The following is a 288,358-nucleotide window of genomic DNA, read 5'->3' on the forward strand; positions in this document are numbered from 1 at the left end:
GAGGAGCTGAGCTCTTTCCCTTTGCTGAGCTCTTTGCCTTTGCTGGGGTGTACCTGTGGCTGAGATGGGGCTTCATCCCCCTCTCCCTCACCTGTGAGCTGCTGCATTGCAAGGAATATTGCTCCCAGACATGGCAGGGCATGCCTTCACTGTTTGGCTCTTTATTTTGAGATAGGAAAAGCTGGCATCAGTTGGTCACATTTTGCTCAAAAATCATGTGTTCTGCAACCACAAAAATAGGTCAGCAGTTGCAGCAACATTTTTGTGTGTCAAAGTGTCAAAGGTAAACACACTTTTAGAGCATAGCCTCTGTGACTGCTCATAGTGTTTCATCCTGGACTAAGACCTTCCTTTTCCAGCAGCCAGAGCTGCCTTCCAGGAATGCAGAATGTGACCATCCAAACAGCTCCTCTGGGTGAGACCCAAGAGCCACTTCGCTCAGGATCCAGTATCTGGCAGCAGCTGTTGCCTGGAGAAGAGCATCAGAAATAAGCCATTAGTTGACGATGCTTCCTTGGTGTGCTTTTGGATGCCCATGGCCTGTAGCCATGGGACTTCCTGAGCCAGAAGTGGCACGGTGAGACAGTGACAAACTGGCTCTCATGCACACGCTGTGCTGTGCCCTGACTCTCTTTTGAAATAGCTTTATCTTCCCTGTTTGTTATTCCTGAAACTTTCCTTCTCCCAGTAGATTTTAGTTGATTTATGGAATATTCCAGCTTCCTTCTTCTTGGGGTTAGATCTCTCCCTAAAACGTTTTAATTGTAGCATATGTAGGACATGGAAACCTCTTAAGTATTAGATGAGAACATTATAGGCTGTTACCAGGCACCATCAATGTTGGGATCAACCCATACCTTCTAGACGCAAGAAAGAGTCAAAATTCTCTTGTATGTTTTATAAATTGGAGTGGAAGCAATCATCTTTCAGGAGCTGAAGGGATGTGGTTCACAGACACAAGAAGTCTGACAAACAATCACTGAAGTTGTTTAGTCCCTCATGGTTTCGTGGTTAGTGTTCAGGTCTCCTCGGCGGTACAACTGCAGAGGTTTCTTCCCCACCTTTGCTTGGAAAAGTGGTTGCATATATCAGTATGAAGGGAGAAGGGACAAGTGATAGGGAGACTGGTAAAAGCGTGGAATAAGGAAAGAATAGTTCAACCTTTCTGCCGGTACTTCTCCCACCAGCAGTTCTGTTTTCTGGATCAGGTTTATAGCACATACACACTCTCCACCAAGTCCCATGGCCCCTCTTTATTAGCACCGGAACACCTCTGAGCAAATTAACCTTATTCTCCAGCCAATGTCCTGGTGTCTGTCTTCAAAGCTGCGGAATTTCTAATCTGTTTTCACTTCTGTCTCCGATTCTGCAGTGCCTCCTGGCTAACCACACGAACTGTTCTGTAACCTTGTCGGCTCTGTCCATGCTGATAGCATTGCAGCCCTCACTTACTTGTAGCCACTTCTGTAATGCTGAAGTCTGTGTTTGAGCCCTGGTCTCCAAAACTGAAAGGTTAATCCTCCAAACCCTCCAGCATTCACATCTCCTCTTGAGAAACACCTTTTCAGGCCATTCTCCACTGTACTACCACAGTGCTGAGAAGAATGTAGAGAGATGCCCTTTTAAGATAATGACATTAAACCTTAGGTCTAAATTCACTTTACATGACACAGATTTTGTTACCGCTCCAGCAGAATGTTCCTATTTATTTCTCTGGAACATCTCAAGGTATCCTCACTTCTTTGGCTTACAAAAAGATTTCTTAACAAGGAGTGGAAAGCTTTCTTGACCTTTCTGACCGTTGCTCTCCTCTGAGCATGCTCTCTCCAGGTAACTAGTCACCAGGACAAACTCATCTGGATATAAGGTCACTTAAATTGTGTATACCATTTGTACCATTCTAAATGATTATGTTCTACTTGGGGACATCATCTGCTGGAGGAGGAGGTTGAAGGTTAGGTCACTGGCCTTTGTAGCAAATTGACAGTTTCAGTGGTCTTGTTTCCAAGAAAGAATGTCTTGGTGCTAAAGTGAATGGGTTGTAATCCTGTGACAGGACAATTACACATATTTTAAACTACCTCTTATTCTAGAAAGACGAACATTGACTACCTATCCAGCCCCTTTTCATCAGAATAGTTTCACAATTTTAATACAGCACTGATTAAATAGAACTGTTCCTTGGATGCAGGCCAATAACAAACTGTGCATATGTATAGAAGAGAATTAAAATACTCCAACCATGCCTGTCGCAGATCCATATAGCACAGCATCTTTTCTCTGTCAGTAGCCAAAAACTGGACCTCTCTGGAAAAAAGTAAGATCAATAAAGAAGCCAGTGATACTTCTCCACATCTTCATCCTCCAACCTGCTGTGGCTCAGCCTTTCTAGTACCAGATGTGGTTTGTATGTATTTGATAGTTTTGGCATACTGCAATAAATAGTGCTGCCATTTCAAAAAAAGCCCTAAGACATTTAATAAGGAAATTAATTTCTTCTTTTGGGACTTTTAGAGTCCCCTCCTCAACTGTCTACAGTGTCTTGTTGACTTCAGTGGTAGAGAACATTATTTGTCTTCTATAAGCAGATGGAAGGCAGAAAAGACAGTGTTGGGATTTGAACGTGCTGCTGTGGGTAGTGTTGATGCTCAGCTGAGTAGGTCACCTCCTTGACAGAGAATTTAAAAAGCTGTCCTGGAAATTAGCTATTCATCTTCGCTGTTAAGAGACTCGTGTTCATCTGTGCAGTGCAAGGAGATCTGGCAGAATCTTTGGAGGTCACGTACAAAGTAAATCTAGGATTGACTTTTTCCATTTCTGAAGGTGTTACAGGACAGAAACCAGAGGTCTGAAGGGGATAAAAGCACTGAGTGTATTAAACTTGTCCTCTGAAAAGAAAAACCCAGCAAGTGCTTTTCTTAGACATTCCCTACCTTTCTGTTCTCTTGCTTTTGGGAATATAGTGTGAGCATCAAATGGATTAAGGGAATGACCCGCTATCCTGCAAAGATGAATATCTGTGCATATGTGACCAAAAGCATTTTGAGAATATGTATTTTCCTTCAAAATGTGGATATGCCCTAGAGTACTGGGCCACAGGTCTGTTTTGGTACAGCCATTTCCGTGTTTCCCTTCCTGCTGTTTGCCCATGGTCATGTTCTTTTGGATCTTCACCTGGACCAAAGCAAGCTGCCTTTAAAGTCTCTGTAGCTAGTAGTTCTCCCCAGCATCACAAATTTAACTCTATTTGTAATGAATGGAGGTTGCCTCTTCAAGCAGGTTAAAGCTGCTGCATCCTTAATCTCATGTTACACAGATGTCCACGTCAAAATAAAGACACGCTTCCCTCTATTCCTCCTCTTTCAACTTGCAGCAGAGGGGCCATCAACAAGGTCAGAGCTCAGGGAACTTTAAAACCCACTTTTCCCTGGAGAAGGTTCTTGGATTTACAAACTCCAGGAATCACACAGTGACTGTTTAATTTCTAAGCTGTTAACTGAAATTTACTACAAATGCAATTTTATGCCAACACATTTTTTGTTGTTGTTGTTACTAAGGCAGCTATTCCATAGTTACTATTTTGGTTCCCATGACGACTGCATTGCTACCCGACTTGGAGACGATAAAATTGCTATGTTGACAGATTCTGATTGACTGTTGATACCAGTTGGCAGAAGAAAAGAAGCCTTTCTGATAGGTTAATATATATATATTCAGGAAGAAAACAAAAAGGCACAGATTATTTTTTTGGTACAGTTAAATTTTGGTAGCAGCAGAAATTAAAGTTCATATTAAAAGAACCAGCAGCCTCGAGGCTGCTGGGGAGGAAGGAAGGAAAAAAAGGAGGGAGGAGAGGATGAGATCATATCTGAATTTCCAGGGGCCTCTATACCTTATTGCCTGCTGCCCATTTTAGAGAAAGGTGGAAGAATGAATTGAGCTGGATTGTTCAGGAAGCCCCAGCAGCTTGAAGGATGATCTGCTACCAGCCTGCTGGGACCCTGTTGAATACCAGGTTTTGTACGTTAACAAGCCACATCCAGAGTATAAGAGGAATCTGAATATTAGCTGGTAGCCAGAGCAGTGACTGGAGCAAGAGACCTTGGAAATACCAAGAGAAGGGAAACAGATCTTAGGTGGGAAACTGGAGAGAAGCCGCAGTGGGATGGTAACGCTTGCCAGATGTTCTCTTTTTGGCCACACTGATCCTCTGGACCAAGATGGTCTTCTTTGCACTTGTCTGTTGAAGCAATGCAGACACTGTACAAGTGTGCTGAGGGAGCCTTTTGTGTTTGGCAGCTGTGCAGACAAAATTCCTTGCAGTTTTTTCATGCACATAATTGTTGTGGGAGCTCTGAGAAGGTTTGCAGTGGGACAGCTGCAGTCCCCAGATAGGGACAGTCCTACAGTGGAGACTGCTCTCTGGCATTCTTCAAAAGGCTCTCCAGGCGTAATTTTGTCACACAGCTTAGACAATGCATGTGACTCAATTTACTGTTCGATAATTTGGGGGTTGCCTGAGTTGCGGCATTTTACCCTTTTTCCCCTCTCAAATGTGATTATGGAAATGGACTTATTCTCAACATCAGAGTGGCCAAACAGATGGGAGGGATATAGGCTCTGAGTTGAGCCAGGAAAAAGAAGGCAAAGTGTGCTCTGTGAGATGTGACTTGGCCAGGGAACGTGTCACCTATTTTATGCTTGAAATTACCTGGTCATTACCATGACTGGGATCATGTATCTGAAATGCCTGCCTCTGAGCTTGGTGCACCCAGTGCACTAGCAAACATTTGGGCTACGAAAGAGCACGGGTGCTTGCAGCAACACCTGTGATGGGGATGGCAACAAGGTCAGTGCCATCATATTAACAGTGAAATGGGAAGAGGATGGAAGGATGGTGAGAAGGAAGTGAAAGGGAAGGGAAGGTGGAAAAGGTTATTGTCTGCCTGAAGAAAATCTTCCTATGTGTACAGAGCCTGGTGCAGCACTCCTGGGTCCTACCACATTTAAAAAGAGTCAGGGAAAGGGTAGTCCCTCTGTGGCTGTTTCTCATGCTTCCTGGGTATAGCAACACTCGGTATGGCTGGCCTGTTGCTCAGATACTTGCCCAGTGTTGATCCCAGTATTTACCAGCACCTGTCAGAGTTTGGAAATGACCATGTTCCAATATGCATTCAGCGCCTGGCATCCTTGTTCCTTACAAGGGAGAGTTTTGATTATCGTTCTATTTTCTTTCTTTCGTAAATGCTACAGTGCTTTGCTGCCTGCCGCTTCCAATCTCCTCCTAACCTCCCTGCAATCTCCTTGGCAGTGACTGTAATTTACTGTGAATTAACCTAGTCCCCAGGGAGCTCCTAATGGCCGTTCTACAGGTCCACAGATTATCTTAAGCAACTGATATTTAGTGCAGAAAGAAGGAAAACTTCTAAAAGATTTAGTAAATGTCATGAAAAGTCTATTACAGAGGTTGGGGCTTTGTGGGGTTTTTTCCTTTTTTTTTAATTTTTATTTTATTTTATTTTTCCCCGGTGCTGCTTGGCTTTCCCCACTCCAGGTAGAGGCCAGCCTAGGCACATACCGAATCCTTGTAGAGAAAGGAACGTAGAGAGAAAATGGAGGGAAACCAATGTGCCAGAGTGGAGGAAAGATGCCAGATCCTCTCTCACAGTGTGGCAGCACAAGGAGGAGGTATATGTTGCCTGCTGAGACTCCCGCTGCACAAAGATGTCTTGTTGTTCTTTATCTTGCTCATGTTACTTAACAGCAGGGCTGGTTTGTACCAACCCAGATTAGAGCAGATAAGGAAATGAAGCTCTGAATTATTCAGCAGAGGAGGGAAGATGTGGCTGGGGTTCCTGAATAAAGCTGCAGCCTCCAATGGAGCTGCCTGTCCCTTGGGGTTTATATCTAAATCTATTCGCACTGCTTAAGCCTGCTTTCTGGTTGTGGATGAACTAGGACAATGATTTCTTTTATTTACAAAGAGACCTCTTTCATAGCAGCTGCAGAAAATGGGACTAAAAAGGACCTCATGAGATCTGCTGGTTCATCCTCCTCCACAAGCAGGGTTCGGTAGAGACGGGTCTCTCCCAGCTACACATACCCACACCAGAAACACCCCAGGTAAGGCAAGCTGTGCCAATGTGTCCCTCCTGTATTTCCGCTTCTGAGGCTCATGGTCCTGAGCTCTCTGTCAAAGGCCCCTTAAATCCTTTCCTGTTGGACCTCCCAGGTCTCCCAAATCCAATATTAGGAGCTGCTTTTGTTCAGGGAGAACACTTGCTGCTCACCCCTTGTTTTAGTCATATTGGAGACTATTTGTTCAGTATATATCAGACTTGGGTTTGGCTGGGCAGTAGGAAAGACAGGAGGTTTGGGCACCACTTGCCCAAGAAGGGGCTTTTACATCTCTTCTTGTATGTCTGTGCTGGTGTTTTGTAAAGAGAGCCAGCAATGCAGAATAGACTTGGGGGTTCTCCTTTTTGCTTTGCTGCTCTTTGCTCCCCTCCCAGTCAGTGTGGGATAATTAGTGTTGTGCTGCTGAACCAAAATGCTCTCTGCAATAGCTAGTTACCAGCATCGCTGCCTTCTCTGAGGGCTGCTGCTCAATGAATCTTCCCAATGAGTAAGCAGGACTTCTTCTTCTCCACACTGGTTAGGCAACACAGTGATCATAGGTGTCATGATCTGCTAGATAAGTCTTACCTGCTCCTAGAACTGGGAACATCTACAAGCCCCACAGAACCACAGCAGACAAAGCTTTTAACTGTTGTTTCCCCTGCTGTTATTTTATGTGGGATAGGTCAGATTGCCTGGATTACTTTTACTATAACTACACCCACCTAGGGAGGAACAAAAATCCAGAGACAACAGAGACTTGCCGCTGCTGCATTTGCTGGCAGGGTGTAATTACATCATAAGTTTCCTTTGCTCACAAAGCTGCCAAGAAATTCCTGCTCTTGTACCATATTTTGCAGCCCCCTCAGTTGTCCTGATACCACTGATTGTAGTGCTGTGCCATGCATTGATGAGAAGGTTAGCTTCTCCAGCCCTTTTCTGGAAGGTTTATTTTGACCTGCGTCTCTTTGTTTGCTGCTGAACACTCCATAATGTGCAACCATCCCCTTCAGTGGCAAGAGAGTCAATGCTGCTCCTGTTCAGGTGAAGGGGTGTTCAGTGCTTCGATGCTTCTTATGATGCTAAATGCTGGGCTGGCATCTCTGTTCAGAAATGAGAGAATCATGATTTCCCATTCCTCAGCTATGCTTTCCCCCACTAGTGCAAGAAGCTCATTGCCCATCTCAGGCTATGACCTTCTCTGATCTCCCCAGCTGCAGAATGACTGACCTAGCAAAGACCTGACCAAGAAACCTGCTTACAGAAATTTGAGGCCTTTGGCAAGAAACCGCAGTGCTCGTGCAATTTGGGATGTACTCTTAGGGGCATGGTTCATGAACCTGATTTCATTGGTTTTGGACTCTCAGTGCTTCCTTTAAATGGAAGGATCAGTCCCAGCTTCCTGGCATGGAGTGCTGTCTGACACCACTGTGACTGTTTCCCTCCAGGAGCGGCTGTCCTTCCCTTTTCAGCACAGTGACCAATGCCTGTACCCAGGTTTGTTGAAGACCCTGTAGAATCAAACAGTTGCAATGTCTGAAACTCTTGTTATTACAGAGGCAGCCCTCAGTGGAGCCTGATATTCCTCATACACCCTCCAGTTCAAAGTTGACTGTATGGCCTCCAAACTCCTGTGCGAGCAAACTGCTCTCGGCACCATCATCTGTCTCTTTTTTGACATTGGAAGTCCGGCCAGGGCTTAATGGATTGAAACACAATTCCTGCTCTCCAGCATCAGCTCTTCAGGACCTGTTAAAGCCCTCAATCCACACATTGGAAAAGCATTGGCTTTCACTGCTTTTTTTCTTCCTCATCAGACACAAATTAATGACCTTCAAGCAGTGCAGTGATACCGCCTTGAGCTATCTACTCCGCTGAGGCACTTTGCTCTCAGGTGCACAGCGCATTGGATACAAACATTTTCGAGGTTTCTGGGGGATATCATGTTTGCCAGGAGCTGAGCTCCAAGCTCTCCTTCCACCCCCCTGCTGAATTACCCCATCGATTAATAGTACAACTTGCAGTCCCCTTGCTCCTTGCAAATAGGAGCTCTATCCTCCTCTATGTAACAGGGACATGGGATATAAGAAAGGCTGAAATGTCAGCACATCACTTTGGCCATTAATCATAAAGCTGCTAAAGAAAAAATAAAAAAAGAAACAAGTAAAAGGAATAATCATAAATATCAAGGAGCAAATGTAATTGACAAAAATACGTGTGTGGCGACTGCTTCTTAACTTTACCTACATCTCAATTAGAGAGGGTTGGAGTTCTCTTTGTTTCTGCTTTTGAAAGGTCTAAAACCCCACAGGTTTGATCAATGGTGAGGGACAGAGAGGAAATGAGCAGGAGACAAAAAGGCCGAGTTTCCCTAGAAGCTGCCATGATAATTTATAGCCCTGGCTGATAAAACTTTTAACTAGTCAAATACGAGCTAGGAAATAGTGAAAGAAAAGTGAGCCTTGGAGGAATGATCCCAAGAGAAATCTTCTGGAAAGCACAACCTGGCATGAGCAGCTCCTTGCCTGGGAGCTTGGGAAGAGTCACTCTTGCCTCCTGCTCATCCCTTGGCTTGCTGTGGACACATCTTGCTCTGGAAGAGCCAAGCGCTGTGATTTTTATTTTTCTTTTGGCCAGGTCTACTTTGGCTGGCAACAGCAATCTCTCTGCTTGGGATGTGGTGGCCAAGGTGGCTGGAGGCAGATATGACAAGTCTCAGCAAAAGGAAGTTATAGGAAGAAGACAAGCACATCATGTCACTCGGAGCTCTGCTACTGACCTGGCCTTTAAAGGCAGCAGCACCAACCTGAGTCAGCACCCCACTATAGGAAATAGCACTGGGTATTTTGGTGTGTCTGTATTGCTGGGGAACAGCCAAGCCCTTCCCTTTGAATCCATGCTCAACAAACGAGTCAGCAAGACCTGGAGGACCTATGCAGCTAGTAAGAGCTTTAATCCCTGGCAAATGCCACAGCTTTTCTCCCTAGGACAGAGTACCAGTGCCCTGGACCAATTCTAACCCACTCACATAATTTAGCTGTTTTCACATTTTCTGGCTGGAAAATGTGCAGCACTGAAATAGCTGCTGAACTGTGTCTGACCTCTCTATTTGAAGAGAACTGTGTGATGGTGAGGAGCAACGGATGTTTGCAGAATGAGATGACCGGTTGGACAGCAGGAGGCTGCTTTCTGTAGGGGGAGCTTGAAGCCAACTGTCAATATGTTTTGTGGCAGAAATACATGAGAGGAGAGACTTAATGGGGTTTCCTGCTCTGTTACTCACACCATTGACATTCACATGATTCTGTCTTTCACCTGACATGCTGCGTCACCCACTTGTGGTGAGAGGATATTAGTGCAAAACATTTGCCATTGTGTTTGCACTTCATTGCTCTAATACACCAGAGACTTCAGACGAAGCCTCCTTTTTCGCTGGAGGCTGCTTCCTACAGAAATCATGCCCTTTCACACTTGCTGCGTGTGTCCTTTCACACTTGCTGGCTTGGGCAATTCCCTTTTTCCCTCCTTTCTCGTTCAACATCTCAGAAACACATTCCTGACTTTTTCACAATGCTCCAAGGGACAGGCAATCAGGTGAAAGCTGATTCCCCTTCGCCCACTTAATGGTTTTCCCAGCAGTTTGAGTTCCACAGGGAACTAGAAGGGCAGGAGGTACCACAGCCAGAGCAAAGGCACAAGGGTCTGAGAGGCTGTCCTTCCTCCAGTCCCCAAGCACTTCCATGTAGGGCTTTGATACATGACCACATCCAGCCACTGGCCTGCTGCAAGACCCAGGGTTTCATTCAGCACAATTTCTTCAAGCTAGAAAGTCTGAAATCTGGAGCTCATTTTGGGTCCAAAGGATGGGGCACTGCTACCCTCCTCTTTTCATACTGGTTTCTTTGGAGGACAAATGCATAGAGCCACTTGGAAGCCTTGGGGGGTCTTGGTCATACACCCAAAATGCCTCCTAATTGTTCTGGTTCATCCATCAGCAGTGAGAGGAGAGGCTGCATGGGCACCCTGACAGAAAAAGGTGGCTTTTTTGTGGAGCTGACAGTTGTTAGGGAAACCTGTTGCTGAGCAGTTGCTGTTCTCTGACTCTTGGCAGCTGCACTACCTCCTCCTCTAAGCCCAGGAGCTGTAACTACCACTTTACACCCATAGATGTAGCGGAGGAGCTCAGAGGGGAGCACTGCCCATGGTGGTGGCTACCTCAGTGTGTACTGGTATGCAGTAAAACCACAGTTGTCTTCCCAGTTTTAACAGAGGAGTTGATCAGCCTTGCTACTGGTAGCATTTGCCAGGGGTTAAAAAAGTAAACTATGCCATTTCTCACAGTCCTGTTCATATTCCAGCACATTTTCTTTTCAGTTGGAAAAACACTGGCCTCCCTCCCTAAATTATCCAACGCTTGATCCAACATTTGATCCAACACTTGATCCAACACACTTAATACATAAATCCTAGCATGACTGGCAGCTACAGATGGGTGAACCAAGAAATTGCTTGACATATTTGCTTACATTGCACAGAAAACTGGTTATCTTGTACAGGACGGATAACTGTAAATTATCAGTAATCCACTGGATCTTGGCAGTACTTGAAACAAATTTGACAAGATTTGCTAAAACTCAGGGATACCCACATGTATATCCATATACAATGATACATAAACATATATATGGTGTCACTGAAGGTGTTACCTGCATGGTGCCTATTTCTCTCACAAGCCTAGACTCACCTTAATTCACTCATGTGTGACCTCTTTGAGCATTCACATCCCTGAGAACTACCCACAGCCATGAGCTGGTAGAGGGTTATTTCTCAAACACATCTATCAAGGTCATGTTTCCTTCCCTGCCCTCCTATTTCCCGCCATCCTAGACCAAAGGATTCCTCCTTCTCTCTCCCTTCCACTGTACCTTTCTCAAAGCCTTGGAGGGGCCAGAGCTGTTCTGTGCTGTAAGGAACATTTTGGACCTGATTCTCATTTATACTACAACAGATTTTACAGCACTTTGGCAGTGGAAAGAAACCATGAGATGAATATAGATTACTCCAATTTAAAGCTCCTTTATATTATATAAGGGAACACCACGAAAATGGAAATTGGGTCCCCTATTTTTAAAGCCTGTCAGCAGGTGTCTATAAAACTAAGAAAGATACCTTTATTGCCTGGGCAATGGGAAATTACATCCTTCCTTGCATTCCTCTTGGTTGTGCTGTGGGCCAGCTAAGGAGCAAAGTGCCCCAAGAGAGACCTCTGAGTGGCGAATTGCAGGGCAAGTTCGGATACTACCTACTTCTCGGAGGATGGGATCCATGTGTAGGGGGATGTTAGTGGGCTCAGTCCCAATGGGAAAAGCAGGCACAGCAGTAATGATTTGCACACAGTGTTTGCCAGCTGTTCTGTGTAGGCAAGGATGGGCAAGGCCAGGGGAAGAGCTGATTCACTGCTCGTCACATTTTGGCCTTTCTGGTTGTCTCCATCCCCACTTCCCATCCCTGCTGACTACTGTGCAGCATGTGGTGCCAGCAGCCATGGCTGCCCAGAAGTGAAGCATCTCCACCAAGCATCCCCCTCACTGACAGCAGTCCCCAGGGACTAGCACACTGATGCTCTGTGGTGTGGTGGCGGCAGGATATGGAGTCAGCTCTGCAGGACAAATCCTGCATTTTGTCTCGTTGTCCTCTCTCTCCCCCTGAAGCTATTTCTGCTGTCCCTGCTTTTTCAGTGGCCTTTGCTGACTGTCCTCTGGATTTTATCAACTGAAGCAAACCTGGGAAAGCTGCACGGTAGTAGGGGCTATCTGACTGTCTCATAGTTCTCTGCAGGAACCTGAATGTCACCCACAAATACTGCTCCCTTCCTGGGGGGTGATTTATTTTGTTCTTCATGTCTCTGGCAGTGGGAAGGCTGGGTTTGGAGACTGATTGCCTGTAGCTCCTCAGTGGAGAGTTTAGGGCAAACTGAAGGCAAAGAGGTCCCCATCAATCTCCATCCAGCACTGCTCCCGGTGGCTGGTATGGGTCTGTGTGTGTGGAGCTGACTCAGGGACTGCAGAGCAATTTGTGCAGCCCATAAACAAGAGAAAGCTGATAGATAATGTGACAGGTGGACAGAGATGCAAAGAATGGGAAACTGCTAACCAAAACAAAGCCAATAATCTGTTCAACAAAGATGTGGGTACAATCATGGGCGAGGAGCACAGGTTGATAATTTAAACCATTCAACTACATTGCTATGACTTAGCTGAAAAGAAGGGAAAAAAGCAAGCTTTCTGGTGCAGAGAGCTTCATGAAACCCCTCCAGCATGTGGGAAGGTGGTGAACCAAAGCAAAGAACAGCTGGAAATGCGATAGGAGATCAACTACGAGGCTGTGCCATGATATTGCTCGATGGCTTACTTTTACCAGCAACACTGTACTCAGCCCTGGAGATCTGTCCAGAAAAGGTGTAGGAGAAATAAAAGGAACTAAGAATTAGACAGAAAAAAAAACTTGTGAAGGGGTGAAAAATACTGAATCTTTTTACTAAACACAGGAGATGATAAATTACAAGGGACATGCTAGACGAGTAAAACAATAGATGGGCTAGTGAAGGTATACTGGGTGCTCCCAATTTCTTTCTCAGAGATGAATCATTGCATCAAAAAACTGCACATAAAAATCTAGAAAATTATTTTTGTGTAATACATAGCACCAGGTCTGTGAAACTCTTTCCTGTTGGAAATGAATGTGTCCGAAAAACAGAATGGGACCAAAACAAAAAAATTAGGCATGAATATGGATTATGGAAATACCCTTAACTTTTTAAGGTGTGCTGTCAATCCCCATGCTTCATGGCAGAAGCCGGTTTCTGTGAGATGCCCATCTCATGGAGGAAGTTTCCCCAAGGGATACATGCTTATATAAATTTATATTGCAGAGTGTTTTTCATTGTCCTCTGGAAATCTCAGTAAGGATATGACCCAGCACCAGTTCAAGGTCCTGCTCATTTCCATGTTCAGAATCGGAGGGTGCAAGTCTGAGAGTCTCCAGAGCCCATGGTGAAAGATCCAGAGAATGATGGCTTTTCCTCCCTATGGATTTCCTCCTTCACAACTGGACAGGGAACTCTGCACGCACCGAAGAAGAAGAAGGTGTCTCCCAGTCATGAATAGCCATAGGTGCTTCGAGATCGTTGTTCTACCATTAACAAGGTAGCATCACCTAGGACATGACTGGTGGGCAGGCAAAGCAGAATTTTGGCCTCAGTAATATAACATTTATTCCACAGGCTTTGAGTTTGTGCAGCCCTTGTGGGGGCTTCCACAGGGGAGTGCAATGCCCTTTCTGGTATGCTGATGCTGTCAAGAACCCACTCAAGTGATGTAGTCAAGTTTATTGGAAAATCAGTGGAGGAAATCAGTTTGTGGGTCATCTTTAAAGGTGGATGAGCCTCATTTCCCTTCTCCCTCTTCTGCTGTTGGAAACTGGCAGCATTGAGGGCAGAGGCAAGGTCCATTTCCCAGTCCTGCTGCTGACTCACAAGCAAACCTGTCCTCCTGACCTCCCCTCAGGCTCCCTGTCTGTGGAGCAGAGATTTACTGTCCACCGAACAGAGGAAGCTGTTGAACCACTGTGCTCACACCCCTGTCTCTGTGCGAGCAAGCAGGTAGCAGCTGGCCAGTAAACTTGCAGAGACCATTTGGAATAGCCCAGCCAAGAAGCCTGATAGCTGCAGGCTCAAGTCTTCGTGGCTCTCGGCTGGAGATTACAGGCGCCAAATTACTGTAAAAGCCAGGACCAGTGCCTAGCGCAGTGCCTCCAAAGCCTCCAGGGCTTGATCTGGGAAAAGCTGCATGGGCAGACTTGCTGGATGCCCTACAAAGCTATGGATGGTGCAGCAGTTGTCACTGGGGTCCATATCCAGCCCTGAGCTAGGGAGAGACCTCCCCAGTTCTCCCCTCCTCCTGCAGTAGCGTAGTATCACTGCTCGGATGGAGCGACTCTTGATGTGTGTCCCAGCACTGAAGGGGTGAATGGGGCTACTGGGCAGCTGCTCTCAACTGAGAGGGCCAAGGTGAGTGGCAAGTGGGCATGTAGTGTGTGTGCCGTGCCTGGCCTGACTGGGGTTATTGCAGAGCAGCGGGCAGTCCATCACCTGTGTGGCTTCAGCTCTGTGGCTCATTAGCAGGTAGGAGATATAAGTAACTGTCAAACAATTGGAGAGCTACCTTGTTGGGTGAATAGATGAAAACATATTAACACCCACAAAAGGGGGAGAGGCGGTGATTAGCTGGTGAGATGACAATATGAAATGTCAGAGACACAGACAGTAAGCACAACTGTTCATTACTATACTAACAGCTTTAATTTTCTGCCTTTAACCACCAGTTTCCTGTCAGTTCAATTAGATTGTATGTGTGTGTTTAATTTAGATCAATATACTGCTGTGCCTGGAGTTTTCCTCACATACTGTCTGCAAGGCAAGAAGTGAGCCAGCAAGCAGAAGCATCTTTTGTTGCTGTCCTTGAGGTGAAATGCAGTTTGTGAAGAGGGTATTTGGGTGATACATGTCCCATTAGGTGAGTGTAACCTGCAGTGATTTGTGAAATTCCTTCAGAGTGGGGTGGGGAAGAGGTGATTGCACGGGAGGGTCTCGAAGAGGCAGCCAGAGTAAACAGCACATTGTAATATTTTTAGCAAATTATCTTATAGACTGCAGAAAATAAAGGGAGGAAGGGGGGAGGAAACAGAGTCTCATGCCAGGAATGACTGAAGGCTGATAACGATCATGGTGACACCACTCTAAGTCTGAAGTTGCTCAGATGATGTTAATGTTCCCTTGATGCCTGTACAAGTGAGATCAGAATTTGGGCTGGATGCTCAGTACCAGAGAACAGTGCATTTAGGAATGGGATTTCCTTGGTTTCTCCTGTATGAGCAAGTAACAGCATATTGACCTGCTAGGCAAGAGGAAGGGAAGTTCAAGAGAGCACAGGGCTTCCTGCACTGGTTTCAACCTGGATTTGTTTAATATCAATGGATTTTCACCTTGTCTGGTGCCAAGTCCCTGCATCTCTTTCATGCTCATCCTTACTGCTCTGCAGACACAAGGGTGCACTTTCTTCTTTCTGGGTTGGGTGATACGCAGCTTTCACTGGTACTTGAATCTTGTTGAGTCAATTCATAACACAACAACACTGATACGGAGACTCCTGTGCGCTTTCTCTCTTTCAGCTTTGGCCCAAGATTTTTGCACGTATTTGTTCTGTACATTACTAAAGGTATTTTTCTCCTGCTTAAGTCAATGGACTAATACAGTATGACTCAAGAAGCTTTATTTTGAGTAGCTAGTCATGTTCTTTTGTCCTATTGCCCTTTATAGCTCTGATCTCTGCGAAATCTTCTTTCATCCTGCTCATACTCCTGGATCATCAAGTTCCCTGTGAGCTCAAATGCTTTACGCTGGTTTCTCATTCACTTTTGTGCAGCCCCTGGAAGCTCTGCTACTGCATCCTCATATTCTGGACAGGTAGGAAGCTTCCAACTGTGGAGGGACTCTGACCTCCATGTCCTCCATCTCTATCTGTTGTCCTCACCCTGGAGAAGAGGGATGGGCCTCTGAGGAGAGGTTCCTTTCCCCTTCCTGATTGTATTAGAAGAGGCTTCCAGCCATAGGATGGCATGGTGTTCTGTCTGCCATGCATCTCCAAGAAGTCCAGCGTAAGAATAACTGAACAAAGGCTCCAAGACCAGGGGTGGTAGGAGAGGGTGACTCACTAAACTTGACAGGGAACATGAGCAACACTGCTGCAGCACCATCCCCAGCACACAGCACTTTCCGAGAGGATGCCAGAAAGACACTGTCTGCCATGGAAGTGTGCAGAAATGGCAGTGCTAGGGCTGGCGCTCTCTCAGCAGCTCCCAGCAAATGAGGCAAGGAGAGCAAGCAGGAGTCCTAGCGCTTGAGGCTGGGTCCCAAAACCTGGATGTTGGACCTGAGATGAAAGCACGGGGTCCCTAGAATGTAATAGCCATCATGCATTATGGAGCACAGGGGCTGTCATGTTAGATCAAACAAATGGTTTGTCTAGCTCAGAGCTACTCCCTGGCAGTGGTCAGCAGCACAAATTCAGCCTGCAGAAATGGCCAAAACAAAGTGCTGGGCTAGGATCCAGAGCTGGGCAGTGATCTGACTTTTAGTTTCTGAATATTTGGTTGATATTCTATTGTCATATATCATCTGAAAAGCTCTTCCTTATTCCCATCTCTAGGACTTATCACTCTTCCTCCATTTCTCAGAGATAGCAGTGATTATAAGGAAATATCAGCACCTGAAGGCTGCATCAAAAGGAAGAACCAAGTGGCTGATTACACTCTCTGCCCAGGGAGTGGTGTTTGGTGCCAGATTTTACCTGACTCATAATGGAGCTGACTTTCTTTACTGTCCAGTTTAGGGAAATTTAGATGGGGGTTTAATCTCCAACTCTTTTCCCTATAACAGAAGAACATATGTAAAATATCTCCCGGGATGTATAGGTGTCCCTCCTGCCCTGCCCTGAAACTCTGGCTAGACAGTAATTCCTACAGCCAGGTGCTCTCCACATTTCTTTAATGATAGGCTTCTCCCTCCCTTTCAAAGTTAACAAAGCACCTGAGCTTGCATGTGTGTTAATTTCCCATCTGGAGCATAACCCTTTCTGATTTCCAGGCTGGAGCATAAACATTACAAATGAAATTGCCAATGGGTAAAGAATGAACAATCACTTTCTTAATTTTTTTTTAAGGGCACTTTAGTGCTTTTATCAGCAATGCATTGTGTCCATTAAGAAACAAATTAAGTCATTCTGCAGGCAAGCTAAGTGCTGTTCCCATGCCAGAATTAATACTGCCTCTTTCCACTGGGGATGTTTAAGGTTCCCTCCCCCATGCCCTGGGATTACAGCTACTTTTAGTTTGTAGAGGGAGGATTAATCAGTGGAGCTCCTTTGCAGAGCTCCTGAAATAGAAATCACAAATCAGGGAGACTGGGAAGGAGCCTGGGAAGTGACAAATGTGAAATTATGTTGCACTTTGTTTGGTGTCTGTGCGGGGAAGATGACTGCGGTGACTTGGAGGTTCTTGCCTGATGCGGGGTGCAGCTAGTTGCTTTGGAAGGAGACCTGGAGTTCAGGGTGACGGAAAGGCAGGGCAGGGAGGGTGGAGGGATGGCTGCACACTTCAGCACCCAAATGAGGAGTTATGAGACTTGACGGGTCTGTGTGTGTGGGGAGATAGTCAGAGGCAATATTGAAATCACCACACTGTTCTCTGCCATCAGGAATGGAGATCTCAGTGGCGGTGTGAGATCAGAGATTTCCACTTTTGGGGCTTTCTTGACACAGTGCCCCAAGTCAATATTTTCTAGTTACCTTTTCCTCAAACCCATAGATGCTGATCCTCAGTCTGTCCCACTACATACAAGACTAGAGTGTAAGATGGTCTGCCTTGTTAGTATTACCTGTTGGGCTCGGTTTGACTGAGCTAGAGTAAATTTCCTTCACAGTAGCTTGTGTGGGGTAATGTTTTGGATTTGTGCTGGAAACAGTGTTGATGGTACAGGGATGTTTTAATTACTGCTGAGCAGTGCTTACACAGTATCAAGGCCTTTTCCAGCTCTCATACCACCCCACCAGCAAAGGAGCCCTGTTTTCCTGGAGACAGCTGAAACCCTGCCTGGCCATGGTTAAGTGGTGAATGAATTCTTTGTTTTGCTTGGCTTGCTCACAGCTTTTGCTCTTCCTACTAAACTGTCTTTATCTCAACCCACCAGCTTTCTCACTTTTACCCATTTGATTCTCCCCCCAATTACGACATGGTGGGAGTGAGCCAAGTGGCTGGGCGGTGCTTAGTTGCTGTCTGAGGCTAAACTACACCACCTGCCTGCACTTGGACCCATTTAACCTTGTCAGAAGGGTTTTGGTATTTCATCCCCAGTCCATTCCCTGGTGATGTTGCAGCTGTCCAGGTGTAATACAGGTGTGCAGCAAAGGAAGAATTAATGCAGTTAATTTTCATGTAAGCGGTACCATTATAAGTCTCTATAACAGCTAAAGTGTGACTATGGAGGAGGAGGGAATACTACTTTAATTACATTGGCTTTGAAGCTAACATAGTTAAGTCAGTATGAAAAATTGTGTGCAGACTATCCCTAAGGGTCTAAATTGAAACAATTCTTATTGAAGAAGAAGTCTAATAGAGAAAACCATTGACAAGATGGTGTAAAAAAGGATAAACTTTCTTCCAATTTACCACTCAGTACACTTTGCACAGCTAAAACTCGGTATAAAGCTATACTGCAGGGCTCAAGTAGCTGGAGGAAAGAGACAGAGCCTGTCCTGGAACTTTATTATAGTTCCACTGGAGTACTAGAGCAGGATGAGGTGATATCCTGACCCCTAAAAGAAAATGTGCACCACTGTTTTACAAAGACACCTGAGATTGCTAATTGAGACTCATGAAACTGTCAAGAAAATCAAACAATCGCTGCTTGTGATCTTTATCTGACCACACATGGGACCCCAGTATTGCCCCATTAGAGCATCGGAAGAGTTTTGAATTAGCTGTTGGTTTTCCCCACAAACTTATGAACTTGTCTCAGAAAATCAGATCCAAAAAATATCCCCAAATGATTCTAAGTCATCGTTTTTTCAATGCAAAGTAGAAAAAAAAAAATATAGTGGGAATTACCCTTAGTTTCTAACAGTTTCAACTGCTTATATCACTGGATGCATTCATTTAATCCCATTATCCAGGGCAAGAAGGTGTGATTGAAACACTTCCCTTCCCGCAGGGGTGGTTTATGCACAGAACCGAAACACCCCCAGGCATGTGTCAGTGGCCAGGCCCAATTCCACCCTGGGTCTAAGTGCAAGAGAGAGCAGATGCTCTGCCTAGCTTTGGCTGTCAGGGGCCTGCAGATATCCTGATGTGCTCTCACACCTCATCTGCCCATGCTAGATCGGCATGGAAAGCTGCAGCAGTCGCTGTTGCTTCACCTTGCCTGCAAAAGACATGGGGTCTAGCTAGCAAAATCTTCAGTTGTACATGAGGAAAAATGACACCTTTCTGCTCCCCTGTACCTCAACTATTTACAGCAGGTACTGAGTCATGGGCAAACGTGATCCAGATATAGACTCTCTAGCACAAAAGCTCATGGCACAAACACAGAAGCTTCAGTATTTTCTTTACACTGTCTCCCATTTAGGCAGCTCAGGTTTTTTAAACTACATATTCAGGCTGGTACTTCTGCACATCACTTCATAGAATCACAGAATCCTAGAATAGTTAGGGTTGGAAGGGACCTTCACAGAGACCTGAGTGCAGCATGCCTCAGAGCTGCCCTGCTTTTGACCATTTTTTCCTTGCTGCTCTTCTCTGAGTTGCTTTAGAAAATGCTTCCCTCAGTCTCAGAGGCAGTCAAATATGGGGACAGGAGAAGGGGGGCTTTTTTCCAGTCTGCATGTGAAGATATTAATCGGGGGCTGGTCACCTGCTGCCAGGCCCACATGATCGTCCTGTTGCACTTCTTTTCAATCTGTTAGACAGCTGTCATCCTTGAAACAGCCCATCATGCTGCCTTAGGCACTAGGGAAAACGACCCCACATCACAAGCCAGACACCACATTCTCCCACCCTGGCAAGCCAGCACCAGTGTTTGACCTTTGAAGATGTGCTGCCTTTCTGCTTTACAGCTGGGGACTTGAAGAAAAGGGTGAGAAGGGAAAGGGGGCCAAGGAGTGGTGCTGGATCTCAGCTTAACCAGCTGCTCTGTGGTGCTTCTTTGATTTAGGAGCCCTGAAGTATGGTTCATACTTCAGGTACATCCTGTCCTTAGTGTTGGGGTAACCTCCACCTGCCTTTGTAAATATCTGGAGCAACAGTAAAGATTTTTTTTTCCTACTGTTTGATAATATTAAAAAAATATTGGTTTAACATTTTCTTCTTAAAAGGGTGGCATTAGGGGATGGCCCTTGTGGTAGGCAAACATGGAAAATATGAATTTCTGCATAGGAATCAGCTCAAACATCAGATTGTGCAGACAGGAGGAAAGACTGATAACTTATACGACAAGGAAGAGGGATAGAGGGGGGAAAGGAGGTGAATGTAATCTCACAGTGTGTTGTGTAGTTACGGATTATGAGCAGACAGATCTCCACTTGAGCATCTTAGGATGCTGTGTGTAAAAAAGGAAATGACCATGCAGAGAGGAGAAAGGAGCACCTCTGAAATAGCCCCATCTGAGTGTGGGCAGTGTGCATCCCAATGGCTGGCACAGCCCAGAGATGAATAGCCATAGAGTATATTGCTCTCATACTGCAGCCCCCAGTCTGGAGGCTATCTAGCTCTTTCCAGAGCACTCTCCAAACCTTATCACAGAAATAGAGCCTCCAAACCAGCCTGACCATTTTGAGTATTGCATTGCAGGTGAGGGCTTAAAAGCACATCCCATTTCTGCCTCTGATTCCTGACAAATTTATGTTGCCTCTTCTTCCTCCTCCACTCCTTCCCTACATTCTCCTTTGCAGTACTGTGGGGAGCTGCTGTAGGTGGAGAGCTTTTGAAAGCTCCTGGGTGTCACAATTCCAACTTACCAGAGAAGAGAGGAAAATCCCAACAGAGGAACATTTCTGAGGCCATTGGAAACATCACCTCCTTGTCAGCTCCCCACACTTAGCAGTGGTGCACACCTGGGAGAATGAGGCATGTTTATTACCCACTATACACACAATCTGGGACATTTGTTTGTGCCACAGCAAATAGTGGGGTCAGGCCCAAGAGAATGGGAGCTGTGATCTATGGCTGCGTGCCCAGCTGAGGAGATTAGAGGTGCCTTGCCCTCAGCAACTTGAAGCAGAGAGTTCAAAAGCAGAGACACATTAGCCATTAAAGCAGCCACCCTCCAGAGCAACTGGCTTCAGTTTCGCTGCCCCTGCACAGAGTTTAAGGAGTCTCCTATCCAAATGAGCTAAGACAAAGGACCTGGGCTGGCTTGACCCTTAAGTAGAGAGGTCTGGCTGTAGTAAAAGCAGAAGGTTGTGCTTTGTAAGTAGTATCAGTTATCTTTAAGGGAGCGTTTGTTTGAAGACTAGCTGTACTTCAAATGAAAGTTAGAGCGGCTGCAGGCTTGCAAAAGCAGTGTGGGCAAATACAGCTTTAAGCGAGGCTCATAGAGCTGAGTTCTGGCCTGCTGGTGACAGTGGCCCCACTGAAAGTTTGAGCAGTCCAGGCACCTGGATCAGCCCCCATAGTTTTACACAGCCTTGGCAAAATAAAGGGACCTTGTCGGCTCATTTTGCTACTATACTGCTTGTTCCCATTACAAGATTACCAATGACTGTGTTAAATAATATGATCCTCCGGTACTAAACGTTATAGTATCTCACTAATGGTGTTTTACTATAATGAAAATTGGCCATTTATACCTCTTGATTTTCTTTTGCTTTGAAGCCTTGCTCTAGTTTCTGATGTTGCTTTGACTCTGGCTATTCTGTATTAAGAAAGACTTCTCCTGTAGCAACCAAGTCTCCATTGTCTTTTTATCTAAAGAAGACCAATTGACCAATGAAACACAATTTTCCTGTGTTGAGAATTTCCTTGTTAGACCTGAAAGTATCTCAATCAGTGGCACTGTAATTATGTTTTAAATTTTCATTACAAAACTTGTTTATCAGAGTAAGATGTATTTCCTGTATGAGTAACCCTAGTGTTTCTGAAAATGGTAGACCTGATGTTTGCTATCTTCCAGCTGAGACGTTATGTATTTTCCTTCAAAACTTCCTTCTTAAGGACCTTCAGAATCTTTTAACCATCAGAGACCAGTGATTTACAACTACTTAAAGTAATGCATCTATTCTAGCTTTTTTTCTTTTGACACATCAATTCCTAACGGTGTCTCATCTTTATGTGCAGGTTGTTAGCCTCACATATAATTAAGATTGTCCAGCATTTCCCATCATAAGATGTTATTTTTAGTTATGCAAAACCTTTTCTGGGCAGAGATTTTTCATGGTGACTCAGCCTCCATTTTAGGGGTACCTATATTTGTGACTGTTTCATCCAAAATAGTGTAGCAAGTTTCAAGAACGAAGCCAGACAAATATATGCCTTTGTCCGTGTTAAAAAATAAAAGTGACCTTTTTCGTTAAGTGCTCTGTATCCAGCATGCTGTGGAAATAGGACTTGAAACTGAGTGCTTGGGTAGACTCTGAGTTGGGAATACACCCCTTGTCTCTTCGTGAACCCGCCCCAAATCTGTCTTCCAAAACCTGCAGTTTGCACATGCCTATTGGAAATTACTTGGACTGTTGAAGCAATGTTCCCCCAGGAGTCCAGTCTTTCCTGGCCATGTTTGATGCCCCAGGCTTCAGAATTTGCTGTACAAGGGCTGTAGCCATGTGGAAACAGGTTTCAGTGGCTGCTGGAAGAGCAGATTTGCACAGGAGTTTGGTGAGGTTTGAAGCTTCGCCTGGGAGCTGGTAAGAGCAAGAGAGAGAGAGAAATGGGGCTGGGATCTGGAGAAGCATGAAAGACTGAGACATGATGAGCACAGAATCTGGGCCTGGAACATGGTCTGGGTGAGGAAAGTGGATCAGGGAGTCAGGCTGGGATTGGGATTGTGGAGACGGAGACTATGTCTAGGTGATGGTGTGATTTCTCCCTCCTGGCCACCAGTGTGGCATTCATCTTGCAAAGCTTTGTGCACCCTGTTTACTGTCAGTGGCACTCATAGGGAACAATTCATCTGACCTATATTAAGTGTCTGTTTAAGATGAATCATGCCCCAGGGCTGCTGCGTTTTTACTGCCTTGATTAGAAAAGTCTCCTCAGATGATTAGCTCAGATGGACACCTCTGCATTTGATCAGATGGGGCCTGGGCTCACAGCCTGTGGGAGAACATCAGCTGCTGAGCCCCCTGGGTGTTTTAAGCCTTTGGAGGCTGAGGACAACTGTGAATCTGCCTGTATTGCAGAGCCCTTGTCCCAAGCTGGCATGCAAACGCTCTGCAGGGCGTGTCTCTATGTCCAACCCCCACAGCCCCTGGATGAAGTGCTGACTCCTTGACCCTTCCATCCACCTCTTCACCTGGGGTTGACAGGGGCTTGCTGGGTGAGGGTCTTGTGGGAGGCCTCCTCAGTGGCTGAGGTTGGGTAGGTGCAGAGATAATGGTGGGACTTTGGAGGAGTACAGACAACCCTTGGATACGGGTTGAGGAGGACATAGTGGAGCTGAGACTAAAGGGATAGGGTGTCTTGAAGGTGCTGATGAGAAGGGGCTGCCAGATTTGGAGTTGAGTCTGAGGAGTGGATCTGGCATGGGAAACAACCAAGGGAATGGAGTATAGCTGGGAGCAAGAAAGGGGAGAAGGGCACAAGCAATAAAGAACCCAACCTTGCAAGCAGCAGAGCAAACACCAAGGAGAAAGGAAATACTGAAATGCTATTTATGTCATTAGCGCTGCATACCTTATGCAGTGAATAAAACAGGGCCCTGCAGGGAAAATACTGTGTAACCACAGAGTTAATGCAGAAGGGAACAGACTAATGGTTGCCTGAAGATTCGTGCCTTTTCCTAATTTTTCAGTGCTTGACTTTGTACTGTCATTTTAATAAGTTTTGTTATGTGTCAGATGTACATACACTGCTATAATGTTCTGCAATGAGTGATATGCATCCTCATTTTCACCCTGCTGCATCTCACAATGTTTCTGTGCTTTAATGCTTAGTCCAAGAAGCAATTTATCCCTCCAGCCCTTTGCTGCTGTCCCACCAGCAGGTATGAGCTTGAAGGAAAATCTGAACCTCTGACCCTCCTGCCTAGAGGCAGGAACATTGCCCACTGAATTGCACTGTCACTTAATGCCTTATGCTGGATGCAAATGCTCACGTGGTTTACAGAACATGAACTGCAGCATTGAAACACATGCAAGGAAATCAAAGACGTATTTCTGCTCTGTTTTTGTATTACCAGTTGTGTTTAATGCAGTGCACTTAAAATGCCTCTCGAATACATTAGAGTGTTTTTGATGGTAAACTTAACTGCCAAACTACTGCCTGCCTGCCTGGGATCCCTTCTCATCTTCACATCTTATGCTCCTTGTCTCACTTCACCACTAATGGGAGAAGGTGAAATGTGCCACCAGCCTAGCTAGAGCAAATCCTGAGGAGTTTAGAGTCGTTCCTGGATTGTTCAGTTTCACCCAGGAGACAAGGCTTTCGCCTGTGCAACGAACATCCCCGGGTTAAGGCAGAAGGACCAACAGTAACCTACTATTTTCTCCTTACGGCAGACCTCGCTGAATCACACGGTGCTGAGATCTGGATTCATCTGGTGATTTGAGAACTAGCTGCCCTGATACTGAGCAAGAAATAGAGATACTGGCCAGAAATAGAGATAAGAGACTGTCAATACCTGTTCTTCCCTTCATGCACACAGGAAGTCTGTGATGAATGTTTTAGATTCATATAGCTGTTGCCCAGGGTCCACCATTTTAAGGGAAGCACCACAGCTAGGGCTTAACCTCAAGTACAGCTTTTGCTGGAAATAAGCTTACCCAAAAAAAACCACAGACCAATAAAAATATTGTACAGCAATTCATTGAAAAAAAAAAATCCCATGAAAGAAACATTCTTAAAAACAAGGAAAAATTCCCTTTGGGGCTTGCAACACAAATGTTAGTCAGTGCACAAAATTCAGAGTAAACCTGACTAGAAAGTGAAGTCAAAGCCAGGTGTCTGTTTTCATTGTCCATCAGAGAGTAATGCCAAGGAAAAAGCAAACAGCAAAAAGTGAAAAGGAAATTGGATTTTGAAAAGCCTTACAAGGATAAGTGTTTGAGGTATCCTCTATAAATCAGAGTATGCAATGTGTAGCACGCCAGCATTCATTCAGGTTAATTAGACAAAGTCCTGTGCCACCAGCTCTGTGAATAATCAAAACCTGCAACAGATGAGCGAGTGGTACTCACAATGTCACAGGATAAAAATACGAACGTGGACGCAACCGGACTGGTAGGATTTGCACCTTCACATGTAATAAAGATGACAACTGCATACACTGATCAGTTGACCACAGAGGGAGTGTTTCTCACCTGTGCAGCACTCCTGAGAGTCCCAGAGACTCCAGTCAACTTCAACAAGCTTCAGGCTCTACTGGGCACTTTTAGTCTGTGCTACCTATCATTAGTGGTGCATTAGGAATTGAAAAGAAAAACTGTTCTACCCAGTTTAAAAGAGATCTGTGAGTGGCAGAGCAGGTCTGTCTTTGGTAGTGCTGAGAGGACAGCATAATCCAGTGCTTCTCTGAGTGCCAGAGAGAGCTGAGCTGTGTCCGGGGTGGATACCAGGTCTTGAGCATAGTGACTGTGCTGGGCTGTATGGAGACTTGAGGTTGCAGGCTGGGTCTACCACAAGAGAGAAGCATGTTACATGAAAGTCACTTACCCTAAGATCTTCAGGAGCAATTCTGTTACAAGCTAGCAATGAGGAAAGGAATAAAACTTAAAGCAGAAAGTGCCTTCTTGCAGTAAATAGAGTTTTAATCATCGTGGAAGTGAGGCAGACAAAAGGACTAGATAGCTCAAGGAAATGGTCTGAACTGAGTCAAACTCAGCAGTGATTAAAAGCTGCTACTACTTCATGGCAGTACAGGGGATATTTGAGATGAGCTGATAGATCTCAGACCACAGGCATCAACATCTTTGTAGCACTACCTAATTGGCTCCCATGTTGGCAGTCTCAGCAGTGATGCCATGATTTAAACGGGTTATGGGGTGTAAATCCACTGCTCTGGGTGGGGAACAACCCAGAGTGCTCTGGCAGAGCAGGGGATGGAGATGTAGGCAAGCGTGTCATGCCAGTGGCTTTATTTTTCTTGCTCTGAGGAAAAATAAAAGCTCCCAGCAATTCCAGCCATCAGCCCAGTGCTGCCCAGAGAACTGAGATCTTTCCAATAGAAACAGCCAACACCAAGGCGAGAATTTGTAGCCCTGCTCCTCTAATTGCAAGTCTCTTCCCCAGCCCCATTAATTTTCTGTGAAACTGAGAAATTTAGTCAGCATTAAATCTGGGAGTGTTGCCTTCCATTGGGGCTCTCTGTTATGTAGCAGACAGGCTTACATTTTTGCAGTGACAAATATTTTATTGACATTGATACAATGTATACATTGCAAAAGAGCATTCAGGATAAAGTATTTCTCTATTTCAGTGGAAAGACATGTTTGCTATACAGACTGCTGGAGTAAATCTGGCCTCACAATTAAAATCTGTTTAGAGTCTGTAGCAAAGTGACTGACGGATTAGGCTCAGTGCTTCATCAATCCCCCCTCCCCACGCCTCTCTGTAGAACAACACTGATGGCAGGTCATAAATAGCCATTTGTACAAAGTGCAGGAACTCTTTAAGTATCATTTTATAGCTAGTATATATATTCCAAGTGGCTGGCAAAATGCAGAGTGCTTGGTGTCTTTAAATAGCAAGGGCACTAGATCGTGGGTGGCAAGCCATACCTTTCTATTTGTACCAAGGATCCACTGTCATATAGGGATGGAGATATTGTTAACATTCTGGTAAATGCCTTATTTGCTGCACATACAAAATTCAGGTCCTTTCCTAAAGAGAGTGGAGCACTAAACAGGGTTTCCTGCCCACATTCCTGCTTGGTTAATTACAGTCCCACTCTTTAAATCTCCCTAACACTTCGCATCGGTGCAGGGTTTCACTTTGCTTTTTGTCTTATACTCTTGCCTAATTTTACTGGACGCCACTAAAGAGCCATTTCATTCTTCTCCACAAGTTATTCATCTCAAGGCTGGAGGAAAATTGCGTGTTACATAAAGACAGGAGGGCTTTACCAATTGTTAATTATTTCAGTGGTGCTTACCACCGTTCTGGAAGTGCCCCATTGCTCACCAAACAATGCTAAAACTAAAAGTAGAACAGAAATGTAAAATATTAAGGTAAAAGCACTGCATTAACAGTAGCCACGTGCCATAGGCATGGAGGGCTGGCAGAAGCATAGAGCAGAATCCTGATGGCAGCCCCTTGCCTCACCAAGCAGAGAAACATCCCAAGCAGCCCTGAGCAGGGAAAGATGACCTGGGCACCTCACTTGCTGCAGCAGGACTGCTGTGCGTCCCCATGGGACCCCCTCTAGCTTAGCCTGTTCCTAAAGGCAATCTTATCCAAGAAGGCACCTTTGCAGTGCCTCTGTAGTGTAGTGAGCTCAGGCACATGACTGCAGGCTACTGCAGAGGTGTGCACCAGCAGTGCATGCGTCTCTGCTGGTGGGACACAAGCCAAGTTCCCGAGCTGCCCTGCTGATGTTCTGCTCTTCTGATCTTCCGTACAGAGATCATGGAGAGTATCCTCAGCTGCCAGAGAGAAGCAGCCTGCAACAGAGGAGGTTGAGCCCTGAGGAAACCTCTCCTTTCAGAGCTCACTATGTAGAAGCAATGCTCCCACTGCTAGGAAATGTCCACGTCGTTACCCAAGAGCTAAAGCCAAGAGTAACCTTCCCAGTGATCAGAAACTGAATCACAAGATAAAGAGCTTTTCAAAAGTACCTACAAAGGAAGAGAGCATATTGGGCTGTGAGAACCAGCAACTCCTGTTGCCTCCTACTGAGGTGGTACAGGAAGGAAAGCTTCAGATGAGGTTGTGGTTCAAATCCCATGGCTTTAGTGAGGCAGTGACGTTCTGCTGAACACTAACTTTTTGGTACTTCCGCACAGACATGTATGGTGGGTTCAGCTCACAAACTCAGTGCTTCCAGGAATGTTGTCCCTGGCTTTGCCCTTAAATCCAAGCATGACCTCTACAGCTTCCACATGGGATAATCACTTGGTGTGTGAGGTGAGAGAAAGCTACAGTGAAATTCTGCATCTTACCCTTTCTGTGATTTCTTGCCTCAAGATTTCCACTGTTTTAAAAAGTAGTAGTGATATTCTGACCCTTTGTTTTTAAGAGGCAGAGATTACTAAGCATTAGTGTAAATTACGAAGAGGAGCACAAGTCCTTTTCCCACTCTGGAGTCCTGCCATTTATTAATTTTCTGCAACAGTGAGCCATAATTTCATTGAGGCACATAGAACAATTCTCCTCCCTGACTTGTTATGGCCTGACAACAGCAGCAAAGCTTAACTGAGGAATAAACAAGAAATTATTATTTGTTCTTGGCTCAATTAATTCCTGGCTTGGAAACTCAGTGCAGAAATCAGGCTATTTTCACATGTGCATTGTAGTAAAATGGTGTCAGGCTGAGCCATGCCTGGCAGTACCTCATGCCTGAGAATTAGGAGGGAACCATTATATTTAGAAATAGAATCTTTTTACGGCAATGGAAAATACATTCTCCCCACAACAGGATGCAATAGACTCCAACAGCCAAAAGCCCAGGAAACCCAATGCCAGGAAACCCCATCTGCTTTCCTGGGATGCCAGTCCAAGGTGTAAACATGGTTGGTGTTAGAAACCTACCTGCAGAAAAACATGGAAACTGAGTTTTAGCCCTTATTACTTTATACTATCCAAGCTCGACTTCTCAGGAGCACCCTGGAGTCTGTCTCCAACAAATGCATCTCCGGAGGTATTAATATACCAGCTCACAAAGTTTTTTTAAAAAACTAACTCTTTCTGTTAGATGAACAATTCAAACACAGGCCTGGCTGGACACCTCCTGTGGAGGTGACACATATGTACCTGCAAATGCCTGCTGCAAATCTCTGTCTTGCATGGGTGAGAATGGGGAGAAGAAGCCTCCAGGGCTTCAGTCACAGGCACTCTTGCACAAAGCATCCATACTTATTGCTATTACTTGATGTGAGAATGAAAATAATCAGCTTGCTGTGCTTGATTTGTAATCCTACCACAGTCAGCTACATTCTGAGAAAAGGTAGAAGTAAGAAAGAAGGAGGTGGGTCATGAAGGGACATCTTGTGAAGAAGGACTTGTACAAGACTGAATTGAGAGGTCTTCCAATCAAAAGCTCACATGAGTAAGGTGCTGCAAATTCATCTACTGGTTTGGTTAATAGGCAGAAAGCACTTAGTCAGATGCTGATCACCCTTAATGCTGCTCCAGAACCGTACAGCAAAGAAAAGGCTACGCAACACTGATCTGTGGGGTCCCAGCTATCGTATAGAGCAGAGTCGATGGGACCTGGAAGACAAATGGTCTCAAACACAACAAGGGGCTTTGTAAGTTCCCTATAACACACAAATATCCCATACAGCCCCTTAGGTCCAGCTTTGCTAAAAACTACAGTAATAGTGCTAGCAACTGTCTGGATGAGCCTTCTCATTTTCCATTGCTACCACTGAGGGAGCCAAAGCAGTCTTAGTAACAGTGGGAAATTTGGGCCAAAAAAGCCCTTGGACTGTATTTGACATCAGGTATGTTGGTTCATTTTTTTTCAGTTGATTGACACTAAAGGGACCAGAGCAAGCTCACAATGGCATGTTGCTGCTGCTGCTGTTCATTTTAAGCTATTAGTATGAACAGAAACAGTCATTCTGTGCTGATGCCACAAGTTTTTCAGCCATCTGTAGCATTTAAACACTTCTCAGTCCACTATGAAAAATAACTCTGGGAAGATAGGTAAAGGAACAAATCCTTTGTCTCCTCTTAGCATCTAAGAGAAGATGATAAGGCTTGGAAGGACACATTGCAGATGATCTGCTCTCCTGTAATGCTTCACTTCTATGAACCTAGTGGGGCAGAAATCCAACTGAAAACCCCTATTATATTTGTAGTAGCTAATAAAAAGGTAATCTTCCCACCTTACCAATGCCCAGGAGCCAAAGGTCCAAGGGACGAAGGACTCTTTATCCCATCTACTCAGGTACAGGAGGAAATTATTTCCATTTGTAAGTATTCCCTACCCATAGTTCTCTATGTGACACTGCAATAAACCACTCTAACCTTGGATTTCAGGTTTATAAGAGTCAAAATAATTTATTTTTAATTGCAGAAAACATTAATGTTTGAGGGTAACAGTTAATTACCTGTCCACTCATCTGAATGCAGGTAAAGGGACAGAACCAATTCTAACTCTGAGCATCTTGTGTTTACTCATGTCTTGCTGCTCACCTGTGGGTACCAAATATTTGATATCATTGACTTCAGTCCTTGTTTTGCTAAGCACTTTTGTCTTCCATCCTATAAGTATTAGCTGCAGAATATATAGAAATCAAGGAATGCAGAGAGTCAACATTGACTGAAAGCTTGACAATGACAGCTGTTACAGAAGACTGCTGAAAGATGATGGTATGGGCATTACTAGAGCAGAAATGCTTCTGGTAAATCCCCCTTGTATGGATATTAATTGACATGAATAATTATCTAGATTAAAAGAGTGAGGGCAGTTGATTCTGTGGGGATTAGAGGAAGATCTGCAAAGGAATACTTGAGCTGATATGCCTAGCCGTGAGTGAAGTCTAGTAGATCAGTGTCCAGAAGCTATTCCCTACAGTACATCCTCATCATTGAGTGAGAAAGGAATGCGATGAGTTTACACTGTCATCAGGGATCCTGAGAAATTAGGGATTTAACTCTTTGCTGCCACTAGCATTCTGTTTTTATCTCAGACTGTATATGTGTTCTTCCTCTTCATAAGTTTTCTGTCCTTGTACAGCTAATGACAAGAGCCAGTACATTTAGCTTTATGATCACTAGGATTGCAGCAAAAACTGGCTTCTCGTGGAGGTGCAGATTCACCACCAGCAGGAGGAGGACGGCCTGGTGCCAGGCAAGCATTGGCCTTCAGCAATGGTTCCCTCCTCGTAGCAAAAGGTCCCAGACGGCAATGACATGAGGAGGTTTTGTCTGGCCTCCAGACCTGAAATTCTGCCCAGTCTCTCAACATTTGATATTTCAGATGGTCAGAAAACATTATTGAAAATGTAGGAAATCTTGCTTTTTATTACCCTGCCGTTTTCAGTAATGACTGTGCAGCGGCTGTGGACAGAGACATATGTTTTACGGTAAAATATCCATCTCCATAGATTTCTTTTCCATGGTTATTTATCATATTTGTCCTTCTTTAGCAGCACAACCATCAGTTATAAACAATGTAAAGGAGAAGGTAATAAAGTGCCAAGTGCAGTGCTCTTGTCTTGCCAGCATCAGGACTGCTAATGAGACCAACCATCTGGCTCCAGAGCCCTGTTTATTGCAATGGACACAATTACCCCACACCTCAGTGTGAAGGGTAAAATCACCCATAATGGACAATTGTGAAACAGCAGGCCCATGGCAGGATGGCAGCATTCTTACCCCAAACACTCCTGGGTCACACATGTAATGCTACAAAAGGAGTTACAGATCTGTTCTCCCTTTCTGCTCCTCAGAGATTTCAACAAAGCATCTCTTAAGATTGGTATCAACCACATTGCTGGTAGTGTATCATTCGGAAACACTACAAACCCACTGTGGCAGCACACTGCACGTAGCCCTTAGAAATCCTTAGGCAAGCTATCTCAAAACCAGCTTGGTTTTTCCATCTTCTACTACCTGGCAAGTGATTTTTCCAACCCACTTGTTAAAAGGTCACTCAGCCCTCCTGTTTCTTCTCAAACTGTGTTCAATTCTTGTTTCATGGAGGAGCTCTCTTCCACTTTTTCCACACTGTGCTGGTCGACAGACAAGCTTCACCACTCCTCAGCCCTGGCTCCATGGCTCATCAGGGTTACAGGAAACATCTCTCATAACTGTCTATGTCCTCCAGGAAACCAGCAGCATTTCTGAGAACCTCTTTTTTAAAGGAAAGATGAGAAGGAGAGAGGGAACATTTCAGCATCTGTGTGACAGAGAAAGGCTAGCAGCCTCTGCTGTGACATCTTTCAGGGCAAGAACACCAGAGCCGACCAAAACAAACATAGTCATAACCCCTGGTTTAGTTTGTTCTTTATTTTTCCACTGGTTTTTTTTTCTGGGTTTCTTAAAAAACTACCTGTAGGTATGCCATGATTCTGGTGACCTCTCGTTTTAGTGCCATCATCATCTGTTCTCATAGCTCTTCTTCTGCTGTTCTTTCTTGTGCACCCATACCCCAACCTTTGTATTCATCCTTCCTTCAGACCAGTCTTTCTACTTCTGTCACAGTTGTCTACACAGCAACCACTACACAGCTGTCCCTTCAAGTCCACCAGGTACCGTCCTGTTATCCATGTCCTGGGGCACCCACAGTCAGTGGTACCTCCCAGCTTTTCTGTCGCTAGATCCCTGATACCAACCGTCTCGTATGTCTGCTGTTCAGCTCTGAGTCTTTCCAAAGCAGAGATTGCCATCATGTTGGTATTCTGGTGTCTAGTAGCAGTGGTCAAGGTGAGACCTGGCTCTAGCCAGGATCCATATATGCAGAGGTTGAAAGGCATTAATCCCTCCTGGCCAGGTACTGGCTCTTAGTTCAGGCTTGGTTAGAGTTGCTTCTCCATCAGTGGGTGAACTGTCAGATTGCTTCCCCGAGAGAAACAGCCAACAGGCTTCCCCTTCCCCCAGCTGCAATCTGCTTTGGAAGGACAGAAGGAACCAGTAAACTGTATGAGAAGAGGCAAAAATCCAAAACACGATACAGCCTGCCTGAAAGAAAAGTTCTGGCTGCTTAAACTGGAGTCTATGAGAAACACTGGGTCACAAGATGGAAAAAAGCAAAATCTACTGCCAAGGAAGGCAGAAGACTACAGGAGATATTTAGATAATGGGGGGGGATGGGAAAACATCAATCCTGGAAGCTGGAGAGAAAGAGAGAGAGACCACAACCTCTTTGATTCTGAAGATACCTCTGAAGAAAAGGCTTGCTTTTACTGTGCATGAAAGGCCACTTCCCAGCTTTCTTTCCAAGCATTCAGTTTTGCCTGTAGGTGTTCCTCTGTGGACCATCAGTTGCAAGACCAAGGGGAAAATTTGGGCATAGTCCTGATCTTGTTTATGCAAGCAGTATCTCCACCAAATCTGGGAGAATTACTCTGGCTTTACATCCATATAAGAGCAAAATCCTTACAGATGGAGACTTCATATAACAAATGGTTCCATCTGTGAGTCAGATGCTAAGCAGGAGGCAGGTGTGACATACATCTGAGCAGTGGCAGACAGCCAGTCTTTAGGGGAAGAGGGTTTATCTGCAGCAAAACCAAGAGCCCAGTGGAAGAGAAGAGTAGAGTTCATTTTAGAGGGCTAAAAGATTTCTGGGAATGGGAATGGGAATGGAATGGGCTAAGCCCCAAAACAGTGTCTGAGGAGGAAGAGAAAAAAGTCCCCCTAGGAAAGCTGGGTGAGAGAGTAGTGAGGGACACTTGAGACTAGAAAATAATAATTTTATGATGGTTTGTTTACCTCTAATTCACATCCCCCAAATCTATTAGGAAACACTTTCTTACTAGTTGGTGGAGCAATTTGTCTAGCTGATTCTGACTATAAACTATTCTATGATTCTATGTCATCTCTTTCACAGTATCATAAGAATGATCTTGGTCTTTACTTTCCCAATGTGGCTGAGTCATATCCAGGTCTAGACTTGCACCAAGCTGAAGGATATTCAGCTGATAGTGTCTGATTGAGCTTGAGATGGAGATAGGGGAAGGAAGTAGTCACCACTGTACCTATTGCCTGACAATGGAGGAGTGAGAGAAGTCCCACAGGCCTGGCTGCTAGCAGAACTGTGCCTTTTTTTGTATAGAGAAAGCTTTATTAGACAGCATTGGTGGGAGGAAAGCAGTCTTGACTAGAAAGTGGCTTTCCTTCAGGGTAGTAATGTGCATTGTTTGTTAGCTAAAATTTCTGTTTTCCTTCACATGAGAACCTCCTGTCCTCCATGCAATGCTGGTATGGGAGGAAGCTGTTTTGTCATTTAAAAGAAAGAAACAGATGGAATATGTGGCAGTGTTAAAAAGCTCCAGCTTGTTGCCACGGTAACTGAGGGGGATATATTTTTTAATTATTATTTTAAATTCTTCATTGTCTTCATTAAAGGTAACAACGATAGTGGAGAATAAACAAAGTGATGCCCTGCTGTGCAAATCAATCCCTCAATAAATAAAATTAAAGGAGTGCTCTGCATTGCAAGTGCTGATACAGTCACCAGAAGGGTGGAAGGACTGCAGGTTATCTGAAGATGATGAATTATGTATGCTGGCACATTAAGGACACGACAGGGTACCTCTGCCCTATAACTTCTGCTGTGTGAGTTTAGATGAATCTGCTGGAGCACTGGACAAAGACTCAGCCCATTTGTATCAGGGAATTGTCTGGTCAGCCTTATGGATCAGGAAGGAATCCTCCCAAATATTCATCACATGGAGCATTGACTAAGCAAGAAGGTGCAGTAGCTGTTCGATCCTTGTGAGTCATTAAACAGTGTCACTCTGGGACAGAGGATGTCTGACATCCTGAACTGATTGCCTAAGGAGTTATGCCTGGGTAAATGATGAGTAAGTGTCTTCCACCCAGGGTATCTAACAAACTTCACCAGCTTACTGCACCTCATACATATTGGTAGCACTCTGTCCAGCAATGAAATTCAGTTGCCCTTCCTGAGAACTATAGAAGTCAATTTTCAGTCCATAGCTACACATCAGTTTAAGAATATGAAGGGAAGAGGTACTCGTGGCCAACTGAAACAATAGGATGTATCCAGGGTGGACTGTAACTCTTCTGGCTTGGAATTTGGTCTGAACACAGAAGTAACAGGAACACCAGTAGTAAACAGACTCAACTGTTGGTTTTGTGAGGCATCTCATGTTAAAGAAAATGTCTTCAGCTGCTTTGACCTTACTTGTTGACTCAACCAGAGTTAGGCAGGTATGGTTAGTCATTGACAGATTAAAGAAATAAGTACAAGGGGAAAACACTTAGATGGCTGACTGAAGGACAGGCCACCTTTGGAAAGAAATGTTTTTCTCTTGATGAGCCCAAGGTCAGTGAAGAGAATTTCTGAACACAGCTCTAATTTGATCGAGAAATTACATTTCATGATAACATGTTCATACGCAGCAAAATCTGTTATTACTTCTTCTGACTGTGTTTGTTATTGCTGATGGAACAGATTAAAAATACATCCAAGCCTGGGGAGAGTCTCCCTGGGGATGAGAGTGGGCACAGGTCCTCCAGCTTTCTTGCCTTTGCCCCCAGCCCTAGTCCTTTCCCAGACTTTCTGCACACCCAAGCATCCAAGCGTGAGGGAGAGATAGCTCAGATGTGGGATCTGGGGCATAGGCAGCTGCTCCCTCTTCCCTCAAACAGCAGAAAAGAATGTGGTCTAAATTTAACATCACTTCTGCTCCCTGCATCTCCAGTGAATTCTGAGTCTCCAGGGGCTGTTGAGTTGTCACCAGCAGGGGCGGGACAGCATCCCTAGCTCTCCCTGGTCTGGGAGCCCTGGGTTTGCTGGACAGCTCCCAGCAGGAATTCCCTTAGTTAAACAAATGGACAAGGGAGTCCACGACCCTCTGTCTTTGGTGCACAACCACTGAGGTGAGAGTGAACAAACATCATTGACCAGGTCAATTATTAAGGCAGAAATGGTCTTTGGAAGATGAGAGCTATTTCTGAAATCATGTAAGCAAGAATCTCACATTTTTTACTGGCTTTACTTGGCGACCTGGCTCTTCCAAGTGCAAGAATGAGACAGAGTTGTCCAAGGATCCCCTTCAGTCACATTCTGAGTCCTGCTTTATTCAACCCTTTAGGTGGCCACTGCATGTTAAGCAGCTAGAAAGCAGCTCTAACAGATCTCCTTTCTATAGAGCCAGAAATAAGGAGGTATCTGCCTGCTCAGTTTCTCATGACTACAAATTCACTGGCCAGCCAGACCCTATCATTCCAGGAGTCTTCCTGACACAAGAGGAATAGTATTATCCATTTTGATAGTTGTCCACATGTCATTTAATACTGACTCTTTTAGTAGGTCTAAGTATAGTATTAAGCATAAGAGAAAGTAGGAAATACTATACAATAATCATTAGAGAGAGAACATGATAGGAGTATAGGTAGCGGTTTCACACATATGAGTACCCATTACCAAGACAGCTTTTGTCAGCTCAGCATTAGGTAGGTTAAGTGGAAATTAAATGTCCAGGAAATATTGGAGGTGTGAGACAAATTACTTGAGGCTTCGCACAGGCAAAAGATCAGAAGAAATGGCCTCATTGCCAAGAAACCAGTAGATATAATTTTTTTGGCTTAAGTTACAACATAACTGATGACACAGTTTAGATATAGATAAGATGGTCTGGTTGTAACTGTGCTGCATTGTTCCTGATTTACTTGTGATATCATATTGTAGGATTGCTAAATATATTTCTTTGAACGTATTACAGGAAATCTGAGTCTCATAGCAGAGATTCCTTCAATACTTTCTTGCTAATGTCTGTGGGGTCACACAGTGCAGCTGAGCCCAGGTCCTCTGACTGATGTAGTGTCAGTCCTCACATAAATCCGCCAATTCTCTCTTTTCCTTTAATCTAAAAATCCCTTTGATTTCCACCTGATACACATCAGCACTCTGGTTTTCTGAGAACTGGCTCAAGGAGGGGATTCAATTTATATCTGGGAAAATATGCTTGGGTACATCTCTATTTTAACCTGTTCAACTCATCCTTGCAGTGATAGCCCCAGTTACAGAAGGGGCATTTTCTTCACCTGCTGTATGTATCTTTTCACTCTTCTAGCAAAAGTGGCAGCAGGTCACAATCTCTTTACCTAGCCACTGGTAACAAGCACAGCAAGGATCACTGGTCTCCCATGGCTGTTGCTGATAGCTTAGAGTAGCTAATAAAAACCCAATAGTGTTATATCAAATAAACAGAAATTCCAGGTGTCCCAGGTGGAGCTGTCAGGAAATGGTATCCCATCCTCCCAGCATCTTCAGGATTTCAGAAATATCCCTGCTTCACAGTGGGAGAAAAAAAAGAATACTTTTTGTCTTTCATGTTTTCTGGTGAAAGATGACAGTCTGGGAGCTGACACTCAGAATAGCTCATGTGCAGCAGGCTACAGCATTGACCAGGGATGAGTAAAACTGAGGGCTAGGTTTTTAAACTTAATTGCAGAGGCAATGGTTTTGAAAGTTGGACCTTTCCCACTAAGCACTACCTTGTCTTGAGCATTCTGAGAGTTGCAAATAATCACTTGTACTCCTCACACTTTGCTTAGAAACACCACCCAGGAGTGAATGAGACTATTCCTGAGACTGGGATGTTCTTCTGGAGAGATTTGGTTTTTCAGAATTGATGGTTTGTTACCAAAAATTTTGGGAGTTGAAAAATTCCCACCTAGGCCTCGTTATAGGGATCCCCAGTGAGCGTTCTTCATCCTTCCAAAGCAAGGCTGACTTTGAACTTTGATACCTCTTTAGGAATTGGCATTACTCCTGAAGGAAGGAGGAGATCACATCCTTTTCTTTCTATTAAGTTAGTTTTAATGTTTCTCTTGCACATGCATGTTTTATATGAATAAAATATGTATTATATATATAAAATATATCATGTATGTTATATATTGATATGTATATATGTGTATTATACATACATGTATAAACACATAGAGTCCACACTGATCTTGCCCTTCCCTGACATCAGAATGTGGTTCCTTTGTTTCAGCTTTCCCCTAGAGCAATGAAATGAACTCTAGGGACAGAGATAGATTAGTCTTTGCATAAATGTTCTCCTTGGTCCTCATTTCCAAGAAGGCCCATCCTGTGCCTCCATCTGCCTTGTGAGCTTGAAATTTTCCATGTGGACTCATTTTCCAGGTCCTTCCATGATGGTACCATGATGATACTTAAGGGAAGTGCAAATGAGTGAGCTGGGAGAAAAGAATGCATTTTTGATCTCTCTTTTCCCCTGACCAACTCCAGTGAAGGAGCAGCTTTTGGAGGGTGGAGCATCTGTCCTGTCTAATTTTATCTATAAGGATGCAGATCTATCTTTTCAAAGCTGTTTTCAAAGTGACTCTGATAACAGGACTGCCTACAGATAGGGCTGCAATGATTATTCAAAACATTAATCAGGGAAAAAATTATGCCAGTTACTGATTAACTAATTACTGCAATCAAATATTCACTCCTCTCTTTGGAACGATGGGCACGGCACTGGGAAAAGGTGACAACAACAACGAAACCCCTCAACACAAAAAATAGTGCTTCAGTCTTTCGTGATTGAAGAAAGGGGGAAGGGTCAAGCTGCAGGAGGCTGAAGGGGCTGAGGGAGGGCAGAGGGCTCCAGCTGGGGCCCCACTTGCCATGTTTTCACTCCAGTACACCTTTGCTTGCTCCAGCTTGTGATTTAATGAAACATCAGGAAGGAACAGCCAGTGCTTCATTAAGGGAGAACCATCTGAAAGTGATCCCTGCTTAAGACCATGAAGTAGAGATCCAGCAACGCCACCCAGCTCCCTACTTCTGCCTTCTGAAATACTCAGCAGACAGTAAGTCCCTGCAGCAGGAAAATCCTGTACTTGCAAAGAAGAAATTTTCCAGGAAACCTCCTCCGTCCAGATCCCCTACTGGGGAGACACTGCTGGCAGACACTAATTCAGTCCCATAGAATCATAGAATGGTTTGGGTTGGAAGGGACCTTAAGATCATCCAGTTCCAATCCCACTGCCATGGGCAGGGACACCTTCCACTAGACCAGGTTGTTCAAGGTCCTGTCCAGCCTGTTCTTGAGCAGTGCCAGGGATGGGGCATTCACAGCTTCCTGGGGCAACCTGTGCCAGTGCCTCACCAGGAGTACAGGGAGAAGAACAACGAGAGCCTTTGTGTCACACACATTGAACATACTGCAGCTTGCTTCAGAGGAGATCTGAAAAGTATACATAGAGGCAATATGTAAAACAGGTGCAGGGAGGCGAAGTAACAGCGAACTGCATTATTCAGTCTAAAGGCAAATCTTGTCTGAGCATCTATCTGGCAGTGAAATAGTCTTCCAAGGAAAGGAGTGGAATATCCTTTGTGGTTTTCTTAAAACAGGCAGCGCAAGGTCTCAATCTATTAAACCAAGGTTAACATTGGAATACTTTGTCTTCTCAGAATTTTTCATACCTCCAGCTACTGCTCTGCAGGTTGTGTATCTATACATCACTGCAATAGTTTTCAGTCTGAGTGCTGCAGATTCCTCAGAGCCCAGAGGCTGCTCCTGAAGGACTTGCAGATGATAACAAGGAAACATAAATGTAGTCAGTTGTCTTACATTTTTTCCACAGGATATAAATAACATTGACATTGGAATTTTTTTAGGGAGCTCCTAAACTGTAAAAAATGGTTTCATACTTTATATCCTACTGACTGGAGACATTAGGGGAAGGAGATGGGCCAGAAAGGGTTTCCCAGTGAAAGAAATAGTACTATCTGAGAATTAGATTTGTTTTCTTTGATAACTACATTTTCATCATTTCCAGTGTTGTGTTTTTTACAGCACCAACACAGGCCTTGAAGGGTGACTTGAAGCTCCTGCTCTCCATCCTTCATCTCCACACTGCATTTTCACAAGTTCCAGTAGCAGTGGGGGCTTCCCACATCTGCTTCAGCACAATTTGGAGACTCAGCATATGCACTTGTATCACTGTCAGTGAACTGCAGGAACTGGAGTTTCTCAAATGCCACTGACAGTAGAACACCGTCAGCAAAACTTTGTTATGGATCTTACTGTACAAGCAAGGGAAAAAAAGCTTTCACTTGGCAATGAGGCACTAGAACAAGAAGCTGAAATACAAATCAACTACAAAGTCAGTATGAGATTTGCAGACATTCTGCACTGCATTAACTGACAACCCAAGAGTGGTCCATGCATGTCAGTCCAGGAAGATACAGCAAAATCTCAAAGTTGGACAACAAGCTTTGAATTAGTTTTTTGCCATTAGTGGCGATGTAGAGGTCTTGACGTTCTCTTCAGAGGTATTTGAATTTTAGAATGGCTGAAGTTTGTCTGATAGCCAAAGGAAAAGAAAAAAAATAGCAAAAAAGAATAGAAAAGCCTTAGATGTTAATTGCTATTTATTCAAAATGTAATAACTGCAGAGCTTGAGATTCATACCAGATTCAGAAATGAGATCACGCTTCATAATAATTGCTATTTCATACTGTTAGCTCCTTAATGTTTTTAATTTTAAAAATCACCAAGAATTCCTTTCTAGTGCCACTGACACCCACTCCGCCACCTACTCATATCCCATATGCATACACACAATTTGCCCTTAAATGTTACTGAACACTGAAAAATCTCTTCCCTCTTGGTAATTTTCAAACATTAATTATTTCAAGTGTTTCGTTTTTTGTATAATAAGACATTTTGCCTGGCAGTCACCAGTAAGCTCTCCCTTTTCTGACATGCATGCAAAGCTTAGCACAGAACTGCAGAGGACACATCCACAATGTAGATTTATTAGGGGCAGATCTCAAAAACTGAGGTGACCATCAAACTGAGGGAGTGATTGTTCTCCTCTGTTTGCCACTCATGAGGACATATCTGGTGCCCAGTGTCCAGACTGGGATTTCTCAGTAGAAGAAAGAGCTTGGCAAACTGTAGGGAGTCCAATGCAGGGCCACCAGGATGGTCAGGAGCTGCAGCACAAAGTGCAGAGAGAGTCCAAGGGAGCTCAATTTGTTCAGTCTTAAATGAGGAAGGCAAAGAGGAGATCTAATTGCTGTTTTCTACTCCCTTTAAGAACTGATAGCAAAGATGCTCTTCCCAGAGATGAAAAGGCACAAGGCAGCCATCACAAATTGCAGCATGGGAAATTCCAGTTGGACATTAGAAAGAAAGTTTTTGCCATGAGGGTGATCATCAGAGAAGTGCCCAGAGAGGTTGTAAAATCCCCATCCGTGAAGATATTCAAAACTCATCTGCACAAGGCCTTGAGCAACCCAACTCAACTTTGAAGCTAGCCATCCTATGAGCAGGAGTTGGAAGGTCACTTCCAACCTAGATTATTTATCAATTGCTTATTTTGCTCCTTCCTCCTCCCACAACACAGTGTTGAACTCATAGTCACACAGAAACCACTGAAAGAAAATGCCTTTCTGAGATGCCAGCCTGTCTTTCTCTTGGAATGCAGGACCTGAAACTGAGTAGTGGAAAAACATCTTAAGAACACCTTACAAAGAGCACCTTACAAAGTGGGTGCTTTCTCCATGGGCACTTTTGATTTTGCAGAAAATTGAAAAGGGCTATATAATCCAAAGAACTTGCAATGGGAATGTGGCAGATCACCTCCTTTGCTCAAGTCTCTGGAAGATAACACAACAGCTGATAAAAATTTCAGGTCACAGAATGAGATTTTGTCTGGATCCATCCTTTGACATTGGGATTTCTTTTCACTCATATAATCTCAGAAACAGGGATGCTGCCCGCTGGTAACAGTTCTCCCTTCTCCCTCTGCTGGTTTGCAGTTAGCCCTAGATTACTAAGAGGAAAAGTAGATCAAATTTGCACTTAGAGAGGGAAGAGGGCTGTAGATACCTTGCAGGTGGCCCATTCCTTATTGTATGTATGTCTCTTTTTGTGCACGGATATTACCTGCCCAGCATGAGCATGACTTGTTAATTTTGGCTTATAATTGTGATTGATAAGCAATCAAGTGGAAAATAGTTTAAAATGCAGAATGTTGAAATCCTCTAATTTCTCCACACGCACAGACATAATACTCTCACCAGCACATATCCCAAGTGCTGGCTCCTGCATCCTCCGACATGCACATACAGCCTCTCTGCCTGTCCTTCTCTCTCTCCCTGGCCAGTCCAACCCATTGGCAATCTGTCTGTCCCTTCCCACTGTCCTCAATTCCCCTTCACACAGCCTAGTCACCAGTATTTGACATACTGGCACTGGTCTGTACTGAGAATTCCTGTGTGGCATCTGGCACCCGAAAGTGCCCAGGGAAGAGGCGGGCATAGAAATTGTCTGGGGGATGCAGAGTTTTTGCAGGAGAGATATGGTCAGTGCACCCTCCCTCCACATGAAGAATACTTTCTTCTGCCTGCTGCTATACTTGCTGAGCCCTCAGACAAAGGGGAATATGGACTGTATTGCAAAAAGTGTGAATTGGTTTCATTTAATTTTAAACAAAGTATTACTATTTTACAAATCCATAATCTCTCCATGATCCTGCCTGTAAAGTCAAGGGGAGTAAGAATAGGAACTATAGCCACAGCTACTGCTTATATCCTTCCAACAGAGCTCCATGAAGTTACAGGTATGGCTGTTGCTGAAAGGACTCCCTTGTGCCTTGGGTATAGCTGCACACTCACAGTCCCACTGGGGAAAGAGGGAATCTTTGCCTGTTGGAGCCACATTTTGCATCTGCCTTTTTTGCACTGCTCCCTTCTGAAAGACACTTTAGAAATGTTAGGGATTTTTAGAGAGGATGACAGGGTATTAAATATTTAGTCCCTTGTATTCTTCATTTGGATTATTTGAAAATCCTTTCCTTAATTGTCTTGTTCTACTTCCAAAGTAGGGCTGTGCTGCTGGCTGCAGCTCCCACTCTTCATTGTTATTCTTACTTATATCTCCTGTAGAGCAAGGCCCTGGTCAGAACTGGGGCAGACTGCGTATGGGGCACTGTAGATACAAATAGGCAGACATGGTCCTTTTGCTGCTGCAAATTCACAGACTATTAAAAACAAACAGATGGAGCATGGCAAAAAGGGTCACAATGTGCAATCAAAGTGATTGGGGCTGTTGCTGGCAGCCACGGGAGCAGCATAATTATAGACTTTTTTTTTTTCCTAAAGATACGTTTCACTTGCCCACTGTTTGGAGGGTTTGTCTGTGATAGCCAGAGATGAAGATAGATATGGAAGGGTACTTGGAAGGACAACAGCAGAGAGAGGAGACAGCAAGAGGGGGGAGCAACGGTCAGGATCAGATAACCAACAACCTAGAAAGAGCCAAGGAGAAATAAGGCCATGCTCAAACTACTGAAATGAGTAAGGAAGCTGAGTGGGTGATGTTGCTGGGCCTGCAAAAGGCTGAGCAAGGCTGCTGGACTCAATCCCTCTCATTTTGATGGACTGCAAAGTCCTGGAGCCTCTGTTTCGTGGTTCTAAGTTCCTGTTGGCCAGAAATGAGCACCAATGTACATGCTTTCTCTAGGACAATGACCTGCATACACCTTCCTCCTTGACTCCCGATCCTCACCATGCATGGTGAGGAAAGACCCCAATAGGATGGGCTGCCTCTGACTATCTTTGCAGAAGCACCTGGGTCTTCAAGCATAGTCCTGTGCATGGGGCTAATGTGGCCCAGGAGGATGAAACATAAGGGAGTGAGAAAGAGTGCTGGAGGAACAAACTGGAAATTAACTCATGTGAAAGGGAATGTCAAGGGAGGAGATGAAAGCATATTGGGACACATCACACTGGGGTAAAACGGGAAGGCCCTGCTTCTTCATCCCAGCTGGAAAAGGCTGTTAAGGATTGGTGGCAAGGGAAATGGAGGGGGCAGTGAGTGGGGAGCATGGAAAGAGCTGAAGAAGCTGAGGCTTACTGTTGTAACAAGAAGGAAAATGACAGATGAAAAATAAAGCCCTAGAGAGGGATGAAACAAGTTCTTTAACTAATCAGCTTGTCCAGCTGAGTGGGAGGTTAATCCAGCTACAACAGAGCAAAAAGACTAAACACATGGGGCTGGGCCAGCCTGGCTGGAGGAGCACCACCTGTTTCCCCTCCAAGGGTGAAGATGGTGGGGAAGGCAGAGCTGGGCAGGCCTCTGAACAGCTCAAAGACCCAGAAGCTGTGGGGGCTTCCCCTGTTCTCTGAGGAGCATGTGGCTGCACAGTCCCTATGTTGCTATCCCTCTCCCTGCCTGAGAAAGAAGACATGCAGAGCTTTCCTTCACAGCTGGGAGAAGATGGTCCTCTTTGGTGCTCACTTTCTGGGTGCTTTTTTTGGTGCTAGCTTTCTGGGTTTGTTCTTGGGCAAAACAGAAGTAACACCTCATAAAATCCACCTGAGGCATTACAGTGTAGATGACGAATTTGCCCAGGGTATCTAGGCAGGGCAGCTGGCAGCGATCTTGACTGTCTGTAGTAGCTGGAGGTAACCTCAAGTGGGCTGCTCGTCTGCCAGGGTATAGCTCTGGTTGCTCCTACAGACATAGCAAGTGCTTGAGTAACTCTGCTGATCTCAGTTTGGGGTGGATGCTCATTTCAAGGTGCATTTGTGCTCCTAGGTAGACTGGGGAAAGGATGTGTAGGTTAGTGTAGTTCACAGCAGATTTAATAATTATTGTCCTCACAAGTGATAATGGGTTTGGTTATTGTCTTTTACATGTTCTACTTCAGTTCCCCAGAGTGCCTTCAAGCTAAGGGGTTCCCATTCCCCCATCCAGTAGTGATACCACTTCAGATAGGCTGAGCCACACAGGGAATTGGCTGCTTCTGCCAAGCAGGGCAAAAAATGAGGGTGAGGGCATGGGAAGGAGCAATCTCCCAAGACAGAAAGGAAAGGGAAAAGAGGAGGGCCTCAATCTTCAGGGGCCCTCAATCTTTGGAGGGCCTGTTGCCAAAGAAGCAATGTCAGTCAGTCTGCTATTTCTCTGGCTCTGCAACAGCCAAAGGGCTGAAAACCTCTGGCAGGGAATATGGGCAGGAATGGTTAACTTTTTGTTGTGCATTTGTTAGTTTTTTTTCTCTGATACCTATTTTCAGCTGTGTTGAAAAGGCAAAATTTACAGCGCTGGCAGGATATAGGACTACATCCAGGTCCCTAACTATGCCTAATGCAGAAGGGTAAGTCGTAGGACACAGAATTACTCGTATTATGTGTTGATTTTGGTTTTTTTTTTTCTTTTTTGCATTTTCTGCAGAAGATGTGCCTGAGAACAAGAAGGACATATTCTGCTTTCACCCACCCTGGAGTATCAATCATCAGCAAGACTACTGTTCAATCACCAGCACAGCTGCAAGCAGAAGTAGCCCTTCAGTACACAGTGTTATGGCAGGAGGGTGGTGGGCAGCATGATGCAGTGATGGATCTGCAGCAGCTTGACACCAAGCGCCAGGTCTCAGTAAGCACAGGCTGCACTACCCAGCGTGCACAGGGAACAGGGTCCCTCGGGGTGAGTTTTAACACACGAGTCACTCACCAGTAGATAATGCACAATTTTCTAATAATGGAGCCAGCAGCAGTGCACTAGAAATGTTTCTGAGCACAATGGCGTGCTTCTGTAGTTGCAGCCCGGGAGGCATGAAGCAGTGAATTAGGATGAGAGCCTCAGAAAGAAATTCTCGCTCTGGGAGGCAGGCTGCAAGAGAGATGGCTCCTCTTATTGCTGTTATTACTGCTTCTGGAAGGTTACCAGATTTTCTCTAGCCTGTTGTCCTGCCAGTGGGGATGGGTACCTCACTGCTCAGGAGTTCCTCGTACTCATCATCCACAGACCCTCCCTGGCACTGAACATATGAGGGATATAGGAAAAGTGGGGAACCACTGTGTTTTCATTGCAGGTGGGTAATCCCTTGGGGACTACCTAAGCTTAAGCTTACCATGTGGTGATCCCCAGGTTTTCTCTTCTCCACCCCAGGACCACAACCAGTGAAAAACTGGTCAGTGAATTACTCTATTTTAGCCACTTCCCTCACTGTCTTATTTGTCAGAACACATCTGCAAATCCGGGTCAATGCATTAGCTGTCGTTCCTCAAAATGTTCTGCAGAGATATATAAGCAATGTCTCCTTTCCTTACAAAGGGAAAACCAAAGGGCACAGACTCTGTACTTCCCTGATGTCAGTTGGTAAGTTGGTGACAGGGCTAGGAAGCAAATTTTGCAGTCCGGATACAACTTCACCATCCTCATGACATGGTCCTTGCACTTTAATTAGAAGTGGCAGACAGCAAGTAGGAGGAATGAAAGCCACAGGGATTTAAAAGAAACAGCTCCCTGTCTTTGTGTTCAGTCTTCAAGATTTTTGTGACAGTGAAGAGCAATACTAAAGCAAAAATGCCTGGACACACCAGTGGGTCAGCTTCATAGGTATGGAGCTCTGCATTTTTGGTTGAAAGTCCAGTTACTTTATGTAAAAAGTTCCAGAAAGAGCTTGGGCAAACTTGTAGCCCTGTAATGCAATATTGCCATTGCTAGTAACAGGTCACAGCTCTGCCTGAGCTTTTCTTGAGCTGCCTGCAGATTTGTTTTACTTGGTTTAGCTGTAACAACAGCTTTGCTAACTGCCCAGGTAGCTACAGCCAGTTCGTTTTGCTTTTGTTCATCTTTCCATGGTATAACCATATTTCTGACTCTAACATCATGCTGCAGCACAGAGAATGTAAGTCTGGTTTGACAACAGGCCTTAGGAAGTGAGGACACGGGATACAGTTTAGAAAAGCACAGATACGGTGGGATAGCAAGAGATGGGGCACACAGGCTGTCACTGGAAACTGCATGTCTACAAACAGTGCTGCAACAACCAGGTAAAGAAATGCAGCTGGATAAATGTCCTGGAGCTGGACAACCAGTTATTCTGGGGAGCAAAGAGAACAAGGAACAAGTGTCTAGCACATGTAAATTGCATCATACATAATAAATTCTGATGTAATCTGGAGTTGCAGACTGATGAAGGAAGATGGTGTAAAAGAAGGCATATAAAAAACATGCCAACAAGACCCTAGAGTGAGGAAGAAGAAACCATCAATGTCAACATCATATTCTTCCCAGTGAAGGACTCCAGATGCTGATGACACACCATGACAACCCCCATCCCCTCCTGTCAGAGAGAAACCATCACCATCAAGACCCAGAAGAGCAGCGCAAGAGCGAGCATAACCCCAGGAAAAGGCATGCAAACTGAGAAGTTTCAAAATGCATTATTACTGTTATTGAGGGATTGTTTTTTTTCGGTACAGAAGTATGCTTCCTTGGTCTGTTATAGGCAAATCTGGAGTATTACTCTTGGATTACACTGTTAAGATTTTGATTATACTAAGAACAAATTCTTGGCTTTAGATATATATGTGTGTGTGTGTTTCCACTGTGCCCATAAACACAAACTTCAACATAATATTTGATTTCAACTTCCTGCAGATGGAAGATTGTTCTGGAATTTAAATGTAGTCCTTTTGCTATAGACTAACTAATGCATTCAGCCCACAGGAAAATCTAAAGAGGTAAAAGAAGTAAAAGAACAAAACTGGAAAGAGTTTAAATGATACACTTGAACTGCTCTTATTTTTTTCCTGGAAGAGAATTGAGTAGGAAGACTGTTTCAGAAAGTGATCCCTGCACTTCCTCTGAAAAGGCATGGTTATATGTAGGTGAACAGGAGCAAAAATCATCTGCATAAGAGCTTAAATGGAATAGTCCTCAGCCTCATGCAATTGAAACATATGTCATTTAGCTGAGATAAATTCCCTAATACTCCTTAGTTATTTTGACACTTAAATCCTCTATCACATGCTCCTGTGAGTCCTTCTGTCTGGTGCTGGGAAGAGTCCAAATATATTTGAGCAAGATACGCCAGGCTCTGCAGTGGGCTTTCCAGGGTAGGAGTAACCTGTAAAGAGTTTCCCTGTTGCACTTCAGCAAATGAGTAAAGGAGTATTTTTGAACAAAGGAGGCATAACCACAAACATCCAACCACCAGTGGTTCACTTAAGATTGTTATTCCAAACTACCTTAGCAGCAGCATACCCTTACTGCCTTGTAGGAGGCTATTCCATAGACCTAACAGCTCTCATCACAAGTCTGTGTTGTTTGTGAAGCCTGGTGGGATTTCAGAGCTGTGTAAGCTGACTGCAGTGAAGGCATGGACATGGAGCTGGTGCATTGTTTTTCCTTGTGCTGACTGCCAAGGAGGCGAGGGGCTGGGGTAGGTGTCCCTAGATTAGTTTGCCACCCATTCTCTACTCGGGTCCTCCTTGCTCTTACCCTGGTACTGCCAGAGATGCTGGGATGCTGTGCCTGGTGTGCTGCCTTTGTGTGAGCAGGGTCCTGGCAGGTGCTGCATGTGCTGCCCACTTGCTTTGCTGCTCCCCGCTCCTTCCCGAAAGCAGTGAGCAAGATAGCTGAGCTTCTCCCACCTCATGCACAGCCACCAGAGCATTCGAATGTGCACCCCATCACTGTAGCTGTGTATGGAAGCATGGGAAAAGCAGGAAACATGAGGTTTGAGCTTATCAGAGAAACTCCTTCAGATAGCAGTTGAAATGGGCAACATTTGTGCACAGAATGAGTACACAAGTGCTACACTGTATGCATTAACCATGAGGCGGGAAGCAGGGTTTTCCCAGTTGCTGCTAAATCTCAGCTCACTCATCTGGAGAGCTGTTCCAGCTCGTCTGTTTGAAGTATGCGACAGAAAGCTGTGGCACCCAGTGCTCAGCACAGCCAGGCATCAGTCAAGAGAGCTGGACCCTGCTGCTGAATTGCTAGGTGACTTTGCATATACCTGGTCAAGAGCATCCATTAATCATCTGGATGAATCACTTTTTGAGGGCTGGCTATGTAGGACCCTGATGCTTGCTGGGTGTCCTTCCTTTGGTACTGGAAAACCTTTGCAGCAGAACCTGAGCTTTGAAAAGAATCTCTTCTCCTTGTGCCACAACATACCACTTGTCAGCCAGCCTGAGAGGGAGCAAGCACTTGTCAGCACACAGTGCCTTCCTGGCAGTGTAAATGTGTGTGTGTGTAAATGTGCCTGAGAAGTGCTGTTAGAGGGTAGCTTACACTTCTCAAAAAATAAGTCCTTTGCTACCTCAGACAGGTCTCCTTAAATCTCTAGGTAAATAAAGACTCTAATGTCTGTTATCTGACTTCACAGCATTTCAGTTTCATTAAGTTAATAGCCTACATCAAGGGGCCAGCCCGGATGCTAGTAGTTGATTTAAAACCTGTGAATTCATCAATCTTAAATTGCACTTCAAGCAAAGTCAGCGTACTGCACCCTGGGGACACATGGAAACCCTAACACTCAGTGTCGGACTTTGATGCCAGCACAACAGGGACCAGATAACCAGGTCCTTTGTGCAACCCTTATCTGGGCTTGTTCAGCTGAGAACTCCCTTTGCCATGCTCATCAGCCACATTTCCCTAGTTCACAGAGGGATGATTTGTCTTCGCAGGCAATATGGTAAGCAGACAGTCATAGAGGGTTGTTCTTGCAGCCAACTACTTAGGGATGCACGAGCAGAGGTGGACAGGTCTGGAAGATGGGTTCATGAGGCAGCTAAGCATTTTCTATCTTATCTTCTTAGTTTAAGAATTGTCTTGTCCAGATCTTTTCACATTTTGTAGAAATTCTCCATCTTCAGTCTAGACTCACTGCATGGATTCAGAGGTGCAGTATGGGTTTTTGCGTGTGCTGCAGAAACAGTCAAACCGAAGACAGAGGAGGACACTCTGGAGTGACTTCAGTCTTGGGTCCCTTTTGGTGTTGCATCTTTCCATGCAAATCTTTCAAGGAATAAAGAAACTAAAACTAAATCAGAAGAATGGGGGGTGGGGGTGGGCATGGGGTGTCAGACATAAGAGGCAGCCAACTCCCTATCTAGCCATGTGAAAAACTCCTTATGTGAGCTCCAGACTGTTTCTGAAAGTGTCCAGACAGAGAAGGAAGAGTGATATGAGCCTGTGTTTTTATCCCAGCTTTTTCTAATTTGTAGTGTGTAATGATACCTTATTTTTTATACTTGGATGCTTTTCCTCCTTGCTGAGTCCTTGCTGCTTCCTGCATTTCATACATAGCAAGGTCCTCATCACATCAAGAATTCATAATCATCCAAAAATATTCAATAGGAATATAAAATATTTACATGTAAAAGACTGTCAGACAGAATGAATCGCTTGTGTTACTCTGCTGGAAATTGTTCACTTAGAGAGGGATGAATTGTGCCAGGGCACAAGACGCTGTGATCCTGATGAGTGCAGTGGGTATGATGTGGATAAGGCCCCAATGTGGTCCTCGCAGCTCCTGTCCTTGGCTGCTCTGTAGTGCGTGAGGGTGGCTGGGAGCCAGGTATATCTCTTCCAGGATGGGGCGGGCTCCAGGTGTCTTTGCACAGCGATCCAGCCCTTGGGCTGAGTGCAGAGTAACCATATCAGACAGAAGGAGGCCAGGTGGCCAGGCTTGGTCTGGATGTCTGACATTGCCAGTATTTACATTCCCGATCCTCACCTTCTTTTAAGCGCCTTGATGATTCTTTTTCAGTATAGGTGCACTTCCATTATACTCTATTTTTTTGCTGCACCTGGCCTATGCACATACCTTTCTTCTGCACAGCAAAATCTCCAGTTTGTCTGCCATCTCAGATACCTTTCTAAGCTTTGCTCATGCCCTGACTTTCTTGAACCAGCCATTCTGTACAGGCTCCTCAAGACTGTCAGTTGCATCCTCCCATGATCCTCTCTTTCAATAGCCACAGCTGGATGCTGCACAATTGCCATGCTGTGAGCTGGGAGGAACAAAATGACTTTGGCAAATGACCCGAGAGCATGTCCACATGGAAGAGTGCACCGGTGTGCTGGAGGTCTGAGCAAGCCCAGCAGCAGGGTGCTGCATGGAAACATCAGCTCGGGTCATGAATGTGGCATAGCAATGCCAGCAGACTGCTCCCAGCAGGACAAATTCTCTGGAGCCAGCACCACACAGTGCAGCTCCTCTGCCTTCAAAACCACAGCTAAGTCATGTCATGCAAGCATGGAAGTTTCTGCATGAACTGCACTGCATGACAGACATATGCTCTCTAGCATAGTTGAGAGTAGGAGATGCTCTGTGGTTTTGAGCACGTAGTCTAGGATCCATCCATGTGCATTATCACAGCAATGAATAAGTCAGTTGTAATTCCCTTACTGAGCACACCTGGTTACTGTTTGGCCCTAGTCAGCTAAGGTTCCTTTATAAACCCAATGTATAAAATTAAATGACAGGAACCCAGATGCTGATTAAACTGGATCATGTCTGGGACAGTAGTCTCGGTCATTTGATATGCTGATAAAGTGCTCCTCTGAAGGTAAGGGGTGTTAGTGTGTCTGTCTGAAGAAAGTTGCCTAGTCCAAGTCTGTCTAGTACAGGAACTGGTAGCAGGACAGAAGTCTGATAAGGAATGGTGTCTGGTAATTGCTGCTGGTTGTTGGAATTATTTGTAAATACAAGATTTCAGAACAGAGATATAATGTATCTCTGTAATCTGGTCATCCCTACAGTAGTTTCTGTTCCCATTTCCATTCATGTACTAAATACTAACAGCTGTCAGAGCTTCTCATGAGGTTCAGCAGGCTCCCTTTCATCTGTTTGTTGGTTTAAATTTGACACACAGGAAGGACCTATTCTGGAAGAAATACCATCATGTAACAATACTTGGGCAATAAATCCTGTGCTCTGGCAATATGAAAGGGGAGAAGGAGCTAAGTGAGACTGGAATTCCCAGAAATCTATGCAATGCAGGATTTGATGGGCTTCTCTTCTTCTACTGCATTGGTGTGGGACCACTACACTGTCATGGACAAAGGTTCATTGATAGCTGAGTTTCACTGAACCAGTCTTCAGAGAGTCTTTAAGGGATTGGACCAGAAGGTAGAGAGGAATTTAGAGGTATTTCACCCACTGAGAGCTTCAGCAAGTCACTTAAACCCTCTGTGCTTCAACTCTCATTCTTTAACCAAAGGCAATGTTGACATAATGAGTTCTCTGGATGATCTGCTGCTAAAAAGATGATAGTCATCCAGACAATAGCAGTAGTATATGAGCAGTAGAGCAAGGAAAAGAACATTGTAGTCTCCTTTCAGGAGGCATCTAGGAGCAAAAACATTGGCCCACAGAAATTGCTATCTGACATTTTCTCAGCATCTTCCTTGCATATTCCAAACTTTCTTGTTGCCCCTTCTCCAATGAACTCTGGGAGCCTGAAAGATGCCCATGTATCTTTTCACTCACACACATGGGGTTTTTCTTTTCTACAACGTCGGTATATAAGAGGCTGTGAGGATCAGAACTGTGCAGCAAAATGGAAAAGACCTGGGGATTTGTATTTGGTAGGGATGGGGAAAAGGGAAGAACCATTCATAAATGTATTATAGAGAACAATCTTGTGTTGACAGAGGAATGAACGAGGTGACCTAATAAAAACTGTTGTTACAGATTTTTTCACTTCTGTCACATAATAAAAGACTTCAGTCTCCAGAGCTGTCAATCCAACACCTTTCACTGGCAGTATTCACTCAAAAATTATCTTGGAAAAAGGAGAGAACCTCAGTTAACTGCTTGCCTGGGGCAGATAGAATACAGCCAGGAGGCTTGTTTGGCAAGTAATTATAAATGCACTTTTGCTGCCAGGGTGCAGGAAGCACAGCTTAAGCTTTTATTCATTAACATCATTAAAATTTCCATTTCAGCCGTCGCTCTGGCATTGACAATGCTTGCAAAATTGTGACCAGGTCAAGTCAAAATTGGCAGTGAGCCTGATTCTGGACGCCATGAGTTCAATTGCTTAAAAGAGCCAAAAAAACACTGATAGAAATGTTAAACGATTCATCTGTACCTCCATGCACTTTAGATGACAGGAAAGGGAGCCTTGAGGACAGAAAGAAACAGAGGAGAAGAGGGTTCAAGAACACGGGAAATGCCGTGCCTGATCAGCCAATTATCCATTTTTTTAGTATTTTGTCTTTGATATTGGTGAGTACCACAATGTACAAAGAAAGGCTCACAGGCTCTCATGCTGGACGGTTAAGGATAACCATTGCTTAGGGAAATATCTCCCTAGTACCTTCATTAGTGGTTGGCGTACATGCTATAATATGAAGCTTCTATATTCATCACTTGTATCTTAACTTCTATTGTAAACCTGGAAAATTTCAATATCTACAAATATCTCCTTATTTGAATCCTTCCACACCCTGAACCTCGGAGATATCTTGTAGCAGAAATTTCCACAGGTGAATGAGGATGCCTCAGGAAAAGTATTCGCTTTGATGAAATGCTTTCTCTAGTGCTCAGTTTAATGAGATGTGCCTTTGGTGCTGGGGTGTGAAAGACAAGGTAAATAGAAACATTGAATTTGCTTTTCTACATAATTTATTCTAACTATTTTGAATACCTATTTTATTCATATGAATCCAAAATAAATACACCTGCCATTTAATTTGCTTCCTACATGGAAGTCATGCTATGCCTTGAAACAATTGTGTTGGCTATTTCTAGACCCTTTTGATTTCTGCTGTAATTTTCTTTGAATACAAAACTGAACTGAGCACAACATTCTGGACATGACGCACTTCCGTACTGCTCTCACACCATTTTTAGTAAGAAACCCCACTCTATTCCCTATGCATGCCTCAACAAGAGGAGAGCATATGACTGCAGAGGAGCATAATGCTACAAGGATACAGACTACAGCCTACAAGGCCCTGGATGTTTATTATTTTGAACCTAGGAACACATGCAGATACTTCAAAGGAATCCATGCAATGTGCAATTTTTACCAAGAAACATTACACCATTCCGTGGCTGATTTCTTCCACCTTTCTCTAGGTTTGACAAAGAATACTTACCATTTGCAAGTATTGCCACCTTACTGATGATTCACCTCTACCATACTGTCCATTAATCTACAAACCAACACAGATCTTTCTAGGAGCTAGGTGCATGCTGATACTAATATTCTGCCCTGCTGGAAGCAGTAAACTTGATGCTCAATTACGTATTTATTTTTTCAGATGCTTAGCCAGCTTGTCTGCTCGCTGTGGCATGATGTTCTCATTAACAGAGTACCTGATTGCCTACCCTCTTGTTTGGGTCCTGTCGAGAATGTTTTGAAAACCCAAGTGAAACCAGGCAAACAATTTTCATTTGTCCCATATTTGCTGACATGCTCAAAGAGTGCTAATAGACTGAAGTGGGTTTTGCAAATGCCCTTCCAGAGCCCCTGGTATGTCTGCAACTTTCAGATATTTTGTCATTCTAGTCTTGCTTTTGTCGCAGGTAACCAACACTCCCTGCTCTGCTTTCCCAAACACCTATTTCAATGCTGTTGCAACATCTGCCACCCCCTCATTCTCCTTAGAGCCGATACCAGCCAAGCTGAATACTTTCTATTGCAACTTAGCAACTTCATTCTTACATTCATTCAGACCACCAGATGTACTGTATGACTTTTGTCAAATTGCTTAACTATTCTGTCTTGCTGTTTCTCTTCCTTGTCTTTGTATAATAAAGTAGTTATCTCCCTCAGTGGGTTGGAGAAGCTTACTTCATTCATTTTTGTTAAGTCCTTTAAGTCCTTCAGAAGGAAGTTGCTATAAAAGTGCAAAGTACTATTCAAGGACTTAGGCAGTGCTCCCAAATGCATACATATATTTTGAAAAATTTGAGACCACCTTTAAAAACATGAGTTCTATGTGAAATGCTTCTATGATCACACCTGTTTCTTATGATTCACATAAAAAAGAATTGCCTTTATTTGAATGGGTGCTCTAGATTAGTTGTTTGATCGTGTCGTTTACCTACAAACATCCCTAACATGTTAATATGTGATAACAAAAGGATTATGATAGCAGGCCCACTGCAACCTCTGGTTTCAATTTTTATTTCCATCTCCCCCTTTTATTTATTTATTTTCTTTATAAAGGCCATTTTTAATGCCTTTCCTTTCCTTTTTTGTTCTTTTTTGCCTCATGAGTAGATGATGTTGTTTCCCTGAATTTCCAATAAAACTGAAACAGGGGTATGATTTTGCGCTTTGTTTATGCCTACATTATCACAGCAGCATCCATGACACTGTTCCACCTCAGGGAACAGGGCTTACCTTGCTACTGCACACACTGGTTCTTGGAAGTTACTCTAGACCCAACCAACTCCATCTTCCAGCATCTCCTCCTCACATTTTATTTCTGTTCCTCTGCTCCTAACTGCACGTTCCAACAATCTGTCCTCTGTACTTACGTCTTGCCAAACAGCTACCTTTTCACCCCAGAAGTCATTAGTTTCTGTTGTCATCTCCACCTCTCTGAAAATTGCTGTGGCAACTTTTTTCTGAGACACCTTCCTGCTATGCGGTGGGGATGCTGGTGACTGTCAGGTCAGATCCCTGAAAACGTATTGCTCATTAACCAGATGAATGTGCCTCTTGCCATTCTCTCTGCATCAGACAGACACCCAGTTAGGATAGATAATTTTCAATCTAGCTGCACCCTTCTATGGGGCTTCTTCCAGGGGCCATTTCTCAGGTGGTGGCTCTTAAAACTGGAGAATCATAGGCTTCTTTGCCCTGAAGTCCATCCACTCTGTCTGGGCTGTCCCCTCAGCAAGACATCTGGCTATCAGTGCAATTTAAATACATTTAACTGCCATTAACAAAGTGTATCAGTATTGCTTCATCATGCAGCATTGTCCAAGACCAGACTGTATTTCAAGAAGCTTTTTCCATTCTTAGTGCTTACCCTGGCCCTTGCTCCACAATAGCTCAGCAAGTTCACCTTCCTCCAGTGCTCTGCAGTAGCTTCCCATGAATATCAGACATGTTATTTCATATCACTTCCCCTTGCTTGAGAGGGGTAAGTACATCTTCTATGATGTTTAGATCAAGGGTTTATTGATGTTCTTAGATGCCCTGGGTAGGCAGGCTGGGGACATGGCTGCAGGAGAGCCCTTTGGTCCTGAGTTGCCTCTGCCACATACTCACACTGAGCCAAGACACACAATCCTCAGGGGCTGGCGAGCATTAGCTCAGCAGTTGCTTTTTATAACTTCTTGTGGTAACTCAGTAATTGATATCATCATCCAAGCTGCTTGAATAGATGTTTTCTGATCCATGTATCCCTCTTACGAGAGGGATAGAGGGGAGCAGAAAAAGCCAGGTGTCTGCGGCACCAAGAGGCAATTTGTAAACTGTATTTTGTCTGTTTACTTGAAAGCACAAAATTTGTCACTTGTGTGAGTAATTTACTGCTAATTATGAGCTTACAGTCTGCAGATAGGAAAATCAGAGCCAATGTGCATTTTCAGAGGAACAGGAAAATTATTCCAAGTACTATATAATTATGTACTTAGCTGGGACTTGCTCCTGAGCCTTTCTAGAACATTGTTTTTCAACTTGAGCAAGTTTACATACAGTTTCATTAGCATGAATGTGGGAAGGGAAGACAGTGTATGCCAGATAGAGAGGAAAAATGGACTAATGGCAAAAAGAACAGGAGGAGGATAACACCCAAGGTGCTAAACAGTTAAAATTTCCTTCTCAAAGCCAAGAAGAGGAGTAACTCTTGGCCAAGACTGTAGTATTTACACATCACTGCTGTACATCCTGCAACCCTTACCTTTTCCTATTCCAGCCCTGAACTCCTCATGTACAGCTCTTCTCCCTCCTCTGGCCCCCACTATACCCTGCTTCTTTGCATCCTCAGCTCAAAAACGCACCCTGCTAAACTCAGCCCCATATGTCATATCTAGCAAGTGAACATAAACAATGGAAAGGAAAAACCTCAGTTTCATTTGTGTCTTAGTGCAGCATTGGACTAGGGTCACCAGAGCTGCCCGGCCAGTGTAGTAATCTATTGGAGAGTACTGGGCACCCGGAGGGTCCAAACTGAGCTTTACTAGTGCAGTATGCTACAGCTTCATTTTATATCTCCTTTGTGAGAAAGTGAAACTTCAAAATATTTATGTGGATTAAATCACACAGTTACTGAGTTAATAGTCTAAGGGCAAAGAAATGGGAGCCAGAGAGGAAAGAGATGTTGTCAGCAGAGATTTGAAATGGGAGGAAGAGTCAGTGAGGCAGGAGCTACAGGAAGGAAAATGTTAAATACTTAATTGAATTTGCATAAGTGATTCCTTAATGATAAACTAGGGATAGGTGAAGCAAAGAAATTAGAGATGGAAAAGAATTATTAGGTCATCTAGCCCATAAAGCAGTTCAGATAAAATAACAGTCTTGCCTGCTCACGCATATCCGTGCTCTCATTCATTCTTGCTCCTTCTCCCTTTTGCATACACATATGAACTCCCTGGGTTTCACTTGCACCTCAAATCTACAGCAAATATTTTCAGAAGTTTTCATTATTTCTGATGTTTCTTTCAATAAAGATAATAAGGTGCAGAATTAATTAGCATCATTGGAGGCGGATGTTCTTTGCCTGTTTCTACTACAGAACAGAACAGAGGCGATGTGTGTTAATGTTTGCTTTGCTGTCTGTCCCTTTTGCTGCAAAACAGTCTTCTCTAGATGTGGAGACTAAACCGAGCTTTGAGGCTGCCTGCTGAGATCCCTAGCTTGGCAGGCACCCCAGTGCCAAACAAGGCTTCTGTTTTCACTATGTGGACATTTATCTACCTGGAAATGGGCAGGCACCTCAGACAAAAATCATTAGGCATAGGCTTCAAAGAGCTGTAAAATTATCAGGATTAAGGCTTTCTGCTGAGTCAATCACAGAGATGGTTTCTGGGCACCAGAGCTCTGCTGTTACACAGGGATCTGCATCCCAAGACCAGGGCTGATCTCTCACCAGCAGCTCCCCTTGCTTGGAAAAATCTGCTTAACTCTTGCGCCTGGTTCTATCTGGAGACCTGTAGGAATGGCTGTGCCAGTTCTCCGGGGCATCTTTCATGAGCCAGAGTGTGTCTGAGAGCCTCTAGGGCTGTGGAGAAAAGCACATATGTTTGAGCATTTAGCGGAATCTACATGGATTTTTATGTTTTGCCCATGACAATAAACAGCCCCTGGATAAAGTGTCGTCTGCGAGGTTTCACCACAGAAATATGAATGACTTAGCAGTTCTCCTTTCCACTCATCAGAAGGGTAGCTAGGATCAATGCCAGCTTCACTAGGGACAAGCTAACGCAATAAACTAATTTTTCATTAATAATGGTCTGAAATTTTTAATGAATCTGCTTCATTCATGCTCACTCCAGTTTTGCCCTCTGCATGCAGGACAAGCAGGGTGAGCTGGCATGTCTACTCAGGGAAGCAGAAATTTTAAACAACTATTGCAGGAGAATGAGGAGATGTCAAATTTAGATTCATAGCAAAAAGTACTTGAGGAGCTGGTCTGAGATGAGAAACCTACAGGGAGATGACCTCCCATTCCAAAACTGTTTCTGTTTTATGCAGCGACACCTTGCAAGAAACTGGGCACTCAAGGGGAACCATGAACCAGATTTATTCCAGTAACTTCAAACTATAAGTGCATTTGCAAAAAGAACAATCTGTCCATTAATGGCCTGAAAGAAAGAAGAAATTAATCAAATGAATGATTGAATATGAATTATTCTCCCAGTCCTTCAAATCTCCAAATGCAGTGCAAGTCCTTTCTAACCCAATCTCCTCATCGAATCTTCTCCCCTTTAAAAAGCGGTTGTATTATTTGCCTAAATTATTCATGTACTGATATAAACGTGTTGGTTATGGAGTGGTCCCATTTCCCTTTCTTTCTGCTGAAAATATTATTTAACTTAAATCTGGCAGTTATGTAATTTAATCCTTGCCTTCCATTATTAATGAATTTTAACATGAAATATGTAGGTATTTTCCCTATTCTGCCTTATGCAGCACTGGCCATAATTATGTCAGAAGGACTTTTTTTTCCTTTTTTGAAGAAGTATTTATTAGAAACTGTCCTCCATGGTGCTGACAGAAGAAGTTTAAAGGGAAGAGTAATTTCTGCTGCCTTATTTTTAGCCTTCTTGTAGGCCATTTTCAAAACCAGACCTTTCCAGTGCCTTACAGCTTATTGACTTGAGTCCTATGTCTCTTTCTGGGGTGATGGATCTCTGCCCCTGCAAGCAATTCTGATAAAATCAACAGATACGACAGTGAAGGTGAGTTTGGCTAGACCCTTTCCTGAGTTTTCTCGTGAATTTTCTCTTTTGGGAGATGGCTATAATTCCTGTTTGGCTTATCTGGAAATGGAGTGCCGGGAAATGATATGCCCGTTTACAACATGATTGCTGGCAATAGCACCTAGAGTGTCTCATTGCCAGCCCTGCCTCTTCTCATGAGACCATCCTTCTTTCCACAGCTGCCAGTTCCCAAAAGACCTGGAGCTGCCCTTATCGGGTGTCCCTTCCACCCCTGCATGTCAAGAGCCCCAGAGCTGTCACTGTCTTTTCTCATGCTTTCTGGTGTGATTATTCTCACTCCTGTTTGCACACACAGATGGAGCTCAATGGATCCCTAATAGCATCATTTACTTAATTAACATGCAATTAGCTTAATGAATATTTTACCCTCATTATGTAGTTACTCATCTTTATCTGTTGTGGGTAAGTCTAGTGCCCGGCTCTGACCTGTTATAAAGACAAGCCAAATTAGTCTGGTTCTTCAATTATGTTCAAGGGGCCTGTTTACACAGTTCTTTATCCCTCCTTTTATTTGTCACATCCATGATGGAAGGGTTTGGGTTTATGGAAGCAGAACATGTCTTTTTCTTCTTCTTCCCCTGAAGAATTAGAAATTTCCTTGGAATTGAGACCGAGGCAGGGATTGGCAATATTAAATTCTTGTGTGTGGGTGGTATATTCTGCTGGCTTGGTCAGGATGAATGCCATTGCTCTACCCACGGAACAGACTTTCTCGGCAGTGAAATCTTCCAGTTGTGGGTCCTTCCCATTTTCAGCCTGTTATATGGTGTGGTGATTATGTTACAGTGTGTCAAATGTCTTTCTCCATCACCTTCTTCACACTCAGGATTTGTGCCACAGCAGAAGCAATATCTATGCCTTGAAGGCATGGGATGGCTGTTCAATTAGTTTGAAAATGCAGATAGGTGCAGAGGGAAGCAAGTGTGCATAGGAGAAGAAAGTTTGCTTGAGTCAAGAGTGACCTCTGGAGCTGACTGCAAAGCAATTTGAAAGAGACTTGATCAGTCTTACTAGACGGGCAGAGTGGCTCTAAGCGGGACACGTGTGAGGGAACATTTTGCTCTCACCTTCCTCTGGGAAGAAAATTGAAAACATCCCTATGTTGACTTGCTTACTGCTGGCATCTCGGTGGCACCTTTACCAACTGTCTTCTTGTTATGACCTGGGGAAGGCAGTCATGCCTCCTACCCCATGCCTGGGGAAGCAGGCTGATAAGAGCCATTTGGTCTCAATGAGAATCCACACAGAAAGAGAGAAATGGACTTCAAAGATTTTAACAAAAAGAAAATATCTCTGGTAAAATACCATTAGAAAGTTAAAAAAGCAGTGAGCATGATTTCCTTCAGGCTACGCTTTTTGTTGTTTCGAGTCAGCAAGGTTAGCCAGAGAAATAGAGCAGAAAGTTGAGATTATCAGGAACGGCTACAGTTGGGCTTTCAAAGCCTTCCCACATACTTCAAAGGAAAACAACAAACTTCATTTACACAATGCATACTCCTGCCTTCCTAACCTGGAACTGGCTGTGCAGAGAGAGAAGTGAAATACTAAGGGGGTGTTAGCAAAGAGTAAGTGCAGAAATAATGAAAGATGTCTTCCTTAATGACAGGAAAACTATGCCCCCTCCTCTGCAAAGCCAAGGGTCCTATCCGGCAGGGCTGCCACATGTCTTACTTGATCCTGCATTTTTCTGACAGGGTTCACCTCCCTGCCAGGCCAGGCCCAGAGCTCTCCTAGTCAGGCTATTTCCGGTTCTGACTTAGCATGTAGTGCTCAAAATCTGTTGAGGTATAACCCGGCTCCTGTCCTTATGGAGGAGCAGTCACGTTCGATGAGGTAAAGAGCTGAGAAGATTTGTGTGTGTGCATATTGCAGCAGAGTCAGCCCATGCAGTCCATGTAAAGAGCACTAAGTCTGCATTATTTGTCTTAATCTGGCAGTCTTACAGAAACAGCTGTTATGGGGCCTGAATACTTTATTGACAGGACAAACACAGCTAAAACAGCCATCCATCCCAAAGTCAAGTGGACAGGCTCATAGTGCTCAGTGTTGTGACTGCTGAAGCCTAATGATCAGGATTAACATCTGTTTGTCCTCATACTTTGGCTTGACTGAAGTAGGCTTGTGGTGCAGGGTAGGTTGGTAGATCAGTCACGTCACCCTTTCACCCTGTAGCTACTGTGAATAGCTCCCTGTGCTCATCCAGCACTAGGGAGGGCCCTGTGCCCTCACTCAATATGAAATAGTAGAATCTTTACAGAGATAGGAGAGGTAACTGGTAAGATCCACGTGTAGCAGAACTTGAAGACCATGATCTCTGGTTATCATTGATTTCTACACAGGGCTTCCCAAAAAAATTATGCTAATGTGGTGTAACTGAGCCAAAATGTCAGCCAGGGTAAACAGTCAAGCCATTGACTCCAGCAGACTTGAGCCACTTTAACCCCAGACAAATCTTTTTGCCTTGTGACACAAGGCAAGACACGCTACTACAGTCAGGAAAAGGACTCATACGTTACTGCTGCTGGACACACAGGGCTATATCCAGCTGGTAATATCTGTGAGTGTGCCAGAGGAAGCAAAAGCTGGCTCTCCTCTGGATCAAGAGGGTGAAGGCTTTCATTTTGGGTGTGAAGATACCACTGTGTAAACTTCCTCATGATCTCTGTCTGTCTTGTCAGAGCCAGTTAGGTACTGGACCCCTTTCTAGGTGTAGCACAAACGTGAATCTGACCCAACATAATAGCTGTTACTTTTTAAAGCATTTTGGGTTGTCTTCATAGAAAGTTCAGAGGGAATCCACATTCACAGCCCCACTCTGCATCAGCTGGCAGGCTCAGAGAGGCCAATGCCTCACTGTTGACCCTGGCTGGGGAACAATCATAGAATCAGCTAGGATGGAAAAGACCTTTAAGATCACCAAGTAATGGCAAAGCCCAGTGTGCATAGCTGTTCTTCTCCTATCACCTTGTTAGAGAGATCACTTTATTCACCAGGTCTGTCAATTGAACACCTTTCAGCATCAAGAATTCTGTTTAGAATAAAACAATAGACCGAAAGTTGATAATCAGATGCAAATTATGTACCAGTATGCAGAAGACAAACATAAGATTTGCATAAAATGTTTGTATGACAGTGGCTAAGTTTCCCTTATTCTTTCCCAGAAGTATCAAAGCACAGAAAGCAATAATTCTGCACCAGCTCACCTCTTCGACCACAGCCCTCAGCCTCCAGTCCTGTATTTGAGGGCAGAGCAGTTCACCAGAGGTGCACCTTGCCCTCCCACATGCCGGGGGAGCAGCACGATGTGTGGAGGCTCAGGTCAGGCGTTTTGGCACAGACAGCAGTGTTTGTTTCTTTTCTCAGGAATCTCTTTTCCAGGAGGGGAAACCATTAGCTAAGAAGGTGAAATGGATTTGCTGCTGCTCTGCTGTATTAACAGAGCTTGTTCAACAACTGCTCTCTGTAGAGCTTAAAATAGTCTTTTGAGGATAGGAAACTGCTCACCAGCTTCAAACCAACGGATAAGTCTTGTGAAAGAAGAGCAACCCAGGGTGCCGCTGCTGACACACTTTCTCTTTTCCAAACAGCCAGGAGTTTCTTGTGTGGTGGGATATTCTGGATATGTGCTTTGGCCAGTCTCTAGCTCAAAACTGTCCTTCTGCTTCCACTGTCAGTTGGGGTTGGGCCAGTGTTGGTCAGAGGCAGTGGTGTCTCCGAGAGCAAATGGGGGCTATTCATCAGTGCTAATGGGTAACCTATAGGTTCAAGCGAGTTTGCCAAAGCCAGCAGGTCTTCCTAAGGAGTGCAAACGAGGCAGCTTCAATGTGAGTCCCCAGTAGCTGCTGCTCCTCATACTCCTTGATGCAACACTCAAAAGGACGCTAATGACACTCTTGCTTGGAGACTGTAGGGATCCCTCCTGTATGATGCCACCCAGCCACACTGGGCTCATCATGGCTGGCCGCAGCTCAGGCACTGGGAAAGATGCAGTGAGAGGGAAAAGGCTGCTCGTAGGATGTAGGGGCTGCACGACTCATTTCAAACCCTGACGTATCGTGACACAAATGAAAGGGAAGAACTGGGGTTCTCTAGAGATGCCTGCACAACACGCATGAGTCTGACTCATCTGTGGCTGCCCAGAGGCCCTTCTGTCAGACGGAAAAGAGCTGAGCTGTGGCAGTTGCAGCAGCAGCTACAACAGCAGTTCTCGTAAGTCACTGCCATCTGCTTCCCCCAGCCAATACCGCCCCTCCTCAACAGTTAAAAACTTGCCCTGATTTTTGTCTTCCATGCAGCATTTTATTTCTGACAGTTCCGAACCAATCTCAGCTGCAGTTTACCATGAAAATTGCAGAGCAGTCCACCTTTCTCCAACTCCAGCTCCATGTATTAGCTATTTTCTTTCAACAGTCATTGATATGTGTGGATGTGGCCTCTCTTTCTGTGCTCCCCTACCTTGTGCCTCCTCCTTCTTTTTCTCTATCTCTCTCTCCCTCTCCCAATGGATGTTGTATATATGCGAACCAGGGCAAAAAACAAGAAAGCTGATCCTCAGAACAGATTAGTTTGCATTACACAGCCGACAGGCTTTTTCAGAGAAGGCTAGGTACTGGGAATTCAGCATTTCCCCTTCGTCAGTGATTGATTGTCTCTGTGTCTTGGGGGATTGGAATTCTGTATTTTGAGTCACTCTTGGTAAATCCAAAAGTAACAAAAATGTACCTGTGACATGAAATCAGGCCTAAGAAAACTTATCCTTCCCTCTCTTGGCTTCATAAATGTGATGTTTTCATCTGCATTGCTGGCTATTTTAAGACATACAGGAATTGTGGCCTTTGTCATCCCAAAACACTTGATAAAGTACTTTAAGAGAGGTAAATACAGTGCTTACCCAGGCTGGACAGGTGAACACAGAGTAACTTCTGAACTCATGTGCCCAGCACTACAACCCCCTCTTCCAACAACTCTGCTGATAATGTTTTTCTGTTCTTTCTGCTATACAAAATATTTTTAGATTGGTATTAACCTCACTGTGCTTATGTGGGTGGATGCATGTGTGTGTGTATATCATTACCCTTAGTATTAACACTTGCAGAATGTACCTGCTTGATTCACTTTATAAACAGCAGAAATAACTGAGTATCAATGAGCTCCATGCCAAACACAGGATAGGCTGTGTACCTATGAGGAATGAAGAATCACAACTAGGATGAATATGTAATCTTGCATTCATACTATTGCTTTTAAAACGTAAGAATAAGGTTACAATCTATTTCTGTTTTAAAGGCCCCTTTTGGTTCCTCTACAAATTTGTCTTGTGAAGTGTGTTTGGCTTGAAAAAGACCAGACTGACTCTGAAAGCAAGGAAAAGTGTTTGTGAACCAGCTGAAGGAGAGCTCATCAAATGATGTTGGAGCAATAGTTTATTAAAGATTTAACCCTTTTGACATTTTTCTGTTTGTTTACTGTTTGTTCACATCCCTCTAGCTCACAAATATACTCTTTATTGTCCTTCAGATTTTCCATTTCATTAGTTTTGGCTGAAGGCTCCAGCAACAGCTGTATTTGAAGAAACTAGATTATAATTGAGAGGAATTATTAATGATTTTGCTGATACCCTCTACCTTTCTTATTGATTTCAGTGGAAATCATCAGCTTGATGGTATTCTCATGGAGCTGAAACAGGAAGGGGCATATATGTGAATGTCACCATGCCCTGAAGTTTAGCTGTGTGTGCTAAGGGCACATGAGAAGTCTGCTCCTGCTTGGGGTGAGTAAGCCACCTCCGTTCTCAACACCCCCCCTTTCCAGCCTGGCACAGTGAGATTGCATCATGTGTACTGAGTACAGTTTATAGGGCAGAAGAATTTGTTTTATACAAGATAACTCAATTATCTGCATCCTTTCATTTAAGTGGGAGGCTGTGTTTGCAGCTGTAAGATAATGATTCCAGGCTCGGCTTTGCAGATGCAAGTTTCTCTACCTTATTACAGACAGGGCTGTTTTCATGCACAGGCAAAGGTGGGAGCCTGCCAGGGGCAGCCAGCAACCTAGTTTACCTGGGCTGGAAGAGATGGGGATGGTGTAGCTGCAGTAGGCACCAGCCGACTGTCCAACCTTTCCCCCTGCAAGCTGTGAGGTATCAATGGGATAGAAAAAGAGAAACACGTCCCAGGAGGGACTCACTCTGCTGCTGCCACACAGTTGAATTTTCCCTGCCCAAGGGTGAAGAGAAAATCCTTGGGCTGCAAAATTAAATTTTACCTACCCTGCTGATAAGCCTTGAGCCAACTCTTATTATAGAGGTATCTTCACCTTCTTGTATTTTGACTACAAAAAGAGGCTTATTGAAAGGTTGATTTTGATCACTGTTAAAAGAAAAATAAAGAAGGAGAAAGACAATAAAATTCCTCTTGCTTCAAGGTTTTAGATTTAAGTCTTACTGACAATACAATATTTTCTGAAGTGTTAAGTTACTAGAGGAAGAATATTTTGAATGTAAAATCATTTGCATTACCTCCATTTCAATACATTTGCTGCATCTGCCACTTTTTTTGTGAGCCTTTCTGAGTCCAACAGACACATTATCCTGCAAAGTCTTAAATAAAGGTAGGTTAGACACTGCTTCTGCAAGAGGCAATTTACTAAATCAGGGATGATAAATGTAGAACTGCGGTTGGAAATGAAATGTGATTCCACCAAGACAAGCAAGAAAAAAAAAAAGTGCTAATATGAGAAACCTCTATTGCTAATTTTTTGATCAGCCAATGCTCATTTGACAGAGACAGACATCTCTTGGTTCCTGCAAAATGTTCTTTCTTATCCATCTTCCACCAAAATATCTGCTGTTTTCAGGGGCTCAGAGGTACTTTTTCCGGACATGGTACTTAACACACCTTACACAGGTGATGCATCTCCTGCACCCAAACAAGATGTCTGGAGCAGGGATGAGCTCACCCCCTGCCAGCTGAGGTGGTTAAACTCCATGTTATGCCCAAAACCAGGTATGCTCAGGGCACCTCCTTAGGCAGAGGGAGGCATATTTCACCCTCTTCTTTGCCTTTTGATCAGCTCCTCCAACCCCTCCAGCTCACTTAAGGGAATTCTAGTGGGGTGCAAAGCAAGTGAGGGGCTGCCAAAAGCTGGGATGGAGAAAAGTAAGAGCTGAATGGGCAGAAAGAAGGGGTGAAGCTGCCAGATACTGGGGACCCTGACCAGACTCCCCTCCCCAACCTGCCCCCACCCTGCCCACGGCCCAGAACCACATTCCAGCACAGCTCAGTGGTGCTGCAGCAGTGCCACCTTACATGCTGACTTTCTCCAAGTTTTTGCCCCCCCCATCTTTCCAGCATTCCTTGCTTCTCTTTCCATGCTTCAAGATGACTCAGAGTCCCTCTTTTACCCCCTCTACTGGCCATTTCCCACCCGATCCTTTCTCTGCCCACCCACATTAATTCCCGAGTCAATCCTGCCCTAGCTTCCCACCAGCTTCTCCCTATCTCTTGCATCTTGCTGGTTCCCCCAGTCCCTCCTGAAGTTGGGTGGAGACATGGCTCCTATCTTCTTCAGTCCTGATGCCAGAGACCAGGAAAAATCAGAGAGCGGAAATAGGAGGCGTTTATTCTTCAATGCCAGTGTCACATGCCATGAAACCTTCCAGCAAGTCAGATATTATAGTTTACCTGCAAATCTGAAGGCTACTGAACAGCTGTAAATCCAATCCCAAATGCGCATTGTTCCTTCAAAATACTGGTTTGTGCATCCTGATGGAATATGGCACTGCTCTGCGTGAAATACAAATGAATGGTTTATTATTGGCTTCTCAGAAATCAAGGCTGAAGGTTGTTCCTTACAATGTGCTCTGATTAGAACAGGGGGTTGGACCAGCAGTATTTCTTTCTGTCTCTGTTATCTAGGAATGATTTGGTCTGTATAAAATTTATACTATTTTCACTAATTTTCCTGTTTGACTTTGCTAATAAGGAAGTCTGCTGCTGTTATTCAAAAAACTCATCTGGTTTTCCTGGGGAAGGTTGAATGCAGGGGCTGATTTGGCAAGAAGAATCGCTTCACCCTTCATGAAAATGTGGCCACCTGGGAAGCTGCATGGAGAAACTTCTCCGGAAACCCATTACATTTTCAAGCTTTAAAAAGTGCCACCTCTACAGTAGGTAAGCGAAGCCTTACCTTGACTCCAGTGTCCCTGTAATTTGCTTTAGGTCAGGTTGACACCCTGTGTTATATTCCTTCCCCTCTATGAGGTATTGAGCAATGGTGTGTGGTAGAGCTGTTTGCTCCCAATACCTTCATGGCTCAGTGCGAGGTCACCCACCAGGCACATGGGCCCAGCACATCACTCTGCAAGCAGTAATAGCCATGGCTATCAGAGTCCCTGGCTCTAGTATCGGGCTAGCATGATTAGCTCTTTTTCTCTTTCTTCTGCATACTAGATGTAACTGAGAAATCAATCAAACTTCAACCTCTGCCAGCCTAAAAAGGGTGGAGGAGGTGGAGATTCCCAGCAGGTTGTATGATCTGTTGTTTTTTCCTCAGGTCTGAAAGACAGGAAGAGAAGAAATGTCTTTGCTCCACATTTCCGCTAACTTTCTTGGCATGATGAGGTAGCCAGCTAATGAGCGAGTAATTATACATTAAAATATACAGTTCAGTGGCAACGCCGTCTGTCTACAGCAGCTCTGAGAAATGAGGGAAGAAAGTACTGTTCCAGCTCTGCTCGTGTCCCTGCCTCGCTGTCTGACTTTGTGTGAGTCACACCTCGACTTTGTGTTTCATCCCCATCTCCTCACCCAAGGATTCTCAATTTTGATCAGAGGTGCAATTCACAACTGAGACAGCTGTGCCAGCAAAACCTGTCTGTGAGTGCACATTCTTTTGTTGCTTTGCTTGGGAGCAGTGGTAACCCTGGCAAGAACAGCTCTGGTGGTGAACTGTGCCTCTCCGTCAGCAGTACTTCAGTGCTGCACAGCACCTGCACACCTGGATCATGTCCCTAGGTAGCCCCATCCCCAGCTTTCCTAAAATGATTAGAGCACCTCAACCAAAAACACGTTTGTAAATGCAGTTTGTGTTTCTATAATTTTCTCCCAATAGGGCTTTTCTGTTAATTCCTTGTATGTGCTATCTCATATTACTTAGTTTTACAATAATGGACCTTCTAACTCTGGTCTGCTAGAGAATTGTGTTATAAATAGACATGGTAAGTTTAAACAGAGTATTTCACCGTGGATTTTCTAAAATAGATCAAGGGAAAGACAAGGATGCCACTGTGTCTTGAGGATGTGAGTATATTTAAACACAGAGGAAACAAGGAATTTTGTTTTGGACCCACCCCAAAGAAAAGGAGGGAGCAGTAACCCTTGTGGGGAGCAGTGTTTTAGAGCATCCATTCAGCAGGCACAATTCCAGATGTTTTCTCTTCTTTGCACATCTAGATTTGTGTGAAAAATTGTTCAGATACTTTGACTTGAACAGATGGTTTGTTAAAAATGTAGCTGTAGTGTCACTGGACAGGAGGGGAGAGGATCTCTGTGTGTGTGTGTTTATACACAGGTTCACACAAAGACAAAAATCACTGGATTCTTGAGTCAAGTGTTCCAGCAGTGGCCAAAAACACCTGCAAATGAAGAGGCAAAAGTAACTTGTAGGGGTAGCTCATAGACTATATATAACATCCAACAAGGAAACTACTTTTGCGCAAATTAATTGTACAGGCTTCATTCTCAAACTCACTTGAGGAGCCAAGCCTTGTGGGCTAGTTTTGCTAGCTATACTTGGGTCATAAGAAGACAGTGGCTTTTGGATTAAGTTAGGGAGGCCAACTGTCCTTGGTTTTTTTACATTCCACATTTCTCTTCAGACTTGGAATTTGAGCATCTAAGTTTCCTTACAGTCATGCAAGGTCAACACTGAGATGAAATAGTGTATATGCAAGTAGCGCCAGGGAACATAAATGAGGGCTGAGAGACCCAGGCTCCTAACAGATGAACTGAGAGAGTTCTTCCTTGTGGAGGTAAGACGTGCAGCATTCTATCCCTTGAGACCTGACCAGCTTACAGGCTCAAAGCAGGGAAGTTCAGTGGCACTAGAGCATCCATTTCCCATTGAGCAGCAGCTCCTTGCCTTCTCTCCATAAGCCTGGAAACCTTCTGGTGGATTCACCTGCCACCCGAGCTATAGGTACAAGCAGAGTAAGGTGTGACAGTGAAATAGGCCATAAAAGTTACTTTGACTAAACCACAAGTGTCCACATCCAGCTTTGAGTAGCTCTGGAGGATATCAGTACACTGGGGCCACTGCACTTCCAACAGGAGCTCGAGCCCCAGGATTTCCAAAACTCAGGTTGAAGCTGTGCTATTTATAATGCTTCTGGAAGGAGTCTGCAGGGAAGGGAAGGTGGGTCAAGCCAGGAGAGAGGATTTATGGTAGTGAAAGGAAACAGTGATCAGTTGAAGAGCTGCTGAAAAGAGAGCAGGAGGAAGCCCCCACTGGAGAACTGGGCTGACTCAGATCTCTCCAGCCAAAACAGCCGTCGATGCCCAGGTGAGCCAGGACTGCATACTTATTCTCTTGGGCAAAACTAGCCCATACCAGTAAAGCTCTGATTGCCCAAGCTGTTTGGACAGTGGCAGTGCACATAGGCCCCTGATAGCTTTGGATTTCTAAGTTTTTCTTTGCCGTGTTACAGCAAGAGGCTGGTGGAGAGCTGCACCACTGATGAACAGCGTATGGCTCCCTAGAGAGTGGTGGGGCTGCTTCAGGCGTTGAATTGCATGCTCTTTTCTGCAGCCTGCCTAGCACACTGATGAATCTTTCTGTAACCATCTCTCCCAGCACTTGTGTTTGGCATCAGTAGCAAGGGAAGAGTATGGCAGAAAACCCGTTTTCTCTGCAGCCTACTTTTTACATCCAAAACACAGATGTTCACCTTTCTGAAGTGAGGGTGGCTCCATCTGGAGACAACAGGGACTGAGGAATTTCTTGTGTGTAATCTTAAGTCAATGTGTTGATAATAAGTCATCTTCCCAAAACCAGGTATGGGCACTGGGCAACTGAAGTGAGGAGGTACCAGCTGGAGGTTTTCTCACCAACAAGAGGTCTTGAAGCATATGAGCCCACAGCCTTACCTGAGTGCTCCCAGAAAAGTGGCTCTGCAGGGTTGCTTCCTCCTCATGTCAGGCTAGGTGATGTGTGCTCTGTGGGGATGTCTCCACCAAGGTCTAAACAGCAATGCCCCATCTGAGAGTTGTCCTATGTAGATTTTACTTTCGACTCATGTCAATCATTCCCATGCTGTGAGCTGTGTTTAAAACCTCTCAAGGGAAATACAAGTAGCGCAGCGTCCTGCGAGTACTGGCAACTGCTTCAAACACAACCCTCTGGCTGAAGGTATCTGCTTCAAGAGTAGCTCCTTTACCCTCCACAGCACCACCACCTCCACCGCAGGGCAGAGATCACACATTTCAGATCATCTGCCTGGCACTGACAAAATCTGCAGTCAATGCACCCTTTCTGGCAGTGCCAAAGAGCAAGAACAGGGAAGGATCATGCCCAAACCCTTTGTACCTGATCTTTGTGAAAAATCATCCCTCTCCAGTGCACTCTGGGAGACGTGCTCAGAGAGGAGGGCTGCAGCAATGAAAGGAAGTGGAAGAAAGGGAGAACAAGTTCCTTTGACCAGCACCAGCTTGTCGTTTTTTTTAACTCACTTTTTACACATGAAAGGGAGGGTGGGAAAGCAGAAGAAAGCATGAATGCAGGAGGAGAAGGAGGCAGAGAGGAAAAAAAGATCAAAGAAAAGGTGAAACAGGAAAAAGATGCTCCCAGTGATGCTGAGACGCTTGTCTGTGCCCCTATACCAGCCCAAATCTGTCCTAAAGCAAAATAACAGCAGGATCTCCAGCAAACTAGATATATAACTTAAAAAGCATAGGGATTGGTAGAAAATGTTGAGTTAGAAGCCTGTAGACTTAGTGCACAAGAAGTGGGATGTTGTGTGTGTATGTATGAACACTTGAGCTTAGGAAAGATGAGTGGCCAAATGTTGAGATCACAGGGGTGAGGGATTGCAATGGTTTTCCCATAAGCCTTAACCAGTAAACAAATGTTTTTCAAAGTATAATTGGGTAAAGGCAGGAATAGCAAAACCCCACAATAGCAACCAGCTGCCAGAAACCCCAGCATGGTACTGAAACTGGCTGGGAATTGCAGGGAGGAAGGGTGGTAAAGCTGAGACAGGATGAGTACCTTGGGTGAAAAATAGAGATGGACTCCTCCTTCATCACTCCTTTCAGTACCAAACACTCTCTGTGATGAGGAGAGCTAATCAAAAAAGCAGAGAATACACAAGTGGCTCACAGGTATTACTAGTGTTGTAAAATGCATCTGGGAAGAAATCAAGCACAACATAGGTGTATTCCCTAGAGTGGAGATGAGGAGAACTGAGGACAGCAAAGCAGAGCCTTTGGGATTTATAGCCCTATCTTGGCGTGCTTCATACTGCAAGCAGCAGATAGCCGGGGGCATATGGGACAGTATACACCGGTCTAGTATTAAGGATGGTGGGAAGCACTGCTCTAGGCTAGAAGGACTTTTTTCCCCAAAGACATGCTGATTCCAGCACTTCATAATGACAGTTTAACTGCACCCTTTCACTGTAGCTTCACCCATTCTTTCGTATCTTCCTGTAGCTTGGGCTCTGCAGAGTACTCGGTGTTGTTGCCCCTACTTTGTTTATAGCAGTGAGACAGGGCTCCCTCCCCACACTCCCTGCTCTTCCTTGCCTTTCCCAGTTCTCTCTCTGGCTCTCTTGCTGCCCTACCTTACTGCGTCAGGCCAGACACATGCTCCTATGCTGTGCTGTTGCTGAGCCTCTCCCAGCTCAGCCTGTCCCAACAGCATCGCAGGAGCCATCCTGCATGCTCAGCTCCTCAATACAGACCTGCAGTTAGAGTTTCCTTGTTTTCCCATCTCCCTGCTAACATCTCTGCTGCAGCGCTAGAGTCCTCTGGCTTTCCCCTTCTGAAATCTTACCTCTCTTGCAGCATTTGGAGTCACCCTTGCTTGCCCAGTGCCTTTAAGGTTCCCCATTGTGTTCTTTTTCCCTCCTCACTTTCTATTTCTACTCCCTTTTACTAAGCTATAGGAAGGGAAATGCTGCTGCAAAGCTTCCACTTCCATATGTGTGTGTAGGGAGGGAAGGGAGGAAGAGATTGAAGTTCAAGGATCCCAGCGACATTCTTGGATGTGGCGCTGAGAAGAAAATGAACAGGAATGAGGTGAGAAAAATGTCAGGCCACAAGCTCAAGAGATCACTGGGGCCCAGAGATAGCTGCATCATCCTGGGAAAGAAATAAATGGCAGACTACACCAGACTATAGCATGAAAACATCTACACAGAGAGAATTAATGTTCTTGCAACTGGACCTTGGCCTCCCACAGCTCTTCAATCGTCTCTTGCCTGGTGACATTGTGCTATATATGATTTGCTCTCTTTGAACAGCACATCTGTCCCAGTGACTGTCAACCTCTTAACACAGCTGTGAAATATAGGTGATGTAGTATGTATAAATATTTCAAAGAGACAGGACTCATTGGACAAGTGGGGTCTTGAGAAGCAACCAGAGACACTGATTCCCAGCTGGAAAGACGGGACAAATATGTTCTGTGGAAACAGACTAGGGGAGGAAAAACATGCTTCATCTTTGGTTTTTGACAAGTGGAATCGCTACAGAGTACGGTTTCCTTATGACAAGTATCTACTTGCTTAGCAAGTGTACATAGGAGTGCTGGCTTGCTGTCATCCATTGGAAACACCACAGTTATGAATGTTAGCATTTATTAGGCCTCAATCAATAATTAATTACCTTATTTAGCAAATGCAGTTATGTACTTGTGTTTTCACAGTATTTTTTTCCGCTCAGAACACACTTTGGCAGTTTATTTTCAAATTCACTTTTCATAAGCATTTGTGCCAGTGAAACATGTGAGCCTGTGCATTGAATGTTAACACAAAAACGGGTGTAAAGTGTGTATTTTGGGGATTTTTTTTAGACTCATTATTCAGATATGTAACACATAAGTCACTCAAACTTTGAGGCACTATTCCACAATCTAATGAGAATCCCTGGGGGAAGAAACCAAAAAAAAGGCAGGCTACAAAATGCCCCATAAATATCCTTATTTCAAAATCGTGAGTAGAAAAGACAGGATTCGTATCTCCGTGCTTTTTTTTATCACTGTGAAGTTTCCTGGATATGCAGACATCTCTTCACCTCATTTCCTTGTGTTGCTTTCGGCTTGCTCCATGCAGATGTGGCAATTATAATTTTTCTCATCATCAGCAGCTTCTGCTTCTCCCCATGCCCAATAATGGGGCTGCCCTGCTTGTCCTCACAGTGCTGGCCACCTCCTTCTACCTCTATGCCCTTTATTAATGTTGCCACCACCACTGTAGGAAGGATTAAATCCTTCTCAGGTGAAGATTTGTTGTATTAAAAATAAACTTGCTCACATCAGGTGTTTTCATAAAATGCCCTGCTACATGCTATCATCTTGGGAAAGGACACCTCAGAGTGCCACAGTGTCTTGGCAAATGTTTTTTTTTGTTTGGTTATGAGGAGGGAGGGGGAGGAGGAGGAGGAAATAAAATATAAATTGAATAAAACCCAAACAATCTAACAAAGCAGTTCTATACTGGCTACATCCTGAGAAGTGAGGGAATAGGGTCCAGTGTGAGACCTGCCTGCCTTGCTTCCTGCATAAGGGGATGCTGATCACTGGGGGAAGCTGCTCTGTCCGTAAAGCCGTTCTCCTCCTGGTGCATTCTATTGCTTTCCTCTCCCGCTGAGCACCGCTTACAGTAGGAATAACCGCTTACTAATTAGCGGTTATATCTATTAATTATTTGGTTTTTAGAGCATGACTCAGCAACCAGCCGCTGGTTGCTTTCAATATTATATATTATTATATCTTTCAATATCTTATATTTTTCAATATTGTTATTATTAAGGTTTTAATTACATTTTTATCCAGGCAGTGACTTGTTCACATGGCGATTCAGCGCCTCTTCCCGTCCGCTTTCCCTCCTGGTAGAGCTCCCGCCGGTAGCCCCAGTGGCGAGCGGCCATCCATGCAGAGCCGCGGGGCACCGCGCAACGGAGCAGCACCGTGAGCGGCGTGGGACCACCGAGCCCACGCGTGGCAGAAGCGGCATTTTACCTATTCCCCAGCAAAGCAGATGGAGGTAAGGATGGCGAAGCAGAGCTCCGCATCGGCGCTCCGGGTGCCGGTGGTGATGACCGGGACGACGGGGGAGGTCGGGCAGCATCTCCTCCGCAGAACTCCTCTCGGCCGGAGGTCTCTCCCCGGGCCCTGCGCGGCGTGGGGCGGGGGGGGGGGAGAAGCGCAGCTCCCCCGCTCCGGGTTTTATGGACGAGCATCAGCACAGCCCCACAGGTACAGCCGATTCCCGCAGCTATGCACCGGGCTGGGGTCCCGCACAGCACCCCCGCCGCACTTAGCCCCCCGATCCGCCGCTCCCGAGCAGCATTCACAAGGCAGCCCCACCAACCTGCAACCTACTGGGGGAGAGGCCAAAAAACTTCGCTGGCACCAGCCATCGCCGGCACAGGAGACACCCCCCACCCCCTCCGCCAATCTGCGCTCCTTTCCCCCCCTCCCTGACCCGCTGCCCGTACAAGCGCCAAGAGGTGCCCCCAGTCCCCGCCGCCCCTGGGCTTTCCACATCTCAAGTCCCACCCGGAAGAAGCCGACCTTGCCGCGAGCGTCCTGAGGATGGAGGGACCCCGGGCTGACGGCTGACCTCTCCGCCCGAAGCAAGTGCCTTTTTCTCCCCAGCCCTGCGGTGCTGTCTCTGACTGGGCCGGGGCAAGGGGAGGCTCGCAGAACTGGGCGGGAGGCAGGGCTCTGCAGAGCACGGCTGCTTTAATTGGCTCCCTTTTATTTTTTTTTTATTTTTTTATTTTTTTTAACTGAAGAGGAATGAGATGGTGAAGAGGGGAGGAGAAAACCTGGAAAGCCAAAGGGGAGGAAATCACGGTGCGCCCAGCAGAGCGACAGGCAGGGAGGGTGAGGCTGCCCGGGCAAGCCTGGCCGGTGGGGCCATAGGGGAGCCGTGCGGTGTCTCCCGGCCGTCCCGTCGGGTACCAGCGGAGCGGAGCGCCCCGGGGCTGGTCGGGGAGCGGTGACGCTCCTAGCAACTTTTGCAGCAGATTTTGGCGCTTCGGGAAGAAGCGGTGAGGCAGGGACCTGCCAAACGGTTTGCAGCCGGCGTCTGGCAGGAGTAACCTAACTTTCTGCAGCTTCTTGGCCCTCCTCGGCGGCTCCTGCCAGCTGCAGCCCCTGTTAGTTCCCACCGGGAGCTCCGGCAGCCTCATCGAGGGGGTGAGACGCGGATCTCTCCAGAGCCGCAAATCATCTGCGAGGCGGGCGGAGCAGGCAAGCAGCGGAGGCAAAGCACTCACCCGAGGCCGGCACACCACATAAGAGAAAGTTTTGAAGGGAGAAGGACCTGTTAGGCTGGGGTGGAGGCGAAGAAAGCCTGGCTGAGCAGCAGGCGGGGCGAGGGTGCGTGCTCTGGCTGCTCCCCGCTTGCTTCTTCCTTCAGGCTGGCTGGGGCCGTGCAGTGCAGCTGGGGAAGCTCTTGGGAGCCGCTCTAAAAGAAAAAAAATCCTTCCTGGATTTGATTAATTACAACAATCCCCTCCCCAGAAGATCAGGAAAATAGGAGAGAGCATCACCTACCTCTCCCTCCGCCTTTCAGCAACTGGCTCCTACCCCCACCCTTCCTTCCCCCCCTTTTTCTCCACCTCCCTCTCCCCGTTTGCTCTTGGGGCTGCGGCCAGAGCCTTGTCAGAGGAGGAAGGGTAAGGACTCTCCCAAGTTGGCCCCAGTTGGCAGCACTTCGGGTAGAGCTCAGCGGCTCCCACCGAACAAAGAACCCCCTTTTCCCGCAGGGGCCAGAGGCAGCCGGGCCCCGCTCCTGCCCGGTGCCCTGGGCTGGCTTCTCCGAGCACCCTGCGGGCGGGCGGGGCTGCCCGTTTTCCTGGAGACCCTCGAGAACCTGGCAAAGGGAAGCGGGAAGCAGCGCTCCGCTTTCCTGCCCTCGCTCCCTCCCTCCTCTTTTTTTTTTTTATTTTTTTTATTTTTTTTATTTTCCTTCTTTTTTTTTTTTTTTTTTTTTTTTTAATTCCATCCTCAGGCGGCCCCGGTGGGGGAGTTTTGGGGGTTCCTCCCCGTCCCTCCCTCTGCCCGAGGGGCGCCGCTGCCCGGCGCGAAGCCCGGCGCATGGGGCGGCGTTCCGGGAGGCTTTCGTCTGCTTCTCGCTCCCCCGCCGGATGCTGCCTGGGCTGTTTTGGCTGCTTTTCTTCGCCGGCGATGAAGGCTCTGCCTTGAAGATGGAGATGATCTGGGTTTTATTCCTGTCTCTGGTGCCGGTGTACAGCAGGGGACAAGGGGTCTACGGTAAGAGACGTTGTCGCGGTCGCTATCTGGGGAGGTGAGGGCGCAGACAACGGCGGTGGGATCAAAGTTACAAAGCACCTGCAGGAGAAAGTAAATGATGCCGGCGAAGCTCGTCGCAGCCCGAGCGGAGAGATTTATGCAGCAATAAGGCTTCCAGCGCCTGTAGCCACTTCATAATTCCTCTCTGTAATCCCTGGCACCGCCGGTGTAGGAGCCCGCCGAGGTGTCGCGCCGGGAGCTGGGCATGAGAGAGCTGCCGCGGGCGGGAATGACCCCCGGGCCCGGCCCTGTCCCCTGGGGACGCCTCGCTGATGCCGTGCGAAACGCGGCGGCGCGGCGCTGGGAGCACTCCGAGTTGCAGTTTCTTTGGGGCAGAGAGGGCCTGAGTATCCCCTTCCTGCGCAGCCCTTGTGGGCTTTCTTCCTTGCCAGGGCACCGCACGGGGAAGCACAGCGAAGGGCGGCCGCCGCTGCCTCGCCGGGGCTTGGTGCCTGGGATCTCCCTTGCGGCAGGGCAGCCCGCTCGCCGAGTTGCCCGGGTCTGCCCCGCTCGGCGCGGCTGGCTCGGCTCCTCCCGTCCGTCTCACGGCGACCCCCGCCGGGCTCCCTTCCCTCCCGGGGTGCGAGGGCTGAGGCTGCTTTTGCACCCTGTTGAACTTTGCTACCGATTTTCTTCTTCAGATTGTGCGTGTGTGTTGGGGTGCTGGTCTGTGCCAGAGCTGATGTCGAGCTGCTTGGCTTTTTTCTATCATCATCATTATTATTATTATTGCAATGGTGTTTATTTCCTCTCCTTGCTTGCAGGCAGGGTGGCAAATAGCAACCTCGAAGGTCGTCCCCCCTTCCCCCGCCATGAGAGGTTGGCTCCCACAGCCCCTCAGGGGCAGCAGAGGCTGGGGACGGCACCCTATCCCCCGCTGAGCACAAGCTCTGGGTGGAGAGAACAGCCGGGATTCACTTTAGCCAGCCGCACAGCAACCCCCCCCCCCCCGCCCCCTTCCCTCTGCCAGCCCTCTCTTGATTCTTGCTTTACAAGATCTGCATTTCCAATACACTGGGAAAAAATAAATAAAAGCAACCCACAATACTTGCCTCTTATAACAAGCCGGCTTTATCTTGGCTTACAACTCAGTTGTGCATTGCTGTAAAGTCCTTCTGGAAGGCATGCCTCTGCCTCTAACGAGCCAAGCTCTCTGTGCTCTAAAGAGAGACCCCAGTGAGAGAATCCAGCCCCCCCGCTCTCCCTTTTCTAACAGCACGCAGCCAGTCTCTTGTGTGAGCTCTGGCAAAGATCAGTTCAGTCTCACTGACTATGGGTAAGTCTTTGTAGGTCACTTTTTAATGATGTATTTCTTTAATGGAAACAATTCCTCCTTTCTCCTTGAGGGCTTGGATGTTAGTTTGATTTTGGGTCCTTTTTGTAAAACAGCAATTTTAAATAGAGGGTGTTTAGCTTCTTTTTTTATTGTTTCTTCCTCCCAGTATATGGATTTTTCTCCCAGTCTGCATGTCCAGAGGAAAATTTTAGGACCCTCTGAGGGCTGGAAATATGAGAAATAGAATGAGTTTGTGGTAAAGAGGCCTGGTCAGGGCAGGTTATTTAATCCTTTAAAACAGGTAATCTGCTTCTAGCTGAACTTCTGTTACTGTGTTTTAGTGTACTCGCTGCTGAGTAGCTGTCACTTGCTGTAGAATGGTCTCTCTGCTCAGCATAGCAGCCAGAGGGACAGAGCTTAAACTTGGTTTTGCTTAAATGTGCTTTAGAAGGTTGCCTGTTGTGTTTTTTCATCCACTTCGGTGAACTTGCATTTGATAGAGTTGCTGCTAAATTAGTTCTTCAGAATAACTTACTAATGTTTTTGTCTTTTTCTCTCAGAAAGAGATTGGAGAAGCTGTATACAAAAGAAAGCACAGACATAGGCATGCACTAAGAGGAAAGCATCCTTTTAAGCCAGAATGGTACACTATTTCTATCCTCCTATTTAACTACATAAAGGAGAAACCTAGTCCCTTCTTTCCTCTCCTCTCCCCTCCCTTACCTATTCAAACTGTCGAGACCATCAGAAGCCTTAACAAGCAACTGTGGCTGAGTGCAGCCCAGAGCAGTGTCTTGTGGAATCAGCACACTGCAACTTCTATGGTGACTAATAGTTTTCATATTGTCTTCCCCAATCCTGCCTTCAGTCCACTGCTCTGCACTAATTTCATGCCTTGTGCAGCCAGTGCTCTTTGCTTGGATGCAAGATTGCTGTTATTGATGTCTCGAGCACAGCCAGATTGATACTGTTTTATTTGCAAGGATAAATAAAGCAGGATTAGAAACTAGTCCTTCTACCTCCCTCCACTTTGGTTTGTCCTAAATGTTAGTCTCTCGCCATAGCTTTAAGCTTTACTGAAGTGTTCAGTATTGTGAATGTTGGTATCATGTGGCACGTAACGTAGAAATGATGGGAACTTGAGTATCATGTTTCAGATCTGTTCTTCTGCTTTTGAATATTTATTTATGGAAATGGAGAGAGGCATCTATATGGGTCTATAAATATATTTTACTTTAGTAAATCTGATGAGATTAAATCAGATTAAAAAAGATAAGCTATCCATTTGATGTACCCTTTAAATAATACACATGGATGCGCACAAAAGACCTCTGTCTAGGACAGTGGAGTTGTTGGAGAGGTTTATTGAGATGAATGGTATAAATAAAATGTGTGTAAGGGGGCTTCTGGGAAAGGAGTATTTGCAATGGAGGTGCAATTTAATTAGGAGTCAAGGTGCTTTTTGCCTGCTACCTGGAGAGGCTTGTTAGATAAACCAGGCATTTGTTGTAATGACTGAAGTGTGTCTGAAACCCTCTTCTCATAGCTGATACTGTCCTTTCAGCGTTGTTGGTTGCAGCAAGACAAGGCTGGCCTGATAGGGAAGGCATTTCAGCAGACTGCCAAGAAGCGGTTTTTATTGGCCTTTCGTGGTACACTATTTCCCAAACTCTGTGTGTGCCTTCCAGTCCTGGTGTGTTAATGCTGCTGGTCAGGATGAGGAGCAAGCTGGAATAGATCTTTAGGAAATGTCAGAATTTGTGGGGAGAGAGGAAGAGGTAAGGAGAAAGGGGACTTGCCCTTTCAGCCTTGGAGTTAAAGACTATAAAAACTATAAATTAGACTGAAAGGGAAGGGTGGAAGGGTGGTGTCCAAAGGGAAGAGTATGCCTAGTTGGCCTTGCGGATTTCAGGGTATGTGTAGCTCTGTCACAGAGCTGTTGTTTTGCATACTCCATGTGCAGATTATAATTAACATTTCTGGGTTGTCTTGCAGCTAGCACAGTCCAGCTGCTCAGCAGTGGCCTTTCAGGCTAAATAAGCCTGGGATGTTTTGTCCGTGCTTCTCATAATTCACTTGTGAAAAAGGCATTTTGGAAATGGTCATCATGATGTGTGATGAGGGGCTACAGCAAGGTGATGAAATAAAGGAGGTTTAGGCTGGGCAGCAAGGAAAGCTGCCTGGCACGATGATCAGAGGGGCTGGATGGGCTGCACTGCTTCAGGCGCTGGGAACTGGTTGGGGGGAAGCTCTCACAATACAGAGTAATCTTGCCCTAGCCTCTGAGGTGGGGAATAAATGACCCAGTAAAGCTCTCTCTTTAAAGAGACACCATCACACTGAATCACTCCTGAAGTGCCATTACAGGCAGCCAAAAGACCTAGTGTAAAAATGTTTTCTTGTGTCTGCGATGGAGGAGTGTCATGGTAAAACATAACCTGGGTTTAGGCCGTGAACATCTGCACTTTTTCACTTCGTGTACGTGTGACACGATTTGTTTCCTGCGCCTTTTACTTGTAAAATAAACTTCTTTTCCTAGAGTTTTCAATGCAGGATGCCTCGCACTCTCCTCTTGCAACCTGTGTGCGTGCCTGACTTGCTGCCAGTTTCTGGGGGCACAGACACACTCTGATGTTAACCTTGAGCTGGTGACCTGGGTCAGTCCCTCCTCCCTGCTGCTGCCTCTAGCTGTTTTGCCAGTTGGAACAGGAGTCCAGACACAGAACTCTTCAGCTCTCTTGTGTTATCCCAGTGTACCACCTGTGCCTTCAGAAATGGGTGAGCAGATTGCTGGCTAAGCTCGTAGTGGAGCTGGTTCCTGTGAGCCACTTCTTGGCTGATTCTGTTTGAAAAATGCGATGCATGAGCACAGTGGTCCTCCAAACTATATATATACATGCGTGTGTGTATATATATATATGTGTATATATCCCTTGTGCGCAGCCATTTCCTCTTGTTGTCCAGCCCTTAAATCTGTGGTAGCTTAGGCTGTAGCCTTTTGGTTACAGGCATGAGTTTTGTAACTGGAGGGCTAGAGAAAGTCTCACCAAAGGACTGGGTCAGTTCAAGATTTGCGTAGCCCTGCAGCAGCTCTTTAAGGTCAAGGCATTAAATCTGTGCAGTCCTGTGCTTCAGAATGCTTTGCTGTTCTCCAGCTGTAGTGTATCAGATTCACCCTCGTGTGACACTCAAGCCTCTGTTTTTAGGTCAGGTCAGTAGCTTCACACACCAGATAAGCCCTCAATTGGCTTTAATATGCAGTTCTAGAAAACTGACATTATCCTCTTGACAGGTTGCTTGCAACTTGTTGGTAGAAGTCAAAATATTTCACTATAGGTGTCATCAGAAACCACCATCCTATGCTAATTTTTGTGGGAACATGAAGACAGATGTTGAATAATTTGACATGAGCAGCATAGCTTTTAAAATTATCACTGTGTCAGGCGTGAACTTTTTTTTTGAAATATATATATGTATTTCAGATGAGTTTGAGAGAGGGAACGGAGATATACCAAGTGGCTCCCAATAAGTGGAAGACGCAGCAGAAGATGGCCTTGGAGGTTCAGTAGTCAGACAGCAATTCAGCAGTGGCAGTAAGCGACGCTGTGCTGCTGAGGCTGCTGTTCTTATTTTTAAGTAACAGGACAAAGTGACTTCCATGCTGGTAACTCGGAGATCTTGTGACACTTCACATCAACCAGAAGCCCCACTGTTTTGCCTGTGTTTTTTGTTGGAGTTGCTGCTATTCTGCTTGCTTGAATAGTGCAATTGCAGGCTTCCAGTCCCTCCCTCCACACACACCATGCTCTCTTGGTTCATTAAGCACAGTCTATGGCTAACAGTCTTGCCTGTGTGGCTATGGCTTATTATGAGGAGGGTAGACTTGGGGCTTGGGGAAAAATTGTGTTTGCCCAGTGCCAATGTGCTGGCAAAAGCAATATATAGAGAGATGAAAAGCTGAATCATACAATATCAGATTGGAACAGGGACCTCAAGCATCATCTGGTCAAACCTGTCTAAGCAAGGCATGACCTAAATTAGATGTCCTAGCACCTTTTCCAGCCCAATCTTAAAAGTGTCTGCTGTTGGGGAATCCACCACTTCCTTGAGGAGATTATGCCAGTGGCTGATTGTTATCCCTGTGCAAAAGTTTCCTCTTGTGTCCGGTTACCTGTGCCTGTTACCCCTTGTGTTTTCCATGTCACTCTGTGTAAAAAGTGAGTCTCCATTTTCTTTGTAGCCACCCATTAAATACCAGAACATGGTGATGAGGTGTCCCCTGAGCCTTCTTTTTTGAGACTGCTCCAGTTGGAGGGTGTTTCTTTGTTTATGGAAATGTCTTGAACCTCACCTCCAACAGTCGTCTTTAGTCAGCATAACTCAAGTCCCAAGGTCAACTGGTTCTCTGGAGAGACAGTTCTCTGGTGAAGTTCTCATGAGGGTATGTGAGACGTTAATATTTTTGGGGCAGGAGGGTTGCTGCATTGTGTCCTCAGAGGGGGCTGCATTTCGCTGTGGAGATGAACCTTTCAGGCAATAGTGGAGAGTGTTGGTTTGTTCTCGGAGATGCTGTGGGTACCCACATCTGGTAATACAGTGTGGATTTCTTCAAGCTACGAACCCAGGTCTTACGTAGGCTCAGACTATGAAGACTTTGAGATCATTTCTGCTCTCAAGCAGTCAAGGTAAACATATCAAATATCCATGTCCCAGCCACCTTTTGCCAACCATCGTCTGTTGGTGTTGCACAGGTTGAAATTCGGAAGGGGAAAATGTGCCACTGTCCTCCCAGTTTGTGGGGGAATCAAAGGGATATGACATGGATTCTGCAGAGCAAACTGCAGATCTGGCAGGACCTCCAGCATCCACCTGAGAGTGATGTGCTGCAGAGAGGTAGGAGAGGGGAATGCATGTGTTTCACGGCTCTGTGCCCATGTTAGGATCCAAAGTACTTGCTTTGGAAAGAAAAATGCTTTACTCTGTTCCTTAGTCTGTTCCTTAGTTAGGGAAAAGAGGTTGAAGGAGCAACAGAAGCTTGGGTTTTATAGCCAAGCACTTGCTTAGTGTTTCAAAGAAGGAATTAAATGTGTGATAACCCATGGAGGAGACTAAAAAACCTGTTTTAAAGAGGTAGAAAAGAACTTGAGAGGTGGAGCCAGGAAAGAGAGCTTCCTGGCATCAACTTGGCTCAAGAAAAGTTAAGTCAGAGGAGGGCTGTTGCCAACAGGTTAGCAGTGACCGGGCTTGCTGCGAGGCTGAGATTTTCCATGTCCTGTGTCGGGAAGGCAGGCTTGTCTCCCAGCTTCTTCCCTTGACGGCACAGCGCGCCGGCTGCAGGAGACTCGTGCCTTCCCTTCCGCTCAAGGGAAAGACCAGTGAAGCCGCTCGTCCTCCGCCGTCCTGCCTATGGGCTCTCCTCCAGCTGTGGATGTGTGGGCCACATCTGGGCGGAGGGGCCGTGCCGCTCCGCCGCTGCCCGGCAGAGGGAGGCGTTGCACCGACCCGGCGGCGGGTGGGGGAGCGACCTGTCCCCGGGGCGGAGGGTGTCCACCGTGGGAAGCGGACACGCGTGGGGCAGAGGGTCTGGTCAGCGCCAAGCGTCCTCCGTGGGCAGCGCCTCTTGCCCGGTGCCCCCTTGGTGGGCTTCGGGAAACTCGCGTATCCGTGCTTCCGGCGCTTTCCAGAGAGTGAGAGCAGGGGTGAAGTTTGCGGGAGTGAGCGCCTGGGAGTGAGCTGCTGCTTCTCCCAGGTTTTTAGTACTGGCTGCTTGCATGCTGCTCTGTATCTTCTACTGGCTTGTTTTATGGTCCGAAGCTCTGTCATGTTGTATCTAAGCAGTTCAGGATCTTTTTACTTTCTTATTATTTATTTATCCTTTTGGTTTTCCTTTCTCCCTTTTGTAGTACTCTTGTGGAGTTGGGGCAGTACTGTCCTTTCCTTCTAGAAGCCGTTTGTCGTCTGTTTCCCATAAAAGACCATACACTAAAGTGAGCGCAGGTCTCTTCAATCCTCAATTAGCTTTCACCTGTAGTCTCTATTTCCGTTTTTCTTCACATACTTGTGTGGTGGTTGGTTTGGGATTATTTGGGTATTTTTGTTTGGTTGGTTTTTGGTTCTCAAAAAGAAAAAGTGGGTTTAAAGGCATTACAAGAATCTGAACAGATACGAGGTGAGGAAGAGGGACCCTCACTCATGGCTTTGGCTCTTGCAAGAGGAGAAAAGAAGATGACAAGGTGGGTGGCTGTCAGGGTCTCTAGAGTGTTCGCGTGAGGGCATTAGCACTGTGATAGATATTCCTGGCTCTGTGAGGCAGCAGAGCTGAGCGTGCCACAACAGAGGTATTTGATGCTGGTGCTTTGGCTCTAGAAAACCATGACTTAGAGGCCCCAGCTTAGTGCAGTGTTGTCTTCTGAGCACTGTGGCTGCCTACAAGTAGCTCTTTGCACCAGCATATTGGCTGTGCTGTGTCCCAAGTCAGCTTCTGACTACTGATATCTTTAGTTTTAGTGCCCACATACTCTTGTCCGTGGCTGGCAAAAGGAGGTGCCTGAAGTTAACCAGGGAAATAGAGAGAGACAGCTGATTATAAATCATTAGTTCTTTACATTTTTTTCCTTGTTCTTCTAGACTAGACAATATGCTTACACTAGTATGTGACTGTATTCCCCAAATCTTCATGTCTACTAATGTTTAACTCCTGTGAGAAGGATGCTCCCTTCGTACACTTCCGTAAAGCACTCTGTGTTCTTAGTATCATGCTAGTAATGAGCAGCAGTGTAGATATAGTTGTATATTTCAGTGGTTGCAAATAAGGCAGGGCTACTGGGGACAGCTGCGATGCTGGAGTGGCCTCGGGAGTTGGAGTCACCAGGGCTGCTCTGTGAGCAGGTCACAGCTCTGCGCTAGGCTGCAGACCTCTGGAGTGAGTGTACAGCAAGGTGGTGAGCAAGGATCTCAAGCAGCTTTTATCGATCTGGCCAGCCTCTTGTTTTCTTATTGTTCCTTTTACTCATGCTGCAACTCACTCGTGAACATGGTATTGGCTCTTATTCCTTTGCTTTAGCTTTCATAGGGGAGATATCATTGATGTAACTAAAAAATCTGGCTGTGGTGTGCTGGCTTGTGGTTTCTCTCCTGTGTGAGTGGTAGCGTAGTACGAATGGCACGCAGATACTTTTGCTGTGTTTGTGTAAATGGAAATGATGGCAGGGTGAGGATAGCAATTGACCAAGGTGCGGTAAGAACAGCAGTTTCTAAAGACAAACTAGCAAAAGTTGCCTAAAGAAGAACTGACATAACATTGAAAGTTAAAGTCAAGCTGTGAGAAAGGCTTTAGAATGTCTGCAGGTGAACATTTATACAAGAGTAGCTGCTTGTCATTGCTGCTTCTGTTTCAGAAGGAAATGGTCCTTCACTAACTGGCTTAAATTGTTTTAAAATAAATGTGGATGAGAATCTCGTGCATCTCTTGTGTGCCTTTGTGATGAAATAAAAAGGAAAAGATGTAATTCAGACAGATGTTTGAGAAATGTGGCAAAATGGCTTTTGCTTGCAAACGCTGTTTCACATTCTGGTGCTTGTTTTGTGCCTTGCACAGTGGAAAAAGGCTTTTGTAGAGTGAAGAGTGACTGCATCTTGCTAAGCTTAATAGTCAGATTATTCTGACTTACAGCATCCCTCAAAATAGTGGAAATGTGAGGAATTAAGGCTCATAAAAGTAACCTGAGCAGCAAGAGCCAGTTTGGGTATGGGAGACTGAACTATCCTGCCAGTTAAGTGAATCCAGTTGTGGTGTTAAGAAAACTGGTCTGGGGCATTTCCACTGCAGTTATAAGACCCTGAAAATCCCTCTTGGAGTGCATAAGTAGTATTTCTTGTGGGTTTATGTGATTTCCATCACTGCAATATCTATGAACTTCCACCTTTACAATGCCTGTGTTGCCTACAGTTATTCCACTCTGCATGTGGGGAAATGAGATGAAGATTAAATGATCTGCCTGTGGCAGAATGGAGAATCGAACATCAGCAAAGTTTTAACCATCCTTCTCTCTCTGGTAAAGTGCAATTGGTGTGAAGTGCAATCCCTGTTGCTGTCAGATCCAAGGTAAATACATTGTCAGTAAGAAACAATAAGCCACTGAAAAGAGGCTCTGATCCAGTTATCTCAGAATCAAGCTTTTTTCGATAAGAAAACAAAACCATATTTTGTCTTTCACTATTAATTTAGCTGATCTTTGCTCACAGGTTAGGATTTATTTTGGGGCATAAAATAAATGGAGGTCTTCTAGAAGTTGAGCCTTACTATACAACACTGGGAGAGAAAGAGAAATCTTTCAATCATGGGTACGTACATGGATTTTCTGTGTGAATCTGCAGGTGCCTTGAAAAGCTGCTCTGAAGGAGGTGTTGGACCAGGTTAGTTCCTGAATCAGTTGACTCATTCTACAACAATTTAAATTATTTTGCACTTGATCAAAGAAGCAGTATTTCTTACTATGAAAAGCTGTTGTCATGAATGGAAATGACTGTTGCTGGTACCCAAGGAAAGAACAAAAACTCTGTGTTTGCCATGAAGGAGCAGAGATTTGGGATGGGGCGGGAGGGGAAGCAGGGAACCATATCATAGGTACATGATGAGGAAAAGGGTCTGGGACAGAGGAAGTTATGATCACAAGGGTGGAGCTGTGGCTCTAAATTAAGACTGGATATCAGAGCAGAACACAGCTTTTGAAGAAGCAAAAGAAAACTCTGAATATTCCAACACGTTTTGTTATTTTAAGTATGTGCTAAACCATATTCCTGTTTTTCTTACAAGTCTGAAGATAGGAAGAAATCTCTAGTGTTTGTTTCCCAAATGCTAAGGAAGGCTGAAAGGAATTGATGTCGGTGATTATTTCTTTTTTTTAATTATTTTTGAAAGAGAGAGATTTCTTTTGTATTTGGAGCATCTAAAATTCACAAATATGTGTTTGAGAAGGGGATTATCTTGATCAGACATCAAAATAATTGCTGGCTAAAGTGACCACTTTATCTCTGGAAGTCATCTTGGAACTGGGCAGTGCTGTTAGCTGCAGGTTGGGAAGATGCCTATTTTAAGGTATAGTGAAAGATGGCACCTTACTATTCCCGGTATACTTGGGAACTGGATAACAATACAGGAGCTTTCCAATGCTGTGAGACAGTGGGATTAGGGGAACATTTTTGCAAATAAATTGACTAAGGTGCATGTACACAATGCATGCGCAAAAGTAGAACTGTAACTTGTGGGTGCACTATTGAGCTAGCTTTAAATTAGCTGTTCTGATTGCAGCACTTCTGTAGCGGCGTGGAGCTCAGCCTCACCTGTGCTCCAACCAGTTTATGTAACATTCCAAGCGAGCTTTGTGTGCTCATCCCCCTGCACCTGGGGTCACCTGGCAGCAACATCGTGTCCTCAACTCCTTGAGAAGTTGTGGGGCACCTACACCATGTTCGCGCTTGCTTTTGGATTGCGACGCAAACAAATATACTCAACCCCGGCTGTGCAACTGGATAGTGAACCTATAAATCCAGCAGCTGGCTTATTGTGGGGTGCAGTTTTGAAGTTTGAGAGCTGCAGCAACTTAGCTACTGCAAACCAGTAGTTGTGAACTGTAGCAAGACATATGCTTGCTCTGTGACATCCTTCCGGCAAGCATAACTTGCAATGCAGGAATGCAACCTGGCTTAACGCAGCGTACTGTGATGAAAGGTTGCCTCTAGACAGCGGGTCTAGAATGAATCTTTAATTTTGAATTTTGAAAGGCTTTTTCTGAATAACTGCTTCTGTAGACAAGCCCTGCATGTACCCGTGATTAAGTTTTTAGATTGTTTTTCAAAATGGGATAGTTAAGCTCCTGAACCGTGTTAGCTGCATCTGAAGACATTATCCATAGAAACTAAGTTCCAGCTTTGGTTAAAATAGCACAATAATAGTTTGGTTTCTGGCTGGTCAAATAATAAGCAGCTCAGGACTTTTATCTTTATTCCAGCAGAAAAATGCAATCGACAGTAGAGAGTGACTGTTCACTATGATGAGCATGATTAATACCATAAATCTTTCATTTTTGGGATGTTGGGTGAAAGGCATGAATATCACCACAACAAATTGAAAGGAGCAGTTTGTTACATATTCGTGCCTGGCAGTCACACTTAAAACTCCATGTAAAAGGAGGAATTAGCCAAAGTGAATGGTAGTTATTGAAACTAGAAACCACTTTGGCATTTGCTAAGCCTTGGCAGAGATGCCATGCTGATTTTTGCAGATCACAATGAGCATATGTACCTACTTGTGGCTGATGGTTATTCCAAGTGGCCAGCAGTAGTGTGTGTGATATTTGACAAACAGTTCTGCTTCTCAGATTATTATGGAGACATTTCGAAGTATGCTTGCAGCATATGGCTTGCTTAAGGAGATGGTTTTAGATAAGAGACATGACTAAAACACAGTAGATCAGCTGCTTATCACTCAGATTCAGATAGGTCAGCAGGGCATTTTGTACAGACACTTAAAAGAGCAATACAGAAAAATGAGGGGCAAACCCTGTATCACAGCATTGCAAACTTTCTTTTCTTGCACAGAACACTGTGCAGGAAAGCTCCAGCAGAGCTAATTCTTAATAAAGGATTTTAATTTAAGAATTGCATTTGATTGTCTCAAAGCAAGTCTAGAGGAAGTAGTAAGTGAGGAGGGTGGGGGGGAGGAAAACACTATATGAGCTTTTTGCTTGTAATGCCTAAATAAAAGCTTTGCAGAAGGAGGAAGCAGGGGAAGGTGCTAAAAAGTACTAGGATCTGTGATATGCTTGGTGAGGTAGACAGGGAAATGAGAAAGAAATGTGTCTAGCTATTGCTAGATTTAAAAAAAGAAAAAGAGAGAGAAAAGAAATGGATGCTGTTGATGGCGTGGAGTGAGAATATTTCTCTCTTTCATTGGCCTCATGATAATACCCATGACATTGTTGCTGTTGAAAATGAGGGATAGGAAGAGCAAGTGAGAACAGCCGTCCGCACCAGGCAGAAGCCTTGCTTGAACAGGATTGCACATCTCCGAGGGTGATAGCTGTAGTTCCAGGGTCACGTAAAAGGGGCATAGTCTTAGCACCCCTGTTGGAAGAAACTGGAGGATTTGCATATGTACTCCTATACACTCTTTTTAAGGTCCTGGATGCTCTGTGAGCATCGCTGTTGTCTGTGGGGAAACAGCTGTAGGTAATACCAAGGCTGGAGTCCACGCACAGGAGTGGTGTGAAAAGGGTGATAGCACATAATTAAGGGGTTCATTTGCCAAAGAACTTCTGCATTTTCCTGTATATTATTTCTCCCCTTTTGTCTGATCCAGTTATTCACTGTAATTAGTTTTTGAGGCATATTGGGCTGATTGTTTTTTTGTTGATATAAATTCTTATTCCTTGCATGTGCCTTGTCACACCTGTTTGCCTTGCTGAGACAAGATGACTTTTTGCTTGCCAGCCCAGAAGGAAGCAATGCAGCTACAGTGCTGTGAGTAGGCAGCCATTATACCTGTGATCCACCAGTAAAAGCTGCTGGCCAGACTCTGACTCCAGCCTCTGCTACTCTCTGGCCTGGAGGAACGGCTGTGCTCTTCCAGATCCTGCAGGAAAAACAGAAGTTAGAAGCAGGTTGTGGAGAAAATCTTAGAGGATTCACTTTCCTGGCTACAATTTTTGGCTCTCCTGTGCTACTCATGTAGGTAGCATTTTAATTCTAAGGCAAGGGAGTTAAATCCAGTTGAGCTGTTGCTCTGGTAAAAATGCTGGCCTGAAATGCTGTTCATAATGGCTTGGATCCTGTTGCTGTCAGTCTTCTTTTATGGCTTTTTTTTAAAGGCTTCAATGTAAGCCAAGTCTGTTTGGTTGTGTTTGTTGTGGGTTGGTTGTGGTCTTTTTTTAAAGCCTTAAAACTTCAGAAAAAGGCCAGTTTCTCCTGGTCTTCTGCTATGCAAATAAAGGGTGGTTCCATTTGTCTGCCTCAAGCAGATGTTCTGAAGGCGAAGCTGGCAATTTCAGGAGGTGTTTGCATCTGGATGTGAAAAGGGAGGGCATAGACAGGCAATCTTGGTTTTCCTATTGTGTCCTGTCTTGGCAGTTCACAGGGATTCACGGTCATCTGAATCTCACCCCCCACCCAGCTCCATTAAATTTTGACTTGAGACATTTTTAGCTTTGTGGCAGTTTCTACTTCGATGCATTGATGAGCATCTTCTCATTGATGGCTGGTTGCTGTGGTCACTGAGCTGCTGCCACTGTCTCAGGCAGCCCCTGAGCTGCCTTTGGCAAGCTGCTGTTGGAGAACCTGACAGCAGATCTGTCATCAAAGCATAGAAAATCCTTGAGTGTGAACCCTCTTCATAAAGCATGCTTGTTTTGTACAGCCAGAGTGCAGTGCCTTGAGACTTGGGCTAGCTGGGTATTGTGCTGCCAGAGAGGCTAAGCTCCATAGTCACTGGATTTTTGTATCCACTCTCTGAGATGGTGGATTCCTTGTTTCTTTGGCTTGAAAAGGGTCTGGGCACTTTGGTTTCAAACCCCATCATTCTGGAGGATTCGGATTATGCTTGTGATTATTCCAGAATGGGATAATTCTGATTATACTTGACCTTTAGCCTAAGTCTCATCAAGTTATGCCTCCGTATAAGTCTACACTAATGTGGAGAAGTTTTTCCTACCCCAAAAGTTTTTGGCTGTTTTCTCTGGTATGTGACCCTACTTGAGTATCCTTTCCTAGAGACTGCAGGCTTGTCGCTCTTGCGACTTGCTGTCTTGAAGTGAAGTGGAGGCAGCTGGCAAGAGTTGTTTGGGTTTCTTTCCCTACTCCTCATCCTGTGCTTTCCTGAAGGATTGTTGTGCTGGGATAAGAGGTATTTTCCCTTTTTGTGCTTAATTGCATTACACTGGTTAAAATCTTTTCTCCTCACCTTTGTCACCTACATTTATTCCCCAACTTTTCTGGCGGCCATAAAAAGTACAACTAGAAGGAAAGGACATAAATAGAGCTAGTGTTCAGCATCTCACTTGGCTCTGGAGATAAGGGCATCGTGGTGGGGAGCCGTTGTTCCATTGTCTCAATCATCTTCCCCTCTGCCTCCTCTCTTTCCTCAGTTCCTGTTGTTTCACTTCAGAATCCTTCCTGAATTCACTTTGCTTAAAATAATATTTGTTTGAACAATAAAAGCTGTATTAAAGGGATACATTATCACTTAGTTTAAATACACGTACTGGCTCTGAGACAGGGCTTTGCAAAGGAAGTCTCTATATGCTTTTGCACATAAAATGAGTATGTCAACAAAATCCTGAAAGAGGTCTGCAACTGAAGAAAGCCCTTCTCCCCTGCTTCCCTGCATGCAAATACCCAAATACAATGGCAATTCCTACCTCTGAAGCAGCAGCAAGGGAAAACCAACCAGCATTGAAATGCTGCCAGCAATACCTTTATACTGAGCTATAGCAAAAGGCAGCTGGATCCTTGGTTTGATCTTTTTGTATGAATAAGATTAAGTAGCAGGCATGGTGCTGGCAAAGGGTATTTTCCTGACCCTCTTCCACAAAGCTTTTGAAAGCTTCTGGAGAAGCATGGAGAATCTTTATCAGCTGCTGAAGGAATGGTGATTGAAGAGCTCAGCACAGCAGAGTGCTCTCTCTGCGTCCCTTTCTCTTGCTGGAGCCATCTGTCTGCCTCATGGTGTTTGTGTGTGTGGCTTGACCAGCTGTGCTTGTAACTGGTCACTCTTTGGGAGGGTTGATATTTTCAGTTTAACTCTCCTGATTGTAACCTGAATGGATAACTTCTAATGAGTTAGGAACAGACTGGTGGCACAGGGCAGCTGAGTGAGGAATGGAAGCTTCCCTTACAGCCGAGGGGTAGTGCCTTGCATGACGGCTTTCTGTCCTTCTGCATCTCCTGTGTTCATGGCTAGTTTGTGGTGGCTGTCTTTGTGTGGAAGATGTAAGGGTCTGAGCAGTGCTGTAAGTCTTTGCCCTGCCTTTGCTGCTTTGAATTTTATTTTCCAGCTACCTTGTGTGGGGTGAAGCTCTGTGTGTCCATACAAGCCTCCAAAGTTGCTGTGAGTCTAGGCTCTTTCTGCCAAATGTAGCCAGATTGTTTTTTACTATTGGAGAAATATGTGAGAAAGACCTAGGCATAATGAGTTCAGATTAGCCTGCTAACCAGAGCAGCTGGACTTTTCTGTTGTGTCGGTGTCCCTCCTTTCCTGTCAATATTTTGCAGTTCATACAGGTTTGACATTAAATGTATCACCTCACTTGGGTGAGAACCTAGCCTGATGGTCACTGGGGTCCTGGGAGTTTGGGTTCAAGGGCCAGCTCCTGGGTCTCTTGAGGCCTGTGTGTGAGGCAGGACTGCTTCTGTAGCCATGCTAACAGTCTCTGCTCCTGCACTTACTGTGCTGGTGTGAACTGTCATCATTTTAGAGCAAGAGTGAGAAAGCAAACTTACTTTCGTCTGATTTGTTTTTCCCATCAAGTAGCTTTTCAGGTTCCCAGTGCTTCCTCACTGCTTTCCTTCCTAGAGATATCTTGCCAGCGGCATGCTCTCAGGCCAACCATGTGTGTAGATACCAGTCCATGATATTCCTAACACAGGAATTATTGCTGGTTTTGCCTTCATTTTTTTTTATTTATAGCCTCCTTCTTGGGCAGATACCCAGATTACTTGTTGATCTTCTCATCACCCTCCAGGAAACAATACAGGGCCTAGGTCTCATAGAATCATAGAATGGTCTGGGTTCTAAGTGGCCTTGAAGATTGACTAGTTCTAACCTCTCTGCCATGGGCAGGGACACCTTCCACCAGACCAGGTTGCTTCAAGCCCTGTCCACCCTGGCCTTGAACAATGCCAGGGGTGGAGCAGCCACAGCTTTTCTGGGCAACCTGTGCTAGTGCCTCAACACCCTCATAGTGAAGAATTTCTTCCATATATCTGATCTAAATCTCTACCCTCTTTTAGTTTAAAGACATTACCCCTTGTTCCGTCACTATGCTCCCTTGTGAAAAGTCCCTCTCCAGATTTCTTGTAGGTCCTCATTAGGTATTGGAAGACTGTTATAAAGTCTCCCCGGACTTTCTGTTCTCTGGGCTGAACAAGCCCAGCTCTCAGCCTGTCTTCATAGGAGAGCTGTTCCAGATCTTTGACCATCTTTGTGGGCCTTCTCTGGACTCTCTCCAACAGGTCCACATCCTTCTTGTGTTTGGGGTCCCAGAGCTAGAGTACCCTGAAGAGCTGGCAGTACTCCAGGTAGGGTCCCACAAGAGTGGAGTCTGTCAGTGCTTGAGTGCTTCTGGAGTTTGTGTGTCTCCTGGAGCACTGCCCTTCCTCACCGGGGGTCAGCTGGGCCAGGGTACCTGTCAGCCCAGTGCTGATGCTGAAATAAAGCCAAAACTCGACTTAGCCATGTTGCGGAACAGAACAACCTCCAGACACTAAACTTCCCGGGTGAAGAGAGATAAAGCTGTCTCCTTGTGATACTTGTATGCTCATAATGTACGTTGCTGCTGGATCAGTATTTTGTTGTTTCTCAGATAGCTTGTGAGAAGTAGGTCTAAAACTTATGTTATTCTGCAGCATCTGCAGGTGGTTAGGTTGAATAGAGATAAGTGCAGGCCTTTATACTAAAGAAAGAATCACATGAAGCGTACTTAAATTGTACGGTGACCTTTCTTTTTTCCTTCCAGTCTCTCAGGAGTGTGACTCTTCCTCTTTCATAGCTGGTCTATTTATTCTCTCCAGTGTCTGGTGGCTCTCCCCCAGGACCATGCATGCCCACAGACAGCAGCAGTGAGGTGCCTTAGGTGAGTAGTATGGTTGTAGGCACTACAGCAAAGGCATTTTCCATCCATTTGAGGAAAACTGCTCTTGTCTCTCTGATAATCCTGTAGAATCCCCTGGAATCTGTGCCTGGGGAAAGCTGTGACATTTTGCATTGCTTTGGGAGCTCTGTGGCCACCTTCCCAGAAACTCTTCCTGGATTTTATGGTCCTCAGTGGGGAAACAGTACAGTAACTTCATGATGGTGAAAATCAACACTGGGAGAGGGAAATCCGTATTTGTTTTTAGAGGAAAAAAGAAAGCCTACAGTTCTGTTTCCTTGGGACTGAGCTTGTATCTAATCTGTGGCATCTTTCCATTCTTCTCACTCTTTTTTGGGTGACAGCAAGGTTCAGGTTTACACTGCACCCAAGTAATTGTAATTGAGGATTCAGTCTGAATGCCAGTGAAAAAACTGACAGAAATTCCTCCTGCCTGAGCTGCAGCCTGGTTTAGAGGCCCTAAACCATAAAACCCCTTGTTAATCTCTGTCGACATCTGCAATAATTGAACAGATCTTAGAAACCAAACAAACCAACCCACCCCACCCAACAACAACAAACCCACAAATAAGCAAAAGAAAACTACATTATTAATGTCTAATGTCCATAATAGTCCTCCTTGGTGGTTTTAATATTTACCTTGCTTCTACATCTCCAAGTTGAAATCTGTATTTTTAAGGTGGTATGGCCTCTCTTCCCCACTGGAGGGGGCAAGGGCACAGAGCAAACCCTGTCGGCTATGTGGTTCTAGCACTTTCTTGCCTTGGTTACTCCATGGAATAATTGGGTTTGGAAGGGATCTCTGGAAGTCACCTGGTCCAGCCCTCTGCTCAAAACAGGGCTTGTCTGACATTAGAGCCAACTTTGAAGTTAAGGCAGGCTGTTAAGGACCTCACCCACTTAAACTTCCAAGGATGGAAGGTCCATGAGCTCTCTGGGCCCCTCTACTGGTGTTAGACCACCTTCATGATGACATGGTTTTCATCTTTATGGCCAGTGGGAGTTTCCTGTGTTGCATGTGCTGGCTTTTGCCTTTCCTTTCACCATGCACCTCTGAGGAGAGTCTGATTCCGTGTCCATCTTCCTCTCCTCCCCACATCCCAATTAGTAATAGTGGTAAGATTTCCCTTGTCTCTGTTTGTTTTTTAAGGCTTGAGGAAAAAACAAAGCAAGCAACCAACACAACCAAACTTTTTCTCTGCTTTTCTTCATGCACCACGTGCTCCACCTGCCTGACTGTTTTGGTGGTTCCTCACTGGACTTGATCCAGTATGTAAGTGATGCTTTCTGATAAAATATCTTTTTGGGTTTCTTCCAATGAGATGGTCTTTGCTGCATGGTGTTTATAGAAAAGAATGCTTTATGGCCTATCCTCCTCTTTAAAATTCTTTGATTAACATACTGTAATTAGCACATTCCTGGCACAGTCTGCCACAGGCAAGCAGGGAAACTGAAGATACACTGGTAGACAGTAGTACATTTTCCATTACGTGCAGATAGTTTCTGGTAATAGTTATATTTAGTATTCTTTTGTGAGTGTAATGTGAAGATTGAACAAACATGCTGTCAGAGATAGTGGGAAAGGGCAATAAACCCATTGACCACATACCACAGGAAGTAATAATGTATGTGTACATGTACACTTGTATGCATCTGTGTGCGTGTATGTTATATGTATTTATTAGACACACAAGTTGCTTGATTAGAAAGCAGGGAGTGTCCATCAGATGCCAGTGTCAAGGAGAGGGTCCTATCCCTGGTGCATAGCAGTAAATGGCTGGGTAGGAAAACAGAGGTGCAGTTTCTCAGGGAAGCTTTGTAAAGGGGATGTCAGGTCTCCCTCAGACTTTTTAGTTCAAAGCTGCTCACAGTGTGCTAATGTGACAGGGGGACTTCGTCTCACGTTAAGTGCTCTGGGGTTTCTTTATATTTTGAGTTCTCCATAGGTGCCCAGTTGGTGGCTTTGCTTCACAGCGTGACGTGCTGGAGGAGGAAGCTGAAGATTGAGTTGTGCTTTCTCTCTCCGTTTGACACAATTGTAGGTGGTGTGGAGAGTGGGATGCTGAGGTAGGAAGGAAAAGGATTTATTTTACTCCCACTGCATTTTATCTGGGCAACATGCCCTATCTGAACAGTTGGTTTGGTAGCTTCCTTTTCTTAATTCTTTTTTCCTTCATGCTCTTAGTATCTGTGTTCTTTTTCTCCTCCCCCCATAGGGCCATTTCCAGATTAAAATGAAATAGGTTCTAAACTAGCAAGAAGGGATTGGGAAGTTGGGAAGGTCCATGCATTCAGCTGCCAGAAATGCAGCTCTGAATTCCTGTGAAAGGCATCAACTTTGCTTATTCTCTTGCAGGTAAAGCCTTTCAAAGAATGGGATGACTTCTAATGTCTGTACATCTGAAATCTAGCCCAGGTGCAGCTACACATCTCCATTGATACCAATACTGAATCATATGAAGGAAAGGACTGAGATGCGTTTTTTTATTAGTTTATTTTCTAACTCCCAGTGTTGAAACCTGGCTGCTGACCTCCTGGGTTTTGTGAGGGGAAATGTGCAGCCAGTCCCCAATCCTGCTCTGCAGACTTTTTTTGGTAGTGTTTGCATAAAGCTTTTCTTGAGGAAGGTGTGTGAAAATCTTGCTCCCGAACCATTTCCTCTGAGGCAGTGGCAGTGCTGCAGCTTCACAAGGAAATATTAATGCATGTAAACATTTTTCAAAAGGCGTTACATCTTCCTGCACGTACTTTATTATATTCCCACAAATCTGACTAGATTTGATAGATAGGTAACCAGGGAGCAAGGACGGGGGAAGTGTGCTGGAGAGGGAAGGAGGGAAAAGGGAGCGAGATAAACACAAACCTGCTGTAATTCAAAACAAGGCAAAATCAGATTGTATGCTTTGGCTAATTTTCTTACTCAGGTATTGATCCAATGGCTGTTCCAGAGTCTATTAGCAGTCAGCCAGTGAAAATATTTCCCATCGGGGGCTCTGACCTGAGACAGGGGTGAATCTATAGCAATTTGTTCAAACAGAGGAAAGCTTTTCCCTCTGATTTGTATTCCAATTTGCACAGTGTACAGAGGGGGGCCTTGTTGTGGGGTTTTATGGGGTGGTGCTTCTCAAGTGAGAATCAAGCTTGAGCCAGGTAACTGGCTGAAAAAACCTCCTGATTAAATTCTGAGCCAGGCACCTTCCATCTGTCTCTTTGGGCTATCTGGGCACTGCAGCAGGCTTGCCTGCCAAGGGGAGCAAAGCATCCCTTTGCATCTCCTTGTTGGGGAGGATGTGCAGACCTGCCATGTTCAAAGCTGCCCCAAAGAAGAGAAATCTGCCCTTGCTGGAGCCTTTTAAAGAGATGGGGAGAGACAGCAGAAGTGTTCTCTTGTGTACACCTTCCCTGTGTGCTGCCAGTACTGGCTGAGGAACAGGTTTCTTTTGAGGTTGGCTCTCTTCACCAGTGGGTTCCAGCCTGGTCCAGCTGGGCTCATAACTGGTTTGATCCTGTTTGCTCCTGCTGGAGATGGCCAGTGTGGGTGCTGCTTCTCAATTTCCATGTTTTTTACAGAAGTTACTGGATCCTGATGCTTTCTTGGGGACTGCCAAAAGTTGCTTGGTAACAACAAGCTTTGAGCCGCAGTTTCCACCCAAAGCTGTGCTGAGAGTGACATAGGGTCATGGAGCTCCCTTTCTTACCCCTCCCTGTTACATTATTGCTTCAGAAGTAACCCCGATGCGAAAACAGTCTCAGCATCCCTTAAACCCTTTTCCTGCAGCTATCAAAAGCCACCAGAAATCTCAACAGTGAAAAACCTGATGAGGTTAGGCAAGGCTCACAGTTTCCAGTGTTTGTTGGGTCACCAGCAGGTCTGAAGCAAACTGCTTCCTGCTGGTCCATGTGCCAGCCTTGAGACCTCCAGGTTTGGAGTTTAGCCTGCCTATCTTGGTAATTAAGCAGATGTGAAGCCATGGTTTGAGAGATTGGGAAGTGATTTGGAAAACCCTTGTTTATGCATAGGAGCATGCACTCTGCCTCTCACACCACCCCACCAGAGAAGGCCAGAAAACCTATTGTTGTGTCTTGAAATACATCATCTTGAAATATGTGAGTACTGGAGAAGACCTCTAAACTTAGCTGACCAAGCTCCTGATCTTTATATTGGGCTTCCACGTTAACCAGTGATGCCCCACTGCCTGTTTTCCACTACTAGTCCAAATATGGGAGCCTAAGGTGGAAAAATCCTTACAGTAAAGAGAGAAAGAGAGGAAAATCTTCCTTTGTATAAAAGCAAAGGGTAAGAGTGTGTGTGGGGGGGAATAGCATGGGTTCATTTTCCTTATGCTGTTTTATAGCTTTTAAAATTGGCTGGAATTCTCCTCAGCCTTGTTATACTTGCTTTAATTTAGTGATGGCCACAGAAACACTTTGAGGGAGGGAGGAGTAGGAAGGCAGAAATAAATAAGTACTTCAAATCTTAAATCTGTGTCATTTTTAAACCACGCATTTATTTTTGACTTGGCTGTAATTTTCAGGAAGCAGCCTGGGTGCCGGGGAAAGCAGTAATTCCAGCTCTGAGAAAGAGTGGGAAAGTTTGAGATTTTTAAAGCAGTCAAGCAGAGGTCCCTGCAGTTGATCGAATGAGGGGAGTGTGCATGGGGACAACAGCAGCAATGTTTTGCAATACTTAGGAGGGTATTTAACAGCATTGAGGCTGTAGAGTGTGTAGAGTCAGGAGAAGGCTTGTTGGGGTACTGGTGGGAGGGCTAGCAGAGGGCAGGCTCCTCTGCCCTGGCTGCTGTAGGAGTGTTGCTGACCGCATTTCCAAGGGAAGGAGAGCCTCATTCTTCCAAATTGTAGTATGGGTTTCTGGACAACAGGCAGAACTAGTGCTGTGGCAGGCTTTCTGAGCAGTGTGAGCTAGAGCAGGACAATTAAAATCCAAGTTGCCACTTGCTTGACAGCACTGGTGATTGGCTCCCATTAGGTGTAGGATTTTAAGCTTTTCATGCCAGCTAATTGGTCCAATCCCTGCCCTAGGTGTGACCAGTTCCCAGGGCTTTAGCAGAAAGGAGAATGACTCATGAAACAGAGCTGTCAAGCTGCAGGTCCTTGGTGTTGCTTTGCTTGTGTTGCCCTTTCATTCCACTGTCTCCCTCGTCCAGGGTACAGGCTGTAAGAGGGGGAACTGAACAGTTTCTCTTGTCTTTAACGTTTTGCCTATCCTCTGCAGTGGTGGTTACTGCAGCAAAGAACGCTGTTCTTTGCTGCTGTGCTGAAGAGATGGAGCTAAGCTGGTATCGAGTTGTGTGCTTGCTTCCATAGGGGATGCTGTGCACAGCACCAAGCAGCAACCTGTAGGAGGAGACTGCTGGGGTAAGACGATGCAGGAAGGTGACTGGGGGCTGCTTTGCCTTGGTTGTAGGGAGAAAATGCTGTGATTGACCTTTCTCTGCTGAGGGAAGGGGGGATAAGGAGGGATGCATATTACTCACAAGTTACAAGGACTGAGGCAAGCTGTTTCCTCTAGTTAATGTTTAAAGTTTTGTGGCATATATTGTGAAGTATACCTTGGAGATGGCTATTGGGAAAGCATATGAGGTGTATATAGAAGCCTAGTGTGTCACTGGGATGCACAGCACAGTCTGTGGCAAGTCCCCAGAATAACAGCCTCTTGATGTCCTTGCTGTTGTACAGGGCCAATTCATCATGTTTCTCCTAGAAAGCGCATTAGGCTCTATCTGTTTCACAACTGTGGTAAACAGCACCTGCTTCCCTCCACCATCTCTGTAGACATGTATTCTTGTGTTCTTTTTAACGCCTTGTATGGTGTATTTTTTCCATGAGGTAACACCACTGTCAGGGTTATTTCCCCTGAAATGCTGGTGGAAGCCTTCCCTGCAGACTTCACTCCTGTCTATTTACTTGCTTGCCTGCCCATGCTGATGGGGCTTGGTGTGACTTGTGGGGACAGCACTGCTCCACTCAAAGTCTCTTTCAGCTCACAATCTCATGCTGCACAAGCCTGTGTGCACAGGCAGGCTCCAGGAGCTGCATCTCCTCCTCTTCTGGGGCTGGTGCCATCACACCAAAGGGATCAGCTCCCTCCACTGGCCCTCCCTGTTGACTCTGTGTAGTGGTTTAACTCCAGGCAGCAACTAAGCACCATGCAGCCACTTGCTTGTTCACTTGCTTCCCCCATGTCAGGATGGAGGAGAGAATCAGAAAAGTGAGAAAACTCGTAAGTTGAGATAAAGACAGTTTAAGTAAAGCAAAAGCTACACACACAAGAGAAGCAAAACAGGGAATTCGTTTGCTGCTTCCCATCAGCAGGCAGGCATTCAGCGATCTCCAGGAGAGCAGGGTTCCATGATGTGTGATGGTTACTTAGTAGGACAAAATGCCATCACTCCAAATGTTCCTCTTCCGTCTTCCCACAGCTTTATATGCTCAGCGTGGTGCCAAAATGGTATGGAATATCCCTTGAGTCATTTGGGGTCAGCTTTCCTGGCTGCGTCCCCTCTCGGCTTCTTGTGCCACCCTCAGCTTCCTCACTTGGGTAATGTGAGAGGTAGAAAAGGTCTTGATGCTGCGTAAGAACTGCTCACCAGTAACAAAAACATCCCTGAATAATCAACAGTGTTTCCAGCACAAATCCAAAGCATAGCCCTATGGCAGCTCCTACAAAGAAAATTAACTGTGCCTCAGCCCAGAGCAGCACATTCTCCACCCCTTATTCCATACCTCAGGTTTCACGCTATCGAATACATCCTCAATACCCACCACCACCCTTCCCATCCTTTGATGTAATACACAGATGTCATTCCCTTAGCATATGGATCACCACTGTGACATGTCTGTAATACATCCACATAATGCCCATTGAGTTCATTTAGTCCATGACTTTGGGCTCCATTTGTTATGGTGGTCACTCAGGCCAGGAGAGGTGGTGTGTTGCATGGAGTTACTGGGCACCAAAGGTAGCCCGGGTGGGGTCACTGCTGGGCTTGTCCCGCTTCTTGTAAGGCATGTGGTATAAGGTATGTTTCCAGCCATCTGGTGGTTGCTTCCATCATCATAAGCGTGCAGTGCTTGCCTTGGCGGGTTTGTGGGAGTGTGATATAATCAATCAGTCAGGCCTCCCTATATTTATACTTCAGCCATTGTCCTACATACCAGAGAGGCTTTAACCACACAGCTTGGGTGACTGCAGGCACGTTTCACATGCATGAGTAATCTGTGCCATAGTGTCTATGGTCAAGTCCACCCCTCGATCATGAGCCCATCTATATGTTGTATCTCTTCCTTGGTGGCCTGAGCTGTCATGGGCCCTTCGGGCTATATATAATTCACCTTACGTTGCCAGTCCATGATTACTTCCAAAATTCCTGGGTGACTAGGGTTTCCTATTTGAGCCTGTTGTGTGATCAGTGTGACCCACTTACTCTAGCATCAGTTGTGTGATGTGTAGAGAGAATCCTCCCGTTGAACATCCAGCTCCATACTACCTCCTATGAAGAAAATTAACTCTACCCAAGCCAAAACCAGCACACCCTGGCAGCTCTCCTTGGCATGAGCAGCATTTTATATCTCAGATATCAGATCAAGTGTAGCAATAAATTGGAGTCGGTGTGGAGACACTCTGTGTTGTGGTCATCTGTGCAGCTCGGGCTGTGGCTGAAACACTGGCTTCCCACAAGCCAGGAAAGGGCAGTGATGAGAACTCTTCCATTCTCCCCTGTGCGTTAAGGGCAAGTTTGTGTGGGAAATGAAGGGGACCAAATGGAGAGTTTTGCCAGGCAGATGTGCTCTAGCCCAGATAGCTGCAGTGGATTTAAAGCTATCTCTCTGCCCCCTGTGTATTGCAGGGAGCTGAAGCTTTCAGGCTCTCAGCTTAGATGCTTTCCTGCTTTTTCACCAGCCTTGTATGTGTAGAAAAGGCATGATTCAATTATTGAAGGGATTGGGGGGGGTGGAGGGAAGAAAAGGTTTGAGAAATGCAATCCAAGGAAAACCAAGACAATTATCACACTACAGGATGAAACTTGCTCCTTATACCTCCTCTATTTCTGCCTTAGATACAGAGCACAGAACTGAGTTTTAACTGTTCTTTGGTCTTTGAATAAAATACCATCTCTCCAGTGAGCAGAGGCTTGCCTTTCCCCAAGCAGTTGTGATGCTGTTCCCTGATGTTTCCTCTCCGAGAGAAACCCTAATTCTCTCCAAACAGTTGGAAAGGCTGTTCCTTTTTTCCTACTCCCTACCGTCATTTATCTGTTTCATTTGGGCTTGGCAGCCAGCAGCATTAGACAGGAAGGTGTTGGAGGAAGGAAGACAGCGTGTATGTCTCCAGCCTGATGAGCCTGGATTTCCTTCTTGTCATGGTGTCCTGGGAAAGCCCTTTACAGACCTGGCTGGTTTTGGTGGCCTCCCAAGGCACCCATGAGGGTGCTTAGTCCCTTACAGCTACTGAAAAGCTGCCTACCCTGGGTCTCTAACTCATGTCTTTTATGTGGGAACTGGTGCAACAGTCTCTGTCCAGCAGCACTGTTGTCATCAGTGAGTACACAAGGGCACTCTGAGCCCTTTCCATTGGCTGCTAGTTTGGTTTTTTGCTATGTCTTTCTTCAGCTGCATGAAGTAGAGCTGTGGGCATCTTTATTCAGTGATGTGGGACAAAAACACAGGATACAGGAGGATACCTCTGGTTTGGGAACTGATGGGAGCATCTCTGAGTGTTTTGGTAGAATCAATGAGAGGTGAATGGCAAAATGCTGTCTTTCTCAGTGTGCTGGTGTGAATATCCAGTGTTGCACTAGTATTTTGACTTGTCTGGTTCTTAGAGATTAAAGAAAAACAACCATGGGTTTGTGTTCTGTTCTGGGCTATTTTATTTTTATTTCTTTTAATGACTGCGGAAGGAGTTTAATGCCTGATGTGAGGTCATATTTAATGTTCCTCCTTCCTTGCCCTACTCAAGTTGTGTTTGGTACTGCAACACACCATTAAACTGCTGCTGGGCTCTGCCTCCACATGCATGCATTTCACTGGCAAGCGGACTGATTTGAGTGAGACGTGTTTAGTTTTATGAGGAAGGAGGGAGCATGCAAAGGGAGAAGCGGGCAATGCTAAAGTGCAAGGATCAACCTCCACTTTGAGGAATCTGGTTCAAGTGATGAATAGGAGTCTGTTGCAGGTTGCATGTTTAGTAGCCTGAAACTTTTTGTTAAGTTATGTGGGAGACCTTATGCCTTCCCTGTTGAAAGATCCACCCAGTAATGTGCATTATTAGGTTAACAGGAAGGCAGTTACTGCATTGTCCTGCATCTCCAGTTGCCTCTTCCCCTTGTTTCCTTCCTCCCTGTACCTGGGTGTTTCAGACAGTGCAAACCTGCAGCCTTTCCTGGCACGCAGAACAGTCTGCAGAGTTGTGGGGTGCAAGACAGGGCTTTAGGAGGCTGAGGGTTGCCATGTTTTGGGGCAGTTTGGAAGTGAAGGACCTGCAGCTGAGGAGGCAACTGACAAGGATGTGCTTGCAGCCTCCTGTGGGGACAAGGCATTTGCACTGTGCATCTCAAAGGGATGCTGGTTTTGCTTCAGGGGTGCTGGCTTCTGCCTCAAGGCAGTGTTTTCCAGCATAAATGCCACCACTGCCAAAGAGGGAACTAGCAGACACTATTTTCATAAACACAAAGGCAGCTTTCTCTCTCCTTCCGCCTGCTCATGTCTTCCCTCCCTTGTGTTATTCCTCAGGGGCTGTATCTCTCCAGCAGTAAATCAGGTTGCTTGAGAGTTGAGTAAACGTCTCCATCTTGCAGTACCTCTTTTTCTAGGCTGTTGGGGTGTTGTGTGGCAGGAGCAGTTGTAGTGAGCAGTTAACATAGAGTGGGCATGTAACAAGCAGCCCACACTAACATCTGCTGGATATCTTACAGAAAAGAGGCCCTGATGGCCATGGTGTTTTCTGTACTGTGATTCCCTTAGTGGGAGGCTGGTAGACACTTGACTGGGCTGTTGCAGATTGCAAGGATGAGCACCAAAGAGGTTGTTCCTCATAGTACATTGCTGAACAATGCTTCAGCTATGGAAGCAAATGTGTACAGTGACCTCCTGTACTGAACTGCTGATTCCTTGAGCATCCTGGTCAAAATCCGTAATCTCTCTGTGCCTGGTTCCCTTACCTGTGCAGCTGCTGACCAGTCTGCAGGGACACGAGCATCTGTCTCTTTGCAAATGAGAAGCCTGTATAAGGCTGTCAGGAAGGGCAGTGAACCACGTCCCTCTAGTCTAACTGTATGCCCTCCAGAGAAGAGATTGTGTCTATTTCCCTTTTCTCTCACCTCCCTTTCTCCAGAAATGGCATGGGCTCCCACAGAATGCCACAGCACCTCTTTCTGCTGTTTGTCTTTGGAGACCCGCAGCAGGGCATCAGCAAGAGACCACTCCCTGGAAGCTGTCTGTGCTTTCCATCCTAGTGGACCACCATCGCTATGGCCAAGAGCCAACTCAATGACGCAGTTTGTAGCCAGCTAAACAATGTAATTTCTGTGTAGTGGGAACAATGAATCACCCAGGACTGCAGGGTTCACTGGTATTGAGTTACTGTTAATGGAGAAGGGATGCTGAATTGAATGCAGTAACGTTTGTTGAGTGCTCCCGAGGGAGGAGGAGAGCAGAGGCTGTGTCCTGAGAGGGGAACACACATTGCAAACCAAAATCTTGCTTGAACACTCTTAATCCATCTTTAGGACTCTAGGGCAGTCTTTAGGTCTGGAGCAGGCATTGCTCTGGGATGGCAATGCGGGATGAGCCTTGCTGAGCTCCCAGCCTGTTGCTGAGCATGGCTCCAGTTTCTCCTCCCCACTGCTGCAGGGTTGGAAATGGTGCCTTGTGCTCTTCCAACACGGTGAGGCTTCCTGTGCTGCAGAAACAATTAAATGTACTGGGGCAAAAGCTGTAAATGCTCATCCTCATGCTTCAGGTCTTTGTCATGCCCTCTCAGACTCCCCCAGCTGCCAGCCACCTGCTGGCTCCAGCAGCAGCCTCTTGCCCTGGAGTTGTGCTCAGAAGCTCAGCGAGGAGAGCACAGAGGGGAACAAAGCTGAGGAGTCTTCCCATTTCCCAAGAGAGCTTAGATCAAGGTGCTATGACCCACTAGTGAAATGTGTGTCTGTGACCTTTGTTGCTCCTGTCAGGGACTTCACAGTCCTCAGCATGACACCAACCAAGTTGCAAAGCCGCATCTCAGCAGGTGCCAGCTATTCCTGCTGTCTTTCTCACTCTGTCTGGTGATAGGATCTCCTTAAACACATAGTTGCATTTGCACTGTGACAAGCAAAGCTTGCAGAGTAAAGTCAAACAACTGATGTGGAGCTTAGGCTCAACTCTGCGTACACATAATCTTTGCATTTTGCCCAAGAGTAATGGAGTAGTGATAAAAATATCCCTTAGGTAGCGATTCTCATGACATTAGTCCCTAGCCTGTCTGGAAATGTCCTGATCTGCAACGTTTCTGGCCCGAGGTAATTTAGCAGAAGCTTGTGACTGCGTTTAGCTCCAGCCACCTCTGAGCTCTGCTCAGTGAGGCAGTGTTTGTAGAATTTCAAAGACTTCATTATCTTGAGGTTTGCTGCTGGATTTTTATCTAAAGTTATGTGGGCTGGAAATCTTGCAGGCCCAGACACCTGAGATCGCAAAATCAATTCTGCCGTCTATTAAATAGGTGTAATTCCCATCGACTGCGGTGAAAGTTACAATTTTGCAGTGGAAGGTGGAATTGGATCCATACGTATTAAAGACAGAAACCCCATCATTGGCTTCCTCTGGACCTTTTTCCAAGGTCAGCACAAGACACTCTCCAAGTGTTTGTGACCAGTGCTTCACCCAGTCTATAGTGGACTGGAGATGCCAGTGTCTCCCACCCGCCTGCTTCACCAATAAGAACTGAAGTGTGACAGAGTGGAGAACAAAGCCTACTGCTAATGGTTTCCTTTTTTTGTATATGGCTTTGAGTATTTTAATTTGTGACATTTTTCATTCTGTGAAGGCTTGGATATTTTTTTTTGTTGTTGTTGGATTGTATTAAGCACTAAAAATGTTGAAATAAATTCCTCCTGGCAGACCTTCCTATCCCTCCAAAGCTACCTTCAGTCCCACCTCTTCCATCTTCTACTTCAGAAGAGAACAGCAATGTTGTCAAAGCTATGTGACTAGTACTGAGCAGCAGAGATGGCTTTGCCCTGTCTGTCCTCCTGGTATAGCACTAACACCGAGTGTAACTTAAAATACGTTGCTTTACTTCCACAGGCTTAGGCACCTGCACTGGGTTGTCTGCGTGGACACATTTGCTGAAGGAAAGCACGGGGATCAATGTCAGTGCAACTGGATCAGCCCAAACGCTGCCCAGCATTAGCTCTGGCTTTGCTATTTTCGTGGAGCAAGGCTGGCCATAACGTGTATGGGAAACAGGCACTTGGCTAGGACCTGTAGGGATGATGGGGACTGTGGCCTTGGTTCCCACCTTTGTGGGACACTCTTTTGTGTCTGTCAAAGCTCTCAAAGTTAGGGCTGGTAATGACTGCTGTGGGGCAAACCCCCTTCCCAGGGAAACAGAAGAAGTGGCTTTGCTCCCCAGAGTCTTCTGTGCTCTTCAACTTGTTGCTGCCATATCTATGAAGGAATAGCCAAGGCTCAGACCTTGTCAGAGCTGGGTTTTTCCTCTGTTTCTGGGTAGGCTGGAGCAGAAGGGCACCAGCCTTGTCTTTACTTGTTCACAGATGCTTTCAAGGTTGGAGGTGGGAAAGGGCCAGTCTGGCATTGCTGACAGCTTTTTACAAGGGGTGTTTTAACCATGACCTGTCTCACATATGGATTTCATGTGAGCTGCAGGCAGCTGTGTATTCTTTCAGTCCTAAGTGGGAGTCTGGCTGTCCTTTAAAACAGACCAGACTTGGCGTGACTGCTTCTCACAGCTTGTAAAATACCAGGGAAGCTTCAAAGTAAAGGCATGTCAGAGTTAATGAGATTGAAGGCTTTCCTGCCTTGATAATACATGCTTTTCTGATCTGTTCTCACTGTGACACCAGGTCTGCTAAGAGCTGTACCAGCGCGTGCTTTGGGGGTGCAGGGTTTGGCCAGGCCCTTTGCCATCAAGATCTTCTGCTGGGGCAGAAGCCCAGGGTAGTGCCACTGTCCTGCTGCATGGAAACAGAGCTGTGCAGCTGGCCATGGAAAACCTTCTGTTTTTCCATGGGTGCTTGATGGCAAGTCTTGAGGTGACAGACAGGGAACATTCTGAAAAGCCGTTGGTTGTTGGTGTGTATTTACTTCATTGAAGATTTGCTGGATGATTTTAAAAATTGTGAAATTCAAGGACTGAAAGTCTTCATATTCCCAAACTTGAGGTCACCTGAGTGATGAGAGACATTCCGGCCTCTAGCGTGGTGTCACGGTGTAATCAACAGCTGTGTTGCTGTAAATCCGGCATGTCTTTCTTTACCTCAAAGCTGCTTCTTAAGGAGCAATAATAGTGTGAATGAGATCAAATGCATGCCTGTACCACTCTGGAAAGCAATGGAAAACCAAGTTGCTGATTGTTTGTGGTCATTAAAGACCAGAATTGCTTTTTTTCCTTGCCATGAGTTCTGGCCAAATGCCAACTTAGGTAATTATATTCTGCTTCCCTAATTCCCTCTAAAGCTTCAAATCAGTTTAGATTGCTTTTCCCTTTCTAGCCTGAGCAATTAGATAATGTTGCTGAGCCCTGTTAACCAGCTATGTTCCACCTCAGAGGAAGCTGCATTCTAGTGCTTATGGAAGCAGCCCCTTTCCCCCACCTATGTACTTATAAGTCTTTTTGATATGACAAATGATGGCAAAATGTGAGGTAAAGTGACTTCTCACAGCTGGGGCGTATGGCATCTCCCTGTTGCTAAGGGCAAGATGCAGAAGATGCTGAATTCTCTACTCATTCTGCAGCATGCACCACCTGCCCCGGATGGTTTTGAGGAGAGTAACATGCTTTAGAGGAGTGCAGATGGGAAAGGGGTGTTGTTTGTCATCATGGGTGTTTCAGCAGTGGAGATGGCACTTGGAGTAACAGGCAGCAAAGGAGACAAGAAATAGAGGCTGTGTTGAAGAGGAGTGCAGCGGACATGACATGGGGAATTATGAACTGCAATATGGGGAGGGGGAGGCACTTCTTCCTAATGGCTCTACACTGCATATATGCATCCAATTTTCCATGTTGCACTTGCTAGCAGAGCAGGTGGTGATGCTGATCCTTTGCCCTTATCAGTCATGTATAGCAAGGATTAGCAGAGCATCCTCCCGTGAAACACACCCTCTCCAGTTTCTCCCCTGTAAAACTGAAGATGGTGAGGAGATGTTTGGCTTTATCATTTGCACCGAGCAGAGAGAGAAGGGGTGTTACACTGCCATGTAGTGCCACAGACATTTTGTATTCCTTTTGAGTCTTAAATGAGTCAGTGTAGAGGGGAAGTGGTTTTTGAAAGTAAGTATTGAGTGGAGCCCCTTATGTGAAGAAGGATGATTTTTAGCTTTTCCTGCTCCCAACCCATGGACTCTTCAAGTAGCTGTTGTCTTCCTTGCTGTAGTGTAGTCTCTTTCCCATCATCACTTGAAGCCCTCTGAAGATAAAGGATGTGTTTTCCTTGCTGTGGTGGTGTATGAGGCCCAACCAAGCTTGTTGATAATCACACCTGTTACTGTAATATCTGCTGTGAGCTCAGATCCCCTGCCTGTGTGCCTTCAAGTGATAAACGAAAAGATGACAAGCTTGCTACAAGACAGGTGCTTCAGGTGCTGGTTTTCCACCCTCTCTTAAACTTCTGTCTGTGGGGACAACTTGGCCTGAATGCCAGAACAAGTTCCTTGATGCTAACATGAAAGCAGCTGTGGAGATGCTTCTCTGGGGACTTTTTAAAGCTTGATCAGGCTCACAACTGTAGAGCAGGCTGTAGGGAAGTCTTGCAGATGACCCGGCAAGTACCGCATCTGAAACATGTGTGGTTCCTTGAGCTCTTTCAGTAGCTCACCTGAGTTTTGCTGTTGGTCCATTTGCCTATGGGAAGTGTTGGCATGTCTGTGTGCATGTATGCAGGGAAAAAACAGTATTACTTTTATCACTTTGGTGGTAGCCAAAGAGAATTGGCACCAGAAGAAACCATGTGGGCAAATGCAGTAAATAAGAGTGAAGCCTAATTAACAGTTGCACAAAATATCTGCAGGGCTTAGACATCTTGTTGGTTTTGGAGTCTGCCAAAATAAGAAGCTATTTTGCAACCTGTGTGTGTAACGTCAGGACAGCCCATACCACTACTCCCCAGTACAAGGGTACGTGTGGTGGGAACTCGGTCACATGCAGTATCTGGGGGGCTGTTAAATGCATGTATTGGGAGAGGGTTACTGTGTCTGCATCTGTTGTGCTGGGGAGAAAGCTGGTACTCAAACAGCTAAAACAATCGCCAGCAATTTCCTTCTCTGGTGGAAATTGTTTTCCAAGAAACTCTCCAAAGGCTTCTCCATCTTTGTTGCCCTTGGAAGTAGCTGTACTTTAGCAACCACATTTCTCATACTGAAGAAATATAAAGCTGTTGGTATGTATTTTTATAGAGCCACTGAGCTTGATGCATTGTGGCTTTTGGTGCATAGGACAGGTAGCTGCCTGTGCTCTGGGAGGACTTGAATCCTGCACAGCCAAAGAAGTAATATGTCTTTACTCCTCCAGGCTAGTGACTGGAGACCAGGACTTGGGGTGTATGGGAGTGGGGCCCTGTGGATGAGTTCCCAACTTTTTTTCAGCTTCTTGCTAGGTGCTTATGGGGTCTCTGAGCACACTTGCACCTCTTTGCTCCCTGCTCACCCAGTGTCCCTAGCAGCAGTTGCTGTGTAAAGGGTTATGGGTCACAGCTGTGCTGCTTCAGCCATGTTTAGTTTTTCTCACATTCTTGCTGGGGTGCTCTGAGTGACTACCCAAAATCAGCTTTAAATTTAATCCATGATTATCACCAGGACTAAGAAAATACTTGGCACTGTCTTGCAGACTGATGGTGTCGGGCTTAATTAATGAAGAGCAGTCTGTCCTTACATGCATCCGTCCCTGCCTCCTCATCCTTCCTATCAGTATCAGCTTAGGTCTGTTTTTAATTATTTTTGTGTTGCACAGAACAGTAAAACCCACATCAGATTACTGAGGATATTAATCCTTCACACTTCCCTAGCACATTTCGTCCAATGACAGAGGTTTGTTTTACAAACATTAATTACAAAGCTTCATAAACCCCCCTGCGAGGAAGGTAATAACCACAATAATACTTAGCACTTATATGTTTTGCATCTTCAGAAAGTTGTACAAACAATAAGCTTTAAAAGTACCCTGCATGACATGGAAGTGCAATTATTCAAATGACACACGGGGAGGCAAAGACACACTGAGGGGAGAACGCGGTTGCCCAAGGTCACACATCAAATCAGTTCCTGACTCATGCTCACTGAAGATTATTCTCAGTTTCTGGATTTCTTTCCCACTCTCTGCCTTCCTTGGTGTTACAGCTGAGCAGTGATCTATGAGAGCAGTAGAGGGCAAAGGCCATGAACTGAAGACCACTAGTCCATGTAACTGAGCAAAAACACAGGATGCCATGTTTCCTGGGTGGAGCTGGGGTAGTTTGGCTGTAAAACTGTGGTTAACAGTGTCCTGAAAGAGCTATTTGCTGTCAGAGCTCAATAGTGACTGGTGTTTTGGAACATTTCTGTTGCTGCAAGTGAAATCCTTTGGTGTTCCCCCCTGCTACCTCAGTTGGCTCCCTGCCCTCCTCCTTTGGCAGGCAGCAACAGGGAAAACACAGGGCTGATCACTGAACTTTTTCATTCCCTGCCTGTTTTAGGGTGTGATCAAAGAGGGAGAGAAGTTTGAAGGCGTGGTGGCTGCAATGTGTGACAGAGTGGCTCATTTTTTAGTGTTCAGCAGTAAAAATGCTTGTTGCCTGTGGAAAGAGGAGCAGACCTGGCTGCACCCACTGTTGGGGCAAGGAGTGACTTCAGAAGCCAGTTTAAAGTTTATCCAGGCCAACATGGGTCACTCCAGGTGAGGATTAGCAGAACTGTTTTGCAAGACTCAAACGGTTCTTGATGGTTTCCCCAGTGTAATTTATAACAGAAGCAATCTTCTGTCACATGGGGCTTTGAAATGCCCCAAGATTGGCAGGCTGCGCATCTCTATGAAACAAACTGGTGGTGCTTTGGTAACTGGAGAACAAACACTGGGCAATAATTCCACAGCCCCTGTCATCCATCAGTCTGGGGGCTACTGGAGAGCCATGCTTCTTTGGATTCATTCTCCTTTGTGCAAAATTGGAGCATGTTGAAACAGGGTGCAAAACCAGTTTTGATAAGGTAAACCAGTTCCTTGCCTGATGGGCAGAACAAAGGACTTGCTCATCTAGGGGTTGGCAGTTCAAGTTTGCACACTATGGATATTCAGGTAAGGGCATGTTTTCAGAAACGGTGCCTCTTTCCCTCTTCAGTATTTTCATCCAGATGGAAAGCCCACAGTCTAGTTTTGTGTTAATTTGTCCAAAGGCTCTGCAGCAGGCTGGGTTCATTGGGGTCTTTAAGAGAGAAGGCTGGTTTGAGATTTTGCTTTCCTTGGGAGTTTGCTTTCCTCCTGTCCCTTCAGAGACCAAGGGACTGTTTCATTCTCCATGGGATGGGCTGCTCTGTGTCATTCCACAGACAGCTGAAGGTCAAGGGGTGTTTTAAATGAAATGAGATTTCTTACTAAAATCAAGAGAACATCAAATGGAGCTGAGGGCAAGTGATTTTAAAATACACTGAGGTCTCAGCCTGCCCTTGGCCTTGCCTAAGTAAGCCAAAACTCTTTTCTGTTGCAGAAGAGAGTGAGAACAAGTGTCTGTAAAGAGCTTTTCTCTTCAGACACACTCAGCTTTGAGGCTGGTGCCTGTCAGCATTGCAGTCTCTCAGGGCTTTATTTCCTTAGTGTCAAAGATCAACTTGCTTCCTTTGCAAGGCTGTCAGCTAGACCCTGGCTGCTTTGATACAGCTGGGTTAGTCCCCAAATCCACTGTTGAACAAGCTGTTCAACAATGTTTGCACGAATGCATGATCTCGGGTAGAGAATTAATCTCTGTCCCAACCCCCTGTGCAGTCAGCCAGCTGAGAAATTATTTTAAACACCATCCCTTGTGCTTTAGTGCTTCCTCAATTTCCTCTGCCAGTCTCTGGTGTTTCAGATGATCTTTTGACTCCTCACAGATGCAGAGTAATAAATTCCTAACCTTGCTTTGTGGAACTTTAGCTCCCAAGTTCATTGCTATCAGTCTCCCACCAGGGAGCAGCCAAGCCAGCCTCAGCCTGCCTTGCTTCTCCTTGCCTGTGTTTCAGTTGTAATCAATTACTTCTTTTTTTCCCCTCCAAACTCTTTAATTGTCCATTTTCCTTTTTAATTCTTCCCCCAAACAGATTAACTATTGGAGCTGCTGCAGTTGTTTGTCAGAGTGAACTCCATCAACATGGCAATCCTAGAGCTAGTCTTGTTTTGCAGGGGTTGGGGGATACTCCTCAGATCAACACCTGGCACTTGTGGTTGAGGAGAGCTTTTTCTAACAGTGGCTCAAAGCCCATCCCATTTGCAGGAACAGCCTTGTAGTACTGTGTTAGTACATCCAGAAAGTGGCCCTATCTTACTGAGAATAGCTGTAGGGCAAAGGGACGCTACAGAAGGCTGAAGTTTGTACCTCGGTGCTGAAGAGGCTGGAAACAGGCTTGTGGTTTATTGCCTCTGAAAAATCCCAAAGATGCAACTTGTCCTCTGGGCATTGCCTCCCCCATCACCTCCTCAGTCTCCTGAACAACAATATGCAGAATATTGGGCTGAGGAGTGCCTGCCAGAGGCAGTGCAGCCAGATGTGCTGCACAGCTGGAGAGGAGTAGATAGATAATCTATTAAAGGGAAACAATGCAAACTGTTTGTTATGGTGTCAAGAATATTTCACTGCATGAGCAGGATGTGGCAGATGCAGAGTGACAGAAAATGCTCCCTGTGTGCAGAGCCTCACAGAGGCAAGGAGGGGTTCCCCACGTTCTGCCAAAGCAACTGGCAGGGGGTACCCCAAGCCTAAGAGGGTTGTGGAAGAGTCTCCTCTAGCATTTGTGTGCAAGGGGAGATAAAATGGCAGATCCTGCATCCAAATTTCCTCACCATAAAACCGGTCAAAAAAGTGTCATAGGCCGACTCTGATATGCGCACCACTGCCCTCTCCTGTGTGCAGAAGGGATGCCAGCTGTGAACAAGGCTGTGTTGCACACCCCTGCCACTTCTGGGCAGAAGGACCTGTGCTCTGCCCTCTCCCATGATCCTGGAGTCCTCTGGTGCCACTGCACATGGGGATACCCTTTGCCATGATGTCCTACCTGGCAGCTTCAGAGCGGTGACTTTAGAGTTTTGCAGAAATACAACTAGCACCTCCTCTGTTGAGATTGAACTTAACTTTGCACGTAAACTGGGAATTTCATCTCTTTGTTTTGTGTGAAAAATCCAGCTTATCCTCTACAGATTTACAGTGCTTAGTTCTCACTGGAAGAGTGAATTTGCAGAGAATTTGCAAGCCAATCTGTTAATTGGCTTGAATTAAGATTAATTTTTTTTTAGTGTCCTCAGTAAGGAATTTAGTGTTTGTGGGGCTTCTTTGTTTGGAATTAATAATGTAATAGTACAGGCTCTTCAAACATGGCACGTAATTAGAATTCACTGAAATCTTATGTCTAGGCTAAATTTGAAGAAAATAGGTTGTAATTAAACTAAGCTATTAACGGTTACTGTGTCTAATTATTGTGACTATGTGTGTCTGCTCTGGGTCAGGTGGGAGATCATTAGCCCAAACTCAAACCAATCCAGGATTTAAAAATGAGCACTAACTAAGGGAGGAGATATGGACAGTTAAAACACCCCAAATAATACCAATTCTTTGCAGTTATGATGCCATATACCAGCAACATTACGACTAAGATGTATTACTGGCATCGGCTCCAGATAGGATGAAACTGAGGTTTAAAAATAGTATGTATTTTCCCTCTTTCTCAACCCTTGGCATAATGAGCAGAAGAGAAATTAATGTGTGTTCCCTGGCCCTACTACATTTGGATTTTTTTTTTCCCCAGTATGATCTTGAATTAATTTCCTCTACTGGTTATTCTTGTTCCAGGGAATAATTACAAGATTTCTGTGCTGTTTATAACTCCTCAATTAGCTGTGAGTACTTCTTCCTTTTAGCTCTGTTTCCACCGGGTTGCAGGTCTTTCAATGACATGTCAGAGTGCGGCTGCATCTGCATCTGTACTGTATTATGTGGGTGCTGGCCGCCAGTGGCGGCACTTCTTATGGGGAAGGATTTGTCTTTTGCTCTCACCCTTCCTTCCCCTCCTCTCTGTCTTTACTAGGAGGAAAGCAGAAGGGAGAGAAAACAAAGAGCTGACAGAGATGAATATGCTCTATGAATCAAAGCCTCTGGAAATGCTTCTATGGGTTAGTTACTTTCTTAGTGAGAAGGGGAGACTTGGACAAAATTTCCCTTGAACTGTTCTTTCCCATCCCTAGAAAAATGCCAAGGAATTTGGATAAGAGCATTTTATATGGCATCTATCTAGCACTCCTTTGTTGCCTATTTTGCTACAGCTAATTAAAAGAGAAAAGCCTTTTAATACTTAAGCACCATTAACTCGTCTGAATTATTAAATGTCAATTTGCATTATGTGCATAAAAGGATCAATAAACAAAGAGAATAAAACAATGGAGGTGGCTGGGGTTAGAGAGATGTCAGCTCTTCTTATCAGAACCAGGGGGAATTGCTCGCTTGTCTGCCAGGTTGTGGTTATTAATTACTGGTACTCGAGAGGGAAAGAACTGAGGACTTTCTAGGACTCTGCAGACCAAAGGCTCTGCAGGGATGTAAAAGATGCTGTCAAGATAAAATGTTCCTTGGCTTGGTTTCCGTGGCTGCATCCCCCATTGTCTCAGCTTTGCTGACAATTTGCTAGTGTTTCCTTTTGGTGCTCCCTCTCTTCCTTTGGGGTGAAGTTGAACTGTCATATTTGCTTTTCCCTCTCTAGGTTGCTTTGCTTGCAGGCAATAGATTTCAGGCTTGAGTTCCTTGTGCTTGTGAAAAGGGATGTGGGAGAAAATCCAAAGGAAAACATTTTTTCTTGAGTAAACCCTTCTGTGTTGCACAAGAAGCTTTCTTCCTCTGCTCCCTGTGAATGTGAATTTTTAGTGCTGTATTAGGCAGCCTTGGAGTTTAAAGTTTGGCCTTTGCATTGTAAGGCACTAACTGGAATTAGGTACGGTTTGATCCCTGGCTGTGCTTCAGGCTTCTCACCCAATGGTGGACAAGCCTTTCATTTCTTTATCTTCCCCAGCTGGCAGCTCCCAATAGCAGCATTTCCCCATCTAACAGCACTGCCTGGGGGATAAAAGCATCAGTGTTTTGTGAGGCCTGTATGGGAGCCCATTTGAGCACAAAGGCTTCTTTCCACTGAGGGCCTGGTTCGCCAGCAGCATCCCTGTACCATCAGCAGCACCTCTGTCTCTAATCCTGCTCTTGCTGAGAGCAGAAAAGCAGCCAGCAGAGGGATGCCAAATCTCTGCTGTCTCCTATGCCCTTGGCATCTCTACTAGACTGGCCAGCAAGCGATTGTGCTGCGGTTTGTGTCATGTTTGCCTGTCCTCCACCAAGTGGCTTGGATCTGAGAGCTGATCTCGTGTAGCCACCATGCTTTCATCCCCTGGGAGGCTGACTTTGCTGCAGAGGACCTGGTATGCCAGTGGGATGGGTATCACTGTTCATAAAGCTTTGAACAGAGACAAGTCTCTGGTGCCTACCACTTTTCAGTAACAAAAATTGATTTTAGATTCTTGGATTTCTAACTACAGTGAGAACAAAACTGGCTTTCAGTGAAATTTTATTTGTCTCTTTCTTGCAGCTCTTATCACCCTCTCCTGCACTGATTCCCCCTACCTCCCTTCCATTTCTCAATTGAAATAGCATTTCGTTCTCTGTGGAAGCTTGGTATGGCAGCAGGTAATCATGGCCATTTATTGAATCTTCCTTATCCTGCATGGAGGGAATGTTTGCACTGATGCCATGGCATGATTGCCCTTCCATCCCAGCTCCCTTTAAGCTGGCTGTCTGGGGCCCTGGAAGCAGTAGAGCCATGACAGGTGATAATTTAGCATAGATTTGGTGCCTGAGTGCTTACCCAGCTTCTCAGATGGGCTCTGTGCCTCTGCAGAAGTTCTTCTGACAATGGTGGAGCTGCTTTGCTCACATGGACAGGGAGGTCTGCAGGAGAGCTGGGGCAATAGCTGGTCAAATCCCCGCTTGCCTTGTTTTGCTAACCGCATGGCTGCACTGGGGTTGGCAGCACTGAGCATACAACATTCCCTTTGGCTCTCCACGTAAAGAGAAGACCTCTCCTCTGACAGTTCTCCTCTGCCAATCCTTCTTCTGCTCACCAGTCCCCAGTTTCCACCTTGGCTTTGAAGAATTTGAGACTTAGGGTTTAGCATGTCGAACAGCACCAGCTGGAGTTTCATGGAAGTACTCCTATTCTTACCCAGTTCGGTTTGTGTTAGTGTACTCTGACTGAATACTGTTTTGGGGTTTGCTCTTCTTAAGTGTACTTGGGGCTTGAATCCTTCTCTCTTCCTGTGTTTCCAGGGTGGGTTTTAGCACACGTGTCTTTGGTGGAATGCTCATTAGCGAAGTCTGAGGCAGTCCCTGTGTGTCCTGCCATCTGGGAAACCCAGTTTGAAACCACTACCTCTGTTTTTCCTTATTTTTCATTATTCAGAAGCCACAGCTGTTGCCTGATGTGTGTTCCTTTTTTTCCCCTTTTGATGTGAAAAGGAGCCTGTAGTTAGTCATTGATTAGAGTTCATGCACTTCTGCTGCTAATCTAGTCGACAGATGATTAGCAAATTGACATTTTTTTCCTCCCTTTTGAAGGGATGAAGTGTCTGTGTTGTGCTCTCCTTTCATCTCCTGTGTTAAATGCTCCAGCAATGACACGACAGCTGAGTTTCAAAGAACACTGTTTTATAGATCTTGTGCGTGGATCTCCTTGCTGAAGAGTCATGGTTGTACCAAAGTGGCTTGAAGTATGAAAAAGGAAAGGAAGTGGAACAAGCAGTGCCAACAGTGACTTTGGGAATGAGTGGATCTTGAAATCAGGGAAAAAAGGAGAGAGGTAAAAACCCTTGGGAGCATTTGAGCAAAGCCCATTTGCCTGCAAAAGTTATTCATAGCATCTCCATCTGGGCCAGCCTTGGCTCTCTTGTGAACTGACTGCTTGGAGGCTCCTGGTGATGGGCAACACTGAAAGCTGAAAGCATGAGTGCCTACAGAGGCTGGAAGATCAGCAGGCTTTCTGAATACCTATAACTGTTCATGCCACTTCAGAAGGTGGTGGGTGCATGGAGCAGCTGGGGATTGACAGGGAATGAGAGACCTGGTTGGAGCTTCCATAAGGAAGCAAGGGATCAAACCTGCCAAGGAGCCTGGTGCTGGCCTGTCCTCCAAAGACTGCTCCTGCAGTACATGGACAGGTTAAGTGAGCATCTGTGCTACCGTTGTCCAGTTCTCTTTGTAGTCCTCTAACTGGACTGTTTAATTTTCTGGTATTTTACTAGCTGACAAACAAGTCAGTCTGTCAATGTTCTCTAGAATAGAGGATACCTGATTTCTCTCACAAGCTGCTTGCCTCATTTGTGTTTTCCCCTAAAATGCTTAGGAACTTTAAGGAGCAGCCAGACAAGAAATGGATTTTTAAGGGCAACACTTTGAGCACTCAGCTTAGCAGGATCACCTCGCTTGAGTGTGGCTCTGTGGCTCATTGGGTTTTGCAGCGAGATTTAGAGATACAACTCAGGCTCTGAAGCTGGCACAGTGGGAAGCGGGTTGGGAAATAAAGTCTCTTTTATGGCCACTATGAGACAAACAAGCTTTTTTCATTTCCTAACCAAAGCTGCAAGCTTCCATGACAGTGTTCCTGAGGTGCAGATTCTGACTGCCACTGTATCTGTAGCCCCTGAAGATTTGAAGACAACCTACTTCATATTGCTTACATTGAGTCATCTTTACAAATTCCACTCAGGCACATGAGTTAGGCAGCGATGCAGAGCTTATGCCACCTTAATGTTGTGTGTGTAACATCTGTCACTTGATTCCTATGAAACAAAGCTGACGATCGATTTTGCTCTAGTGCTTGATACTTTGCAGTTAGGTGGACCTGTGTAAGAACGTTTTGAGAACACTTAGGAAAACCAGTGAGCTGCAGGCACTCCTTTTTGTTGGGGGTTGTGGGAGGGTGGTCAGGGATGATCTGCCGACTAATACTTTAGTAAAGCACATAATACTTCATTAGTTTTGAATTGACCGAAGGTGTCGGGAGCAGGTGTTGCAGTCACAGGGGGTGTACCTGCTATTCGTGACATCTCACATGATTTTGTTGGGGCTTTTTTTTCTAAAAGAAACAGAATTATAGAAATGTTTCAAGGAAGTGACATTGATTAAGCAAAAGGTTATTTTAAGGCCATGCAAATCATCTGGCTGAGCTTTGCAGAGGAAACTCTGTTTCTGGAGATGCAGTCAGCCAGAGATGCAAAGACATAGTCTTGGTCTCTTCCAACTAAAAAAATAAAAATCCCCTGCTATTTTGAGTAGCCAAGTTTCATGCTCTGTGATTACTTTCCACAGCTCTGTCATTTCTCTGTGCCCTTTCCATTGAAAATTATATTCTTCTCTTCTTGCTCAGGAGTGTTATGGAGTGTTGAATGGGGTTAGACATGCTTGTTTTACGTATCGGAAATGGTTGTGTTTCTTTTGTGGGCGGATTGATGTTTGTGTTTCAATTATGATCAGTGTGGAAACACCACAGGAGTCAGAGACATTTTGCTGCTGAAAGATGACAAATTCCCGCCTGTACATTTAGGCCAGGAGTCCAGTAAACAGATTTTTTTTTTTTTTTTGAGTGTACATGGTTTGGGTTGTGGTGAAAACAGGAATGCACGCGGGCAAAAGAGCCTCTTTGGAGATCTGTCTTGTCTGGGGTTGTAATCCTTAGTGTCAGCTTGCAAGGGAGGGCTTCCAAATGGCTTTTGCTTTAGGACAGCCTTGTGGTAGCAGTTACCCAGGTAGCGCACCGTGTTGAAAGAGTCAACAGGAGGAGCTCATACAAGAAAGTAGTACAGGGAGAGGGAGGAGACCTGGGACGATGGATGCGATCGGCTCCTTAATTATCCCTTGAGGTCTTCTGCATTATATCCCTCTCTGCTGTGGGACTGCCCTGACCTTGTGTTAAAAGCTGGAGCCTAATCAGGCTAAGCTGTACAGGCAGTTTCAGCTGGGGAAGTTCCCTGCAGGGGCTGTGCTCCCTTTGCTGCTATGCTGGGCAAAGATGCTGTGAGGGGCGGAGGTGTGCAGAAGGCCTCCCAGCAAGCAGCCAGGGAACGTATTCAGAAAGCAGTGGTGATGGGGTTGCCTTAGGCAGGCTGAGCAAAGATGTCCATCCAGTGCCTGAGCTCAATTACAGGAACCCACTGCCATGTCCTCTCCCTCTGCTATTGTGCTGGTCTTAACCGCTGATAGATATGGGCAGTCTTTCTTCAGCCATTAATACACTATTGATCCACAGCCCTGCAGAGAGTGTTAATGGACACTGATTGCATATTATTATTTCCATAATCGTCCCCAAGCTGGAGTGAATTTTCCTTTTCAAATGGCCTATCGATACTGTGCCCTGCATTGTGGGTTGGAGCTGGCCTGGTTAATTTGTTTTGTCGAAAGTTTCAGCAAAGCCTGTGGTCTTCACAGTGGAACAATCAATGAGACACAGCTGAACAGTGATGGAGCACAAAACAAGGCAGCTGCCACCCCCGCCCAGAGCAGGCATGAGCAGGGTGATTTGTTTGACCATCAAGATGCTGCCCCTGCAGACCTTCCCATCCTACTAGACCTTTCTTACTCCTGCCAAGCATTGGTAGCATGTCTCTTCCCTTTACTTGTGTGCTGGCTTCTCTTTGCGCTCTGCTAAGAGGACATGACCCCTTTCTCAAAGGTCTTGTGTTTGTATGCCCCTGCTCTTCAGGCAAAGTTGTGCGTTGTATGAACAAAGGCGGGATAAAATGCTAAAGCAGTGACTTCAATGCTTGAGAAGCTCCCTGGGTGCTTTGCCATGCAGGGTCTGTAACAAACAGTGCTGCAGGGCAATTCTACCCATGGACAGGAAGTTACTGAGAGTGGCTGTTCAGCGAGGAATGCCACATGTGGATTTCCTTAATGTAATGCTCATTCAACCCCACTTACTCCATAAACACTGTCTGTTTTTCCCCTTGAACTCCCTTCAAGATGCATCCCTTTCGTTTCACTTGCTCAGGATGGGAAGGGTGAAGAGAAGGAGACAGCTAGGTTCTTGAGGGAACAAGAACATAAGCAGCAGATTAGCAGCAAATGCTCCCCCTGCTCTTGCTCCTATGTAAGCCAGCAGTGTGAGTCAGGAAGCCTAGGAACAGGAATGGGGAAGGACTAAGGCTTCTTTGCCTAGCTTATGTGCAGAAGAGGCTGAATTATAATTACTCCAGGTGTTTGGCAGGGCATCACTTGCCTTGTAAATAAGGCTGGTAGATAAAGGCTGAGGAAGAGGAAAAGCTCCAGATGCAGCTTCCCTCTCTCCCCACCCTGCAGGAACATGGTAATGGAGATGGGTAGATTCACTGTCCCTGTTGTGTGCAGCTGCAGGTATTGGGCCAGCAGCTTTGAAGGTGAGCGTTCTCCATCCTTGAGGCCATCTGCAGGACATGTGAAGGTGACAAAGGGGATGCTGAGTCTAACAGTGATGGCTGTGTTAGCCTGCTGAGAAGGCAGTAGTAAAGTGCAGTTGATGCTGTGCTGCAAAAGGGGTAGCAGTCTGCCCTTGCGGTTGCTGAGTGTGACTGAGGGAGTGTCAATGCGGTATCTGTCACTCACCACCCTCTCTATGGAGGAGCATTCCTCATTGCCATTGTAGCAGTGGGATCTCAGGCTCAGAAAGATGAATGACTAGACCTGTGAACCAAATACAGATTACTCAGTCCTCTCCAAAAGACCATTTCTCTCTCCTTTCCTGAATTTTAATGATATTAGCAACCTCTAAGCACCAAGAGTCTCATAAACTTTCCAGATTATGGTAATAATAACATTGTACACTACACTGCACTGGGAATAAAGTTATTTTATCCACTCCAATTTCTTTTTGTTTTAATGTATTACTACGTCAAGTGAAAGCATTGTAGGAAATCTCAGTGCAGAGGCCAAATGCATTGTAAGCCAGCCCTTTCTTCTAATGCTGCCTGATGGGTTTTTTCCCCTTCCCCTTGTAAAACATCTGGCACGCAGTATTTGGCTGGTCTAGTTTCTCTGGAGGACCTAGTACTGGGAGCCCTCCCTAAACTGATCTCTTACCTGGAAGTGGAATGGAAGTGATGATGCACCTGTCCCTCAAAATGCTGGGGAAAAAGGGTGGGGAACAATCTCTCCTTCCCCCATATTAGTCATTAGAGATGTTCCTTGCCAGCCTGAGGAGGGGGATTCTGCCCCAGCAGGACTTACCAGGGCAGGTTGTATCTGTGCAAGGGTTGTTTTTGTGGAGCACTGCAGAGACTAGCTGAGATTACTGCCTCATTTCTAGCACCTGGCTTCATGCTCCAGCCTTTTTTTGCCCTCCTAAGGATCTTCTGTGAAAGTGTTTACTCTGACAGGCATGGTCCTGCCATCCTGTTGTGCTGGCAATGCACAAACCGTCTGTGCGCTGAAATCCTCCAGGAGACCTGGGATGATGTCAAACAATAATGTATTCTTTCTGTTCAAGCACATTAAAAGTGCAATTAATCCTCACAATCTCTCTGCCCATCTGTAATGCAGCATGAGGTGACTTTCCCAGCCATTGTGTGCTGTGGCAGGCTGAGCTTGGACCAGAGACCTTCCCAAGTGTCATCGTGTGATTTAATGCAATTCTGTAAGAGCTGGCTTGGTTCATTCATTGCTCAGCCCTCACTATTTTACTAATGTCAGATTGTAACCAGAGGCAGAGTTTCTCAGACTCCTATGCCAGTTATACGAGTGCTTTTCTTTCCAAGACAACTCCAGGCTCCCTTTTGAGGGATCTGGGTTCATACGGGGTTTAAGACATGGCAAAATGGTTGTTACTCTGCTGGGACCTGTGCTGTGATTGCAAGAGAGATGTTACAGCTCAAGCAGTGGAGATTCACTTAAAGTGGTGTCCTTTTCCAGTGAATGTATCTGAAAGGTATCGGTAATGGTAATACAAGCAAGTTAAGACACCTATGAACAAAGCTGGGTGTGCACACCCTTGCTTGTAAGCTTCATTGCAGCTCAGTGGATCTAAGGAGAATTCGGGAGAAGAGGACAAAATTATGACACAGGGCTTATCCCTAGGGTTATTGTTTTGCCATGTATGTGCTTTGTATTGCCAAATAAGAAGTAGTTTATATAATATTTCTATCAAACTCAGAGAGACACCAGCAAATTACCACAAGGTATTTGGGCACCAGAATAGTTGCACAAAACCCTCTAATCCTGTACCATTGTGCCTGAAGAATTTGCTGTGGAAATTGCCCAGGTGACAGGAAGGGGTTGCACAAGACTGGTGATATTATGAAAGTGAGATGGCCAAAGAGAAAAGAATGTAAGTTGAAAGACTTACTGTGTGGGATACAGCAGAGCATCTGAAGGAAACATCTAACTGGGAGCTACAGCTGCAGATAAATATTCTGATTCTCTGTGGGGTGGCTGGAAATTAGTTTTTGCAGCAAGGTCATGTTTGAAAAGGGACAATAGAGCCACCATCCGGCAAATGCAGCTCAGACTATGAGGAGAGGTTAGGAGAGCTTTGCTGCTGCAGGGTGCTAAGATCACATTGAAACGCAGGCAACACAGGTTGAGGATGGGCAGAAATATTGTACAGGATGGGAAGGGACAGGATTTCTCTTTTAATCATAGAGCAGGGATTCTTCAGCATCACAGCCTGGGTCTTGGCACTGTGAGCAATGCTCTGCAGTGCACGTGGGGTTAAAGGTGTGATGGCAGGTCTGCAGAGGACTGAGCCAACTGCTAAAACATCTCAAGAGACTGTCATTTGGATTAAGGTATGTTGGCAAAGGTTATATACACCTTTGAATTACTCCTCTGCCGCTGTTCACTTGGCAAGCATTCATGAGGTTTTTCCTGGTAAGTCACTATTTTACTTAATGTGTTTACCTACCTGTATGTATATCCATACATCTATGTATATAAACACAGATGTGTACAAGCGCGTATATAGGTTTCTACTTTCTCCTGCAGTCTAGGCAAGGGAAGGTCACTCATCTACTCAGTTGTATTCAGTGAAGCTTTGACAGTCGCTTTCAGCATTCCATGATGCTCAAGCAATAGCAGGCATATTCCCAGGAGCCCTGCAGAAAGGGAAGATGAGAGAAGCTGAGGGATTTGTCCGTGTTTGTGCCATCATATTATCCAAATCCACATGTTGCTTCTTCTAGTCGACACTTTGGACCGTAATAATGATCTTAGCAAAGTGCCACCACTCTGGAAAGACCGAAGAGATACAAAAAGAGGGAGTAGCTTGCTGCATGTGCCATGCTGCTCCCTGAGTGCTGTGTGGCCATGGCAGGCTGTGCAGCCCCAGCAGCAAGAGCAGCTTGCTGCTCACTAGCCCTGTGTCCACTCCTGTGTCACTGCTGCTTGGTCAGTGCATTGTGGCAAAACCAGTTCATAAAGGCTGACCTCAAAGACAGATCTTTGCCACTGTCCGAGCCCAGACTGCCCTAGGTCTGTGCTGCTGGTTGATTTATGCTAGTTAAACCAGCATAAATCTGGTAAATCTGAGCACTTTCCTTGCCCAAGTGGTTGTGTTTAGAGCATTTTGGTCATGCTAAAAGAAAGAAGTAAAGCAAACAAACCAAAGTAGTCTTTGAAGCTCAGCTAATCTTGAGGGAAAAGTGGGTGTTCAGCTCTATCAGGTTGTACAAAATCTGTACTTGTTTCAGAAGGCTGATTGCTTTAAACCCTTAGATCATGTTCTCAGTGGTTTGTTCGTTTGTGGTGTATTTCACTGGTGGGAGCTAAAGCTGCAACTCCGGAGTCACCTGGAAGCATAGTAGTAAGCCAGGAAAGGATCCCAGGGGGACTCCCACTGAGGAGCCAGTTCCTAGACATGTCTGTGAGTTTCTCTGTTCCTTGAAGTGAGACTGGAGTTTTCCCCTTGAGCAAGTACAGGTGTCCTGTTGGGCTGTGCAGTCACCTTCAATACCTGTCAGCTGCTTCAGTGATTACACAAACGCTTTTGGAGCCAAGGGCTGTTTGCACAGGATTCCGGAGCAGAATTTTCTTTCTGTGCATTTTCCACTTCACTCCTTTTCCTGGCCAGACTGGCAGTAACTGGTCTCCACTTGAAGCCCTAGCTGGAGACATCCCTAGAGTTTATGGGTCCCGTGATCCCACAGAGAATGTTTTCTCTGGCTCAGGGCTTAGGTTTCAGTGTAATTTGGGAAAGACTTGTTTTTCCTACAGAGCACGCTATGCCTGTTCTAGGGATGTTGCTAAAAGCTCTACAGAGCTTCACAACCCTTTCTGACTCTGCTTGGTAGTTATCCCAGCCCACCGCAAAGTAAATCGTAGTAATCTGGCCTGTTTTAGACAGTTGTAGAGCAGTTGTGATTTGACCAGTTCCCTGCTTTAACCGCTCGCACATGCTCCTCTCTGGAAGAGATGAGAGCGGGGAATTCTTGGTTCTCAGCCTGCTTAAGACAGTCCCCCCCAAAAGCTCCATGTTCTGCTTTTCAGAGCCTAAAGCTGCTCATCCCAACAGGACCAAAGGTTTTAAAATAGCAGTTGATATCAGCTGCCCAGGAGATGGGGAAGATCGCTGTTTTCTATCTCCTGAGACCTTTGTGTCTCATACCCAGCACTGTTTGGCTCTTCCCCTCTTGTGTCTCAGGAGGTGGCTTTTCTGTCCTGCCGCTGGTGCAGCTACCGTGGGCACAGGGGGCAGGGGTGCTGCTCCGCTTCCCTCTTTACCTCTTCTTTCCTCTCTGCAGCTCCTGCTCAGGCCCAAATCATCCATGCTGGGCAGGCGTGCGTGGTGAAGGAAGACAACATTAGTGAACGTGTTTACACAATTCGGGAGGGGGACACACTGGTCCTGCAGTGTCTGGTCACAGGACACCCCCGGCCACAGGTAAGCTGTCGGTCTTGCCTGGCACCCTTCTCCCCATGGCAACTCTTTGTAGTCTCCACATAGAGGAGAATTGTGGGCAGCAGAGTGCCCAGCTTTCTCATACATGTTGGAGTCAAGTAGGGACGCCTCATAGTGCAAACACTAGCCTGTTAAGCTATTAAGCATCTAGTCTTGCTTTTATGGAAAACAGTCCACAGAGCTTTGCAGGAGCATACAGAATTTCTAGTGGTCATCAGTATGTGAAGACCCCCAGAAAACTGAAAGCTCAAACTGAATCCGTTATACAAACTACCCTCAAATCTTTAACCATCTTACTGCAAAGTAGGAACAGCTTGAACAGGTTAAAGGAGGCTTCCCACATGTATTGGTCATAGGAGTTATTCCTTTATGATCCTGCAGTCTCGTAGCTTCTCTGGATGTACAGCCAAGGGGAACCTGCTTGGGGGAGTTCGGGAAGTTGTCCGTACTGAGCCTCATGCAGACCCTGCTGGTCACTGCTTAATGGCCACTGACCAGAGGCAGATTCAGACTTGCAGTGTTGGATATGTCCATGCTGTGGTCAAAGTCACAGTTCAGCACAGAGCTGAGCTTGAGTAACTGCTGCAGTTCTTCCTCAGGGTCCCTAGAGGGATGCATAGCTTCAAGCCCCATTCAGGCACCTCTCCACCCTTCAGATGCTCAAGCGGGCAGGTTCAGTAATAGTGTGGATGTATCTATAGGGATACTGAACCAGAGCGTGGGTCTGCCTGCTCTGGGACAGTGTGGTAGGAATGGCGGCTAGTGTGTACTACGAGGCTGGATGTGACAGAATACACTCAAGGGAGCCAGGTACGGTACGTATGTCCTCTTGTCCTCCTTCCCAAATCCTGCCACAGATATCTGTGCTGAGAAGCCATGTCTCTTCATACACCAGTCAATGCCGCTGTGGACTTGCGTTTGAGTAGCTACTTGGCTAAGAGACAATGACAAAATAGAGGGAGAGAGATTCAGCCAGCAGAATTTGAAACGGTTTATCCATCAAAGCATATCCTGGAAACAATAAAAAGGAAATAATCTGAGCTAAGACAGCAAAAATGATCAGCCTAGGCTTGTGACAGTGATGGGCAGATGATAGCTGCGTATGTCAGAAACTAAGATGACAGTCTAGCCCTGCCTAAGGATGTTGAATGTGTGTGAAGGTGGTGGCAGGTTGCAGGAGCCTGAGTAGCCAGAGAGGTTGCTGGAGCAGAGCCTGATGCAGACAGCGTGCTAGTGGGCAACATTGTGGCTTGCCTGTGCCTGGACATGCACAGGGGACACCAGACCCACAAGGCATGACCGGGGAGGCATGACCCACACACATAAAGTGTGGCATGTGTCCTATGTCTGCCCTCCCTCCTCACGGATAGATTTCTTGCCCAGCTAAGCTTGTATCTTAACCTTTGTTTAATCTTTTATTTTCGCTTCTATCAGCCAGTCATTAAAACATGAAAATATGACCAAAATACTTAAATGAGATTAAAATTGAAAAGATTAAAGAGCTGGCTGAAGTGTCCTTGCAAACAGGAGACTGTGAAAGTCTTGGGGCCCTTAGATAATTTCATAATAAGTCTACAAACGCTAAATAAATGCATAGTCATTAGCTCCAAAAATCTGCTCAACCTAGCGCTCTGAGAATGGGATGCGCACACCCCTGCTCTTTTTAGAGCATCAGCATCAATCAGGTGGTGGCAGTGAGTTTCAAGTAAAATCTGGCAGAGTGGTCAAGGTTTCTGGTCCATTTTATCTGTGGTCAATGTTGAATGAAAGTCTCCTTTGTATTTGCTGATCTTGCCAGATCTCAGTCCCAAAGTCTGGATGGGCACCAGTGTGGGAGACCAGCAGTCACCAGCCTTTAGAAAGGAGGTTGCAGATACAGAAAACCAGTGGTCTGAGAAAAGCTATCTCTCTCTTTCATTGTCTTCTCTCTCTTTCATTGTCTGGACTGCAGAAAACAAGGGGGAAGCTTATACTGCCACTGTTAGGGCTGTACCTCATTGCAGACATAAGAATAACCATTCAGTCTTTAGGAGTTCTATCCTCTTACCACCATTCACCATGAATTATCATGCAGATCAGTTACCCTTGGAAGCCAAGATCTTAAGACATGTAACATAAGGACAAAAAATGCAAGATAGCTTGGAATCTGAAGGGAGTTTTTATTTTCTTTTTCTATATCTTTAAAATCAAGGTAAAAGATTGTGCACTGCGAAAGGATGGCTTATAAAAATAACACACACAGGGGTTTCCTGTGGGAAAGGGGCAAGAGCCAGATAGCAGCTGCATTTTCTCACTCTTTCTTGGAAAAGCATAAAGCAGAAATAGCCTTGCTGTCCAGAGAAAGGTGAGTGTTTGCTGCAATAAAAGCTCTGTAGCTGTGAGCTCATGTTTGCTGTAGCTTTGTGGCCTACCAGCTGCACAGGGTCCCAAGGCTTAAAGCTCAGAATCCTGTGTTGTGCAGATAGTGGTGTAAAATTAAACAAGCTGCTGGGTTTACAGGACCTGGGCAAAAGTGGTAAATATGCAGTGTGTGTTTGAGTGAACCGAGGGGTTATCCTGCACTCTCAGATGTGGGGATTAGTAGTGGATGAGAATCAGCAGCTGGTCTACCAAGACATCCTGAGATCAGTAGTTGAACTTTGGTAAGGTCTGGTGGTGCTGTAGGGCCCATTTTTGAGAATGGCTAGGGAGGAGGGGAAGAGGAGTAAAGGGAGTGCTGCTGTCACTTGGGATCTCTAGTTTGTGTCGCTGATTGTTTGCATTCCTCTCATTCTTCTCATGCAGGTGAGATGGACCAAAACTGCCGGCAGCGCGTCGGACAAATTCCAAGAGACGTCAGTGCTTAACGAGACCCTTCGGATTGAGAAGATCCAAAGGCTGCAGGGGGGCCGCTATTACTGTAAAGCAGAAAATGGGGTTGGGGTCCCTGCCATCAAGTCCATTCGAGTAGATGTGCAGTGTAAGTTGTTTAGCGGCAACCCAGACCTTCCCACAGTTCTACTGCATGTCTCTGCCTTGCTGCGGGGCCTGCAAGGAGCTGCATTGCCCTAGGACTACATGCACCTGGTTCAGGAGCAAAGGGAATGGTGCAGTGACCCCAGGGTCCATGTTCCCTAGAAGATTAGATCCATCCACAAAACAGATAGCTCTTCCTGTCCATGTGAGTCATTCCTACCCAGGAGCCATGATGTCAGTAACAGCCAGTGGTCCCTGGAGCTTGTCTGGGATGTAGCATTGTAGGCGCTTTCTGCTTTCTTTGTCTTTGTTTTTAAGCTGGCAACACTTGAAGCAAAACAATGCTTCTTGGAATTGGTAATGCCTCAGATACCTGGGACATTCCTGAAATCATTGCCCTGCTCCCAGAATTGCTACTTCTGTAGCATGGTGGAAACAGTAAAAGACGCTTGAACTCACCTGAGGAGGCTGAGCTGTGAAGGGATGAACATGAAGGAATCCGTGAGGACCCCTTTGCTTCAGTAACTCAACATTTCTTGGGCTGGTTGCAGTGGCCATTGTTCTTGTGTCCTGGAGATGCTGTTAGTAGTTCTCCGTCTTGGGACCCATATTTGAAAGTTTCGCATGCTGGCTTATTTTTGGGCTGTTTGGCTGTGACCAAAAGGAAGGGAAATTGACCTTATCCATAATCCCAATATGGGAGGAATCCAAGATGTAAGGTCTAGGCAACTTTAAAAGAGATTTACTCTCTTGGGGAAAATTACCAATGAGTTTATTGTCCTTGGCTATCAACTGTTCCAGTTTTCTCCAACCCAAGTAACACCAAATCCCTCTCCTCACTCATATCTTCTGAGAAGCCTGGCCAGCAAGAAGTTGATGCTAAAAAGATGTGAAGTGTGATAAAGCAGCTGGAACTCTCGCTGAACCCATCATCACCTGTTCCCACACTCCTTCTAGCTAGACTTGAACATACTTAGGCTTTTGGCAGGTTCATGAGCTCCAGCTGTATTCTGTTGCTTGGAGCAGCTCCCCTCTCAGTTCTTTCTTTGCCCTGCCCTGCATTGGAGTAGCATAGTGTGAGCACCATTCTATAGACTGGGAAAATTCATTGCTTCAGCAGCAGCCTCTTTGGATAAGATGAGCATCTCTTCATTATCATTGCATAGCTTTGGAGTTCTGACACCCACCTAGACTTGCTTGGAGCCTCTGCCTATTTCTTCTCCTACGTGTGATGGAAGCGTATGGTAACTGTCCATTGCAAAGGGGACTTGTCTTTCTCAAGTCTCACTATGACACCTTGCCAGGGCCTGCGTCTCTAGGAACAGGACTGTGGCATGAATCTCTTTGTGCTCTGAGGGCACTCCCTTTACTTCTGGGGTGCAGGCTGGAGCTAGAGTAATGTAGCGTCCCATGGTCCCTCATGCAGCTCTGACCTGTAGAACTGTGGGGCTAATGGGATAGCCAAGGGCTTTCTCATACTAACATCTACTCTGCAGATGGACTTGGTAACGCACCTCTGTTCTGCTTACTCTGGGTTTTGTGGAGGAGAGACTATTTTCTGCTAGCATTTGCAATATGTACAAGGGAACACATAGGAAAAGCCACACTTTTTGTTGAACGCTCACCCAGGCAACCTTCAGCTGAATGAACCAGAATTTGAAAACAAAACCCTTCTTTCCCTATGTCCCAATTTGTAGTTAGAGGTAAGTAATCACCCTCATGCGAACCTTGGTGTCCTTGACAGCTAGTGCTAGTCCTCACTCATGCTTTTAGTATTAGACAAGCAAGGTTGTGCAGAGAGCACCATTGGTGCCAGGAGAGTATTAAACTGGAAACACTAACCTGTGTAACAAGTTATTCCTTTGCCCCAAGTGGGCATCAAATGAGGCTTTAAAGTACTGGTTTGATGCTGGCAGAGAAGCAGCTGCTGTTTGGATTATTTCCATGTGGGAGAGAGAGAAAGTAAAGAAAAAGAAAGAATGGATGTTTGCAAGCTTATATTGCACATGAAATATCCCATATGACCATCTCCATGAGCAGCCAAGGGCCAAATTTATCATTTGTGCGGCTCACTGACATGAGTGCTGTTACTTGTACATCAAGGACATACATATCATTGTAGGTCTTATTTTAGCTTTTCTCAGGAGGGCTAGACATGGAGCTGACTGCTATGAAAACGCCTGAAAGATTCAAGGGAGGAAAGGTTTAGCAACCAAAAGGAAGATGGTGTTTTCTGTGTGGGGAGTAGCTGGGAGCCGGGAGACCTGAATGGTGAGTATCTTCTTTGATCAGTAAGGGAAGTGTTTTGCCATGCATCCTGATCAGAAATGGAGCCTCAGAAGGATGGTAGCTACTGAATTACTCTTGTGAAGTGTGAACAAATAAAGAAGGGTTAAGGACAAAGAAGGAGGAAAGAGGAGAGGCTGTGCTCATGGTCCAAAAAGATTACGTATAAAATTCAGTCACCCTAGGCACACGAAAAGAGCACTGCATGGAGAGGAGCTGTGGCATTTTTTTTCTACCCGTATGTGTTTTCCTTCAGCCTTGGATTCTGTTTTGTTCTGGGGCTTTAGGGTTTTTTTTGAGGCCTTGTCCTTGTTCTGCTAATGGCTCTACTCATATCTCTGAGCTATGATGTGGTCAAGCAGGTCCAATTACAATTGCTGTCTACCAAGCACAGAGCTCATTAAAATATGCAAATCCACAGTTTGATGCCTGCGATTCAGAAGACAACATATGCCATTTGGATAACAAGTTAGAAGAAACTCAGCCCTGCTTCCCTCTTCCTTTCTGGGAATCAGATCTCCAAACTTACAAATCTCTGAAATAAAATATAGAGAAAATTAGGTGGCATAGGAGAGCAGCAGGTGATAAGCAAGTGTCCTCTTCCTTTCTGCTAACATGTGCAGAAGACAGCACCGGCAGCAGTAGATGATACTGGGTGCATGAGCTTCAGTTTCCTTGCAGTTGAAGATGGGGTTATAAGGCTCATGAAAGTGTAGAATTGTTTCAGCTGAGCTCAGCAGATGGCTTTTAAGACATGCTTAAGGGCACAGGGACAGATTTTAGTTTGGGGGACCAGTTGGTCCCATCTTGTTAAATGGGATCTTTACACCTAACCCCTATCTCTGGGAGGAGAAAGAACTGAGGTTTTCACTATGCTTACTTGATGTTCAAACACTGATGTCTGGTGCAAAACCCAAGAAAATGATCCATTTTTAGCAGGAGGGCGACCTTGGGGAGCAGTGTGTTCTGAGTGGATGGAGGAAGTATGCTCCCTACAGGGCTATTGTTTGTGTGCTTGCAAGTTAAGTGACTGATAGCCACTGATTTGTGATGGCTGTATGTCCAGTGCAGATATGGTGAGGGAACTGGCAGGAGCATTTTCTGTAAACAGAGAAAGCAAAAGAATCTGATCAGTTTGGGGGTGGGTGATAGATAGGGATGTGGTGAATAGAAGTTACTGAAGCGGGAGAGTTAGTACAGATCCTGAAAAGAAGAAATTTCACAGAGGATATTTTAATAGGAAGAGAGAGAAATTGTGCATACCTATAACAGTGTTTTACCTCTCATGTTCCCATGGCTCCCCACGAGCCTTGCTCCTGACTAGGAGATAACTCTCCACCTCAGCTCCTTGATCTTGTCCTGATTTTTACTTTCACCCCTTGAACTGAAGGTTTGTCCTGTCATTTGTGTGGGCATCTCACAGCCATGGGCTTAGCTTCATGATTTCAGTGGGAATTTGGGAAGTGGAAAGTGGGAGCAGAAGAAATTATGATGGAGCAGTTTCCTGGGAACCTTCTGACCTCTCACTGAAGTAGAGAGTGGTGATTTTGAGTGTGGGGTGCCATTGGGGAAGGTGAGGCAGCCCACTGCTCTGAGAAGCATGTGGCAGGTAGGTGATTTGCTTAAGGACTACATGGGGATCTGCATACCAGAGGGTGCTTACTATTCTCTGGAGGTTGTGTGGTGAGAGGGAGAATTCTGGCTTCTCCTATGTGTTCCCTTTAGATATTGTTTGTGTTACCTGCCTTCAGATAAACTCTTAATTCAGCGGTTGTCATCAGCCAAATATGTGGGAGCTTCTCCTCCCCTCTGTGGTGCCTAGAGCATCATCTGCTCTTCAGGCTGTTTGTGCAGACCAAGCTTCACTAACAATGCTGCGGCCCTCCTTACCTTCCTTCCAGATCTAGATGAACCTGTTCTCACCATTCACCAGACCATCAGTGATGTTCGTGGCAGCTTCTACCAGGAGAAGACTGTCTTCCTCCGCTGCACTGTCAACTCCAACCCACCAGCTCGTTTCATCTGGAAACGGGGAGCTGAGACTCTTTCCCACAGTCAGGACAATGGTGTGGACATCTATGAACCCCTCTACACACAGGTGAAAAAAAGCAAACTTCCACCAGCTTGTGTTGAGTGTCTTGGTAACCCAGCACACTGCAGGAGAGGGTGTTTCCTTCCCTGTGTGGATTGCAATGTTGGGCAGAGGGTGGGTGCTGCTGCAAGAAGCACTGTCTCCAAAAGAGCTGATAGAGCCTACTTCTGTCTGTGGGTGCCCAGAGTACAAGAGGAGCAGAGCAGCAAAAGGGTGTGTGACAGCCTTGAAGTACTTTCACCTTTCTGGCTCTGTCCCTAAGTGCAGGCCACAGCTCCCCTAATGAGGTGACGTAGCCATTGGATGACAGAGACTAAAATCCAAGCAAACAATCCCAAGATCAGGTCTCCTCTGTCTCCCATTACTATTTGCTTTAATTAATTGAGTGCCTGAGCTCCATACATCAGGGGAAGTGCTTCCTGTTCAGCAGTGTGGCGAATGGCAAGCATTGCCATGGGATCCATGAAACAAATGATGAAGAGCTTTTCCTTACGGCCACAAGTAACAGGGAGTAAATGGGCAGCCAAATGGAAACACTCAGAGGGGTGAGGAGAGAGGAGAGAGCTGCAGGTTAGTGGCAGATCTGCCACTAAAATGCTGTAGGTCAGTGCCGCTGTTTGGCCCCAGAGAGAGCTTTGTCTAGTCCAGGGTTACACGGCATCCAGCTAGGACATGCCTGGCCTTAGAGGAAGCCACAGTGGGCTCTTCCAGCTTTCAGTAACTCAGCGTAATTAACAGGAGACATTGCTTAGTGAGAGAATGTCTTAGGACTTGAGGTATTTTATTCAGCTAAATAAGGCATCTGGCAGGAATTCACCATGTTGGAACATTAATGTGTAAATGACCCAGCATCCCGCAGCTCCTGTCAGGACCCATCCCAACATGATGGGTCGTTCCCAGCTCTGAGAGAGAGTGTTAGGACTGCTGTGCTCACACAGGCATGCCCTATAATCCTCTCCTTAGCACCAGCATGAATCTGTAAGTTTGGGTTCGTAAGAGTTGACGTTAACAGAAACACACCTCTGCAACACTACTGGGGGAGGAAAATGTTGCTGGAGCTCAAATACACTACATTTAACAAATCACACTTTGCAGGGGGTTGTACTATTGTGTTAGGGATGAACTGGTATCAGTGTCAGGTTTGAGTAGGCTTTTACGTTAAAAAAGAGGTGAAGACTTTACTGTTTAATCTTTCTAAAACTTCCCTACACTAAAGATTTATGCACATTTACCCAACAATTACTAGTCAATAAACAGGGCCCTGTAAGTGAGTAGTTGATACACACATTGTAAATGCCATCATTTGCGTGGCATAGCAACAAATCTCAGGGGACAGGACTTTCATAGCGTTATTGGTCTCCTAGGTATTTATCTTTCTCATTTACTCAGTTCACATCATTGTTCTCTACATATTAGCATGCCTGAGCTCATTGTCCAGTCCCTTGAGGTTGTCCTCAAGAGGATTTGTCGTGCTGAGACCTTCGCACATTTGCAGGCAATTATGGAATGATTTCTTCAGAAGAGATTCAGACAAACATGAGGAGAACAACAGCGACAAGCTGTCATGCAAAGACATATGAGTTGCAGGGTGTGCAAACCACAGGATGAATCTTAGAGCTTTCCAGATTTCATAAATAAAAATCTACAGAACACATCTACTGTTAATTGAAAAACTTAATTCTGTTTCTTTAACAAGCCAGTAACTAATGGAGTTCCAGGTAGTGATTTTGTTTGTTTGTTTGTTTGTTATCTTAGTATGAGAAACGGCTGCCATAATCCATGTAGTTACTCTGAATTTACACCAGCAAAAATGAGATTAGAATCTGGAGAAGAGAGATAAGAAAGTTTCGGGGAGTTCTTTGAGTAATTCTCTGATTTATCTTTTTCCCCTTGTACTGCAATTTTTCAGAGCACAACTGTTAAACTTGTCATATTTAGGCCAGCATTAATGCCTGAATGCACTCTGATTTACTTTGAGTTTGCAATGTTGAGACCTCAATAACATCCCTTGGGTTCCTATTGACATCTTGGTGTGAGATCTCAAGGTCTGTTCAGGAGTATTTAAGGTTTTTCAAATTCTGAAAGATGATTCTGACTGCATTTGACAAGAAGTTATGCCGAGACTTGTTCAGCAGTGCTTTCAGGTTAAATGTCAGTCAGTTGCTGGTAGTTTTGAGAAATCCCGGAGGTGGAGTTACCACCACAAATACTTGGTGTCTCCTTTCTGTATAGCTAGGGGAGCTTGAAGTCTGCACAATTCCCTGAGGTTTTGATGGGTGCTGCTGGCAATCTGTAAACTTTGGGACAGGTTATGGACTTGAAGTGATGAGCTGTGCTTTGCACACCTGTGTCTTTTCCCCTCCACTTTTTTCCCCAACTCCCAGGGTGAAACCAAAGTCCTGAAGCTGAAGAACCTGCGACCCCAGGATTATGCCAGCTACACATGCCAGGTGTCTGTCCGCAACGTCTGCAGCATCCCTGACAAATCTATCACCTTCCAGCTCACAAACACCACAGGTAAGAGGGGACTCAGAAGTCCTTGCATCCCTTCAGCCCCCTGCCTGCTCAACAGCCATTAACCCTCCAGGAGGGCCTGCAGGACTTCACATCCATATGCATGGCTGCTAGGATTAAAAATCCTTCATGTAGAAGTCTTATGGCCAGGGATGCTCTAATTTCTTGTAGCTATGCATACACCCAGTGCCTTGGCCAGGCCTGCCATGAGATCATTAAAGCAGACTATATGTAGGTGTTGAGCCGCTATGTAGTTTTTAATTCAGACTCTGGTTTATTTATTTATAATTCTAAGTGACTTTAAAAATAGATTTGATTCAGTCCGGAGTGGGGCAGATGCTGCAGGAGTTCTTACAAATAATTCATTCATGTGTGACTCTGGCCTGGTTTGCCAGGCTGCGCTCTCAGCATCTCCCAGCTAACAGGCTCCATTGGTGCCAATGTCTGTGGAAAGCAAATATCTCTGGTGCCTTCCCAATAAATGAATTTTACACTGATATTCATACTGGCAGTGCTTGAGTGTGCCTCCAGTTGCAAACAGAATTACTTCAGTGCCTCTTGCTTGACCTGCAATGACTGACTGATAACCAAGTATAGCGTACCAAATACTTGCAAGGACCTGATTGCAACCTGTCCATTGAAAACAAACCACAACAAAAGCACACCCACAAAGCCCCCACGTGTTGAATATTTGCAAACAATAAATAAATGTTTGGAAATTACTTCCAGCCCTGGGGTGTTCCATGATCAGAAGGAAAAAGCATTGTAGTTGTTTGAATTATTCACCTCTGTAATGTAACACAAAGTAGTTTGCATCCCTTGTGTCATCTTTGTGCAGTGGTAACAGAACTTTTTTGATGTTGCCAACTGTTGACAGGATATTGTTGATACTGTAAATTACGTTTATTCATCTGACTTGGCCCCAAGGTGCATTATTTCATGTAGAAAGAATTAAAAAAAAAGAGCTTAAAAAAGTGAAAAAAAATATTCTGTATGTAGTAAGATCTCTGAACATGTCTCAAGCAACTCACACCACTGCCTGAATTTCTCTCAGGGTGAGACTGTAGCAGATGCTGGAATATTCCCTTTAAAAACTTACCTTGTGCTAATGATGAAGCTCTTCTTCCCTGTTGTGCCCTTACCTTTGAAGAGTTAGAAAATCAAATTTCTCTTCATGTCCACTCCCCCCTGCCAGTCCAAGCACAGGAAATCTACCCTTCATGCCAGTCCAGCCCCTTAGCATATGGGAAAAACGTATTTTCAGGTTGTAGCCAGGTCAGGAGACAGCAATATAGCTGAACTTGCACCAGGTTTTTAAGCTCTTAACTAATCTCTGAACTTGGATCACATAGCACATAAATCTAGTTCTTTTTTCTTGTTGTTTAGTTATATATGCATATTTATACATAGTTACAGTGGAGCCTGACACTACAAGCTCAAAGGGGCCATGGCAAATGTGTTCCTAGCAAATTGTGTTAAAAGCTGGCAGGGAAAATGAAGCTGGCGTTGTGGTGTGAGCAAGGTTTGTGTTCAGTAACAGAAGTATATTTAACATGAAATATTATCTGGCTTACTTGCCCTGTAGGTAGTATTGTGCATAGATGAGAAAATATTTAAAGAAAAATCTTTAATTCTCCCCTTTTATGCATGGTTCTTTTCTTTCCCTCTTGCACTTGTGCTTTAGTAATCTCTGTAGCCTTGGCTGTGCCCAGAATTCTGAGCAGCTTTGCTCAGGATGCCTTCACCTTTGCAGCTGAGGAGGGCCCAAAATGCACAGAGGTGCATGGAAATCGATCTCTTAAATATTTATAGACCCAAGTACTACAGACCTTGAGGGTCAGGTCATGTTAGGCCAAGGGAATCTTCTCTTCCAAGTTCCTTTGCTGTTCCTCAGCTGGCTTGCTTCGTCAAGTCTGGCAATGGCCTTTGGGCAGATCATAGTTTTCCGCAGGGGGTATGCTTTTCCCAAGCTCTTGTGTCAGTGAAGCTTGAGAGAAGCAGCAGGGAATGGGTTCTTGGTCTACAGCCTTAATGGGAAGGTGGTTTTGTCTGCTCTTTCTCTGTCCTGCAGATGTTGTATGGCTCTAGAGCAGCAGGTTGTGTCCACAGAGCCACAGGACCAGCTCAGCCCTGGGCTGTCGTCACCCGCTCCAGCGAGGTCAGGCTGATGTTTTCCCTTTCCTCAATTTCTGCAAAATTAAGCAGTCCAGCTGGTTAATTCTCCTGAAGCTTTATGCAGCAAATTGGACTTCAAAGGGAATTGAAAGCGACTCTTTGTTTTTAATGGTCCCCTTGCTGCTCAGCATACTCCGCTAGCAGGTTTTCTGAGCCAAGAACAAAAGGAATTGCCACAGGTTACAAATAAATGAGATTCATCTCCTGCATAACAATGTCTGCAGACTCTTAACCTCTGTCTGCTGGCAAGAGTGAGAGTGGAAGCCCACGCAGGCTGCCACAGCTAGGGCTCCATTCTGGGGCACTTCATGGGAGCTTGCTGCTTGGAGCTGTGTGGGTGGCAGCATTGCAGTTTCCCTGCCTCCCTCTTGCATGCACATATAACCTGCCCTGAGGCGCTGCTTGCACCAGCATGTCACTTCTTTTCCAAGTTGCCTTGCCCAGAGCTAGGCAAGATGAATGTCTATCAGATGTGTGCACATCAAACATGGCAAGAGCCCTAAATCTTAACCAGCACCTGCAGGACCTCTGGTTTGTGCTCCCCAGCTCTGGACATAGGCTAGTCTCAGCCTCTCTCTGGCTCTGACAGGGATGGATGGAGATTCCCAGGCAAGATGCTGCATCTGTGAGTTTGGTTGTGCCCTGTGAACCTGCCCAATGTCAGAGGGCAGGAATGGCTATTTGGTATCAGCTACGTGCAGCTGACAGCCTGTTGGTGAGAGGAATGCATCCTGCCTGACCGCTGTGAGTTGGGCTGTTGCATTCCTGGACTTCATACCATCTTGTGAAACTACCTGGAGCTTAGAGAAGATACACAATTCCTTTCTTTGCCAATTACCATGTATTAAACCTTGCATACTGTTTCCAAGACTCCAGCAAAGAGACCTGTCAAAGGCTTTGGGTGCAGGCTGTGGCCTCCCGAAATTCAAAGACACTGGCCTCAAAATGGTCAGTGCAGGTGGCAGAGAAGCCAACCTTTTCCTTAGGCACAGCTGACCACCTCTGGCACAAATAGCACATGCTGTGGCCAGGGACAGGACATTTGATTCAGTGTACCAAAGCAATATCCCAGTGTGGCAGGGGTTGCACTGCTAAATTATGGTGCTGGTTCTGAGGAGAGAGCATTGCTCCTTGTCTTGTTTGTATGGGCTGTAATTCACAGATCCAACACAAATCCAGCACAGCTCATTAACGCAGGGTCCAGGGAGAGAAGAGGCAGAAATAATGATGCCGTTAAATCAGGCTTCATGAATATGGAACAATGTCTTATTTTGCATTATTATGGCTGTTACTTAAAACATACTCCCTGCCTTTGTGCTGGGGATTGCTACTTTCTCAATTCTGTCTGGATGGAGCCAGTGATGGTGCTGACAAGGGCTTTAAAAGGCTTTTCATGGGAAGTTTTTTGGAGCAGTTCCTGGAGGGAGGTGTAGTGAGAAGGATGCAGAAATAAAATAAATCAAAACCGGTTACTAGGGTATTCAAAGGAGAGGTTGTCTAGCCATTCTCTAGACTAGTCTCAGTTCAGTTGTGCATGCAATACAATCTCTGTGACCTGGTCTGTAGTTCCTAGTCTATAGAAAAGTGTATTTGACACTTACGGAGCTGAAGGAGGTCGAGAGTGGATGCAGAGCTGCAGTTCATGGTCTGTTATGGTAGACAGGTCCTGGTCTTGTGTCTGCTCAGAGCTGCAAGGGCCAGGTGCCTGGCGAAGGCTTTGCCTCTCAAAGATGTCTAGCTGGGTGTAAGAGATGGAGACGCATATCATGGGATGGCTGAGGTCCTTTTTTAATGGTAGACCTTCCCTAAAACTCCTTCTTGGGACAGCAACACTTTACGGGAGGAGTGGCTTAATCCCAACTGTCCTTGAACACAAACATCTGTTGGGTTTAAGCAGGGTGACCTGAAACAGACCTTTCTCTTTCAGCTCTCTATAGGGCTGAGCTCTGGTGGTCAGGCAAAAGGAGCAGGGTGTGACTGAGCATGCGCTTGGTGCTCTGCCTGACCTTCCCTTGGGATTGTGAGAACTGTCCAGCAAACACTGACATCCCAGTGAGCTTCCCAGTGTGCTTTGGATTGGGTCCTGAGAGGCAAAGCTCAATCCATGGCTGCAACTTCCCATGTCTTGTGACAATGAATCTCTTGTTTTCCTTTCCCCCTTTTTTTGTTGCTTTTTTGTCTTCTTTCTCAGGGCTCAGTCCGTTGTGCTGTTTCTGTTCAAGGCACAAGCAGACTAACTGTGATTCATACAATAGTGTTGCAGCAAGGGATAGACAGGTACTCTAGTAGGAGCTACCAGCTGAGCATTTTTGCCAGTGCTGCTTCTGCAGGGCTTGCCTAGAGTCAGGGGAGTTAAATACAGTCAGAGCAGAAGTCATGGTGGCATCTGCAGAGGAGTGGGCTGACTGCAGTGAAGGTAAGTAATGCGGAGCCACAGGGGCTTTCCACTGCCCTTCTGCCTTGCTGCAGTTGTTTCCATCAGGAGTCAGAGAGCCTCTAGCCTTGAGTTTTCCACTGCCAAATTTTGTCTGGTTGCCACTCCTACCTCTGCAAACGGGCTCATCAGGCTTTTTTTCTGACCTGAATCCTAAGCCATAGTCCTAAACCGTAAGCAGCTAGCTTATGCCCCAGTTCTAAGCGCTAGTGATGGAGTGGTTTAGGTATCACCTCCATTCTGGGGCCGTGTCAGGTCCTGTCTGCGCTGTTTCCTGACCACAACAGAGTGCTCTGACTCAAAGGCCATGGTAATGATCATGCTTTAGGTTCACAAACACCTTCTATTTGCAATAAATGCATGGATCCTTCCAGCTCTCCCTACTCAAACCAGCCATTTTCAAAAATAAATCCTAGAAAGTATGAAGCTGCACACAGGCAGTTGGATGGGTCTTTTTTAAGCTCAGAAGTGTGCCTCTTTGTACTTTTCCAGCTCCACCTGCTCTGAAGCTGTCTGTCAATGAGACACTGGTGGTCAACCCTGGTGACAACATCACTATGCAGTGCTCTCTGATGGGTGGTGACCCACAGCCAGAGGTGGTTTGGTCTCACTCTCCTGGTCCAGTGCCTCCCAATAGCCTTGTGCAAGGAGGCAACCTCACCATCTGGAGGATCCGTGTGGAGGACTCGGGCTACTACAATTGCACAGCCATCAACAACGTGGGGAACCCAGCAAAGAAGACAGTGAATCTGCTGGTGCGGTGTAAGTGGCTCTTTGTCTCAGAGCATGGGTTTTCAGGCTAGAGGGTCTAGATTTGCATTTTTCCTGGCTGTTCTTGTACAGCTGAGGGTGAATGTGGAACTTAGTAGCAGTTAGTATTCTGGAGAAGTGCTTGAGCAAGCTTCTCTGCTCCCAGACCAAAAGCTGTGCTAGCACTGCTTGCAGCCTCATCCGGGGCTGTAGCTCTATCCTGGACTGGAGAATGGTCCTAGACTGCCAGATGGGAGGCCTGGGGGATATTCTGTAGGAATGTAACTGGGAGAGGTCTTCAAACAAATTTTGCATGGACGTGTTGCCTTCCTGAGGAGCAAAAAGCTGTTGCCCTGTCCCATGCAAGACTTTTTGCTGTCCCTGACCATTTTTGCGCTTGTGTTCATCACAGCCATGAAGAATGCCACGTTTCAAATCACCCCTGATGTGATCAAAGAGAGTGAGACCATCCAGTTAGGGCAGGACTTGAAGCTCTCATGCCATGTAGATGCTGTCCCCCAGGAGAAAGTTGTCTATTCTTGGTACAAGAATGGGAAACCAGCCAGGTTCTCAGACCGGTTGCTCATCACCCGGAACGACCCCGAGCTCCCACCTGTGACCTGCAGCTTGGAGATTATTGACCTGAGATTCAGTGACTACGGCACCTACATGTGCGTGGCTACCTTCCAGGGAGCACCCATTCCTGACCTCAGTGTGGAGGTGAACATCTCCTCAGAGACAGGTGAGCCTCTGTGCCAGCAGGGGACCTCAGAGAGGTGGTTGGCATTATGAACTGCCACCACCCCAATGCCTCTGGCTTTCCTGAAGGACGTGTCTTGAATCCCAGTCTCTCGTCCTCAGGCAAACATTTAGCTGAGCCTGGAGATGCATTGCACACCAAGCAGATATTTATGTTTTCTCCCTATGAAAAGTTCAATCAAAGCTGCAAGACAGGTTTACAATGTGGTTGTTCAAAGAAGCCTCCAAATTGTGATGGAAGAAAAAGCAGGTAGTATTTCACCAGATTTCAAATGTTCCTTTGCTTAGAAGGGAGTAAAGAGAAAGAAAGCTGCTCTTTCCTCTCTTTGGCATTGCTTATGAGGAATGTCCGTTTTTTCAGAGCTGTGGACGGGAGATTGGTATCATCTGTCATAACAAATTCTCTGAAGAGCTTTAGTGTTTACTGGATTGCAATTACAGTCTGTCTTGGGCACTCTCTGTAGGAGTCCAAGTGTTACAAATGTGCTTCCCCTCCCTGTTTAAAATCAGGGTCAAAACTTCTCCCCATGGCTTGGTGAGGACAGGACTAAGTGTGCTGGTCAGTCGTCTCAGGGATTGACATACAGAATCTCAGGGCTGCCTTTTTGTTTCTGGGGAAGTAGTGAATCCAGCTCTGCTCTCCGTTACATCCACATCATCTTGCTGCCTACCTAAGACCTAGAGGGTACAGCACAAAGCAGTATTGGGCCAGTAATCTGGTGAGGACTCCTGAAGGGAGCCAGCTGCCCACAGATTTTGTTCTGAAACTTCAGTGAAAGTTTCTTGCCCATCCGTGGTCGTGCTAGATCCTTGGACTGTCTGGTCTCAGTCTTGATTTTGGACATCGCTTACTTCAATCCCCTCACCCCTGCAGAAAGTGCTGCAACTGATTTTGGTGCTTCGGGAAGCCCCTGTCTCACAGAAATGCTGGGGCCAGCCTGCTCCCAACAGGACTGCACCTAGTGTTCATTAGTATCTGAGAGAACAAGCCCTGACTATGCCATGGCCCCACTAAACGCCAAAGGGTGCTGCTTCTCTTCATGAAAGGTAGAGCCCTCTCCATGCCAGCAGACACCAACCCTGTTGTACCAGTGGGGAATAAAAACAGGAGAACCCCCAGTTCCTGGAACTCACAGTTCCCCTGGGACCCCCTCCCCAGCCCTGGTCAAAGCTGGCACTCCCAGCCTTGTCAGCAGTCTTTTTTTGCCCAAGATCACTAGATGGCAGAGTGCAGTTGTGTTTAAGCCTGCAAGGGTAGGAGGCTGCAGAGGACTGACAGACCCTGAGTGATCCCACCAAAAGGCTGGACAGTGTGTGTTGGTGCAGGTGTTGATCCAAGCACCAGCTGGTTGCTGCCTTAAAGGCAGTGGCAGGTTGCCTGTCTGTTGTAGGCTGAGTACTACATGCTCGTATGGATGATATTGATGGGGGAGGGCAGGCTGGGGGGTGTTGAAGCCTCTCTTTGGCAGTCTGGTCCAGTAGAACCACTTTGTGACCCAGGGAGTGAAAACTGCCATCCCTGCCAGAGCGGCCTTCTGTGCATCAGCCGAGAGATCCCCACGATCAGCCACCTCCAACATGTGGTTCCTACAAAAAATCCCAGTGAGTTTTCCCCCAGCCACAGGGTCGGAGCAGGAGGGTGGCAGCAGTGGCTCCATGTTTCCCCACTGGACAAAGCCTGAGCTCGCCAAGGTGGCTGCCTCCACTGAGCGGCTCCAAGGAGATAGCTTTAATTAAAAAACATCTTCAAATGCAATTTACAGCTTTTCCCTGTGGAGAAAATTGCCTCTCGCCAGGTGAGCAGCTGCTGGCAATGTCGGGCACTGAGAGTGCTCTCATCCCTTCGCATTGTGCGGGTTAGGGTGTGATGAGGTTCCCCAGCCCACAGGAGACCTGTGAATTGAAAATGTGGCCTTCCTCTTGCCTAGGGAAACTGGGCTGGAGCCATCCTAAATCTGCTTATAAAGCAGCTGTGGGATGTAATGTGCACAATTACTGTAGCACACTCCTTTGCTGGAATGGAATTGAGCTAACATTGGTCAGACTGGCTTGTTACAGCCTCTGTAGTTCTAAATTTTGATTTAAGTGGAAACGAAATGCATGGCATTTGCAGTTACAGAAGTGTCAATCCAAGTGTTGCTGCTGTCAGCAGAAAGGGCTCAAAAAGGAGCTTTCAGAAATTGATCGTGGCCATATTTACCCCAGTTGAACTGTTATCTCTGAAGCCTAATACAAATAAAATGGCAATATTACATAGTTTTTAGTACAAACATTCCCTTCCTGGGTTCTTGGTGGTGTGAGCATGTGATCAGCAAACCTCTCCCCACCAGCACCTTTTAGCTGGAGTCTTTGAGTTTCTTTCAGGCTTTGTTTATCAGCAAAGCTTTGCTGTCAGTTGATAGTTGGATGTTTCCTGAGTGTTACTGTGCCTCCAACTCTAGCCCTGGTTCAACAGCATGTCTGCTGGGTGAGCTCTTTCCAGTCTGGGAGAGATTCCAGAAGTGATCTTTACTGGAACCCACTCTCACTCACTTGAGCCAGAGATAACCAGTGTGCTCAGAATCTCAATGTAAAGTAGGCAGAGACACTTAACTGAGCTGGCTCCTTGCTGTAGTTCAGGATCAAACAGGGATCCTGGATGTCTGATAAGGCTGGAGATGTGATCAACGAGCACTAATCCTATAAGTTTTGGGTTTCGTCTGACCTGGGTAAGGAAACTAGACACCTTGGCAGATATGACTTTAATTTCTTGGTCAAAAGACTGCAGTTCCACTTGAGAAATTCACTAACAACCAAAAATTGAGAAATGGATCAAAGAGGCTTTTGGCTTTGGGTTTCTCAGAGCTAGCTCTCCTCCTGGGCAGCATTTTGCAAACAGAGGGATAGGAGCTGGGGGAATGGCCCAATACAGCTGGCACTTGCCATTGGTATTGGGATACATTTTTGGAGAAGCTGGGATTTTCCATGGTACCCTGCAGCTCCAGAGCCTGTAGGATGACTTAAATGGGCAGAGGTTGCACTGTGTCAAGTAGAAACCTTTGGAGTTAGGGCTTTTGGTGTGACTCAAACACAAGCATCTCAAGAATGTTCCTTCCTCCCTGGAAACTCGGTGTAAAATGATACCCTTCTTGTCTCCCTTCTAGTGCCACCAACCATCAGTGTCCCTAAGGGTCAGTCCTCCATCACTGTCCGGGAGGGCTCCAGGGCTGAGCTGCAGTGTGAGGTTCGAGGAAAGCCGAAGCCACCCATCATCTGGTCCCGGATAGATAAGGAAACTCCCATGCCTTCAGGGACAATGACGGTGGAGACATACGATGGGAAGCTACGCCTGGAGAGTGTGAGCCGAGAAATGAGTGGGACCTATAAGTGCCAGACAGCCAGGTACAATGGCTTTAACATCAGACCCCGTGAAGCCATGGTGCAGCTCAACGTGCAGTGTGAGTATCACCATACAGTAGTGCTTGTCTGAATGCCTGCGTATATTAAAGCCTGTGGGCTAAACAGGGCTGACACACTTAGTGCTGCTTTTAGGCATAGTTGACCTTTCTTACTGGGCTGAGCAGACACATTTCTCTTGTCTAGGGACCTTCGAACAGTTTGTTTAATTGGTCTGGCTACACAAGGTTCTCCACAGGATACTGTATGGCCAGTGTGTTGGAAGTGGAAGGAAGATGTGTTGTGTATGTTGGTGTACAGTGCTTTCCATTTCCCTACCAGGGGATGAGTGCAGAACAGCAGCTTTACCAGGTGTGTGTTTGTGTGCATTGTGCATGGGTAAAATACCTTCAGGGTACACAGGTAAGTTTATAAAGTCAAGCATTCAAAAGGTACCAAGTGAATGTTAATTAAACCATTTCCACCCTGCAAGCCTTTCTTCAACTTAGTTACAGCAGCTGTCACTTCTGGACATTCCTGGAAAGCAGAGCTAGGCAGATTCTAACAGAAACTGCATACTCTCAAGGGCTTCCATGCAATAAAGCTGTAACAGAAAACTGATTTTTGGCATGTGGTGTATTAAGTTATTTCAGCAATGGGTGGTGCTCCCAGCCCTACTTGAAAGCAATACCTGTGCACAAAGGTGAATGTGGAAGTAGGGATGCTTCTGGTGTCCCTGTTGGGTGACTGTCTCCATCCTTTCCTTGCAGTGGTTTCTCCCTTGAGTGAGTGAGTGAGTAAGTGAGTGAGTGAGTGAGTGAGTGCCTGCTAAGCTGCCATGCTGTTGATTTGTTTCGACATGCAGGGGTCTGTGCTCTGTCCTTCAAGACTTTGAGTCAGACAGGGGGAAGGCAACTGGGTAAAATGCCTTGGTCTGAAAGGAGCTGTGACTGTAGGAATAACCCTCCCTCCATACCTCCTTGCATCCCATCAGGATAATCTGATTGCTGAGATCTGGCAGAGTCCTTTGAGCAGCATGGATTTAGCAGGTGTGGGATGTATAGGAAGCAAGTTAATTTGCACCCAGCCACACTGCCTCTGGGCTGTGAGTGCCGAGCCTCCATGCACAGCACAGCAGTGCTCATTAGACATGCTGCCACACTCCTCCCAGGCTCGCTCTTCGGGAAGAAGAGACGTGAGACCAGAGTGGATAACCTGGCTGAAGCCAACCAGACACACTGCTCGGAGATGTGCGCTGCTGAGAGCACAGCAGTAACGGGGGCGTGCAAAATCCTGCAGGCATTTTGAGTATTCAGAGATGCCCTTTTAAAATTATCTGTGTCCATTCAGAGGCATGGCAGGAATTAAATTACAGGATGAGAACTGTGAAATGTGTGCAGGTTTCCATGCAGATATGTATGTGTGGAGAAGCTTCCCTTAAGTAGGTTGGAAATATGCATCTTGGTTTAAGCTGTTTTGGAAAGCAGGCTGGGTAAGGTGTATGGACATGGCAGGGAGGGTGACTCTTGATCACCCAAGAACTGATGGGAGATGCAACAAAAATCTCTGGAGCAAAGAACTGCCAGACCTGTTCCTGGTTTGGCACTGGTGATTGAAAGTTGTGCAGTCCTCGCTGCCCCGCGTTGCCCCTGCAAGAGGGGGCAGCAGTGCCGAGCCTGGGATGAATTCAGGGTTACACCCAGTCTGGAGGGGGATCACATCACTGAATCTTGAGCTAGGGGGGAAGGACGTGACTCCCCTCACACGAAAGATGGTAGCTACAAGCCAGAAGCTGTTCTTGGAGCCTTTGGTGTGACCCCAAAGAAGGCAAAGATGTGATGAACTTCTGTGTAAAGAGCAACTCAACATAATCTTTCTTTAGCTGTTCTCAAGGCCAAGCAATGCTTTATTGTGATCTTGCCAGAGTAACAGTGGCATAGTCCATGGGGCAGCCCACCCAAATGACCCTCTTCTCTTCTCCATCAGTTCTATGTACCCTTAGTTGGAGCTGGGTGTGTACTGAGTGTCTGTAAACCTGAGCTGTTTCCTCCTGCCTGTAAATTGTGGAAAGACCTTACGGTGGCATTGCCTGTTCTGCTCCTGAGTAGGCAGCTTTGGTTTCCAGGCTGTCAATTTGCTCCTTCCATCAGCATGGAAAACAAACTGCAGACCAAGAAAGTAGGGCAAGAACTGCCCTCGTCTCCTTTATAGGCTGTCACCTTTTCTCCCACGCAAAACAAAACCTCAGCAAACAGCACAGTCCCAGCACTTTATCCCTCTCCTCCTTGTTCACGCAGCTAGGAGGTAGGTACCATGGCAGGAGCCACTGTGGTTAATTGAAATGCTGCTCTCTAGCACAGGTAGCTCATTAGTCTGGTGACTTGCTCTGGAATTCTCATCTTGTTGGAAATGGGGATCGTGTGGCTCCTGCAGCCCCTGTGATGAGCACTTCCCCCTCCTCCCCTAGCCTATGCATCCCCCCAGAGAACCACTTCGGTGGGGTGTGCATCCATACAGGCATGAGCGTGTGTGTGAGTGCATGCAGGTGTGCCTGTGTTGATGTGAGCTCCTTTTGAACTGGCTCACTCAAGGGAAGAGCAAATTCTGGGTGATAATGTGGTTGTTTCTCTGATTTGCTCTGAAGTTGCAAAATCAATACAACAAATCTGATTAGATGTCAGAACCTGTTTCTGTTTCTCTTTTCTTTTTCTCCCCTCATCTTGATGCATATAGTGCTGTATCGTAACAAACTAGCCCAGAAATAGGCTTTTTCAAGTGCACTGCAGTAGTGGAAAGAGAATAAAAAGGCAAAAAGACCAAGTCAGCTGTCAGGAAAAAAAAAAAGTGTTTGGGGTTTTTATTATTTTTTTATTTTGCAAGTGGAAAAAGCTGCTCTCGTTTTGTCTTGTGAGCTGTAACTGTCATCAGCTCTGAGAGGCTGGGCATTTTGGTCTGAACTGTAGTTTTGGAAGATTCATAAGTGCATGAAAGTCCTTGCAGCCTTATAGCTGTGTAGTTAAGGATGAAGAAATGTTGTATCCTGGTCAGAGACAGGGCTTGTCATAACTCCTGGGAATCTGGCTACCACTTGGAGTGGCAGTGTCTTGTCATGATTTTCCCATATCTTCAAAACAGGAATAAAACTGACCCATCTCTTCAAGGATTTGTGGGGCATAATAAACATAGCACTTTGAAATCTTGAAACAAAAATAGTAATGGAAGAGCAAAGTGCTGCTGTTAATAATATCAGTGCTATTGCTGATGCTGTTGTCAAGGCTTTTTTCAGGACCAGGTACTTGCTCAGAAAAATCCCAGTGGAAAAATGAATCCTCTGCAGAAGTGGGTTTAAAATAAGGGCTGGGTCACCCTGTGAAGGTAAGATAGAATAAGGCTGTAAAACCCACAGTGGGCTTGAAAATGTGCAGCAGTCTGGGTTTTGGAGTACAATGTGTCATCTGAGCCAATATGTATGAAAGGAGGAAACAAAGAAAGAGTATATGTGTGAATCAGTGAAAACAATGCTACCTAGGTACAAATTTAGGAAATGCATAATAACAAATTGGGAAAAAAATTACTCTATTACTCCTGAAAGCCTGATCAAAATAGCATTTCCATGGATTTCAAAGATTAGTAGTGACCCCAAACTCTAGCTGTTGCTACAACTGGCCTTTGAGATGACTGTCATATAATGGCGAATTTTACTCTGTTAAAGCCACATGTAACAGTATGGTGTAAATTGCAATCCTAGTACATTATCCTGCTGGAATCATGTTGTGCTAGCTCTAATGCTTTGTCAATTCTGAATAGCATGTCAGAACCTACTGCACAGCTCAGGGAAGGTCCAGCTCAGCCCTGCATTGATTATAGCTGATCCTTGATGTATCTACCCCAGTATTTTCCCACAGATAGATAGGCTTATTCTTCCTCACAACACTCACTACTTGCTGTCTCAAACCCTTGCTCAAGCACCTGAATGGGTTCTCCCTCTTTGGATAGCTACCAAAGCCTGGTAGCAGAGTACTTATCACCTCTGTTAAGAGATTGTCGTGGTTTAAGCCCAGGCCGTAAATTAGAACCACGCAGTCTACTTCCCCCCCCACCCCCCCAGAGGGATGGGGAGGAGAATCGAAAGAATGTAACTCCCACGGGTTGAGATAAAAACAGTCCAGTAACTCAGGTATAACACAAATCACTACTGCTACCACCAATAATAATAATGATAAGAGAAATAACAAGGGAAGAGAATACGATACCGCCCGCCGGAAAAGAGCCCGACAGAAAAGAGGACGTGCCCTTCCGGGTGGCTCCCAGTTACATCCCCGGGCATGACGTGCTGTGGTATGGAATACCTCTTTGGCTAGTTTGGGTCAGGTGTCCTGTTTCTGCTTCCTCCCGGCTTCTCCTCCTCCCTGGCAGAGCATGAGACTCGCAAAGTCCTTGGTCAGGGTAAACATTCTGACCAGCGACCGAAAACATCGGCTTTATCAGTATTATTCCCAGGCCGAAAGTCAAAACCACAGCGCTGCACCAGCTACTAAGAAGGAGAAAAACTGACTGCTGCTGCTGAACCCAGGACAGAGATGTTAACTAGTTCACCAAATCCTGATGACTGGATAAGCAGCCTTTTGCTGGTGCCCTTTTTGTCTTTGGCAGAAATGTTGGTGTCTCTAAGTGCCCAGAGAAAGAAGGAAAAAAGGAAGAGGAGATATTTACATAGGGTTGACCTTGTTTTGGATAGCCAGGTCTGAAAGATGATCCTGTTTCTCATCTCTGGGTCACACAGCAGGTGAGATCTTGGCAGAAAGAAAGACTAGAAAAGGAATTAACCTGGGTGTCTCCTCCCCTGGAAGAACATGGCCTGTGAATTTGTCCCCTTCTGGATCCAGAATAATAGCCCACAATCATCTGAGATCTGTCTCCAAAGGATTATGCTTATTTCCCTTAGGTAGATTTTTGCCACATTAAGCAACAGATGGATTATTGTGCTTTATCTTCAAAGCATAGTGAATATTAGGTGTAATCAGGAAAATAGGCTGTCATTCTCTTTGGAGTGGCAGTTATCATGGTTAACGGGACTTCATTGCGTAGTCCTAAATACAGGACTGGTAACCAGCAGATCTGGCTCAGCCCTGACCTGGGAGGCAGCCAGAATATGTCCTGCTGGGGCATCTGTTGCCCTTGTCACTTAAACTAATGTTCAGATGGGCACAGATATGTTTTCCCATTCAAGCTCACACACTGGCAAATGTTATTCCTGGTCACATGCTGTTGACTCACTTCTCTTTAAAATCCTGCTGAACCCATCGGCAATGCTGTACATCAGGAAGGAAATAGTCAGCATCAATTTCCCCTGTTATCTATGTGGCAAACAAGAGAGCACAGAGGAGAGGAGGGGGAGATACTGTAAATAAGTAAGAAGCATTGCTGGATCCAAGCAACTGGAAATGGAAATGCATTAAACTGTTTCAATCAACTGTTGAAGCCATAGCTCAATGTCAGTGCTCTTCGCTGGTGCCCTGCCCCCTCTGAAACATAAGCCTTGATATTAACTGCTCCATTAAAAGTGCTCTTGAGACATGCTTTTGGCATGGAGATGTTTCTGCAGAGTGGCTAGGACTGGGCTTTTGGCTCCTGAGAGCTCCCTTCAGCTCTCCCTGCCGATGTGAAGGGAGTCTAAGAGAAATGAGCCTGTTTGTGGCCAGAGTTGACCCATATCTGTGACTGAGCTGGCTTATCTGTCTTGCTACTAGGCCATGTGAGCTGGAGTATGGAGCCATCTGCTAAGAATTTTAGATTTAGCTGGTTTCATTTCTGATCATATTTATTAATAGTGACTTTTAACTTTTTTCATTGTTTTCATCAGCAAGTCCATCCTGGTGCCCTCCTTCAGGCTGAGGACCACAGTTCAGGAGCTAACTCGGGGCAGAAGGTGGTTATTCTGCCCTTGCAGTGGCTGAGGCTTTTCTACCCTTCCATTCATACTTCACTATTACAGTTCTATATGGTACAGGTCTGCTCCGAAGAGAGGGAAACCTTGGTCTTTCCTACCAACCAAACCTCTGGGATGTTCTGGTTTGGCTTAGACCATCAGAGTCTTCAGAATGGACAGATGTTCTGGGGAAGGTGTGTCTGTATTCAAAGCCATGTGAAAACTGAGCCTTCTGCAAGTTCAGTGTTCGCAAACCTCGAGACCTTCATTGGTGAAAAGAAAAAAATCATTTGTAGTCATCGGCATGACCTCAAGCCGCCAGTCTGAACAAAGCCTGACCTGGTTGTTAGGTTCCACTTTGATGAAAATCCTCTTGCTTATCCTCTAATTTGTTGTACAGAGGTTTCTGTGACTGAGCTGAAAGTATACGTATTATTTATGTGTTTCTATCAATACACAGAACCCTTGTGCTCCCCCGTTAGGAAAGAGTTCTGTTCCTGATTGTCAACATGCTTTCTGGCCACAGTATTGTGTCTGGGATTAAGCTGCTTAGAGCTTGTGTTTGTGCACGTAGCCCTGTCTTTGGTGATACGGTGTTAGGATTGCTCACTCCACTTCCCAGTGCCTGGGCTGCTAACAACTAATTAGAGTTGTCAGTGTAAGTACAGGCTGAAGGAGGAACCAGTTTTACTCCATCATGGCTGTAAATCCAGATGGCCGCAGTTCAGAGCACAGTAACTACCACAGAGGCTTAGTTGGCCTCGGATTTGTTTTAACAGTTACCATCCCTTGGTCCTGAGGCCTGGCAGACAGGGGATGTGACAGCATTTATATCACTTTTGGACTGGGTCTTAAGATGAGGTTGTACCAAATGTAGCTGAGAAGAGAATGGCTCTGTTTGATAAGGACTTTTTGGCCGTCTTCTCCTGCTACCATAAGGGTACTTAGCTAAAACCTTTTTCTTCTTTGTGACCACCTTTCTGTTTGTGGAACAAAGCCCCAGGAGTCCCAGTGCTGCTTTTACCTGGTGTTTGGTGCATGGAGCTTCGAAGGAAAACGACTTTCACACACTAAAGCAATTGTATGGATTTTGGCTGGCTGCAAGTTTTCTCCTTAGTGCGTAGCAGTTAGGACCTGCTCTGCAGGACCCTGGTCTCTTCTCCGCTTGCTGCCTCATGGGGAAGGTTCCTGTGTGCTGCCTCCCACCAAGATTTTCTTGGGAAGTCTCCCTTGTGCCCCGAGCACTTTTGCAGTTTTCCTCTTTGAATGAAATCATTCTGACAGAGCTTATCTGCATGCTGTGGTGGCCAGGAGACACAGGAGACTTGAGACATAAAGCAAAAGGCCCAGATTGGCAGGGAGAGTTCACCGGAGCAAGTTTTGCAAAGCTAGCATGTTCAGTCTGTGGCACTGCACATCGAATGCAAAGTACAAGGAGGCCTCCTCGCTATTGACCTGAGTAAATGACTGTGAAAGAAGAGAGGATGACACCCAAACACATGTGTCAGGAAGGTGGGAGCCCTCTTTAAAGAGGGGACCTGGGTCTGCTCTGTAAGACTGCAGCCTGCCTGCACTGCCATTGAGCCTTTGTGCAGCTCTTTGCTCAGATCTAAACACCTCTGCGGTTGTAATGTTAGGCTGAGGAAAAGCTTGTGTGAGAGCTGCTTGCCTAGAGAGATGAATTTGTTCAGAAGAGAACTGGTTTAAATCAGCTAATCCATTTCTTGGATATTGTTGGGAGAAACAAATACGCTTTCTGTAAGCTGCCATTATCCTGCTTTTTGGCCAGACTCTCTGGGAAGAGCAACTTAATTTTATCAAAAGAGAGAGACATCCAAGCTACACAGTTTTGTCGGGAAAGAAGACACAAGAGCTGTATAGACACAATGGATGGCACACAGTCTTGGTCATGTCTCTGTGGACAATTTCTCACCCACTCTGACTGTTTCAGGGCTGAGCACCACATCTCATACTGTTGTAATTCAGACACTCCTTTTAAGGTTTTGCTGCCATGGCAGCTATTTTCCCTGTACGACGTAGCTATACATCTATCTGTGGGGATATAAACCAGCTCCAGAATCCTCTCAAATGCTTTGTGCTGGGCATTCTGCAAGGCTATGCATATTTGGGTCTTGCCCAAGTGTGTCCTTATCTTAAAGCCACTGGAGCATACTGCTGCCAAACTACTGTCAGACACTTTCCCAGTGCTTCCCATCTTGCTGTTCTGAAGAAACAACTTTGGTTTTGAGTCCTGTTTTGCTGTTTGAATTTAGGCCTTAAGTGAAACCACCTACATCAAAGATCTCTGAACTGCTATACAGCTGGTGATACCCAGACTGCATTGAGGCAGCCTGGCTGGAAGGAGAGGTTGTCCTGCCTCTGCTTTTTTTTTTGTGCAGATGTAACATGTAGTCCTCTCTAACATGGACTGTGAGTACTTCTACCATGTGCTTACCTCCAGTCGCCAGGTCAGAAATGGTGAGCTTGGCATGGCAGCTGTTGCCAAGCTTTCTCTCTTGGTCTGCACAGCACCAGTACATGTCCAGGGGATGTGGGAACTGGGCAAAGGGCCGTGGATCCTGGAACATGGCATGGCAGGATATTCCCTGTCAGAGGTGATGGATAGGACTGAGATCTGAGTAAATGTGGTATGCGTTAGGGAGAGGAAATAATGGTACCTGTTTGCATGGGTTGGATGTAATGGGTATATTTGAAGGAGAAAAGCCAGTAGAAAAGAGTGGGGATAGGAGAGCTAAAAGAATGGAAAGGTTTGTATATATGTTCTAGCAAAAGAAAGAGCTGCTGCTGACACCTGACCAAAGTGGATTTGGGAAGGCATGTGCTATATGTGGTAACACTGCCCACAGGAGACATGGGGCAAGGGAGGTGGTTAGATGGAGGGAGTTAGAAAACTGCTGTCAGGTCTCATTTTAAGGCTGGCACCACAGGACAGGAAAGGAGGGGATTCCCTGTCCCTGTCAAATATTGGCTCTTGATGACCAGGACATGAACATGCTCTCCCCACCCCGGGGGGGGAGGGATGCCACAGACCAGAGCTCACTAGGTGAACCAGGAAGGCACTAAGAAGGCAAAAATAGCAATTCATTTTCTCATGATAACTTTCAGTCTCTGAACAAGAGCCTGAGGCATAGAGAAGTTAAAACAGCTGTCCACACCTGCAGGTAATCATAGGGCATCAGACCTGGCACAGGACCCATGCCAGGGGATCAGAGGCTCTTTTCCCCTCGGCTTCTTTCCCAGAGAGACCTATGCAGTGCCATGGCATTATGCCTGTGCCTTTGCTTTTCTCCCATGATTTTGGGGCCATAACCCATATCAGGCAGCATCTTTGAAGGTGTAGGAGCAGGCTGTCATGCTATTCCTCACCTCCTCCCTGCACCCTAGCACTACAGCAGAGCTATTTCCTCCAGCCCAGCTGTAAAGCTGTGGCAGGCACATGGAGGCAATGCACGGAAGAGTGATGCTGCTTTTGGGGAGGGGACTTGTGCAGGGAAAACCCTGAATGAGTCCTGATGTGAACAGAAACCCTACTTGGAAACTGAGTATACTGGGGCTGCTGGGGGGGGTGTTATTAGCTGTGGCCATCCTGACACCAGGCTCTGAAACAGCACCAATTATGTTCACTCCCTACCAGGAAACTATTCTAATGTGAATTATATTTCAGAGGTGCTCAGGCTTCACTGCATCCCAGCGTATCTTCCTGCTGCCATTTCTGTGCTGGGACACTATACTGGGAGGCCAAGTTTTTAGGAAGGTCATAGGAGCCTTTTGGAGCTTCCTGTGGGGAAACAACTGTTCAGTTACTAGTTTATGCTTTTCTGCTTGGGCTCTGGGAAAGAAACTGGTTTTTCTTCGAAGCCAGGAAACAGTGTTTTTTCAATGAGCAGAGATCACATTTCCAGCATGCACCCCTCTCACCCTATTTCACTTCATATAGTTCCTAATTTCCATTCCTCTTTGCCTCTCTGTTGCAAAAACAAATAAGCATGTGTGTGCACACCCTCCTACCTTATCTCAGCTTTTGCTTCTGATTCAAATTTAATTGGCCTTCAGGACTTGAGGTAAAACAGTTGGTTTTCTTTTATGAACCTGCAGAACTATCAATGGTCCCAGGAATTGACAGACATGCTTAAATTTGCTAGTTGTATGCAGACCTGTTGCATTTTGTATGATTTCGGAGTCCTTGTTTCTAGGGTCTTGTGTGATCACAGGAAGCCATCGAAATTTTTCATTACTGTTGACTGGGAGGAAGCTGACTTCTGAGACTGTTTGCTTATTTGCCAAGCTGCAAAGGGGTGAATAGGATGTAGAAGAGACTGAAAATTGCTCAGTTTCTGTGGTGAAGAAGAATCTGGGAAAAGTCCCTGCTGGCTAAAGAAAGAATGGCAACTGAAGGCCATTCCAGGCTCCCCTTTGCATGAGAGCAGATCTTTTGAGACCTGCTGTCACATCTGATGGAACAAGTGCTGTAAATCTCATCCATCACAAATATGCTGCAGCTCTGGGCCCAACTCAGCCAAGCTGTTCTCTCTACAACTATCTGAAAGGAGATTGTAGTGAGGGTGGGGTTGGTCTCTTCTCCCAAGTAATAAGTGATAGGACAAAAGGAAACAGCCTCAAGCTGCATCAGGGAAGGTTTAGACTGGATATTAGAAAAAGTATCTTCACCGAAAGGCTCATCAGGCATTGGAACAGGCTGCCCAGGGAAGTGGCGCAGTCACCGTCCCTGGAAGTGTTCCGAAAACGTGCAGTCAAGGCCCTTAGTGACATGGTTTAGCGGTGGACTTGGCAGTCCTGGGGTAACAGTTGGTCCTGATGATCTTGCAGGTCTTTTCCAAGCTACTTGATTCCATAATTCAATGATCCAAAGCATCTGATGTGAGGAATTGGCTGGAATTCCAAAAGTAATAGAGATTCCCGACAGTGTCTGTGATTGAGGTCAAGAGGACGATAAATAACACTGACATTTGCACTGAATAGGGATTTTCCTTACCAAGTGCTGATTTGCAAAGAGGTATTTTACTGTCCTAATCATGAGCTAGAATACAGTAGCTAATAGCAACTTAATGCAATATAGATGGACTTAATAGTGCTAGGTGTGCTAGGATTTTCTGAGCAGTTCATAGCTTATGCATAATACAGGCCCTTTAGCCAACATCCTGGTATGCTGCAAAATTAGGAACTGGGGCTTCAGGGAAAGGGAGCAGCCATACATCTATGGTGATTTGCAGGAAAGAGCGTAATGGGTCTAAAGGGATGAGAAGATGGTGGCGGTTGGCTGGGTTAGAGGAAAAGTGAGCAACATGCAAAATAAGGGTTTGTGGTTTGGGGATTTTTCTCTTCCTCTTGGGCTGCTTGTAATGAGGCCTTGCAAAAATTCAAGTTCATGCATGGAAATGGACAGGTTTCCATTCTGATTAGCTTTCTAGGAATTAACTCACATGTATCAATGAAAAGATGCAAATGAAACTGTCTACAGGTTTTAAAGTGAGGAGGAAAAATGGTTGGGTATTGTGGGGGGTTTGGTTTTTAAACCATTTGGGGAAGCTTATATACTCCAATTGACGTACCCAAAATGCTGGGACTCCAGCTTCCTGATCATTGCAAGAAAGCAAAGGCTCTTTGAATCTCTTTCTAATGATTTTGTGCTGTTTGTCCAGACAGAATTAGTTATATGCCAAGCTAGTGTCTTTCACTAGTGGAGCTGAGGAAAAAGGTGAATTTACCTTTGTGGGTCTAAATGTACATTTTCAGTGCAGCATCTACTCAGACTGAAGTGATAGAGAATTCAGTGTGTGCCTCAGTAACCTGTTACAATGCTTTTTCGCTCTCATGGTTCAATTGTCATGACCTAATCTAAGCCTGTCTCACTTCAGTTTCTAACTACAAGCTCTGTTTATGCCTTTGTCTTCTTACGTTGCTGTTTGTTATCAGCAGTCTCTTCCTTGTGTAGTCTCAGACACCAGAACAAGTAATCTCTTAGCCTTTTTTCAGTGTGCAATCTGGAAAGTCTCTTTAGCCATTCACCACAAGGCATGTTTTCCAGCCCTCGATTAATTTTTATAGTCCTGTTCTCAGGTTGGTTTTTTTTTAGCATCATTCCGGTAGCATGGTCACCTGTATTAAAAAGTTTTTCAAAAATGATCTCACCAATGCAAATGCAGAGGTTATGTCCATCTCACTATGAATTTAGTAAGCTTTGGCTTAATCACCCAAAAATTTAGACATCTTTGGTCTATGGAATTAAGCTGAAAGCTGATGTTCACTGGGTTACGTCAACTCAGGCTCCTCTTGAAACAGTTTTTTTTTTCCTAGTAAGACAAATTCTTTCCTCAACAGTTTTCAGACCTTTACATTATGACCTTTAAAGGTCCCATCCAACCCAAACTATTCTACAGTTATCAAAGATAAATTGAATGCAATTACCATAAGCCCATTCCATCAAACAAACCAAATTATCCTGCTTGAGGTATCTCCCTAGTATGTTATTTACTGCTGCATATTTTGTGTCCCTTACAGATGTTGGTATTTTATCCTGACATAGGCACTTAAGGATAGTGATTGTCAGTTATTGCACGTGAAAGCGCTGCCTTTGTGTGGGAGGGAAGGAAGCAAAGCACAAGCCACATCCCAGTGCTGTTTCAAAGTCTGGGTCTAGTCACCCCAGCTGCAAATGGATGTAAGGTCATTCAAACATAAAAGGTGGTTATGTGTGATGTTGACTACACAGCCTGAACAAGGGACTTTATCACTGATATGCTGGCTGGATCTTTGACCTTGACGAAGATGTGAAATAGCATCAGTTTAAGAGGTTCATATGGGATCTTACTAGAGATGTGTTCCTGGAGAAAGTCTTCTCTCTCACTAGAGAGATCTCAGTGCACCCTTTTAAAATTTCTTTTTAAACTCTTTCTGTTAATGTGATTTTAATCTGCTTAATGTGGGCTGCATTTGAATAGTATTACATCTTCAATTAGCCTGTTGTGTGGAAGCTAGCCAGGATCCTTCCAATGCCTGAGGATGTTATGACAAGATAGTTACTTTTCTTGTTGCTTTCTCAAACACTACCCAGTTTGTCTGCCAAGGATCCATAAAAACTATATTAATCTTCATTCTTTGTTTTTTGAACTTGTAAAGTTGCATCCCACATTCCTCCTCCATGATTTTTTTTTTTTTCTCCCCTGGAATCAGTGAAGGATGAAAAGGTTTATTACTGTTTGTTCTGCTGCTTACATTGACCCAATTGGTTTGTGTTTGTACTCCCGCAGGCAATACATGCAAGGAGGGAACAGAATAATTTTATCTACTCTGGTGTTTACAGGATGCAAACTTCCCCTCAAAGACCTGGCTACATGGAGATTCCCCCATCTTTTACTACATTCTGTGGCATTTTTATGATCTGCTAGTCTGTTATTCTGCCACTTTTGCACTGTTGAATTCAGATCAGGGTGCACAGCTCCAGCCAGTCTTACAAACAGGACTCGGAGAAGCCTGTTTGTCCATCCTCTCTGGCTTTTGCTACGTATTTATCCACAGATATTCCTAGATTTAAGTCTATACAAATTCTTTCCAGAGCTGTACGCAGAATTATATCTACTGTCTGCTCACCACAGTGGGATGGCTCAGCAAATATTGCTGAAACTTCGTTAAAATGTCCTTTTCACCTGGGGTATCTGATTCTGGGAGGTGGTGTTATCTATCACGGAGAGGCTGGAAGGAGCAGGATATGCCACATTACAGTGTGTGCTGCCGCAGATCCTCGGGCTCATAGTTGCTGATAGACTGACTCTGGCCAGGATCCACTTTCAGATCTTGGTGCAATGGATGGGAACAAGGAAGGTAATGGCCTTAGTTTTTTGTGTTCCAGAAAAGTCAGGAATGTGAATAATAGAAATTTTATGAAACCAGCTTGAAGCATTTATCTATCAGACCAAAATCCAGGCATCAGGATTCCTGTGCACTTCCCACTTGTCCTACATACTGCCTTTGCTGCAGCCTAAGTCCTCCTCAGTCAACATGGAAAAGGCATGTGATAGACATGTGCCCACATTACAGGCATGCTGCTCCTCCAAATGGTTCCTGTAGTGCTGGCCCAGCCTGAGGGCAGCCACAGAAGCAACCTGTAAGATTGAATGTCAGAGCAGATTTATCCAGTGAGCGGGACTGATAATGAATTTCTTTCTTCTGGTTCAAGTCCAGAAGAGATAGGACAGAGCTGATAGCCAGATGGGGAGGTCGTGGGAGCAGGCTGCTGTCCTTGAGTGATTGCCAGTTCTGTCATTGCCCCCCTTCCTGTGTCCTCTGCTGCAGAGGAGACCCAGAGAGTGATTTCTGGGAGCCCGCACCACCTGCAGCTGTCAGAATTGACAGCACTGTTCCTAATGCAGGGAAAGACAAGAGCTGCAGGGCTGCATCTGCTTCAGCAGTGAGGCTGTTGTGCCGCTTCTTCTGTGGAAACACGGTGGCAATGTTAAGAGGAGACGTGAGGTTTCCAGTGGGGGAGTGAGTCCTTCATAGCTCATGTCCATGCCCTTCTCTGACACAAGTGGTATCATCCATGCCTGAAGAAATGGGACTGCCAAATCCTCTGCTGTCTCTGTAGGTGATTAGCAGTTTTGGGAATAAGGTGTAGGGAGATGATTGTCTGTAACCATTAATTCGCCAAAGATACATTCATGAAAAGTTGACAGTTACTGGTATGACAGATTCTCCTGGTTTCAGCTGGGATGGAGTTCATTTTCTTCCTAGTAGCTGGTACAGTGCTGTGGTTTTGGATTTAGGATAAGAACAATGCTGATAACACACCAATGTTTTAGTTGTTGCTAAGTAGCACTTACCCTGACAAAGGACTTTCCAGTCTCTCATGCTCTTCCAGTGAAAAGAGGCACAAGAAGCTGGGAGGGAGCAGAGACAGGACATCTGATCCAAACTACCCAAAAGGATATTCCATACAGCAGAGCATCATGCTCAGTGTATAAACTGGGGGACAGTGACTGCAGAGGGCTGATTGTTACTCAGGGGTGGGCTCAGGGTGAGCAATTCTATTGTGCATCAGTTGCATTCCTTGAGGTTTATTCCTCTCTCTCATTATGTCCCTTTCCATTTTTTACTATTATTATTATTTTACTATTATAATATTCTACTTCAGTTATTAAGCTGTATTATCTCAACCCATTAGTTTTATCTTTAAGTAACTCTCTTCCCCATCCCACCGGCAGTGGGGGAAAGTGAGCGAGCGGCTGTGTGGTACTCAGTTACTGGCTGGTGTTAAACCAAAATAGGTTGAACCACAACACAGATAAAGCACTTTTTTTTTCTCCCATAATTAGTTAACAGAGGAGGAGTTGTACACATGCACTTACGAAACTCAAACATTTTAAATGCATGCAGGCAATGCTGTGCAGGATGGAGGTGGAAGATGGGACTTTCAGAACACACAAATGGTGGCTATTTGGCAGCTAGCTTTTTGGAGCTGGTCACTATTCTGAAAGACCTCAGCCATTCCATCTGATAGACCACCTGAACCTATCCTCATTTTTCCATCCTTCACCCATGATTGATTTGATCTACCATGATTCATCTCAAGTTGATGATGACAATGATGAAGAGGTAACCATCCAGAGAGTGACAGCAAAAATGCTTACAGTAAAAAAATGCTCTTACCTCTCCTTTCTCTATGCTATATATCTGATCATGTGGTTTTAAATTGCATGAATTTCTTAAGTTCCTGTATGCACCACCCCCCTTGTTACATTAATTCTTATGGGAAAAATCGCTTTGATACCTGTTGACCTCAGCTGCTTCATCTATGAGACTGAATGTTTGCCATAAATCTTGTAGTTTGAGCATCCTTTCAGCCTCGTTCTGAACAGTTACATTTTCATTGTCGTCATCTTCCTCAGATAAATCAAGTTCAATCAAGAGTGAAGGATGGAAAAATGGGGTAATGATGACAGTTAGCGGTGCACAATATTAAATAATTGGCAGCAGGACTCCAAGGTAGTGGAAAGAGAAGTGACAGAAAACTGAGTGTTGTTGCTCTGTGCTAGGTTCTTCCTTCTTGGTCCAAAGTCCCTGATAGGCCTGAAGGAGAAGCTGAAGAAGACCGTGGTTTGTATGGGGAAGCTTGTCCTCCTTCCTCACTGTAGATAAGTGGAGAACCAGTGTATTAACTCTCCCTGGTCTAGCTTTGCCCCATGCATCCTTTTTACTTACTAGTACAAACAAAAAATTCAAAGTAAACATATTAAGGAATGCTGGTTAATAGTTGATTATCCTAATTGCTTTGGATACACCCTCCTTTCCCTACCAGGGCTCTTCCTGGCTTGAATCTCTCCACTTTCCAGCTCTGATCCCAGCACGCTATCATTAAAGCAGGTCTGACTTTTTAATCAACATTTATGCTTTTGGCTATGCTGCCTCTTGCTTTGCCTGCCTATTTGGAAAGCTGCTGTGGGGGGACTGATGATCTAGTACTCCCGGTGTAACTTTCAAACTGAAAACAGAAGGTGAGGTAATGCTGTAGCCCAGCTGTGAGCAGAAGACTCTGACCACCTGTGTCCGCAGAAATCATTGCACTTCTAAAGCAGGGACTCTTTTCCATTTTGACAAGGCTGCAGTTCTCAGGAGCTCTTTTTCCTGCATCCCCCTTATTCTTAGCTTTCAGTTCTTTTATTAAATGGGTCTAAATGTATGGAAGTGATTGAATTGCTCTGGAAACTGGTGATGGAACAGGAGCCTGTTGCTATTAGATTACCACTTGGAGTTAGGAGTCACGTCTGCCTGGTAGCTCCTCTAGTTGTGGGTAAGATCCTCCATAGGAGACCTGGGGAAACTCAGTCAATTCCTTGTAGGTGGCAGCTGCATGCTCTGGACATGAGCCCTAGCAGTGCCACTAATTGGATGCTGTCTGGAGTCCAAAGAGTTATGACTATATTTGCTATGGAAAACATACAGGCTGGTGTCTGTTTTCCTTTCCACAGTAGCTCTGTTGTGGCACACAGCAGCTGAAACACATGGGGTATCTCCTGTCCAATAGCAGGGAGTGCTGCCCAAGTTTCAGATGAGTGTTATGACCCAGTTTACTGATGAACTCATTAAACAAGGCACTGAGAGTTCACAGAGGGGTTCATATGGGGGATGGCACTGACCACTTTGTGCAGGCGTCACGCAAGCATTCACTTTGGTCTGCATTCATCCGCCTAGCAGAGATGTGAGGGCTTGATCGCCTTAGGCTCCCTGTGCAGCACACCATGGAGGGAGGTAATGCCAGCTATAAATACTATCCGAATCATCCTCTGGAGATGTTGGTCTCAGTGGCTTTGGAGAGAGGTGGCATTCCTAACTTGGGTGCCTCAATGCAGAGGTTAGATGGGACAGATTGGGCTTTAAATTTTTACCGTATTCCAGCTAACTCTGGGTTTGCTGCCAAACCTGGGGAGATGATCAGTTCTTTCTCAGTTGTTCCAAATCCTCAGGAATGTGGAGGGCCTATGCTAGGACAATGAACATCACAGACTGGCTGTTTTCCCTCCATTTTCCCTTTACGCCGTGGATGGGAGCATAGGGAACGCATTCTGTTGTGATGGGCCAAGCCGCTCTGCTTCTGCTCACAAGGTTGCAGATGATGCCTCTTGATCTCTGCCACGTTATAGGCCCCTGTGCCCTGCTTATCTCTGCCAGGACATGAGGAAAGTCAGAGCGGTAGATCCAGGTTTCTCTTTTATTTTTCCTTTTCCAAGCTTTTCACATGTGATTCCTCTGGCATTTAGAACTCTAGGACAGTGTTTCTGCCCTGAGAAAACAAAACTGAAGTAGGAACTAAACCTATGCTTCTGCCACCTGAAGAGCAGAAGGAGAGAAAGGGGATTTGTAAAGGTACGTATACAAGTATACATACACATATATATAAAACATCAACATTGTCTTGTCAAGGACTTTGGGATAGGACAAGAGGGCTAAGAATTCTCTCCTAGTGTTTTTTGATGTTAGGGGTACTGGGATTCAACAGTTGATCACTAGGACATAAAAACACCTATGGAGAGTACTCATAGTAGGCTTAAGCTGCAGCAATGAAATTGGGTTAGATGGTAAGAAAAACTAGTGATAAACTCTGAAGGAAGAGGAAAAATGTGTATTCTCTGTTTTGGAAGAAGAATTTCATTTGGTTCTTTTTTTGTGGGTTGATTTTATGTATTTCTTTTCCTTAGTTTGCACTTGCAATGAGTTGCTTTATTCCCAGAACTACCCAGCTGAGTAGCTCACCTATGAATTATTGAGTAGTAAGATACTGGTTCTCTGCCAAAAGTTAATGCATGTAGGATGCTTTTGGGGAAAGAGTATCATTGGCTGACTGTTACTGGATGTTTGGATCTAAACTATTTATATGCTATTGGGAGAGGCATGTCACTGCCAACTCAATTTGTTAAACAGAAACATGTAATAACAGATGCATGGGTATGAGCTGACATCTCATTATCTTCTAAAAGACAGCGGCAGAACGTGAGTAGAGAGTTGGTGGTCTGACAAGGCTGCTCATGGAAGGGCTCCCCTCTTGAGGGTATGTGAGTGGGCAGGAGAATCCAAGATCCACCCTAGCCATCACCCTGCTTCACCAGCCTATAACTAGCAAAATTGGCTGTGAGTTAGAGACAATATTTTCATGTTAGTCCATGACAAAAACAAAACCCAAAACAAACACACACAATAAAAATCTAGATTTGGGTTATGCCATTAGTCTAGCAGTAATGGAAGGTGTTACCTCTGAAATCCCACTCTTTTGCACTCTTTATTTCTCTTGTGCATAACTTTGTTAATTGGGTGGTATGTGGGTGGGGGGAGGATTATCAGCCTTCATTTCACATACAAATGTGTTTGTGTCTTCTGTGCATACCATCTTTTCCCACTTATCTCTTTCAATTATGAGAGCGTACTGGTTCGAAACCAGGCACTTGAAAGTAAGTGAGACATGAGAATAAGGTGGCTTCACACTGCAGGAGAATACTTGTCTTTGTACTGTCTTGCTAGCATGAATTAATTGGGCAGTGAGTCTGAGTGGTGTTTCAGCATGTCTGGGGCAGATCTTTTTTGAGGAGGCATATCTGTGAGGCAGAAGGTCTGGATATTCCCACCTGGGATGGACTTTCTTTAAAGCTCCATAAAGTCAGCAAGGGGTCTCATGTACTAATCAGCATAGCTCATCATGCATAAGAGGAAATACTTTAGTAAATCCCTCTTTATTAAAACAAGGTGAAGACTGGTTGAGCTAATTGGCTTGGAAAGTTCAGAGAAGAGAAAAGCAGAAAAGCTGGTAGTGAATACATTTCATTTGCTCCTCTTTTGAAAGCAGTCAACTAGCACAGAACTAAGCCTTCTCTGCTCTGATCCCTGCTTCTCCAGACCCTGCGCTTGCTTGTCTAACAGGAAAGGGATGCAAACAAATTTGTTTTTGTTTGAAATAACAATACTTGTGACTTGGCTTTCAAGCACTTTGCAAAAAATACACATTTTATCTCTTTATACGCAGGGAGACTGAAATGCAAAGGCAAAAGGCATAGAAGATGAAAGAGAGATTCTGGATTTTAGCTAAAATAGGCTGTAAAAGCTTCCTCCGTCTCCTTTCCTCTCCTCTAGCTACTCAATTATATGATCTCTCAGAAACAAGCAGATGAGACTGGGCTTGTAAATATTATTTGTCTCCACATGGAAAACTGTTGGTGCCTAATGTGCATTCTTGGGGTGTGGGTGCTGTTGCAAGGAATAGAATTGCTTGGCTATGATTTCACAGCCTTGGGACAGTAAAAGAGCATCCCAGTTGCTTGGGTAGAGAGCTCTGGTCTCTCCTAGATCTGAAACTATACAGTTTTCTAACTGCTGTGAAAGCAGGGGTGCAGTATCTTTGATGCCTGTGACATCTTTATTACCCCCAGATTATGGTACTAGATGGCGGATGAGGAAGGCACAGTTTGCTTGGATTGCTTTAGTTATCTAGAGAAGATTTGGGAAGACTGCATCCAGTATGGCTGCAGAAGGGTACCTATCAGAATTTAAATGGATGCTGGACGGGGTCATACAGGTCTCATAAGACCCTAATAGCAGCCTGTGCTTATTTGCTTTCCAGAGAGAGAAATTACAGCCTGCTGTTGTTAGCCATTTTGGTTAATGAAATGGTCCTAATAATTATAATTAACCATGAAATACTGTCTTTCATACCAGGTTATTTGTGTGTCCTTTGCACTGTTAATCCAGCAAGTGAGTGGTCAATTAGCTGTCAACATGGGCTACGGTGGAGACTACAAACAGGAGTCCCACTGGGTCTGTGATTGCATGGCTAAGCTTGGAGGCAGTCATTCAGCAGTGAGATGAGACCTGCTGAAAACAAAGCTGTGTTCTAATCTAGCAAGGCTGGCTATTTTCATCACTTGTGTTACGTGTTGCACTTTGTAGATTTAAATAAAAATGTAAATGTGACTGGATCTGGAAGGTACAGTAGAGGGTGTTTTTCACAGGGGAGGAAGCCTGGGCTGAGGACTGAGGCATGGGTCAGGATGCAGGACTTGTGCTGCTTCTGCCTGCTGCTCCTGGCTCGTGTGACCTCAGGCAGGCTGTCTTCCTGCTTCTCTTTCTCCACCCGGATACTGCTGCCCTGTGGTGCTCTGTGCAGCAGAGGAAGCATTGTGGAAAGTAAATACCTATAGAAAAATGAAAGTGCAGCTGCCATGGGCATGGTGCAACAGGGGCAGCTGACCACCTGCAGAGATGCCTGTTGTCAGCTGCCGGTCACGGTGCTACGGGGGGGTGAAGGGCTATCTGTGAGCCAGAAAGCAGGTTATGAGTGTGCTCCTCAGTTCTGACAGCCCTTTCAAAACGAGCCAGCAGTGGTTATTGACCAGGATATTCTGTTCATAGCCCTCACACTACAGTGGGAAAGCAGACTTTGCATGTGTCTTGCATCATAGTGTCGCACTGTGGTGTTTAGGAGTTTTGACCTTCTCAGTTCTTGCCTGAGCTCTTAATGCAAGGTCTGTTCACTCAGTTTTCCCCTATTCTATGGATGCTGGTTTGTGTTTAAGCTTGTCACTGATCCTTGTGCATCAGTCCACTCCAATATGAGCCTTTCTTGCCTTTCATCCATACCAGATCAAGCAACTTCATGACAACATCCATATCTTTTAAAGTGGAAAAAAAAAATTCACTTCAAATTTTCTTTCTGTATTTACCCAACAAGTGAAAAAAATTGCACAGTGCATCACTGCCATCCTGGGATGCTCTGACTTCATCGCTGGTGAAAGAAGCCTCTCTGCCTTCTGGAGGCCTGTGAATTTGATGAGAACCTGCAGCAATCAGGCAGCATTGCAGGAACCACGGAGTACCCCTTCTTGAGCTGTGACCACACAGAACAACACAGTAACAGTGCAAGAAGATTGGTTTCTCCTCCAGCACTTTGGCTTTTGTAAGGAAGGAAACTCGTCCCTTCCTCAAGGCTAAATAACAATAGACTTAAAACAAATACTTACAGGCTTGACCATAGCTCAACAGGCAGTGCACTTCTTGCTTATCCAGCAGGATGAGCATTTCAGTCCTGGTTATTTCCAGTGAAACCAAGAAAATAAGAGGCTATTGGGGAACAAAGCAACACCCCTGGACACTTGACATTTCTCTGTTGTGTGTCCCTTCCTCTTGCCCTTCATCATTATGAACACTGTGCTAGCTTAACAACCCTTCAGTGCAGAGCATCTGCTCTGGCTCGCAGCAAGGGAGCTGCCTGCAACCCAGCTTTGCCTTAGGGTGCCTGGCATGCTAGAGTAGGTTGCCTGTATTCCACTGAATTGATTTGCTCCCAGCGAGCTTTTCCTGCTGCAAAGGCAGGCTGCCACAGCTTAACAAGGCTGCTGGAGGAGCCTCACTCCTTCAGTGTTGCCTAAAACGGTAATGCACTGCCCTCTTCACCCCTTTCATCACTCCTCCTCTCAGCTAGCTCTTCAAGAGTTAAGTTGCATGCCAAGAGAAAACAGCATTCATCTATATTTGCTGTATTTCTTACCAGGGGATCCCAAAGCCCTGTATATGCAGAGCGTTTATTTAACTTCCTCCTTGAAAGGTTGCAACCTGCTGCTTGCAACCTGGCCGCTTCAGCTGCATGCACAGGAGTTCAGGGGAGATACAGAAAGGCATTTGAGGAGCCTGTGGACAAGGAGCTCTGCCTTTGGAAATGGGCTAAAAACTGGGGTTGATATCCAAGATCCCAGTGAGTACCATGGCAGCTTAATGAGCCAGAATATAATTGCTCCCTTGCAGCCAGCAGGGATGCTGCTTCCCTGTGAATATGAGAGGCACCTGGAAAATCATTATCATTTCCTGCAGCTCCCTGAAGGTGTCCATGCAGGGAGCATGTTGGAGGTCTCTGCTCTGACACAGTCACCATCTCGGATGTCCTGGAGCTGTTTGGCTCCCAGTTCTGGGAAATCAGAGCACGAGCTCATTTAAACAAGCTTCCTTTTGCATTTAAGACAGAAATTGGAAAAGGCTGTGTTGTTATATGCTAGGATTTGCAGACTGATTCTAGCCTTGATAGAGTGTCTCCCTTTTGTGTATAACCTACTTGAAGAAATATGGGCTCCCCAATAGGCATTGGAGGCCAGAACTGATGTCTGGCTCTGTAATTGCTATTGACCTTTCTTTGCTTTCATATGTACTGGCAGCTTTCGGGAATAGTGGCCCCTTGGAGTAGGACTGCATCCTTTGCAGTGATGGGATGACCTGCTTCAGCTCTATCTCCAGAAACCCCAGGGGCTCCAAGGCTACCTGCAGAGTTGATGCTCACTGGGTGTTTCCTATTGCTAGAGACGAGAGGAGAAAATGCGATCAGTTTTTACTTTATAGGCACTTTCAGACATTCCCTTCGCAAGGTGATAACACAGGCCCAGAGCCTGTCCCGGTGTAAATCAAGTAAATCCCATTTCCCAGCTGAAGAAGATTAAATATCTTCTGCATCCTTGGCTGCCCTGCTGCTCCTGTGACCTAAGGAAGCATCTGGAGTGTCCCAGCCCTGCTCCTCTGTGGCCCTTTACCAGCCCCAGACACTCCCTTGGTGAGGTCCAGGAGGCCACTTTCCTTGCAGCATGTGTCCTTGCAGAGGGCACTTTGTCCAGTTTCAGACCTTTCTTTTCCCTGTCCCAGCTCTGTATAAAGATGCAGTGAGGGAAGCTGCTCTCCCACCCCTCTGTGTCCTCCTCATTGGATAGATTGCTCTGCATACATCTGGAGCTGCTGTGCCGTTTTCTACGCCTTTCTTTCTCTCCCCTCTATTTTTTTTTTTTTTTTCCTTTTATTTCCCCCCCCCCCCCATCACCAGCTAGCCTTGATTATAATGTGAGACCCCACTGGCTTCAATTAAGGAGCAGATGTAACCCAAGAAATGGGATAGCAGCTAGGGATGGAGATGACACATTCATGACACTAGGCCTAATCAAACAACTTCTCACATTATTCTCACCGTGAGGTGGGAGACGTGTGAGCCAAAGGCAAGTCAGCACTTGGAGCACCCGCAGAGACACATCACTAGCAAAGCCATCTGTAATGAGCTGACCATGCCACTCAGCACGGCAACATGAGCTCAGTCAAGGGCTGTTTTTAATCCACTTAAGTGCAGCCAAGGACCTGGAGGCTGAGAGTTGGGAACAGGTACCTAGAAAACAATCAGCCACTGTCAAACAAGGGCTGTCAGGTGCAGGGGATGCTTGCGCACTGCATACCCTCAGGTGCAGACCTTGGGAGGGGGGACACTATGCATGCAGACCGATGGGGTGGTGCATGCACCGCCTTCATCTGTGGTGAAGATGGAGATGGAGCTGTAGATGGGTGTTGCTGGGTCAGGCCATGGGAGGAGAGTGACTGGTGTACTGGAGCTCTCTGGGCATGCTTATTTTCAGGGCAGCAGGGATGCTGCATAACCCGTTGTTCCTGGTGTAGCTGTGTCCATGGTATTGCAGATGCTGTGTGTTGCAGGTCTTTGAGCCTGCCTGCTCTTGGCAGCTCTGTGGACCTTTAGAGGAGGCAGGTGCTTTGCAGATCTGTAGTGCATAGAATTTTCTGTGGAAGAGAAATGCTTTGAACCTGGAGAAGATGAGCTGTGATTGTGCTGGAGGTGCTATAAATCATTACATTCAGGCTAACAGCTGTTTTGAGTTCAGGAAGTTCCTCTCAATTTTAGAGGGAGAGCTTCTGGTTGTTCCTGTGCTGTAGTGTTTTAATTGTTTACTGTAAGTGAAACATGTTCATCAGATGGCTGTGAAGATTGAAGTCCTCTGCCATTGCATCAAATAAGCGGTAACACAGGCAATACCAGTCCAGAGCAGTCTTCTTGCTCTGCCCCAGCAGTGCCCAAATTGTGAGGTTCCTGTGAATTTTTACAAGGGCTAAAGAACAAGACTTAGTAGCCTTCCTTTACATAGGAGGTGGCAACACATCACAATTCTCACTGCTGTCAGAGAAGCTGACATGGAGACACATGACTCACCTCCCAGTGTAAGGGAATTGTTGCCAGAGGTAAAAATAGACCCAGAGTCCCTGTAGCCAGTCTCTAATGTATTGTGTTGATGTATTTGAGAGAGGCCTTCTAACACCCCTTGAGGTCTGTCCTGCGTGGGGACAGTTAGTGCATATCCCTTCATCTGAAGATAACCCTGTCGAATGTTGACCAGAAGAACATGAATGTAGCTGCTTGGGAGCATACCTGCCTGCTCAGGCAGTGCAGTTTATACTGGGTATGAGGACCATGGTTATTCTGATTAATATTTGAGGATTGACTGCAAGCTGTGGCACTCAACTGCTGGAGTTGCACTTCTCACATGAAAGATCAGGGCTTGGTAGCTGCTCTGAGCTGTGCCTCACTGTGCCTCACTGTGGAATCAGTACCTGCTAAAGGCCACCGCTACCTAGTAAATAGGAGGGATGTGAGAGGTGACCCCAGCCCACTCAGAAGGGGATGTCAGATGACTATTGCTGCTTTAGGCTTTATGAAGCCTGGCTCCTGCTAGAAAATAAATATCCTCGTGGAAATCCTAGGTGTCTATCCCCTCAGAGGCACCCCTGTGGTGACTGTGCTTAACAAGGTATCTGTTACCTGATGGCATCCCTGTCTATTGCTCTGTTCTGTCTCCAGTCCCCCCGGTGGTGGAGCCACCCTTCCAGGACGTGCGTCAGGGCATGGGGCGCAGCGTCACCCTGCGCTGCACCATGCTGAAGGGCAGCCCCATGAAAGTGGCCACCTCCGTCTGGCGCTTCAACGGATCCCTTCTGGCGCAGCCGCTGGCCGAGCAGCAGGACTACTCAGAGCTGAAGGTGGACAGCGTCAGCCGGGAGACCAGCGGCAGCTATGAGTGCAGCATTTCCAACGACGTGGGGGTCTCCATCTGCCTCTTCCAGGTGTCTGGTAAGTCACAGAGTGCACATCGGGGTGAGCTGTTGGATGGGGTCACGGAGGGGGGAAGCTTGCTCCCGTAAACTAGTGCCGGTACAGGCAGCCCCTACTGCCTCTCCTGAACATAGTGCTGTGCTCAGAACAGATAAATTTCCATAAGCAAACAGGGGGATCTGCCTCGATCATTCAGGCAGTTCTTCAAATCTAGGATGGACCTGGGGCAGTTAGTGCCAGCCACTGGTACATTGTAGCACCAGCTTTCAAGCTTGGACAACCTCTGTTGTAGACAGGTATTGATCAAGGGGGAGTGAAGGGCTCTCTACATCCTCCAAACAGGTTTCTGTCTAATTTTCCCTTTAAAAACAAACAAACAAACAAACAAAAACAGTAAGATGTGTTCCTATACCTTCTTTACGTCTGCTATCTGCCTGTGTTTCATGGTGCCTGCTAGGACAAACATGAACTGGGAGTGAGTACTATGCTCAGTGGATTTGCTGCCACAGTGTTCTGTGAATCCAGTAGGCACCGTAACAGGACTCCTCTCCAGCACCTGCAAAGAGGGATGGCAGAGTTATAGGATCTAAAACCACACATCCGACCTAGCCTCTCTAGCTATCATTAAATCTGAGTTTTCCGTGACCCCAGAATTGACTTGAGCACCAGTTTCTAGAAGAGTTTTCCAGTGAAGTTGCCTTAATAAGCCATAAATTCAGCCAAAATGCTGGTTGTCAGTCTAGGACCAATTTGTAATACTTTTCAAGTCAGGGCTGAACAAAGGAGAATAAATAACATTCGGAGAGGCCTGGTCTTGAAGCAGATCTTTCCAAGGGTTTGGAAAAGCTCAAGTATGCTATAACTCTGTGATGCTCAGAAATGAGGAAGTCCAAACCGCTTATGGGTCCATTTTCAGGACCTTGCTCTCTTGCCTTGGGATTTGCTGGAATTTGTTTGGCAGTGAACAAGTGTTTGCTTGAGAACTTTGTCTCTCTCTACCCCTTCTTCATATGCTTGCAACTTTCATGTCACGAAGTGATGCAAACCATATCCTGCTTTCAGCCACCACAGCAAACTGCATCCCTAGCAAGCTTTGGAATGCTGTCAGGACCTGAATTTCTTGCTGGAAGTAGTAACAAATACATTGCAACCTGATGCGCCATGCTGTGCCCCACAAGATACGATCCCGTTAGCAGAAAGCAGCATTCATCCTTAGAAAGCACTCATAGGGAAAGCAGCAAGCATTTATTCTCCTTCCTCCCTTCTCCATTTCCACAGCATTGGTATCTGATGGCACCTTTTCACCTCCAGGCGTCTCTGCCTGTGTCTTGGGCAGTTAGAAATCAATTAGACCTTCTGAGCTTGTAGGACAACCTGAAAAATAATCCAGTAGGTAGACTGCTGTGCTTGGGCTGCAGTTGTAATTCTCGTCAGCCACAGCCTTCCAGTGCGAGCAGAGGATGGCACAGTCTCTTTTTGTTCCTTCTCTATGAAAGACGTATCATAAACCTTCCTATTTGACAGGGAGGCAGTGACTGATTTGTGACTGTGAGGTGTTCAGGTATACTGGAAACAGAGTACATAAATCTGCTCAGGGTGGGATTAGTTTCTTCTGTGGTTGGGAGATTAACTTTCTGAGCTGTTTTGAAAGGACAGTGAGACATCCAATCCCCTCCTCTTGAGCAAATTGTCAGGGCAGTCCATACTGATCACTACCTGCACTCTCACTAGCCACAAGCACAGGAAACCCCTGAAAGATGGAGTGAAAAACCTTTAGCTCTTCCCATCAGCTGTAAGCAGAAGAGAGAACTTTTCATCAATGGTTAAAGTTGCTGGAAAGGAAATTCCAGAAGTATTTTGATGTGCTTTATTTCTATTTGAATGCTGGTTTTTAGCTTCTGTTTCTATCTTGAAGTCAATTAATAAGGAATTAATATCATGCAAGAGGATGATTATCATCAGTTCTGATATTATTTTAGAATCTATTATGAAGCTTGACTTCCACAGTCAATACAAGTTGAATAAGCAGCAATTAGTCTTTGAGGTGGTTCCGAACTTCTCGCTTGTGCAAAAATCCAAGTCAATAAAAATAATAAGAAAAAAAGGACTTGGAAATAAACATCAATATTATCCATCTGAGTTAATAAAAAATAAACATTGAATCTTGTTGAGACTAATTATAACCACACAGAATGGCAGGTCCTGTGATTCAAGTGGAAAGGTGCAGCAAACTGCCTGGGGAGATGATGTTTATGCCTGTTCTGCTCTCCAGCACCCCTTGCTGCCCAGGCATCTTTCTGGCCTGTGCAGGTCCAGATTGGACCTGAATCCAGAATGGAGAGTTTTGGTTCAGGTCCAACTCCTGCCAGGACAGGACTTGCCAAAAATTGAAGTTCACAGGGTGAAATGAAGGTAATTATAAATAGGGCAAAACCATTTGTGGGTAAGATCTTGAGTTGCTTCTGGGCCCTGTGCATTAGTCCATCAGCCACTGGGCTGCATGGCAGCAGCATTTGAATTCTGTTTGGCAGAGATTCAGGACAGCAGTGGCTGGGGAAATGACAGGAAATCCCTTCTTTGAACTGTCCAGTTTCTCTCTGGTACATAATTTCTCCCGTGTTCCCCTTCCTCCTGCTGCCCTCTGTTTTTAAGGGGAGATGTAGGTTTAGAAGAGACATCTCCATCCCTGCAAAAGCTCCTGCTGTTTTTGCCCAGGCTGAGGTCAGCGTCCCCTTTGCTGCTGAGTTGACTGTCATGTTAGAAAGAGGCTGGAGCACTGTGTTGCCAAGGCAGGGGAGATGCAGAAGGAGCAAGGTCTCTTTTTAATGCTATGGTCCCTGTGTGATAAATAACACTTTTCCTATGACCTACTGGCCAAATGATCTTTCCTCACGGTTTGTTAGCAGGAGACTCTGTAAAGCAGCAGAAGAAACAGGAGAAATACCTGTTTAAAGCTGTTACCTCAATCTGAACTACAAAGTGAGACTGAAAATATTAGAGCTGGTTCCAGCTGGAGAACTGAAGTTGTTCCCACCTTCTCTGGTGTCAGTCAAGCCCTACTGGTGTTGCAGGGCTGCTAACCTTCCCAGTAGTTTAGGCTCTGAAAGCAGTCATGATTCACAGAAAATGGTGGTGCATCAGTGCAACACCAGCTGCAATAGTAAAGGTGTTCATCATGTCAAAGGCAAGTGGATGAGCTGGGCAAATGGAGCTGTTCCACTCTCACTGTGTCTCTCTTTAATTTGTGTTCCCCTTTTTCCCACACTTTTACTTTCCTCCACCCCTTTCTTTTTTTCCCCTCCAGCAAAGGCTTACAGCCCAGAGTTTTACTATGACACTCCCAACCCCACCTTGAGCCAGAAGCAATCCAAGAATTACTCATACGTCTTGCAGTGGACACAGAAGGAACCTGATGCTGTGGATCCCATCCTCAAGTACCGCCTGGAAGTCCGGCAGGTAAGGTCTGCTCTTCTGGAGTCCTCAACACATGCCTTTGGGAAGAGGACCTCTCAGGATGCAGTTGGATCAATGTCTTCTTGCCAATGAGGAGCTGAAGGTGATGAAATTGCCAGATCCTCTTGGTCTTGCACCTTCCTCATCAAGTGGAAGAGACAGGCCAGTTGTACAGCTCTGCATTTGCTTTTACACCTGGTGTTGGGTACAATCAAGGGCTTTCAAGGCCCTGCTGCCTCCCATCAGACTGTTCATGCTCAGTGTTTTGAATGGGGTTTTAATGTGAACAAAACCCCATGGTCATTAGTAGCTATTGTAGATTCTATAGGCCAAAGACTCAAGCAAGTGGAATTCCATACTCCTCACTTGTTTGAAATAAAGAGAATAAGCTGAAGGGCTCTTCAGGCAGGAACTGCAGGAAAAAGTCATCAGCTGTTTGTGTTGGAGAAAGGCTTTCATACTGTCACAGTAATGAAGCTATTTAGACTATGTAAACTCAGCAGGGGAAGAGAAGTGGGTTTCAAGGTTTCTGAATCTGAAGAGAAATTGTATGGCGGGATGAGGAGGGAAAACTGAGGGGAATCTAAAGAGATGACTGGTTGAAGAAGGCTAGGGAAAAAGAGTCTAGTGTTTTTAAAGAGCACAGTAACCTAGCAGGATTACAAGGCACTTTCATCCATGCTCAGCAAATGGCTGTGTTCAACATTTTTTAAAAATGGGGACACATAAAATTGGTGGTTCTTGTCATTCAGTGGTGCCTTGGAAGCAAATGTTTTTGTGAGGAAAAGTTTGTTACTGTAGATAAAAAACAAAATAATTAAAAAGATCCAAGTGTCTCTTTCCTCTAGTTCTGCACAGTAGGCTGCAGTTTTATGTCTGTTTGATTGTGAGCTCTCTGGGGTGGGACAGCCTTTGTTTGTTGCTCAGACTGCGTAGAGCACATTGGAAGTGCTTAATAATAATACAAGACACAGGGGAGCCTCTAATAATGAAGGCAGTTTGTCATAGTACCTCTTCCCTCTAAGCCAAGTTTCGCTATTATCAGCACTGCAACTCCATGAGCTAATTTGTGATTTTTATCCTTCTCCAGTGATGTTGAGGGGTTTTGGGGTTTTTTTTTTGCAAGGTGCCCAGAAGTAATCTTGTATCTGTTCTGCATTGAGCTTCTACTGACAGGGATCAAGAGAAAGGAAAATCTCATTTTGCTTTAAGTTATGACATGAAGTAAGCTGAGTGCCCATGCAAATTTAACCCCCCTGATTTTGTTTGTCCCCCATCAGTTACTACTGCTAATGGTTTTACTGCAGCATCACCACATAGTTCTGAGTATTGAGCAGTGTGTTTTAGAGGACTGTTATACCATGGCCCTGCTGTAGCCCAGTCTCATGTATGGGCAGGCTCTTAGCAATGGCTACAGGTGCCACTGTGATGGCCTTGGTCTGAATAAGGAAGGGCAGAGAGAGAAGGAAGCAGGGGAGGTTTGTTCCCGCTTTTATCAAGCACAAGTAGGAAACACTCTGGAAAAGGCTTTCATGGTATCGCCTCTTCATTGCCTCCCTCCAGTGAAGACATTTGCATTTCACGATGAGGTCTCTATCTCCATGTGCCATACTGAGGTCTCACTGAGCCCTTTTCGTTTCTATGAAATGGAAATGTGGATCACATCCCTTCTCATCTCCAGCCTGCTGCTTCCCAGCTTTGCCTCTGTGCTCCTTGTCCTGCCTTCCTGATGTTTTGCCCATGATGTCTCACTTGGGCTCCAAGCAGCCTTGTGACATCTGACCTCTCACTATTTTCCTTGGGCCATCACCCTCTTCCCTGTCTCACAGGCTTATTTGCCTTGTTGCACCTTCTCCATGCTGGGGCACCTGGGCTAAGCTTTGTATCCTGCTGTTCCACCACTGGACTGCAAAACATAGTGACATTACTGAATATAAGTGTGAAAAGCTCAAAAGCTTAAAAGTGTTGCTGACTGGAGAGCTCTTAAGAAAGGGGATTTGTCTGCCTGAATGAGGAGCTGCTGTTTGCCTGTGTGCCTTCCTCCCTGGATACACTGCCTTCCAGGCACTGTCTGGAGGGGTACAAAAATCCCCCTAGAGAGCTAGGATTGAAGTAGAACGTTCTCCTCAGATAAAACAGGCCTTACATGCAGCCAGACACTACTGATTTATTACCAGCATCAAGCTAATGAAAGCTTACCCAGCCAGCTAGCCCACCTTCTTCTCCAGCCCTGGAAGCTCCCCAGCCTCAGTGGTCCTGGCAGGTGCTCTTCAGCATCTGAAGGATGAACGAATGTGGTGGCAGGCGCCTGCAGTCTCAGAGTGGTGAGGGGCTGTCTGAGGGGATTAACTCTTGCTGAGCTGAGATGCGCACTGGTTGTAAAATGGTTTGCTGGTTTTCATTTCACTTTCCCTGGGTTGCTTGAAGAGCTCTTGGCATATGTAACGTGAAGATCCCCAAGTAGCAGGATGCTTTGCAAGGCACCTGGGAGCCCTTCAGTTAAATTTGCTTGCTGCAGCTGCTGAAAATGGGGCTGGGTGAGAGTAAAAGTGCTGCTTATTAATTGGCTGATGCTGTGGCTCCTCCAGCTCTTCCTGTTCAACAGCTTCTGAGGGCTGGTTCGGCTTGGGCATTCCTGGGAGTATTGCGAGCAGTCTGGGGGAATTTGGTTTCCTAAGGGATGCATGGGGGCTCCCAGTGAGACAATCACAGGAGCTGATTGTTCTTGCCACTGTGGAGCAGGCTGAGCAGTACAGCAGACGTACCAGTTCCAGTAGAATAAGAATTAAGTTCTGATTAAAACCAAATAAACAGCCTGACAGCTTGGAGCCACTGACCCAGGGAAAAGAACATACGATAGCAATGTGGAGCAAGCTCATTGTGAAGCCTCAGATGTATGTCTTGGCAAAGAGGCTCTTAATTCCCAATGTTCATCAGTCAGGTGTGCTTAGGCAGTGGCATTGTGTAGAGGAGCAGATTCAATTCAAGAGGCAATTCAGAGAGGAGTAGGTCCCCTCTGAGAAGTGGCAGAGGCCTCAGACATCTGTCCTGACAGCTTGGGAGGTTTCTCCTTCCTTGCTCCAAGGCAACTGATCAAAATGCCAGTCACCTTACTTCCCCTTAGCCAGTGAACTCAAGGAGTTCACAGCCTTGGGTGGTTTAGTTGCGGGCAGATGCCATGAGGCTTTTGGGCTATTTGTTTGGTCATCTTTTTTAATTACACATATTCTCATAGCATAGAAAGGCATCAGGGCACTGCACTCCAGATGAAAATATTTTTCATTGCTTGGGGACTCAAAGCAGCCTCCCCAAACCGGATCTTTGCTTAAAAAATAAAAAGCCTTTTAAGTTGCTTGTTTCTCTCTGTGTGCATTACCCCCTCCCAGGGCTCTGCTTTAACATTAAAGAGAAATGAAAAGCCATCTAATATTGCAAGCAGGTTGCCTCATGGAGGAAAGATCTGAGTTGGGCTGGTGGTTACAGTTACAGGGAATAGGGGCAGAATGACTATGCGCTTAATGAGCTGGAACCCATCTGTGACCTGAGGCTGCAGGAGAAAGGAGAAGGTATTGGTGCAATAGAGAAGTTTAATCTTCATTGTGCCCCTCAAGGAGACCTGAGGCTGCTGTCTCCTCCATAACTTCTAATACACAGGCTCAGGCCAGAACAGATCCAATTTAACACATTCCTGCCTTTCCGCTCCTTGGAGCAGGCTCAGCTGTACCTGCTGGAGCAACCCCTAAAATTTGCACAGGGCCAAGCCCCAGACCCATTTGCTAAATTAGCTCACTGGCTTGTCACTTCAGATTAATTCCTGTCACGGAGACCATCTTTAATGAGACTGGCCCTGCGCGATGCGTGAGTAATTGTACGGTCTCTCTTTGTTTGTACTTTCATCCCCTCCATGTTGGATAAACATCCCCTGCTGTCTACAAAACTCATCTGGGCTCTGGAGCCGGCTGCCACTTGCCTCATCAGCCAGCCAGAGCAGCATTAATGAGAGCTGCGGCAGTGGGGAACCAGGCTCACCATGTAGGGAGGTGGCAGTTAACAGAGCTGTTTGGACAGACATAGGACAGGGGCATTAGCAGGAATTTAATGATTGTGATGAGAGTGGAAGGTTAACTACGCTGATGACCATCGCAACGCAGCAGGAGAAGGTTTATGCTGAGGCCCATGGGCTGCAGATCTGTATCTCTTCATTTCTGCCTCTGAGTTGTTCTTTTGCTCTCCTCTGAGCCCACTTCAGCAGCATCTGTCAACTGCTGTCTGTCTTTGGCTTCGTTAGCTCATGAAGCTGGTCACCCCTCCCAGGGCACAAAGAACAGGGCAGGGACATGTCTCACTCTCTTCACACACAAAGCAGGGATGGTATCACTCCGAAGGAAGGATGAGCAGCAGTGCACCAGCCCATAGTCCTTTGTGTAAATGCTTAGTTGGGAACACTGTTGGCTCGCATCACTGTGCTTCCCCCATTCATGCACCACTGTGGCTTGGTGAACCCATATGTGAGGCCCTTGGCCCATGAGGAACCAGCTTAGTAAAGCTGGATGCATCTTACAATGCTTGTAAGAAACCCTCTGACAAAATAAACAGTGAGTTTGGGCAGCTAGGGTAGAACAAATTTCTAGAACAAGCTAATCCACCCAGCTCATGAGGAATGAGAACATCCAATCCCAAAGCTTGTCTCCTATCATCAGCAGTAGTCAGTGTCTGAAGTAGAGTATAAAACTAAGACAGAGGCATGCATTATTGCTTTGTCTGCCTCAGTATCGTAACAAGTCCAGAGGAGGCCATGAGAACGATAAGGGGAATGGAGCACTTCCCATATGCAGACAGGCCAAGAAAATTTGAGCTGTTCAGCCTGGAAAAGAGAAGCTGCATGGAGAGCTCATAGCATTCCAGTATCTGAAGGGGGCCTGCAAGGATGCTGGAGAGGGACTCTTCATCAGGGACTGTAGCAATAAGACAAGGGGTAACGGGTTCGAACTTAAGCAAGAGAAATCCAGGTTACATATAAGGAAGAAGTTCTTTATTGTGAGGGTGGTGATTGTTATAAAAATTCAGTCTTAGCCATGACTGATTCCAAATATTTTATTCAGATTGATTAAGGGTAAGAGGCAACAAGCAAGCAGCGCTGGGTGCACTGGGGAGTCTCCGCTCCACCCAAGATGCACACCGGCATCTTTGGGGTTTAGTCTTTTATACTTCTCGGTCCTGGGTCTCAACCAATCTCCTTGTCTTCTTCACCCGGATACCGACGTGGCTTCTTTTCATTGTTCTTCTCTTGATGCTGAGGTCTTCCTTTTGGTGAAGAAACTTCTTAGAGGAGGTTGCCGACCTTCTTGGTAATGTATTAACAGGCAGACGTTTGTTACAAGCTTAACCACAGTCTTAGCTTTATTTGTTCCACACCTTGTATGTCTATTTGCTCAGTACTTGAGTTTCACAACATCCTGTAACAGGATGTGTCTCTTGGTCGCCCAACCATGCTAGCACTTAAGCAGTTGAGTAAATGGATTATTCCTTTGTTTCTTCTTCCCTTTCATCGTTGTACTGACATAAACAAGCATCAGGATAATTTCTATGTATCTCACACAAAGTACAATGGTCACAAGGAGTTCCCGATTGTTGACACGAATCATTCCCACATTTTCCACAGTGATGTATTGGAACAGGTTGCCCAAAGAAGTGGTGAATGCTCCATCCCTGGAAGTGTTCAAGTCCCGGTCGGACAGAGTCTTGGGCAACTTGGTCTAGTGGAAGGCATCCCTGTCCATGGCAGGGGGGTCGGAACTAGATGACCTTAAGGTCCTTTCTAACCCAAATCATTCTATGATTCTATAAACCCACTTGTTTATTGGATCCCAGGTTAGGAAAGGCTATGAAAACAGCAAAGTGATGTGCGTTTGCGGCAGCCCAACCCTGTGCTCTGGGAAGTGAACAAAATCCCTTTTCTTCTGCAGATGCAACTGTGGCTTCAGGCAAAGATTCTTGGGAGATGGAGTACCAGTGCCTTGGGGATGTGCCTGAGGGCTGCACTTGGGGCTGGGGGGCTGCCGAGGGCAAGAGAAGCAGGCAGCTCTGGACAAGGCAGGCAGGGGTGGCAGAACTCGCTTTACAAACAAGGCTAACATTCTGCTGGCTTCGGGGGATTACATGCTGTCTGGGCAACGCTGCCATCACCAAGGTAACCGCCTCAGGAGGGCTGTGACAGGCTTGGGTTCGTAGCCTTCATCCCAAGGCTCCCTGGGGCACCCAAACTCCAATGGTCTTATCCTGTGTTTCCCCCCACTAGTGCTGCAGTGGGGTTTTCAGCTGTGGCACACTGCAGGAGCTAAAAAGCAGTCAGGTCTGTCGTCCGAAGTCCTTTTTGTACTCAAAGATGAAAGCTTAAAGGATGAACCTGTGGCTTGTAAAGTAGGGAGGGACACATTCACCTCCGGATAAAATGTGACCTGTGGTACAGTGGCCTGGTGTTACCTGAAAAAAGGAAAAGGGCTTGTGGTGCCACAGCCACATCCTCCTGCTGAGAGGCTGCTTAGCTGCACAGCCCAGTTTGATGTCCCGGTGGGGAGCACAGGCAGGCCACATCGAGCAGGATGGGCAAGTCCCCTTCCCTTTCCACCTTCCTGTTAGAATATCACAGTCCTGGCAGTTTGCAGCGAGGAAAGGACTGTGACTTCCCATGAAGCAGCAGATGGTGGCCCTGGCTGCATGTAAGATGTTGCATGGATAAAAACACTTGCAGGGTGGGACAAATGGCACATCCCTTTATTGTCCATCATTTCACTTGATACAGGCTGCACTGTTGCTGTCTCACAGGTGTTAGGACTGGGGATTGCCGTAACTTGGCCTCTCACTCTTTGCCCAGAACTGAATCTCAAAGTACACCTTCTGTTGTAAGATGGCTTGTAAGTCACATCTGTCAGAAAGCTGCTTTAGTCCTGTCTTCTTTTTTGCTTGCCTTGGCTGCCAGTTTCACGTCTGATCACAGGCTGCTGCCCTATGGGACAACGTCAAATCAACGCCATTCCGCCTGCCTGCTGAGACGTCCTGTGTAGCAGGAAAAGGTGGTTTTTTCAGGTCTAACTCTCCCATCTCTGCCACTGATGCCTTTTTTTTTTTTTTTTTTTTCTTTATTTCAGCATTTGTTCAGGCAGTGAGAATAGGCAGGTTACATTTGTGCTGTCATGTCAATTGCCTTCAGTTGTGCTAGTGGCATATGTGATGCTGTGCAGAACTCAGCCCTGAGAGAGGTAGAAAAGGATGCAGAAAGAAGCCAGTGTGTCAGCAGGAGATGTTCTTGATGGATGATTTGAACAGCCATCATGATGCAAAGCCAGGGAAAACAAGAGAAGGGAGAGGTGAGACTGCCTTTTTAGGCTGCAAGAGGAAGAGAGATTTGGAACTTGCGGTGGGATTGAGTGGCACACACGGGTGGAAGGGGAGCTGGCTGATCAATAGCATTTGATGGACAAGCTGTGCTTGAAGCTTAACGGGATTGCTGGGCACACCCTGGGGGTAAAGCAGCAACTTTGCCACAGGCGTTTGGGAGTGGAGAGGGCAGGATCCTGACTCAGATGTGCTCAGCTGCCTGACAATGGGACAGAACATCAGTCACTGCCACTGACAGCACGTTGAGCCGTCTCTGTTTTCATCCCTAGCAATCTGTCACAGGGGATGATGTGTCAATGAGACCAGCTGCTGGAACAAGGTCTGCTTTACTTGTGCTGTAAGGGAAGACTCCAGGACAAACATCCAGCTGGATGTTTGGTGGGTGGGAAACAAGGAGCTTTTTCCACATTTTGTGTATGTATTCTGTACTGGCTAAGTTGGCAACAGCAGAGCCTCCACCCAGAGCAAAGGAAGGGAGTTTCCTCCTGGCCATTGCCGACTTCAGGCGGAGGTGTCTGCCCAGCCATGGTTGTTAGCCCTGATTTGAGTGATTTCTACAAGGCTGGCCAGGAAAACGGCGCAGGCCTGACCAGCACTGATGAGTCTGGTGAGTTCAGTGGAAATGGTTGGCAGCCATGGAATGAGGTGTCCTCCTTAAGGTCTGCCTAACATCTCTGATGTCCCTATTGAGACTTCCCTTTGCTCGTGAAAGCTTAGCAAATGATGCCTAACTAATGAATTAGTCTGACTAATTCTGGTTTTTTATATTCATAAATTGCTCTTCAGTGTGATTCATGTTTATTCTTGAGCTGGTTATCCCTGGTCCACAGATCATTTGTTATCAGTTGGTTGGGAAAATTGGTAATATGAGCAGTGACAGGTTAGTGATGCCTTGGTCTCAAGGTACCATTTCTCACCTCTGATTATCCAAAGTAAGGTGTGTGGGGTTGACCCTGTCTGGATGCCAGGTGCCCCCCAAGCTGCTTTATCACTCTTCTCCCCAGCAGGATGGGGTGTGGAGAAAATAAGATGGAGAAGAAAAAAAAACTTGTGGGTCAAGATAAAGGCAGTTTAATAAAGCAAAAGCAAAGACCATACACAGAAACAAAGGAAAAGAAAATACTTATTCTCTACTTCCCATGTCCAGCTACCTCCCATGAGTTAGGCTTCAGTACACATAGCAGTTGCTCCAGAAGACAAATACTGTAATAACAAATGTTGTACCCTCCCACACCCCACCTTTCTTATAGCTTTTATTGCTGAACAAGCATCATATGGTATGGAATATCCCTTTTGTCAGTTTGGGACAGCTGTCCTGGCTGCGTCCCCTCCCAGGATCTTGCTCACCCCCTGCCTACTGGTGGGGAGGGAATGCTGGAGAGAGCCTTGATGCTGTGCGAGCACTGCTCAGCAGTAGCCAAAACATTGGTGTGTTATCAACACCTATGGAGCTACAAAACACAGCAGTATGAGGGCTGCTATGGTGAAAATAAACTCCATCTCAGCCAGACGCAACACATAAGTAGCCTGCCCAAAACAGGACAGCTGAAAGTTCTACAAGGTGGATTGCTATTCATAAGGCACCTTTGCAGCAATGATATTTTCTTAACATTCACTTCTTGTAAGTACTGCTCCTTGTGCAATTCAAGTACTTGACTGTGCAAGACAGAAGGCAAGATATTTTTTTATGTTGCCTAGTACAAGGGAATAATTATGAACAGTTTTTCCACTCCTAGCTCTTTTAGACCGTTTTAGAATAGTTACAGTGCCTGAGGAGAACAGTACAAATTCTATCACTGGAAAGGCCCATATGATCTTAAAACACATCTAGTAGCAAAATCTCATCTATCTCTTGCTCCTATCACCAGGGTAAGGAGAATGTGAGAGAAGAGATAATCACATTCCCCCAACCAATATACCCCTCGTATCAGCCTCGCAGGCTTGAGATGTTGTTTTCACACCATTGTGCTTGTTCGTATCCAGCAGGCTGTTGGCTTGTGTTTTACAAAGCTGAGCACAGGATGAAAAGTGCTTGCCAGACATCAGAGATAAAAGTAAGTCCTTCTTCTGCATCTCTTATCCACACTCCTTCACTGGCTTCAAGGGATACATGCTAGTTATTGAGTTTTTCTGAGTCACTATCGATAGGCTCAGATGCAGTTTCCTCCTGTTTACTCTGCTCATCTGTTGTTTCAGTAGTCAGCCCATGCTCCTCCTACTGCTTCAGAGTCTTTTCTTTGTGCACCTTCTTCTCCTTCCCTGATCCCTCTCCTATTTTCCACCTCTTCTTTCTTTTGTTTCTGTTTCCTTTATGGCTTTTGTTCTTGGTTTTGTGGGTTTTTTTCCCAGGCTCTCACTTCTTAGAACATATTGGAGATAAGAGGGGACAGTGTGGGGGGGAAGGGTTTGGAAGAAATGTAGTCTCTCCCGTAGCTAGTGACAAACAGACAGGAGTGAGCACTAGATAGATGTTCTCACTGTGTTTCATAAAGAAATGAAACATACGCAGTCATGCTGCCTGCACTAGCAGCCACATGCACATGTTGCTTCATGAAGCAACATGAAGGGCTTTATGGCTCTCTCTGTATATGCTATGCTGCCTGCCTCTTCTTTACTAGAGGAAGGACTGCAAGTGCAATTCAGTTAGTAGTGGCCTATGGGCTCTGGAATGATACTTACTATATACTTTCATTGCACTTACCAGGCTGGGAAGTCCAGAGTCCCACACAAAGGCTATTTCTGCACTAGTAAGCAATAGCCCATCCTTTATTACTTGTTTTTAAGAGTAAAGGTGCCCTAACAGAGGGCTCTGCCGGGGTCTGTAGGGAACTCAAGAAAAGAAGCCTGGGAGATGGCAACTCTTGTTGGTTGTTGGAGCATCTCTCCCTTGGTAAGTTACAACCATATTATAGACAAAATGGCTCAGAGCTCAACCTAACTGCAGCTGGGCAAACATGGGCGAGATTGTTCTTTCTTCTTGGAGCCAGAAGTACTGAGAGTGTGTGCATAGCCATGTACTGGTCATGTCCAGTGAAAGGAAATGAATGGAAGAGGAGACTGTGCTCACTGAGATTAGGATGGGTATAAAGTTGGATCCAATAAGACACCAAGCAGTGCTGATTTTCACATATAAGGCTCAGAAGAGACTATTGCTCTTTGCAGGAGGGGGCTGTGGAGCAACATGAGGATATTGTCCCTTATTCAGTTTATGCCCATGCTGCAGACAGGGAAGATCTTGCAGCAGCAATACAGAGCTTCCAGTCTGAACAGAAGGACCACATGTGCCTTCAGGATCGAAGATACGGCTGTGAGACAGTAGGAGAGAGATAACAAGCATAGCTAGACATACACGTAACCTGTCTAGCTCAGTACCAACCACAGTGACAGCAACATAAGCTCCTTGCACAACCTGGGGAGTGTGTGGCTCTCCCTCCCTTCCCACCCATCACCAAATTCAAGTGCTAGTTTCCCCTTTTTCTTCTCTTAACTCCTAGGCTCCCCCTCGTCAGGACGTGCAGCCTTGCAGTGCCCCAGTAAGCCCATGGCTTGTGAAGTTGACAGTCATGCTGTGCCTCAATTAAGGTTTTTACATGACTGTTTCCCTGACAAAGTGAAGATTAGTTCTGTTCTTAGAGCAGGAAACATCTGCTAATAAAATACATATTGCCTTCTGATCAGCCCCTAGTGGAAGACATTATCGAGGAGTGTGGAACAAGCACTCACAGTAATTCATGACAGCACCAATTTGGCTTCTCTGGGAAGCTGTAAACTGCTGCTCTTGGCACCTAATGAGGATGGGCATCTGATTACATGTGCAAGAGAAAGAGACTGTCTCCTGGCTTAGATGGCTCAGGCTGTTCTCGGTAGCTGCTGAAGATCACAGTACCTTCTCTCTTTGGAGCTGGGGATGTTTCTGCCTGGAAAGGGAGCCTCCTGGTAAGGACAGTTGACGACAAAAAGGCTTCCAGAGCTCTTCATTTAGACTGAATGATGGATTTGCTTTGGCTGTCCCTGCTTGCTTAACCCCAGGATCTGAACCTGTGTGCTTGACTGATGAACAACATAGGCATGAATTGCAGCTCACTCATGTGCTTGTCTGGCAAACGCTAACTTTATATTTGCAATGTGATTATTTGCTCTTGAAACCCTTAATGAGTAATGGTTATCAAGCAAGGAAAATGAAATCAATCAAAGTTTAAACTTACCCTAGTCCTTTAATAAATGCTGTAAATGCTTAACATTATTTCCATTTAAGGTAGTGATGAAGTACTAACCTAGGGAAGTGTTTTAATCCAACCTGACAGGCACGGGAAGTTTGATGAGAGATTATAAAGAAACATCACAGTGACTGTCTTCGTATTCAGACCAAATTTCTCCACTACCCAAAAATTATCCAAGTGGCTTTTCCAGAATGGGCAGGCATCTTCAGCATGGCTGATACCAGCCAGTTAAATCAGAATCCACTGTTAGGATTGTGCTGCTGCGATTTTGTGCAGCTGACACCAGGTTGGGCGGCAGTGCCACTTCAGTGAAGGACCAGGATATTGTAAGGAAGACCTGAAAGATGGAAAACTACTTGAGTGGTTCAGGTGGGACGAAACGCGGTGGTACAAATGCAAGGTCATACGTGTGGAGAGTGCTATCAGAGGAATCTGCTACAGGCTGAGAGCTCATCAGTGGGAAATGACTGAAGTGGAGGATGAGTGAGTTGACTTCAAGGAGCTGCTGGTAAAATGCAGGTGCAAGAAAGAGCAAATGTACTCCTAGGTGAAACCTGAGGTGCTTCCAGGCAAAGTGGAGAAGTGCTACCACATTGCATGTGCAGGTCTGGGATACTGAACTCCAGCAAGTGGGATCGTGCAGTAAAGGATTATACAGTAGATCAGGGAAAGCGAGAGTCTGTGTTGCAAGAGGAGGTACAGAGTGCTCAGCTTGCTTAGCCTAGCAAAGCAAAGGCTGAGAGGTGGTGTGATTGCTGGCTATAAAAACATCAGGGGTTCAAGCAGCAGGGACGAAAAAGAGCCATTTAAGCTAAAGGACAATATTGGCACTAGATCAACTGGGTGCAAGCTGCTTGTGGATAAATTCAGGCTGGAAATGAGAACATTAGGGTGGTCAGGCTCTGGAACAGCTGTCCAGCAGTATGAGCAGGCCCAACAGGAACAGCTTTAAAGATAGGATGTGGTACATTCATAAAACGAGTAAGTAGAGGTAGCCCCTGTGGTGACAGGGGACTGGGCTCTGTCAGTCAGGATTGTATTTCCCCTGCTGTCTCCCTGATCATGGCCATCCTTTTTCTTCTCTGAACCCCTGGAGGATAGGAGGGGGCTGCCAATGCAGAGGGGATTTATCCCTTTGCCAAAATACAGACAGCAAGAATCAAATCTGTGGTGTTCAACTGCAATGTCAAAGACAAACCATTCTCCTCTGCTCCGCTCTGTGGTGCCAAGGTGACATCAAGGACCAGAATCATAATCCATTGTTAAGTGTCAGAAAGTGAATGGGAAGAAGTGGAAATGAATGGCCAGATTAATGGCACATTTTTCTATCATTGTGGAAAATATTTGAGCCTCGTGTTCAGGAGAGGTTCCTAAAATTCTCTGTCCCCACCCTCCTCCTGCCTCTGTTTCAGGGCATTTTTCATTCCTGTTTTCCTCAGGAATTTGCAATGATCTTATTTCTACCTGTGGAACTCATCTCCTGGGCCCTTGTTCTCCAGCAGTGGAGAAAGGGTCTGGCCCTTGGTTAATTTGCTCTCCATCTTTGACACTGTAAACTCTGACACACACAAATCCTGTCATCATCTTTTAGCTTTTTAACTTTAAGATGTCCATGGCATCTAAACTCTTTGAAGCTACCTTTCTGCAAGGCATCCTGTAGCTTTGGAGGTGCAGTTGGGGCAGAAATTGAGGACAAGGCATGTTTGCTGAGGTTGCAGGGTATCTTGCATTACAGAACCCCATGTTCATTCCAGGAGTTGTTACCAGCGTCATAACAATGCTCAGCCCCTTCCAGCCCCTTGGATGGGGTGCTTGGGAGTATCTTTCCTTGCTGTCACCAGTTTAAGGCCACAAACACTGCCAGTCCCATCATGTTCAGGATAACAGTTTGTTCCCTCACTTTGGAAGGGCACATCTGTGTTTTAGCTGGACTTTTCGAGGAGAGTTCATGGCAGTCGCAGCCACAGGGGAAATCTGATGTGAGATGATACCTGTAGCACTCTAGGGCAGAGCAGTATAATATGTCTAAGACTCGGCAAACAGGCTGAACTGATAAAAATGGGAGGCTCTTTCACACCCTGAGTGATATTGTCTGTCAGAGGAAAAGTGCCTTTCTGCTGTTGTCACCTTTTCCTGGCTCCTGGGCCATGCTAAACAGGCATATCTATGCCTGATGAGAAACTGGGTGCTTGGCTGAGACTTGGCTGTTCTCCTGGGCAGATGAGAGAGATGAACACCCTTGCACTTACTGCTGACAGGGCACTGAGCTTTGAAGCCCTCCTTGGTTGCTGGCTGCTTGAAGATTGCAGCTCGCCAGCTGCATGGGCGGTTGAGGATTATTGCCCCATGCTTCTTTCAGACCTTTTTGAGAAACCAGGGCTTCCCTCACCACCAGGCTCTCCATGGCTTCTGGTCCCACACATGGCTGCTCTCCTGACTCTCCTGAGTGTCCTGACACTCGCAGATGAGAGAGGAGGAGCAAGGACATGCACACAACTCAGCCTCATGCCCTACTTGTCTATGTGCTGGAGACAGTCTTTGTCCGTTGTGCTCCTCTGTGGAGCTGTAGAAGGAGCAAGGAAGAGCTTGTCAGAAGGAGGAAGCCTGCATGAAAGGCTGTGTCACACCAGCCTGCCTTTGTCTGCCATCTCATCTTCCTTTGGAGCAGCCGGCATGGCTGGGGATGGAGCTGGGAGCTTTCCCAGCTGCCCATGTCTGCAGTTAGCTGGTGAGGATGGAGAGGGAGTGCAACCACCCCTATCTCATTTGTGCTGCAGGAAGGAGCAGCCAGGGGAATTTGAATGGGGCTGAGAAAAGAGGAGAGAAAGTGAGCATGTGTGTGTGTGGAAAGGATTTGGAGGGGAGACAGTGGAAAGCAAAGGTAGCACTCATGCCTTGAGCTGAGAAGTTGCTGAAGAAGCGGGACAAGTAAGAGTAGCAATACTGAATAGCAGTACTGCAAAGCTGGATGCCTGCAGAGCAGTTCCTTTATTCCAATCAGCTTGCTGGGGAATCTGCATGATTTTAATGTACAATTCCCTGGGGCTTCATGATGAAACAGGTTTTCCTTCTATTTTGTTTCTCAAAAAAGCATGCACAGCTGTTTAATGCACAGCTAGTTGTGAGACCACACATGTAGCTACGCAAGTCACACCAAGTCCCAGGATAGGTAAGTTATCGTGGTCTTGTGAACCCATGTTCTGTTTGTTGAGCAGGACTGCAACACTATGGACAGATGTATTTATTAATATCCTTTGGCTTTACTATATCTAATACGTGACTGGCCTAAACATTGTTCACTCTGAAAACAACATCCTTTTTTCCTGTAATAGCCTACATAAACAGAAAATATAGATGTGTCATACTTTGGACCCCTTTGCTATGACAACATCTCAACTGGGATGGAAACAGAGAGCATCCTGCTTTTCCCTCTGAGGCTGTTTTTGTGTGTTCCTGGACAATGAGAAGACTCAGTCAGCCACAGTGGGACAAGCATTCCCTATGTATCACAAGCCAGCTCAAATGGTAAGACAAGGGACTGGGCAGACAGTACCTACCAACAGAATGTGATGATCAAGAACAAGAAAGGACTCATCTAGTTTGCAGGTCCTGGAGTACACATAAGCATGAGAGCGTGCTCTCCCTTGATTGCTAATACTGCTTACAAGTGACAGGGGAAAGAGGTTCCAACTGTGCATGTGAATACATGCATCTCATGCAGGGCTGATTTTGCCCTTTGTAAGCTGTTTTTTGTGACCCTATTCTGCAAGAACATTCTCCCCTCTGCAACCTGTGTGGTATTCACAGCCAGCTGGTGGAAACAGTGGTTTTGGTTTATTTTTCCCTGTTCATCTCCTTCTTCTGATTATTGGAAATGAAGGGAGGTGAAGGCAGAGCTGACACTGCGCATTGCACAGTGCCCCATTGGCAGCATCCTGAGCCTGATGATGAATGAGCTTGTTGTGTAAGATCCTCCACGGAGGCTTCAGCATCTCTAATAAGGTGGCCAGCCTTTCACTGTCCTCTGCGCCTGCCTCTGCCTTATTAACTGCACTGCAGCAATATTAAGCTGGAGCACTGGGCCAGCATGATCAGAAGGAAAGAGGCTGAGAAGGAGTTGGAGGGAAGAAGATACCAGGATAGTGTGGGAGAAGAGGACACACAGAGCGGGAGAATGAGAGCACTGTGGGCTATTAAGGCAGAGGATTAAAACATGGATTCCTGCTGGAGTGATGCATGCAGGTCTGCACAGAGCTGCTACTGGCAGTACGGGAGGCAAAGGATGTTTAGGGAGGAGGGGGCAGGGCCAAACCTTGGTCTTAATGTCTCTGTCTGCTGGACCTGTGCTGGTGACTGCAAGCTGGCACCTGCTCCACATGCACACAGCAAGGGCTGGCTGGAGCTGTACCCTTTTTCTCCTTTGTGCTGATTTCATGCCCTTTAAACTCTGCTGGCAGAGCATCTGTCCCTTTCTCCTGGTCACTGCAGCTAGCCCAGGGGAGTCATTTGGCCCATGCTGCTTTTCACTCAGAAAAGCCAGTCTTTGCAAAGACGTCCTGGGCCAGTTCTGTCTGGATGCCAGGACTGTAGGACTGTAGTAAGGATGTGCAGAGGGCAGCGAGTTGCCGTGTCTGTCCAAGTTGCAGGTTGAACAGAGACAGGACACAGGCTGAGAGAAGAGGTGAGTCCGAAGTATTTAGTTGAAGGAAAGGCTCCTTGCAAAACTTTTCCCCTTTTTCTCAGCTTTCCCCTTTTTCAAAACCTTTTCCTAGTCCCAAGAGGAGGTATATGCCAGGGCCCAGCCCCCAACTTCTCCTGTTAGTGATCCAGGTCTCTCCTGGGAAGCAGGACAGCTGTGACCCATTGGGGGTGTATACGTGCCTTTACAAATTTCTTTTTTCACAGCCAAGCCTGTGAGGCAGTCAGGTATCTATTTGCTTAAACCCATGTGCCCCTTAGGATAGACTCAATTAGGGGATCTGGAGCTTTGCAGTCCAGACAGGAGGCTGATTTCTTGGTTTGTCCTGGGTTAAGTGATGTGGGAGAGTTAGTGATTTGACATAGCTCCCAGAGGCTTTAGATACCCAAATTCCACCTAACTCCCAGCTGAGGTGGAATTTGCACTGTCTGAATCTCACCCTCAGGCTTCTCTCTGACAACCCATTTTGTTTCTCTTCTAAAGGTTATGTCTAGATGAGGGAAATGGCTCCTGACCTCCTCCTGTTTGCTGGCTGCCTTCTCCAATGCCCCAGCACAGGGCAGCCTGTGAGGAGGAGCTGCTGCCAGACCCCCAGTTACACTCTGCTCCCCAAAATGCCCCATGCCAGGAGCCGTGCTGCTCCAGCTCCTGCTTCAGGCTTGTGACCCCTCCTCTCCTCCCACATAACTGGGGATCCGGTGCTAATGATCCCAGCTGAGATCGCTGCTGCTGGGGCCAGCTCTGCTGTCACTTGGCAGAGCAGTGATGCAGAGGGCTGGCAGATGGGAGGGTTGAGCGGTAGGCATGCCAATTGGATCAGCACCCAGCTTGCATGCATGCAGATGGGGCGCTGTTGATACGAATGGATTCTGGCAGCATCCCCATGACAAGTTCATGCTTGGTTCCCAGAGGCACTGTCCTTGTCCTGGCTGCTGGACTGCTCCCAGGTGCCTTGTGGGAAGGCACTGAGCTAGGGGAAGGCACCGGAACAGTTCCCAGCCCTCTGACCCGTCTTGCCAGAGGGAGGAGGAGAAGGAGAGTGGAGAAAGCAGTTCCTCAAGCAACATGCACCCTGATCTGTTCAGGTACAAAGGTCTCTTTTAGGTACAGTCTAAGGCAGGTACAAAGGTTTTGTTCACTGTGAGAACCACATGCAGCAGCACGTTCCCAAGGGCCAGTCCCTGCTCAACATAGTACCATGGCAGGATCTGGTCACTTAACTTGGGAGTACTGTCCAAACCACGGACAGATAAACCCAGGTGAGGAGGTGGGCTGTTGAGTCCTGGCCATGTTGGAAGTAAGCAGAGCTTCTTCACAGGAAGCTCTCTATTGACAGCCATTTCTGCTGAGTCTGAGCTTAGTTATGTATGCTAAGGCTGGAGGCAGGCAGAGGAGGGATTGCGTGTGCTTGTTTTTGCCAAGCGCCACATCTATATTGTTCCTCTGCCCTACCTTGCTGATGGTCTTCGCTGTGCCCTCACTCCATCTGCTTGCCCCACACTCTCCACCCTGACATATTTGTTGTAAACCTTCCTTCCTGTGTCTCTGTTCCAATAATCCTGCAACTTCAGAGTTAATGATGAACACTGAGGCTGCCTGTCAGGAGAATTGCCTTTGCAGTGAAACCTATCAGCCTAGAGGATATATTGGAGGCAGAGGAATGCTTAGTGGGACACCAAATTCAAGTTCAGTGGGACAGTGAACACTTGGCCATGGAAAGCCCTGCTGAAGGTCTTTTTATCAGGACCAGCATCCCCAGTAAAATATCTTGCCACAAGGATCCAGGCACTGCACAGGCAGGAAATCGTATCTTCACAATGCAGTTCTTATTCTTGTCCTAAACCCACCAAGCAAGCATGACTGTGGCAGGGAATTTTCACTGGCACGTAATTCATCATTTTTAGTGGTGGTGGTTTTGACAACAATATTTTCCCCATTGTTTTCTTGAAATTTCCACGCTGCCTTAGCAAACTGAACAATGTTCAGCTAGCAAGGTTCAGCTCCTTCCAGCTGGCAACAGAGAAGGAGGAAGCCTATAAATGACTCCACTGACTTGAACTAGACCCCTTGCTCTGGTCTCTGAAGGGTGCTGAGAAAGCATGGCAGTAGACAGGTCCCAGCGAGGAACCACATTAAATGTCATGGCAGACAGGCAGCAGATGAATGAATTCTGCAGCACTGATTGTGAACTGAAAGGTATCTTGGCAAAATGTCATGCTGTGTGTGCACAGGACTTCAGTGCACTAATAGAGGTGAGTTGGGTTCACACCTCCCCTCTTAGAGATATTGGCTCTAACCTAGAGTTGCTCCAGGACTTGTAGTTCAAGGTGTCCCCCAGTCAGGGCGACCCCAAGTCTTCCCTTCAAGGAGAGCTCAGTCTCCTGATCACTGTTTTGTACCACGGGTGAGAATTTTCAAACTAATTCTGCATTAATATCTCATTAATAAACCAGGTATACTTGTCTGTATAGGAAGAGGAGGAATAGGGTGTTAGTGGATAGGATCCCTCAAGTTTCCAGTTTCAGGATTTTCATAACATTATGGATTCTTTTCCTATGCAGCTGGCTCAGAGAAACACCATCCAAACCTTCATTCCTGTGCAGAAAATGGAGAAAGGCCTGTTGCTGGAGCATGTCTTGCCCAACCTGAAAGTGCCTCAGAGCTATGAAGTTCGTCTGACACCCATCACCAGCTTTGGGGCTGGAGATACGGCTACTCGCATCATCCGGTACATGGAACGTAGGTGTCTCCTCCTCCGTCCTGGCTGAAAGAGCAGGTCTGAGTCTCCGGCCCAGGAACATGGTCATGCTTAGATGTCTCCTCTGACCCTTAGGTGGATCTCTCTGCTCTATGAAGTTTTGATGGCACAGTGCTATCACATTTTGTCACAGCAACAACCAAAATATGGTTGTTGCCATCAATGCGGAGCACTAGATAGAGACCTCTGAGGGTCTTTGTCCTTTACTAAGCAGTTCTGACTCACACTCTCCACTCTGTGGGCAGGAGAGCCCCAAAACCCCTTTCCTCCATCAGGCCACAATGCAGCTTGCCATGGTACAGTGGCATATTTTAGAGGACGGTCACTGGACACTGCATATTAGCCACATGCCCATGAAAGTAAGAGGGTTTCAGGGATTTTCAGTTCTTTCCAGAGCTGAATGCACAGTTTGCTAGTAAACCTGTAGGTCTCTCCAATGCCCTGAATCCCAGATCATCCCATTGATATACATTGACCATGCTTCTTTCCCCAGCATTCCAACAGCTCACAACTCCCCCTATTCCCTCAACCCTCTGATTTACTCCCTTCAGAAGTTTGGACCCTCTATTTCAGCAGGAAGTACAGATCTCCCTCCTAGTATGTTTGCATGATTTCACAAAACCCTCTTGTCCTCTGGAATGATGTCTGGTGTCCCCAGCATAGCTGTTGTCTCAGACTTCCACAGTGTCTCAAACTAGTTTGATGACCCTCTTTGATACCAGGCTTTGGTATCTTAGTGAGTGCTATCTCAGTGGTGCTCCAGAAACTGCTTGGGTTGCCATAAGGGCTCCCCTGTGCAATCCTGGGATCACCCCTTGGGTGGGGTTTTCTTAAAGTCTGTTACTGCTTGATTCACATTGAGCATCTTCTTCCACCACCAAGGCAGACACCAAGCACTGCTGCTTCACAGAGATGTTGCTAGGAACATCTATGACCTTTCTCGATGTGTTTGTTTTATTTTCAGACTTTGTTTGTGATTTGAGGGAGTACTAGCTGTTCTGACTTGTTTTTCTGTTTCCTCTTCCAGCAATCAACTATCCCAACCCAACAGGTAAGTAGCAAGACCTCCTTTGTATTTATGTTTGGAATGTAATGCATGCTAGTCCTAAGTGCTCCAGCGGATCAGGAATACACAGCTGCCTTTGCCAAACCTTTTTCCCCAAAAGAGGATGGAATTGCATGCATGAATACTTCCACTATATAATGCCATTTTTTGTACCTGGAGTCACTGCCAGGAGATATACACCAGAGATATGCCTCCCACTCACACCTGGTACCTCTTTGACTGTTTGATCTTGAACCCACCCTCCCCTTAACATTAGCAATCTGCATCCAGTAAGCATTTAAAGTTATTAAATGTTGCCCAAAATATCTGTGTTTAAGGAATGTTTATCTCCCATCCTCTTCTAACCAGGAATGATACCACTTGACATCTCTGCAGGCTGGTATGGAACAGTTTCCAGCTCAGATGTGATTCCTCTTGCAAACTCCTTGAGCACAGTCCCTTCCTTCCCCTCAAGTGTCACCACTGTTTACTTGCTTATTTACCTTCTGGTCATTCCTGCCAAAATGAAGGCCCATCTTTATTGATCACCAAGAGTTCCCATTGATTTTAAAAGTAGAATACACAATGTATCAGAATCATGGTCTTTAACAAGAGTATGATGGTGCCCACTGAGCATAAAAGAGGCTTTCTAGCATGCTTTAAGTAGTGATGGAGTGATCTTCAGGGGAAGAAACAAAGCCCCTTTGTTTGACTGCCAGATATAAGTCCAGAAAAAGCTCTTGAGCAGAGATAGGCAGACTACTTGCTTTTGGTCCATGGTGAGCAGGTGATTCCACATAGCTGATTTCTTTCTCCTGTTTCCAGCTACTGAGTCAGCATTCAGTCTTTTTATCTATTACTCTGTATATGTATATGTATAGGCAACTGCTACTGCTTCACTGCAAAGTAGCAGTGAGGAGAAGCCAGGGTTAGGCAATGACAGCCAGGAATCAGGGGATGGTGCTATCTTGCTAAGACAGCCATGAGGCATTCACTTTTGCAAGTTCATACCCTGAGGGTATTTTGATGAACTGTACTCTGCCTGAGAGCAGGAGCTTCTTATATAGTCAAAAGGATTTTGTGGCTCTGATTCCTGATTCCCTTTGCTTTGCTTTTCCCCACTTTCTGATCCTCTTTAAATATTCTTCATAATTCCCAGTGAGAAGACTCACTGGGAAACCCTGAGCTTATTGCCGGGCACACACTTCAGACCGTGTCCCTCGGTGCTTGCTGGAGGAGGCAAACATCCCAGCCCGCACGTGGAAGTGACAAAATCTGGCCTTTTGCCACTTGCGTTTACACTGCATAAATCACTGTTAAAGCCAGAGCAACTTCAGTCCTAATTGTGTCAGTCTCTTGGGGTCTTTGTAAACTAAGCCTTCAGTCTGGTCACCTAGGATTGCTATGGCAGCGTGATTGAGACCAGAACAACTGCATGAAATTTGCCTGTGGTGGAGCATAACTCAGCCACGCTTGTATTTTCATGCAGTAAATCCAACACTTTGTGTTTCTGTTTGATACAAGTTACCCAGCCTGTGGTAGATATTAGGACATGGGCTCATGCCTTGAGATTGACTGCATAAAAACTTGTTTTCAGAGATGCCCCTTCCTTTTCATCTACTGCCAGTGAAATGTGAGCCCAGACGCCTCTGGGCCACAGCTCAGTTCCCAGATTCTCATCCTAATACATGGAAATCCATGCTGCTACCTCCTATTTTCCCACTTCCCCTGCTATCACCGCCTCCAGGGAAAAGGCTTGGCACAGCATTGTGAAAGTATCTTCATGCTAGGCTGCCCAGCCAAATTCTGGGAGCAAACATTGAGAGCTCTCAAGTGAAAGGCAAAGATTAGATGATTAATGCCTCTGGCAGCCTGATCCAAGGGCATGCACAATGGTGATTAATTTACAAACTCTGAGAGTCACTTAATGCAATTATTTCTTCATGCATTTTCTTTCTTAGCCTAATAAGATGTTAATGACATTGGGGCAGGCATGCATGTAGCGTGGTTACAGAGCCAGGTAATGGGGTTATTAAGCAATAACAGAGTAAAAGCAGAGGAAGTGAACAAAAGACATTGAAGATTTCAAACATTTAGAAGTTAGTGGCAAGACTGACCGTAACTCTTAAAGATCAGTTAATCTGGTTCTAAAAAAACCCAGAATTTATCTTTAAAAACCTGTCTTAGAATTATGTTAATTCTACAGTATTACCTTAAAGATCTCTTTGAATAACTGATCATTGTAATGCCATGACCAAATTCCAGTGCTGGGCAATTTCCGTTGTCCTTCCTACTTCTCCCATGCAATTTCCTTTGGATATAGTCTTCACTTTCTAACCCAAACCTTGCAGTGCTGCCTAACAAGCTATTCCAGCTCATCAGCAGTGGATGGTTTGGTTTCCCTGGCTCTAGCAAGAAGTAGCCTTGCAACCTTGGTGATGAAGGCATCAAGAAGCATACAGGTTTGCTGGTTTTTTTTCCTTTTGGCCAGTGTGTCTTGCCCTTCCAGAGCGGCAACACTATTTCTCATGTATCTGCAGTCTGGCTGTGTGTGGTGCTAAAATGTTTTGGGATCATGGAAAAGTACAGTGAGTGGTGATAAGCACCAGATGTTGGTTGTTGTAGATTATCCAGGGCTCCTTGCTTACTCTTTCATGCTTGTGTGTCCCATCTATGATAATGCCTCATAGTCCAGAGGAATCTGAGTTTGTTGCCCCATGAGCATGTGAGAATGAGATGTGAAGCTGGTGTCCAGAGTTGGATTCCTCAAATCTGTGCCCATTCCTCAGGAATGTGTATAACAGGAAGGCTAAAAAAGGTGGCTGCCACCAATTCCTGTATCCTAATGGCAAAGAGGACTGTATGGGCCATATTATACCCTTGTTGCAGATGGAGATACTAAAGCAAATGGCAATCCCGTATGACCCAACCTGTTATGGTATTGTGAACCTTTCTTCCATTACTGGTTAAAAATGCTTTAGAAACTTACCACGGTAGATGCTTTTTCTTAGATCTCAGCATACATTGAGGTTGCAATACAGTTTTCATTGTCTTCATCATCTAGATGGGGAAACTGATTTCCAGAGGGAAAACAATAGCCTGTGGGCCACACAGCAAGTCTGCAACAGAGCTGAGGCTCGAAGCATGGTCCCTTATACTCCAAGACAGCTTCAGTCATCAGATCACAGCTAAACCACAAAGGCAATTTTATTCAAGTGCATTCCATCTGCTATTCACCCATGGTCTGCAGATAGAACAGGATTATTATTATTTGCATTCATCTGGCAGACAGTATTTCAGGCCCAGGGATGGCTTCTCCCTAAAGACTTGAAATGAAAACCTCCATTATATTTCTCAAGAAGGCAAAGTAACAAGAAATGCTAATAGCCACAGCGAAGGGTCTCTCCACGGGGGTGCAGGGAGGTGTCTGTAACGGGGAGCAAACATCTCTGCACTTTGAGCTGCTGCCGCTACAAAGCCTGTCAAGGAAATCCGTTTGGTGAAGACAGCACTAACTCCAACCTTTGAGGAACCAGTTCCCCTGCCACCTCCACCTCGCCTCTGACAATCCAGAGAACAACTTCTGTGTTCAATATTTAAATCCACTGTTTAATTTTTAAACGGGAAGCTTCCTTTGTACCACAGTGCTGAGCCAGGATCCCTGGCAGATGGTGTGAATCTGCAGGAAGGTCTGCTTCACACAGCCAAGGTCAAGTTAGACTACCGCTGTGGCCTCTGAGACACACAGCAGGTCATTTAAAGGTTTTCTTTGCAGCTGTATCTGCCAGGTTTCCCCTTGTGAGCCTTACCGATAACAGTCCAGAGCTGATGTGCTGGCAGTGTCCCACACCACACCAAACATCTCTTAGTTATTCTGGGCACCTTCACTTCTAGCTCGGAGAAATGCCAGAGCTTTGCCTGCCTGTGGCTTGCTTTAAACCAAAAGACCAGGAGTCAGAGCACTTGGATTGTGTTTCTAGTTTTGGCATTGCCTTCTGTGACCTTAAATGTACTTCTCTATACTTTTGTGCATCTGTTTCCCTGTGTGTAATGCAGGAGATATATAGAAAGAGGCCTTACTACCTCATAGAGATGTTAAGAAGCCTTGTTTATTAGTTGTTGCAAAGTGCCTTGAGATCCCAAGTTAAGCAGAGGCAACGTGCTGTAGTTACAAACTCCTGCACAGCAAATGGTGCTGCACATAAGCTTGATCACATTGTGGTATCTGTGGGATGTCTAGGACCCTTTTCTACTTTGATTTCTATCTCCTGTAAGTAGCTGTATCTGAATGAGAGGAGAGAATGGAGTCAGCTCCCTGTTTTGGCATTAGAAGAGCTCCCTTCAAGCTTTCAAGTCTTCTATGAGCCGTCTTCTCCCATGGGTGTAGGGGATTTTTTACAAATGAAGCAGCTGACACAACCAGGCCTCGGCAGTAGGCTGGGAATACTGTCCTCAGTCCTTGTCTTGCACAGCTCTCTGATGTCCACCTGAGCCTGGACTTTCTTTTGGTTTCTGTGCCTTGTCTTTAAGGGTTTGCTCCTTCTCAATCAGTTACCTGGCTGGCCTCTGTGTTAGAACTTTATTCACTGTTATGGGAATTTTATGCTGGAGAAAGATGTCCCATTTCTCCTCTGAAGGTCAGAGGTGCAAACCATCACAGTCCCTTTGATTGAAAGAGGACATTCATGGTAGATCCTGCTGTGTAGGATAATGCCATCGTAAGAGAAAACTTTTGTCTTTTAACTGCAGCTGACAACCTGTGATCTGGAGCCACACAAATGTTTGTTTTGATGAAAAGAAGTCAAGGACATTAGAGCAACATGGAAATAACAGAAAGCTTTTGGGCTCCAGACCATCCTCTGAGGACCAGTGGGTGTCTGATACAGCCACAAACTCCCTTCTCTCAGCCATGACAGCTGGGGAAGGACAATTAGAAGCTGATTTCTCACTTTTCCCCCCCCCTTCCCATGTAGTTGCCTCACCTCAGACCCTGCCAGCATCTGTCCTGTCATCTGCTTCCCACTCCTCCCTCCTCCTTCATCTCCAGCTGCCGTGTGACCCTCTGTGCTCAGCGCTGCAGAGCAGTGGCTAATTTGGATTAGGAAGCTAATTAGAAACGAGCGGATTGTACAGAAAGCACTTAGCCAGGGTTAATCAGCAGTTAAGTGGCTGGCCCAGCCGAGCTCCCGATGGCTGTACTCAGCTCGCAGGAGCAGCACTTGCCCCTGAGCTTACAGAAAACCCAGCTGCCCTGGTCCATGAAGCAAGGCCTTGGCTTGCAGCACAGTGCCCAACCTATGGTGGCAAAGACCTTTTTCTGAGCCATAGTAGAAGGCTGCCTCCACTTTTCTCACAGCTTTGGTGGTTTGCTGGATAAAGACAGGCAAGAAGGGGAACCAACTTCCCTACTACAGGGGTGTGCAGGCTGTTGATTTGTTTGGATGATGGTCATTTTCATTTCCAAATGGGAGGGGATGCAGAGGGCCTTAGCTGCAGAGTAGGAACCAGGAGGTGCAGCATCTCAAAGTCAAGATGCTGTTCATTCATGGGTGGTCTTTCCTCTCTGGTACAAGAAGGCAGATTTTGGTGTGCATGGGTAGGTGTGTGAAATTCCTACATCACAGAGTTCCGTATTGGGAGCTTTTGGCCCTGGCATAGCAAAATGCCCATCCCATTCTTGGCACTCAACCCATAGGTTGCTGACCCTGCTCTGCCCTACGTGTTTTGCCAGAGTCACCCATGCTAGGACAGAGAGCTTCCTGCCCAGGAACCAGAGCAAGCCATCAATGAAGATGTAGAAGCCCAAGTAGACATTTGGGCTTCTCTTCATCTGGGCATGATAGAAGGAACAGTGAGGGGGGTAAACCCCAAAAAGTTGAATCTTGTACCAGCATGCCATGAACGCGGTTTCTAGCACTTCCCAAGCCTTTAGTGAGAGCCTTGATTTCCTCTCTGTATGTGTTCTTCCAGGGGTTTTGAGTACTTTATCTTTCAGTTTCAGAGCACACGTCCTTGCTCTTACATAAAGGCAGAAGGTAGAGATCTGTACTTACTGTGTCTGCACCATTCATGAGGTCTGAGATCCCACTCTCAGCCCTGCTTTTTGCCCAGGGACCTTTTGGAACACAAAGCACTTTTCACATCAGGTCTTGGACCAGTTTTCTCTTCTGCCTGTTCCCTCCATTTCTCTCCTACTGTGTCTGCAGTGTAAATCTGGTTCTGGCCTTTTTTCTCTGTGGTTTGGGAACTACTTTTTTATCGCAGAGGTTACCATCTTCAGCCTGGTCAAGTCCAATTCATTCCAATCTCTGCAAGATGATATTGGGTTACGACTATGCACAAGATTTTTCACCTGTCTTACAATATTGCTGTAGGGTGTAACTGTCTTGTGGTAGTAATAAAAGCAAGCCCTGCTGCACACGTGCTTGATCCTACATAAAAATCTTTTACCTACATGACTTATTTTGTTAGGGGAACCAGCATAATTTGCAATATCAAATGTGCCTTTTAGCTGGTATAAATTGGATATACTCTAGCTAAATGACACATTCATAGCACTGAGCTGACCTCTTCTCCACAGCTGAATTTTTTTCGTGTGTGCCATAGTTTAGTTAAATGTATAGCCCAAAGGAGGGTCATCTGCTGGAGCTTTTTCCTCTCTCCTGGGGAAATTATTCTACCATCAAGTTCTTCTGGTTGAAAAGCCTCTGTGGCCCATTTGCCTTCAATGTTTTTTTTTACCCTCCTCTATGTTCGCCCCTTCAGACCTCTCAGCAGAATCTCTCTTTCTCTTTAGCCTTCTTCCATTTCATCAAACCAACACATCCATCAACCTGGATTAAGCCTTCCATAATCATACTAATCATGGATATATTCCTTTTCAGCCTCCTCCTGGGGTTGAGGGCTGCCCATCTGTCCCCAGCTTGATGCAGAACCCCAGTGGTGATGTAGCGGTGCTGTGAGACACGCTGCAGGCACCCAGGCACCCGTGGGGAGGAGGTTTGAGAAGCAGCAGCTGACCACCCCATTCCATTCCCCACAGATAACACGTGCCGCTTTGAGGACGAGAAGATCTGCGGCTTCATGCAAGACAAGATGGACAACTTTGACTGGACCCGGCAGAACGCCCTGACGCAGAACCCCAAGCGCACCGTCAACACGGGGCCCCCCACGGACATAAGCGGTACGCCAGAGGGTAAGCACACGTTTGGGGTTCTTTCGGCTTGGCTGTGGAGGCGAGATGTACGCCGTTGCTCTTCAGGAGTCCTACAGCTCCGGGAGCTGGTGGAGCACTGATCTGCTTCCCACACAACACGTTCCTCCTCTACACGGGGTGCAGGTAGCAGGCAGTTAATTTGCATGTTACTGATTGACATTAAATACACAATTAAAACACCCACGACTTTGTTTAAGGAAATAGTGTGAGCATTAGTTCTTATTACCAGCTACTTGCCTGCTGCCTAATGCCCTTGTCCCATCTGATGCTTAGTTTGAAGTCAAAAAAGGATAAGCAAGTAGGAGAACATCACTAACAACTAGAAACCACAATGCTGGTTTTAGACATGTTTCTTAAAGAAAGTCTTGTGGAGGCAGACAGATCTCCTTAGTACCAAGCAGAAGCATGAGAGACCAGGTGGGAGCTGCCTGCAGGGTGGCAGCAGGTGCCTCACTTCTAGCTGGAAGAGACTGCTGTCATGCTAGCTGTGCACACAGTACATGCCCCCATTTTAGCTGAGCACTACTTTCCCCTTTCTCTAATGAGGAAAGTAAATTTGTATGCAAGCACAAATCTTTGAACTCAGAAAAAATGGGAAACTTCCAATGGCCAGATAAGGAAATGGCTTTTCCCATTAGTGTTCAGTAGACCAGCCTGATTGAGCATTGAAAACTATGCCAACAAATCAAATAGCTAATCTGTTCTTCCCTGAGTTGTTAACAACTACCTTGGTATTGTTCTCTTCAGACAACAGTATTGTTTAGGTCAGATATACTGAATACTCACTCGCTCAGCTTGAGGCAGAGAAATTAGGCTGCAGTGTTTTCTCCCTTGTTTTTCTGATTTTCTCCTTACATGGTGCAGTCAGCTCTGGGGCTCCTCATACTACAGGAGAAAGGCTCGTTTTGCATCCAGACAGATGTGTGTGCACATTTTCAAGCACTCATCTGCTGCATGACCTCACAGAGTGTCTGCTGGCATCCATCCTAAATCCTGCTCTCCTAAATACTGCAGAGGGGAGGCACTGCAGACATCCTGCAAGTGTCTATGGCTGGGATCACAGTGAGTGCAGAGCTGATGAGGAGAGCAAGGCCATGTCTCTGAGAGGAGGAGTGGTGTCCCAGCCTCCGGCATCCCATCACTTTCAGGAAGGGAGGAGCAGTGCCTTTCCCCACCTTTCCCTCTTGCTCTGCAGGTTATTACATGTTCATCGAGGCATCCCGGCCCCGGGTAACAGGAGACAAAGCCCGGCTCATCAGCCCCCTCTACAACATTACTGCCAAGTATTACTGTGTCTCCTTCTACTACCACATGTACGGGAAGCACATTGGTGAGTACCCTCTAGGAAAGAGTAAATAGTGCAGGCTGTTGGGGGAGACCTCCAACCTCTGGCTCTGGGAGCTGTGCCTGCAGCCACCAATTCAGGAGGGTGGGAGTCCTGCTCCAGTGCTCGAAGAACCAGGGTAGGATGCTGCTGTCAGATACTTGTCCTTTATCCACACACTAGCAGTGTCAGCGTTATGAGGCTATTGCAGCCCATCCTCAGGGCAGTATCTTGCAGTCAGCCATCACCCCTTCCCCTCTGGCTCAATCCTCCTCTAATATAAGGCTCACTACTCTCCACAGAAAAGAGCGATGTACTCACATGTGTACATTTTCCCTGCTCATGGCCACAGCCACCTTGCTCCAGGCAGCAGAACACTGGGTGAACAGCCCATCCATTGGAAGGAAGACAGAAGTGGAGGGGCTATGTGGGAACAGAGGGCTATCTGGTGGCCGCAGCTATTTTGGGGTGGGCAGGATTCATGTTCCTTCAGCTGTGCCAAGGGTCTCTGCTCTGCCTGGCTCCCTCCTCTCTAACTGTAAGCCTATGAGTGCAGCAAGCACCCCAGAAGCACCTGGCACACTAATGAGTTTCCATATCCAGTCAAGGAGCAACTGCTAATTCGTCACCTCTTGATTATAATTTCATTAATTTGAATAATAGATGCACTCTTCCCACAGCACACTGGGTTATTAATCACCTGTTGGACTGGAGCCTGACTGAAAAATCAGGACCCAGGCAGGAATGTGTCCGCCCTTCAATAAACGGGGTTAATTAACAGTTCTCTGCTCAGCACCATTGATGTCACTGGGAGGGAACATGCTCCCAAGTCTGGCCATCACATCTCTGCACGCGCGTGGCATGGCAGAGAGGTTAAGCTGCAAAATCTGGGATCTCCTTCTCCCAGTGGGGTTGAGGCTGAAACCCTGACCCCATGGGTGCCAGGGGGTAAGGGCTGGGCTGTGAGTCACTGAGCAGGTTTGCATCTCTGTGTTTGCTCTGAGGGTTGGGTTTGTGTTTGCTGTCTGCACTCAGAGTCTGGCTAAGTCAGAGATGTTTGCATCACCTGTATTCCCCCTACAGCCAGGCTGCTCCGTGCTGTCTTCATGTGGTGGCAAGTTGCTCAGGCAGAGCACTGGCAGCATAGGTGCACACTGGGTTTTCCTGGTCTTGCTCAGCGGACAGAATCCACTTGTTAATGCTGGCTGGTGAACTCCCTTGCTCCCTGCAGTTGCTTTCCATGGTCAGTCAATTGCTGCCCAATTCCTGCATGTCTTCTCCCGGAGGCTTTGAAAGGGATCTTGTCTTTGTGATTGCAATGAAAGGTGGCCCAAACCAGTGGGAGACTGGCAAGGAAATAAGATGTGGAAGGAGGAGGCTTCTTTTGCTTTGTTTCCTTTAGGAGTACAGCTATGTGTCATATTTCCAAGTTTATAAGGAAAGTAAAAGCCCATTAGCTTTTTCTTCCTTTTGGAAGAGAGCTCTGTTTTACAGCTCTGATGTGGTGGTCTGTCTGTAGATGGGGTGGACTGAACATGACAGGGAATTAATTCATTACATGTTTTTGACTTTTAGTGTTTTAACTCTTTATTCATTTGCTCCACTCACAAATTGCCCAGAGTGAAAGGTACAGTGACTCTCAAGACCTAAGAAAGCCGTGGAGTGCAAACCTCTATTCCTCGGCTTCAGGCACCTTTTATATCTGTTGATTTTCCCTTCATGCTCCATGTTGCTGCTCCTGCCTGCCTCTCATTACTCCCCTTGTTGCACGAAGGGACTGATGAATTTGTACAAGGTGGATAGACTCTTTAATGCCATACAATGATTTCCACAGTGGATGCTGCCGAGCTGAGAGCAAATAAATTATTTAAAAATTAGACTGACTAGATAGCGTCGGGGAATGAAAGAGAAAGAAATGAGAAAAAGTTATTTTCCTTTTGGCCTGTGGAACATGTGTCTTGGTCTGGCAAACCCACAATATATCTGCCTGCAAATTGAACTTCAGTACCTTGCATCAGCTCTCTACTCAGGAGAGAGTATATCTTTCAGGCCAGTCATGATATTCTATAATTGTTTTGGCTTCTGTTCTACATATCAGGGCACCAGGGTGAAACTGAGACCTCTCCAGGAAAATGCAGAAGGCCTGGTAATCCTAAAAATGCCTGGTTTTTATCATTCCCACTATGCTATTTACTAAATCTTATGCTACTTCTGGTCGTTTTCCTTACTGCCACGCTGGCAGCACTCTGGCATAGTTGTCCTCATCCCCGCACATGCACGAACAAATCTGTGTTTGGGACACGCTCTGTTTCACCAGCAGGTCTAATGGCTCATCTACATTTCTAATGTGCGTTGGTTATTCCCTGGCTGGTTTTGCTTGTGCGGAGGTTGTGAAACCCTGCCAGAAAGCCTCGGTTTGTTCAGATGGTGCCAGGCTCTATCTATGCCCTTGGTGGCTGAAGGCCTCTCAGAGTCCCCTGGGGAAGTGGCAGCCTGCCTAAGGGCAAAGCAAGTTTCTTCAGGTGGTCTTCTTTAGCCCTGGGTTGGAAGAGAGTGACCCTTTCAGATACAGGGCTGCTCGCTAGGACTTCTCCTGTGAGATGAGGAGACAGATCTTACCTGTATCGTATAAGCAACCATATGAAGGTAAAGATGGGGTGATTACAGCCCTGGGCCATGTCCTGCTCCCCACATAGCCACTGTATCTGATGCCTTCAAACACAGCCCCAATCCCTGTCTCACCCAGTGCCAGCCCAATGCTATCAAGCCAGGTGTCATCCCTGCTGAGCCAGCCATAGTACTTAGCAAGAGCCTCCTAGATTGCTCCTCTTGGCAATGGGACATCTTCCAGATTGAGCCTCTCCTAGCAGCTCCAGCTCCACTGCGGAGCAAACGCAAGCTTTGTCACTATGAAAAGAAGCTGTATAAAATCCCGACATTTATTTATTTTTTTAATAACCCTTTTATTACCTTTTTTCCCCCTCTACAGAACTTGAAAGCTGGCTTACTCTCACAATTTGACTATAAAATATCCATAGCCATCCAGGCAAATCTTCCCTGGGAGATTTCCCAGACACTACTCGTTTATAATAGATATGATGAAAGAGAGAAACAGAATACAAATGGAGCGTTTGTAGCCATGGCATAAGATATTCAGCAAGTAGCAGAGCAGGGTGATGTTGAGTATGAGAGAGCAGGGTGAAGGCGAGCTCCCTGGAGGCAATTCTCATTTTTCTGGAATTATCTGGCCATTGGTTTTCCTTCCTCTAGGATCCTCCAGAGCAAGCATTCACATTGCCAGCCCAAACACAAAAATCAGGGGGAGTGGAAGAAAAGAAATCCTGTTTCCATGAGGTATTAAAAAACAAGGGTGTCTTACTTGCAGAAGTCATCAAATGAGGAATTGCTTTCTTTCTTCAGGAGAGGGAGTTAGCCGAAGCAGGCAGTGACCAGTCATCCAGTTCCAAAGGCCTCTTTATTGAAGCAGCTTGGTGAGCGAGCATTGCAGCTAAGAGCACATCCTCAAGTCCTTGCTTCAGCCATGAGACTCCTCTTCCTCTCTTTCCAGGGCTGCCTGCACAGGGGACGCTTTGAAGGGACAGTGTTGTCAATGGGCTTCTCCCACTGCAGTCCTGTGCTACCTCTCTCATGTCTCGTAGCTCAGTGGTAGCCAAGTTATGATCTGCACAGCCTCCTGCCTGCTGCTAGATGCTCTTGCAGACCCTGCAGCAATAGAGGCCTGCAAGGAAAGTTGCTCAGAGGGAAGAGAAAATTTCAGTGGATTTAGCTTTTTGTGTAGCCAACGCTATAATAGCTTCCTATCTCATGAGCCAGTGACTGTGCTTGTGGGGAAAACACTTGAGTCAACAAGTTTACTTGCTCTCAGGAGCACCTACATAAAAACAGTGATGTAGGATGTACCAAAGCAGCATTTTTTTAGATTACTTCTGATTTGTGAGCTTGCTGGTAGACCCTTTTCAAACTATGTTTTCTGTGTTTTTAATAGCAGTAGTCACTACATACAGGCTTATGATGAGGTATGGTCTCAGAAAGGCGAAAAAGCAAAGACATCTCTCCTTGCCCTGGGGTACTTCCCAAGACAGGACTGTTCAGCTGCTACCTGTAGTGAAAGTGTCAAGTACTGAGTTTCAAGAGCTGGGCCTGACTGAATGCAATGTCTGAAGACCCTACTCTTGGCTTGCAATTTTTGTACTTTAAGCCTCCTTTCTGCACTAGCAGTATCATGGTCTTGGTCAGTTCCTCTCCCAGCAATCAGGGAATGGGCTCGTTTTCTGGCATGAATCCAGCACCTGTGAAGCTGTTAAAGGTGCTGTCAAAGGTGCTCTTGTTCCAGCTTAGTGCTGACACAGACCTTATCTGGCCACCCCAGCTAAGTGTAACCTATGTATAATTAGGATTGGAAGCTTCCAATGGAATTGTAAACTACTCATTACTCTCTACAGCTTCATGAGGAGGGGAAGTGGAGAGAGAGGTGTTGACCTGGTATCCTGTAACAGGATGCATGGGAATGATTCAAAACTGCATCAGGGGAGGATCTGACTAGATGTTAGGAAATGTTTCTTTATTGAGAGGGTGGTCAGACACTGGAACAGGCTTCCTAGAGATGTGATTGAAGTAGTCAGGCAGTTGGACTAAATGATGGTTGTCAGTCCCTTCCAACTGAAGTATTCTTTTCCTTATTCTACTCTATTCTATTCTATTCTATTCTAGGATAATGTGAGGGACAAGGATTTTGGTTCTCAGTCAGTAGCAACAATGAGATCACTTGCCACATCATCCAAGTTCAAAAAAGCCTAAGGTATCTCAGAGGTCATGGTGGATGAGCACTCATAGGAACTAGTGTTAGCACAGATGCCGTTTGGCTGCATCTTGTTTCTGACAAGTGACAGTAGTCCAAGCTGTCAGGTCACACGGATTGATAGGTACCAGCTATGTCAATGTAAATGCAATTTGAACCATGAAGACATCCTTTTTGTAAGATTCAACGTTGTAGCTCCCTCATTTCTACCCAGTCCTTGTTTATGAACACAGCACCCTGCTACTGCATGCAGTTATACTGGTAGCACCCTGGAGTTAGCTGCATTCTGTTGGATATATAAAGTTTGCCTTATATACAAATGCACCCTTCAGGAAAGCCATGCCATTCTCTCCAGTGCAATAACTCTACATGGTAGAGATGACATCACTGGATTGATTGAGGGGAGGCTGATTTTCCTAATGAGTATGATTCACTTCCCTCTAGGCTCTTGAAAACAACTTGCAGTTAGAGTTAAATGAACAGTTTGTAATGAAAAAATGTATTCCATGTTTTTAATATTCTTCATTTTCCACTTATTCAGTGGGGTTCTTGGCTTTACTCATTTCTACATCAATAAATGTGCATTTGACTAATGTTTTGTGCAGACATCCAGCAGCTTCCTGTGGGCTGTGATGTGGACCCTTTGGACAGATTTGGTCTCTTCTGGTACTGTTTGGTTCTTGGGGGGAAGTTAGACAAATACCATGATCCATGAGCAAGGATTATAAGTACCTGGCAAGATAGCCACATATTTGTAAAAGCTCTGTAGGTTCAATGCAGTGGCTCTGAACCAAAGAGTGATGAAGTCATTGTTTTTCTAAAGACTTAAGTGAACTTTGGATTAGAACCATAGATTTAAAGATTACTAAGACCAGGTGGGACCAATACATCACCTAATCAAACTTTCTGCATAACCAAGGGCAGAGAACCCCTTCAGTTACTCTTGCTGGAACCCAGTAAATACTATGTGTTTACACCCTCACTGGATGTTTACTTACAAAGAGCATCAATGCCATGCTTGATACAGCTTGCAGAGGTGGGACTGAATCATCCCTAAGCCAAAGAGCTCGTCGTGTGAAGCTGAAGAAGATAGAGAGAGGAAGGAAAGGTATTCAGATGTGGATTGGCTATATGTTATTTTTATTCCACAAATAACATCTTCATGTTGATGCAGGCATTCTGCCTAGTACCTTGACCACATCCCTGCTGCAGAATTTGTTGGGAAGGTTGTCAGGGGCTCAGACTGCTGGCACCAATTCACTTGCAGATGCCCTGAATCCCTGCAGATTATCTTTACCCTTGCTCACCTGATTTGAGTCACTGTTACTCGTCAGGTAAGAAGCTGCTATGATCCCCTCTGCCTTCCTCCAGGCTCTCCGTGAAGCGTCTTTCCATTCAGACTTGGCTCCCAGAAGCAGCCTTCTTGTGCAGCGTTGAGAAGCTATAAAGATATACTGCAACCTGATCATCTCCTGAGACATCCAGTATAGCATCAATTATTCAGACCCTGAAATTGCAGATACAAAACTTAACAGATACTCAAGAGGAAACAGGAGCTCTCAGTGCGTATCCAGCTACTCATGTAGCACTCCCAAGTCACTCTTCTGTTCCCTTCATGGACCATTAACTATTTCACCAGTGCCATGTGGAAACTGAAGTTGGTCATTCCAGGTGCACACCTGGCGACACCTTGGATGCTCTTACAGGATAATGGCTGAGGGGGCAGAATGCACAAGGATCTTGCATTATCTGTGCACCCATCACAATCTTGAACTTTAACAAGACATGATTTTGTAACATGTATTGAAATGCTTCCCAGAAAATCAAAAAGTGCTCAATAAGTGTCCGTCGTCACCATTACTGCCAGGAGTCACTGCCTCTCCCAAAGAGAGTTCTTCAGGGATGACAGGCACCCCAGCACTTGAATTGAAGGAGTTTGCAGATCCAGGTTGAGAGTCTGACTGCATCAGCCAGTCCCATGGAAACTTTCTGGTGAAAGTACAGCCAGACATAAAATGGGAAAGGAGTCTCTTGCTATAATGCATCCTGCCCCAAAGCTGGGAACAGCCTACTCTAACAGCCTTCCTGCAGCAAACCGCTCCCCGAGCCTGAAACATTCACCTCTCACTGCTCTTCAGGTGAGGCAGAGGAAAAGGCCAGAGAACAGACTTTGAGTGCTGTCTTCAGTTCAGCAGGAAGAATATGTGATCTCAGCTGCTCATTCCTGCTGTCTTGCTGGCTTCAGCATCACACTAAAACAGCCCATCTGCTCCAAGCCCTGCAGCCGTGCAGCTGCCCTGTGTTTGGCTCCTGGGACTAAGAGACCACAGACTAGGTGATGATGGGGAAATACGTTGTTAATAGGGATACAGAAGAGACAGGCAAAGGCTTCCATAGCATAACTACACTGCTTCTGCGGGATTTTTGTCAGGAATGCTTCCACACACAGAACTTGTATCTGGGGGCTCTGGGAGGCTCCCTCCTCTCTGTTTGAGGTCTTTGCAAAGCTTGCCCACAGAAGGGAGGCAGGCAGACTCCACTCGTCTGGCTGTTATGCTCTTTTAAACCTGGCAGTGTCTATGAAGCAGATTTCTGTTTCAGCTCATCTGAGAGCGCTGAGCATAGTGTGTGCTCTTCGGTCTGAGAGCTGAGCACATGCATTGCACAGAGGACCCAGCTGTCTCCGGTGGCAAAGATGAAAGGGGCCCTTATCAAAGCTGGGAGAAGGGAGAGCAATTGCCTGGAGGCATCTGGGCATGCCACAAATCAGATGGTGAACAAGGAGCAAGCAGACCCCACAGCAGCTATAGTTCACAGCAATGGCTTCCTGAGTCTCCAAAATTGGTGAGAAAAGTTGCCTAAACATGGTCTTCTTCTTGCTACATTCCTCCAGGTTGGGCTTTCCTCTCTAAGTTAGTACCCAGCACTTCTGGGGTCCATCAGGTACGCTAAGAGGGAAGGAGCTGCCTGGCTGCCTTCAAACTGCTTGGTTCCAGAAAACATTAGAGGAGAGGAAAGATGGGGCTGCTGCGGCTCACTTGCCTGAGGCACAGAGCAAGTGCAATGATCCTGTTCATCTGGCCAGCACTGCTGCCTGTGGAGGCTCTTCACAGCTGCTTTATCAGAGTGGGACTCAAGCCCTGCCTTAGGTTTGGTCTTTGTAATGATAAATCATGGTTTGGCATCTGCCCTCTGTAGAAATTTAGGACCATAATCCAGATAGTCCGTTCTGGGGGTTGAGGTTAATTTAGATGCTCCAGTCTACAGTGCTCAGCTTTAGGAGAGCAGTGAGTGATGGAGGCTGAGAAGAGAAAAGGTGTGTCTGACAAAGACCAACACTGGCTGTCTTCCAACTTAGAACAAGCTGGAGTCTGACCCAACAGAATCACCCTCTGGACCTCTTTTGGAGTCCTGTCTGGACGTAGCAAGCCCCTGTACACATGGTTTTGCTGGCAGCTGAAGCTGTGGCCAGCCCCTTTTGCCATTATGTGCCCAGTAAAGGCAAATTCGCATGCTTTCTTTCCACCTGCCCCATGCACCCACCAGAAATGGTGCAGAAATAGTTGCTCTAATTAAGGGAGAGATGGTGCCATGTCTGGGAGGATTAAGGTCACAGTAAAAGCAGCAGGGCTGGGCTGTTTTCCTGCATGCAGAAGCTGCCCACACTGCACTGGGCAAGAGTCAGGGCTTTGTAGTTGCATGCCCTTTGGCAAATCCCAACCTGTTTGCCAGGAGCTGCAGAAACAAAGGCAGCAGCATCCATGACAGCAGTGAGCACCCAGAGCCCAGAGACAGTGCTGGGCTCTTACACAGCCGTGGCCCTGACAAGGGACCGACTCTGAGCTTACCCCTGAAATACGCTTTCTCCTTGCTCTGCTAAAATCATGTTTCCTTCTGTTACTACAGCCAGATCTCCTTGGTCAGACAGTTTGTACCTTTAATACACATTCTCTACCAACAGAATTTCACTGATGAGAGGTTTTTTCTTGTTAAGCAGACAAAACCAAAGATTTGATCCAACTGTCTAGTTTATCTATTCAAGCTCAGCAAGGAATGCAACACTGCTGTCTGGGAAGGATCTATTTCTGCCTGCTGTGCATTTATGTGGATCATATCATTGCAGGCTTGCTTAGAGAGCTCCCAGAAGGCAAGGACAAGCTCTTGGCTACATAGGTAGAAGAATTGGCTATGGAAAGGTCATAACTCCTTATTTAGGGCTGAATGTATAGAAGAGGAGCTGCACAACTGCACTGAGATCAGGGTATATCTCATCCTGCTCCATGCCTTCAGGCCAGCTGTATTCCTGTATGTGTATTTGTATGAAAGATGCTTGCTAGGAGCCATAGGGAAAGCCCTGGAAAAAAGGAGGTACCCCTTAGGGTAAAGGGTTGTTCTCAATTTCTACAGATGGAGTTCTGTTCAAAATGTCCAGGAGGACTTCTTTCCACAGTCACATCCTCTTTTTCTTAGGTGGGGAAGTCTCTAAGGTTGCACATCCTCAGCTTTTACAAGGATCTCTGGATAAAAACAAGCTGTTGAGGCAAGTCTGGAGTGTAAAATATCAGGAAACAATTCTGACAAATATACGGATTTTCTTGTAATGCAAATTCCCCCTTTTTGGTATTTCCTGAAGAGTGAGAAATCTCATGAGAAAGAATCTCTGTGTGGAGAGGTGTGTGGACAGATAGATGTTGTAAATTATCACACATAGTGGTTAGGGAGGGAGTCACGCAAGGAGCTGGAGCGTTAGCATGAATTACTGTGGCACAGAGCAAATGGGAGCTTCCCTGCATCCAGACAGTGCCTTTTCACAGCATGCTGCATATACCAGCATGGAGGGGGCTGTAGCAAGGCAGGATGAAACATAGGGGGAATCTCCATTTCATGATGGAGCATCACTGTGTAGGAAAGGGGCTTGGCAGCACATTTTGTGCTGGTAGGGGGCAGAGAGACCAGCAAGGCAGCGTGAACACCATCCTGCTCAGTAAGCAAGCAGGGGATACACAACAAAGTCCTTCTCATCCTTGACCCTGATATTACTGGGTGCTTACCAGTCCCATGGATATGGGTCAGTGGCCATCTCTCTGGGGAAGCATTTGTGTCCGCTGAGCTGGGGCTGGGAAGAGCAAGCTCTGGAGAAGTGGGGTGCACATTCTCCATGCCAGGCTTGACAACAAAGTGGGACGCATGCTGGAGGGCAGGTGATTGAAGACTCACTAAGCTCACGATGCCATTTGCTTTCTGCTTCTCTGGGCTGTAAATAAGCACACATCCAGCTGAGACAGTGGTAGGCACCATCCTGCCTGCTAGCCTCCCTTTGCCTGCAGTGGGCAGGAGGTCTCCGAGAGCTGTGGGGAAACTTGAGGACATGGTCACTTTTAGTCTGAGCGTCTGGACTGAAAGCAAGTGGGACCATAGCTCCCAGGCAATAGGCAGAGGGAACTTGCTTCCAGCCTGATGAAATTCCATGATAGCTCCTGTGCTCGCCATGGGCAGGCGCTGTGCAGCACAGTAGCATGGTGAGCTGGCACATGGGAACAGAGCCGCTGCCTGCAGCTGCATTCAGGGGCTGTGAAAACACAGCTGGGCTTGGGAATGGGAGCCAGGCACCCCATCTGTCCTGTAGGGAAGGACACAGTCTGGGATGTGATTAAGCAAGATGGCATAATGAATCAGATGTGAAGTTGGCGGAAAGCCCAAGGACTCCCAAGTCTTGTCTTTTAATTGCCAGATTCTGTACTGTCCTTCTACTCTGTTCTGGCTGCGTGTTGGGTGGGCCTTTATTGTTCTGGGTAGCATAAGTTCAGTGCTATGGAGCATGAAGACTTTTTTCCTCCCTTTTTTTAATTCCTTAAACCACATCCTGTTGTCCACACAGAGAAAGACTGTTACTGGTCAAAACAGCCTCTGAGGGAATTTACCATGAAAAGGGGTGGCAGAATTTAGTTCCATACAAGCAACATCAAAAATGGAAGTCTTGTATCATTCATCTTTCTATGCCAACACTTTCTCTAATTAGACCGTGGTTCAAATGAGCAAAGGAGCTCAAGCATAGCTCCATTGCAAGTCTGGTCCTACCATATCACCATCTGCTCTCTATGTACACAGACAGGTGGGGATATGCTGGAGAGAAGGAGCTATAGCTGTAGTTGGCCTGCCTTCCTCCCATTAGCACTTGTCACGAGGCAGACTGACCATACTGTTGCATTTACCACACTGCCTGCATGCCCCAGGTCCCACTGCCCAGCGTGTCCCCCGCAGGGGTCCAGCTGCATGTCCACTTTGCCTCTTTACAGTGCGGTGTTGTTGCTTCTCTGCTGGTCCATTTCCTCCATCCCAAAATTCGTATGCACACGAGATAGGTCAGATGTATAGTGATGGATCATAGATCAATGTGTGCAATTGGCTTTACCATGTCAGGGGATATTGCTTCAAGCCCGTCCTCATTTGATGGTGTTTTAGGAGGTCATGGGTGGAAATGTGTGTGGTTCCTTGATTTTTTTAAATCCACAGTAAAATCCAAAGAAAATTCCCTGTAGCAAGATACAAGTAATTTTCACAGGTTTGCTGTAGGGAAAGCACTGCCGATCAAAAATTACTGTATTGCTGTTCATATCCCCAGAAAGTCCCAGCCACAGCAGGGGACTTGGAGGCTTTGATTCCCTTGATCCCTTTCACTATAGCCTCCCCACTGTAACAAAGCAAAAAGAGTGTCCCATAGCAATTAGGCGGCCTGCAGCACAGCACTGAACATGCTCAATGCCTCTCTAAAGCCAGTGGGGATGAGTAGAGGTGGGACAGTGGTGCTTTCCAAACTCTGGCCAAGACTCCGTTTTCTCACTATTAATAAGCTGTCTGAACCCTGGTTGCTTTGAAATTACTGAAGTGGTGGCTGCAGGAAGGGGTCTGTGCAGTGACCCTGTGCCTGGAGCCTGCACACCAAGCTGAGGTCAGTTAAAGACATGTAAAGATAAAGTTCTCTCTAATCAGGAGCGGAAAGCAGCCAAGAGGCTTTAATTGTCCTACTCCACATGTGTAATGTACGAAGCATCCTTAGAGACTGTGAAAGAGTAAATACATCCTATCATGGCACAAAGACAACTTACATTCCTAGAAATTATGAGTCAGTACAAGCTTCATCTCCATCTGTGCTACAATTGTTTTTCCACCCTCTGCTTTCTAGCTCTCAGAGCAGTAGCTTTCCCCCACAGTACTGTAACTGAGACCAGCCTGACACTGACTGCGATCCATTAACATCAGTTTAAATGAGATAGGAAAAGGGACCTGTGTTTGTTGCAGAGATTATGAACAGTAATAGATTCTTTCTGGGGACTGTCAATCACTCCTGAGATTTGCTTGCACTAAGCTTTGGGCTTTAAGTTTGTGATCAGTGGTGGTTACACTAAACCCCACTTAAGGAATTGCTCAGAGCCCCTTTTAGAAAGGTAAGAGATATTTTTTTTCTCCCTGGCTTGGTTTTAGCCCTCATGCTGCGTCTGCAGGTGAATCTGCCAGGCTGTACAGGGTCTGAGTCCTCTCCACAGTGTATCATCTCTTTCCATCCACTGGACACCTCTTGCTGTTGATCAGTTTCTTCTTATCAGTCTGTTTTGCCAGCAGTTGAAATGCCATGGGAATTTCCACAGGGGCTTTCAGCCCTGTATTCCTAGTTGGGTGCCAAACCTAAACCAGGGCTGCAGACAGGACTACTCATGGATAGCTGATCTCCTGAGATTCGCTATGTGCTGGAGTAGGGATCCTGCAGGACCACAGCAGGGAGTTACAGTGAGACTGTGTGCAAGCCTGCAGCCAGCCCAGCTCCCAGCTGTGGATCCCGACAGCCTTCCCTACCATCCCATGGAGCTCTGCTGCACTTGGCAGAGCACCCCATTTCTCAGCATGCAGTGCCTAATTGTCTTTGCTTCCTAGCCCTCTGGCTGCCTGCTTTCGGCCATTGCTGCATATATACTGAGCTGTGCCGCAGCCTTTCCTCATCCCATCACCCAGCATTAATTCCCAACAGCTGCCCCATGGAGAGTTCTTGAGGAAACCTCTATCTTCCCTGCCATCCCACACAGACTGCTTATGGCCCTGCCTTTATAGACCCTGTAAAGGCCTCCCTCCCAGTCCTGCCTGCGCTGGCTCTTCTGGATCTACACCACTATTCAATGCAACAGTGAAGTCCCCATCCCCTGGAAACTGAGACGACCTTTTCTTGTTGTGAGAAGGTAACATTTAAAGGCATCCCTTGGGCTACTCTATCTGGCAGCCCAGCTGGTGCTCTTTTGTGTGAGCGCCACTCTTTTGAAATGCCAGCTCTGGTCTTAAAGGCAGCCAACAGAAGGTACAGCTCACTCTCCCTGTAATTGATTCCTCATCACTCGTCACTGGTCTTTATTCTACCTTTTGATTAGGAAGAAGGAATAATACAGATTACAAGACAAATGCAAAGATTGCCTTGTATGGGGACAGGTTACAACAGGGTGGCTGGTGTCCTGGGATTTCCCTTGTGTTTGTCTGTCTCTGGTCAGCGGGAGAGATTTAGCAGCAGATAGATGGCCTGTCTTTGTGTGTGCCTCACCAGCAGGTGCCCTTAGGAAATGCTAGATGGGGGAGATGGGGAAGGGGTGATAATGACAGGAATACGTAATAAAACTGGCCAATTGGATTTGGAGTCTGATACAGGAAACTAGGTATGATTTTAGTATAAAATCAGGCAAAACAGGTGGCTGCAAGAGCTGGTGCTGGAGGACATCCCAGATCAGCCTCTTACACCTCTGCTGGTGGAGGCATGGGAGTTGGTGAGCGGGTCCCACTTTGGTTCTTCTTTAGTTTGTGACCATTAGAAAGGCAGATGAGCTCAGGCACTTCTGTTCTCTAGTACCTTCTCACTTATGTCTCATAAAATATTTGCTATGTTCCCGAGTTCCCCCCTAAATGAGTGGGTGTTACTGTCCTTGATTATCATCATCGTATTATGTCAGCAGACACAAGAGGTAAAAGCAGTTTACTAAGGTTCACGTGGCAAGTCACTTCAGAGCTGTGAATGAGTTTCTCACATCCCACACATGCGTGGACCATGCATTGGCCACCTCCTGCGAAGTGGGATTTTGATATGTAGTCTGTGCTCTAGGAGGGGCACCTTACAAACATCAGGTGGCTGGTTTGGTCTGAACTCCTGTGACTGTAGCTGGAAGCTACACTGGAAGTAAATATGGTTAATGAGGTATGAGATAGGTGTTGCTAGATTGCACAGAGGTAAGTGTGGGTAGGTGTGAACTCACCAGAGATCAGGAGCTACAGATGTCAATATTTACATAGGCTTCACTTCCCTTTTTAGCCTGGGACTTAATCCATGGATTTTCATGACCGTGGCATCCTGGAACAACATTTGATTCTAATGCAGTGGGCTGAGCCCAGAGTTTTCCCTTGGAAAGTACAGAGCTCTGCAGCACTCGTTCCATCACACTTTTGGAGCTTTTGGAGCAAAAGTGGAAAATGGAGATAGAGAAGCTCTGAGCAACTGGAAAGGTGACTTGGAGATTTCTGTAGTCCAGGACTAAAATGTTTCATGGATCTGCCTGGAGCTCAGACCTGAAGGTTCATTTCCAGGTACCCCAATTACAGGCTACATGTCCTTAAACTTGGCTGGTAGCTTGTGGCAGACTGACACGGGGTAGAAGGGAATAAATTAGAAGATCTGCTTAATCTTTAACATCTACAACACTGTGGACACAGCTCAGATGAGATAGAAGCTTCATCCCTGTTTAGTTCCAACTCTTGGAGTCTCTGCCATGCCTTCCAGAAGCACATTCCCAGGGACAGCATTGCTGGGAAAGAAAGGTGTTGTGGTTCTTTCTCAGCCTCAGGGAGGCTCTGTAATTTATCAGGGATTGCAGGTATGGCTATGAGATCTGACTCCCCTTCACAACTCTGATTTGCAAGACAGTGAGGGACATACTGTTCATCTGGTTTGACCTTCAGTTTTCCTTGTGTAGACAGGGGTGATGAGATGCTGCGTGTTGTGGGTAGGTAAGGGAGCTTCTTTTCCAATTGCAAACCATTTGAAGAATGTCTGCTAATATTCAGTATTGTTCTATTAGGGAATTCGGGGGCCGAAAGGTTGAAACATTTTTCCTGATGCTGCAAGGACATGTAGCTGTCAGCCAGAATATGCTCAGGCTTGGTTTGGGTTTAGGCCAGGCATTCACAGCCAGTGCTTTGGGGGTACTAATTTGCATTCCAGATGCTTCTCTGGGTCTCTTTCTATCTCACCTTGACTTCTTTCCCAGTGCATCAAAGTTCATTTGCTGCCTGATTTGTCCCAGTGCTGCCCAGGTTTTTGAGTGGCAGATCATATCTGCAAGTCCCCACATGAGGATAGAATAGGCAACAGTTAGTTTTAATGCTTACTTGCTAGCAGCTTCATAATAATTCTTCATTCGCCCTCAATTCCCCATCCTCACCAGCTCTGGTGTCTGTAAGTAGCTTCCCTGCATTGGTATTGATCAATAGTGTTATGTAGTTACTGCATGGACCATGAGTTTGGCCAAGGGCCTCCGTGAGGACTAGGTATCCTTCTTAGACAGACTTGCCCTTGTAAGAAGCTCCTAAAGGGAGGGCAAACACTAAGAAACCAACAGCTCAAAGCTGGTTTCACTGGAAGCTCCCATAGTGAGTTCTTGTCCTTGGCACTGTGTTTCAAGGAGGGAGAACCCACCCACTTATTTCTGTCTCCTCAGGGTCATGCAGTGCCAGCTGGCCTCAAAAGAGAGAGAAACAAATTACTTCACTCCTTTGTCTTGAGTTGTGGTGTGCATCCCAAAATGGGAGCCACAGGGGAAGGGAATTGGGTAAACTCTCCATGTCCCATCAGGCCTTCATCTAGTTTTCTCAGCTTGACTTGTTGCTAACACTTGTGAATATTTCCAGGCACAACATGCCACATTTTCATCAGTTCCCTAAATTACACGCATATTTCATTCTTTTAACCTTTTATTGTAAGTCAGCCATTCAGAATCTAAACATTTCATCATCTTTATTATGCACCTCTGAACTCCCTGTGATGTATCTCTCGCTTTCTGACAGCCAGGTACTTGATGGGGATACTTTCAGGTCCCTGTCCTTCACACAGTGATGTGCCAAGAATGAAGAACTTCAGGGGATCATGTAGATGGGAGGTTATACAGGAAAGTCTCTTTCCCTGCCTCTTCTCCTGACCTCTCACTTCTGCCTCTCAGTAAGGCATACCTGGGCAGAATGCAGCATCCCAGGTGCAGATAGACTATGGACATATAAGTAAGGGTTATTACTGCCTTTCTGCTCTCAGATGTAATATGTCTGTCTATGGAGACCAGAAATACTGATGAGTGACAGCATGACTAGAATTGTGATTGATTGATTGATTTTTTGGTTCACCAGCTGAATTGAAAAAAAAAAAAAAAGAGAGAGAAAAAAGTGTTTTAACCCTGAGTGAATGATTAAAAATGGTTTTTCACTGAAATAAAAATAAATAAATAAAAAGCCAGCTAAGAAGATGCTGCAGGAAGACAAATTGAGATAGTTTCGTTTGTGGGTGGAGGGTAGGGGGCTGTGACACTGTTTTGAAAGTGAGAACTGGAAATGCTTTGAGAATTATTGGCTTTGGTTTTGGTTTAATGGCAAACAAAAGCTTTTAAGAGTTGCTTTGCTTGAAAGAACTTGGAAGTCAGTATTGATTCAGAGGGTTGTGTCCCTCTGAAAACGTGGGGCTGGGATGGTACAAGCAGTGTGGTACAGGCAATGCCCCCCAGCATTGATTTCCTCAGGAGGTTTCAAGATGTGACCAGGCAAAGCCATGATATGCTCATGTAGAGCTGGAGACAGCTTCAAGCAGGTGGTTTGATGGGATGCCTCTGGAGGTCCCTCACAGCTAACATTTCTGCCACCCCCTTCTTGTGCCAACCCAGCCATGCTACAGACTGCTTCTTCCTCCTCCTGTCTTCTCTGTGTTCATCTGGGTCTTTGTCCTCCCTTGGATAGCCCAGATGGATGAAGCATTGCCAGTGACACTTGCCCATCAACCCCCAAGGAAGCTGGCTCCTTGCAGAGGTTACTGCTGGGGCTCTGCAGGCTGTTTCTGATCATACAGCTGTGTTTCAGGGCTGAGCCCCTGAGCTGTGCCAGCCCAGTAGGCAGGGTTGCACACACCAGCGCTTGGTTCCTCTCTTACAGGCTCCTTGAACCTGCTAGTTCGTGTGCGGAACAAGCGAGCCATCGACACCCAGGTCTGGTCGCTCAGTGGGAACAGGGGGAACATGTGGCAGCAAGCACACGTGCCCATCAACCCACCCGGGCCCTTCCAGGTAAGTCAGGTCCACAGCCAAGGAGCCACCTGCTGCATGTCCTGTCCATGTGCCATGGGCTGTAGGAGACTTTCCAGCAGAGATCTGCCTCATGGCACAGGGACTGGTTGGACACTGGGAGCTCTCCACCCCCAGAGTCACTGGGGCAAGGTAAAAGCTTGGCGGATGCACATAAATCAAATCCACTTCTCGCTGAAGCCACTCAACATTGTTATGTGCAAGCATCGGTTTGGCACTATAGATTTTATTATTATTGCTGGTCTGGAAACTGCTTGTCAAAGAGCTCCTTCTGGCACCAGGTCTGTGTGACAGCTCTGTTGGTGCTGTCCTGTTGGTGCAAAGTGACTTTGAGCATTAGAAGTTTCTTCTACTATGTGCTGCAAGAGCACACTCCGATTATCACCCTGGTTTAGGACTGTAGGACACCTTGTGAATATGAATGTGGCAGTCTGTGTCTGCTCATCAAGTGCCTAATGTGTACTCAGGAAGTGGGCTGCCTCATTACTGGATGTTTTATTGCTTATGTTTTTGCCCAACATGCTACTTTGCTGTTGTAGGCTTGTTTGTGAGAGCTGGGCCTGTGCAAGCTGCTAAGTTGTAGCACTGTGGCAAAATGCCCAGCATGCTTTTTGAGTATTCAAAATAATAATAATAATATAATAACTCTTGCAAGCGCTGTTCAGTACTGGTTGGTTAGTTAGTGCAGCACCCTTAATATAGCACAAGTCTACATGCTCATTTATTACTCCACACTCAGCACACAGGGGTTGGTCCTGTAAGCAGTGGGGTCTGTCTCTTCAGATCCTATGAGTACTGGAGAAACAGGAAAGAATCACAAACTTGGGGACCTGGTAAGATCTGGTCTGTGCCCTGCTCACCTCTGCAGAGCCCCACAGCACAAGAAAGGTCCTCCACAACAGCAGCCTCACACTGGGGTCTGTCCCATGCTCTGCTTGCAGATCATCTTCGAAGGTGTCCGGGGCACAAGCTATGAGGGGGACATTGCCATCGATGATGTCACTCTGAAAAAGGGGGACTGCCCAAGGAAGCCAATTGGACCGAATAAGGGTGAGAGTGTGCATGCCTCAGAGGAACCAAGTCGGTGGGAGTGCATACATGAACACATATGCTGGGGATGCACAGCTAATTCCAGAGCACATTGACGTGTTGGTGGGACTCAAAAAGAACTTTGACTCACTCAGCAGAAGTCAGCAGAGGGGTGTCAGACCCTTAAACTTGTTCTTTAATGTTGTGAATTAGGAAGAGCTGAGAGGAACAACCAGATCTTGTAGGGGCTGTGCTGCCAGACACCAGCGTGCTGAAGTCTGCACTCGTTCATTAGGTTGGGTGTCATCGCCAACCCAACACCAGATGAAGGTTTCTGTAGTGTCTCATTTCCTGGAAACCGTAGGAATGGGAGCTTTCAAAAGGGAAAGACCTTCTGCAGGCTCTACTGGCCTTGAGTCAGCCCTCCTCCAGGAAAAAAAACTGCTTTTTGGGGCCTGGAGCCAGGAAGGGCTGGAGTTCTTCCCATTGCGCTCTGAGCAGGGAGACACAGCCAAGCAGGGTATTGCCCATGAAAGATGGGAGCAAGCTACCCAAGATGTATATCACCTCCTTTCCAATCCTGACAGTTAGTGTGCCGTGGTTTAGACCCAGCCAGTAACTAGCACTATGCAGCCACTTGCTCACATCCTCTTCTCCCCTCCTGAGAGGAGGAGAAGGAGAATCAGAAGCATGTAAAACCAGCAGGTTGAAATACAAACAGTTTAATAACTAAAGTACAATATAATACTACTTCTACTAATAATAATAATGATAAGGGCAATAACGAGGTGAGAGAATATGAAATTAAAGGGAAAAGGAAAAAAGAAACAATAAACAGCAATGATGCACAATGTAATTGCGCACCACCAACTGACTGATACCCAACCCAGACTGAGCAGCAATCGTCCCTTCCGGGTGACTCACCCCATTTACATACTGGGCATGACGTGCTGTAGTATGGAATACCCCTTTTGGTAGTTTGGGTCGGGTGTTCTGGCTGTGCTCCCTCCTGGCTTCTCATGCCCTCCTCACTGGCAGAGCATGAGACTGAAAAATCCTTGATCAGGGTAAGTGGTATTTAGCAACAACTAAAAACATCGGTGTGTTATCAGCATTGTTCTTAGACTAGAGCCAAATCGCAGCACTGCACCAGCTACTGGGAAGAAAATTAACTGTATCCTATCCAAAACCAGGACAGATGCTTAAGCTGAATTCCACCTGCCCCTTTCCACTCCATCCACGTCATCCTGGTGCAGGCATTGCAGAACCAGAGATAATCCGACCCTCACTGAGGTGCACCATAGGTTGAAGCCACAGCAAGGTGCATAGCAGTATCTAGGCATTAGTCCTTGGGCAGAAATCACTGGTGTGCCTCATGCCTTGGTCCTGCCTGTACCCTCAATAACATGCCTCAGGTGGGCAGGACACCAGATGTTCAGAGTATGAAAACGAGAGCCAGACAGGCACTTCTGAGCAAGGTTCAATTTGTCCTATTTATTTTTGAAAGAAAAGAGCCTTGTGGAGGAATTTTCATCAACTTTCTTAACTCCAAAGATGAAGGGGAAAACAAAACATCAAAAAAGTCAGAAGTTTGGAATTTCAGGTTCAGGTAAAGGTCTGTTTCAGCCTAGGATGGCCACGCTGTAACCAAAACACAAGCAGAACCTTTTGTTTGACTCAAGTTGAATCTTCCGGGAAAGAAAGGAGGGTTAGATTGCAAAAGTAACCAAGACTCAACCTTTTCTCCCAAGCTGGAAGAGAAATAGCTTTGGGAAGCCTTGAGAATGTCCAGGGAATGCCAGAAAAATCTTTCAATATATCTGGGAGGTGCTCTGTGGTTCAGAGTGGGAGGAGAGGCAGACACTGCTCTGTGCTGACTTGTTTGATGAGCTTTGGATCCGTCCCATCACTAATTCTTTTTCTCTCTTCTTGACTGGCAGCGGTTGCTCTTCCAGGAAGTGGTGTCCCAGCCCTGCACAGCCCTTGTCTTTGTGGCCCATTGACTTTCTTCCTTTATGTGCTGCTCAGATGATGGCAAGAGAGCGCTCCTGTCTTCGGACCAAGACATTCCTGCTCCTTTCCTACTCAGCCACCTCTGCTCCTCTTCCTCCCCTCCTCACTGGCACACCAAAGTGTCCATATGTTACCAAAGACTTGACAGGCATGACCATGCGAAGGGATCTGGGTCAGAACTGGAGCACTCCTTGAGAAAGTCATAATGTCTAGAACAAAATATAGAAATAAAGACAGATGTTTTTTAAAAGCACGTGCGCGAGAGAGAGAGAGAGAAGGAAAGAAACAGAAACAGAGAAAAGAAGACAAAATAGGAATGAAGAAAGAGCAAATGAAGGAGGAAAACGAACACCCCCATGTTTCCTTGGGAATGTCAGACAGGGCTTCCTCAGGGAAGTGGGAACTTGTTTTAAACAAACAAACAAAAATATATTAAAGCACAAATTTCTACCAGAACAGTTACCTTCTTTACTGCAGAGCCCACAGCTTAGTGGATGATACACCGCAGTACTCCCCTTGTCTCCCCATGCTTTCCCACTGGCTTGGGCTGCCCCGCTGCCGGCCTTGACCGTGGGGCAGCAGCCGCCCCTGGTGCCGTTGGCCAGAGCATCTTGCCTCGCACCGCGTGTGCTTCCGTGTCGCCATCCATCCTCATCTACCAGGCTCTCATGTGTTTAATTGCCCCCTGTGTGGTTTGCTTTGGCCTTTCCCCACCGCTCCGTGCTTCTCACCCACCAGCCTGAAGAAGATGGAGCAGGAAGGGACTCATCACACGGACCGTGCTGAGTGGTGGAGAAGTTCCGGCTGGATCCAGCTGCAGCGCTGACCTCTGAGTGTCTCTTACTCTCTCTCAGCACTCTTGCTGGGTGGGGAAACTATGAGAGCAGATCTGAGCTGCAGGCAGAAATGTGTCTCTGTTGGGCTGAGAGATGGGGCAGTGTGGGGTGGGAAGGGGGGAGCATTCCACATTGGCTTCCCCTTGTGAATGTTGGGATGACAGTCACCTCAGCCCTAAGCCCAGGATTGCTTCTCTGCCTGTCTTTTGTTACCTATTTATATTGGTCTTTTATTCCATCGCTTAACTTCCCCCATCTCAAGCGTTTTGAATTATGGGAAGAGTCAGGCATTTAAACCTTCAGCCAGACAGCAGGTCCTGTGCCCATGCCCCTGCCCCATGGCCATCAGTGCAGGCAGCTCCAGTATTGCCCTCTCACCTTCTGAGGCCTTTTTGCACACACAGTGCATTAGCTGCAGGGTGGGCAAAGGGTGGCAACAGCATTGCTGCTCAGGGAAAAGGTGGCTGAATTTTGTCAGCACGTCCAGCCTCGCAGGCACTCAGCTTCCACTGAGAAAACAGTGGGTAGAGGAGCTGAAAGCTGGAGGCAGGAAGGATGGAGGCAGGAAGTTTGACCCAAAAGAGAGGCTTGTGCTGAAGTGAGAAACGGGAACAGGGATGAGGGAAAATCAACTTTTTCTTGCTGGCATCATGAAAGGTTAAAGCTGGTGTCTCTCGCTGCTGCAGACTTGCAGATGAACCCCCTAGGAGAAGGGACTGCCCTGCACTGGCCAAGTGGGAGCTGTGATTGCCTTGTTGCAACTGGGAGCAGCTCTGGGCATGAATTACCTACCTGCACAGGGAAGAGTTAGCCCCACAGGACTGTGAATTGGGGTTTACTAGCCACTCTGGCAGGTCAGTAAGTGGGACTCTTCCTCCTAAAGGACAGCCCATCCAATCTCCGCACCTGGGGAACCACAGATATATTATATGATGAGCTAGCTCTTTCACTCACCAGAGCCTCCAGTACCCATGGCTCCTTACCCTTTTCTGATTAATATATTGGCTTCTCTGAGCCAACTCTGTCTAAAATCACCTGAATGTATTAGCTGTCCCCTGCATTGCTCAGCTTCCAGCAACAGCTGTTGCCCCATTTCTTCTACTGATGGGGAAGGAAAGCTCATATTTAATTCCCAAGAGATCCAGTATGAAATCTTGAAACCCATCACTCTCCAGCTCCTGGAAGGGCATTCATCTGCACTAATGCTCCCTACACATCACTGAAGAGAGAAAAGGCATCAGCTCTGAGGGAAAAGGGGACCTCCTTCACAGGAGGCCTCACAAGACAGTGGGAGGGGGTGATACAGGCCTCCCTTGCTCCTAAGAATGAGGACTGTGTCTTTTTTGTCTCCACTCCTCCCTCCAGAACCCAGACCTCAGTCACACTGCATATTTGAGCAGGAGACCTGTAGCTGTGTCCCAGGGCCAGGCAGCATTGTGGGATGCTGAGTGTCAGCAAGAGTTCTTCTTGCTGTCTGTTTGCTGCCGTTTCCTGGGCAGCCAGTGCCACCATCATCTTTTAGCTGAGTTCTTTCCGTTCTGTCCTTTTCTTCATGTTTGTTGTAGGCCAGAAATCATCACCCCACTCCTGAAAAGAGTCTACTTTCATTCCTAGAAGAAATGGTGCTTTCCATGAGACCTTGGATGCTTCATGGTAGCTCCTGGTCTGTCAGTGGCAAAACATTGTGCTAAGTTGCTGATCGTAGGTCAGAAGGTGGAGACAGGAAAATTTCCCCATCAGTAAGAGGTAGCCCAGGGCAACCATTTCACCTTCTAGGCTCTGAGGCAGAGACCCTTGTGGCTTTGCTTCTACTGGCTGCTTAGCCAGGGTTGTATAAGCATGTTTTGTTGATGCTTATTGGGCAGCAGAGGGGCTGTGGGGCTGGGGAGGTGCAGCCTGAAGGTTCAGGATCACAGACAAAACATTATCTGTGAGGCAAGCATCAACCAAGGGGCACCGCATTTTCAGAAGGGGACACCTGCAGGGAGGGTGTCCGTGCCCTGCTGCCAGCTCCTGCAAGGAAGGATGTAAGTGCCTCACTAAGCCAACCCATGGCACAGGGGCAGTTGGGTCCAAGGCAGATGAGAGCAAGCAGATGGCCCCAGCCAGAGGTGAAGTCCTTTCCTGCTGTCAGGCAGGGGCCCATCAGCTTCAGTAAAGTCTCAGGGAGCCCCTTCCTGCTTAGACCTCTGCTCCTTTATCTCTGGCTAGAAAGCAGCTGGTGGTAAGTTTGAGGGAAAGTCATTAACCCAAGTGCCTCAGCTTCTCAGAAGTGCTGAGGACAAAAAGAAGGACCTCATTTCCCTGACAGATGTGCTAAGAGAGTGTAGCAGAGGAAAGAGGCACTTGAGCAGCAAGGATGAGAAGTTGTGCAATGATGGGGGAGAGACAGTGTCCCTCCTCTCTGAGGACAGTGGTATTTGTGGTTTACTACCACATGCCTGATGGGGCAATTCTCCTTGCAGTGGTAATGAATCCCAGGTGAGATATAAAGCCATGCTCCTTACCCCTTGTAATTAAAGATCCCCTCACACTTTTCACAATGTTCTGGCTAAATTATGATCCTTGAACTTAATTACATACTGTCTTCTCAAATATCTGTTGCAGTCCCAACATTGTATTTCTCTTCCTGATGTTTTATGTTGTTCTGTGCCTGTCAAATTGCTGCTTTATTCCACTCCAGAAGTGGCTGCATTTCAGTGATGGTGGAGATTATTCCTGTACATAGTATGAAAGTTGCTGCAGAAGAAAAGTGCAATATAAATTTAAGAGACTGCTTTTATTTACAAGGAGACTTCTGCTCGGTAGTTGTAGAAATACATTAGGAAGAATGCTCTGTGGGTGTTAGCCAATATATACTCATTTTCTTTTCTTTTTTTTTTCAGCGTATAAACCAGAAAATATGTGAGTGTGCAGGCTCCTGGGTATAAGTTGTAGATATTAGAAGTAGTGAATGCTACTGTGTAGTTACAAGTTGGGCTTACAAAGAAACTTCCATTTGAAAGCTCTTTTTGTAGTTCATTGTATTCTGAAATATACACTTTTTTAATTATAATTTTCCACAGTTCAGTGCAAGTCCAAATAACAGGTCATCAGCAGGACTTTAATCCATGGCTTTTAACCATGTGAACATCAATTCCTCCCCCTTGCTCTGAAAAGCAGCTCCTGCCTGGTGCCAGTAATAGACTGCTTTTCTTCCACATACATCAGCCACTGGAAAGCAACGGAGCTAATATGTTTCATTTGATCTGGAGTTAAGTAATTTGGAACACCCGAGTGCAACTCTTCCCAGCCGTATGGGAGTGAAAAAGTATTTCATTTGTATGAAAAACCTCATGTAGTGCACAAACGGTTTGGAAACTCCTAAAGTTAAGTGGTGTGATTAGCATGCATGCAGAGCTGCCCCAGCAGAGCTGCCTGAAAAGCAGCTGTGGCAGCAGTGATATGGAGCCCTTCTTCTGAGAAGTAGCTTTCTTCTGGAAAGAAATAGAATGGTAATCAGGGAAAAGAAAAGGGGGGGAGAGTCAGATGTTTAGGCTGGTAAATTTCTTGCAGAAATAATTTATAGATGTATGAATGAGTGTAGTAAATATGATACAAATTGTATTTTATTCCCTATTGCTCTTCAAAGTACACAAATTTAATTTCTATATGAAATCCTGTGGGTGCATTATTCAGAACGACATGAAAATGCTTTAATATCAAAGGGAGAGCAGTGTCTGTATTCCTCCTCTTCAGCCCACCCCTATCACTCTGTGTCAGGAAAAGCACAATGCTTTTGGGTTGGTGCCTTGTGCTTCTCAGCCTGGGAGAGACAGTCACTGGGAGCAGCAAGCAGCACTGATGGGAGAAGCATCTCTCCAGCATGCCATCACTTCCCACAGCCCTGTCTCCAGTGAGAAGAAGTCCTGTGCAAGGCCCTGGCAGGAGCAAACACTGCTCCCCGCTAGCTCTCAGTGAGGCTGAGGTAGGCAGTTTCACCTGCAGGAAAAGCCAGGGAGTCTTTCACTCTGCCCTGAAGAACCCCACCTGCCCCAGGCAGTGGCAAAGGAATGAGGCAACTTTCCCTCCTAGATGGGTTAAATGGTGTCACTTCTCTAAAAGAGACAAACTTTTTCCTTAAAGCAGAGAGTTCAGGGAGCTGCTGCTTCAGGGTGTTGCTGTTTCGGTCCCCTTTGTCTGTGGGAGCCATGCAAATATCCATCTTTCCCTGGAAATGCTACAGCAACCCTTTGCCTTCTGGGTGCCTTTGGACAGTCTTGTAACTGCATGGAGGGACACATCGCTGTGGGCTCTGTGCTTTGAGCTGGGTGCAGTGGGACACAGTAGCACAGTAACACCCAGCTCTTGCACCCAGGGGGCAGGATCCTGGTTGTAGTGAGGATGAGAAATTGCATTCTATCTCCTGTGCAAAAGAGAAGCCATTTCACACTCTGGGCTTTGGCAGAGACCGGCTTTGGTCCCTCTCTCTTTTTTCATTGAACTGCCCTGACACCTTGTCTTTTCGAGGATGCCCTCAGTGCGGGTGCAGCCCTGTTTGTAGAGACAACAGGTATACAGCAGCAGGACCCTGTGCAGGCTGAAGGGGAAGCCAGGTGTTGCCACCACTGATAACTGCTCATCCTGCTAAGCCTGGGAAGGTATTTAATGCAGAAAAAAGACATTTGGAGAAAAGTAAGTGCTGGAGAGCTCTGGAAATTGCCTTTTAACAGGACCCAATTTACACTCCATGTTAATAACTGGCAGCTGGTGGTTTCCAGCAGGGACGTGAATAGCCCCAGTACACTCTGCATCCCAAATAGATAGATGTGTTATATGGTTTTCAGTACTCCCCTTTGGGTAAGACACATGCCAGTTTGTCTCATTGCCACCACCAAGCCCCACCACAGGGGGTTTCTGGGGTTTCCCAATGGCTACTGACAGCCTGGTATGGTCACATCAAACCAGATGGCCACTTGTGCCCTGGAGGCCTTAAATATCCTCAAGAGTTCTGCAGGACAGCTCAGAGACACCTTCATCCCACCTGCCTTTCTAGAGAGGGAGGGGATGCATCTGGCAGGGAGCTGTCCAGGACGCCTCTTGCCCGCGGAAAGACAATGCCACTCTGCTTAATTTTGGCTGAGGTTTGTGCCTGACTCCTCAACCCTACGTTTGGTATAAGGTACATGCTCAGTTGCTTTGCCATCAAGCATCCGTCCTGAAAAGGGGAGAGGTCCAGAGACCAACAGCAGGTTAGCCAGGCTTAGCCCAAACCACCTAAAAGTGAGTGCAGCCCCATTTCCCTTCTGCATTGCAGCGTCGGTGGGCAGGGACCAACTGGTTTTCTTCTGGTGACTGTGACATACGCTATGGCACTGAGATGAAACTGTCCCCAGGTGTTGCTTGCACTGTGTAGGTCCAGCCCTGGGAAGCTGTTTATCTTAACGGCTTGTAAAGGGATCAGAAAACTAAAGTAGTTAGTATGTGTTACAGCTGCCAGCGATGCAGCAGGGAGGAGACAGCACTTGAAAGCACCTTTTGGAGGCAACAGCATCTCCAACCAGCCCACGCAGTTGCCTTTTCGCACTGTCCACACTCCAACCTGGAACACTCTCCGAGGTGGGGGATTTGGTGTATCTTGTCTCATTGGGCCTTGTTCTCCAGAACCAGCTATGGCGATAAATAAAGAGAGCATAAAGAGCCAGGAGAGGCTGTAGGAGCCTGGTCAGCTCAGGTAGCACCTGAATTGTGGTGAGAGGAGAAAATTGATTTCATTTTCTCTTTGAAATTCCACAAGCATTGACTGAGGGCAGTATTTAGGACTTTCCTATAGGTAGCAGCATCCACCACACTGGTATTTACAGAATGGGAGCAAAGGAGCTTTCCTGTGAATTTGTTTGGTTGTTTCCTGGAGGCCCTCATATGTAACATCCTGGGACAAAAAGACTCCCTCAGAGTTTGCTGGAGGAGACCTTTTCCTCTCGTCAAACCTTGATGTTTGTCCTTCTGTGCTGTCCATCCCCAGCTTCTTGGTGCATTGATGTAACTGGTGGCATTAGCACTGGGTAGAGTTGCTAAGTGTCAGTGCTTTCAAATAGATGAGCTTGGCCTGTTTTCCCAGTTCTTGGGATCTTCTAGATTTACCATCTCACTCCAGAGGTCTCCAGAGCATGCATTCATCTCTCAGGACATACCCCAAAAGCTGTGGATGCTACAGATACGTGGCTGTGCTTTGTGGTTTTGGTCACAGCCCTTGCCTGACAGCGTGGAGACAATCTCTGATGTCTAGATGAGATGAAAATCTGGTGTCAGTGTGGTTTTGCTTAGGTCTTTTCTCCCAGGGAGAACCATCCTGCCTGTACTGCAGTGCACATAGTGGAGGAAAGAGACCATCACCCAAGATCTACCTGCCTCATGGGGAAACAGCTCAGGCACCTCCTGCCTTTGGCCAGAAGCAAGAGTCAGATAGTGTTTCCCACACTCTTCCTCACTCCATCCCCCAGCTCTGTACTTAACCTCACCAAGTGTTTTATTTCCAGACTGGAGAGATCAGCAGCATACTTCATCCCTGGATCCCATAGAAGAGGATCACACCAAAATCCCATCCTCAGCTTGCGAGAGGCAGGGAGAACCAGCTCAGGCCCAGTGGTGAGCCACTTCAGTGGGATCCAGTGCCAGTGGGACTACGTCACCCTTGTGCTTCTCCAGGTCACCAAGGCCAGTAGAAAGTATACATTGACCTGACAGAAGTGTTTAGAAACACTCCCCAAAAAGAGCTACATACCAACTTTGTGTATTTGGGGATACTGTGGAGAATGGGGGGGGGGGTCCTCTGGTGTCTCTTGTTTCTTTTTCCACTGGTATTCTGGGTGGAGACCCTGGCACAGAGCCCCATTTCCCACCATATCCTCATCCCCGCTCCACATCTCATAGAGTGCTATCACCATCATCAAGCAGAGCTGGGACCCTCTCGCCATCACACCACCAAGCTGTCAATGTTAAAAGCACAAAACACAAAGGGACTGAACCGAACCTTTTAAACAGGGTGAGATGTTTTATAAGCATTGCCTCATCCACCCCACTCGCCACCCCTGACACACCTGCCATGTACCCTGTAGACTCTCAGCGTGGACTGTTTCATTCAAATAAAGCTGCAGTACTCCAGTGGGTGAGCCTGTGTGTCCCTCTCTGTCGGGTCGGGGTGACAAGGTGCAGCCGGCAGCTTGTGCTCACAGTGGCTGGGGCAGGGAGGAGCTCATTTTGCTGCCTAACACTGGGGTAAGTGCCAGTGTTTGAGCCTCGGGTCTTCCCAAAATATCTGGTTAAGTCCCTGAGGAAGACTTCTCATTTTTGCTCAAACCTCACCAGAGGGAGTTGACATAGGATATGGCACATGAGGGTTTGGGGCATCTAGTCCTGGGGGAGCCTTGTGAAGGGAGCAGGGGGTGGGTGGCATAGAGCCCTCCCCTGAATGTGCCCTTACCCAGCACTACTATCGCCTTTTCTAAACCTCTCCTTACCACCCCAGCTATTGAGGTTACTGGCTCCTGCTGCCACTAAGCAAAGCTGGTCCTCTTCTGTCCCTTGATCTTGACCTCTTCCTCAGGGATAGGGCAGCAGCTCCAAAACTAGTAGGTATGAAACAAGCCAGCAGCTGTGGGCTGTCAGTGTGGTGTCAGGTCCCCTTGTCCTAGTACTCCCCTCCACCCTGGGGTCTGCAGCATTGGTTGAGCTACTCCACATACCCATGAGGGAATAGGCAATGCCCCCATGGCCCTTGTGACGCCTAAGATGTTCTTGGGTGAAGGTGTCTTCTCTGTGCCGTGACATCTACAGGGCTACTTAGCTAAAGCCTAAGTAAAAACTGCCTCATCTCAGCACTGTGGTTAGCGTAACACTTAAAAGAACTGATGTGTCAAAAATAGTTTCATGTTTACATGCCACATGCTGCAACTGTTGGCTGAAGCCCCACAAATGCTAAAACATTAAACAGCATCCAGGTACCTGCTCTGACTGTGGCCCAGTAGATCACACAAGCCACAGCCATAGCCCCCACTTTGGCTGGTGTTAATAATGCTGAGTCAGCGGCAACCTGGGCTGCCTGGAGAAAGTTTGGGATAGGGCTCAAAGTAATGCAGAAGGGTCCTCTAAGTCAATCCAGCATTTCTGCCTCCTATGCCTCCCTCGCAGTGAGCAGTTGTGAAACCCACTGGCAAAGTTGATAGCTGGTTCTACACATCTATGAAAGTGACCGTGCCTAGTAAATGCTTCCTTTATTCTCTCTTATAATGAAAAATAACTGCTCCAGGTGGGAGTCTGGAGGAAGGCGGATACTGGAATTACTGTGGAGATTCAGGTCTTAAAAATGGAAAGTATTAAATACATATGTATGTATCTACATACATATAAGCATATATATGCATGCACATGGTGTTCATCTTTGTCACTACCGCACAGGTTCAGCTCACCGCTGTCATGCACATGTTGAAGCACAGAGTCCCAGCTCTGCCACGACTTCTTCTCAGGGCGCCACTCCATCAGCACACAGGCCAGAACAACTCTGAGGCTGGGCAGGAAAGCAAGCTACAGTTTGCAGGAACCTGGCTTTGTTCTTGCACAGGCAGTGGGGTAAATGGGGCACAGAGAGCACCTAGAGAAGGATTAAACACGTAAAGTTAATAAGTATCACCCAGAGAGCTGGAGTCTGCTCCAGCCACTGGTTTTCTGTCCTGTTACTTCGTGCTTTTGTCATTAATTGTTAATTCCACCTGATCTAGATGTCCCAACACTAGGGTCTGCTTTGCACTCACATCTTTCAATGTGTTGTCAGCTATAAAATTATACATACTCCAAATGCAGGGCACCACCATTGAGAATTACCTCTGATAAACCATACTTTACTCTTAAGTTTGTGTCCATGTTTTACACCCCATCTGCAGTTGTTCTCACAACTTACAAATACATCCCTGAACTTTATGTTGGAATTCTTCCCTGAAGGAGAAGAGGATGTGCCAGCAAATTAGAAAATAGACTGAGATCCAGGCTGCCCCTGGAAGGTGCTCTGTACTGTTGATTGTATGGCAGCTACAGCTCAGCCCCTCCTGCCTGCACTGCAGGCAGCAGTATCATCTCTAAAGGTAGAAACGATGCTACTTTTGTTAAAGCTGGATCGCTGGGAATGCCCACCAAAAAGGCCACAAGGAAGTGAGCCGGTTTTGACTTTGGTTCGGTGATTTGATGTTGAGCAATAAATAAAGCCTGGAGCCAGACAGTGAGTGATGAAGATCGAAAGGAGTATTGACTGCATGCTCAAGTGAGTACAGCCCTTCACTTGAAACCTGCAGGAACACTACTTGTACAGTCATTAAGGAAAGGACCGTAATGCGGATGCACAGGGATGCTTCACTGCACTTCTGCAGGCTCCAGGCTGGCTGAGCGTGGGAGCGCTGGCTTTGCACCATCACACATGAGCTGTTGGTAAGTTCATGAGCCCATGCAGGCCTGCTCTGGTACCTGGTGCTTAGCAGAGGCTTTTTCCCACTGCACCAACACATGAACCCAACTCTTACGGAGTCTCTTCCCCTCCCTGGGATGGCAGCAGAGGAAATGCTGCAAGGGGACCTGGCAGCATGTTGCAGAAAAGGGTGAGCAGCACAGCTGGGTAAAGATGTGGCTGAGAAGGCACTCATGGCACTGGGGAGGGTGGAAAGCCACAGAGCACCAAGCTGGGATGGTAGGGACCCGGTTTGGGAGAACAGCTCTGCTTGGTAAGGAGGTGTATAGGAGCCACTTGTGTGGTTCCCTGCCAGGTATCTGGGGATGGATATGAGGGTCAAGGATGGAGGGGGAAGATGCAGCTCTGATCTGTGCAAGGTTATGCCTCAGCAAAGGCAGGAGCAGGGTGCCAGCAAGGCAGTAGGTGTGTGAGAGCAGGGAAGGCAAGGCTGAGGGCATTTAGGTTCACTAGGTGTGCCACACACAATGCACGGGATTGCACACATGTGGGAGGACTATATGAGTGGCAGATCATTTCAGCACATCCTTTGGATCCCTTTTTCTTCATTTCTCTTCCTCTTCAAGTTCAGGGACCCTGTCTGGCCATGAGTCAGTTTCCCAGAGAGGAAGAGAATACTTATTATGAGCCAAAACTGCAGAAAATGCAACGATCTGGATTTTAAACATTCTAACCCTGTTATTTTAACAAGACCAGAGAAAAAAAAATAAATGGTGCTGACTGGAGAGAAGATTTATTGCTTGTACAACAAGGCCAGGATTTATAAGCAAAGTGACCTAAAAAGCAGAGAAGATTTAGAGATAGAGGCTGTAACTACAGCCCACTGCAGCAGCATTCATGTGCCACCCCATGTGAGCCCCAGAGCAGAGCTAGGTCATGAGTCTGGCTGGGAAAGCGTTGTCCATCAGCTTGGTGTGCAGCGGAAGGGGAAGATGTGTTGGATCAGATTATGCTTAGGTATTTGTTGATGGAGAGGCACCTACCTCCAGCTGCCTTTCTGTACGCATGCTGTCACACTTCCATCATGTGGTCCCTTATGCCCCATCACACATCCACCCCTGTGAGGGCTCTGACCGTCCAGGCCTCCCTCCCTCAGCCCTTTTCTGCCAGCAATAGCTCTGTGCTGATGCCAGCTACAGACCTGCTCCTGGCTTTTTGCTCCCATTGGATCTCTGATCTCTGGAAAACCCTCCTCCCTCCATGACCTGCCACCAGCACTGTCCCACTTTGCGTGGGACAACCAGCTTGACTCTCTTCAGCTTCTCACAACTGAGTCTTGATCCTCTTTGGTGCCCTAGGGACTCTTGATTGGAGATGACAGTCTGGAACCCTGGGCTCGCTGCCCTGTCTCCTGCTGCAGCAAGGGCGCAGGGTGCTGAAGCCCTCCGCACCAGCTCCACTACCTCATCACCCGCAAGTGTAAGGCAAGATCACTGCCTGCTCCCACACCTCGGGTTTGGCACAGAGCTGGTACTTCTCTCTGCATGGAGAGGGAACGGGGATTAATTAGCTAATGACTTTACATCGCCTTGAGAAGCAACAGGCCCAGAGCTGTCAGTACTTGAACTGTGCCTAAAGCTTGCTGTATGTCTTCTGTGCAGCTCCAGCTGTGCCTGATGCTCTGAGTGAGAGCCAGAGCCAAGCCAGAGCCAGGCGGTTGTCCTGAGCCCAGCAGTGCCTCTCCCTGAGCCAAGTGCAGGTGCACTGACTGCACAGCTTGGAGTGACAGTTCACCTCTCCTTGACCTAGATGTTTCGGAGAGACCCCGCGTCAAAACAGAAAGGGATGAAGGCTCATAAGAAGATGCAGGAGGCTTGAACAGCTGCAAATGGGCAAGGATCTGCCTGTTATACCCTCCAGATATTCAAGCATCACATCTACAGCATAGCATAGAAATATCAGAGCTGACTACAAACCACAGTGCTTGGGCACTAGACAGCAGAGAAGCCAGCAGCACTGTGTGGTCTGCCCAAGGTGAAGGGCTTCAGCTCACCTGGCTTTGCACAGCCTCACTCCCAGCTACCTCAAACAGCTCCATCTTTCACTGCAGGCAGTGCTACATACTGGTTTTCCCCCTTCATCAAAAAATGCCTCCTGCTTTTGACAATGAAATCATTGTCATCCCCAATCCTGGCCATTCCCTGCCCCAGACACGGGCTCCTCCTTCTGAAACACCCTCCTCCTCCTGCAGTGATTCAGTTCCTCACCCCGACCCTGTGTCTGCCTCTTGCTCTTGCCCTGCACCCCTTGCCAATGCTGTTTCACCCCTGCTCCCCATCTGTTCCTCTTAATCAGGAACAACCTGGAATTCATGCCTGGGCCTTCAGGAAATCAGGGAACCTGAAATCATTTGGTCCCTTCTTCTGAGAAAAATGACAGCATCGCCATAAAAATGAAAAATTCTTAAAATAACGCTATGTGGAGAAGCCATGTGCCTCCCATGCCCAGCACTTCTCCCTCCTGGCAGTCCTGGCTGCACGCACCCGCCTCATCAGACTTCCCCATGACTGTCTCCGTGATTTATGGTCTTAATAACTGAGCCTGAATCCTGCCGCCCCCTCTCCCCGGGGCTCATAACCAACTGCCATTCAACCTCATCGCGTCGTGTTTTCTGGTGCAGTCCACAGCGCCTCTTCAGAACAACCCTGTCCCTTATTCTGCTCCACTGGAGGAGACACCTTTCCTGGAGGAAACCTCTGGACAACCCTGCCCCTTCCGTTGTCATAGGACACCTTCTGTTACCTTTTGATGGAAGTCACCATCAGCGCCCTGCAGCAGTAGGGGTAAGGGGCCTTTTCCATGTGGATATACCTGTTCCTCCTCTGCAGCATACTGTCAAAACACCAGCTCCCCCAACATCCATAAACACCTCCCCACACATGTTCCCACTAGAGGAGAAGGTACAGAAGAAGCAGGTGGTCCCTTACAGGCTTCTTTCAGGTAGCTGGAGTGAGTGACAAGGTCCCCTCTGAGCCTTCTCTTCCTCAGAATAAATCCCTCCGGTCCCTCAGCCTTTCCTCATCAGACTTGTGCTCCAGATCCTTCACCAGCTTCGTTGCCCTTCTCTGGACTCGCTCCAGCACCTCAATGTCTCTCTTGTAGTGAGGGGCCCAGAACTGAACTCAGTATTTGAAGTGCAGCCTCACCAGTGCTGAGTACAGGGGGATGATCACTGCCCTGGCCCTGCTGACCACACTATTTCTGATACAGGCCATGCTACCATTGCCCTTCTTGGCTGCCTGAGCACAAGCTGCTCATGTTCATCTCCACTGATCAGCACCCCCAGATTCTTTTCCACCAGGCAGCTTTCCAGCCACTCTTCCCCAAGCCTGTAACATTGCATGGGGTTGTTGTGGTCCAAATGCAGGACCTGGCACTTTGCCTTGTTGAACCTCTTACCACTGTCTGCAGCCCATTGATCCAGCCTGTCCAGATCCCTCTGCAGAGCCTTCCTCCAGCAGATCAACACTCCCACCCAACTTGGTGTCATCTACAAACTTACTGAGGGTGCACTCAATCCTCTCATCCAGATCATTGGTAAAGACATTAAACAGAGCTGGCCCCAATGCCGAGCCCTGGGGAACACCACTTGTGACTGGCCGCCAACTGGGTTTAACTCCACTCACCACCACCTTTTGGCTTCATCATCCAGCCAGTATTTTACCCGGTGAACACAGCACCCATCCAAGCCATGAGCAGACAGGTTCTCCAGGAGAACTTTGTGGGAAACAGTGTCAAAGGCTTCACTAAAGCCTAGATAGACAACATCCACAGCCTTTCCCTCATCCACTAACTGGGTCACCTTGTTATAGAAGATCAGATTAGTCAAGCAGGACCTGCCTTTCTTAAACCCATGCTGACTGGGCCATGTCACAGCTCTGTTTTTCTATTATCCTTTGGGCTCCAGGGCATGGAGGCCCTGCCGACTTATGGTCTCTGGCAAATTCAGAACCTACTCTCCTGTTTGCACTCCAGAGCACATCACTCAGAAGCAGCTAAAAGGAGGTGAAAGACCCCAATTAGTCTCCAAAGAGTCTGCTTGTGGTTTTGAGAGCTGCTCCGAAGTCTCCTGGCTCCTTGGAGGCAAGGCTAACCTCTTGCACTGATTGACAGCAAGGGAGAGGCTCAACAGAGTTCCCCCATCTCTGATCCAAGCTGCTTTCCTGCCTGTGCCTGAAACACCACAATTCAGCAGCTGGTGCCCCTCCTGCCCTCCCTTCTGCAAATTAATGACTCTCTAATTCTTCATTATCTAGTGCTGACAAAGGTGGGGTCCTTTGCTTGTCACAGAGGAGAGCAACCAGAGGAAAGGCACAGGGGTATCCCCAGAGCAGCAGGAGCTGATGAGACATAATGAGACAAAGCATTTGCTTTGCTTGTAATACCTGGCAATAGGGACTGCCCTGAACGCTGGCTTAGGAGGACTGCACACAGAAAGCTGCAAGAGCTTCTGATTTTGAGTAAGTCTCTTTTTCACAGAAGCCAAGTGGCCACCCCGATAAGCATGAATGAATGAATGGTTTTTTCAGCAATAGAAACAAAAAAGTCCCTGCCACAGCAATGACAGGGTGTGATAGGTCCATCCAGGAATCGACCCCTGGGGTAAGAGGTGGATGCATGTTAGCCTGTGGTGCAGACCATGAACACTCATGCAGGCAGGGAATGTGCTGGGGGGAGTTTGCCTGTCTTCCGTGATGAAAACAGCAGGCACAAAGGTGTAAAAATCCTCCCCCCAGTGCTGGCCATAGAGGGTGAAAGAGAAGCACTGCTCCTACAAATGGATGCTCTGTGTTCTCCAAACACTGAGTCACGGTGGGGCTCTCCTGTCCTCCTTGCTATTCCTTGCTCAGGGGGATGAGTTCTCCCCCAGACCACCCCACACACTGCCCCTCCCGGGATGCAATGGGTCCTGGGCTCCCAGGGGAGTGAGCCCTGGCTGCAGTGAGGAGGCAGCCAGCCAGCTCAACACGGTTAACAGCTCTCCTCAGCCACCAGATCATGATGGATGAGCCCTGCCCCATGGAAATGTCACTGTCTGAACGGAGCGTGAGCTCATTGCCTTTCGCCTCTGATCTCAGCACACAGCCAGCCCGGACAAACAGCCCCTGTCCTTGCTGAGCAGGCAGTCTGGCCTGGACTCCCACCTTTTCATGACGATGTTCAGGCATGAGAGGCAAAAGGAGACGTGAGTTTTCAGGGTGCAACCTCATTCACCCCAAGACTTGCTAATTAATAGAAGAGGCACTCCCCTCCTCTGCCCGGGAGAGGAGGAAATGTAAATGGATGAGAGATGGTCTGGTCAAGCATTCAGCCTTGTTATCTAATTTGAAAAATGGGCAAATGAGGTAATTATGGTGAGATATCGATTCATAGCAACATCCTGCATGAATGCCATAGCAATAACTCTCAGTGCTGCCACGCAGCTCCCTCAGCCCCTCCTCAGCTGCAGAAGGCAAGCTCAGGCTTTTCCCTTTACCCGGTGCATGTTTGAGAGATGGAGCTAGGCAATGTAGGCAGGAACAAGGCCACCTTCTGCTCCCAGGATGGGCTGAGACTGCTGCTCCCACTGGTGAAACATCTTCAGGAGCTTGGCTCTTTTGGCCTGCATTTCTGGTGTCTGTCTTCAGTCAGGTCCAGTAAAGGCAGCAAGTGGGGAAGAGGGAGTCTTGTTGGTGAAAAGGGTCAGGAGGCAAGAGAGAGGCACCAATCCACTACCAAAGGCTTCCTCAGTGCCTTTGGCCAAGACACTTAACTGTATCCTGTCCAAGTAGGCACTGGGCCCTTTCCCATTGCAACAAGAATATTTTAAGTTTTTGCTCTGCATATGGAGACAACCATCTCCAGAGCTGTGCATAGGTGCCTTTTAGGAAGTTGCCTAATACATTGGTAGTGCCCAGGTAAGTTCCTAGTAGGCTTCTTAAAGATGTAAGTGGGGATAGGTTTATCTATCAAATTTCCATGTAAATTGTATGTATTCCAAACACTACAGCATATAGTCTGCACTCTGACCCATGGCTGTGTGGACCTCTGCCATAACCCTTTAGTCTTTGTTCTGTTCACATAAGAGCCAACATGAACATCAGTTATAGTCAGAGGTAGCAGACCCCAAACATTCTCCACACTCCCAGGTCAGAACAACCACCCTTGTGTGGCTCATTAATTGCCCACAGGCAAGAAACCAGCCTGTGTGCCCAGGAGTGAGGAGAGACAGCTGAGTTTCACGTGTGTGCATCTGCAGGTCTGCAGCCGAATGGCACTAGGATCCATGCCACAGGAGCCAGAGCACAAGGCAGAGCCAGCTTGGGTCTGCCTTCAGGGTGCCTGAGTGTCTGTCTTCTCCACACCACAGTCACACCAGGAAGGTGTGACAGGTACCCGCTCCACATCCCTGAGATGCCAGAGGCTTTTCCTGGCAGCTGCTGCAGGTTTTTCCTTCCCAGCCAATGACTTGGGAAATTGATACTGCCAGAGAACAGTCACAGCTCTATTCACAGCTCAGCCACTTACCCTCTGTTTCACCTCGTATAAAGTCAGTGATCATTATAATCCCCTCCCCCTCTGGGAACATAAAGAGTCAATTAATAAGTCATAAAAAGGTGTGCTTTGAGATCCTTGGGTAGACAGTATTCCAGGGCTGTTATTGTTACTAGTAATGGCACATACTTATTCCACTTACTCGTACTTCAAGCTACATTAAAGTAATTCCCGAGATGCAGGAAACTTCACACAAAATATATGGCCTTCTCTTCTAAAAATAGAGGCACCTGCCAGTTGTACTGAGGCAAGTATTACCATCTTCCTTTCTCCATGCTCCTTGTGTCCCCATTTTTTAGCAGCACATTGGTTTCATCCTGCCCCTTCAAAGGGTCCTAGCCCCATTTCCCTGGCCAAATCTGAAAGCCTTTATGTCTTTTCCATCCTTCCAGTTTTCTTCATTGCATCAAATCCTCTGTTACACCCTGTTTCTCCTGAGAGTATTCCCCCAGCCTTTACCCTCATGTGTCTCCTGCCTTCTCTGCTTGCTTCCTCAGTAGCTCATTTAACGTATATCCCGTACCCTACACTCCTGCCCCTTTTTCTTCTGAAGAGAATGTCAAATCTCTGACTCATTTCATGGCTCAGTTCCCCCACTCACTTTGCCCTGCTACCACATTTTAATCTGAGATGGCCACCAAGGTGCTCTGTATTGCTGGAGGAATCTTGGGCAGTGGGTCGGCCTCACCTCTCTTAAACACCTATCTGGGAGGGAATAAACCCCCTTTTCCTCCACTGACTACAGCAGGAGTGCAAGGAGCTGATCTAGTTTCTGGATGGCTGCTGCAAAGGGGAAGAGGCCCACACCCAGCACCCAGCAGGGATTGAAGTCAACCCCACAGCCCAGCAAACGCTGTGCAAATACAGCCTGCAGAGTGAATCCCTCCCAGCAGAATTAAACTACCAAAGGGAAAAGGCTCAGAAATGGGTCCCTCAACATGTCTATATGAGGGTGAGAAGAATGGTTACCAGGTTATGCTCTAATGTCTCCTCAAGCTCTTCAGACACTGTTTGATGCCTGCTATCTGAAATTTTAAACCTCCAAACACTGATTACAAGCTACCCAATGACAAAGAAAATATTTGTTAGTTTACTCCAAGTTTATTAGATGTTAGACCTAATTAAAAGTTCCAATGCGTGGTAAATGCTTCTTTAATTACAGTGAGACGGGAACATTAGAGTTGTGGGTTTGTAGAGAAAGTACATCTAATTAGCCTGGTATATTTAGGGCATTATTTCTATCTATTTGAAATACATTGCACTACATGCTGTTTATTCCAGTCAGAGCTTTACAGAAATGTGTTCCAATCAAAAAACCACTTTTTTAATTTCCTCCTACATTTTTTTTAATGTTTAATTTATTCTTAATGAAAGAAACTAGACTGAGAGTCCCTGGAGAACGAATTCCCTTGTTTATGCACAGAACAGATAACAGGCACTGTATGGATCAGTACTGAGATCTTCGTTAGGAGCAATCGGAAGGCTACAAATCCATCATTCAGTCCTTCATCTCGGCGTGTGCGTCACCAACAGTGAAAGCAACATTTTAGGATGTGAACACTTATTCTGTGACACTGAGATGATCTTACTCAATTTATCCAGTTAAACACATTTCTACATGGCTGTATTGCCAGAGGCACATGCCTGCCCTTCTCCCAGCTCTCCCAAGTGCCTTTTCTGACTTCCAGAGTATCCAAGCTCAAAAATCCTTCACTGGCTCCACAAGCTAATAGACCATTTAATCTCAGCTTCATGAGACCTGAACTTTGCTTCCTACTCGTTGCACAGAAACAACCTTCACTCTCCTGGCACCCCTGCCCCACAGCAAGCCTTGGAGAACAGTGGTGTATTGTTGGCTGATGGAGTCCCTGAGCTGCGGATCCATACTGTGTGGGCAGTGGGATTACCCGAGTTCCAAGATGTTATTGAGGGGGGGAGTTATAATGTGTATGAAGGGGAGAACACGTTGGGGGGGGTAGTTTTAATCATGTAAGGAACACTTCATGAATTCGTGGTCTGCATTAGCTGTAGGCTTTCTCTTGCAAGTAGGGGGTGCTGAAGTCTAGTGCGCTTCAATACTTCAATAACCTGTGTCAGCTTTGCTTCATTCATTAGTTTTTCCAGCCTGGTAAAAGCTTTCTGAGTAGTTCTGGGGCTCTTCTGTTTTGGAAGCAGTTTTGGAGGCAACTGCTCCAAACCAAGTACCAGAAAACACAAAGCCCTCATGAACCAAACCAGGACCCACTAGCAGTGCAAGGAGGGATACTACCCGCTGCCCTCATCTTGCACATACAAAGGCAGTGTGCTGAGCTGCCCAGAAAAGAGCAGTGATTACCCACGGAGAGCTGGGTTCTTGCTGAGGTATTGCTTTGTCTCTTGCATGAGTGCTGCTGCACGTGATGACACTGAAGCAGCTGATGGAGCATGAGATGGAACAAAAGTCACCTCCTCTGGGGGCTGCAGAAGGGCATGGATGGATAGACCTCACCACACCATGTCCTCACCGCATGTGTCCCAGCCTAGGTCCATCTCTCATGATGTGCCATGTGGGGTACAGCCCCAGCATGACATGAGGAAGCATCCAGAGGGCTGACAGCAGCTGAGCAGCCAAGCACTCACCTTCCTGGGGCACCTCCAGTGAGTGGGCACAGCAAGGCCAGTGGGCTGCAACCACTGCCTGGGGGCTGTAGCGCTGTGAACCCAAACACATCAAACAGGCCAGTGGGGCTGTGATCCATGGTCAACACATTTACAGTAGGGCATAAAGGAACAGCAATGAACTGGTGCAGTGTGTTCACCAAAATCAGTTCTTTGAGGAAGGGCATGGGAGGACAGAACAAAACCACTTCTGCTTGCTGGGCATGTAAAAAATCACCGAAAGGCACTTGGAAACCATTGGCACTTGTGCATGTGCACGTGCATGTGCGGGTGTGCATGCAAGGGGGACAGCAGGTCCTAAAACAGAGCCCCACACCCCTCAGTGTGTTCAGAGTCTCTACTGGAGGAACTGAACTAGCCGTGAGCCACGAGGTCCCCCGTGGTTTATGCTGCCACTTCCCACGCAGCACTGAGGAGAGGGAAGGTCTTTCCCAGGGCAGTCCCAGGCCCACATCTAATCAGATCCATGGGGACTTTGCCCAGAAAAATGATCAGGTCAGAGCTTTACTGCCTCTATTTTGGTAGGTGGCCACGTAAGCTGCTGAGAAATCTTCCTGAAGAGCGTGCTGTGCAGAGAGCCCAGAGCAACTTTAATTTACAGCCAAATAAAAAGTTCTTTTTTCAAAACTCTTTTATTCCTTTTCAATTTTCCCCTGTTGTTTGATTTCCCTGTGCTTTGAGTATGAACAGATAGTGTGGGTTTTCCATGAAAGGTCTATGTACAATAGCTCTGTAGATTATATTCCGGTGTCTTACAGACCATTGTCTTATGACCTGTCAAAGATCTTTCAGAATAACACTGCACTCCATCAACTTGCTCAGCAATTGTCAGAAATCCTAGATGCTTGTCTTCTGCTCCTGGGATCCTTTCTCAACCTTATTTCCCCTATTCATCAGTCCTGCTGCACATAGAATGAAGGTAGCAGGCTCAATGCCTAGAGCACCTGCAAATGCTTGTATAGACCCTCCAGTTGGGCCATGTAGCATTGCTGGGTCTTCCATGACTATCCATGGCAGTAGTATGTGGATCACTGTTTGTTCTTCACACTCCTGCTAAGCCATCCTCCAGGAATGGTCTCTCTCAGAGGAAAAGAGTGGTGCCACACTGCTCCAACTGCATACCCACACTTGAAATCAGATGCTTAAAACTGTCGGATAAGAACGAAGCCCTCAGTTCATGGCAATTCGGCTTAGCTAGAAAGAGGATTTTCCATCCCCACCTTGGCTATGCTTCTGTGCAGGAGAATGGGTCTATGTTTGCCAGAAGCATTGCGAAGCCCGTAAGACACATACATAGAAAAGAGCAAGTGGGGACGGAACCAGCTGGGCTAGCAGGTTACATGAGTGAAAGTCCTGGCTGCAACATCATCCAGAGCAAAACTGACAAGAGCTCTCAGTCTTCTATTTCCATGTGTAGGCTGATCAGTAAATGGGCCCTGGCAGGAAGAGCCCTCATGGGGATATTATCACACCGATGCCCAGATGTGCTATGAAGATTGTTTCCGCAGCTTCCCCGGGGCATCTGGTATCAGCTACTGTCAGGGTTGAGATAAGGGCCTGGAGGGACATTCACCTTGTCCAGTGAGGCCCCTCCTGTGTTCACAACGACCGCTTCTTCTCCCTTCCTCACACCTTTTGTTTACCTCTTGGCTTCACAGCTTGTTTTCCCAGGCAGCAATTGTCTCTTTATGCATACCTCAGTAAGGCTGGCGCACAGTGGGCACTCCTGCACTCTAAATGCCAGTCGCTGCTCTGTGTACCTCCTTCAGATGAAACCCTGCTCCCTCCCACTGCTGACACCCTCCACCAGGGCTCACAGCCCCACAGCTCCCTGAAGACCTGTGCAAGCTTTCCTCTGCCCCCCTGCTCACCTGTACCCACGTCTTTAAACACATACAGCTCCTTTGTATCCACAACATCTTCATCCCACAGTTAATTCCTTGACAACACAGCTCACTCCCCAGGCCCATGCTGCTTCCCCTTGCATGCCAGTGCCTGTGGCATTGCATTCCCCACCCAGCACAGTCCTTTTTCATTTCCCCTTTCCTCCTCCAGCCACTGGTACTGACTCAGGCTTTACTTACCTTTGCAGTTTAAAAGAAATAAGCAAACCCATTCTTCTGGGAAGAATGTTGGGTTTGAAATTCTCCAATTTAATGCAAGAAAATATCATGGCTGGGAAATTTGCTTTGGATGATGCCATGATCTGGAGAGATACCTGGGTTCTGTGAGCTGATTTCCCATCTCTGCTGCCCTTCATGTGAGAGTTCTCAGCCTTCTTGGAATAGTTTCTCTTCCTGTATCAGACATACAACCCTATTCCTTCACCTGGTAGCAGCTCCTCCTCGAAGAGTTATCATTTATTTTAAAGACAAGGCTCTAAATGGATAATGCCCAGCTTTGATAGTGGGCTCAGTACTTGAATACAATATAAAACATTCAGCAGACTCAATAGCTGCCTTTCTGTTCAGCTGCATAACAGCCTCCCACAGTTCAGGCATGCTCTGCTTTAACCCATCTCTCCCAGGTCTCCAGAGGTCAGGATGCGTCAGCAGAGAACATGTCAGCCTAGAGCAGAGAGCTCAGAGGGATGCTGGACCTGTGGTGAGCAATGTGACCCCCCATATCAGCTCTGCCCAGAGACCAGGGGTTGAGGGACTTCAGGAAATCCTTTCCTCCTGCTTCACTTGCTTCTGCCTGGGAGACCACTTTGCCATCCCAATGCTTCCATCTTATGACACAGGAGTGAAGGCGTTTTGTGTCCAGCTTCTTGTTACTGAACAATGCTGTAACTCGCAGGTCCCACCATCTGCATGAGTAAGACGCTGAAGGCTATGCATCTCACCTCCACAGCCTGCTTTCTCCATCCACCTCCCACTCATGTCCCCATGCCTCCATCCAGTGAAGTGACTACAAGCTTCAAGAAGCAGAAGGATAAGGATAAGAGCTGATCAGGAGTAGAATCCAGCTGTCAGAGGAAAGGTAAGGTGAAAGCAATGGGTCAGAAGGCAGGGAGCTGGGAGGTGGTAAGAGGGCTCAGAAGCTTTTCTGGATTTGTGCTACTTGGCTGAGTACTCAAAGGTCCTCATCAGCCAGACTGCAAAATCTAAACAGGTCAAAAACTTTCCCCTGGCTAGAGATGTGCAGGCTCACAGAACATCCCCGTGTGAGCTAGGCAGCACCCAGCCATCAGAAGGAGACCTAGGCATGGAGATGGAGTTAAAAAGGACAAGTAATGCCTCACCTGCTTAGCATGCAGCCAACCTCCTCTTCAAAGATGCTCCAGCTAAGGTAAAAACCCGCACAGAGCCCACCAGGCTGTCATTTTTCCAACATGGAAGTAACAGCAGCTTGCCAGCAACCTGCAGGCAGGTTTAGAGTGTTTGAGTCACGTCAATAACCGGGGCCCAAGCCAAGATGAGAGTGCTGGCCCATATCATACAAACCCACAGGAATCAGCGGAGCTTCTGCTGTCGCTTTGCAAAACAGGGAAGGTGGAGGGAGGCCTGGGTAGCATCACACAAGGTGATGGCACAGGCCCTCCACCTGTACAGGTGCAAAAACCATTCCTTGGCAAAGCTGTTGTTAGAGGCCAGCTCTCAGGACTTTCTTCCCCACCCATTTTTGTGGTCCAGCTCTATCCTGCTCTTGAGCTGCTGGTGAATGAGAACCATGAGACCCATGAGACCCATGCATCCAGCACAGGGAACTACATGATGTCAGCACAGGGCTGTGAGTAATCCACTTGGGCAGAGGGAAAGAGAAGAAGGATTAAACATGTCCAGTGCTCTGGGCAACACAGGCTTTTCCACTGGCTTGAGATAAAACTGTTCTGCCTGTGCTGTGAGAGTGAACAATGTGTAACACCTGAAAAAGGAACGGCAGTTTACTGATCATAATAGGGGCTAAAATTTATATCTGCTGCATAGCCCAGCAGTGTCTATTAAATCTGCAGACAAGGCATGTGCTGAGATTGTGGAAAATCTACAAAACCTATCCTCAGAGTCACTGGCAACGATAGAGCATTTCTGTTTTTATACAGAGAATCTGAAAGAAAATTAACATTTCTGGAAACGTGGCTGGAATAGTGAAATGGCCAGAGCCTTGCCAGGGTGCAGGGAATATAAATGATGCTTGAAGGAACTGGGTACTCCGTGTTCAGGCAAACAAAACAATCCCCAGCCAGTGATTACAGAATGAGGCTGATTTGACCCCAAACCTGCTCAAGAAATTGGAATATCACTGGAAACAAGTACTAAAGATGCCAAGGATTTGTGACAGCATCAGTGATCTGCACAATGCATTAACCAAGAGTTGTGCAAAAAGCATAGTGTGGACAACTGTCAAAAGCAAAGTGCTTTCGCTGCAAGAAATGATGCCACTTTGAAAGTGTTGTCAGTTCTTGCAGGATTGGTGGGAACTGTGTCCAGGTGAGTGCTGAAAGCATCAGGTGATAGAAGCAATTAGCTCTGATGGCAGATCCCCGAGCTCCACTTCCAAGTTTCAGCCCAGGCAAATGAAGGCTCACAATGACAACAGTTTGACTATACAGATGGGAAATATTCCTGGTTTCTCACTGCTTTAGTCCTAAGCCTGAAGGTAGTGTTGGGAGAAGACAGGTTGTTTCTGGTGTTGGCTGCAGACAGCAGCAGTTAAGTGCCACAAAGAGGAATCAGGCAGTCAAACCATCCTCTTGTGCAACGTTGAGGAGGTGCCGTGAGAAATGCTGAGAAAGCTGGAGTGGGCACTGCTAGGACGGATGAGATCATGTCTGCGCACTAATGACTGCTTTTGTCTTTCTTTGTTTCAAAACAACGGTAAAGTGCTCTTCAAGGTTGTCTAATGCACAGTTCAAGAGCACATCACTCTGTAACACTCCAGTGCTGTGTATCTGTGGGAAAATTACAGACAGGACTTTTGTGTGTCAGCCAGAGAATGCAAAAACATCCTGCTGGAGTCTGGTTACCCCTCCAAGACCCCAGACAGCCTGACCTGCCCTCTGTGCATGGCCCAGGTCCATACCAGCCCAGCTGGCCCCCTCCAGGACACATGTGCCCCTTGCAGCTCCTGGCTGGTAGGCAGCTGCCTCCGCTTCAGCTACTTCAGCACAGCATGGGCAGTGCTGAGGGCCTCCAGGGGGAGGAATTTCTTGGCAGGCTCTAAGTGACAAAGGTACAGATCCCATCTCTTAGCAGGTGACACTGACAGTATCAGGAGAGGACAGGTCCAGTAGGATGCTTTATAGCTGGGTCAGTACGGAAAAGAACCTCACAGCACTAGCAGGGTTGCACAAACAAGACTCACAATCTTGCTCAAGTGACAGTAACAAAACAGAGTAGACATTTGCTCCTGTAGCTATACTGAGAGAAGGAGAGTCTCTTCCACACACTGGTGCCATGCCTCTAAGATGTTACTGAGAGCGACACAGTACATCTCTCTGACTGCTTTAGCTTACTGCACATTTTCAACATCTTGCATCCCTTTCGGTGTCTCAGCATCCTCCTGCCCTCGGGACCCCATGAGCACAGTGCTGCTGTAAGCACAGCTCAGGCTGCTAATATGGCAGGTGGTGATCATCCCTGCTAGCAGGGGAGATATGGAACTGTGGATGAGTTGGATACTGCTTAGCATGTGTCTTTAGCCCCTGGTTTACTACAGAGAGCAACAGACACACAAGGTAGTGTTGTTGTCACAGAAAAGCACCCTGTCTGCCCAGGCCAGGGCAGAGCTGCTCTGTCCCTTGGGGGCTCCATTTTAGTACCCCCCAGGCCTAGCACCAGTCTAAGGAAGGACTGTCTGATGTGAGATAGGACACAAAGGGCTTGCTGGCCTAGGAAAAAGATATTACAGAGAAACCAAAGAGCAGAAAGAGCCTGCCCCAGTGCAGCACAAGACATTCCTCAAGTCAAGCCTAGCTATGATGACTGGGGAGGGATTCATGCAAGGAGAAAAGCCCCATGGATGAAGAAAAATTGCTCTGTCCATCCTTTCCTGGGCTGGCTATGGAGGTGCAGGATCTCCTTGAGAGCCAGCTTGGCCTCAATGCTCTGAAGCAGTGACAGGAAGCATTAGAAGACCTGAAGTACTGGACTAGGACAAAATATTCTTTCTCTTGATTTAGAGGCCAGGGCCTGTTCTCTGATGTGGAAAGCAAACACCATTGGTTTTGACATTCATGCAGCTAAACTCTCTTCTGAAGCAGGATGGTCTGGCTGGCAACAGCCCTGTGGCCATGCTGTTCCTTGAACTGAGCACGGAAGTGTTTTAACCCTGTGAGCCCTGCCAATGAAAAATGCAGAAGAGAGAATATCTGAGAGATGTTTGGGCCTAAGAAGCTAAAAGTCAAAAGAGAAAAGGAAAGAAGTGCCTAGAGCTGACGTTCCTTTTGGAGTGCAACCAGCACTGGCAGCTTCATTCAATTAAAGATCTTTTTATCTAACATAATGCATTTGCACTCAGGCTGAGCACAGAAACAGACATATGGCACAGACGGAGAGCAGATGATCCCTCCCTTGTGCCACCATCAAGGTACTGCTATAGCACCTTCCATCTCAAGGGACTCCCACAGGTAACAGGGTCTCTTAGTGCTGCAGTGTGGCTGCCCCTGTGGTGGACTAAGAGGCAGCTCTTGCAGAAATTAGGCAAGGAATGAAGGGTACCAGCCCCAGTGGGAAGCTTGGTGAACAAAGCAGTGGCACAAACTGTGGTATGGTCACAAAAGAAGGACTAAAAATCGTTGAGGCATTGAGAAGTCTGCATTTCAGGATTTAGCTACAAGATTGCTCATTCTGCAGCAAAGTTTCCCTTTGTGTCAGACCACACCAGTGATGCAGAAAGCATCAGGGATGTCTGCTTTAGCCCTTCACATGTGCTTTGCAGACTTCCCATGGGAATATTGACCATGCAAAATCCTGCTTATTTTAGGAGAACTGGTGAAATTTTGACTAGGGGGAGACCTTCTGGAGATTTAAAAGGGCTTAAAAGACCTAGTTAGGCCCCCAGAACTAATGAAGGGAGCAAGCAGAACTAGGTTCCACATCTACTGTGTTAGTCTGAGATACAGCCTCTGTAAACTGCTGTGAAGCTGATGCTCACCACACAGACAGGAGATGCCTTGATGAGGTAGGACGGGCAACAAGACATACACATAAATTCAGAGCAGTGATTCATCTGCTTTCCTCAGAGGCGAGGGTGCGAGGGAAGGAAGAGACTGTGCTGTAGCACCTCCTGTGCCCACAGGCAGCTCTGGACCAGATATTCCCCTGGCTTTCTCACCTGCACCAAGCGGGCTACTGCACACTGGTGTTCCTCAAATGAATAGAGCCATTGAGGAGCTCTTGGGAGATGCCTTAGAGCTAACTTTGCTTCCAGTAGAAGCTGGGGGCTCCCCAGTCTGAATGCCGATCAGAAACTCACTGGTTGGGTCTGTCCTGGAAAATACCTCTTTGGTTCCTGCAGCCAAGGTATTCCTCCATAAAACGTTATGAGGGAGCAAGAAGAAGAATTGGGTGACAGCTCTCATCCTTTGTGATTTTCTTCTGTAACCAAGGGCAAAATCTGCCCCCTCCTGCTCACACTTTACATGTCTGCTATGCAAATGCCTCCAAGTGAAATAATCACCCCAGGCTCCTCTTACAGAAGAGCCATTTTACAGACAAGAGAAATTTCGTCAATTCCAGATGAGAAGAGAGCAGACGAAGTGCCCTCTGAAAATGCTTATTGGTGCAATGAATTGCACAGCCTGTTACTGAGACCTTAATCCTTGGCTTTGTTGTTATGTATTTATTTTTCCTTTATTTTTTTCCTGACTATAAGTGAGTCTCAGGCAATCATAACAGGCCCAAAACACATCGCTGCTTCAGAGGGACGGAACCCAAAGGAAATCTGAGGAGCAGATTCAAGTTTTCAAGGAGGCTGCAGGAGATGATTTGAGGTCCGCAGCAGGGGATATCCTGATGTTCCTTCTGGACCCCAAACTCTTGTTCTAAGTGGCTGTTGTTCCAGCTTGAAGGGAGCTCAGCTAACGAAGAAGTTCGCGAGAAACTCAAACCATTGGGAACACGGTGCAGCTGGCTCTGATATTGTGGAGTAATATGATGAATAATGAAACTTCCCTTTTTGTCGCTGCTTGGGGTTTGTGATTAAGAACCATACCCTTATTTAGCAAATATAACTTAGGTAATTAATAAGTCAGCACACAGGTGTCCAGAGAGACATGTAGCTAACAGCCAGTGCATGTCAATAAAGAAGCACAAGCTGAGAGTTTTCAACTCATCTGACCCACAGGAAGAAAGGAAGCAGACAAAAGACAGACCTGCCCTGGCAAGGGGGGCTGCTAATAGGCACAGAAATTGTCTGGGAAACAATATTGAGTATCTGAATCCTACACGAAAGTGTTAGGTAAATCTGGGCTGCTCTCTTCAGTCTAAAAGGGGATTTGTAGCTGAGCTCCTACATAGAGTGGGTAGTTGCGATTGTTGCATATCCACTCCAGAAAGAAAGAGTTTCCAACTCTGGCCGCAGACCACAAAGAGGTCAGTACACAGCAGGCATTTATTAACTTGCTCTAATATTGGCTGCTAGCTTCCGAGCTCCACCAACACTATTTTTATATTTTTATAACATGATGTGAAATTTGCTGGTGTTGCTCACGCACCCTTCATTCCACAGCTATCTCAAGGCAATCTCTACTACCTGCTTCATCTCCTGGTCTTACGGCTCTTAAAACCTTAATGTAACACCAGAAAGAAATTTTCTTTATAATTCCCTTGTCTGCTGTGGTACGTACTCCCCGTTGCTCTCTGCTGCCCTTGAAAAATGATTCAGGCCCATTGTGGACTCCCAGGTCCCTGAGCAGACTTTCTAAATCCCTTTCAGTGTGCCTATTTAAAAACAAAAGCAAAACTAACACACAAAAGTCCACAAAAGCTCTGTGTGTACCTTGCTACCTAGAAAGAAATTCAACCCATTATATTTTCTCCAGTAGTTTTAATGTGCAGCGTCTCAGGGGTTAGTGCAATGAACGTTAGTCGTAAGCTAATCAGAAACAGAGGTGCTTAAATAATTCATAGGCTGCCTTTCTTCTCGAAGAACCTCAGTGCATAGCCCTGTCATACCATCAGTGCTAGCTAAAGGCAGCTCACTTTACAGAAGGTGTCAGTCAACTCTGAGATGGCAGAGGCAATACCTGCAAAAAGCCACACTCCAGCAGATGTGGAGAGACCAGGTAATTCCTGCACATCTTTCTCCCAGAGGAGTTAGGGGAGGGCTCTGCTGTACCTCCACTCTTCCAGGCACTCAAGTAGCTTTCTGAAACACAAAACTAGAGCAATAATGTTTGGGTAAGGAACAAGATTAGGGCCATTTCCAGGCATAGACCTCTGCAGGGATTCCCTACAACTTGGGAACTGTGAAGAGAAAAAGGAGGTTACTCCCGCAGGCAGCACTCAGGTGACATGATCCAGGTCTGGAAGCACAGCCATACAGCAGTGCTAGCCAAGGAAGGGAAACCCCTCTGCTGCTCAGTGCAGGGCTGGAGCTGGAACCCCCAGATATTTCTGGGCAGAGCCACAGGTACATGCTGACAACACACATGTGCAGGTGAGGTTTTCAGTGCCAGCCTAGCCTAATGACCCTGAATCACTGCATCCCCATTGCCCGGTAAAGTGTGGTTTGTTTTGAAGAGGCCAGCTTGTATGATGGCAAAATATCTGCCCCTGACAGGGCAGAGACTCTTCAGACCTTGTGGGAAGAGTAGTTGTAAGAAAAAGTGATGCTAAAATTAGAAGCTAGGTCCAAAAGAAGCGAGGCTGCCTGTGATTTGCAAACAGGGAAAGTCTAATGCTAATGGGTGCTCCTGGAACTGTGTCAAGGGAAGGAGACCTTGGAAGTAGTATCTAATGAGGAGAGGCCAGGGAGAAGGCAAGGAGAGAAGGCAGAATGGCACCAAAGAGGTGACAAGGACTTAAACGATGTGCAGTGGAGGGGAAAGAAAAGACAAGAGCCCAGCTCACACCAGGGAACACTGTCTTGAATCTGATGTGCAACCCTAGTGACAGGGATATGAAAGAAGCAACCAAGCAGGCAGCAAACAGCATCCGTTTGTTCCTAGTTTATGGGCAGTGTCTGACAAATGCAAAGTTTGGGATGAGGGAGCTGGGATGTAGACAGAAAAAGACAAGGAGAGCCTCCCAGCAGAAAAGCAGGGCATGCTCTTGACTGTCAGGACTGAAGAAGGTCACAAATTCTCCCAAACAACAGCTAGGCTGGTTAAAGGGCTTGTACTATAAGATGGTGTTGTTGGATTTACTGACAGCTCTGGGAAGGAAAGAAAAGTGCATAGATTCCTGTTAGCTATATTTACACAAGCCCATGTCTCTGACACAGGATACATCAACCAGCCAGCATCCCACAGATTAAAAACATCAGTCACCTGTCTCCCTTCCTCTGCTAAAAATACAGGTACAAACAGAAGCATGCCTACAGTAAAGATGTTTTTGTGCAGTAGGCTGAAAAAAAGAAGCTGTGAAAGCCCCCCAGACCGAGCAGCTTGAAAAGGAACTCCTTCTTATGCCATGATCGCATTACTACACATGCTGGCTTGCTTAGCTACATGTTTCATAAATCTTTGTTAAGTTATTCTCATCATTAGCAAGATGATTTCTTGTGTCAGGGAGTTCCACATCTTAGCACATGCTGTGTGCATCAGCATAGCTTGATCTGTAGCATTGCTTTGCCTAAAGGAGCTGAACTTACTCTTATTTGCAGAGTGAATTCTCCTTGCCCTCAACATGTTGAGAATAAAGGTGTGTGAGACACCAATTAGCCCACAAACCTTGCTGGGCATCACAGTTTAATCCCCTCAGCCCTGCCTTCTTCCCAGCACTTGCACAGCAAAGCCAGCAAGGGGTTTCTGCAGGCCTGCAGATTCGTCTGTTGTTACCCGAGGGTGCTATGTGCAGTTAGATAAAAGCCTTCATGCTAGATATGGCATTCCCAGCCTGCTGAGCCCACCAACAAAGCAAGCCTGTGCCTGCTCATTACAGCACCCTCTTGGGAGTCCAGCTTCCTCTCCGCCTCATGTCAGAGCCTGATTCTTATTTCAACATCCACACGACCTATAATGGACCTTGGTAAAATCAATCAATATACTTTCCCTCATTTCCCCACATGTGTCTGCTTAATGGAGGAAATAGCTGCTGCCCAAGACCTTGAAACTCAATGGGGCTTCTTTCCCCCACACAAATGTACTTGACCGTGAGTTTAAAAAAGAGAAAAAGAGGAAAAGCAGAGCCTCACAATGATGATCTTTTTCTTTCGGTTTTTCAAAAGGAGAACAGAGTGGTCTAAGTGGTTTGTAGAGCATGAATAGGGACCTGCACTGGGGTAAATCCAGCAGGACTGCACAATGATTTTCCCTGCCAGCAAGCCATCAACCAGCAATTCCTCAGACTTCAGGATCCCTGAAAAGTATTGGGAGCTCAACAGTTCAGAGGGGATCAGTTTGCCTCATCTGTTATCACCTATTCCACAAGGGTAAGTGGACAGAGGTTCTTCCCTTCTGTTACTACAGTATAGGAGAAATGTGCATATAGGGCTGGAGAAGAAGATAGGTTCATAGCTCAGTCACCTATCCTCCGCAGCTTAATTATTAAGACCATGATAGAGATCCCTTTCCTCTTTTGTAGAGGTACAGCTTGGTGCAAAAACAGTGGCACGAAACAAACCACAGGCCATGGACATTCATCGTACTGTGCTTTGCTGGAAAAGCCTTACACTAATAGGGGGATCTGGGATGGGATAGGATGGGATGGGATAGGATAGGATAGGATAGGATAGGATAGGATAGGATAGGATAGGATAGGATACGAGCAAGCTGTCGGATCAGGTGAAGCAATAGAGCTAAGTTCCCAAACATTTGGAAAATTCAAGGGAAATCCATGGAGGGCAAGTGTCTCGCCAACATGCTTGGCAACTCTGGACCTCATATCAGGCCATACAGCAGACAATACAGAAACAGCAGCCAGGAGTTATAAAACAGCAGAAGGAAAAAGCTGAAGCGAGGTTAAAACACTGGCTAGTCAGGTGGGCCAAGCAGAGAGGAACCCTGTCAGGAGAAGGTGGTGTGCTGTTGCAGATGATGGGGCCATCCTTGTCAGCTAGGCCAGTTGCCTGTTGAGGCTACAGGTACAGCCACTGCAGCAGGACTGTGCAGATGCTGTGCACTGCAGCCAGTGCCCCAGAGTCTTCTGTTTGCACAGCACCTGTGCCTTCTGTGCCTTTTCATCTCCACCCACAAGGTGACATCTCTTACCATCCCCTTTCTAGGCCAAGAAATGCTTTATCTATCCAGGGCTATTTGATGCATCTATCCACATAAATTCAGCTTCCCTTTATTCTCTTGCACTTCTTCAGATTCCCATTAGCACAGGTTTGAAGCAGAACATCAGCTGTTATAGCTCTTTACCAGGTTGTTTACTGCAGCATCTCTCTGAAGTCACAGAAACTGCAGCCCTGGTGCCAAATTCTATTTTAACTACACAATCAGTTATCAGCCCATTACCATAATAAGGAGATTAAAAGCGCTGAGAAACGCACACTTTACTCCTAGCTGGGGACTCTGCTGCTGTCTTCCTGAGTCCCACCAGTTCCACTTTGCTCTGCCTGTCACTTTACTCGAGGATCCCTGTGGAGGGAGGCAGTGGCTGGAGGTGATGGGCAACACCTTGTACAAGCTGGGGCAGATGATTCCTCATACCCAGAGCCTCTCAGAGGAATTAAATCAGGCCAGGTCACCTTCCTTGGGCCCTTGAACATATCCTTTCTTTAAAGGTGTAACTTCAAACATTTCTCCACTGGCAAGGTTGTTTTTAGAGTCTGTTCCCCCTGTTCTTCTAGGACCAGCCTGGGAATCATTTCAACCATGCAGAGTAATCCTAGCTGGATCCAACCCCACTTCTACCTCCCATTTGAAGAGGGCAGAAGATAGGGTTTCAACAGCTTATACTAATCCCCATGTATTTCTGTTTCAAAAAGCCTCAAAGGGTATTTCTGAAGTAACAGATGTGCTTCAACGCAACAGGGGGAAGGCAGGCAGGGACCAGGATGCTGATGAATACCTCCAGCGATCATTTCTCAGGAGTCAGCAAGTCAGACTTGCCTCCGGACTGCAGTAGCTGAGTGAAGGCACAGAGCAGAGCATTGGTTACAATTGTGAGTCACCTGCTACCAAAAGCAAACATCTCACTGAGACGAAAGCAGTACCTGCAGAGACTCCAGATTTATTTATGTACCAGGAAACCTTCATTACAACCACTGCATTGAAAACCAAGCATTTTACAAAGGCAACTATCTACCTACCAGGTTGCTGCTACTTTATGTAAGATCAGTAAAAGCCAGATTTACTTCCTATCCCCAGACTCTCTAGTTTTATTTTCTAATAAGCTGTTGCCTTTCATGCCTACCTCCCAGACCTATTGCCAATGGCTTCAGCTTCACACTCTCGGAGGCAGGGAGCCTTCGCTTCGGGGCTTGGAGACTGAGTCAGGGCAGGAAGAATGGACTATTTACCCTGTTTGAGCACTAGTAAAGCTACTCAACTGCCTGACACAAGCAAGGCAGGCAAGCTGGCAGCAAAGGCTCTGTGAGCCTCTGCCCCTGGGGTGTCTGACCTTGGGAATAAATGCTGCGGGTGTGGGGGGTTAGGGAAGGCAAGGGCATGTACCAATCAAACACCTGCATGGCTGTAAATAGAGCAATGGGAAGGGCATTGGGAGCATAGATATGCCTCTGAATATCTACCTTGTGTGTTGTATTTTCTGTTGCCTGCAGACCCAAAATATATTTGCTGGTACAGCATGAGAAAGGACACCATCATCTCAAGATCCAGATCCCAAGCCAGGATGAGAAACTCACATTAAACTGCATTGACAGAAGGAAGTATTTTATATAAGTTATTCACTAAAAGTATTGTAATACTGCTATACTGCAGAGGAGGCACAAAACTCCCAACTGCAGTTGACCATTAAGTACTCCTCCCCAGTTCTACAGTATCTCATTTCACTTCCTGCTCTAACACCTCCTGCCATGTCCTGTCCTGTCCTGTCCTTCTCTGTCCTTCCAACCAGCTCCAGGCTCAGGTCAGCTGGATTTCAAGAGGCAGATTAGCAATCCATAAAAACACACACACACAAAATCACCTGTGCTGACCCAGAAACTTCTAGCCTTACTTGCTGGCTGAGTTTGAACCTGCCAGCACCAGTCCTACAATGCATTTCTATCACTCCCAAAGGTACTAGTAGTAGTAGCAGAGTCTTATATTAATATAAGGAGCGGCCAAGGAACTAGATATAACCCGAGGGGGTTGCACTGAAAAGCAAAGCTGCATTAAGCAAGGGAGTTGAGATGCAAGTAACTTGCAGTGTCACCCTAGCAGAGGGCTTCACTAGGACTACACTTTCCTTAGACACACATCAAGTTTTGGCTCTAAACCTTCCTCAAGCAATGCTTGTCTTTCACTACCAGTGTGAATGCAGAGCTTCTTCCCCAGAATGTCCTGCCATAGTCTGGGGGTTGAAGCATGCCTATGAGGCTGCAAATACCATTTGAAGGGAATGGAATAAGGCATTGCCCTAGTGAGAAGACTTACTGGGCAAAAGACACTTGCAGGAACAAGCACTGCCTAAGATGTTTATGGCTGTGCATGTAATTGAGATGAGAGAGCAACAAGTCAGGAGGAGGCGAAAAGCTTTCCAGAGTCCCTGAAGAACATGGCATCTGCTGCATGTCTCCCTCTGTCTGGATTAACCGCTGCCTGGTCCCAGCAAAGGCTCAGAGCTGGAGTAGGGCGTGTGAGAGTTGATGTTCCCTGGGGACATTTTCCTCCTGCACCTCTCTAGTTAAGATATCAGAAGTGAGATTTGCCACTTAACCATCTGGAACAGGCAATCACAAGAGGCTGCTGCTCCTCAGTCTGTCACACTTTTAAACTGTGCTAATGTCGTTCAGCTGTTTCACAAAGCATCCCTGACAAGCAGGCATGAAATTAAGATGTTTGTGGAGCTGGCCAAGTGGGAAATAACAAAGGGGACCAGGGAAACACAGAGGAGGGTGACAATTCAGAGGCAGGAAGCTGCGCTGGGGACTATTTGCTTCCTCTCTCTCCCATGGGTTGAGCTTGGACCAGCTCGAACAGGAGGGCTGATGCAGTAGCATCTCCACACCAGGAAAGCTAGGGAGCATCTCCCCTGTTTGCCCTTTGCTGCTCTCAGGTTGTCCAGCTTCAAGACTGAACCAGCAACAACCCGTCACATCCTCACTGAACTGGGATTTATATCAAGGGGGATTTCATTCCCAGGGAAGAGTACACATCCCATGGGACAGTCCTGTTTGGAAATGGGCTGAGGGAAGGTGGGGTGGCCATAAGCAAAGGGCACCCTTGAACCCCATATGCTGCAGCCCTGTGGGGTTTCTCTGCAGGCAGAGGACTGAGCATCCTGCACTTCTGCCTCAGCCCAAGCAGCACTGCTGGGGCAGCTGGTTCTCATTTCATTCTGCAAGGCAGTTTTTTACCAGCAGGGAGTTGACATGGGGCTTTAAAACACTTTCTAATTAAGGAGCAAGCCAGCCTGGAGAGCAATTAGGTTTGATGCATCCCATCTTTGAGAAAGTCCGCATTGCAAGTTCTGCAAAACATCCTAAATCATCTCCTTCCCATTCCTCCCGGCCTCTTCACCTGCAGAAACGCCCTTGGGCACAGCCCACACCCTGTGTGCCCGCCGCCCTGGGCAGCTGGAGTGGGCGAGGTGCAAACACACCGTGTGTAGAGGGGAAAAAGTGCAGTGCAGTTTAGAATGGAAAGAGGCAATTGTCTGTAAGGCAGCCGGACACAGCTGCTAAGGTTAATGCAGCCGCTCTCCCATTCCCCCATCCTCAAGGGAAGCAAAATTGAGTTCCACTCTGCACCCTGGGTTTTCCAGCACTGCTAAGATGGGAGGGATTCATGGACAGTAGGGATGGCATTCAGGTATGGCGCTGCCTGCAAGGCAGGATTGATGCCTCGCTTTCCTCTAGACTCACAGCTTGCATTTAAGCTCCATTTGAGCTGCCTGTGCCTCAGTTTCCCCTGCTGCAAGATAGCAGTGGAGTAGCTACAGTGCAGCTATTTCCCTTTGTCTATTCAGAATGCCAGCAGAATCCATCAAAACTGTCTTTCTTCTTTGTTTTTTTCTTTTGCTTTTGCTCTGCAACCACAACAAAAAATCACTTTCTTCAAAATAATCCATGAAAATATTTCACTTTTTCAGGCATGTCATTTCTGTTCAGCTTTCTCTCTTTTTTCGCATGTGGAAAAAAGGGAAGAAAAGACAGTACATATTTGTTATACGTATTTGTTATTTTCTTGAATCAACAAAACATAATGTTTGACAGAAACAACAATCTGCTACCTAAAAAAAATATAAAGTGTATAGAGAAGGGTCGCTTTTTTAACTGGAAAATATTTCCAAGGAAAACCAGCTAACCATCTCCAATTAGGAGTTCCTGAGAGCAGAGCCTGCCATGCTGAGCTCACCCCGCAGCTGATTGACTCCTTCCCCTGCTCTGCAAGTGGCTGTCCCCTTCCCTCCACCAGAAAGGGGAAAGCAGGAGACGGAGAAGGGCTTGGGAATCTAAAAGGAGGGAGAAACAGAGATTGAGAGAGAGAGAAGGAAAGAATGCAAGAAGGACACAAGGAAAGGAAAGAAACTAAAACGAAGGAATAGAAAGAAAATTTTTAAAAAGATAAAAGAAAAAAAAAAAAGAAAGGCGGGGATAAAGAAATTAAAATAAAAATGTTCCAGGTTAAAGATCTGCCTGATGCTGCTCAAGCCAGAGGAGGGAGATGGCTGCAGAGGGGAAACTGGGGGGAGAGTGACTGGAGAAGTGGTACAAAGAGTGGGGTGCAAGGGAAAGAAGAGAGGTGGAAGAAGCAGGTGGCTGCAGTGACCCAGTACAGCCCACCCCAGGAAAAAGGCTTGCAATGCTCCTCCTTGCTTTTGGTAAATAGGACTTCTTTTCTCATCCTCTTACATAGGGGCATCATTCCTCCATCACACCCCCCTAGCTCTTTCACCAACACTCCTTTCTGTCTCCTCTCCCTTTCCTTTTTTTTTCTTTCCAGATACTTTCACCATATTTTCATCCAGTGTCATCCACATCTCCCTTCACTCCCTGCTTGCCTCCTCACTCCACTCCTCTCCCGCTGCTTCTCCCTCCCTTTCCGCCTTCATCCCGCTCACTGTATCTCCCATCCAGCTCCCTGAGGAGTTCTCTAATGACTTAAATGAAACGCCAGCCTTCTTTATCTTCAATAGCCCTCCTTGCTGGATCCCCAAGAGGACCCAACCATGCACAGCAATTAGGAAACCAGTGCCTGGGGCTGCTGCATTTGCGCTGTCAGCATGGAGATCCTTTCTGTCCTCACCAAGAAGAGGCGGAGATCTTGGTAAAGTAGGAAGCATCACCAGCACAGGGACAGAGGTTACAGCAGTCTCAGGAAGGTTTCTCTAAGCCAGCCAGTTCCCAAGCCCCAGCATGGGGCTTTTCATGTTCCTCATGGCACCTACAGCCCTTCAGAGCGCAGCCTCAGAGCTGACCCCAGGGCTGCAAACACACAGCAGCCCCAGCAGTGCAGGGTCTGGCTGCAAAACTGTCTCTGGGGACATCAAACCCAGTTTCAAACTTCAGACAGAACGAGATTCGACATTGTCAGGCAACAAGGAGGGTCACAGCCCCCTCTGTGCCTGCTCAGAACCTCTCCTCATTTACAGACCCAGCAAGTTCACCCCAGCCTCTCTTCCCAGCTCCCATTTTGCTGTCCTCCCAGTGTCCTAAAGTGCACATGCTGGGATCTGAAGTCTCTGGTTTCACATGGGGTGGAAGGGATGAGTAGGACAAAGCTTTCTGTTTGCCCTTAGAGATGTGGGGTGGCTTGAATAGGTGCCCCTAGGGCCTTTCTCAACCTGCTCAAGGTTACTTTCCAAAGTCCCTGGTTCCCTTTACTCCTCTCCTCCCCTTTCCAACCAAGTGATCAAAATCACCGATTGTGCCAATGGTGCTGAGGGTGCCTGAGCATCACTTCTGAATTTCCAGTGAACTCAGCTCCAGTGTGACCCTTTCAACAGCTGCTCTGTCCAAAATCTTGGCTCTTCCTGCCCTCATTCCTCTTGATAAAGCATCCCAGATAGACAAAGCCAGGCAAAGCCAATGCCTCTGTGTGCTGATGAAAAGCCTCTTTTGAAATGCCTCTTGGGAAATGCTTCCCACTATAGTTGATTCTGTTGTTCTTTAACACTAGCTGCCCCTCTCCTCTGCTTTGTCTTGGTTAGCTTCTATTTGTGGGAGAACAAGATCTCAGGATGGGAATCATTTCACTGTCTTTTTTTTTATCTGAGCAAGTCACCTTGGGGTCTCTGCTTCGTCAGTGAAGAAAACAGACTTTTCCATGATGTAGTTTGTCTCATACTAAAGCCAATGTCTAAACTAAGTCAGACAAATGGGGTCTTAAAAGCACCTCGTCCTCTCCCTTAGGGAGGAGGGGAGCAAGGATCTCATTTAGGCAGAGACAGGCAGACTGGAGATGTCTGGAAGCAGCAGTGAAGCCCCACTGGGTCTCCTGAGGACCTGCCCCAGGGGCCATCCTCCATCTGCCCTGCCCCTGGGAGCCCATGGATGCTTCTTTGGAGGGTGGATGTTCAAGAAAGGAGCCAGGGTGAGACAGAGCAGCAGAGATCACTGGGGTGTAGTCTTAATTCTCAGGAGGAGAAAATGAGCCACTCATGTCTTCCCAGCAGCCAGCAGCCCCAGTTCCTGGCTCAGTAAAAGCCTTCGCAGGGCAGGAGAAGAAGGCAGCCTTGGTTTTGCTCTAGCAACAAGGGGAGAAAAGCTTTCACAAGGTGCCAGCTGGTTCTTCTATTTTTTCTGACACTGATGGGTCATTTCTGATGGATGTAAGACTTGTAAAAGCCGTCTTTAAAATGAGGTTTTATCTCACTCGCTGCCTGGCGTACAGAGGCAGCAGGCTTACTGCATGCCGGCGCTCCCTGAGCAGCCCAAGGATGAGCAATTAAGCAGCTGCATACCAGATCAGGATTAACTGATCTCCTGTTTGTCTTAAGACCCTTATAATTGCTCCTCCCTATGCCTCTCTCTCATGTTCCCATATCCCAGCCCTCCTGTCCCCTTGCTCTTCTTACCCCTGCCAAGTGCCCAGGCTCTCGGATGAGGAATTGAGGAGCACAAGTGAAACCCCAGTGCCTGTTTCCCAAAAACCAGTGATGGAGGTGCCTCTGCTGACAGGTGTCACTCACCCATTCCAGCTCAGCAAAGTGAAGGATTCTGAGGCTGGCTCTGGCACACAGGAGCTCAGGTATTCACCAGGAGCAAGGTAAAATAAGAGTGGGGAGGATGGAAACCAGCCAGTGCTGGCTTTAGCTGGAGAAGGGCAGAGGTGGGGAATGAAATCCTAATTTCAGAAGATCATTGTAGGGTAATTATCAAACAGCAACAGTAGGCTGGGTTGCTTGCTAATTAGGTCACATACTTTATGACTAGTTATTCTAAGATGTCACTTGACAGACTTGGGAGGGGGGAAGGATGTGCACATAAAGTTGTTTTTAATTACATTTGGTATGCTAATTTCTGATATAAAATAAATATTTACCAGAAGCAATATTCTTCATTTCACGCTGGCTGCACCGTGGCATTTATTGAGGGTTACAAACAGGCTGCTATTGCCCAGCCTTCCCTGCCAGCATGTCTTCTACTCTCTCCTCCCCTCAGCCTGAGAGAAGAGGGATGGATCCAGCTGTAACTCAGGAGGGGAAAGCAGTTGGGAAGGGAGCCGCGGCATCTTTCCCTTTGCCCAGTGGCAACGTGTCGTTTTCCTGCCAAATGGCCCTATGGAAAGCGGATGCTCAGGAGAAGCCCTTGCCCAGCAGCTGGCTGCTGCTCCAGGGCTAAGAGCCTGCCCTGGCACTTGGCACTCCTTGGAGTAGATGGGAGATATTGCCTGGCTCTTGTGCAGCAAGAATGACTCTCCAACAGCTCCAAGGCTATAGACCTTTATTCATGCAGCCTCAACAACCTTTAGAGCTTTAGTGGCCTCTGGCTTTTCATTCCTTCTTCTTCTATCCATGAATTAAACAACATTTCAAGATGGAAAATTGCTGCAAACTGAAAGCCCCAAGTATTTCACAGTGGTTTTGACAATCTGGGAGCTTTTCTTTCCTACAGATGCGTACTGTTGCACATATATTTTTTTCCCCATTCACTGAAGTCAGCTCTTGTTGTTACACACTCTGGGTTTCAATAAATTGGAGCCTCCCAGTGGAAAACCCCATTGCTGTGGCACTTTCTTGCTCAAATATTAAACTGCTCAGGTTATTGCAAAGCATACTCCTCTCCCAAGCAGATAACTTCTCACCTGGTGCAAAGTAGTAGCTCACTGCTTGACCTGACCTAGGCTGTCCACCAAGAGCTAACACAGTCAAGAGACACTTGCGGATCCATGTCCTGATGTTTCTGGTGATATATCGTGGAAGAAGTCAGGGTCACCTGGGTTCAGACACTTGGAACACCTGAGGATGTATATTACGTCCACCAATGCTCCAAATGGATAATTCCCATCACTTAGATCACTTTGATTACTTTTGATAGTAATAGATTTCTGTGGGATAGAGGGAGCTCATATTACCACTGCTGTGGCCTATGAGGTATGCCAGATGCTTTGAATTGCCCAGGAGCTGGGGAACCACCCCATTGTAACCAAACTACCCTGTTCTTTTCGGGTATGTGAGCCACCTCTCAGAAAACTCCTACCCTTTCCTAGTGCCAATATTTGGCATGAAATCACTCAGTAACTTACCATCTCAGGCATTACGGGAAAAGGCAGAGTGCTGAGGGTTGAGAAACTGTCTCTGTGGGGATCTGAAACAGAGGGAGAGTGCCCAGCTGAGGAGCAGAGCTCTGGGGATGATTTTGTCTTGCACTGTGAGCACAAGCATATGATCCACTCTGTTGATGTGAACTACTATTTGGCAGATAACACACTGATTAGCAGTTCACTAAGTTTTTACACCCAAACTGAAATGTCTTAGAAGTGCTTAATGGTTATATGTTACTTAATATTTAATACCTGCTCTTCCTTCCCTCTCAGGCTAGTCGCATTTGGGTGGATAGCACAAGCAGACTGCTCTCAGCTTAACACCTCGGCGTGTGGTGGACAAGGAGCAGGAGCAATGGAGGCCAGAAGCATAGTGGTGGGTAACTTAAGCTGATATTGTCCTGCCTTGCAGCTTGGCACACAGAGCAGAGCCAGAGCTCAGTGGAGTTCCTTTTTTTAATACCACATTCCCTGCAGGAGAGTTGTTTGCCTCTCACATTCAGCCTTGTGCTCCTGTCTAGGAGGGAATTACAGGATGGGATGTTGTGATGGAGATGACCAGTCTGGTCCATTCCAGGATACCAGGACATGGTTGTTCCTCAGCATCCTTCCAGTCCTGTCATCAAACACCCCAAGACAAGTACCTCCATGCTTTCTCTCCTCAGAGGGATCAGGGAGAAGGTTTCCAGACTGAGGGACCACAATGACAGGTAGTCTTTTCCCTCTGATCACACTGACTTCAATTATTCTGGTCCCCCCAGTTTTGCCTCAGCCTTTCTGGCTCGGGTTCACTTTCAGCCTTCAGCAGGGAAAAAGCCCTTCCCCAAAGCCTTTTCTAAGTTCTGCTCATGATAGCATTTGAGTGCCACAGGTATTAATGAATTATTCATCTGCACTTTCTCTGTTGACTCAGGGGTTTTATTATCTTCATACCTGATGAACTGAGGGATGGAAACAAAGCCAAATTCGTTCAAAAATATCATTAATTTGGGATGCTAGATTTGCAAAGATCTTAAAGTATGATTTTGTCAGGGTTTACATAGGATTTTATGTGTTTGAAGAAGGAATCCATCTGCTTATAATGGACAGCCCAAGTCAGGCTTATTACTCAGAAAAGGAGGAACAAGTTGCTCCCAATGAACATCTCACCTTATGCAACCTTTCACTGACAGCAAGGAGCTCAGCGACAGGAAGGAAGCAAACCAGTCCCTTGGGTTTGGCAGCATGAGATCATCCTTCTGCTCTCTGCATTTCTCTGATTTAGTCTTTCCCCAAGTGTGCAGCAGCTCTTGGAGAGGGAGCTGCCTCCTGCTCCCTCAGGGGGGACTCCTGAGCACAGAGAGGTGAGGAGACATCTTTTAGAGGCAGTGCTGTAGGATGCTTTGTGAACTGAAAACTTTACCTCGAGACAACAGCGTAACAGCCACACCAAAGAAAAACTCATGCAGATGTTCTCCTATGAGGAAAGGCTGAAACTTGAGGTGTCCAGCCTGGACAAGAGAAGGCTCTGGGGATGCCTTATTGTGGCCTTTCAGTACTTAAAAGTGGCCAATAAGAAAGATGGGGAGAGACTTTTCAGCAGAGCCGGAAAAGGGATAATGGTTTTAAACTAAAAGAGGGGAGATTCAGAGAGGATGGTAAAACACTGGCAAAGGCTGCCCAGAGAGGTGGTGGATGCACCATCCCTATAGACATTCAAGGCCAGACTGGATGTGGTTCTAAGCAACCTCATCTAGTTGAAGATGTCCCTGCTCATTTCAGGGGGGTTGGATAGATGACTTTGGAAGGTCCCTTCCAACACAAACTATCCTATGATTCTATGATTGTTTGTTGGAAGTGCTGTCAAACTGGACCACAGGAGGCACAGGAAGGTGGAGCAAGCTCAGCATACACAGGAGCTTCAGAAGACAGAACAGTCCAGCTGCAACCAGTATCTACAAAAAACACATGAGCTGGGCGGTTTTCCAAGATGCATAGCTTTTCACTGGGACAGCTCTAGTTAGGTTGAATGGTATTTTACAAACATCGATTCCTGCCTCCAACATAGAAGCTTGCACTTTCCAACCACCCATCTGTCTGAATTCTGTTCAGTGTGGTCTAAGCAGTGGTGTTTGTTTTTTCCCTAATCTTCTCCTCAGAAATGGATGACCCACTTTAGATGAAACATTAAAACAGCCCAAGGCGTATTTCTATCTTTGAAAACTCCAGCTTGCACAGTTAACATATGGATAAACTTTGGAGCAGGCACAGAGGAATAAAGGTTTTGAAACTAGTGGCTCTACTGTAACAATGATGTTGGGTTTAATGAAAATATAGCAGAGTCAGGCTAGTGGTCAAGCTACAGGATTTCTAGCTTCTCTTTTTGTCATTGATGCAGTACTGCACCAGAAGGCTTCGCTGGCAGAGTATGGAGATCCCCAAACACTATTCCCTTTCTCCCTCTCCCAAGGCTGAAGCAGGCTCCAGCTCTCTTGTGCTTCAGTTCCAGACTAATTTTTATTTCTTTCCTCTGAGACACTTCAACATGTAGGAGAGACCTTACCATACAGATTCCCATGCTCATCGCTGTCTTCAAATTTCATCCTTTACTCCCTATAATAACCATGTAATCTGGCTCGGAAAACAAGCCTTTATCAGAAAGCACCCACTTGCTCTTTCAGCAGGCTCACCAGAAAGCCCCTAACACATCAGCCCTGGTTCTAGCAGACTTAACACTTTGAGCACTGACCTGCTGATTTCTGGACATCCAACAGCCCTGGCTGCCAGTCAGACGAAGCTGAGACAGAAACCTCTGTCTTGTGCCTGCCAATGATGCTGTCCCCTCAGCAGATGGCTTGTCCTCATCTCTTGCTGTCCTCACATGACAGCAGCACAGCCCTGGGTCAGCAGCAGGGGACCAGGATGCAAGGTGGATTGCCCAGCTTTCTGGGCTTGCTGGGATGAAGCATCCTCAAGCATGACAGAAGCAAGGTGAGGTATCAGCTCAATAGGGTGAAGGTCTCTCTTCTTGAGCTGACAAATCCTGATTCCTTGGCTTTATAAATTCCTACAAAACAATGTGTGCTAGGAAGGGGGGGATCTTGTACATTTTCTCTCTTTCTTCTCCATGCGAAATCACTGGTGATGTTGGACACAAACAGGAAGTTCTCCATCCCCCACATTCTTCTTCCCTTCAATCTCTGCCAAGTCTCACTCCATTTCAATTAATTTTAAATGCACTCTTTAAAGCCTCTCACAAGGGGTTTTGTGACATGCTCCAACAGGAACCATTGCAGGAAAAAAAAATCCCTCCCTTTATTATCCCAGCTGGAGAATTCTCTGCTTTTGTGCTCTATAAAACAGTTGTGTATCATGCCCAGAGGGTCTTTGTTCCACATTAAATCCCAGGGTGGGTGAAATGTCAGCTTACAGTTCAGCCAAGATGTGTTCCCTTAGGCTTTGAAATGCAGTCTGTGGCTCCCTTAATGTCACCCTGTCCTCCTAATGGGTATAAAAAGGACATGGGGGGCACCAAATGATGAGAAATTAACAGCAGAGGCTGTGTTCAGCCTTCCTCAGCCTGGAACGTCATCACTTCTAAAGCACTACAAACTGGCAGACAAGTCAGATACAGAGGCCAGCTCTGTTACTAGAAGCCTGATAGCACATGGAGAGGACATGTATCATCGCCCCATGACTGCTAGAGGCTAATTTCTTAGGAAATCTCATAGAATTTCACAGGTACCAGCTGGTTAAATGGAAAGGTTGATAACTGGAATCAATCCCCCTGCAACTCTTCTATTCATAGGCCTCGGCTACTCTTCCTCCTGAAGAAAGGTAACTGCTCTGGAATAGCCAAGAGGCAGGGAAGAAAATCCAGGACTGATGAGAGCTGAGCTCCTGTCCTCAGCACTAGACTGTGTCACAGTATCACAGTATGTTAGAGATTGGAAGGGACCTCAAAAGATTATCTAGTCCAATCCCCCTGCCGGAGCAGGAACACCTAGATAAGGTTACACAGGAATGTGTCCAGGCGGGTTTTGAATGTCTCCAGAGAAGGAGACTCCACAACCTCCCTGGGCAGCCTGTTCCAGTGTTCTGTCACCCTCACTGAGAAGAAGTTTCTTCTCAAGTTTAAGTGGAACCTCTTGTGTTCCAGTTTGTACCCATTACCCCTTGTCCTATCATTGTTTGCCACTGAGAAGAGCCTGGCTCCTCAGTGTCTGTCCTCAGCTGTCCTCAGCACTAGACTGTGGCCAGGTTGGAGCCCAGGAGCTCACTCCCTGGAGTCTGGCTTTGATGTTGTCCTGTCTGAAGCAGTGCCCAGTGAATTGCCTTGGACATGTGCCTGGCTAATGGGATGACAGGAAACAGACATGAGGAATGATCTTCACATGGCTAATCCTCCACCTTTCACGTGAACAAAAAGCTCTGTCAACAGCCCTCAAACAAAAGGAAAAAATAAAAGGATGGTTTATATTTAGCTGATGCTGTGGAACTTGCAGGCTGCATGCTAATTAGCTGTGAAATGTAATGAGCTCAACTTGAAGCATGGGGAAGAAGAGAGGGTCTAAACCCAAAGATTTTATCCTAGGTGTTGATACTACAGAAAATAATTTCTGATGGGTTGTTTGTTTCCTTGGTTTTACAGGAAAAAAATCATAAGGGACTTCAATTGATAATGACAGTCTGGTAAATACCCAGTCTCCAAAGACCTGTTCTGTTTAACACTCACTGCTCCTGCTCAGGAATGCTGTTTGATACCTTATTGTGTGGAGAACATCAAGACCATGAATCAGTGCTGCTGACCGATCATACAGCATAGGCACACAGCTTCCTAACCCCTTCATTTAGATCAGGCCTGTGTGTCACCTTCAGGTAGGAACAAATAAGGTTATCATCTGGCATCAACCATAGCAGAGAAGTCACAGACAGAGCTGTGATACCAATGGGTACCATTTCCTGGGGGTTTTTTTCAGAGATTCCTAAGACAGTAAATAATAGGTAAGGATGAGTCTCTTCCTTCATTTGGCTTTTACCACAAAAAGAAAATTGGTACCCCGTGAAATGCTGTGGCATTGTAGCAAGCTCTCCAGGCAGCTAACTCACCTTAGGGGAGCTCGGCACCTGAGCAGAAGTCCCACTTCCTAATGAAAGCAGAGCAGGGCTCCTCCTGGAGTCAGTGGAAGCAGGAAAGAAAATCTTTTTATTTCCTTGCCCAAAGGCCTTTCTATTCCCCTTCTCTCAAATATTAATTCAAATACGTCTGGTCTGGTGTGCCAAAGTCAAGATAGGTCTTTGGTTTGGTCTGGCTGAAGCTGGTGTGATGGGATCTGTTCGAATCTGGTCTGGTTTGACCCTAGCATGGCTTTTTCTGATTCCATGGAGTTTGGTTTAGTTTTAGTTGTTTCAACATCCCTCAGCAACTCACAACCAAAGGGTTTTTGCCAGGTCCTTTCACGTGAAGCCGCAGTGAATGCAAAATGAGGGAGAAGCTGTTTTCTGAGCAGGATCAAAACCACAGTGAAAAAAAAAGACAGAAAAACACCACTTAAAAAAAAAACAAACACCAAAACCAAAAAAAACCGCCAAAAAAAAACCCCTTAGGATAAATGCAGATCATTGCAACTGGCCAAGCTAACAATGGACTCAGCAGAAACCTTGGAAAACTCAGAGCTGATCTGTTAGGAATGACAATAAGATCAGCTGCCACTTTAATCAACAGATTGAACACAGCAGGGGGGCTCTTCCAATTTGCTTTAAGCTGACAGCTTCCAGAGCACTTTCTCTAGGGCACAGCAAAACCCAACCCCTCTATTCCCTGCCAGGATGAGGAAGTTGGGCATCCCCTGAGGGTGCCAACGTGGGACTGTCCACAGCTCAGGGAGAGGATAACCTCACCCCAAGGGCTGGGTATGACCATGGAGGACACCACAAAGTTGTGACAAACCCAGTCTGAATTGACCATATACTGGACCACATCAGTGTGTGGCAGGAAGGAGGACCATCGTGTACCTGTGAGCCACCACACACTCAGTCTCAAATCTCCCAACCACACTGAGCAGGTTCCTGCCTTATCTCACATCTCCAGTGTCCAATGCTTTCCTGTGCACCCTTCTCCTGCCAGCCATGGTCCTTCCACGGAAGGAGTCTTTCTTCTGGGCATCACTGAGGAAATAAATTATACCATAATAATGATAATAAAACTAAACCCTTATTCCTCCTCCATCTGCCAAAGAAACGATGCAGCATGTGAGTGCTTGAATGCACCAGCTTAAGGACTTGGACAGCTTTGAAGTTTGCAGAACTACCTTTAGCACTGTGTGAATGTGGGTCACCTCATGTACACAAAGGCTTAAATGCTCCTTGGACTGCAGTAACCTTGGTCTCTGTGAGTCAAGAGTCCCAGCTCAATTTGAGATGTTCTGGCACTTTGTACACTGGACCAAGGCAAAGGGAATTGCGGTCTAACGAGATGCCAGTCCCAACTGGGATGTTGCTCAAGAAGGGAGCAGGCAAAGGAAGCTCTGACAGTAAACGGCAGAGAAATGAATAGGAAAAACAAGCAAGGCAAAGTGATAGAGGCCTGTTTCCTCCACAGATAACAAGAGGGCTAGGAGTGGAAATAAGGAATGGAAGGCAAAGGGATAACACAATAAGGGTTAATGTAGACGGGATGCTGCCTTGAACAGACAGTACAGCTAAAACCAGGTAAGCAGCTCTAGAAATCTCCATGACTGCTGGAATGAGAGGCACTGTGGTGCGGGAGAGGCTGCTGGGAACCCCAGGTCATGGACTAGAACACAAGATCCACTGCGTGTGGGAGCCGTACCACTGAGCACACTGTGTATCTGAGTTACACTCCTGCCGGGGCTGATGGATTGCCCAGGAACACAACCTCTGCCGGCTGCTCTGCCACTGCTTACGAGAGCTCACAAGTGGTGGGTAAAGAAGCTACAGGAGGATGGCCAGCAAATCCCCTTCGCAAGTGCACTGAACCCAGAGGCATCCTGCAGCACAGCAAGGGATGAGGCAGAGGCATTACACAGGGGCTGCAGTAATAGTCAGAACAGAGAGGGACTGGTGCAGAGAGCACACCATCTGCACAAAGATCAGAGGTTTGGACACAGAGACATGGGTAAGGCAAGGAGAAAACACAACTGGGACAAGGGCTGCATTCACTGGGCACGGAATCTACTCCCTGCTTTCAGCTCTGGGTCCCTCACTCCTGAAGTCTGCTGCCCCTGGGATCCTGACAGGGTCCAGAGGGGATTGTACACAGCAGTGCTTGTCACTGACCTTGGGGAGCCACATCTGGCCCTTGGCTCTCCCCGTAACCTTCCTCCTTACCCCACACCAGCCCCTCCAGTCTGCACTTGCTGCCCGGCTCCTTTCCTGCACAAATCATTTTCTTGAGCAAACACAATTTGCAGGGATGGCGGGGGGGGGGGGCTGCACAAGGGAAGGCTATTACTGTTCTCTCTGGGTAAAGTGGGCCTCATTACAAGCTCTCTCCATGGCTGGTCAATACTGCTTCCCCGGAGGCTGAGGGGCATTTCATTATTCTTCACATTACCTTGTTCATCTCCTCCACGTTTCAGGGGGTATCTATTGAGCGCTTTGCATAAGCGGCTCTGGAGCAGAACAGCACACAGAAAGCATGGACAGAAAATACTCTTGACTAACATGGAGTAAGCAAGGGGGGGTACCCCTGCATTGTCCCCTCAGCCAGCAGCCACCACCTCCTGCTGTGGGTGGTGCCACCACCCTTCTCCCACGGAGAAATCAGGTTCCTCCTCCTGCTCTGCCCTGGCACTGCGTATGAGACAGAAGTGGCAGTGAGCATGAGGGAGCAGAGTCTGCCTCTGGCTTCAGTCCCAAGCCACAGAAAAAAGTCTTTTGTCTGCATTATAGACAGCACACCACAAGCCCTGGGATGGGGCTGAACACAAACTCATAAAGCAACTTCTGTTCATATTACAATAAAACATGTTAAACTGCTGCTCACCATGATTATTTTCCAATTACATTTCAGTTTAGCTCAATTACTTTCCCTTTGCTGCTCTGTGAATCCTTTCCATTTTACCTTTAAATAGCTGCTCCGTGGTTTCCTCCCTTTCCAAGGCCAGTTCTGCCATCTGATACTTATTGTGCAGCAGAGACCAGGTCCTAAACAGCGTATGGGTCTTCAGCCAGGTACTTGCTCCCAGAGGGGCTGGGGCCCACCTCTCTAGGGGAGGGAGCTTCCTTTATTCACCTTTACTTAGGTCTTGGGAGCTTCCCCCTTTTGCCATTCGCAGTCCCAGGTCCCTCCTTTTTCTGGCACTGGATCCAACACCCTGGGTACAGAACAGCCACTGTGGAGGCTCCCAGGCCCAGAGGGCTCAGAGAGCCTTTCCCCTTGCAAGGGAACAGCAGAGCTCAGTGGACATTAATCCTTCTTTCCTTTTGTTTAACAACCCTCATTTCTCTCCGTGCCTTTGCACATGCATGGGCGACATAGGGATCATCTTTGTTTTGGATGCATCCCTATTTAGGAGGTTAATTACAAAAACTGTAATTCTGTGGGCCTCCTAATGTTAAATGGAACAAAGGTTAATTGATGTGATTATGGCTCATGAGCCGAACTGCAGCCCTTAGTGGGATGGATGATTTCAGGCATATGGGCTGCAATTATTTCTCTCTCTTGGCTCATCGGAGTTTTGCTAAACCCATAGTAGGGACCTAATGATACTTAATGGCATGAAGATAAAGCAGTTAATAGTCACATAACTCTCTGAAGTTTAGAGCTCCTATAGCTGAGCTGGCTGCCATGAGGTGTTTTTCCAGCAATGGACATGAAAGCGCAATAATGATCCTACCAGGTAAGACCAGAGTCCCATCGCACTCAGCAGCCTGTCTCCAGCCAGTAAGAGATGAGGGCCATGGGATTCCCCCAGATTACTCTCCCAGCCACCTTTGGCTTCAAAATATCCTGGGTCACACGTGGCATTCCCATTTTTAATACTTCACGATGGATTTTTCCTCCACAGGGCTGTCCAGTGACATTTGGGATGCTCCAGATGCTCACTGCCCAGCGCTTGGGGATGCTCCACCATGGAGCCATCTTTTCTGCTCTCTTCTGAAACTGTCACTTGCCACTTCCCTCTGACCGCCCAGTCCTGATGCTGGGATGGAATTATTGTTCCTTTTTCTCTTTCTGCAAAGTACTCACAATTTCATAGCTCCTTACCTGTCTCTTCCAGGCAGGGGGGTCCTAGCCAGTTAATCATTTTTCACACTCAAATCATTCCCCACCTTTGGTCATCCCTGCTGCTGCCCTGCTCTGAGCCTTTTTTAGCTGTATTATATAAAACACAGTTGAGCTGGAGAAGCCAGAGCTGTATACTGCACACAGCACGTGGGCAATGGCATAATGACGTTCTCTGCTTTGCTTTATTTTCCTTCCTACAGCTGGGCTAGCAGGAGCTTCCTCCACCTCTGAGCCATCTCACTGAACTGCCATGCAACACGCTCAAAAGGATCACATCGGGTTTGCAGCAGATATATTACCCACTGTGGTGCGAGACATGGATGAAGAGCTTCAAGGAACATAACAGACCCTTCTAGCACTCAGATATAAAAAGAAACTCTGTACTCAGGACTTCCAAACCAATTAATAGCGTCCGCACAAACAGCTCATTTATTGCTGTCAGTTCTCCATAAGAGCTATAAACCAGCTTGAGTTAGAGGAAAATATGCCTGACTAGTGCTGAGTTACGCCCGGATATAATTCGTGTAGTGTACATAAAACACAGTTATAGAAAAACCTGTAAGTTTTCCTTGGCACTTTCCTCTTTACTTTAAAATCCTCTCTGGGCAGAGAACAAGCACAGGGATCCTAAGCCTCAAAGGAATCTGTATGTGAAGAGTAAGAAAAACTAAGAAACTGTAATTTCTCTCACAGCAGGCATATTCCAGCATTACAACTGCAGTCACTGATCCTTCTATTATAAGAAAAGGAGTAGTCATTCTGGATATACAAATATTGAAATTCCACACAATATTTCCATGGGTTGCTGGAAAGATCATTTCCCCCAGCTATGCACTAAGATTTCAGATGTGTCCTCTGAATTTCAGTGGTGACTATGCAGATGAACAAAATAATGCACATTTTAGATGGCACATTTGGCTAGAATTGCATTAAATTTACAAGAATAAATTCAATTAGCAGAACCATTCATTCCCCGGCATTTAACTTATTTACAATGAATAAACACATCAGACAAGCCCTTCTGTAGGTATTATGCACAAATGCTTGGCAATGGGAATGTACTCCTTGGTGCGTGTGAGTATAATAGAAGCAAATGAATTTTTTTTTTCAAATAATAATTATTTTACATTTATATCAAATGTTATAGTCAAAGATCTCAAAGCACTTAACAGGTGAAGAGTGACAGGATGCTGCCTTTTTCAATCTCAAGCACTTGCTTATATGGACTTGTAACATCACATTATCACACACTCCAGCCATCCTGTGGGCACTCTCCCTCTGCCCAAGCAAAGGCTCCCTGCACTGATGTATGCCACAGGGAGAGCAAGCAGACCTGGGAGCACACGCTGGCTCTTTGCTAGGGCAGAACTTTGTGCGAGGAAACTGCTCGAGTGGTGCTGGGAAAGGAGCCAGGCTGCACTGCTGCTGGAGGAAGAGTGATAATGGCAGGGAGAATCTGCCAAACTGTCCCAGCAGAAGTTGTCTCCAAATCCAGGCATCACTTTGGCCGCAAAGGGCTTTGGCACAGAGAGGCAGGGAGTCAAATCCAATCTTGTTTTCCGTTCTTGCATGCAGACCTTTTTTCTTCACCTGTAGCAGTGACCAAGAGGTGAGGTAGCCTCACATTCAGCCCCTGCTATGTCAACAAGGCAATGTTGACAATACACTCATTCTCACTTGTTTCCTAATAGCCTGAAAGAGCCAAGAGCTCTCCAAACTCTGCTGTCACCTTCAGATTTCCCTTAGGTCCTTTCTTTCTGTGCTCACACCCCCTCTTCTGTCCTCACTCCCAGCTCCCAGAGGAACAGAAACCCCAGAAGATGCTTGTGCTTCCCAGATTGGCGCTAAGGGGAAGCGGGGGGCGGGGGGGGGCAATGTGGCTGGGCCCCTGCTCTTCATTAGGGAATGCAAATGAGACTGCTTGAATTCGTTCCACTAATCAATTCAATCCACTAATCATGACTTTGACATGACTTCTGACTGACACTCGGCAAGGGGGTCACTGAACCTAGCAGTGGAGTAGAGCTGTATAATAGAGGCCGGCTCTTCCTTCCCTGCTCTCTACCACCGTGCCTTATGTTTTCAGCATCGCAGGCCCCTGCTTGGCTTTCAACTAATGGTTCCTGTGGCAGGTTCCCATCAATAGGCTGCTTGAAAACCTCAGCTCTGTTGCAGAGCGAGGATGAGATAAAATAGGAGAGACAGGAGGGAGGCTGTGGAAGGCAGGCAGAGATCAGTAATGAGGTGGGAAGGAGAGGTGGAGGGATGAGAAAACAGGATGCAGAAGGCAGTGAGGGAGAGACAGAAGGAGGGATGGAAGGATCATTTTCAAGATGTTAAGAGCATGGTCTTGAGAACACCCCCCTAAGCATGCCCACAGACACCAGGGACTTAGAGCATGGGCACAGAAGGAAGCAAAGATGGGGACAGGCGAACAAGCTGCAGTCCCAGCAGCTGGACAAAGGATGACCCCCAAAGAGACGCTGTTCTCATTCCTGCAAGCAAGATCCTGATCTCTCGGTGCTCTGGTCTCCCAAATGAAGACTCCCTTCCCCCCAGTCATGAAGCTGGTCCTGTTCCTGCCCCCCCAGCAAGAAGGGTGCTGAGGGGACCCCACGCCTTTGGGTGCCAGCAGTGTTTGGAGGGAGGACGGCCAAAGCAGAGCAAATCCTTTTCTGTTCTGTCTGCAGGTTCATTTGCTCCACCGAGCCTTGGCCATGGCTTAGCAGAGATGCTAAGGGTCGCTTTATCTTGCCTGTTTGTTTGGGCAGCCAGTCAAGCAGTGAGTAGCAGAAACAACAGGATTTTCTCTTTCGTGCGTGTGGGCAAAATTAAACATGATTTGAACTCACTGCTGGAGCTGCACCAAATGAGCCCCCCAGGGCATGAGCTGTCAGGCAGCCAAGGAGAAGCTGCCCTTCCCAGCACAGGGGGAACTTTCCCCAACACAGCAGCACAGGCAATGTATCCAAGAGATCACCCTGGCTCTTTCCCATCACTTGCTACCAGAAGGCTGCCCGTGCTGCCTGACACAGAAGAGGCTGGTGGCCTCTGTCCCATGTTGTCCTCCACCTGTGGCAAGAGCAAGAGCACACCTGTGTGTGCTCAGGGATGCACCTCCAGCACATACACGCCATCCCTCTCCCCACCCTCTCAAGGGAGCTCAGGTGTTCCCCACAGCACTAACTGGGATCGGGCCCATCTCGTGACTTCTACCTTGGGGCAGCTCCAGGACCACAGGGGTCTCCTTGGTCAGCTCCAGGAGGAACACTCAGCATCGTTCAAACACAAGGCCCACCTTGCAAAGAGGCCAATGGTGGCTTCCAGGAGTCCGAGGCTCCCTCCTCTTGGCTGACTGCCCTAGGAAATCCAGTCCCTCGCTGTCTCAGCAGCAGACTGATGCTGTGCTACGCTGCACCCCAAAGTCTGCAGTGAAGGAGAGGTACTAAATATGGATCTGCCCTGCAGACATGACTCATACTCTGTCAGGGTCATCCTGCTCCCTGTATGTGCTCGAGACTTCCTTTTCTCAGCCCACTGTTTTCCCCTGCTGCTGTCCTTCCTATCCACCCACCCTCCTGCCAAGGATGCCTAATATGACGATGAAGGTAATCAAATCTGCTCCAGTTGTTAAAAATCACTACTTGTGTGCAGATTTCCCATTCAAACCCTCCAGCAGGTGCCAGAAGTTGCAGCTCCTGCCCTTTCCCAGACAGGCTTGGTGCAGCAGGCAATCGCTCCTTACCCTTCTCCTGCCTGCTCTGCTGGCTCCAGTCAAGGCACAGAGCCCCAGCACTAACACCTGCAATGCCAGCCTCCCCATCTGCAGGTGAGGACTGAAGACAGCAGAGCCTCCCTACAATTAGGGCTGTTCCCCTAATTTTGCAGCTGGAGCAGCTGAGGGTCAAGCAACAGTCCACACAGGCTGCGGCCATGTCTCATGAAGATGCTTGTTCTGTAACCGCAGTCTCATTCATGAGGTTGCTCTGTGGAGCAGCTGGCTGGGAGCAATCTTCCCTTCCAGCCTCCTGTGCTGGCTGCTTGGCAGGGAAAGCAGATGCTTTGCCAGCTTCATTGCCTGGAGAAGCAGTTCCTTTTCCCCCAGGCCTAGGAGAGGAAGGTGGGAGGTTGAACCCTCCCTTGCCTGCCACCCCACCTTATAGCACAGTCCCATGGTGCTCATGAGGCTAAGAAAAAAGGCCAGGGCTGTTTTATTCAAGCAGACACCACATTTCCAGGGTAGGATGGTTGCAAGCCTCTTAGGAAGGGGTTCAAATGGCAAAGCTCCCCCAGGACACCCTCTGTAAGGGGCCCTAAGCATGGGGGTTTGGACTCTGAGGACCTTCCCTCTGCCCAAGGGCATCTACAGGAGAAGTTTTGTTGGAGAGAGCAGCACCTTACAGAGGGAGAGAGGCAGCGAGAGAACTTGTTAGGGGGGGAAATCAAAGCAGTGTGCACGGTGATAGGAGGGTGAGGTAAGGCAGCATCCTAGGCAGGCAGGAGGGTCCTCTTCCTCCCACTCCCTCGGGGGTTCATTACAAGCTGGTATTTGCGAAGCGGCATAGCCATGCGATCCGATGTCACTCCTCGCCACCCCGCATATCAACAAATCCCTTCCCACGGGAGCCCAGTTAATTTGCTCCCCGTCTATTGATCCCTGTGGCAAGTCACCATTAGCAGCAGTTCTGCCTGCCTCCTTCTCCTTGCCTGGCTCCACTGGGGAGGAAGGGGAGCAGCGAGCTCATTACTGGAGAGAGGCGTTTAGGGGCAACCAGAGATGAAAGGTGCTGAATTGCTCCCTGGGCCCACTCCCATCACAGAGACCCTCCTTATTTATAAGGCCAGCAGCATCCCCCTGATTAGTGAATGCTTTCAGGCTCCCCCTCCCCTGCACTCAGCATATTGATTAGCCTTTGTTCGCTGCTTTATGAACCCATTCGTTAATGGGCTGGGAGCTTGTAAAACCGCATTGGATTTCCTTTTATACCTGCCTAAACGAAGGAACTGCTGAGTGTTTACAAGGGGGAGAGTTACAGCCCTGCTGCCACCACCAGCAAACCTGGCTGACGCTGAGAGCAGGGTACACCCTTCCCCATATCACACCCCTATCCTGCTCCACCTTAGCACCTCTTAACCAGGACACGCTTTGCTGAGGGATGGACTGAGGAGGCTTGAGTGGCTCCTGCCCTTTGTGCTTTACCGCACACCATGGTCCCTCACACACTGCACCCCTGGTCCCTTCAACACTGCGACTGTGGAAGGGACCAGGACACACCACAGCTTTCTCCCCTTTCTGCTGGTCCCTAGCTGCTCTTGCTCTGTTGACTACCTGGTGACAGCAATGTGGTGTCACCCATGGGATGTTCCTCCACCTCTTGCTGACATTTCCCGATGGTTCTCCATGGTACCTGCAGCATCCCCACCCAATCGCTGAAGCTGGAAGGAAGGAGAAGGCACCAGTCCCCAGGGAGATGGAAGGGGAGCACTCCTGGACAGGTTACTTGTGGCAGGCAAGCTGACAGAAGTGTCTAGGGCAGGGATGGCCCCTTCTAGTGCCACATGCAACACTCCCCTGAGCACGACGGGAGATGTCCTGGGGATAATGCCAGAGCCTTGGTGCAAGCCATGGCAGGTCAGGCTCTTGCAGTTGATCTTTCTGGTGTCGCTTATAAAAAATATGTTTTTCTCCCTGCTCTGCAAATATACTCCAATTATTTTGAATGCTAACAGGATTCAGTGAGATGGCAGACGGCTTGCTTCCCCTCGGGACGAAAAGAGGCTGAGTTCCCTGACAGATACTGCACATTCCATCCTGTTTGCTCAGCCGTAGATCTGCCTGTCTGGACTTTACTAGGCCATTCATCCTCTTACTATCAGACACAGCCAGGACGCCATTGCTTACTCCTAGAAGTTTGATAACGCTGACTTCAGAGCATTACAGCCCAAGGAGCTCCTTCCATTGGCTAAACCCTCCAGTTTCAGGCTTCACAACCTCCACTTCCTTTCCTCACCGCAGTTTGATTTACGAAGCTGTAAGGTTTCTTTTCCATGTCACCACAGTGGATATTTCAGGGTCATTTTGACTGCAGATTTTCTGCTTTGGATGTGTTCCTCACAGAGCTCACAGCAGCCTCTGCTATGAGGGAACCTCTCTTACCCAGAGATACATCTCTGTTGTTCGAGCTAAAAGTTATTCATTCAGCAGAAAGTCAGTAGAAGGCTATTAGAGCCACTTGAGCTGGCTATTGCAGGGAAACATTATCACTTGTACTAAGCTAATGTATTGCTTTTTCTTGCAATACTCCAATATATTGCTTTTGCTTGCAGTTCACTGGATCTTTCCAGGGAGCCACAAGCCTAAAATAATGTTGCAGATGCGTTTGCCAGGTATACCACACTGTTACCCCCTTTCCTCAGTCAGAAACCAGGAATGTAAATGTAATGGGCTTAATGTAGAGTTGTTGGCGCAGTGAAGCAATAATAAAACCAGGACTCTCCAGCCTCCATGTTGCTAGGAAAGTACTAATCCGATTTATACTATTTAAAATGGGCAAGGTTCAGGACTTTTGGCACTTTCAGGTATGTTTTGGAGCTCTTGTCTGAGACCAGGGAAGCATTTCTGGGATGTGACAGACAGGGGAACAGCATCCCTATCAACCAGTGGAGTTCCACCTCCTTATCTGGACTCCCTTCTAGTTCAACAGGCCCCAGTCTGGCTGAGTCCTATTTGATTCAAGCATCCACTGGAAACCTTGTGCCTTCCAGGAACCAGAGACCTTCACCCTTGCGCATCATGCTCAAATGCTGCAGGACACAGCATATGGCAAGCAACAGAAGTCCCACCCAGGGGGATAGGAATATCCACAGTCATGACACTCTCTTCCCACCAGTTGCCATTTACCCAGCACACACCAAAAGCAAAGCCATTTTATCCATCCATTTCTTTCCAGGTTGCACCCACCTTCACTGCTGCAGCAAAACATAACTCTCAAAGAGTTTCACAGAGCAGAGACAATCATCTGGCTCTGCTGTCTTATAAATTCCACTATGGAAGTAGTTGAAGATGTTGGGATTCTTCTCCAGGGCTGCATTTACCTGCTGTACTCACTGAAAAGGAAGCTTGCACTGTCCCCTGGACTATAGGTACATACTGACGTGATGCTCACATCCTCCACCCAAGTCTTTGGTTGACTCTAGGACAGGAAACCTGCCAGGAGAACTCAGCAGCCACAAGAGGTAGGCTGTGGAATCAGTTACAGGTATTCCTAGTCTGCTGTGAGGTTCCCCTCTGGATCAGTCCTGACTTGTGCACCCCAGATCAGCTTTAGAGAGAACCATCTTTTGCACCACTGTGGAGTTATGGCACTGGTGGTTGATACCCATGCAGGATCTCCTGGTGCTTTCTGGAAGAAGGGCTACAGGTGAGTCGTTGACCTCACAGAGCCCTGCGGATTGTCACAAAAGATGCAGTGTTTGCTGTGCTGGGACTCTCCTCAAATCGATGTCTGATTATTCATGCATGGGAAATGGAGTATCACTTACATCACTACAAGAGCAAACACAAGCCAACATGGAAATCATGCTGTAGCTAAGGCAGATTTATGAGAAGTTACTCATCAGATGACATAGTTGCTCAGGACTTACAGATGATGCCCAAACCCTGTTAAGACTCTCAACTTACCTGAAACCCAAGGAGAAAATCTGAGTGGAAGAAGTTTTGTTGATTAGCAGAAAATAAAGTTTTCTGAAGGCTTCCTGCTACATCAGCAATGCCCAAGGAGACCTCATGAGGACTGATTCTCCGGAGACAGAAGTATGGAGCTGGAGACCTCATCTGGGTATTTTTCATTTTCCCATCTGGAAACATAACAGAGTAGAGATCCTCAATGGCAACTAATTTAAGGCTGGGACAGAAATTGCCCACCATCTGCAGCAAAACCAGAGAAACCTCATGCAGAGGCTTGCACCAGGAAATCAGAGAAGGGACTTGTGGCTTTCTCCAATGAAGTTTCCCTGTGTTTTTCTATCTCTCAGAAAACCCAGAAGTCATAAAAACAGCTGCCACCTAAATTTTCCTTTTCAGTGCATAAGATATGAGGAAGGGGTATGTTTGTGCACATGATCCACAGATAACCTAAAGCCCAGAGCATACAAAGATCCTCTTTAGAGGGGTCCTGACTGGAAGCCAATTGCATTTTTATGGAAGGTTTTACCTCCTGAGACTTTAAAATCCCACTGCATTCCCTCAAGGGTAGCTCCCTTCCTAGAAGCTGCAGCAAGGTCTCTGGAATAAACTACCCAGAGAAATGCTGTAATTTGTCAGTGCCTTCACTTCTGTCCTGCTGCAGCATCCCCATCCATCCACCCACATATCTAGCCACATTGAGGCAGCAAAGAGATTACACGAGTTCAGGGGACCTTTGGAGCTGACTTTCTGAGAAAACGAGTTTGCTCTTTCTATCAATTTCTTTTCTATTTGCAAACAAGACACACAAGGTACTTCTTGCCACTGCCCTTTCTGCAGGGCTCTCTGCCTCCGAGCAGCAGCTGACAGCAGTGTGTCTCACCTGGAGCCTGTGACTTCGTCCTTCATAAGAATGCTTCAGTTATCACCATTGGGTGAGCCAAAGATCAAAAACAGGCAGTGGGGACAGAGAAGTAGCTCAGCTTGTATAAGGTGGGGAAAGCAGAAAAATACCTTTTCTTCACCAGAAATGACCTCGTTTCCCTGGCAGTGCTCCAGGCCAGGTTGAACAGGGCTTTGAGCAACCTGGTCTAGTGGAGGGTGTCACCGCCCGTGGCAAGGGGCTGGAACTGGATGAGCTTTAAAGGCCCCTTCCAACCCAAACCATTCTATGACTCTATGATTTCCAGCAGTCCCATCTAAGAAGACCCTGGCAGCCAGTTCAGGTGCTCCAAACCTGGCCAGTGCTCTGTGCATACCATCACCTTGAAGGTGGAGAGGCTCAGTTAGCTTAGGTCTTTAAGTTGAATCCTGGGGAGACAATGTCCCTCCCTGGTCAGCCCTGAGCCAATATTAGGAATTGCTGGTCCTGGACTAAACAGCACATAGCACAGAGACTGCCCTTGCTTTGCCTTGTAGCTGTCACACAAACACCGCCAGCCCCTCGGGGAACTGTTTTCCACCTGATACGTCCTATGAGTGGTGGAAACGCAGCAGGACACAGATCCAGCAATATCTGATGAGATAAGGGATAACAAAGGGGGAGATGAATAGTATAAGATTAGAGCATAAATTGTATTGTGGTAACACAGACATATCCTGACTGCTCTAAAATGCCACAGATGGGGAGGCAGCCACATAAAATGTAGTGGCAGTGTAAAAATCAAAGTCTGGCACTAATGGCTGTGATCTTTTCTAATCTATTGATTAAAGTAGTGATCCTTTCCAGCCTTAAACACTACTAATCTGTTGCCCTGGGAATAAACTTGGAGCTGGGAATGAGTAAGTTGCCCTCTTAGGAGCATTTTTTTTTTGAGGTTTTAGTGTTCTTATCATGCTGAAATAGGCTTTTGAGCTTTCCAGAAAGAAAAAGAAAAAAAAGAAAAAAAAAAATCATGGAAAAGGTGACACTCCTCTAATAGCCAGGGAATCAGAGTATACAGAGCACAGCCCAAGTTTAGTTAGTACCTTAACTGCCAGGTTAGAGCACACAGACTGAGCCCTCACTGTCTCTTTGAGTGGAGATGTCCCACATGGTAGCAAGTAATTAGGAGAGACCCAAGTCATGTAACATATATACAGAGACAGATAACAGACTTAGATTACTGGGGCAACTTCGAGGTGCCACCTCTTATTGCACATAGAGCTGGCAGTTTCAGGTGGCAGCTGAGAGGTTTGCTATTTAATGTATTACAGCAGCACTTCAGAGCCACATCCAGCCTGTGTGCGAGTGGTGCCCACCCTCCCTGTGGCACCTACTTCTTTCTACTGTATGTGGAAGGAGGCTCAGACAGCACAGGACCAGAGTCAGGCTGAACTGCTAATATCGCCCAGGCAGAGCAGTCATAACATCCACAGGACCAGAGGCATCCTGAGAATGATGACAAGGAAGGAGACTGGAGACAGCCAGGAGCAGAGTTGGGACCCTTTTCACTGGAATCAAATCCCATCCATGTGGATGCCAACATTGCTAGACACTTCCCAATGACACACATGCAGATGTTGTCCAGCACGAGCAGTCCATTTTTGTCTCCTCCTTATGCCCTCTGAATCATCCCCTACAAATAAAGATTTCTCTTTATCTCTTTCCTCTCGCTCTCACTGAAGTCTAGAATAGCCCCAGCCCCAGGTCCCTACCTCCCCCACACGTGGGCCAATTTAGAGTGTTAATTAGTGATGAATTAGCAGCACAAATCCCATTTGAAGTCCCAGACCCACTATGATGAATTCCTATGAGAGACCTGACAAATCTGATGTTAATATCTTCCTTTTCTTCATCAAGCAATTACTTCTCACTTCATTTGTCTGCAAAGGCTGAGCCCACACCCTCAGCTCTGGTGCTGGCATGTGCAGTTCGACTTTGTCAATTAATTATTGAATGGCTTATTTCACGCTGTTAGACTATTAAAAAAAAAAACCCACATGTGAAAGCACCTCCTTAATTATTAAATTTCTACATGTTGGGCATTAAAGCTCTTAGAGGGAACGCTGACACCAGTCCTTCCCCTCCTAAAACATCCTGCCCTCACCACAGCAGTTGGGTCCCTACCTGGCTCTTTTAATCACAGTGGCACTTCACCTTGCCAGGCAGCGATCACGATGAGTCTGACCCTGATCCAAAGCCTGATGAAGTCAAGGAAAAGATTTACATGGTCTTCAGAGGGACTTGAGTCCTTCCCAAAGACTGATGTGCTCTTACCCACGGGTGCTTTGGGAATCTATCACCTTTCTGATAAAAAACAGTAGGAGATTAACCAGGGTAGTTGAGACTAAAGATCCTCCTACACCAGGGTGATTTGCAGAGGTTCAGGGCAGAAGAAACAATTATTATCTCTGCCCATCCTAATAGCATGGTTTGTTGAACTGCAGTCTGCAATCCCTGAATTGAATGCAGAAACATGGTGTCCGGGCTTTTCTTGCTGATCAAAGAGCTGAGTCACAACCTTAGCACTACTAATTATCCATACCCAAAAGGAAACTGATTCTTTCTTCTCTGCCCAAGCTACCAAAGGGCAGGATTCATAGAATCACAGAATCATAGAATGGTTTGGGTTGGCAGGGACCTGAAAGATCCAACTCCAACCCCCTGCCACATGCAGAGACACCTTCCACTAGACCAGGTTGCTCAAAGCCCCATCTAACCTGGCCTTAAACACTGCCAGGGATGGGGCAGCCACAGCTTCTCCGGACAACGGGTGCAAGTGCCTCAACACCCTCATAGTAAACTCAGCAAATTTAGTAAATGCAGTCCCAAACATCCTCCTGCTCCCAAACGAGAGACCCCAGCTCGTGGCTCCTCTCCCCTGCCTACCTCTCTTCCAAGAGGTGAGCTCTCGGCTGGTGACTTGCTCTGCTTGCAAAGAACAAGGGTGTGAAGCAGATGTTTCACTTTTGCCTGTCAGCTCTGCTCAGCATCCTGCTGAGGAGCTGTGGACAGTCCTAAGTCACTGCATCAGCACTTAAACAGCTCCCATCCCAGCTGCTGGGACTACCACGCTGCATCCATTCCTCATGGGGAACCAAACTCTACAGGCTATTAGCAGGCCTGCCTGGCCCAGCTAAACCCCAGGAAAGGCAGCCCTCAGGCTGAGAGAAAGGGATTAAGATCAGGAAAGAGCTGTGGGGATACCTCCATCCCGATTCTGCTGCTCTTTCCCATGCAGTCACCTGCAGTGAAGCCAGCAGCTGAGCACAATCTCCAGCACAGCAGCACCCACAGCCCAGCCCCACACTGCACATCGGAGTGCTGGAAACAGCTACAGGAGCAGAGGGTGAGAAAAGCAGCAGGACTGTGTGTGCCAGCAAGGGGGTGAAAAGGAGCAAAGGCAGCCTGTTTCAGAAAAGACTCCCTCCCTCTTCTCCTCAGTGAATTAAAGACTCCAGAGCTGCCTGCCCGCCAGCAGGCAAGGAGCATCCATCACAGGCACCAGAGACCGCGGGGCCTGCTTGGGCTGGGACTCGCGGAGCCTTTTCTTTCACTGACTTCCAGTCTGGAGCAATAAAAATGCCCCTCTGTTCCCTGCAGCTGACTTGCAAACCACAGCCCTGCACATCAGAGAGAAGTGAGCAATTAAAGAGACAAAGTGCTGAAAAATACATAACAAAAGCCCTGCAAATGGGTACTGGGAGCCTGGAGAACAAAAGCAATGCATGTTAATGATGAACATGATTTGGTTAATTTTTAATAGTCCATAACAGAAGCGATGGATGGAAGAAGCAAGGGGGTGTCAGGCAGGAAACTCTTCCTTTCTTCGCAGTGCTCTCCTCATCAGAGATGACAGCCTGCCCCCTCCCTTCCCACAGGAGGCTCTTCATGTCTCTGACCCAAGAAGCTATCAAGGGTTGCAGTGCAGATGGGGTTCTAAGTATGAGCTCCCTGCACCCAAAACAGCAGCGCAAGAGCCCTGAGGAAGTCTAACAGGAGGCTCTCAGCTTGTGATGCTTTCAGCAAGTTTAAGCTCAAAGACATTGCTGTTTGGCTAGAGATAAAGGCATGCGTACCATGGAGCTTGCTTGCATCCCTTGCCCTGCTGCCTCACAGCAGGAGAGGTACTGTAGCCATGTGTATGCAGTTATCAGAGCAGGCATGTACATCCTGGCTCCTAGCTGGACATGTATATGCATATCCCTGAGTTTGCATCAGTTAATTCTAGGTATCCCCCAGTCTTTCTTCCTCCTGCCCTCTGTGATCATAGGATGATCAAAAGTACTGTCTCACCCTACACAGAAACACGGGATGAAGGAGGGCAAACAGGATAACAAGGCCAAAAGGGTAGGGAAAAGGACATGGTGTCACTCTGTGATGGAAAGGCTCTCACCTCTGTTTGCAGGTAGTGAAATGCCAGCAAGATCAGCCCTAACAGTGCAAGGGGACTGCAGTGGGGTCAGGAGCAGGGTGGGATGTGTCCTCTCAGGAGCTGCAGCCTGGTGAGATGCTGGGGAAGGGACTGTCAAAAACTAATTTAACAATGCAGCGCTCTGCTTGGCTCCATGTCTCAACATGTTGCTCAACAGCAATTCAGCCACCCCCCGCCTGCCGCCGCGACACTGACACTTCTGTAATAAAAACAGGTAGAGGAGCTTCAGGCACTTTATTAAGTGCACAGCAAGGGTGTCTCTGCCCCTCCATGCTCCCTATTAGTGTAATGAGAGCTTGCAGGGCACAGGAGCCGGTACAGCCCCTTCCCCAGCTCCAGCTGGATGCTCACAACCTGATTTCCCAGAGCACACGGTTGGCTTCCTTTAGAAATCATACCTTCAGCTGGTGCCCAGGGGTGGGCCCTGCCTAGGTGAAAGGCACTTCAGCAAACCTCATCTGCCAGCAAGATTATAGAATTATTAGAATTTCTAATTTTCTTTTTTTTTCCTTGTTTTTTTTTCTTTCTTTCTTTTTTTTTTTTTTCATGTCCCCAAGCCATGTTGTGATGCAGAAGCTGCTGCTGCCATGGTTACGGTCCCAGCCAGCTGATACCAGGGCTCTCAGGTACAGCCTCTGGAGGGTGCTGAGACCTGGGAGCCCATGTGCAATGCTGAGCCCCTTTTCGGGGTCAGGGCTGCCTGGCATTATCCCCAGCTGACAGCTTCTCTGGACACCTCTGCTTCAGATCTCTGTATCCAGACTTTCTGTCTTTGAGCTCAAAACAGCCCTGTTGCACTGAGGCACCCAGTACATCGCAGTCTGGCGTGGGTCTAGCTGATGCTAGGGCTGACAACTGAGACCCAAGTCGCAAGCCAGCATGCTGCTCCTTACACCTTGAGACGAAAAGCCAGTCAGTGGCTAAGGAGTGACACTGCACGTCAGCTGATGTGACCCAAAGGTCTTTTGTTGCTGGCAAAAAGTTACTGTCCTTTCTCCATAGTCATCCAGCAGCACAACTCAAGTTTCCAGCTGGCTTTCCTGGGGCTCAGGCTCATACTGAGCGCAGGTAAAGTGTGCTCTGTGTCATTCCACTGATGGCCCAAAGCACAGCATGAGCTTGGCTGTTTTCTTTGGCACCAGGGACCCCAAAAGCAGAGAGACAATCTGCATAATCAGAATGGGTGAAGAGTTTACGGGATCCTCCATGTACCATTTCCAGTGGCCTTAAAGAGATCTAAGCTCAATTCCCCAACTGGACTAGGAGATGCCAATCAGCCTGGAAATCCTGACCTGATCCCAAACCAGGAATCTCCAGGGAAACTCTCTTTTCCCTTCAGCTTCCCAGGCCCACATCTACACCACAAGCAGCCCAGTTAAGCCTGCAACCAACCTCTGGATGCTCTTCGCACTCTCACAGCTTTGCCCATCCCTTAGCAACCCCTCCCAGTCCTTTGTGCCTGACTGCACCCCACCACCCTCAAGGCTGCTAGCTTTAGGGTGGCAGGGACATTTTCTTTGCTCAGGTCAGCTCAAATAAGGGGTTAAGCCCAGGGCAGAGTGATGTCCCCCCAGCTGCCTCCCACTGCCTGGACTCTGAGGGATACCTCTGCTCTTTATGCCAAGCAGTGGGCAGCTGCCTGAGCCTCCCTTCTTGCAGGGATGGGGAGTAACTATGGTAACTGTCTCCGGCTGCATCCCAGCTCCATGTTTGCCTCTCCTCAATACCACTTGTGTTCATCTTCGATGCTCCTTTTGCAGCTTACTCCTTCTTTCTCCCAACAAAAGGCAGAAAGAGTGGTCTTTCAACAGCTTCCAGCCTCCCCTCAGACAGTGTTAACCACAGACTAGCTGTCTCTGCAGGTACAACATTACCTTGCACAACCTTCCCTGCTCATCACCTGAGAGCCCCCATGGGTTCACAGCAGGGCTGGTTAATCACCAAAGCACAAAATGAGTGGCAGAGGCCTGGCAGGAGCCTGGAGGTGCCAGCAGGCATCAGCAGCACCACCCAAGAGGCACACTGCGAGGAATGGTGGGGTGGCAAGCTTGCAGCTAGCCTGTGGACACACATATCAGCCTGGGTTGTTTCCGGAACGATCCTTAATCCCTGCATCCTTCATCCCCCAGCTGCGGAAAAGGGTGGCTGAGCTTCCTCCTGCGCCTTCAGTCGCGTTCATCGGAGGCTCCGGGGCACAGCCACTGCTGCAGCGCCTGGCACCAAAATTTATGCTCCAATCTCAGCTGTGACTGTTCAGGTAAAAATCTTCAGTGGCATCTAAATGACTCAGACGTGGAAATCGGATTTGGGAGGCACTTCTGAGAATGGATCTTGAGCTCCTGACACTTCGGAAATGTTCCCCACAATAATTTAAGAATGTCTAAACTACCAATTAGTGCTTGATTAACACTAGTAAACAGGAGTCCTGTGTTCTGCTATCTCTCTTGCTGTTTCAGCTGTTAATGACAACTACACCACAAGCTGCCAGGGGAAACATTTAATATGGGAAGCCACGATTTTTTTCCTTTTGTGCTTTAAAAATAAGATGATGACATTTCTCGTTCCTTCTTTCTCTCGCTCTCTTTTTTTCTCTTTGCTTTGTCATGCCAAGCAGCACGTCTGACACCAGCTGAAAACATCTGGAATGGTTCTGATAGGAGCCGAGCCAGCTGCCTTTTCATGTTTCTCTGGGACTGGGAGATATTTATCAGATGTGAGTGTCTCCTCTCTAATAATATGTTATCTGAATAAATAAATGGTGGTGGCTCAGATCAGGCTGAAGCATTTGCTCTCTGCCTCCTTTTGCAGGATGTGATTTACAATGTCTTCTCTTGCTTCACACTGATTCTTATTTTACTCTTTTTATTCAATCATTTCTTTTCTTCTCCTTTCCCTCCCCTTCCCTCCCCTCCTTAGCATTCAATCACAGCTGACTGCTTGCTACCCAGCTCTTCACCTGCTTGCATTGTAAGCAGAGGAAACCTGGGAAGCAGCAGTGGAAATATTTTCTCACCTGTCCCTTGCCACATCCCTCCTGAGGAACAGGGCTTCTACGGGAGGCATGGCTCAGACTTGAGCCTGCCAGCAGTGGGGGGACGCAGGGCGAGATCTGGCCATGTGTGGGCACACAGAGGTGACAGGGAGATGCGGTGTGGTTATCCATGGGCATTAGTGGTGCCAGCACTGCAGTCCCTATGGGACTTGATTTCCTCTGCCCCTTACATCAAGGGTGCTGCTGCCCATGATAGGAAACCTCTTTGGTGCCATAGGAGACACCAGACCCCAGTGCCAAACCCCAAAGGAGTCACTGTCTTGCCCGCTGCAGCAGAAGTGCAGCCGCCACCCCTCCCTGTGAGCAGAGCAGAGCTATGAGCAGGAGGCTGCACTGCACAAGCAGTTATCGGTCCCAAGGTGTTCCCACATGTCTCTGTGCCAGCAGCACAGCTCCCTTCCCTCTCCCATCAGAGCTATTTGGTCACCTCCATTTGGATGTCCCCATCAGGTTCACATCACCCCTTTGTCCCACAGTGAAAGTCAGGCACCTCCAGCTGCCAGAAGCAGGGGGCTGTGACAAATCCCTCCTCTTGAAGCATCCAGGGCTCTGCTAAACTACAGAGCCCTTGACTCCAACGTGCTGTCCCTGGCTGGGAGCCG

At 46.5% G+C, this 288,358-nt stretch overlaps 1 protein-coding gene across 1 annotated transcript; it reads left to right on the plus strand.

Moving 5' to 3' along the window:
• Positions 1-76,301: 76,301 nt before the first annotated feature.
• MDGA1 (MAM domain containing glycosylphosphatidylinositol anchor 1) lies at positions 76,302-222,009 on the plus strand (the record flags this gene model as incomplete). The annotated part of the gene is made up of 16 exons (XM_080616932.1): positions 76,302-76,428; positions 124,793-124,932; positions 127,735-127,909; positions 132,093-132,289; positions 134,668-134,800; positions 139,899-140,168; positions 140,569-140,898; positions 144,059-144,352; positions 169,403-169,672; positions 172,959-173,110; positions 191,986-192,163; positions 200,240-200,422; positions 201,639-201,773; positions 218,800-218,930; positions 219,890-219,998; positions 221,918-222,009. 16 exons carry the CDS (start codon positions 76,302-76,304, stop codon positions 222,007-222,009), a joined length of 2,916 nt encoding a protein of 971 aa, XP_080473058.1.
• Between the last annotated feature and the right edge of the window lie 66,349 nt (positions 222,010-288,358).

The sequence above is a fragment of the Psittacula echo genome, assembly GCF_963264785.1.
Source record: "Psittacula echo genome assembly, chromosome: 4".
Taxonomy (NCBI): Eukaryota; Metazoa; Chordata; class Aves; order Psittaciformes; family Psittacidae; genus Psittacula; species Psittacula echo.